Source organism: Dermacentor albipictus, chromosome 3, assembly GCF_038994185.2.
Source record: "Dermacentor albipictus isolate Rhodes 1998 colony chromosome 3, USDA_Dalb.pri_finalv2, whole genome shotgun sequence".
Classification (NCBI taxonomy): Eukaryota; Metazoa; Arthropoda; class Arachnida; order Ixodida; family Ixodidae; genus Dermacentor; species Dermacentor albipictus.
In genome coordinates, this window is record NC_091823.1 from 64,374,434 (window position 1) to 64,662,791 (window position 288,358).

At 45.2% G+C, this 288,358-nt stretch overlaps 5 protein-coding genes across 18 annotated transcripts; 3 read left to right on the plus strand and 2 right to left on the minus strand.

The window, feature by feature from the left end:
• Window positions 1-2,716: 2,716 nt before the first annotated feature.
• Window positions 2,717-11,485, minus strand: trus (programmed cell death 2 like trus). Of its 2 annotated transcripts, XM_065436480.2 has the most exons (7): window positions 11,182-11,485; window positions 10,314-10,486; window positions 8,732-9,075; window positions 8,554-8,653; window positions 7,469-7,585; window positions 5,998-6,155; window positions 2,717-2,924 (listed from the first exon to the last, which is right to left on the minus strand). In XM_065436480.2, the coding sequence occupies exons 1-7, from the start codon at window positions 11,281-11,283 to the stop codon at window positions 2,788-2,790; spliced, it is 1,131 nt and encodes a 376-aa protein (XP_065292552.2). In that variant the 5' UTR covers window positions 11,284-11,485; the 3' UTR covers window positions 2,717-2,787. The 2 variants fall into 2 exon arrangements, with proteins under 2 accessions (XP_065292552.2, XP_065292551.2); XM_065436479.2 differs by having other exon boundaries at window positions 8,554-9,075.
• A 190-nt stretch (window positions 11,486-11,675) lies between these two features.
• On the plus strand, window positions 11,676-53,756 carry LOC135905526 (uncharacterized). 7 transcript variants are annotated; one of them, XM_065436473.2, is made up of 13 exons: window positions 11,677-11,896; window positions 12,072-12,161; window positions 12,688-12,793; window positions 12,960-13,113; window positions 14,083-14,130; window positions 16,181-16,273; window positions 20,689-20,818; window positions 31,602-31,840; window positions 35,008-35,053; window positions 36,164-36,187; window positions 37,461-37,556; window positions 49,220-49,309; window positions 52,577-53,756. In XM_065436473.2, exons 2-13 carry the CDS (start codon window positions 12,074-12,076, stop codon window positions 52,654-52,656), a joined length of 1,194 nt encoding a protein of 397 aa, XP_065292545.2. In that variant the 5' UTR covers window positions 11,677-11,896; window positions 12,072-12,073; the 3' UTR covers window positions 52,657-53,756. The 7 variants fall into 7 exon arrangements, with proteins under 7 accessions (XP_065292548.2, XP_065292545.2, XP_065292550.2 ...); XM_065436472.2 differs by having other exon boundaries at window positions 11,678-11,891; XM_065436476.2 differs by lacking the exon at window positions 49,220-49,309 and having other exon boundaries at window positions 11,676-11,891.
• Window positions 53,757-69,146: 15,390 nt separating this feature from the next.
• On the plus strand, window positions 69,147-221,091 carry LOC135905524 (tudor domain-containing protein 7-like). Of its 7 annotated transcripts, none has more exons than XM_070535523.1 (23): window positions 69,147-69,304; window positions 69,657-69,704; window positions 70,274-70,387; window positions 79,637-79,742; window positions 88,763-88,868; window positions 89,597-89,702; window positions 102,661-102,696; window positions 108,013-108,161; window positions 127,754-128,126; window positions 133,562-134,092; window positions 144,323-144,702; window positions 153,280-153,410; window positions 160,332-160,389; window positions 169,735-169,881; window positions 174,755-174,916; window positions 176,048-176,143; window positions 178,020-178,132; window positions 185,040-185,268; window positions 186,919-187,038; window positions 199,253-199,357; window positions 208,741-208,857; window positions 215,555-215,718; window positions 220,172-221,091. In XM_070535523.1, exons 3-22 carry the CDS (start codon window positions 70,297-70,299, stop codon window positions 215,690-215,692), a joined length of 3,294 nt encoding a protein of 1,097 aa, XP_070391624.1. In that variant the 5' UTR covers window positions 69,147-69,304; window positions 69,657-69,704; window positions 70,274-70,296; the 3' UTR covers window positions 215,693-215,718; window positions 220,172-221,091. The 7 variants fall into 7 exon arrangements, with proteins under 7 accessions (XP_070391624.1, XP_070391628.1, XP_070391630.1 ...); XM_070535527.1 differs by having other exon boundaries at window positions 144,326-144,702; XM_070535525.1 differs by having other exon boundaries at window positions 69,291-69,381.
• Window positions 221,092-245,192: 24,101 nt separating this feature from the next.
• Window positions 245,193-247,332, plus strand: LOC135905523 (very long chain fatty acid elongase AAEL008004-like). Its single transcript, XM_065436463.2, has one exon. It carries the CDS (start codon window positions 245,663-245,665, stop codon window positions 246,455-246,457), a length of 795 nt encoding a protein of 264 aa, XP_065292535.2. The 5' UTR covers window positions 245,193-245,662; the 3' UTR covers window positions 246,458-247,332.
• A 32,610-nt stretch (window positions 247,333-279,942) lies between these two features.
• Window positions 279,943-282,071, minus strand: LOC135905522 (very long chain fatty acid elongase AAEL008004-like). Its single transcript, XM_065436462.2, has one exon. It carries the CDS (start codon window positions 281,839-281,841, stop codon window positions 280,999-281,001), a length of 843 nt encoding a protein of 280 aa, XP_065292534.2. The 5' UTR covers window positions 281,842-282,071; the 3' UTR covers window positions 279,943-280,998.
• Window positions 282,072-288,358: the final 6,287 nt, after the last annotated feature.

The following is a 288,358-nucleotide window of genomic DNA, read 5'->3' on the forward strand; positions in this document are numbered from 1 at the left end:
TGGCGTAGGCATGAGAGAAGCATGCATGCAGTTGTGGCTCGATGATTAGAACACTATGCTGTTGTACTGGAAGTCCAAGGTTCAATCTCGTCATTGGACACATAATTATATCTTCTGTGTGTGACCTGTTCGGCAACACAACAGCAGCAACCACGGTCAGCAAAACCTGGAAGAGTTCACTGAAAAAGCTTCGCATTAAAAAATATTTGATGTGATGTGTTAGGTGGACCTACACTGGTAAAAAATTATTGCCGAGGTGCTTGTGTCAAAACTGAGCTGTAATCAGCCTCCAAAGAACTAATTGGAGAGAACCATACTGCACATGGTAACAGTGGTAAGCCGTAATCCTAGTTAGCTTAAATACAACAACCGCTTGGGACATGAATCGAGATTAGCCCACTGATGGCAAGACTGCCTACCATATTGGCTAAGACGAACCGTTTTTCTTGTTAAACATACATATATGTTTTCAATTCATCACTAAAAGTCACGAAAAATGACCTTTGGCTCCTCATGCAGCAAAAACATGAAGATGCATAAGTGACTTATCACCTGACCTTCTACTAGAGTACACAGTACCTGGTCTTTTCTTTAGTATTGAAGCGCAGTACACTTTTTTTCTATTATAAGCTTTTTCTAACTTACAATGTTCAGATAAGGCTTCGTGTGTAGTGAGAAAGTGGTGCTGCCTTCGTTTTTGATGAGCTGGCTTAGCTTGTCTATCGACAGAATAACAATGCCGGGGGCCAGCGAGGCAAGCCATTGGCATCGCTCTCGCTTCTCAGCGTTGCTGGAGGAGGGACTCTTCCTTGTTTAGAGGCTGCTCCGATAAAAAAGTTCTGCTTACAACATATCCACATATTTTTGGAAGTAACCACTCCAGGTGTAAACACGACACAAAGTGAGCTCTTCGCTGCACCATCAAAAAAAAAAAAAAACTGGGTCCTTAAAAATTGTTTCCAGTCTCTTTAACCACAGTTAAGGCTGTCTGTGTGATGGGCAGACTTGTATGCAACAAATTACATGTAATTAATTACTTGTATGTGTAATCAGTTATTTCTTCTTGCAGTAGTTGTAGCTGGTCGATTACTTTTTTTTCACTAACCAATTACATGTAACCAGTTACATTATCAACAAGACATGCTGTAACATGTGACACAGCTTTGAGCACTTGAACTTGGCTGGAAGTTCAGTACAATTATTGTAGTTGTGCCATGCAGCAGCCTCGTGGATGTGCATGTTCAGAGAGGCAAACTTGGCACTCATTATTCGTTTCCTCATCTTAATGGCAGGTCATGCAGCCTGCACTGTTGGCGCTGCATTCGGCATCTCACGTTGGTTTCGCGTTTCTATGTGACACAAGCACCACCACCTCAGCACACTCATGTTAAATGAATTTAGACATCACATTTTTTATTTAATATTTCACAACCTCTGTTCCCCGTTGGGTACTTGCAACAATGCCACCATTCCCTCCAGTGCACACGTAGAGAATTTTCAGTGTTGTGGATGTCCTCCCAAGAAAACGAGGAAAGATTACTGGCAAAAATTTTGAAAAACAGTTGTTAGGAAGACAACTTCTGGAGGGCTACAGAAGACTCGCTGAATGAGCCAGGCTGGCTTGTTCTATTTACTTTATTTGTGCAGTGTTAATAAAAGTTGGGCGGAAAGTAATGTAAAAGTAATCAATTACATTTTAGCAACTGCTCAATTACTTACTTTTGCAGGACAGTAATTGGGTCACTGTAATCAATCACATTTTTGAATTAAGTAATTGCAAACAGTTACATTTTAATAGACAAGGTATTGACTATTTTTACATGGGATTAGCATATCTGGGACCTCCCTATCTTGTAACCACTTCCGAAAAAACAAACTGTCAGTTATGTTGCTTGTAGGTGTCACATGAACATGAAAAGGTTATTAAATGAAACCTCTCCGTGCCGAGAACATGTAGCAATATTCAGCAACTAAGGATATTGTCAAAAATGAGTATAATTAGCCGTAAGGATGCAAATGCCTGTGTAGCTGTCGCCCTCTGCTGAACTGCCACCAAGTGCCATGTGACTTACCTAACTGCTATGCTCTCCGAGTTCAAGACAGAGTAGAGCTGGGTCAGAGAAGCCAGGAAAGCGGAGAGCCGCCAGCCATGCAAGTCTCATAGTGTCTGAGGAGTTGGGTTCATAATGACAACATGCCACAGTGTCACAAGACAGTAGTCAATGCTAAAGACAGGAAAAGCTAGTGTGCTGAGGCTGCACGTGCTGGCGGGTCAGTGAGAGTGATGACACGCGTGAAGCTCATCTTGCCAAAGCATGCGCCAGCCATGCCAAGAAGGTGGCCGAAGCTCACGAGGCCCATCTCATTCAAAGCGGGAATTGCATCATGCCCACCAGGAGCAGCAGGACTTTGAGCAGCGTTTGGAGGCTCTGGAGCAGAAGAGAGTCGCCGAACACAGATGCATGGCTGCCGAGACTTCGAAAGAATATGAGCGTCTCCTACATTGCAGGAGACCTGATGGGCTTCGATGAGTGAAGAACAGGAAATGGAACTCTTAACCTTGTGTTCCTTAGTGTCAGCACTTGGTTGACCCCCTCTTTTTAATATCTTTGTAATGTGCATAAGTGTGGACAGGGGTGTACTGCAGATCAGTACATTTGTTCATAGTTGGGCAGCAGAAAAAATAATGTCGAATTCTTGAACAAAAGAGTTCGCCTAGAAATAAAAGTAGTATTCTGTTCTGCTAGAGGTGAACATACACAAGATTGAGAAATGCTATATATTTTGCTATAAGTCAGCCTCCCAAAATACGGCATCTGGATCTCGCTGAACAAGTGCCACTTCAGGTTGCCATTTGTCTCCCTCCTTCCAGCAGCTTGCACTGCACGAATAGACGACCACCGTCCCAAACTCTACAGGTGCACCTGGAACACACAAGAGCAATTGGTGCAATGCTGCAAACATGTGCAGCGTAGTAAAGTAGTCAACATTGATACTCCATGTCATTTTCACATAGTTAAAACGCTCTGCAACACCTTTATTAACCAGTTCCATATGGAACACAGGCTGAGCTCGTCATGCACGTACTTGTAAAAAGATTTACAACGAACCTAACTCACCCAGCGTCGCTTTATTTTTCCTACAGCCCTCATGACAATTTAAGGCGGGACACAGTGCAAGTAATTAAGATATTCAGCCAAGAAAATTCGTTTCCAGTTTATGGCAGTTTCTGGTTCTTTTACCATGTGAGAATGTGCCAAAAAAATTTTATCCTCGTGAGCGCAGCAGAAATGCTCAAGATAGCATTTTTTCAGGAGTCGGTGACTCCATGAAAACGAGAATGTCCCAATTTTCTGCAGCTTCACCACATTCGCAGACTCGTCACGGTTCACTCATCTGCAGATGCAGGGAGCAAGAAAGGATACTGCAGGGTGACTGATGCTCACAGTTATAATCACGCTCAATGTGAAAAAAAGGCAACCATTTTTTTTTTATATAGCTACCACAACTTTTTCACGCCGCTTCTCCCAGGACCCATTTCATGTCATTTCTCCTAGCACTAATTTCACCCGAACCAAAGCTCTGCATTTGGGTATCTTGTTTGGCTTTCCTATGCGCTGATTATGTGATCACTCTGCAATTTTTTCCAGACAGTGCTAATCATGGGCAAAAGCCAAGGCACTTCACAGCTAAAAAGTTTGGAAAGAAAGAAAAAAAGCTTGCAGCTATTGGCACAGAACAAAGCTGAATTGAAGGAGAAGGCCCAACATAAACTGCAGGAGAATTTTAGTTATGAAAGATGCAATTGGTTCCTGTATGAGAGAATGTAGACTTATTGGTAGGGTGCTTACTGGGGTAGCATTTTATACAGAATGCAATTTTGGACTAAAATTTTCAGATTCTACAATTCTTTTTTATTTGAAAATTGAAATTTTTGTTGCAAGGTTGAAGTTCGATTCCCGGTAAAGCCAATTCTGCAATTTTTTTCCCGAATAAGTACTGTGGAAATTGAACAAATCAGGTTTTTCAATTGAACCAGTTTTGGCCTTTCTAATAATATATTATGCACAAGAATGCCAAAATTGTTTGTCGTTTTAGAACAATAGTTTTTGCGCCCCACTATAGAAACTACAACAATTCAAGATTAGCAACACTTTCAAAAATTCTTCCACAATAATAAAATTTGGCACCTGGCCTTAAATACTGTCCTGAATAAACGCTCAAACTTTTATCAAAATCGAGTTAGCAGTACAAAAGTTCACTTTCGTGCCCGTCCATTGCTCTGGTACTTGTTGGGGACAACTGAAGAATGAAGTTGTGAACACACAAGAGAACAGACTGGTGGGCTAGTTGGTACTGCATAACTTGAGACCAAGCGCAAAGAAAAAAAAGAGGCACTAGTCTGAAAAGATCAGAGGTTGCAGAAGTTTTTAGGTTTTTCGATGATCATCTAATATTTTTACAATGCAACAATGGATGCTTGGCTTCTTCCAGGTCTGCTGTTTGTGCAGTTTTTTGCGAGTGCCTCCAACCTCTTATTTTGTCATGTGAACAGCCTGCTAATACGTTCATTAGGTTTTTAGATCTTGCGCTTGCTTTTTCAAACAATCATGTGTGTTGGTGCTATGAGCCCAGTGGGAGGAAAGCCATTCTACCATTTTCATCAGCCCATTCCAAACTAGTTAAGCGGGGCATCATTATTCTTTGTTTTAAAAACGCTCTTCCAAAATCCTTCCAAAAGCTTCGAAAACCAAATTTCGCACCTAGGCGCAGCTAGCTACCCCTTGCAATTGCTGACAGCAGTGGCTGGTAGCACGTTAAGAAAACGTAATCACTCGGATTCCACTGCTCAACAGAGAGGCAGAAGCAGAAAAGTGGTTGTCATGCCGTACTTGCAGCAAGCTAGCCATAATATGAAGAAAATTGGGAATCGTGTTGGCATTGATGTCTTTTCGGCCCCTTTTGAAATTGTCTGGTTTGTAGCATGCACGAAAGTGCGCGAAAGTTAACAATACTACAAAGAGGCACCGTGACTGCAATAAAAAACACCGATAAGCGTTTGTTTCGTGCATGGAAGGAGTGGTGTACCGCACTTCTTTAGACTGCGGGAAGGAATACATTGGTCAGATGGGAAGGTGCCTCAATGATCGCTTACGGGAACATTCGAACAATGTTTATAATCTGGTAAAGACTAGTCATCTAGCCACGCACTGCTCATGTTGTGGCTGTAAACTCTTGTTTGACAAATCAGAAGTGATATCTAGGAACCCAGATCAAGTCACTAGGGAGATCATCGAGGCATTTGAAATGATTAGAAATGATAACTCTGTAAGTTGCCCATCTGTGGTCGCTGTCAAAAAAAGAAATTATGTTCCTATCGCAGTAGCAGATTGCGGCGAACGATAGTGCCGGAAAGAAATCTATGTCGCGATATTGGCCTGTTGTACGATAGTATATATGTGGTAACCATGTGCAATAAAAAAATTCAGTTGTTAGCAGCGCTGTGCCTTCGTTTCCTTCTCTTGTTTTTGTGGGTGTTTTTTTTCGCTTTGCCTCAAGTTATGAACATAGTTTTCTCTTATTTATTATTGCGCAGGGAGCTGTCTATTTCAAAATAGCATCCTCCTTGGGAGGAGTGAACTAATCATGCCGAAAAAAAAAATGAAAGCATGGTGATTCAGAGCTCGCAGCATTAAATGAAAGCGAGATTGCAATACAGTGCATTGTGTTGAAATGTGTGAATAAGCAATGTCGAAATCCAGTTTGGCTGATAACCTTAAGCTTGAATGCCCTAAATCTATTTGCAATTACCTGGACAATGCCGAAGTTTGCAATGACTTGGAAAGAAGTTGCCAATGTCTGCACTTAATGTGGATCGAGTAAAAAGCAGTTACTTTGTTCATTAGCGATTTTCGAGGCAGTGTGGCACAGATAATTAATGCTCAATTCAGCATGTCCAAACTGATAATCATGCTAATGGATGAAGCGCCAACTCACCTCGCACCTTATCGCAACCTTCAATCTTCAAGCTCGGAATGAGGGCTGGCATGGCTTGGAGTTCAAAGCAGCGCCGAGCACCACATGTTTCGCATTTGTTGGGCTCCCACGATGGTGGTGGTGGACAAATAAAAAGTGGTTCTCCTTCCCAGCAGAACCTTCACAAATTTCACCATAAAAAAGTAAAGAAAAATGAAGTCTGAAGAGAATTCTGGGCCGCGATTTTGTAGCGATGCCTTTTCCCGATGCTAATGCCTTTCGGCGCTTTTCGTGCTTGTGAGTAGCTGCATTCGACGCTCCACCTGGGGCATAGTGTCTCTTGACCACTCATGAATGCGAAAAGCGCGAAAGGCATTAGCATCGGGAAAAGGCATCGCTACAAAAACGCGGCCCTGTTTTTTTTCATATGTGCATGCAGCGGAGTTCAAATTGTTAATCTAAAGTCCATTTTGGGCCTATGGTCTGGCCCTACAATTGCAAGCTTGACAATGAGAGCCATATTAGGCATTCTGCATGGCAGCAGGATAGATTTACAGCTTAGGAATCCCTGTATGGTGTAGTGCGTATGCATTACTTGTTTTCGTCATCGGCCTTTGTTAGTAATAACATTGTTTTGAAACTGTGCTCACTTGCTAACCTGTGGTGTACATTGTGGTGACGTTGCTACCTTTTTCAGCTAGCTTTAGTTTGGAAACAAATACCAGTTCACATACGGAAGCTGTAAAAGACAGAGCTGGAATAGTTCCTCCTTTTGCTCAGATAAAAATAAATATACATTGAATGAAGTTGTGCAGTTGTTATTGCCCTCTAATGCAAAAAAAAAAAATGTGCCCTGAGAATGCAAACACTCACTGATATCTCAGTCTGTGGGTGTTTCTGAATTCAACCTCCACTGTAACAGCACGGGCTCATTTGCGGAATGCCATAACCACTGGACAGCTACAACAGGTCATGTTTTACCCAATGCAATATCCTATCGTGTAAGAATTTAAGCACAGATTCCACATGAACAGAATTCCTTTTTGGTTCATCTTAGGCATTTGGATTGACATCATATGGCTGATCTGCCACCTTGTGTGATTACGGCTAATTTTCCAACTTAATTTAACTAGTCAAACAATTCGATTTCCTGCGCAATGATCTTATAATTCTTATCTGGCACAGAACAGAGGCATCTTTACAAGCAGTGGTGAAAAGTTGTCAAGTTTCTACACTAATCACTGTTCCTGTTGTGCACTCTTCCCCTTACTTTACTGCCACTGATTATGTTCGTGGTGTTCATCACCTACATTGCCAGGTGCCCAAACAACACCCACCCTATGCACCAACGTAGGTGTGCACGTACACCATCGGAGTGCAAATTGAAACGTTGAAACATGTCGATTCAAATTACTTTTTCTGTCCTTCCTAAATGAGAAATTCTTTTACTGTTACCTGCACCTTAGATGTTATTACCCAGTGGAAACCTTACCTCATTAATTGCTGGGGATAGCGTCGCAAGCGTTTGTGGAACCTGTGGAATATGACGTCGCTGTGGTATGCCTTCTCGTACAACTCCTGTGCGTAGGTCATGCATCCTTGCCCTTTGCTGAAACAATATGTAGCAGTTGTTACAACACTAATTGGTCTCTTGTTTGCACATAGCTCACGATGCAGACAAGGTACAAACGCGAGACATCCAAGTCTGCAAAGGATGTAAATGTTACACTTAGCATAGCATTTCGGACCAACTACAGGTAGGGTTGCCACCTGGTCGATTTTCTACCGGCACAGTTGGATTTTCCCTCACAGTGCCGGCTGGACCCCGTACAGGCACCCAAGTCGTCGTTTTTCCGGTTCTCCTTTAAATCAGCACACATGTGCATGCCTTTCAGTGGACAGCATCACAGCCTAGAACTGAGGTCAGTCTCTAAACTCTGCTTTGGAATGGTGCAGAAAAGTGGCCGTAGCTGGATTGTTTGTAGATATGCCTTACAAATAAATCACTTGCAACTATAGCACAAAAGTTTTAAGTGCACCATAGTTTATATAAATAAATGAATTTCATTCAATAAAGTCTCGCTATGCAAAAGTCATACTTGGCATATCGCCACTTCTTGTTTTCATCGTTTCTATTTTTTTAATGCAGTAGTATCTTCCCCCCTCCTCCTCACAAATAGGTACCGTTATTATTTTTCGGGGGGGGGGGGGGGGGGTAAAGGTGGCAACTCTAACTATAGGTAATGCTGCAGTTGGCTCTTTCTATACTTCCTTTCCTCATGCCACAGTGCAATGCAAAACGCCACTGCAGACCTTTCAAGACTACATTGTGCTAATACAATGCCACTCAGACCCACACATTGCAACTTCCTTTCCAAACTTTCTAATTTCACAACGATCATGAAACAAAGCCAAGCGCTCTCTCTTTCTTACACACACACACACACACATGCGCAAACATAAAAGGTGCAATGTAAACTTTCAATAACTGCATTGTTGCTGGCATGATTGTGATGCGATAAAGCAAGGCACTCGTGCCACAATTGCAGCATCTTAGTTTTGAAGTGAATGAAGTACCTGGGCATCCGGAAGGCATTTCCCTCTCCTGCTTCATACTCTTGCAACAACTTCCTGGCGTGCACATCAGCCGCAGTCTCACCCGGTGATGCGCTCTCTTCTACAACAGAAATGTAAAAACTCTTGAATGCACTCGGCCGCTGCAAACCCCTCAACATTTCTTTGTGATCTCGCTCACTGCTTCTCAGGACCTTCATGGTTTCCAGTGCTTGACTGTCTTGCAGGGGCTCGGGCTCAACCGAAGCTACTTCTTCCATCTCATAATCATTAGAGTCTTCTTTGTTTGAAGGTGGGGAACCTGGTGTACTCCTTGGTGATACAGACAGCGAGCCCAGGCTCGTTTCCAGATCTTGAGTGTTACCACGGCACATTTTTTGAGGTGACGGCCCAGCAACAGACAAGTCGTCACCCCAGTCATCCTGGCCCTCCAACCAATCGCACGACATGGAAGGCTTTGATCTGCTAGGGGAAGTGGTCTCCTCTGCTTGTGATGAACGCTCCTGGCTTCTAATAACCTTCCAGCTGAAAGACAACATTCAGAGAGAGATGTCTCAGGATAGTGTAACTAGACTGTGCATATTATAGCCCACTGACAGCTGTTTACCATACCAAACTGGAAATTTACTGCAAGAAACTGAAATCTGAAAACTGAAATCGTGTTAATGCAAACCAAACAGATTGAAATCTGGAACTTTTGCTCAAGTAAGGTGTGGCTTTGAGTGAATTAGTTCTGCATTATTATAACCAGCACATAATGTGAGATGAAACACACAAGGTCCTTGTCTCATTGTGCATTTTCGTCTCCCGTTACGTGGTCGTCGTAATAACTTTGCAGTTGGACTTTTCTCTTTGGAGCAAATATTAGTACTGTGGCCCTTTAAGAAGGGGTAAATTTTTCACTAAACATCAAAACACAATTGGCCTTTAGTTACTTTTTTGCAAACGCAATATTTGTTATTCATAATGTAGGGCTGTATATATGTACAAATTATATGATGGTAAAATAGCACTTCAGCTTGGCCTTGGTTTAAGGTACTTAAAACTGGGATTGAGCGTTATTTATTTTTCCCCAATTTGGCACACTTTTTTCGACTTTCATCACTACCCCCTCCCCCAAAGTTTTGTTGAAGAATATCATTTTCTCCATAAACATTCAGTTTTCATTCTAGCGGCATGTGAAACGGGTGTAAACAATAAAAATAGTAACAATTGCTTGGGGGGCAGGCAGATGTATCATTGATGTGACCATGGTCCTTGTATCAAAGCGCATGGAAGATTACAGCTGCGCGCCAATTACTGTCTTGTAAATTTGCTTTTTCTGAGCCTTTTTAGTTAAAACTGAATTCTATATAAACAACTTCCTGAACTGTTTTCTTGTTTCCTTTAGTTTAAATAAAAAACACCGAACCCTACTTATAAAAATTCTTCAACAATAACTCCAGCAAAAGGTAGCTTGAAGGTGTTGCTGCAACATAAGACAGCACATGAAATTGTACATCTAGCTTTCTACATTGATAAGAAGGGATTGGTTTGTGTAATTGAGATGATAGTATGCATATGCGACAATAGCTTCACTTTCATGAATGTTGTTTGCTTGTTGTAAATGCATGTGCAGAAGCAGATGCAAGAACTTCAGTATAAGTTAGCGGGAAGGGAGCATTTGTTCAATTATTTCGGCTCTTGTCTTTAAATTAGTTCCCATTAATCTTCATCATAACAGTGTGAACCAACCTGCCTGACAATGAGTAAACTCAAGGTACCTCTCCTGCTTGTTCCAGCAGCTTGGATTAATACAGCAGAATATGTATATGGTTCGGTGGTACCATTCACTCTTCTCCAAAGGGCTGTAAATCTGAATTGCTAGCAACATATTCCTGGAGCACCGAGGGCACTCCAGGCCTGGTAATGACTTCATGGCACTCGTAGTCCAGTCCTGCAACAGGAAAGGCAGCAAATTAAACGCTACTCGCGATGATAGAATTTCACTATTTCTTTTATGTGGAACAAATTTAATTTGGGTTGGCTTAGGTGTGGAACTAATAATGGAACTTCTGCGTTTCAGACGCAACTGAACAATGAGGGCACATGGTTGCTTCCACTTAGGGGAAAGTTCACTACAACGAGCTTTTCGTATAGCGAAAACTTCCTGCACCATCAGAAGCCCGTTGTACGTTAGCTCGAATATGTAGTAGCAATTGTAATAACGGCTAGGGTGTCACAGGCGACAAGCCCAACCCACTTGCTCTTCGCCACGGGCGTTGATCCACGCTTGTACATGCGCGATTATGCGATCATCCGTAGCTGTACGTATGTAACCTCGATCCCTGGGGCAATTATTAGCGCGCTGCATGAAATCTGATTGCGTAACGCAGGGCCGAGCGCCGCAAGACGAAGTCGTCACCGCACCAAGTCTGCATTTTCCTTTTCACCTTGTTCCAGCTTTCGTGCTTGCACATACATTTCCTGAACTAACAGGTACATATAAACATGTATTGATTACAAAAAAAAAAAGACAAACGCAAGAGTGACTGAGAATTGTTTTGCTGTTCTACACCAGTGATCAATAAACATTCGCAAAAGCCCACTTTCAGAAAAATGAAACAGTTAAAGCCAACACTGGACACTCACGGGTAGACCTCCAACTTTGTTAGTTTGCCACGACGTGCTATCGTTTCCGACTGGTTCATCTACCATGCCGAGGTAGTAGTAGTGCTGGCTTGTCGCAGCCATGTCGCCGACGAGCACGTGTCTAAAGATGAGCTAAGTCCACAGCTATAAGTGATTTGTAATAGTACGCAAAAGCAATAAAACATTACATCTTAGACAAAGTAATCGTTACGAGGTGTGCGCTGACTTGGAGGGAGCATCAGCTCGACAAGAAGCAAAAGCAATGCTGCGACGCGCAGCTATGGTACACCATAGCGCAGCAGACGACAGAAGTAATGGATTGACTTGACTTGATTAGCCTATTTATTTTTTAAAGATTTGTTTTTTATTGTAAAAGTTCCATTCGCATATAAAATTGTTTACTACAGTCACTAAATGATCCAATTATATATCACTCTATGATCATTTATTGGGTGTTAAACAGTAAAGCGTGTCACGTCAAGTCTGAAAACGCGTCCAAACGGAGCCAGCTAAAAGCACGTGCGCTGAGCCGTTGCCGGCCGTTGCGAATGAGCGGTTGTTTCAGTTGTGTTGAATGTCTTGACAGCCGCTAAAGTCTAAGTCTGCGTAAACCGCTGCTATTCTGTCCGTTTCTGCATGTTTATGCTGTCGTTATTAACTGATTTACATTACACGGAACGTCCCGCAAAACTTGTCTTCGTGCCGCTTTGGTGAGGTGAACCCTACCACAACTCCTTTGTTTTGATGTTTGTAATGACTTCTAAACGAAATAACACAGCCTGACCGTGGTTGGTGAAGTTAATTGCGATGCAGTTTTTTTTAGCGAAGTCTTTGGTCCTCGCTCAGAGGGTTGTCGCTGAGAAACATTTCCTCATTAATGTGATTTGCAGAGATGGCCACAGACCGGGATGAGGTGGAAACAATCTTGAGCTCCATCCTCGCAAGTGAGAAGGACGGTCTCACCTTGCGACGCCTTGACGGTGAGTACGAGGCCATATGACGAGGCCTCTAGCTAAGAGATGCAGTTCAAATTCTATTGGTTTCACTTTTTAACATTGTGCCTTGTCGGCGTAATGCAAGGTAGCTAGCCAGAACCTGAGCGCTTGTCTTGTTTCCTTCTCTGCGTGTGTTTCAATAGTGCGTGCTGTCGTTATCCAAGATGCGATTATTCTGACTGGCTTGGTTTTCCATCGTTTAGAGGAACCTTCGGCATTGGTTCGATCGCTATGATGTGCAGTCAATCTTGTAGAAGAGTTTGTACTGTTAGTTTTCCGGGAACGCGTCAGCTGAATCCGAATTTGCCGAAAGCCGTGATTGCGGGTGCCTGAGGAAAAGCTTTTATAATTGACAAAACAACTTCTTGCTTGAATTACGCATGTAACCGAACCTATTGGCACTTATCCGCGGAAATTTGATAACTGGTGAGGTGAGGCGTTAGCTGTCGCTAATGGTAAACTGGATTGGCTTTGTTGACGTACCCGCTACCTTTGTTCTTTGCCTCAACAGATGAGTACCGGGCAACTGTGGGAACGTGCGTACCATTTGAGGATTTTGGGCATGATACCTTGGCTGAGTTTTTGGAAAGTATGCCCGAAGTGGTGTCCCTACAGAGGTACGAATGGTCACAGAGCATTTGGTCACTTCGGTTTCCTTCTTATGTTGAGTGCCGTCTGATTTTAGTGTGCTAGCTAGTCAACAGTTTACATTCCTCGAAGGCTTTTAAAAGAGACAGAAGGTAATGGTTTTTACTATTTTTTTCTTCTGTGCATGTTAACTAGGGGCTTCAACAAAGACATTGTTGCACATGCGGCCTACAATGCTGCGACGGCCCATGTGACGAAAATGGTTGCCGAGCAGAAGTCAGGACCAGTGAGAGTACGCAAGCAGCATGTACAAAGACCCTGTCACTGGAAGGTTCACCCTTACCGCAAGGTGGGTCCACGGGGATTTTCTCAAATTATTGTAAAAAAAAAAAAAAACTGCAAGGGCTTTCACAAGCACTTAGGAGCAGAACTTTTCTGTTGGTGCCAGCATAGGGAGGTGACGAGGTAATGTAGCATCAACTAAAGCAATGAGGGAGAAGTAATAGGCACTACTTGGCTGTGTAAAATGTAAGCTTTGCTTACCATGGCAACCACTGTGTATGGAATCGCTATTGGGCTTTCTTCCCAGTCTCCAGGCTGAAAATTTTTCTCTTGTGTGGACTGACCATGTTTGAGGGTACCATATATTACAATGGTGTCAAACGTTGCAGTCATACTGAAGCCCAGACCACACGTATGCTTGCTGACATGGACAAGCTCGCATCTGCGTGCCCACGCATGTGCAGGCGGTAAGGCACAGCTCACGTGCGTCGAAGCGTGTTGTGAGCATGGGTATCTGTTCTAGAGAAATATTGGCACTCAGACTGCCTTGCGTTCCCATGCACCTGGCTACACACCTACGACAGGGTAAAATCAACTATCAGTGTCTTGTCATGTGAGCAAGTGCTTTTTCTTTTCTGATTTAATGGCTCTAAACGGAGAACAAATAAATTCATTAATATTGCAGCATTTTGAAGCAGTGTCAACATGACTGTCAATAACAAGCTATGAAACAGCATCTGCCATGGCATCTATGAGTGAGCAAGCCGAATGTACACTGGCCCCTGTCTCTTGTAGGTACAAATCACAATTCGTATAAGGAGCGGCACATACATGCAAGCGTGCATGTGCCGGCGAGCATACATGTGGTTGGGCCTTTAGTATTGCTTCCAAGAACCAGCATTAGTATCACTCACTGAAATAAAATATAGCTTTCTCTTTTTACGTAAGTGCATGTCTGTAGACAATGTTTAGTAGAAACATAGAGTGCACTATCATGAGTATGTTACTTATACATAATTTGTTTCAAAACCTGCAGCGACCGTGGTCTTCTAAAAACTCCACTGCCAGGGACAGCTACAAATTTGTGAGTCTAGTATATTATACATAATTGCTTTACCATGACTTGCAAAAGCTTTTTGCAAACATGGACATTGCACTTTACACATCTTTGTGTACTTTCAACGTTATAGTTGACTACATGCATGTATTTAGATGCACAATGTGGCTGATGCATGGCAGCATTTATTCCTCACACATTTTGCAGATGTGAGTTGATTAAGTACAAAGATAATTTTAATTCAGACAAATTGTTTCTTGCATTAAGATACTGTAGTATGTTTTGAGCACTACTGAAAATTGCTAATGGGGCTAAGTAATGGAGATTTGAATTCAGAAATGATGCAGGCATAAATAATCTCTTGTACATTGAAGCACACAAGTGACATATGTGCATGGCATCCAAAAGTCATAAATGACTGCATAAAAGTTGGAAGTTTAGCCTACTAGACCAAATAAACTGCACAAAATAATGTCGCAGGGCCCCTTTAGTCTATGCAGTAGAGCAGTGGCACTTGTCTCCAGAGAAGTGACTGAGAATACCAATGTGTGTGATGGTATGCTACGATGAACTTTATTCCCCATTCTTGTGGCGAGCATCTGCATTGTCTCTTGTCATTCTTGTAACCGAGAGAATGACAAAATAATGTCGCAGGACCCTTTAGTTTAGTCTCTGCAGTAGAGCAGTGGCACTTGTCTCCAGAGAAGTGGCTTAGAATACCAGTGTGTGTGATGATGTGGAAAAAAAAAAAGAAAGCTTGATAAAATACTGCAAGTAGTTATCATTAAATAGTTGTCAGGACATATGCTTTAATGTCTTCATTTCATGCAGTTTTAGCGAAATGAGAGGTGTGCATCTTTAGTTTATTTGTTGTAAAAAATGCCTGCAGACCCTTAGAGTCCTCAAGAGAGATGGGGTCTGTAGCAACCACTGTATAGACACGCACTGTTGGCAATGATTGCGTATTGAAAGTGAGGGATATGCATTGCAAGTCATTTTCAGTGACCAACAATGTGTGAAGTTGCATTTGTATGTTAGTAATTCAAATAAAACCAAAACAAAAATTTTTGAAGGGCTAATGTTGAGCGAAGTGTGAGACATTCTGAGTGTTTCTCATTGAACCCATCATGGGGACCCTTGTACTGAGAGTCTAGCATTACGTTTCCATATATTGTAGAGCATGGGTTACATGTAGGTACCCTATAAACAGTTGCACTTGCAACTGCAAACGTGACACCCTATTGAAGATTTCATCTTCCTCTTGTGCGATGAAAAAAAAAGACGCATGAGCTTCAGCTCAGTGAACAAATGAAAGGAACGACCATAGACATTTTCATACTTTACAGTTAGTTATACTATGTACACATATAAGGGAGAAAAAATTGGTTTACATGATTGCCTTGGGCACGTGATTGTGCCACAATGTCTGTAACCGGAGGAAACTTGAAGAACACTAGTTTTTAGAGTGCAGCTCTTAGGCGCCCATTCTTGTGGCGAGCATCTGCATTATCCCTTGTCGTTCTCGTAACCGAGAGTACGAGCACAGTAAAGGATGAAAGACGGCAATAGCGAAGAGAGCACAATGAGGAAAGTGGAGAAGGGTGTAGTGGAACCATGAGGTCGAAAGTGAGAAGAAGGGTATGGAGAAAGCATGAGAGGAAAAGGGTAGTGCCATACAAGGTGGGCTTTGCAGCGACAGTGGCTACAAGGTGATGCCAGAGTAGCATGCGCCATCTGTTCACCAATGATGCTACCGATACCACATATGGAAGCAAAAGCGCTACATCAGCAGAGGCCTGTCTGTGGCGGCTGCTGTGAATCGAGCCCACACGCTGCTTCTTGCGATCTCCCGATTAGCGAGGCAGTCGCGTCACACTTCGTTCACTCGCTCCGTTTGCAACATGCCGCACAGGAGAGATTGTCCGCACTAGCCAATATATAGTGAAATGAAAATGCATATACAGCTGTGCTCAAATTTTGCATTTGGGAGTATTGTAATCGTTGTATTTTTATGTACATTTTAAAGTGAATTTATGTTGATATATTCATACTTGTGTGCTGTCTCTTGAACATAAAGGCAAGCCGCAGCAGTGGCCTGACTTCAGGACCGGCGTATCCAGAGACTGCGGGCCATTTTCACACACCAGTAGAGTTCTCCACTCCCACAAGGGCGAGTTGACTATATTAATATTTCTTCTGGTTTTAATTTCATCAAAAGTCAGTGAACCTGGCTCCCATTGCTTTGCTCAGGCTTTGCTAGATGGCAAGTATTTAGTGCATCCACATGTCTGTATTTTACGGTCTCATTCCTTCTTCGCTGCGTCTGTTGCCATTGTTTTTCTTGTTTGCCATCTGCTCTAACTGTATGAAGCGTGGCATATACACCAGGCAGGCTCATCACCAATTTATGTCCACTTCAGAACTAAAGCCCTTCCCAGTAATGTTCAGTTAGTATCAGCTTGTGTGAATATAAATTTTTTAGTTCGAAAGCTGAAGTCGAAGCTAATAGGAACAATTTCGATATGAATAGTTAGAATAATTGTGTTATTTGCATAAAACATCGACAGAGTAAATAGCCAGAAATTGATAAATCTGTAAAATAGAAAGGGGGCCCTTTTTTTTTTCCATCAATATAGGAGCCATTTCATCCCTAAAATCAGTTTATTTTTTTACATGGGAAGTGAGACAACCTGAGGGGCACCAACTTCCTTTCACGGCCACCATTTATACAACATCATGTGCATGGATCATGTCTGAAATATTGACCAAGACACTCTACGGCATTCTGTTGCTACTATGTACTGGTTCAACAGAGAATGTGGAAGTGCCACAGGAATGTTTGAGTAATCGAGCAGGTCCAAAAGAACGGTCTGTGACTGCAAACACATTATTCATCTTTGGCACATCTTGGCCGTGAACCTTGTTCAAGGCAGCACGACTTTCTTGACAAAAGCAAAGCTGTCGATTGTACATGTTTTCAAATTTATGTTCGTTCATTTCAAATACTTCAAGATATCTGAATACTGAAATTCATAACATAGAAAATGTCGAATAGCAAAATATTCTTTTGAATGTTTGCACAAGCCTAGCAATTACACTTGTGTTGCATTAACTGACTCCAACCAACGCTTTCAAATTTTCCAATTTTATCTTGGCCCCTAATCCTCTTCCGTCCTTGACTGCACTTCCCTTGGTATCCATTCTATTACTTTCACAGCCTGTCGGTTACCTGCACTACACATTTCATGGTCTGCCCATATATATATACATCTTTAATATATCAGCCATTTCTCTTTGCTCTCTAATTTGCACCAATCTCTTGTCTGTTAATATTACGCCTGTATAATTTTATTGCGATAGCAATTGTAAGGACACTTCAGGTGAATTTTTGACTTTGGTGTTGCCATGAGGTTCCACATACCGTATTTACTCGAATCTAGGCCGACCCCAATTCTAAGCCAACCCCCTAAAGTCCGAAGCCAAAAAAATATATATATATATATATATTACCTCTAATGTAGGCCGAACGAAAAAAGCGAGGACAGTGTTCACAAAATGCGAACAGCATTTATTGAATCTGAACGTGCAGAGCTCTATCAACGTTGCCGTTGCTGTGTTCCTTGTCACTGTCACCTTCAAACAGTGCACTATCTTCGGTACCGTCAAGTGTATTAGAAATGCTGCACTTTTTAAAGGCGTGCACGATCAAAGTACCTGAGATGTCGTCCCACGCTGCAGCTACCCAGCCCGCCAGGTGTGAGAGCGAAGGTTCGACGATGCCTCTGTGGCTATCGCAACTTTTCGCTTGAAAGCAGCACTGTAGTGACATATCCTGCTTGGTGCCATCACGATAACACCGCGCCCTCACACCGATACGGCCGACATGACACAGGTCAAATTGGCGACCTCGCTTGTGTACGGTTGGCTACTGGCACGGCTAGTAGCGGCTGCGATACTGACTTTTCTAGATGGCGCTAGCTATGCACCATATTTGGCAGTTACAATGAAAAACTGGCATGTTTTTTAAAATCCTCGAATCTAAGCCGACCCTAGAGTTTGGAATATGATTATGTGAAAAAAAAAAAAACTGTTGGCCTAGATTCATATAAATACAATATCTTTAGGCACATGTATGCAATATATTTATGCATGCCGTATACGCCAGGTCAATGTCTACTATTCAACCGCCAAACTTGCTCAGACTAGGTATTACATTCTTGTCTGAAGTATTCCTCAGAATTTCTAAGAATTGCTGCTAACAAATGTCATGAAAGACAACATAGCTTTTATTTAAAATTTTTTCAGACTTAAGAGATGCTGCAATGTTGTAGACTTGTGTGTACACACCTCCTCCTTCTATCATCGTCATCATCCATCAGTCCTTTTCCTCCTTGTCCCTTTTCTCCTGAGTAGGTTAGCAGGCCAAGACGAGCTATAGCACAGGCAATAGCTGTGCCTTTCTGTAAATAAATTTTTCTCTGTCTCTCTTCTGAAGCTACTAAATACCAAAGCTCAAAACAATGTCAGTGCTTAAACCTGAAATTGATGTAATTTTACCGGCACGGCACTTTAGGGGCACCGTAGTGATTCCTGCGCAATGCCATTACAGGCCCTACAGGACGTGTTTAAAAGGGCAATGACACCAAATCATTTAGCTTAAATTATGCATTGAATGTTAAATCGTTCATGTCCCACAGCAAACAGGCAAAATTTGAGTGCATTCAATGCAGTAGAACATTTATATTTGAGTTTTTTAATGCTGCAGTTAAACAGTAAAGCAGTCTGGTGACACTGAATGGTAACGAAATGAATGGGGACCCCCAGAAACGGCTCCCTCGGGTAACAGAAGCTAATCTCGAAGTCCATGCTTTTGTGCACTGCAAACAGCGGAAGTGATTGCAGGAACTGAAAATGTGTCATGAATGCTATGCATCGTCTCGTTTTTGCATGTGTGTCTTGCCGCATATCTTTGGTTTGCTACTTCTTTGCATTGTTCAAGTGAAGCAATTACTGGCACAATTCAGTGGCAACATTGTTGCTACATCATTGGGTGCTAGGGCATGTGGAGAAAGACGTCCAATGTGGTCTCAAACTGTTTTAAAGCAGACAACGCTGAGTTAGTCCCTCAGTTTCTGATGCCACACAGCCTTGCCAAAATGGTGGTTGCTGTTGATGGGAGGAGTTGAGAGGCAGTGGTTTCACATTGAAGTTTCGGGTTAAAATGTGCAATGGAGAGCCCAGTTTCTTTGTGTGTGTAACCATAATTCACCCTGTACTCTCGGCTACAAATATAATCTGAGGGCTGTTGAACGACGAACGAAAAAAAAAAAAATGTTCTTACTCATTGAGCAGATATGTATTTGGTTGACCTGTATATCTACTTTTGTGTATTGGACCAGCTACTAGCCACATAGGCTATTGGTCCAACTATTTTTGTACACATTACCTGACTTGTTTAAATAAAGCTTGCTTTTTGATTGATTGAACGACCATGTCATAGCCCCTTTAAGCATGACATGGTCACGCTTAAAGGGGCTATGACATTTAAGCAGGTGCCAGAAATTTCGATGCACCTGCATATGTTGTGTCTGCACTAGTCAGACCAGCCTATAATTAGAACCCTGTACAAGGAGTGTAAGCGCAATGCTAAACCTTGCTTTCACTGTCAGTGCTTCTCCCTGCAGGTGAAACTATCATTTTTTTTGCTCACTTGTTGCATGGTAATTGGCCTCTTCGTAAGTTTTTTTTATACTCTCCAAGTATACCAGGCAGTGTGCAGATTTACAAAAAAAAATTGAAGCAGTCATGATGACTCAGTGGCTCAGATATTTTGAAGCAGCGCACAAGGTTCAATTCCTATCTATAGCATTTTGATGGCAGGAATGGCCAAAATGAATTTGTAGTTCTCTGCTGCAGGATTCTTTAGGACTTGAACACCTACATAAATTATAGTCGCTGTTTTTGAATGAATTGGGTGTTGCCTTTACTGTAGTGTTAAGAGGCATTTTTTACTTTCTTTTCTTATCTGTTGAGGCTTGTGGAGTGTGGATAAATATTTAAAGAAAAGCTTTAAAACAACTTGTGCTGTGTCATATTCTTTGCTTTTTAGCTCAGCAGTTTGCAGACTTTTGCTGAGTTTCCTGTTGATTCAGTGAACTTCTTGACAAAAACGTGGGGAAAGGAACAAGTTTTTGAGGCCCTCTATTTTGCGTACTTCAGTTTGTTTTGAAACCTCTGACTAGAAAATGTAAGGTGCTGCAATTTATAGCACATTCAATTGGTCACTTTCAAGCCCTCTGGTAGCACGCTTTATATTCGGCTGATCAAAATCAATTGCTCATTACATATTTGCATTTGCCTGGTCATTCGGAGTGCCAGGAGGCACTGTTACGTTTGAGCTGGGAATGTAAGCAAGATTCAACAGAATTCCGGTCACTTGGCTCTTGCCTTTTCTCTCTTGCTCCAATCCCAAGAGGGCTCTGCATTTCTGCAAACTGAGTTGGAGTGTGGTACGAACGATTAGAATATGCCATTAGTTTGCTGAGGTCATCATTAACTCTGTGCTTTGTTGTTATTGTGTTGCAGAAGCCACTGATGGAGCTTCCTGCCAATGTTGAGCAGCTTGGCAGCTCACAGTATTCAAACAGACGTGGAGCCAGTCAGAAACGCCGTGACATGAAGTTCCCCACGACTGAAAGCTTCATGTACGGCAATGGTAAGCTGAAGACAGTGCTTGTAGTTCGAAGTCACCCTGAAGAAACACTAAAATGATTCAGCTGCACTTGGCAGCTTCGTTATCTTGAATGATGTCAACATGCTGCAGAGCAAGATGTGGAAATGTGACCGCTTTGAAGTGTTTTTGTTGTGCATGTGAAAGGCACAGGTTTTGTTGCTTGTTACTGTGGGAAAGGAAGTGGCGTTCTTTGTGCGCACTTATGTTTTGTGACTTGTGAGCCAACTCGTATTACAGTAATTTCACTCGTGATGATTTTAATTTTTGATTTAGCAATTTATTCCACATCACAGTGCTCTTTGGAGTAACATAATTGGAATAAACATACTAACAAATGAAAAAAATTGCAAACTACAAAAATTTTTAGTAAAGGCATTATAAAAGTACCCATTGACCAGGGTTCCCTCTAGAAATTTTTGAGGGGTGAGATTTTGTGACCATGGGTTGAGGGTGCACTTGTGATTGAGCCTCTCCCTTATTTTTCTAACACGACCAATCTGCCATTTTGAATTGTAGATTCGCCAATTTTGCATTTTGGATGCATTCATGAAGCTAACCCGAGCCAGTGATACATCCTAGTACAACCATTGCCAGTCTTTGCCCGGACAAAGGAATGCACAGCTTGTACCTGTAAAAATGCGTGCGATACATGTAGTACTAGCAATTCAAGTTTGCATCAGCCAATAGTAGTGCTTTCTTTATCCATGTGGCAGCAGTAATGAATTCTGATGCTAGTGTTTCTTATTTTTCTTTTCCTTTTTTGATTCACTTCTTTTGCTTTATTTACAGTGCTATAGTTATTTGAAGGTCAGATCTCGCCTGTTTGTGATGGTGCTAGTGTGGCGGCATTGTGCCAATGGAAAATGACACTCCACGGTCCGAAGGCACCTTCCAACACCTGATTTTCTAGGCGATATTTGTCAACAGTGCATTAGAAAAGTGTGATTTTTGTTATATTTCTACGTCACTTTCCAATATTTTTCCACATGATAAAAAAACACCCGAGGATTGCGAAAAAAGATGGAAAATTTTGACTTGTCAACTGGAGTGGCGGGTGGCATTTCCACCAGCGCCCACATTGAGGAGAACCCGGTCTTTGACTTATTTGCTGCCATCCAAAAAAGATTGCTATGCATGTTTGTGTATTACTTTAACTTAGCATCGAGTACAGTAAAACCTTGTTAATTCGGACTTGGTTAACGTGAATGGTTAACGCAGCCAATGTCCCCGCAGGGGTGTCTGCGTAAGCAGGCGTTTGGTGTGTTGCGACACCACGTACCCGAGCACACGAGGGTTGGACCCTCCTGCGTGTAGCCGTGCGCGGCTTAGCCGTGTCCGGGGAAAGGGGGATCCTGGGGGTTGAGCCGATGCCGGTTGTATGGACCTTTAAGGCCCCCCGGCGGAGGCAACACACCTCTTTGGCCTCTGCTTCACGTAGATGGCACCTCCGGACTGACCCACCTGGGGGAAATCGGTAGTTGCCTTTTCCTATCCTCCTCTCTAATCTTCGTCTTTCTCTTGCTTTCGGTCTTTCCTGTCTCCTCCTAGCTTCCTTTTTATTTCCACTTTTCCCAGGCAGCAAGGGTTAACCTTGTGTGGTATAGCCAACCTTGGTTATAACATACTTGGTTATAGTAGTGTCGTACAGCTGGCGCGTGCAGGCCGTGTCTTTTCACGGTCCTGCAGCGTCCCCTTGTTGGGCTCCATGGTGGGTGGCTGGCAGTGCTGCCGAATTTCCGCATATATCTATGGCAAGTTCTTTTCCACCCCTTCCTGATCGCCCTCATAAACGAGGGCGCACCGAAGAAGTATTTAGGTTCTATGGTCGTCATAATGAAAACTTTCCCAAATTTCATGTCATCCACTTGGAGAAAACCGCAAAGTCAGCGAGAATGATCTCTCCTTTTCTAGTGTCTAAATCAATAACCGATATTCTTGGCCAAGGCTTTAAAGTAACCAAACTTGCAAGCGGAGATCTCCTTTTAGAACTCCGAGATAAAAATCAATTTGAAAAGCTGCCGAATCTTGTCTCTTTTGGGGACGTTCCAGTGAAGGTGACACCGCATCGCACCATGAACACCAGCCGTGGTGTTGTATCAGATAGTGACCTGATTGATCTGACAAAGGCTGAACTACTTGAAGGCTGGAGTGACCAGAATGTGATCAGTGTAAAACGAATCAAAATGAGGCGCGATGGTAAAGAAATTCAGACTAAGCATCTTGTTCTTACATTTGGTTCAAGTGTTCTGCCCAAAACAATCGAGGCAGGTTATGTGAAGATCAGGGTGAGGCCGTATATCCCAAATCCCCTCCGATGTTTTAAGTGTCAAAGGTTTGGCCACAGTTCTGAGAACTGCCGTGGCCGACTAACCTGTGCCAAATGTAGCGACCATGAACATCTGTCCGAGTCATGCAAGAACACTCCACACTGTGTAAATTGTGAAGGGAAGCACCCTGCATACTCGCGGTGCTGCCCACATTGGAAAAAAGAAAAGGAAATAGTGGCAATCAAAAGCAAAGAGAACATTTCGTTTAAGGAGGCACGCAGGCGCGTATCCTTCTTACCGAAGAATAGCTTTGCCGAAGTGACACGTCAGGGGGCAGCGCCACAACGCCCTCCGCCAGCTGTCCGGCCCACACCTAGTGAGCCGGCAGCGACGTCACCTGCCTCCTCGGCAGTTGCGGCTAGTGCTACTCCGTCATCCGAGAAAGGGCCGTCGACCTCTGGGCTAGTGGCCTCAAGGGCCTCATCCTTTGAGAAGAGGCTTTCTCAACAAACAAATCGCTCACAAGAGCGGGTGTCCAGTGCTTCGCAGGAGGCGATGGACACGACACCAAGTCAAAGGGCACCACTAGAGCCTAAGGAGTGGCGAGAATCGCTCGACCGCTCCAAAAAAGAGAAACATCGCATTACAGGGCCGGAAAAGGGTCCTGTAACCTAAATTCTCTTTCTATACACACAGCACTAACCTCGTTCCTGTTATGGATACCCAAATAATACAATGGAATGTGAGAGGACTTCTTCACAATCTTGATGATATTAAAGAACTCCTTTGCAAATTCACTCCAAAGGTGCTGTGTGTCCAAGAAACACACCTAAAAGTAACACAGACCAACTTTCTAAGGCAATATGCCACTTTCCGCAAAGACCGCGAAGATGCACTCGCCTCCTCAGGGGGTGTAGCCGTAATAGTCGATAAAGGCGTTGCATGTCAGCAAATCAAACTCCGAACTCTCCTTGAGGAAGTTGCAGTCCGAGCTGTGCTGTTTGGTAAGTTAATCACAGTTTGTTCGATATACGTCTCCCCCTCCTGTCAATTTTCTAAAGCAGAGTTTCAAAGCCTTATCGATGAACTTCCTCCACCATACATAGTCGTTGGTGATTTAAACGCACATAGCCCCCTGTGGGGTGACTCGTAGACTCGAGCATGGGGTGTACCTTTACTAGTACAAATGTGAATAATGCCCTCCATTCGCTATAAAGACGCGTAAACCAGCATAAGAGAAGTGAAAAATTTGGAGAACGCTTAAGCTTCGCCTTTAAGAGTGCTATCGAGAATGCTATAGCATTCAAAGGCCCTGGCCACTTTGCGTGCTTCCCGCAGCTTATGTAACCGTAATGTTTACCGGGAAACGCTGCCGGCGAACACTACGCACAAAGGCAAGCTTTCTGGTAGTGAGGCGGCCTCTTGCATGGGTCGATGTCCTGTTATTGTTTCGCACTTTTAACATTTTAGTCTAAGAAGAGCTAACATAAAAGGCATGCGCTGTCGGTGTTTTTCTTTCATTACATTTGTTTGTGGGCTGCCATTCCCAAAATTCCATGGAATAACCTTGTAAAGAATGAAAGACAAGGTATGAGCAACTTTGGTGGTAGATGAGTGGTTGGGTATGGCTGGTTCGAAACTTGATTTGACATTCAATTTATTTCCAGAATTACAAGTGTTCTGGTGGATACCAAAGGCTAAAAGCTGTTGGAAAACAGCTTGACTAGGCCGATGGTCCATTACAAGGCATACATGGTGGTTGCATCAAAATCATAACATTGTTAGACACTCAGAATAAATTAATTACATAAATGCACAATAACAAGACCGAAAATAATATAAAGACTAAGACAAAAAACATATTTGATACATCAGAAAAATGGAAGTATGTGTGTAAGGGTTACTAACAAAACTTTTCTAACAATTCCTTTTGCCAAAGTGACGTCCGACGCTGACGTCGGATTTTACGGAACACGCGGGCCCTAAACGCTATCGTGTTAAAAGGTGTATCTCACAGGTATGCCTGTGAGATGTGAGAACCACATCAAATAAGCTCGCGCAGAAACGAAGCGCAGGTAGAACACTGCCAAGAACAAGTAAAAAAGCGAATGTGTAAAATAAAGATTTCTAGTAGCGTTTTTTGAATTAGATCTTGAAGAAGAAATATATATTTGCGTACCAATCACAGTTCTTTTCGGTCCCTCATTTACTGCTTTACCAAGTTAAGTGCCAAAACCAACTCGTATTGTTACTAGGCAAGCTGCGTAACGATGCGTTGCTGCCAGTCCCGTACAACCACGTAGAGTGCAGGACGCTGTGGTTCTAGACATACTACGCCCACTGCGGAAGTTCACAAAAACACCTGCATAAGCACAGCAGAGAAGCGGCTTCGTCAGGCGGATTGGCTGATAACTGTAGAAGCGACATTCAAAGCACACGGAATTGTTCTCAACCTTTGGCAGCGTTTTCTCTACTTCCTTTTTAAATAAAAAGGTGTTGGTCCATAGATATTTTCACAAACTTAAATTTTCAAATTTTTCCTTTCTGTTTGGCTGTTGCCTCAGCTCTCTAGTAGATTGCTCAATTTCTCAACTTCTTGCGACTCTTGTTTCCAGTTGCCAATTTTGCTCGAAAAGTGCTGTACAATTAGGGAAAAGCCAGAAGAGGTAACAGGTGACAGTCATATTGCTTATGGGTTTAACGGTTATTGCAGTCTTTGACGATGGAGGTGTTTCACATTATTTTATTTTCCACTTTATCTAACCCATATCATGGTATATGGCTCCGAGGATCTGGCAGTGCCATGGCGAGCCGTCACTTGAGGAAATAATGAAGCAAAAGGAAAAGTTAAGCTCAACTGGCGTTTTCTCCAGCCACAGCTTGTTCCACGAGCATACAGACCAGCTATGAACCAAATCCCTTCCCTGGTCCCTGGATCAGTCTAAACAAAGTAGGTTGAACTAATGAAGCAAGAGCAATGTGCGTGACCGTTGAATAGATGGTAACAACTTAACGCATCTCGAGTTAATCGTGCGGGCACCGTATCGGTGAGAAAACGGGCCTTCACACACCAGGAGATGCCAATAAAGGGGTGAAAAGGGCAGCTAAATGTTGACCACCAAATAGCTGTCAAGTCTCAAGATTGATTTGGTGGCACTTTAGTAATGTGTGTGAGGAGTGGTGATGGGGAGGGGGGGTGGTGGTATGGCAATTAATTTCGGTGATGGAGTGCACATCTAGAACAAAGTGGACAAACCTAAACTGGGCTTCTTAAATAAAGGGTATTCTATCTCACTTGTAAAGCGAAGAATGGCTTTCGAGTTAAAAAAAAGAGAAGTGATAATAAAGTGTTAAAATTCAGGCTCTACCAAACCTCATCTACTGAATGCCATCTATAATAAAACCGCATTAACGCAAAGCTGTAAAATACGGAAAAAATTTTGAGATTGGCTAAATCACAAAAATCGAAGCACTCTGGCTGAGCATAGACCACTTAATGCCTTTCAAAATACTGCCAGCAATATTCTCACTCACCTTGGCCTTTATCAGCACTGGACACGTCAGCGTCTACGGGCATGGCATTATTGACACTGCCAAGACAACATACTTGGCACCGAGTCAAGACTATTGATCATAATGTAACATTTAAAACCAGTCATTTGAGCATAACCTGTTCCAGACATCCAAAAAGCTAGTGTTGCTACTTTCTGCATTGTAATGAATTCCGAACAGTTCCACTCCAAAAATCGACACTTGAACTGTGGAAGAGAGCAGTGGTCACACCTTTAGCAGATGTCCAAGAGTAACTAGGTTGTCTACCAACCAGAAAAATGCAAGTCGCCTTACTGCTGGCACGAGTAAAAGAGAGGAATCATAATGAATTTACCTTGACGCCATGTCGTCGGATGGAGGAAATGCCTGTGTGTAGTCAGCGACCGATATTACGGACGCCCGATTTTTGGGGAATGCCTGATAATTCAGACAGCTTCGCAGCAGCACCACGTGCCCCATAGAGTCAATGTATAAGGACGTTTGAAATTTCAGACGCAAGAATCCTTCGCCGTCCAATTTTCTGGACCTTTTGCTGTAACCGCAGGTCCAAAACGGCATTAATCAAAGACCACCGCCACCATTTTGATTACCTTGCCGCCTCAAACCAGTGCTCTCGCACGCAGATCCGTTGGCAGACACAGGCAGCACTGCTGCGACGCTAGGCCTAGTTGTCTGAACATTCGCTATTAAGCTTCTTGCCATCGGTGCCATGTTTTTCATTGAAGGAATTCACCGCTGTCAGCAATGGCACCGATTTTGCCTTTGTGGTCCTCGTGATTGGCTTTGAAGTTAGGAAAGCATGGCGCGTTCCCGAAAGTCAGTGTCGCCTCAATACAGAAATGTTGCGCGGCGAATCATAAGCGTGGGAAGGGGCAATTGTCACGAGACGCAGTATGTATTCCTTAATTATACACGCGTCCACCCGCCATCTCCTGTCAGAGTACGAGCACTGACATGCCTAATAAGTGTACTGGCAGGCCTTAAGAGCTTTTTCAGACGTGCCTGTGGCAATTTGAGCCGTTAAGGCCAGTAAAGAATATGCATTCGTTTTTTCGAACTGCCTGATTTTTCGGACATCTTTGCGGCCCCTAGGGAGTCTGAAAAATCAGACATTGACTGTAAAACTTACCAAGAGGATGCTTCAAATCTCAATTAGGTAGACACCCTGAGTAACATGGCGTTTACACCTCACCATTGCATGAGCATGATGCTAGCGTCCTTATCAAGCCGCTATCTCTTTGAAACGCTGTTGGCTCACATGCTGACTTCTTTTGGCCACAGCACATAGGCTGATTGCACCTGCCCAAGAGCGCCGATCTTCTTGCTCAAGGTCGCAATTAATACACTGTGACCATATTGATGCATCTGTGGCAGCGTCCTAAATGAGATAGAAAAGAAGAAGACGGACTTTCAGCCCACTGCTGCTATGTGAGGCCATAATGAAGGGGCAGCAAACAGCTGAGCAAGTACACGTGAGGGGCAATAAGCGGGAAGAAGAGTGCAGCTCGACAACTGGCTTGGCTAGTGGGCTCGGCGCCATTGCAGTCGGTCGCTGCCTTTGAGTGAAAAGCGAATGCAAGCGACGCTGCCGCATTGCTGCTTTCCTGGCTTTTCTTAAATAGAAATTTCGAGATGTCCAGAGTCCGGGCGCAAACACTTTTTTTTTATAATTTTTTTTTAAACACATGGACTGACACCATAGCAACAAACATTTTTTCACTTGACTGATATTTCGAGATATGAGAGGTTGAGTTAATGAGGGTTAAGTGTTTTAATGAAATTTGAATGCGAGTGATCAAGCAGTTTAGTCGATAAAGTCAGACTCTCTGAGTGACAGGGCCCACTGTGCAACTACTTGTGTTTTGATATTTGCTACGGCTAGATTGAAAGTTCTTGCATTTTTTTTGTTTCACTTTCGTGTGAGATTCTGTGCTCTTGATTATGTGATCAGGGTGTCTACCAACCGGGAAAACCGGGAAAACCGGGAATTCTCAGGGAATTTGAACAGTCTGGAAAAACTCAGGGAAAACTCAGGGAATTTGTGCTTCTATCAGGGAAAATTAGCTGTAACTTTATTGAAAGGGAACGAAAGTCGTGTTAATGCTGGCTCCAGTAACAGAGGAATCGCAACGAATCGTCATTGACGCCGTGTCATCGGCACGATGTATTGCCAGAGTAGTTAACGACCGATTTTCTAGACGCCCGATTTTTCGGACATGCCCGATAATTTGCACGGTTTTGCGGCACCACCACGTACTCCATATAGTCAATGTATATTGCCCTGACTGCAGGTCTGAAATGGCATTAATCAAAGCCGCCACTGCCGCTATTTTGATTATCTCGCCGCCTCGAACCGGCACTCTCGCAGGCAGATCCGCTGGCAGCCCCACGACCGCGGCAACGTTAGGCCTAGCTGCTTCTATGTTCGCTATTAAGCTTCTTGCCGTGCGGTGCCGTGTTTTTCATTGAAATAATTCGCCGCTATTACCAATGGCACCGACTCCGCCTTTTTAATCCTCGCGATTGGCTTTGAAGCTCGCAGAGCACAGCGTGTTGCGTAATGCCAGTCTCCGAAAGTTAGCTTCGCCTCAATACACTAGTGTTAGGCGGTGAAGCATAACAAGCGTGGGAAGGGGGCAATTGTCACGGGACACAGTATGTATTCCTTAATTACACATGCGTGCACCCCGTCTCACAGTACAACACCTGATATACCTAATAAGCGTACTGGCAGGCCTTCAGAGCTTTTTCAGACGTGCCTGTGGTAATTTTAGCCCTTAAAGGCAGTTAAAGACATGCATTAACTTTTTTCAGACTGCCCGTTTTTTTTTCGTTTTTTTTTTTGCGGCCCCTCGGAAGTCCGAAAAATAAAATGTTGACTGTACAACTGACCAAGGGGATGCTTCAGATGATCCATGTGGTGAAAGCATGGTAGTAGGAGGATGAGAACGGAAAGGACCGACGCACTGAGGAATTAAAGGGAAAGGAAGGGTGCCGCCGCCTTTTTGAAGGAGCTTGAGCTAAAAAAAAAACTAAGTGTTGGCTGACGCTGAGACACAGGTGTCCCTCATCCAAACCAAAATAAATTGTTTAAGCAGTGAAACCCAACACTGAGATGTTGTGTACAGGCTGAGAGTATGTCAGGACAGTTGAGGTTGACTTCCCAGCTGCTGAGAGAGAACCTTAGTTGTGACAAAGTTCAGGTCCTCATACAGATGAGCTTGCTATCAGTTGATAGAAATAGCTGATATTAAAAAATATTTACTTATGTATGCATCTCCTTTTCATTCGCATTTGAAAATGTTCGACTCAATTTGGCATGAGCTTTACCATTACTTTCGCTGTGCATTTTACTAACACCTTCCTTCTGTTTTCTTTTTAAATAAAATAGATATTACTCCTTACTATTCAAACTGGATTAAGTCATTTTTTTGTTTCAGCATGCTTACTAGAGAGTGACAGCATCGGGCAATGTGGTGTCAGCCTGTCTTGACATAAAACAAAGTTCTGGCTCATTCAGGGAATTTCGCAAAGGTGCTCAGGGAAAACCTGGAAAACTCAGGGAACTTGGAAATGTCAACTTGGTAGACACCCTGGTGATGTATTCAAAAGCTATGCAGAGTTTCCTATTTGAAATAGCGACTACTATTTGATTTACTTAAAAATATTGAATACTCATGTGCCAATACTACATTGTGCTTTTTATTTTCCTGAAATCAGTTTAGTTGCAAGTCAGTGATGTGTCTCTTCCTTGGTATTAGAATAACAAGATAAATTTAGTCTTAAAAAATATTTGGCTTATGCATGATGATGTGAAAACTGCAGCTTAAAATTCACTTTTCCCTGTTTTTCTTTCTCTCTTTTTTTTTTTAGCTTGTAGCGCAGCTCAGAACGAGCAAAAAAGGAAGGTGGAAGGTGTAATGAATAGGAACAGGGAACAGGGCTATTCATTACCCCTTCCACCTTCCTTTTTTGCTAGTTTAAGTGTCGTTTTGAGCTGCGCTACAAGCAAAAACAAAAAAAAAAGACGCAATGACATACCATCGCACCCAGACTGCCACGCTTTTTACCATGTAAACTCGTCTAATGGCTCCCTATATCTTTTTTGCAAAATGTTGTGTAGAAAGCAAGGCTGTAGCTACTAATCACATTAAAAAGCTTTTTTTTTTGTCCTTATATAAACATTTCTTTATATAAACATCTGTTCATTTTCTTATATAGAAACTGCTGTGCTGACCAGTTCTAAGGCCGAACTTAAACACATAGACGTACAAACATGTCTGTACAGGTTCCTTATTAAATATAATTTTTCCGAGAATGCAGGTGTCAGTATTACATGCATCCACAGCTTTATATGAGTGCTTGTCCATGTGATCATCAGCAGCAGCCCCTGCAACCTAAAGGACACAAATTCGTTATATCGAGGTTTAACTGTACTATTTCCTGCCATCTTTTATCAGATTAATTGCTATTCTATACCTTTTTCTCCTACTTTTCTCCTGTAAAACGACTTTACAAATTGTTTTAACTTCATTCATAGTTACAGATTTCTTTCTTGCAACGTCTAATTGTGGTTTTGTATCTTTTCTCGGTACTCTACAGTTCAGTATAAAATTCCTCTGGTGCCCATATTGTATGATTGAAATTGCCAAACATGTTGTCCTGGTTTATCCGACTCCCCACTCCTTGTTCATGCCAATGCCAAGTTTCCTTCCTGCCAATTTTAGGAGTATGGTTGGAACTATCAGAAAGATCTCCCTCATGTGCTTGTATATAACACATTTATTTTCTCTGAACATTTCTTCCTTGTTGCTTGAAAGCATGAAAGAATAGAAGCTTCACCTACAGCATTTGTCAATTCACAAACTGAAGAGGTTAAGTTGCCTCTTCCCCCCCTCCCCCTCTTTCCTGCTTGTCTTGTTTTGAAATGTTTTGTCTTTCTACAGGTTGGTACACGGCCAATGCAATGGCATGGACGTCTTTCCTAAAAGCGGCTGGAATAGTCCGCCAGAGGGCAACCATGTATGCCAGGCTGTTGATGTTGCATGGTGTGAATCCAAGCAGCATGTGGCTCCTCACAGGACAGGACATATTCCAGATGGGCATTGGTGATTTCCGTGACATTCACCTGATTCAAGAACACGCTCATCAGCTCCATGCCATGCACCGCTCTTCAGTGATAGCTGTAAGTTGTGATCGTGCTAGCACGGCCCCCTTACATTGATCTGGTGATAGCCAGCTGATATGTCGAGCTTACAGGGTTAATGCAAAGGCTGCAGCACGTGAGGGATGCTGCGGAAAGGTTTGCCAGCGTGCTGGCGCAGCACAAAGATGAGCTTTCGGGAGCCCAGAGTTTCATAGAAATGGGGTGGTTCATGCAAATATAGTCATTTGCAAATATTTGAGATCTTGAATATAGTCGAACCCACTTATAACAATTCCAGTTTTAACAATATGTCGGAAACTGTACAGTCTGCCACCACGGTGTAAGAAATATACTCTTTAGGTTAGGGCACTCGCAAAGCGCAATCGATCACATAAAGTTCCAACGGTGTGCACCCGTCAGTCTTCTGATGGCATCGACTATTTATCTGTGAGGCGAGGCAACTTCAAGACCGAAAAAGCTTTATCTCTCCTTGCTATAGCAACTGCCACATCACAGGAAAATCTAAGTGATTAAGCACAGCAGCGAAAGCAGGTCATTGACGGAAGAAAAAGCCACCCAGCATGAGCACTGACCTTTCGTTGAATACGGATTACCTGCGAAGCGCCGCTTGCTATAGCAAGGCGGGATAAGCGTTTTCCTTCTTGAAATTGTTGACAGACAGTCATTGTCGCCAGAGGACCAACAGGTGTGCACCACTGGTACATTATCTGATTGATCGCACCTCGCAAGCAAGCCATGCAGTGCCTCCACCTAAAGGGGTGCACGGTAGCGCAATTAAAAGACTGGACGAAAGACGACACACACTAGCGCTGTGTGTGTCCCTGTGTGTGTCTTCTTCTGTCCTGTCTTTTAATCGTGCAACCGTACACTCCTTAAAGATGCATTACCAACAAGCCCACATTGCAACCCTCGTTCACCTAAAGGGTATACAGTCGAACCCACTAATAACAATACCGGTTTTAACAATATATCAGTTATAACAATGAGAAGCTACTGCACTGTCAACTTTTGTATGTTTTCCATGATGAAGTAACCCGCTTACTACAATGCCCTGATGCTGCATTATCGGTTATAATGAAGTCTGGCTGCTGGGTGTCTGAGCCAAAAGATAGTGAAATGTGAAATACTTGAAAATAATAAAAAAAGAGAAATGAAATGCTAGCCGCTGCATGATGGGCCGCTGCTACAACAGCCGCCGCGCACTCATTTTTCTGCCATCTCCGCGTGGCTCTCTCCCGTCGCCCTTCCACCGATCCGAGCACGAATGGGCGGTGCCCATAGCTCTATGCCGCCCCACTCTCTGAAACACGAAGGGACCGCACCAACTGTGCAGCTCGCAGATTGCTTGTATGTTGCTCTGTTCCTTGCTGGTCAGCGTAGTTCTGCAAACAGCTTAATCGCTCGCGTTCGTCTTTGAGCGATTTTGTGCCCAACAGCGACGAGCGACGACTTCGAGCGATGAAACAGGTCGTCACTTGAACAGACCACTCGGTCTTGTCACTCGATCGCTCGGTCTTGTTGCTTGATCGCTCGGTCTTGTCGCTTGATCGCTCGATTCTGGAAATCGAATTCGTCATTCGTCGCCCAGAAGTGCTATGAGTTATTAGCTAATACAGTCAAACCTCTATATATCGAACACGGATATATCAAATTATTGCGTATATCTAACACTTTCTATACCACACGGAAAATCGCATGCATTTTTAATTCTTTATTTCGAATGGGGCCGTATGTAAAATGGATATATCGAACTCCGCTGCCCTAGACCAAGTGCGCTCTGTTGACAGGAGGTGAGCTTTCCCGCAACACTCTCGAAGATGGCGGCGGCGCGATGGGCGTTCCAGACTGCTGCGTACGACAGCTGCCCACATCGGTTGCGCCTAGGGCGCCATTTGAACGTAGCGGCATACACACGCGGTGGCTTGGAGCCAGCACGGCCGCCTTGATCACGCGCGCATGGCGAGGCTTGCCCCCGCCGTGCACGCGTGATCGAGCCCTCGCCATGCGTGCGTGATCGAGGCAGCTGTGGAGCCAGTTGGAGCGCTTTGTCGGTGCTGAGCCACACATCATGTGCATTAAGGACTTCGTTGGCGGTGACGGCAGCACCGGAACAGTGGCGGGGTTAACAGACGTGGAGATCGCGGCAGAAGTGACTGCTGAGCGGCCAAACGAAGACGCTGCCGAGGCTGATCCAGCAAGCGCTGATGTTGCCCCGCTCCCGACTGCAACTGAGGCTGTAGCTGCTTTGGCCGTTGTACGCCGCTACTTCGGCGCAATAGAAGGCACTGGACTGTCTCTTATGGACCGTTTGGACTATGTTGAGTACGCCGTGGTCAAGCACGCGGTTGCCAATATGAAGCAGGCTACGCTGCTTCAGTACTTTCAGCGAACTAAATAAATACTTTGTTTGAAGCTTCATGTGAGTATCGATTGCGCCACGATTGGTTCATTGATTGATTTGTGATAGTTTTTGACGCGTTTTCTAAGTGATTTTATATATCAAATTCTGGCTATATCGAACTATTTTGCGATCACCGCGCTGTTCGATATATCAAGGTTCGACTGTAATGTGAATTCGTAACTGGATGTACATCGCTCAAATACTACCGATTGTCGCACAGAATGAGCAAACGATTGAATTTTTATACGTGCAAGGACAAGAACCTACTGCAAGACGCTCAGAAATATGTTATGCAGCTTTTTGCAGTACAATACATTAACTTAAATTTATAAAGCTCACATCACGCAGTTACGATGTGTATTTGCTGCCCTCATACCGGCAACACGGGGAGACGGTCGCTCGAAGTCGTCACTCGCATGGGGTACAATTTGGAGGTGACAAGTGAATGCGACAGCCATCTCCATCGCATTGCTTCTTGTTGTTGCGCCCGACATCACTTGAATAGGGCTTATACTTGGTTGCGCTGAATTTTTTTTTTTCCATTTTTTTTTTGGTCTTGGAGGCCTGGCATCCTTTTACCTAGGCCTCTGTGGGATCTGCCGAATTGGTTTGAATTGTAATAAAGTCCGGCATTTATTTCACAAAGATTTCTAGTTTTGAGCTTGCATTGAATGATGTTTTTATCTACTGAAAATGTCCTGTTACAGTGGTCTCTGTCTGTTCTTGCAAGCGTGCACTGTACAAACAATCTTGCTAGACAGTATGTCTTAATTTTTCTTGCCAGGACAATTGGCTAGGAGGAGCAGGATACCCTGGCGCATTTAGCGAAGGTGAGTATGTCCCAAGCTTTTTATGCCTTAGTGCAAGTGAACGAGCAAGTGCCTGCATTATGGCATCATTTACCAAAGCTATGGCAGTGGCCAGGTTGTTACGTTATGTAATATGTGAATGCTGACGTTCTGTGGTATGAATTGAGTACGGCTGCCTGAAAAAAAAAGAAAAAGAAATGTCTATGCAAACATTTGTTTTGCTTTTAATATGCATTGCCATGGCCTAGTTGCTGCCAGTGAAAGGAGCCAATCATGTATGTAAAAACAATTACTGTATGAGCCTGGATGAGTCATTGCTTTTTTCCCAGTGATGCTATTTGCAAATAGTCTCGTCTGTGTCTTTCCGTGTAATATGTTACGCCAAGTACGAAGTCGGATCTTCTACAGAAAATACAACTCCGTGGCTGTAGCAGCAGTCTTATTTTATGTTTAGCTTGTCACCCATCTTGTAAATAACTTGTAGATATACTCTTTTTCATAATACGTATCTCACTGTTTCCATTCTGTCACTAAATGTAAGCACTAAACTAAATGACATTGCACCCTATAGCATGTAAGCACTTCAGTAACAAAGTAAAGACTTTATGGAACAGAAATTTATTGTAGTATATGTTATGTTGGTTGAGCAGCTCTGCTCTGCTACGTACTCTGTACAAGGCCATGAGTGATTCATAACTGTGTCGGCTACATTTAGGTAAAGGCAGAACACAAAGATATACATGTACCATCACAAAAGTAAGTTAGGAGCTTTCCACCATTGATATGTCATAGAAGCAATTTTCCTGTTGTGTGCTTGAGGGCCTGTAAAGAAACATAGGTTTTCTTGTTATGGGACTTAGGGGTTTGCTGTCTCATACTATTTGTGCTTGCTGTTATTTAGACAGAATAGACAAGCAATAAATGTGGCTAAGCTAACTCTTAATGAAGCTTTTCTTTTTGAGATAACCTATTGAATATGGAAACCTTATTAGTGCTTTTGTTGGCCTATGCGTTATATAACTTATATTGCTTTATTAGCATCTTGTTCATCTTTTCCTAGTTCTCTTGTAAAGTTATTGCGTGAAAGTTACTGCGTTCCTTGTACTTGTGCTTCTTATCCTTTTTTTTTAGAAGTTTTCATTGTCTTGTGCTTTGGTAAGTATCATATTACATCTTTAGTTTCTTTTCAAGTTTCCCAACCTAGAGTCTGTGCCTTTTTCTCATAAATATAAATTATTGACACACATTTTTTTTTCATTACACAACAAATTAAAAACACATTCGCTAACCAATCCCTTTACTAGTTCGACTTTACTGGTCATGTATGTAGGTATATACTGCATAACTCTACTGCTGGTACAAGTGTAGTAGTAGCCTTGTGAATTTACTGTTTCAGCATGTCACAAGTGAAACATTCGGGGGCTTTATGGAACAAGCTGCAAGTCACAAATCGACGCATGGGTGGTAGAACATATAACCTGTCCTATGCGGATATCGTTCTAGTCCTTTTATTCCTCAGAACGCCCATTCGGCCGGCACCTATAGCCCCTACTCCTAATGCCAGTAGATTACAATATGTGAGGTGACGTAATAGTTCTGCAGAAACCTGCAAGGTGGAGAGAAGTAATGAATAAAGGGAAAATCAGACATCCACCCGCGGCGGCTGCCCCGGAAACGCGGTGGTCCCGGGTTCGAGTCCTGGACCAGGACTAATTTTTCTTCAACTCTGAGGCTTTTCTTTCGAGGAACCTGTATGGGTTTCCTTTGTAGCAATTGCTACGATTAAGTGGATGTCCGATTTTCCCTTTATACAATATGTGAGGTGTTGATTCTACAGTTAAACCTGCTTTTAACGATTCCATATAGACAATTTGTTGTTTATAGCAAGCACATTTTGTTGCATTTACAATTTTTCGACCCTTGCTAGTGAAACTACATCCAGATACAGTGAAACCCTGTTGATACATTTCTCGCTGTTGCATTTTTTTGGCTGCTACGTTGCATATTTGACATCTTCACCTAGGTGGTTCGAAGTGAAGCCAGCTACGTGTTCGCATTCACTCTGCCCCTGCTGCCGATAGTGATGCGATCAGTGGGACGACGCAATCATGAAAAGCCCTTGCAGCAGGGAGTGAATGCTTTGTATGCCCTTCCCTTCAACGTGTCTGCAAAATGAGGTTACACAACCTCCAGCAATAATGCGCAGGAGGATATTGCATGATGCCACACCATATTTTGAAAGATTAGGTACCACATAGACATCAGTTTTTACGTCAACATCAGTCCCCCACTTCGGCACACCTCAAACTCAAATCCTGGTTTGGCACGTAAAACTGCACAATTTAATTTAGTTCCTTGGTCACTGCCCTGCAGTGCCTAGTGTAGTGAAAGGAAATTACAACAAAGGTACTTTCCACCTGTCGCACAGGCTCTGCAGAACAAGATGGCGTTCGGACACTGGTGCACGTCCCAGTTCGCCACAACAGGCGATGGGCCCGTGCCAAGGGCCACCATGATCGTTCAGGTACGTTGCCACTTGTTGTCTTGTTTTTGTCAAGCAAGTGCTTTTTGCCAGGTTGAGCAGTTGTGTGTATTATGAGCTGATTTGGGGCTTACCCTACTTGTTGGTTCACTTGTCAAATTTGGAGTACCTTGTTTCTGTTCTTTGGGGCCTGCTGGCACAGCTCAGGCCACTTATAATACAACAGGTGATAGTGCAGGACCGGATATATTGCAGTCTTTCTCGATTCACTTTTATCCTTCCATAGAGCACAATGTATGCACATACTTCGTATCAGCAAAATACCAGTTATAATGTGGTTGCTGGAAAATCCTGCAGACAAGCAAGGCAGCGGGAGCGCTTCTCCACAGGGCATGCCGACTGAGGGGAGAGCGACGAGGGAGATGTGAAGGGAGAGGGAGACAGTGCAGTGAGGGGACAAACAAGAATTGGAAGAAAAGAAAAAAGAAAAAAAATGTGGCGGCAGCGTGCTGGTTCAGTGGCCGCCTGGGGGTTGCCTATCTGATGAAAAAGCTGCTTGCTCTGGCTGCTTGTCAGCGGTACGTGGTCTGCACCGAGCACATGCGCATTGTCACTCTTTGGCTCTTCAGGTTGTGTGGGGACAGTAAATAGTCGCCAACTGATTTCTTCAAGTATGGATGGGGTCACAAAGATGTCTGCCATAGAGCAAGCTGGAAAAACGAATTTTGGCAGTAAAACCAATTTGTTTTTTACAAGTCCAGCACTGCTGAAAAATTGGTCGAGGCCACAAGTGTGTTTCTCATTCGCTAGCCGCAGTGTGCGTCATCAGGATGTGCGGGTATAGCGGGTGCAACTTTGACTCCTTGACGCCAGTTTAAACTGGGTTCTGCAAATTCACCAATTCGGAATGTTGTCCATGTACAAGATTTCACCGTACCTACCAGTACGTGTACATACAAGTTGTTGCTGTACATGTTTCCTGAAGTTGCCAGCTGATCGGCCGCGAACCCCGCTTTAAGTGTGCGGCCATACTAGATCTTCGTGTATTCGTCTACGGGTACAAACATACACCAAGGGCGAGCTTTCCACGATAGCATGTCGCCCGACACCCTCGCCGACTTGACCTAATCAGTGTCATCTCGTCAAGAGTCTGCGTCAAATTTGTGGTTTGGTACAAAGTAAATGAAACACTTTGCAGTAGTTGTATGGCACTTGGAAAGCGAAGAAACCACCTCGGCTAACAAAAGTGCGAGTGCATTTCGAGTCGCAGGCTTCAATTCCTGGACACACGTGGTTGCTTGGTCTATATGTTTTGCATGTGCACAGCCTCTTAAAAAGGTTTTGGTTATTTTGTGGTACCGCTTATTGTGGGGAAATTTGCTACTCTGGCGAATTACGCCATAAGTGTTCTATGCCATACTCATACTTTTAGTTGAAAAAGAAAAATATAAATAGGTAATTTGATGAACATTATTGCTGTTTTGAGTCTTCTTGCATTATTAAGTTTCCAGCTGTCTTCAACTACAGTAAAACTAAGCTTGTACAGCTGAGTTGAAGGGGGTGCTGAAATTACTTTGTCGCATTCATGACGTCATCATATCCATTATTTCCCTTTATTGCAACATATGCCCAATTGGGTGCACAATGTTAAACATGCATAGATGACATCCTTACAGCCCACGGCACTGCTACCTGGCCACATATGCTATGAAATCTTAATGAAAGGGCAAAAGAATCCCGCCATGCCCAGCACACAACTTGGCACCTGACACGACTACGCAGGTTACATGCAGCTAGACGTGGCCTCCAAGATAGCACCAGTGCAGTCTCGGAGGCCACACCTGGCAGCAGCAGCCTGCACAGTGTCACAGAGTGAGAGAGAAGTTCATTGGCAATAACAGACCACTGGTTATGTGCATTGGTGACAGATCAGTGGTGCTCAATGGCACACTTGAACCTTTGCACTGAATGAGTGCCATACCCCACAGCGAGCAATATATTTTATGTGGTGTGTTTTGGTTTGAGAAACAAATGTACTTCATTATATTTGTTGGCAGAACAATTTTACTTCATTAAAGCAATGTTTTAAATGCAGTAACACCTAATTGATGCAATCCTGTTTAATACGATTTTCTGGTGACAATGCTTGTGATTGGGAACATAAAAAATGACCCAATACAGTTATGTTTCTTCTTTACTGATTAATACTTTCCTGGAGAACACAATCTTCCAGCGCCAGGGTTTAGTACGTCACCCATCAGCAATTGTATGATACATTTTCCAACTGCAACCCGCAGGCAATTTTGGGCCCAATTTCCCTGGGAAGGGGGAGGGGGGGGGTAAGCTACATGTTAAAATAATCGGTTAAATACCAAAATCAGACATTATGAGCTAATGTTAGTGCTTGAAAATCTACCTAAGGCAGGCTAAAAATAGGCCTTTTCAATGTGGGATGACGTGTGTTCACTGTCTCCTAAGATCCACTGAGACATACTGCTGCTAAAGGGGTCCATATGTGGGTCACCATTGAAGTTGTATGGTCATAGTGGACACCAATATATTCTTAGCCCTTGGGTGCCAGGTGTTTTTCTGAATTGCAATAAATTCAATTTCGTCTAAGTAATACATTATCAGGCTTTAAATTCAAATGTTATTTATTAGTGCTATGTTGCTGAACATTTTACAAATTTTTACATCTGAAAATTGAAACTAGAATAGACTTACGCTTGTAATGATCACCAATAATAATTAGGATAATTGGTGTACCTCAGGCAACACGGTCTCTTCATCACTGTCATTGTCCCTTGAAGACACCTTGTAATAAACATCAGAGCTCATAAGAAGTTCCTGAATTTCTGCATCATTAAAAAAAATGTGCAGGCTTTTTGCGCCAGTCCGCCATGTTGAAAAATGAGACAGGACCAACATCAACAATCTATATATTCCAGGTTGAACTACTATGAAATTTCACTTTGGCTAAATTGGTTACATATGAGTTGTATATACTATTGAAACAGTTTTGGCAAAGCTGCACAGCTCACAGTGGTCTAATTTTCTTATCTGCATCCTTTACATAGCACCTCAGCAAATGGTATGTGCGTTGGTGGTTGGCGGTTATGACATTAAGTCAGAGCAGTTTTTCCTCAGAGATTTTTTCAGTGTGCCACAGGAAGCTGAGGGCAACAGCTAGTCTCAGAGTTCATGACGAGGAGCTGCATGTTCTTTGTCATGCGTCACTTCTAGCAAGCAGTAATGGCTACATTTAAACAAAAAATTTCTCTAGTTTTGATATCAGAGTTGTCTACTTTTAAGAGCCTTCCATGACACGTCCACTGATATTTCAAATGTAAAGTTTAGCATGGGTGCTGTTTTATAGCAATACACAACGATACTATATAAAACTTGGCTTCTCTGCGTGGCCCAAAATGTCATTTCAGTTGTGTAATGAAATTGTGGGCTGCGTAAAAACCTAGTTTAGAATAATGTAGATATAAAAGAGCCTTCGTGCATAAATTAAAATTTAAAATAGGAGCGGAAGCGTCACAAAAAGCTATAAAAAATTGCTGCTTTTGATACTGAAACTGAAAAGAAAAAGACACCACCATTACCACTTGCTGGAAGAGATGCACGCATTAGGACGCGGCTCTTTGGCATGACCTCTGCAATCTCGGAGGCCATATTGCTGTGCAGCATAAACAATGCAGCCACCGCAGGGTGTTCACATAGAGCGTTTCACATAAAAAGCCCTCTCTCCATGTGAGATGCTCAGACTACCATGTTCTTTGATTGGTCCTTGTGGTCGCTGTGACCTCTAAGCGAGCTAGCCTGAATGCGAGCTAAAATCAGTATTGCTGCAATACATTCATGTTATGCAGAAAAGCATAGGAACACTGCGAAGCCGGCTTTGGTATTGTGTCGGATTTCACCGAGCTGGCAAATTTCTGCCCAACTTTCGTGGAAAAGAAATAGTGCTTGTTAGAATAAGTTAAATATTGCAATCAGACATTGTGAGCTATGGCTATTGCTTGAAAATCTTCCTAGGGCAGGCCGGAAATGGGCGTTTTTCGTCAGGAGATTATGTACGTTCAAAGTTTTCACTGTGCCCTAAGCTCCATTGAGACAGACACTGCCACTAAAGGGGTCGCTATTGGGGTCACCAGAGGGGCCAAGCGCATGTGTACTGACTGGTCAAGTTCAAATTATTTGGCAAAGGCAAATTTTAGGCTAGAAATAACGAAAGTTTGGGCCCATGGAAATGCATGGGTGCTGGCCTGGACCTACGACCGAGATCAAATTAACTGATGTCGAATTAATGGAAGTCTGTATATGCCTCGCTAATTTTTTTTGTCATTTGATCCAATGGTCAGAACAAAGTGAATTTGTGCTCAAACTTTGCTGCGCACCCGCAGTCTCAACAATGTGTCACTAAGTGGGGGGAACATACTGGCCCTTTCATTGCTTAAGATGCTCCTTCAAGCGCACATTTAGGCACCAGCTAAAATCCCCCGTGCATGGGACTACACTCGAAGGGAATGGAGTAAACGACCTCCGAGACACATGGGACAGACTTGGCGGCATATTTTGTCAAGCATGCATCCTTTGCCCACCTCCCTTCTTTAGGGATAGAAGCGCTGCGCCAATTGCGCCATAATGTGCCAAACCATTGAGCTGTCCTAACCTGCCCCCAAGCCAAAACAGTAATTTCAACTAAAGTTGCTAAATATAGAAGGACGTGCTTGTTCAGTGGACACCACACAGTCATAGTTGTGCATTCGCTAGGGTTTAGCCTTGGAATTCAAGCCTTAGCAGTCCATTTCAGCACAGGAAAATGAAAATTGTTTTGTGCTGTGCAGTGCACTGTGAATGTTTTATGTAAGTCTTACGTGTTTGTGCACTACATGGACAAGCTAAATATCAATTCAACTGGCTCTTTTTTATGGGGCAATCTGGAAGGAAATAGCTTTCTCAGTTGAATGAATAACTCATACAATTTGCTCAGAATGTAGCTCGTCAGTTTCGGTATACATTATAACATGATAGCATTAAGGGTCCCGTGTCGCAGAAAATCTAGTGTTGGTGTTGGCGTCAGTGAAGTTGTCCGTGAGTGAAAATTTCTAAATATATTTAGGTATATGTATAAGCCACGCCTTGCTATATGACATGCAGTATATGTGGATTATATTGCTGCACCATTCTATCACTAAAGTTGCTCGTACCTTGTCTTACATTCTTGACAAAGTTATTCTTCGGAATTTTGAGAATGACAATAACAGCCCACAAACTTTTGAGCATGACAGCCCACAAACAAATGTCATGAAACAACGCCGACAGTGCATGCATTTTATGTTAAATCTTTTCAGACTTAAATATTAAAAGTGCAAAACAATAGCAGAAACCTGAAAATTATGTAATTTTTCTTTGCCAGGCTGTGGCACTGCCTCCAGGATCGGCCCATGCAAGTGGCCACATTTCTACTATAAATCTCGCCTTAATGCATAGCATTCGCCACCAGCGTTTCCCAGTAAACATTACGGTCACATAAGCTGCAGTTGCGAGGGGGGCGTGTGAAGCAGTCGGGGATCTTTGAATGCTATCGTGTTCCACTCTTAAAGGCGTAGCTTAAGCGTGCTCCAAATTTTTAGCACTTGTTTGTGCGCTTAATGGTAAATCTCCGCTGGTTAATGGGGTACGCCTTGTAAGTAACATTTCAAATCTATTTCACACATGCATTGCATCCAGTTACAGGGATAATACAGTGCAGTCCACTTATAGCAATATCAAGAAGAATGAAAAATCCGATCGTTATAACCTGTCATTGCTATATCGGCACTGCGGTAAAAAAAAGAAAGAGAGAGAGAGAGAGAAGAAGAAGAAGAAGATGCTAAACATACTTTTGTAGCTCTGAAACCAAATTTGCCACTTACGATAAAAAATTGCCGTTCTGGAAAATTGGGGATGAAAAATGAAATATTTATTTATAGCTTTAAACAGCGTGCCAAGCATTGGGCGCTCTGAAATAGTCAGATATCTACGCTCGCATTCGCAGAAGTTTCAGACTCACAACTGCAGTGTGCATCACGTCCAGCGGCTGCTCAGTGGCTATGGGGTTAGGCTGCTGAGCACGAGGTCGCGGGATCGAATTCCAGCCAGGGCGGCCGCATTTCGATGGGGGTGAAATGCGAAAACACCCGTGTACTTAGATTTAGGTGCACATTAAAGAACCGCAGGTGGTCGAAATTTCCGGAGTCCTTCACTACGGCGTGCCTCATAATCAGAAAGTGTTTTGGCACGTAAAATCCCATAATTTATTAAAATTTTTTTTTACATCCAGCGGCTATGTGAACAGTGGCGGGTATAATTTAGCGTGCGTGAAATCAGTGAGCGACTCATTTCATGCGACAACAGTTCACTTTGAGTGAATATAGGGGTCGGTGTCAAAGACGGGCCGTTGTCAATCTCATCGTCACTGCCGCTGCTGTTGTCGCCTCCGTCGCACAACGCCGCCATCTGTCGCGACACCGATCGCCCCGTTTGGAGATTCTTCACAGAATGAGGCAGCGCTATCTGCACTCAGAAAGTCGATCAAAGCACCACCTATTTTATTGCTAGCAGCGACGTGCTCCCAGAGTTCAGTAATGTCAGCGGCTGCTACCGTGTTGGTTTCACACGTGGGGGGTTTTGCCCGGGCACAAAAAGCCCACTGTTTCCGTTGATTGTCATGGTCACTGGTTCTAGCCTTCATGAATGTGGCGCTCGTGCTTTCAGTCTTGCAACACTTGCAGCTTCGTCTCAAGCGACACAGCTTTACGCCTTGTTGGCGTACCAATCATTGCTTCTGTGGCGCATTTCCACGCTCACCGAGGAAGAGAGGAAGATTGTAGAAAGGGAGCACACACGTGGTTTGCTTCTCGCTTTGCTTTTGTTTTGTTTTCCTGTCTCTGGACACTTTCTGGCGAAGTGGACACAAAGCAGTTGGCGCCATCATGTGGCACGCTGCACCAACTTGCAATGCGCTCCGCAGCTTTGGCCATTGCACGCGCGCTGGCGGGACACGCTACGCGGTAATGGCGGCAGATACGAACTCGCATATGCAAACTTTTCGCCTCTTCTTGGTTAAGGGAAACTTAGCAATGCAAATTTCACGATTATTCTGCATGGACAACACCGCCCAAAAAGCACAATTTCGATCATTATATCCAACATACGGGAAGTAACCTATCGTTATGTTTTTTTTTCTCATAGCCCTAATGCATAAATTGACTCGTCATTGTAACCGATATATTGTTACATGTGGTACTGTTAAAGTGGACTGTAGTGTAGTGCGGCATGCCAATAAACGGCCTGCTTCTTTTGTGAAACTTCTTGACCACAAATATTCATTGGGAAATGTAATTGTGACCCATATTTGGACTCTGGTTACTCTGTTTTCTGTATGACCACACCACACAAAATATGACTTATGCTGCTGCAGAATGCAAGCCATTGATGTAAAGTTTTCGTTCTAATCGACCGTAGTGGCCAAAGACCGGCCATAAAAGGTTGTTGAAAATGTAAACAGAAACTGCGTTCAAACGAACGGTGTTCACGATGCGACTTGCACATATAAAGTGTGAAAGTTTTGATAAAGCATAATTCGTCGCTGAAAATATTGATCGCTGTTTTACATTGGTTTTATAGGACTGTCACAGAGCGCTGCTAACAAGCCCAAATAATAGAGCTTGTGCAAAATATTGGTCAGTGATGCAGATCAGACAGCTGTGAACATTTGTTCATACTGGTTTTCTTCTCGGCAAGCAATGTGAAATACTGGCAAACATGCAATGACAAGGGAGTAACTTCACATTTATTTTGCAGTATTCTGCTATGCGAACTAAATGTGTGAGGAATTAAAAATTAAGAGAGTGTGTTATGCAAACGGCAGTCTTTGTATGTTAATGGGTCTTGTTCACAGTTGTCACTGTGAGTATTTCATGTTCGTTGTGCAGGAGTATTACATTTAATTAGTGAACTTTATAAAAAGTGGTGGAGGACACTAAAAAATGACCGATGGCAGCATTTAAGACAACCTAGGATTGATGTAAATTATTTTCTAAAAAAAAAAAAAGATGCCAGGGAAGTTTCGCAGGCTTTGTCTTTGTTTCTTGTCAGAAGAAAAAATGACCACACAACACCTACGTTGCTTTAAGCGCTGTTATCAGTAATTTCTCAAGGCCCTCCACAACCTTTTTCTTTGCACATTATCCAAAGTAGATAAATGTTAGCTAATTAAAATTAAATATCAGTTGCTTGGGCATAAGGAATAAAGAAGGGAACTCTTCACTAGCATTAGCAAAAGCCTATCAGCATACAGTAAGTGCTGTTCACGTAAAGGCCTTGGTAATTTTTTTTCCTAACCACATCTAGATGGCACATCCAATATGTAACTTAACCCTGAAACAGTTCGGACAAATTTTGTAGGTGCGTAGGGTAGAGCTAAAGTTAATCGTTCGCACCACAATTTGTGTGAAACGTCTCATATTAAGAGAGCTACAAACGATTACAAGTTATCCTCCTCCATAGTCATGCATTTTCTCCTCAACTCGTTCACTGAGTGATCGGGGCTAAGCTCCGCCTTCACTGGCTCTGCGTCATGATTGCACGTCGTGTCGTGGACTTCCAGTTCTCTAGGAGCGAGCGCACGAAGCCTCTCCAGACTGTCCGCCAGCTGCTTGGCAGTCGACTCCAAGCGAGAGCCATCGAAGCAGCGTGCGTTGTGAGCATTCTGTCGCAGCACCGTATGTGTCTGATATTCGGGTAACCACAAGCAAACTGGGCATTTCGAAGGATGGCTGGAGGCATAAACTCAAGCTGATGAAGGTATTTTAGCGTAGATGTACGTGAGCGTCTTGATTAGTCTTTACGGTCCAGCCACCCATTGGCGCAGAGCTTAACCAGCCAAACAAAGCACTTATAATGCTCTAACAATTTACAAAAACAATGTGTTAACGATTATACTCCTGCAAAAAATTTACACCAGCATCAAAGAAGAATACATTTCGTTACTGCTACTGTGTGTGGTTGAGCTCTGTGCCACCAGGTGGCTGCATTGTGCAGACCATTCACATTTGCGCTTCTCCTGATCCTGGGAAGCGACACGGTCGAAGGGCCAGGCCCTGTCCCCTTGTGCTTGCGTTTACCCTAATACTGGACTCGCGAAACGCTATTGCGTTAATAATCTTCCGGTGTAAAGTGACGGCCTCAAACGCGCAAATCCTGGCACCGATCGGATAGTGGCAGTCCGATGCGCTGCAGCCAGTCCGCTTGTCTGCTGCCTTGCAGAGGGACACGATGTCGCAGCTTGACATATTGCCATTCGCTACATTTGCAGTCTGCAACGCAACAAAGTCGAATCGTAGTGCTTGCGAAAAGACTGTAATCGACTCTGACCGCGGAGCTCTCGCCAAAATGGAGCACGTTGTAACACAAGCACATGACGCTTGCTGTGTGCCGGAAGTGCTTGAATGTATTGAGAAATTGTTCTTGTGCATTCTTTTTCTGTTACTTTCTTTCTATAGAAACAAATTAACTAAGATTCCAACTATTACGAACATCATTTGTTCACCATAAAGGTGGAAAAATTATCGATGACGCGCCCTGGGTAGCCAATCGGATAGCTCGCCCTACTGACATCAATTGATTGATTAACGTCATATGGGTAGGGGCAGCTGAAAAGTTTCACATTTTTAAAACATTATAATAAATTTCACGCTTTACTCGGAGCACTTAGATGTGTCAATTAATGATCAGAAGGACCTACTCTAACAACTGGGTACGTTTGTACAAAATCGTCAAAATCGTTTCAGGGTCCCTTTAATAGTTGTTTCTGAAAAACCTAAACGTGTTTTCTTTGTAGCTTATTGCTACGGTCGGGTAGATGACAATTTTACTCTTTCATTAACTTTCTTCCATCTGGTGGGCTTCTGCAGAAGTGATTGTGCCGTAACGTAATAGTGTTCTACAAAGTCAAACAAAGAACACCTTTTCTTTATCTGCATTTATTTTGCTCATGTTGAGCTTTACCAAGCTTCTCCAAAATGTGTGTCTTCTGCTTCAAAATGGATAATTCTTGCTCTAAACCTGCTCCATAGCGCCAAATTTGCTGCTCCCAGAGCTGGTTGAAAACTTCCCTGGCCACTTCCATCCCTCCTTCATCAATGCACTTCCGAACTGCTGCACACACCCTACCAATGTCCTTCTTGGCAGAAAATGAAACATTAACGTCGTTTCGCAAGGCACCAGTGTGATAAGTTGTGGTGCACGTATGGGTTGACTGTTAATTTCTTTCTAAATTTTTTCTCAGTGCCTGCATGTCTGCTCCTGCTCACTTTAATTATCAGATCAGTTTTTTCAACGCCAGAAATAACACAATATCTGGGCACCTGACATTAAAAGTCTGCTAATCTGTTGCAAGACACTTTCATTCATCATATGCACATAAGCCATGGCTGATTGCAAGTTTGATGAGCCTTATTACGCCATCTGTAGTATAAAAACAAAACCTGCCATTGAAGTTTAGTTTGACCAACTTCTGAGTAGATGTCATAACCACTTTACAGATGTTGCACATTTCGTGAATTATCTTAGGCCACGGCCAGGGTTGCGAATCAGTGACTAAATGAGCATACCCGCGCACAGGTTAGGGTCAGCTTCTTTGCAGTGCATATGACATTGTCCACATCCACTACAGTACTGCATGTTGTGGGTACTGAAATGTATTCACAGGCACCACCACTCCGACACGCCGTGGTTGCTTAGTGGCTATGGTGTTAGGCTGCTAAGCACAAGGTCCTGGGATTGAATCCCAGCTACAGCGGCCGCATTTTCGTGGGGGCAAAATGCAAAACACCCATGTACTTAGATTTAGGTACACGTCACAGAACCCCAGGTGGTCCAAGTTTCCGGAGTCCCCACCACGGCGTGCCTCATAATCAGATTGGGGTTTTGGCACTCCCATAGACTGCATGCGGCACAAAGCCCCAAAGAAATTGACCAAGTGCAAATCAGTGCAGTGAGTGATAAATTTGTTGTGCGTAAGGCCAGCATGTGTTTGCATTTCACGCTAGCCTGATGGAGCAATTACCTACATGTGAAAATTAAAGCAAAAGTAACCACGCACTCAGGGAAGTCCACCTTGCAGACTTTCCTGCTGTTAACAGCACAAAATATTGACAAGAGACGAGACAAGAAGACACCATAAGCGCTGTCGGCTCTCGACTTCCCAGCACTCATTGCCCTCATTGTCAACGCTGTCTGCCAAGCGAGAACCATGTCGTTCTGCGCCCGTATGAAGATTCTTCCGCCGGAAGTGATTGCCCTCTTTGGAGGGCATGCACCCTCTGATAGCCACGGGCGAAGATGTTTGAAGATTATAAAATCTGAATGGTACCGCCAGGCCCGTCTGTACAGGGATTGCTTACGCCTATGTCTCTCCAGCAGCACTCGGCAGTGGCGGGATACATTGCGCGTCATCGACAGGTCTACCGAGGCTCTGTGGAACGTCACCTTGGTGAAGCTGCGTGCCGACACTACCCTGATTTTGCGCTGTTAACAGCAGGATGGAAAACCAACAAGCCCAAGCTGCTATTCTAGTGCAGACTTTTGCAGTGCTGGCTTGTATAGATGTGCTGACGTCATTTTTTTGTTGCATGTCCCGGTTCTCACACCAGCGACCTTGGAGAACGAATGCTGGTTAGAAGACGACCGACTGCACTTGACTCCACCGCTTAGGCGCACCCGGATACTCAAACTGAAGCATGGTATGCAGGCATGACTGCAGTGCACGTTCAGAAGACTTCATGTGTTCAATTATTGTTAATCCTGTAATGTCCTGTATGGGCTACACTGAGTGTGATTCCTCAAAATGCTGATTTAAGTGCAGGAAACTTAATGGAAAGTTAATAATTGTGTTTTTGGTATGCTGGAGTTATGGGTCAGATGCAGATAGTTGAAAAAGCCAATAACTATATAATTACTTTACTAACTTGCGCACCTTGTACATTTCATAACCAGAAATAAAGGTGAACAAGGCTGGGACACTGTACCATATTTACTCCAATCTAATGTGCAATTGGTAGGCAACAACTTACCATCAGAGCCGTCGGATAAAATTTCGTCGCCATCAAAAGATGGTGGCAGAGCACATTTTCGTGAAAGTTGCTGTCGGTTCATTATGAGCTTGAGTTTGATCACTTTCAGAGACATTTTAGTGGGATTTCGTGCGTCTTGGCACCAGATGTGTCGGCATATATGGCTGCCAATGTTTCTCGCGTGGCGACAAACTTGCTATCTGTGCACAGTGCCAGGAACGCTGTGGACTGCATACTTTGACAAGTCTGATGCAGTGACGTAAAATCTCGCAAAAGTGATACTAGGTAGTAGTATGTCTAAAAGTGATTGCTCGAGCATACCGGCCCTGTGTGCTTGGTGCTTGCAACCAGTGAAGTGCAAGTGATGACGACCAAGCGCTGCTTTCATTATCAATCACGAACGTGCGGGGCATGCTATATTTTTTTTAATGTAAATCGGGGTACATGTTACATTAGTGTGCGTTTTTTTTTTTTACTTTAAACCTGTACCAATTAGGAGTGCGTTAGATTTGGGGGCACGTTATGATTGAGTAAATGCGCTAATGATTCTGCTTCAATGTTGTTCCTTGTTGTGTTTCATCAGTGGTCAGAATGGCGTGCTGCCTGCGTTTAATCAGCTGACTGTGAACAGCGGATGATAAGAGACATTGAATTGAACAGAATGAATTGTTACATTATACCAGCCCTGGTTGCTCCAATTTTCCTTAATGTAGAACTGTACTTGGGCATTAGACGATTAAATTCAACCCATATTTAGATGTTTCCATATTAATTCTAGTAAATAGTACATTATTTCTGTAGAAGTCACATACTAGAGATTGGTGTCCGTTTTGTATCAGTTCTGCACCACTCCTCTATCAACTTTTAAAGGTGTAGGGCTGTCGGAATGCAAGTAAAATTTTTTATAAGCACATCTCAAGCACTATGTTTTTCAAAGAGTAGTGGCCAAGATCGACATCTTACCTATTCATAAAGTATGTGGCTAATCTCTTATTGCTAATGATTCCTGCAAAAATAATAATTGTGTTGACACATAAGGGAATTACGCACAACTCAGGATACCTAAATGTACGAAATTTAAAAATCTTACATGCACGAAGGATGGTCACAAATTGTTCAAAAACTATCGGGTGTGTATCACGTCTTATACAGCGTCCTCATGGTGCACAGTAGAGAGCTCTGCTACATATAATATAATAGAAGAAAGGACTAATCTCAGTTTCCAGCTACGTTTGGACTGTCTGCAATTAAATTTCTATGGGTGGTTGCAAAATGTAACCATTGCTCTGCGTTGCTGCAGTACTTTGTACCTGTACCATGTGCCTGCAGTACGTTGAACGACTGTGACACCGTTTTCCCCTCCACTTTCTGTTTGCTAGCACAAACCCTGGGTGTGTCAATTGGTAATCGTATTGCACGCATGATGTGAAGATGTTTTCTTTTTCCAGTTTACGTGTCTGGAGCTGTGACAGGGCCTAAAATGTTGTTCGAGTTATTCATTAGTTTAAACTATGAGAGCTACAATTATAGGGACTTTGCTATAGCTGATAAACACTAAAAAGCATAACACGGCGGTCTTTTGCACACTCTGAAGTTGGATCTATCACGCCAGGTTTAGCGTAAAAGGGAAGGACAAGACTAAAAATTGGGATAACTTATTTCATTAAGCTTTTTCAGATTTTGAGTGTACTGCTTGGAAAAAGTTTCTTGGAATTTGCAATTTGGTGCTCCAAAAATGCACTTTTTTCCCTGTTAAAATACTCAAAATTTGAAATATTTTGCTCCAAAAATTGCTTCAAAAGCTTTTACAGCTGTCCCATTCCTGGTTTAGCCACTGTGGACTTCACAGGGTGACGAGAGCGTACATACTTATCGCGGCTTTGCCATGAGAACTTATTCGTTTGTTTTGGCTAGTGATAGCTATAGGTGAACAGTACTCTTTCCCTTCACTTTAAGCAGTGATGATGTTGTTGAATGACATGTTGACCACTAAAAAGGCTAATGCAAAGGGAGGTAATAAATATGACAACTAGGTAGTGCAGTAAATTCCAGTTGTTTTAATCAGGAGAGAAAGTTGCAAATAATATATGGACATAAGAAATATACAAAATTAGTGTGGGCGGAGGATCATTATGAATTGACTTTCAGAAATCGCAACCATTGATTCCTAATGAGGCATATCCACTGCGGTGACTGCGGGCATGGCATTGCTCTGCTGTACACGACGTAGTGGATCTTATTAGTGGCGGGGCGGCTATATTCCAATGGTGGCAGAATGCAAAAGAGCTTGTGTACCATGCATTAGGTGGATGTTTTAGTCCACAAGAACCCCTTGTGTTCTAAATTGATCCTGAGGCTCTCATAACCCATTGTACAGTTTTGCGACATCAAACCCTTTAGTTTAACGTTAACAATATAATAATAATGAGACAACTCATTGAAGAAAGTGCAGCTCCAAATGGTCAGTAATGGGAAGTTGGCAAAAGCAGTCTTTTGACTAGTCAAAAAAAGTTTAACAATTTTTTGTAGATATGTGTAACTTACGCATGCATGGATGCACACATAATCACTGTGGTGGCTCAGTGACTAGGCCATTGGACTGCTGAGCGCAAGGTTGCTGGTTCTATTCTTGGTTGCAGCAGCTGCATTTCGAGGAGGTGAAATGCAAAAATACTTGTGCACTTTGATTTAGGGGCACGTTAAAGAACCCCAGGTGGTCAAAATTAATCGAGAGCACCCCATAATAACATCTCTCACTTCCATTGTTGCTTTTGGACGTTAAACCCCATGGATAATTCAATCAGCCAATCAACAAATGCACAGATAACAGGAAAGCTGCAGATATCCACATGCATCTGTAGATAGTGCAACAGTGCTGTTGACTCTTGATGTTAGCTAAGGTGCGCTATCTTTTTAAAAAATTTCTTCTCTATGCAGGCTTTGTTCCCACTCCTCTGAACTTGAGGTCTGTTGTCGGCGGGTCTTCTATCAAGTGGAGGCTTGGCTGGCGTAATTGAGGATAGCTCTCTCATCACATGCCACCTGTGTAGTAGTGATGCTCCAACTTGTACTCCATGTTGTGCTGCTGAAACACACTGTACAGCATTTTAACTGCACTACTTGCATGAGCTGTACAGTGCCAGGCTTGGCTGCAAGCGCAAAGCCGGCACATGCTTTGCTTTGAAGTCTGTGGAGACCGTGACTTCCTGTACCTGATTAAAGTTGGACAACCACAGCTTGTGTTCGTGTTCTATCTTCACCAATTGCTTGTAACTGTGCTGTTCATTGTGAAGTCAAACGTTAAACCTCTGCAGATTACGTGTTGAATGTCTTACGTCTTTTCTGTGTTTGATTCTTCTCTGCTTCTTTATTATTGTTGCACTGTTTGCAGTACTAATGTTGATATAAGCACCAGCAACTTTAGTGCTGACCAAAGTACAATCACAAAAGTTCAAATGGAGTGAGGACATGCTGAACTGTGAAGAAACTGTTTGTATGCTATCCGCAATTATTGTAAAATACCTCCTCTCTGCTAATGTTGAAGTGTCTGGTTTTATCTTCCTTTTTGTTTTTCAAACCCAAGAACGATAGTTGTTTCATCATTATTTGAAGACTGACATTGCTGGGAGCTGTTTCATTAACGTCACTCTAGGAAAAAGTAGCGATCACCCTTTAACAGGTCTGGGAGAGTGATGTTTACTCTGTTCAGCATTGTAATGTTATGCATGTACATAACTCATCCAAATTTTTCCTGGCTACAGCAAGTTGCTGCTTATCATGCCTGGTGTGCACTTTGATGGCTCCCATTTTCCATGTTATGCAACTAGTCATCAAATTATTTCCTTTGTCTTACAGTGTTGATTATTGTGTTAATATTTCTTATTGCTTTATGGATTGGTGTGAGGTTACCAAATGAAAAGGTCTGCCCATACTTAATGGCAATTTCAATACTAGTAATATGGTAGTCCACAGGCGCATTTTGTCCATCCCATCTCTTGGCGCAATTTGTGGCTCACAAGCACACTGGCAATTGATAGTTTGGGAAATTGTTGCTCCTGCCAAATTTACGAACTTTTGCCTGTTTGTCTGTAGTAAATTTATTGCATTCTTGTGTTAATGTTTTGGCTGCATACTTACTGCTACTGTAATATTTTGCAGTGCTTTATTTTACTGTTTACCCGAGCTGCTGACTAGATTTTTTTATGCTTCTCAGGTTTTTCATTGATTGTTGCTTTGTTTTCAATATCCAGGGGTGGGACTCGTGCGCCAATTGTGCCATTCTCATGCAACTTCAAATTCCTGCACCGAATTGCGCCAAGCACAGAGAATTGGCCGAAATCGCGCCTGAATGGCTTCAGTATGTATTCTCCGCCACTGGCCTCAAACAGTGAGCGGATTCGTTCTCCGAAAAAGAGTGGAGCTGTTCACATCCTGCACACCGTGCAGCGGTGCCTCCCGCACAGTTTGACATAACATTCGCGCTTATAACACTGGACTAGCTGAAAGTGGCCGGCGCGGCGCGGTCACTGCCGGCTGTCATTGCTGCTGTTGGAACAGCTAGGGCAGCTGTATTTAGAGTGTACTAGAATACGGTTGAGCGGCTGGAATGGTGTGGTGCTCCCTAGCTCAAACGCAAAACAACTGAAAGTAGGCTGAAAAATGGCAGCAGAAATGCGCCTGGAGTGCACATGTAATTGCTATCACAATAATAAACCACCGTAGTTCGTAACTCTCGCTTCTCCATGTGGTCTGTTGGTGAAGCGCATTTCCAGGCACTTCACCCACACTGTCGAGACATAAAAGAAAGATGTATTTATCAATAATGTCTCGGGCTGCTTTTCGAAATTTCGGACACTCTATTGCAGAATGATTGTTTTTTGTGATTGTTACCGCAAGTTGGAAATCTACAGGCACTATTACTAAAGTTTTCATGTACTAGACGGTCTCAGTATCAGAGCAATCTGCTTCATAATTCATCTTAAGACGCTGCTTAAGCAGTACAGCGCTGGCGTTGGTTTATTCTGTTTCATACTGGTTTCAAAGTGCTCTGCCGTATTTCTTATTCCATTTCTCTACGAAAATTCAGATTGGCTTGCTCCAAGGTGCTCCAAAATGCAATTTTACTTGCTCCACAATTTGCTCCAAGATCACTTTGAGCAGTCCCACCACTGGTTTATGTAAGCACCGGCAAATTCAGTACTGACCAAAGTACAATCACTAAAGTGCAAATGGAGGGAGTACATGCTGAACTGTAAAGAAACTAACAGACGTACCCTTGTCTGCAAATTAATCTTTCATCCAGAAATGATGTGTAATTAAGTGGCACGTATTTTGAAGCATTGTCACACCTAAAAGGGGCTGTACAACACCTTTGCTTTAAAAAAAGATTGAGAAAATTCAGGAATGAGTGTGATACCTTTCAGTGAATGTATTCCTGCAGAAATTCGTTGAACAGGACCTATTAATGATGGAAATAATAGAGCACGTCGTTTACTTTCTTTGTGCGTTATCCACATGTTTCCTTTCAGCTGGGATGGTGCTGGTAGCAATGCCATGCCTATTGCTCCTTGCTCACTTTTACTTATTTCTGAGGTGCTGTTATGGCAATGCTTCAAGGTAAATGTCTGACTATAGTTCCAGAAAGCGACAAAGGAGCAATGACAGGACAAGTGGGACATGATGACAATTTATTTCTTCCCCTTTTTCTTGATGATTGGAGGTTTATGCATTTGTGTGCAAGCTTTCTATCGGTAGCAACACATGATCAGGAACAATCTTCCAGTGACTGCTGTATATTGGCTACCGTTGGGGTGTAGGAAAGAATAGGTGGGGAATAATTCAAAAGCCATCTGAGAGAGTGAGCGTTCTTCTATGCAAGATTGTCGGCTCCCTGCTTCGTGCAACGAAACAATATTTGGCCCATATGTTCATGGAATTATTGTCTATAGATCGAACCCTGTTCGAAAGGCGTTGCATTGCCGCTTCAAAAATACATCTGCCAATAAGCTGTTACGGCCAGAGTCTGAATTTAGGAGAGCACAGGTTGTAGGTAAAGGGATAAAAAAATGCATGCAGTCGATGGAAATTAAATGCATTACATTTGAAATGATTATTTGTGAATTGTATATTGCCTGACTCCTGTGCAGTGCTGTAGTGTATGCCTTGTATGTGGTGCCTACACTCATATCTACGTAATTACTAAAGGATGCAGCATTCAGAGCTCCACACCACAGCTAAATTCTAACTTATTTTATAGTCATGAATCAGTGTGAGTGATGAATATGAGCGTGAATGAGAGTCAGTGAGTATGGAGTTCTGTTCAATTTTGCTAGAGATGTGGGAGAGCTCCATTGCTGATTGTCAGCCATCAAGGGAACCATGTTAGGTTGCATTTTGAGTTTATCATAAACTAGGGAATTTTTTTTTCTCGTGGGTCTTCTTTTTGCAGTCTCATGTGGTGGATCAGGTGGAGGACAAACTTTCCTCCTCTGGATATATTAATTCAGCAGAATTTTAAACTGTGTGAGGAAGACAGGACATGAACAGAAACATTGACGCACACACAAAGCGTGTGTGCATCCTGTCTTCCTCACACAGTTTAAAATTTTGCTGAATCTGTGAGCCGACTAGCCTAATAAATTCCTTACTTCAGGATATACTACCATCTTGTAAATTTCAGCAGAATTCAATTGCCTAACTTTGAAGCTTCCTTGTTCACGTGTACTTTCTTTTTTAGTAGCTGACCTGTAGTCGTGTTGTGCAACAACTGCTTGTGCAAGTAGTATTACTTTAAGCATTTGTTACTTGGCTAAACCACCGCTTCCACTGATTTAACCAAGTATGGGATTAATGAAATTTGTGGGTTGGCGCACACCCAATTCCCTGCAGGGGCGTCTGCGTCAGCAGGCATTTGGTGTGTTGCGACACCACATACCTGAGCACACAAGGGTTGGAGCCTCCCGCGGCCGCGGTTCCAACCGTGCGCGGCTTAGCCGTGTCTGGGCAAAAGCAGATACTGGAGGTTGAGCCGATGCTGAGTGATAGGACCTTTAAAGCCCCTCGATGGAGGCAACACACTCCTTTGGCCTCAGCTTCACGTAGATGGCACGTGGCCAGACTGACTCACCCGGGGGAAATCGGTAGTTGCCTTTTCCTGTCTCTCTCTCTCCCTCCAGCCTTTGTCTTTCGCTCACTTTCCATAGTTCCTGTCTCCTACTCATTTCTTTATTACTTCCAATCTTTCAGGCAGCAAAGATTAACCTTTGTGTGAGTAGCCAACCTAGGTTATCTTATATTTGGTTATAGTAGTGATGCACAGCTGGCGTTTGCAGGCCCTGTTTCTACAGGCCCTGCAGCATCCCCTTGTAGGACTCCATGGTGGGTGGCTGGCATTGCTGCTGGAAACTGCATGTCTACCTATGGCTACTTCCTTCCCTTCACTCTCTGAAGAGAAGTACACCGATGAAATCATGAATTTTTTGGTCGCCAAAAAAAAACCTTCCGTCGATTTCATGTCATCCACTCTGAAAAACAAGCACGAACAATCTCGCCTTTTGTTGTTTCGAAATCCCTAACTCGGGCACTTGGACCAGGCTACAAAGCATCAAAGATGGCTAGCGGCGATCTCCTTTTGGAACTCTGCGACAAAAAGCAACACAAGAAACTGCATAACCTAGCGTAATTTGGAGATGTCCCAGTGACAGTGACCCCACACCGCACAATGAACACTTGTGGTGTTGCTTCCAATAATGACCTAATGGAGCTAACAGAAGCTGAACTATTAGAAGGCTGGAGCGATCAAAGCATAATCAATGTGAAGAGAATTCTGCTAAGACATCCGGAAAAGAGATTAAAACAGAGCATCTAATACTTGCCTTTCGTTCAAGTGTGCTCCCTGAGAATATCGAGACGGGGTATGTAAAGATCCGGATCAGACCATATGTCCCAAACCCTCTGAGATGTTTTAAATGCCAGCGTTTTGGCCACAGTTCACAGAACTGTTGAGGATGCCAAATGTGTGCTAAATTCAGTGCTCATGAGCACTCCTGAATCGTGGAAATTCCGCTGTGTAAACTGTGATGGGTGGCACGCTGCCTACTAGCGGTCGTGCCCACTATGTAAAAAATAAATTGTGGCAAAAGTAAAACAAAACATCTCATTCAAGGAAGCATGCAGGCGGATGTCCTGCTACCTGCCTAAAGTCAACTTTGCCTAAGTGACGCACCGGAGCACAGCACCACTACAGCCACCAGCAGCTGTCTGGCCAGTGAGCCGGCGGTGACTCCATCCGTCCCCTTGGCGGCTGCAGCTGGCGCTGCTAAGCTAATCTTCGTCTCAAGCACAAAACACATCATAATGAAGACACAAATACTACAATGAAATATTAGAGGACTTCATAACCTTGACGATAATGAAGAACTCCTACACAAACATAATCCAAAGTTGCTGTGTGTTCAAGAGACTCATCTGAAACCTACAAACACAAATTTTCTTTGAAATTACCCCATCTTTCGGAAAGACCGTGACGAGGCTAATGCTTCTGGTGGTGTAGCAATAGTAGCCGACAAGTCTGTAGCTTGCCGACACGTCGCCCTTCAGACGCCCCTTGAGGCAGTGTAAGTTCAGGGCACTCTTTTGAATAAGTTGGTCACTGTAGGTTCCATTTATATACCCCCGAACCATCATCTCGAAAAAACTGTCTTTTATAACCTCATTGATCAGCTTTCTGAGCCTTGCATACTCATGGGAGATTTTAACGCTCGAAACACAATGTGGGGAGACTCGCGATGTGATGAGAAAGGTAGACTCATTGCAAACTTCATTTTAAACTCCGGTTTGTGCATCTTCAATAAGAAGGAACCAACCTATTATAATCCTCACTGTAGTTCATACTCATCAGTAGACCTGTCAATCGGCTCTGCTTCTATATTCCCTGATTTAGAATGGGGTGTAATTAAAAATCCATTTGGAAGTGATCACTTTCCAGTAACGCTTCCCTCCATGACTTCCCTCCGCACATCCCCCACTGGAAACTGGCCTCAGCTGACTGGGAATGTTTTAAGGAATCCAGCTATTTATCACAAGATTTTATAGATAATTTTAGTATAGATCATGCTGTTTCATACCTTACCACTTTTATCATTGACGCCGCTGAAAAGTTCATTCCTCAATGTGGCACCCCACTAAAAAAACTGGTTCCCTGGTGGAATGACCATTGTAGAGAGGAACGGAGGAGACAAAATGATGTTTGGGGCAAACTGCGTGAATGTTCTATGACCGAAAATATAATAGAATTTAAACAGGTTAAATCCCAGGAAAGAAGGTATGCGACGACAGGAAGAGAGGGCAAGCTGGCAGGGGTTTCTCTCGGGCATAAATTCGTATACTCGAGAAGCTATAGTATGGGACGGGCTGAAAGGCTATAGGGACAAGAAAAATTGGAGGACGCTTAAGCTTCGCCTTCAAGAGTGGGACGCGACAGCGTTCCCGTCGACCCGCCAAGGGGTATAAGACAATGCGCTACGGCACAGCAATCACTTACGATGCGCCCCGCATCGGACTTAGCGCCCACCTATCACGCGGTGAGCGTCGAGCAACGCAGCGTTCGGCGCGTCAACGAAACGTGCGCCTGAGCGAACGAAACGAACCAAAGAACTCGGTGTCTCGGAGGGGAAACGATCTACGCCGTGATCGGCACGGGCAGAGAGATAGATAGTAATCTAAACCGGATGCACGGCGAAGCGTCGTCAGGGGAGAGGGAGTCCTGCGACGCGCCTGGCAGCGGTCCCAATGCGCGCGCGGCGCGCCTCCTGTCGGGGCAGCGCCGTACATTGAGAGGAGGGGGTCTTCTGTGTTTGCCGCAAGATGGCTCTGCGTGTGCGGAAAGCGCAGAAGAAATGCAGCGGAAACGCACTTCGCAACTCGTGTAATTGTGACTTCTGTACGTTACATGTTCATAATTACCGATATACACCGCAGTATAACTTTCCACGGCTCGTTTCGAAGGCAACACCGCATTCACTAGAGGCGCGTTTGCACCGCTTGGAAGCATCGAACTCGTGGCTGAGTGGTAGCGTCTCCGTCTCACACTCCGGAGACCTGGGTTCGATTCCCACCGGGCCAATCTTGGAAGTTGCTTTTTATTTATGAAGCGCCTGCCGTGATTTATCGCTCACGGTCAACGCCGCCGACGCCGACACCCGACGCCGACGACACCGGCTTTTCTGCGACACGAGCTCCTTAACGCTATCGCGTTAAAATCGTCCATTGCTCCTAGCAAACAATGAAGCGAACAGCTTGGAAGACCAAGCTGACGTTCTTGGCGAATACTTTCAGCGCATTTCCAGTTCTAACCATTATTCCGGGGCATTCCTAAAGCACAAACAAGTGGCAGAACGCAAGGCCATTGACCGCAAATGCAGACAGAACGAACCTTACGACCTGCCTTTTAACATTGTCGAGTTGAGAGAATCCTTGACTGCATGTTGGAGCTCTGCACCTGGACCTGACAGGATCATGTATGACATGATTAAACACCTCCCCAGTGATAGTCAAATAACGCTACTCGCACTTTTCAATGCTATATAGGCTGCGGGGTACCTCCCTGCTGCATGGAAAGAAGCCCTGGTCGTTCTAATTCTGAAACAAGGCAAAGTCCCTACATTAGTAACAAGTTACTGCCCAATCACCCTCACAAGTCTGCTCAGTGAACACTTTACGTCCCAGCTATGCATGTGCCTTGTCACCACCTCGTGAAAGTATGGTTAAAGACCCATCCTTAAAGGGACGGTCTACTAGAGCACTGCAATGGCCAGTTTTTTGGGCCCGGCCTAAGCCTAAACGCACCTTGTGTTGGCCCACCCAAGCCTGGCCTAGTGATTTTAAACCTGGTCCATATCCAGCCCGAAAGATTCCGGCCCAGCCCGGCCTGGTTCTTTTCGACCCATTAGCCCTTGAGCTTATACGAAGCTAGGTCGAGTTTTCAGATGTTGTGAATATATTATCACGCAATCAATGGGAACAGGGCGGTTTTCAAACTGCATCAAGGCAGCTTTTTTCCCTGCGCCCCCTCTTGCTGGTTACTTTAAGGGTGCGAGAAATAAACACCTCATTTCATTTCATTGGTAGCTGAACATGCACAGATTATTATTAGAATACTTGACATGAAAACAAACATATACAATGGACAGTTAGGAAAATGGGGAGGGATCAGGTTGGCAACAGCCACTGGTAGTGGCACAATGGCTGCTTACATTTATGGAGGCAGATATATAAAAATACATCCGTTGATCACCATGCTGACGCTTTACAGTGTGATATGAACGGCCGTACTACATTTTCTAAATAGTTTGCGGCAATATACTATAGCGAACGCATAGGTCAAAACTCTCGCGGTGCGCCTGCCATTTCACCTCACTTCTGAATCTTGTATTATCATTGGGATGTACAGGCGCCGACAAAAGTGGTATACTCCACGCAGCGGGAGCCGGAGTAGCGGCACACTGCATCACGACGCCATCTACAGGCGGCATCAGAGATCGAGACAGCCAATGGGTGCCCATCGGCAGACATGATCCCAGATGCTGCCTGTAGATGGCATTGCGATGCAGTTTGCCGTTTCTCCGGCTCCCGCTGCGTGGACTGCATGAAGTATACCACTTTTTTCGGTGCCTGTGGAGTGATGGTACTTACGCCAATAAATCTGTCGCGAATGTAAATTTAAATATGCTTGTCTTTTGGCTTTCAGGAATACCATAATACACAACCGCTAGAAGCTTCTTTTATTAAACATAAATTGGTGATCTGCAAGGCTAATGCTCATGTTCAATCATATTTTCACGCAAAACTTGCCATATTTATTGCTTTATTCGGCTTTGTTATAGTAGTGTCAGTTTCTCAGTCGACAATTTATAGGCATCCTTGTTTTACAGTATATGCAAATTTGGACTCTGCGTACATTTGTTTCAGTACAGTTCATGTACTACGTAATCAATATAGTTTTTTTTTCCATCAGATTGGAATGTGATCTGCTTGTTTATTCACATAAATTTGCAAGGAACCCACCTAATGCTGGAAAAACATATACAAGGCTGCAAGCATGAGGGTTGAGCCACTGAACATGTGACAATAGCATTCAAAAAGAAAAATTCACTGAGACAATAACATTTTCTGCTTTCTGTTTTCATTTTCACATCCATCTTACCCACATTGAGAAATTTTGCAGCATTCACATTGGCTTAAAATTTTTTGAGAACTATGGACACTTCAATGTCTCTCTTTGTCGGACTAATTGTGTGATAAACTGTGGCAGAACAATCAACTCGCTTGAACAAATAATAAAGAAAAATAATGGAAACAAATAGCGAGTTGCACTCATCATCATCATTATCAGCCTGTTTTATGTCCATTGCAGCATGAAGGTCCCTCCCTGCGATCTCCAATTGCCCCTATCCTGTGCCGACCAATTCCAACTTGTGCCTACAATATTCCTCATTTCATCACCTCACCTAGTTTTCTGCCGTTCTCGACTGTGCTTCCCTTCTCTTGGCACCCATTCTGTAATTCTAACGATCCACCGGTTATCTAATTTACGCATTACATGGGCTGCCCAGCTCCATTTTCTTTCTTCATGTCAATTAGAATATAGGCTATCCCCATTTGCTTTCTGATCCACACTGCTCTCTTCCTGTCTCTTAACGTCATGCCTAACATTCTTTGTTCCATCGCTCTTTGCACGGTCCTTAATTTTTTCTTGAGCTTCTTTGTCAACCTCCAAGTTTCTGCCCCATATGTTAGCACCAGTAGAATGCATTGATTGTGCACCTTGTTTTCAATGATAGTAGGAAGCTTCCAGTCAGGATCTGGCAATGTCTGCCATATGCACTCCAACCCATTTTTATTCTTCTGTAAGTTTCCTTTTTATGATCGAGTGAGTTGCACTATGCATAAACAAAGAAAAAGGAATTGTCAGTGAACTTTCCAGAATTTATTTGCTGCCATTTGATTTACTCTAAGAACGCATTTAAAATTTGTTACATTTTTGTCTATTAATTAAGATGATCACATACAAGGCAATGCAAAGCGGCGTATCAATGACTCCTGCCGAAAAAATATTTTTGTGCACCAGCAAAATTTTATTGCTAATGACTCGGCCTTTAAGCACACCTTCTGCTTTTGAAAGATGTGACCAGTTATACCAAAGTTTTTCATTGATTCCTCCTGTGGCTGGTATACAAAGGATACCTTGGGCAACTGAAATCAGTCTAGAGAATTTTTTTGCAGTGCGTCTCCCACCATGCAAACAGTTTCCAAGCTCTTCAATGTCATCGCAATGCATTGATATTTCTAACTCTCCGTCATTTTGATTCGGCTCTGTAATGTCTAGCAACTCTTGAAGTTTGCCTTTCGCCGCTGCTTCCAACCACCACAATGCGAAGCTTCCCCTTGTTGAGAGGCACAGACACTGTCAAACTTGCAGCGCCACCTCCATTGAACATTGGGTCGTCCTTCTTGTACCTGTGCACAATCACCTCTAGAAATTTGAGATCTTAATAACTTGGGAGCAATGTTGACCAAAGTTTTTTAGTGTCGCAAAGACATGAATTCCAGCAGAACCAATCTTAAGATAGCTATTGAAATTAATTAAATTAGTAGCGTTTTATGTGCCAAAACAACGCTCTGATTACGAGGCGCGCCATAGTGGGGGGACTCCGGAAATTTGGACCACCTGGGGTTCTTTAACATGAACCAGAATCTAACTACATGGGTGTTTTTGCGTTTTGCCCTCATCGAAATGCGGCCACCATGGCCGGGATTCAATCCCACGACCTTATGCTAAGCACCCCAACATCATGGCCACTAACCAACCACGGCAGGTCACTACTGAAATTAATGTAATTAGCGTTCACACAGTGCAGTGGCCACATGCGACATACGTATTGACTAAGACATTTTTATTTAGAATCTGTAGTTGTCCACCTGAAATTTTGAGCTTCGGCTGTATATCCAATGTGCACTGTCTCTGTGATTGGCCCACTTTGTTATCACCATCGCTAGCCAACGTTATCTCACGGTGGTAGGACGATGATCGTACACCGAAGGTGCATGCAGTGATGACGATGGAATTGTGTAGAAGGAATGACATTGATAGAATGACGAAGGCATTAAGAGAACAATGGCATGATGACGACGAAATGATTCAGAAGTGATGACGATAAATCACCATGCATGAGGCAATTACAATGCCATGACGATGGTGCCATAATTACGATTGTTTACCTACAGCGCAATTATAACGGAATGAAGGAAAAATTATGTTGATGGAACGACGAAGGCAGTATAACGACGCCAGCTAGACAACCATTGGATGACATTTCTGAAATGATGGCAACAGTGAGACAACAGTGTGATGATGGTGGCCTGGCGTCAATGGAAAGACAACAAATATACGAAGATGGGGATGTGACGATGACTGTATGATGAAAATGGCAGGACGACGGCAGTATGATGAGAATCAAGTGACGAAGATGGAAAAACAACGATGGAATGACCACGGCATGACAACAAATGCATGACAATGACTGCATGTTGACGACGATGGCATAACGAATGCGACATTATCTTGACTGAATCATGAAGCATGATTGCAATTGAATGACGTCGATGGAACTGCGAACACAGTATGACGACAAAGGTATGACAACAATTTGATAATGTTTCTGAAACAATGGTGATGGTACAACAGCATTGTGAGGATGACATGGACATAGAACAGGATGATCATGGCTGTATGATGATGATGGAACTACCGTGCATGACCTCGAGGACATACATAGTGGCTCAAGTTAGTAGACAACAATTGGGTCACATGGTGTAAGATAGAGATAAAATGTGCCTGAAGTAGGCAAAGAATGGTGATTGCATTAAAAAAGCGGGAGGTACAGTGGGCACGGTTCATCACTGGTACTGTTTTCTCTGTGGCCGACGAGCGCTGCTAATGTGCACTAAGCTTTGCAGCACACAGCTGCTGTGTCGTGGTCTGCCTGCCTCGACTTTCCCCATAAACCGGGACACCATGCACTGACCTTAACTTTGTATAGGGCGGCAGTTTTTATAGTTTTCAGTTTTGTGGAGTTGCGAATAGCATGTCCGGGCTTAATCTAGGCCCTGCTGAGGCCAGAGCCTGAGTCAACGGTTGCTTACCCGGCCCTAGCCTGGAGAACGGGCCTGGGCTTTTGGCCCAGCCTGGATCTATGCAGAGCTCGACTGTCTACCGCTCGAAACATACATCTATGGTTGAAACGAGCATACCTGTATCCCATAATGTGGGAATCTTACAATGAAGCTGTATATATGGCCGATTCGTCCATGCGTCTATCGCCTGTGCACCAAACACTCCTCCGGCCGAACCCCATGCCCATGCGTGAAAAAAAAAGAAAGAAAAAGGTGTGTGATTAGCTGCACTAGTAGTGACGTCACTGCTCATTTAGTTACGTAAGCAGCGAAGCATGGGCGAAGTGAAAACCGATTCAGTCCCTGATCCTATGCCCGCAGGACCGCGGTCGCAAATCCGGATTGGTCCCGATCGCGATCAGAAGTGTACGTGTGACACCGGTATAAAACTTTTGCCAGCAATACTGAACTGCAAAATTCAACTTTTGTCCAAATTTGACCATATTTTGCAAATATGAATTTGTAGCTAATTATGCAGTTCTGAGGTTTGACTTTTTTAGGCTTGTAGCGCAGCTCCAAAAGAGCAAAAAAAGGAAGGAGGTAGGGGTAATGAAAGGGAACGGAAAACAGTTCTGAGGGTTTCTGACGATTAGCAGACAATAATCCAACCACGGTTCCATGCTGAAGCATTTTTTATTGAAAATATAGATGGCGCCACTGTCGCTTTCTAAAAGCCACGGCTGCGCGCGCCGGAGGCGCCGGCCGGCCGGCAGCGTCGGAGCATAAAGAAATTTGTAGGAGCGTGCCGAGCAGAAGCGCGGCCGCGCTCTAACGCAGCGTTGCAGTTGCATTCCCTTGCAAACCTTATGTGCGTGTTTTAACTGTGTCCTGAGGGAATGAAATTCAGAGCTCATATTGCGAAGAAATGGGTTTCATATTGCACAGGAATTGTCCGGACGAGGTACAGGAGTAAATTAACTGTGACTTAATTAGGTGTTAAATAAAAATTGGTGGACCGTCGTTTTCTGCCTTCATCAAGAAGATATATTGAATGCTAAAAAAATTTTGCCCAATGCCTTAATTACGGCAGCTATTTGACAATTAGGAAGAATGTAGGCCACGCAGTGTACATTATTCGTTACCTGCAGCACATTTTTTTTTGTAAGTTAATTGTGTGTTTTGAAAAAATTTACGGGATAGCCGTTTTTTCCCCTTATTTTTATACGTCATATGACTGAGACGTAGTTGGTTTTCCAGGTCCCCTGGTGAATAAAGCAAAACACATTGTTTATATTTGCTTGAATTGGGAAGCATGTTTGCTGGTCTATGTCTTCGAGCTCGCGCAGGTTTCCATTGTCACATATATGCCTCCAATGTCAATGACGGTGAGAGAGGGGGCGTTCTCTTTGATGACCGGCCTTCATCTAGTTGCATGTGAACCCATTCTCTTTTGCGTGGGCTGCTCGCGTGTGGGCTACTCGTAGAGATACGGCAAAAGATTGTGAGTACCGCATACCACGCTACTTCCTGGCCTTCAATAATGCCTCAGTATGTATTTGCATCAAAGCGCAGCTCACAAATGGAGTCGGTGGCTTCTAAAGGGCCGATCGGTGTGGTGAAGATTGAGCTTCTAAACCTAACGCCTTTCTTCATCTTTAGGGACTCCGAAGAGCGAGAGCTTGCAATTTTGCAACGCACTACCAATGAAGCATTGACACTACACAACAATAGTTCTTGGCTTCCAGACGGCATCGTTTGACGGAAGCTAGGAACTTCAATTCATGGAAAATCAATAATTTTATTGTATTCTTTTTTTTTCTCACACATATTAGATACAAAAAGTGACGAAAAAAAAAATGTTGTGCGTATGACGGCGCGTCGAGCAGGCGACAACTCGGCGCCGCTGTAACCACTGCCGCTACGCGTGGTTCTGCCGGGCCGCCGAGGCACCGGATTGGCCGGAACTTCAAAAGAAGGCGACGGCAGCGATACCGCAAATTTGAACGTTTTTATGCGAAGCATATTACTAGAGCTCAACCCAGCTCCTCAACCCAGATGGGCCGTTGTTTGAACGTGCGAATCCGAGAACACGAAAGATCAATTATAAACCGGGAGCAACGTCATTTACCCATGCATTGCTTAGACCACAAATGCAGGCCTCTGCTCGACCAAGTTAAGGTCCTGCGCAAGTGCCATAATGAAAAAGCACGAGAACTTCTTGAATCATATTATACAAAAAAGAAGGGACAAGCATGCATCCGTGACACATCGGTCATGCTGTACAATAGGGAGGCACGTTTCTTAGATAGTATGTTTAGGTAAGCCACGCCATTGGTTTTTTTTCTGATTATGGGTTTTTTCTTCTGTTCTGCTGCTGATGCCCTGAAGTGCCTGCGCTGGCATGGTGTGGTATATAAGTGTTTTTTTCTCGAATAAACCTCAGTTGTTAGTTTGCGCCTGTCCTGTCTTTTTACTTGTGATTGTCTAGTAAGCGCAACCAATGTTCCCAATTACAATGAACCAACTTGCCCAACAACGCATCCTGCCCAGCTCCTCAGGCGCGGCGGTGTCGCCTTCAATACCACGTGACACCGTGACGTCACGACAGAGGAGAAACGTGGCTCCAACTCGCGCCGTCGCTCGAGAGCTCAACCCAGCTCCTCAGGCGCGGCCATAGAGTTACTATACCTACTAACTCTATGGGCGCGGCGATGTCGCCTTCAATACCACGTGACACCGTGACGTCACGACAGAGGAGAAACGGGGCTCCACCTCACGCCGTCGCTCGCCGCGTCGCCCCCCGCATCGGACGCGGTGAGCGTCGAGCAACGCAGCGCGTTCGGCGCGACAACGAAATGTGCGCCTGAGGAAGCGCCGCACGCCTGAGCCGACGCCGACGACACCGGCTTTTCTGCGACACGAGCTCCTTAACGCTGTCGCGTTAAAATAAAGGCTAGTATGCTTCGCATCCTGGGCTTAACCTTAGCTAAGCCACAGCCATTTTTGCTTCACTCTTGCCGCTTGCCGTGGCCTGCGCTGGACCCACTCCCCCATTCTAGTACACAGTATAGGTCTCCTCGATTTGGCTGCACTTCCTGCACTAGTTCAGGGGGTGCAGCACTCAAGCACTCGATTTGCCAGTGCAGCTAGCGCCACCTGCACTTCGGCACTCGATTTGACGTCGTGCTGCACGAGTTCATGTACACTTTGGCACTAGACTCTCCGCAAGTTCTTTTCTCGTGCACGTAGTGCAAGGCTCTTGGTAGCAGACGACACATGCGGTTCCGTGGCCATGCGGGTGTTGGTAGACGGCATTGACGGCGCCTGTTGTTGGTAACGCAGCACGGACGCCAGTTTTCTTCAGGATGTGTACGCAGCATCTTGTTAAGGGCGCTTTCCGGGTTCAGCTGCTGCTAAGTGCACTGAAGGCCGGGATTTTCCCACAGGTCACAGTCGTTCGTATTAATTTTCCTGAGCTTACCGCTACCTCGACGTTAAGTTTACGCGAAACCACATCGGTCCGTCGTTTGAAACGTTGTGCCATATATGATTCAGAAAGGTGTGGAAACTGCGCTTGGTCATGCTTTCTGAATAATTATGCCGAAGTTGAACTAATTTCCAGGTACTAATACATAAATTCTTCCCAGAGTGTCCAGAGGACAAAAAAGGCCATCGCGCACACGTTTACGCTTGCGGCACACACCAACAAAAGAAAGACCACAGCCGCCCAGTCGCAGCAGACGAAGGCCTGAACGTTCCTGCACTTTCGTCCTCGATTTGACCGCTGCACCGAAAGCGCTAGTGTGGCGCTACACTCGCACTTCAAGAACTGGCGCTACACTGGCACGACACTTTTCTGAACTAGTGCAAAAAGTGCAGCCAAATCGAGGAGACCTTGTTTATAGTTATATTCTAGTTCACTGTACTCTAGTTGGACCGTCCAGACATGGTCCAGCAGCGGCCATTCGCGATCGAGAAATTCGATCCGGATCAGCCCCGATCGCGATCACTAGGGTATGTTTGACAAGCCTGTGGCATTAGACTGTAGTGTGAAACCGGGATTAAACAATGGCGGCGCTCAAATCCCAGCCGAGTGTATATATCACCCAACATATGCACAAGACATAGTTATTAATTGGCAGTTTCTGTTGAACAAATTCCAGGAAGTACGATAACTTTGTACATTCTTACTTTGTAGCGATCAACAAAAAGAGTAAGCGAGGCGTGCGCTGTCATAGGGTGAGATCAAAGCATAGTAACTCTATGGATCAAAGAGCTCAGACTGAGTGTGGTTTCGTTTTCAGGTGCTCGGAGCGCACGTGCGCGCATGGGTCGAGGGTAGTTGCGTAGTCGTTTGGAGCCACCCAATGTGCAACTGTGTGTCGAATTGTGCCGTGTCTTGTTTAGATCTTTTAGTGGGCAAGTGGGAATCACCCTTGCTTTCTGCGCTGGATTATCATATTTCTACTATTTGGCTTAGCGCAATTGGTGCAAGTAAGTGCTCCTACATAACGGCTGTGTTAGAACGTGCCATTTCTCTGAGAAGCGCGCGTGAGCACTTACCTTTGATGGTCTGCCTTTCTTCCCGCCTTTTGTGTGTTTTACAGTCCGTTCTATAACTTTCGCTTTGTCGGCTTTTGTGGTGTGCCGTGAAATGATGCGAATTTCGTGCATAGAATGTACAGAGCAATGCAAATTACTAGTTTATTGATTGCATCGGCCAGTAGCTTCTGCGGGTGACGGTGCGAATTCAATGTTCGAAAGCTATGCTGCGTTGTTGTATAGTCCTTGCTGAGCGTTAGAAGTCTGGCTAAATTTGGTATTCGTTCTTGAATTTGCTTTTCAGGTTACCGACCAAACACCTTGGCTCCAACGAAAGAGCAAACACACAGTTGTAAGTAGCGCCGGGAAATGCGCTCGGCGGTTAGAGCATAGAGAAATAAATTCTTAGAATCTGACAGGCCGTCCGCAGTGTAGCATCTACTGCTCGCGCACGTGCGTTCGAACTGCCTTTCACTGTCGACTTTGGGGCGTGCCGTGATATGGTGCCAATTTCGTGCATGGAATATACAGAGCATTACGAACGGCTAATATTGATTGCAGCGGCCAGTAGCGTCTACGGGCGATACGCGAATTCACTGTTCGAAAGCGTTGCTGGGTTGTGTAGTCCGCGTTGAGCGTTAGAAGTCTCGCTAAAATTTCGTATTTGTACCTGAATTTGCCTTTCAATTTACCGACCAAACACCTTGGCTCCAACGAAAGAGCAAACACACAGTTGTAAGTAGCGCTGTGCAATGCGCTCGGCGGTTAGAACATAGAGAAATAAATGGTTAGAATCTGACAGGCCGTCCGCAATGTAGGATCGCGCAAGTGCCTTCGAAATGCCTGCGTTCATGCTTTTCGCGTGGTCATTCTCTCCTTACTTTTGCAATTAATTGCTCTCTTTCTCTGATGTTTTGACAGCGTGAAACATCGACAACGGTGACATGGGGACGGAATCTATGGAAGATGTCGGGACAATACTGCGGTCCATCCTCACGAGCGAAAAGTCCGGCATACTTCTTCGTTTCCTCGACAGTAAGCATATGCATGCGTTTTATTTTGAAGTGGCGTCGCGCTCAGAAATGTCAAGCACACTTGCTGCGCGCTAGTTCAAAGTGGGCCGGCACATCGTGCGCAGATCGACACTGGCCCGTCTTTCTTCCTCTTCCTCAGTAACTTAACAATTTAAAATATGTGCTTAGGCTGTGATGGAAGGCTGACTTGGCATTTAAAAAAAAAAGAAAAACGTTTGTCTTTTGTGGGGTTACAAGGAATGCGCATGTATCGCGTTCCCTAGGTTATCTGTCACCTAGGGAACAGCTCCAATACCATTATGGTATCCGCGCTCTGCGTTCATCACGTAGTTGATAACGATATAGGAAGTGCTGCTTTTTGCTTGAGCGTTGGTAGTGTGTCAAGTGCAGAGGGACACCACTCATTATGTACCCTAATTTGCATGTACATATGCAGGTTTCTTTTTGATTTTCACAGGAATTTGTGATACTGCATGGAAATATATATGTGCTACTTAGTTTTGAACTTTTATGTCTGATAACGTGCGCTGTGGCATACACTATACATTGAAAGTAATTGTCGTCTGAATTAACTGCCAGCGACAACATTTTGTTACAAGGCTCATGATTTTGATAGACAAGTGTTCTGTGCACTTCTAGCTGGTAGACCCCATGTTCATGGTAGCACCTTGTCACCTTAAACAAACGTGTAAACACAAAATGTATATCAAGAATGAGCCACACTACTTGATGACATTTTATTTGCAAATGCCAGCATTGTCCTTAAATGAATCACCGTCTATATGTCTTTGATCATTTCATTTTATTACTCTCAACTCCACTAAGGTGTTCCAGAGAGGAGTGGGTGGACATAAGAAGTGATGTAGTGTACGTGAGCAGTTGCTACCAGATGATCAATTAAAGCAGACTTGTATATTGAAGGATTGTTGATGGAAAAGAAGGCAGTATACAGGTTGTTCCAGTCACATTTAGTTCAAGGCTTAGAGGATGTAAAGCTCTGATGAGTCTTGGTGTGGTGCACCAGCTTTTAAATGGGCACCTTTACTTGAGGACATGTGAGCAGGGCTGTAAATGGGGTGCTTTCAACAGTCAGTGGTGTGATGGATGTAATGAAAAATGCACAAGTGAGTAAGAAGGTGTTGAGTGGAAAGATGGCGAAGTTATATTGTCTTTTCCATGAGGGAAACACTGGCTAGGCGGGAGTAGTCGCAAAGTATGAAGCATGTGGTGTGGTTATGAACCAATTTTAGTGTTTGTTAAAGAGAGACATTGCTAGTATTGCGAACGGAAGATGCATATTCGAGTTCAGGAGGAAAAAAAGTTTTGTGCAGCAGTGATTTTAACAATGTGGGTGCCAGGGAGATATTGCAGCAAAGAAAGCCAAGCATGTGGTTAGCATTACTAGCAACAAACTCCCACATGTGCATTCTAGGATAAATTACTTCATATACTAACACCGAGATACTTAAGTCGGCTAACATGTATAAGTGGAGAGCCATGAAGGACATAATTGTATACATTAGAGTGATTGGCCTTTTGTGTTACTCTGATGGTTTTGTATTTATTGACATTACTGACATCACATGATTAATGAGGAACATAATGAAGCATGATTTGTCTAATGGTGGTATTGCGCACACTTGAAAACTGCTGAAATACTATGTTTCTCTCAACAACAGCCTGCTTGTGTTCTTTAGAGATAGACATGTCCCTAGAGTGGTGCCTATGCAATCCTCTGATCCACTTGGAAGAGGGTCCAGGTTTTCTCTCTCAGTTACCAGGCGGGTTTTCTGGCATAGCTAAAGCTGTTGTTTGCCGGCTGTACTGCGCATTACTATTCCTGAAATGGCCTGGATTCATGGCTGGTACAAGTATGAGGCCCTCTGTCATAAACACCAGCCGTGCAGGTTGAGGTTTCTCACAAGGTCTATTTAATGCACTTACTGAAACAGTTGGCGAAAGTGTTGTGTATGGTACCACATTAGTTCATGTTGCGCAAGTGCAGCACAGTGTCTGCACACCTTGTGGCTCTTGCAAATTAAGCAGGAAAGTGCAGCAGCGAACAAGCTCTGCAGTCTGCTGCAAACGGTTAAACCTTAAAAAAAAATTTGCATATAGTGATATGGAGGATATTTTCGTTATCGCAACAATCACTATCGTGATAGTACTATGTTTTGGGAATGAAATGGTTGCTGTGAACACAGTATTCTAGTCTGAAAATTAATTGCAAGAGAAAACCATACGATCAAAAGCAATTTCATGCAGTACAATTCTTTACTGATTCTAGTAAATCGTAAATTGTAAAGTTGACGTGCGCAGCATCAATTTAACTTGTAGGCCGATCATGCCGGCGTTCTGTGCAGCCTACGCTTGCACGAACACCAGCGGCCGCGACGATGTTCCGATGTTCCATTAGTTCCTGCATGACAAGAAACTTTCAGCTAAGTGGGAGGCTGCTGTGAAGCGAAACAACTTCAAGCGCTCAAGAACAAGTGTTGTGTGCTAACCACTTCCGTGACGATTAATACCGGAGTTTATCAATAATGCGTGCTTTGGGTTCTCCTAAAATTGTTAGCACGCTGAACGGAAGGTGCATGTTTATCGCCCACCCTTGACGCAGGTTTCATCGCCTAGCGCCGCGAATTTTCTATTCGCACGTGTGTTGTGAAACAGCCTGCATTCAGCTACCATAACGCAGTGCAAGCGTAAAGTTTGCATGTGTTGGAAAGCCTGCTCACGCCAAGACGCTGCACCCCCCTTCTCTCGCACACTTAAGAAACCGACCATCTCACGTAGCCGACGGAATTCGCCGGTTACGAGTAGCGTGCGGATGGCGCGCTGATGAAGGTTCTGTACTACACGTGCTACAACAGCCGGTAAACTTTTCCCGCGTTTAAACCGTCTGTGTAGATTGCCGACAGCTTTGGGGCAGCGCGCAAATGCCGAAGATCTCATCATCGCTTACGTTCTACGAGGAGGCATGCAGGAACATAACACTACAGTTGTTTGCCCGGAAACGTACTCACTGGAACACTGAATGCAGCTCAGCAAAAAACATACTGGCCAAAGAACATTTCCAACACAAGGAGATGCTAACACTTCGCCTTCGTTCGCGTGGAAAGCAGTGCTTGCACCAGCATATTTTGCTTCTTGGAGAGGCCGGCTCTTCGCAATTGGCTCGTACATGTAGGGAGTGAAGTATAAACCCCTTACAAGTGATCTTGCACACGACAGTGACAGCGCGACAAGCGAGGCGATGGCTGTCAAGTTCACTCGTTGCCTGCAAGCCGAACTCCACGCGAGCGACGGCTTTGAGCGACGACTTCCCGGTATGAGGGCAGCACTATACGCGCCGAAACTAGCGTGACGCATGCTTTATCAATTTAAGTTCATGTATTTTACTGAAAATAGAGCATCAAATATTTCTGAAGGTCTTGCACTAGGTTGTTATTCTTGCATGTGTAAAATTCAGTAGTTTGCTCGTTCGTGCGACAAACAGTAGTATTTGACTTATGTACATCCAGTTCCGGCTTTGCACTATTGGCTTGTCGCTCATAGCACTTCCGGGCGACAAGCGACGAGTTCTACATTTCTAGAAACAAGCGATCTAGTGACAACACCGAGCGATCTGTTCAAGCGATGGTACATTTTGTCGCTCGAAGCCGTCGCCCGTCACCGTCCCGCGCAAAATAGCTCTCGTGGAGTTCGGACTTAACACTGGACTCCTCAGAGAAACGCAAGCTCTCGAAATTTTCCATGACCGTCTCAGCCAAAAGAGCACTAAACTACCTTGCACCGTGCTTCGTGTGTAGCGGCAGCAGTCGGTTCGGACGAACACCATTGTTGACGTCATGAGGCGCCCGACCAATCGCAGGCGGAAATGAGGCGCGCGAGCTGGGCGTGTCCGCTGCTGCACTTTTTGTCGAAATAAAATATGTTTGCACATTCTTTCACTCAATTTCGATGCGATATTTGAATTCAGAGGGTTGAAAACCACGACGTACTGCTCTTCACTCATTTTTTCTGGAAAAGCTTTCAGCTTCCCTTTAACAAAGTAGGTAGCGCAGGACAACTGTGAGCTTGTGCTGAACTTGTCTTGCACGAATTCAAATCGAAGACTGTGGTGCAGGTGGCGCATGCTGCACTGTTAAATTGAGGACAAAAGGGCTGCACTCCCTGAACTAGTGTGGAAAGTGTACTCTAATCGAAGAGACCTACAATGTGACACAAACCATTACAGCTTCTATTGCATCACATAAAGTGCTCATGCAAGTCAACAAAACCAAGGATAAAACAAGAGTCCTTGAACGTATGTGTAAAAATAGCTTATTAGGATAGTTTATTAGAAGTGTGGGGTGGTCAGCTCTTGCTGCACAAGTTAATGAGTAGTGCACAACTTGGTATCCCTGTATGCAATGTCTGTTAAATATGGCTCATATTTGTTTAGTTGTTTTACTGCTCTCTTTTCCCGCTCTTGGTAAAACCGCACAGTGTCTTTGGAGCTAAAACTTTCTCTATCGAAACAGGAGAGTTCGACCACCATACTGCAGTACTGTGGAAAACGCTGTCCATGTTTCGTGCTTGCAAGTCGATTATTGTCACAGTGCTTGTTAAACACAGGTGTAGATGGCTAATTGACTGTCGCTGATCTTTTCCTATCGTGTAGATTTTTTTTCTCTTGCTGTGGTAGTTTTTCTTCTTTGCCATCAAACAATGCTATTCTTCAGTCGAATTGTTCCAAATTGTTTACAGTAACACTGTAGTTCTGGTTTGATATTTGTGGTAAGATTCTTTTGGAGGTGAAGGAGGGGTTGGAGATGTTGCTTGTAGCTTAACAGCTTGGAGCCACTCGTGCATATGGTGTGGAAGATGGGGAAAAAAAAAAGACATCAATCAAAGGCATTATGAATGTGCAGCCAAGCTGCTCTATTTCAAGAGAGTTCGACAATGAAGTTGAAGAACCATTTCAAGGTGGTAGCGACATGTATTGACCACCTCAAGTATCCTTCTCTCTTCAAAAACTATCACCATTTTTGTTCCGCAGTGTCTTTCTAGCTCCTGTTAATATTTTTATTTTATCTTTTTTAATTTTATTTTAATTTTATTTTTTACTTTAAAGAAAACTGTGTGAAAGAGCTAAGGATTGAGGAAGGGCAGTGATGCCTTCTGCAGCTGTTACATCCTTAGCATTCGCCACAGCATCCACAAGTCTGTACTGCATTCAGGAGAATATGTGTGATTTGCTACCCTTTTGCTTTCTGCCTTAATGTTCGAGATCTTCGCAGCTCTGCTCACTGTAAAGTGACGCTGATGAGCTGAGACTCATCTAATTGAGCTATTGTTTTGCTTACTACGTCATAGATGTACCTGAATGTTGGCATGGTTCTAAGAAAGCTATAAGGAAGGCTAAGTGTGATTAATGAGACTGCAAATTCTCTGCTTGGCCATACAACAGCACGACTGGGCATGCTGATTTACAATGTTGAAAATTGTTGCGAGGCCCCTTCAAGCGTGAAATGCTTTTGTGTATGATGACACATGGCTGTTACATAGGTTGCACTTTTGCAAATCTGATGGGCAGCAGAATATAAAAATAATTGTACTTAGATTTAGGTACATGAGTGACCACTGCAAGCAGGAGCACGGGAGCCCGTGGCAGCACTCTGCAGAGCATCACCACCGACGCCTCGTGAAGTGTTGCTGTGCAGGCGCAGTCAGCAGTGATAGCTAGAGCGCCCGGCGTGTCGTCTGCTAGATTTACTCCGCTGCTTCCTCTCACACTGCTTCTATGCTCGCGTTGCGATGTTGTCAACGGCAACGAAGTTTTGTGACTAAAGCGGGATCCACATGATGGGATGGATTGCTGATCCAGCCGATGGATGAGCATGATGTAGCACAGCGCCTCTGAATCACGCCCCACTCTAAAACACCGGCGACGAGGTTCTACCGCCTTCAGTTGTTGCAGCTCCACCGTTTCACGGTCGTCCTCGGACTAAGTCGACACTCTGTCCCATCATGTAAATGAAGCCTAAAAGCCAAGTCGTGTATGTGGTAGCATTCTTCTTGATGAAAAGGCCAACCTGCAACTAAATCTGCTTTGCAGAGAATAAAGAACAGCTAGAGCACACCAACTCTTTGCAGCGTCAATGGGCTTATGACCAGTACTGAAAGACACGCTGGCGCAATTTTAATGGTCCTAACTTTTTATATGGTACTGCTCTCCGTGACCCTTTACAAACTTCTGCCGCATTTTCGTTCTGCTTCATTTCTTTGTAGCAAATTTCTGTGCAATGGCTAGAGTGACAGAGTACGAATGCTGTGCGACTATTCCCGAAGGTGATGCGACCAAGTATTAGACACTAGCTGCTGCCAGTGGCCTGGAATGCACAAGCTGTGTGTGTCGCTTCTGGAATGCCTCACTGATTCCTGCAATGCTGGATTATGGCACGATTGTCGTTGATATCAATGCAACCCAGCGTTAATCGCATCATGGGCTCAAGCAACAGAAGCTGGATCCGTCATCCTACAGGGGTGGTATTCTCGAGCGAACATTCTCAGGGACTTTGGAAATCCCTCGAGTCTCAGCACTGCACTCGTAGTGCATACGGCTGATGGCGCACTTGGTACTGTGTGAAGATAGCAAATGTGTCACAGCACCAGAAACAATGTCAGCTTAAATGCGGACACGTCTGGTGCCGAGTCACAAAAAAACGCACCAAAGTGATGATATCCTTGAAAGTGATCACCCAAGAATACCAACAAATCTGTTTCTACCACAGCCGTTCGCATAGTTAGGTGGCTCCACTGATTTTCACCCAAGTAGAGCTGCCTTGAAGCCATAGTCCTCGGAAAGTGGTAATTTCCATTTCAGTTAAATTCAAAGCGTGGAGTTTAGAAAGCAGCATCATTTTTTACAAAGCAAAAAAAAAAACAGTTCAAGATGATTTTTAGCAAACGAGAGCTCCATGTGAGTGTTGTTCACATTCAAAATTCTGTGCGCCTGCGTGCAACATGATAAATAAGCCTGCATACCTGTGGCTTTCGCAGCACTTGCTTGAATACTCAGAGCCGCTAGTGCTCACAACCTACCGATATAGATCTCGACGGGCACACGGCGAAAGTAGCAATGGGAAGGAACCATAGCAGACAATGCTTCAGGTGCTTTGCCTATCGCTTTGGTTGGGCCTCCACCGCAAGCAAGGCACTCGCGATGGCACTCCGCAGAGCGCTACCACGGTCTCCCGCGTTCCCATCAGCAGTGGCCGCATGGTAAAGGTGTACTGAATGACATTTTTGACTGCTAACTTTTTGCATTTAACCCTTTCAGGCGCCAATGAATTCTGTCGATTACAGACTTAGTACCACCATATTTCTTGCATATCCAAAATCGTAAAAAACATACAGCTGCAGTATAGATTAAGAATTTTCAATTCTTTAGTGAGTTTAGTGAAGTTTACAGAATATGGACTCCATGTGAAAACTCGTTACAGGAACATTACTTATAAGAGCATCAACTATTTCATGTCTAGCAGGCTTGAAAAGTACCTATCCTGCCTGGATTGGTGCCTAAAATTATGTCTGGTGCAACACAATGTGAAAAGCCACCAAAGGAGCGAACCCATTATATACAACATACTCGTACCGAGCAACTGCACACAACTGTCTACCTTATTACTCGTTTTACTAAACATTTTGAGCCGTTATCCAAACCTGCAACACTGTGCCAATAAGAACAGTTTCACGATGCATGCAATACATTTTAAATATCATTGCTTTCATGAATGATTTTGCTGTCTGCGCACTTTCTTGGCGTAAACAATTGTGTACACAGTGCCTTAAAGGGTTAATGAAATCCTCAAATTGTTAATCAATATAGCACTAAAAGCCAACTAGGTTGGAAACTGAGGTGCTTCGTTGGAAACTGAGCTCTTGGGCCGGTTGGTGCATGATGAACTTGAAAAAGGGGAAACTGGAAAAAGGGGAAAGTTGGAAAACTGTTCAGAAACAAAGGAGCAGAAGATTTTTGTGTTCAGTTTTCAGTAATTAAACTGGAATTAGTAAAGGTTCCTCCATAATGAGCTCACAGTATATCTATCGCAGAAATTATCATGCTAAAAAGGTTTGAGAAATAAGTTAGTGCGGACCTGTTTGTTCACTCATATTTTCATTTTATGATTCACGAGTGAAATCAATCATATATGAGTGTCATTAAAGTTACCACCAGTACGTTTCCCTCAGCTTGTTAGAGGCATGCTTCAATTAAATGTGCAAGTTACAGTAACTGCGTCTATTCTGGTGTTTTTATATTTATTGCTGTTTCGACCAAACCTACAGTAATGGCCAGCTAGACATTGTAGGTTCTTGAATAAATCAACAGATCAATAAATCCCAAGAAAGATACAGGCAAGCCTCGCAGCACCTTAAATTATCTGCCCTAATAATGCTTTTATAACTAGTTTTGGTTTCATTTTCCAGGAGGTGTACGTGTCTATGATGTGATATAGAATGTGGTCATGTAGGTGCAGAACATCGCAATGTTCTGGCATTGATACAGCTCGCTCAGCTGTCTGCTAGCTGGGGCGATCGCCAAAACATCACAATGTCCTCCTCCCTCGTGACCACCTTCTGCATCATGACGCATACACCTCACTGGAAGCAAAACTGAATCTAGTTAATGGAAATGCTGTTCTAGAGCAAATTATTTAGGACTGCTTTGAGGCTTGTCAGTATTTTTTCTAGGGCTTTGAGGTCAAGGTCGTCCATGTGACAAAAACGAAAAGTCAGAAGTGTAATGTTGGCACTACAATATAGAAACCCATGCAGTAGAAAATTGATCCAGCTCTCTCCTCTATGGTGCATCTCCTAAAACACTGTGTAGCTTCAGCTTGTGAAACCTTATCACTATTCACATAGTGCAAGAATAACAGTTGGGCACATTGAAATTTCTTATCGTGCATCTTGCAGAGCAGTTTATCACATCAGTTCAGCAGTGATGCAGTGATCGCCGGAATATTTGTACTGCTTACCAATGTATGTGCCCATTATTTCATTGCTTGTTTATTTGGTGTCAGAATTCTTGTGATTCTAGCAGCAGATTGCCAAGCTTGGCACAAAATTAAGCGATTGGTTAGGTGGCCCACCAGCCTTGTATGTTTTTTCTTCATCTCTCTTCTCTTGTCCATGTTACGTTACGCTAATCAGGAACAGCTATGAACTGTAACATCGCATTTGGTTGCTCCTTTCTTTATAGATGAGTACAGGACCCTGACAGGCACTCGCATCCCGTATCGACAGATGGGATTCAGCACATTAGAAGAGTATCTGCACAGCATCCCGGATGTTGCCAGGCTAAGCACGTGAGTGCCCTTTCCACTGCTTTAATGTTTATGAGGCAGTGCTGCGCAGCAGCTATTTTTCTGCAGTAATATGATCTCGTTCAATGGCATGGCGGCTATGGTGTTCTGCTGTGCACGAGTTCATGGGTTTGATTGCTGGTTGTGGCAGCTGCATCAAGGCAGAATGCAAGAACACTCATATACCTAGATTTATGTGCACATTAAAGGAAACTCACAGGGCCAGAACTAATCTTTAACCCTGAAGGACTGCTTCCCTCACATCTCATTCAGTGGGCAGCTTAGAGGGCCCCTCACCAGGCCTGGCCATTTTGAGCTGACAAGCACAGAGCATACAATGCGCGCTAACGATCATGTTTGCAAAAATATACGCTGCTATGCGCTGCGGAAAGGTTTGAAATTTCAATCCGAACGCAGTTTTCCCTTTCCCTCGCGGTGACCGCGCTCCAAACCGGACGGTGATGTCCTTGTGTCCCTGCGCCTACATGCTCGTGTCCGCAGCGCGACGTCGCTCGTAGTGACACATGATAATTATCCAAGGCAACATCTGTTATTTGTGTGATCTGTTGCTTGAATTGACGAATTGAAGTTTAGAGAAATAATGAAATACACAAACGGAATGTCTGCGTGTCTTTTGTTTTACTTCGCACCGAAGCAAGAGAGATGTACTTCCGTTTCGTCTCCTTGTTCCCACGGTCGTGCTGTCATGTGCGCAAGTACCGAAACTATGCCATTTTCTACCGTGTTCCAGCGCGTGATTATGCTCTGTGAGTCGCTTGTCAGGGTGTCTACCGATCGGGAAAACTGGGAAAACCGGAAATTATCAGGGATGTTGAGTAGTCTGGAAAAATTTGGGGAAATCTCAGGGAACGTGTGTGTGCCTCTATGAGGACAAATTAGCTGTAATTTTGTTGAAAGGGTCGAAAGTCGCGGTAATGCTGGCTCGAGTAACAGACAGGAATCGTAATGAATCGTCTTTGGTGCCCAGTCGTCTGCTGGAGGAGTTGCCAGTGTACAGTCAACGACCGACTTTCCGGACTTCAGATAATTGGGACGGCTTCGCGGCTCCGCCACTTACCCCAAAGAGTCTATGTATCAGAATGTCTGAAATTTTCGACGCAAGAACTGTCAGATTTTCCGGATGTTTTGCCGTGACCACAGGCACAAAACAGCATTAATCAAAGCCACCACCATGACCATTTTGATTACCTCGCCGCCTCGAACCGGTGCTCTCGCACGCACATATGCTGGCAGCCGTAACCACCACTGCGGCAACGCTAGGCCTAGCTGCTTCGACGTTCGCTATGAAGCTTCTTGCCGTTGGGTGCCGTGTTTTTTATTGAAAGAATTCGCGGCTGTCAGCAGTGGCTTGGACTCCGCCTTAGTGGTCTAGAAGCTTGGAAAGCACAGTGCGTTGCATAATTTCGGTTCCTGAATGTCAGCTTCGCCTCTGTACAGAAGTGTTACTTGGTGAAGTGTACGCTAAATTATTGCAGTGAAGCATAACAAGTGTGGGAAGGGGATATTGCCACGGAACACAGTATGTATGTATTCCTTAATTATACACGTGTTCGCCCGGTATTTCTTGTCACAGTACGAGTACCGATATGCCTAATACGTGTACCGACAAGCCTTCAGAGCGTTTTTGAATGTGCTTGTGGCTGTTTGAGTCCTTAAGGGCAGTAAATGACATGCATTAATTTTTTCAATTGGCCGATCTTTCGCACATTTTCACGGCCCCTAGGGAGTTCAAAAGTTGGATGTGGACTCTGCAACTGACCAAGAAGTTGCTTCAAATGGTCCGTGGGGCGAACGAGTGGCGGAAGGACAAGAACAGAAAGGACCTACGCATAGAGGAAAGAACGGGAAAGGAAGCGTGCTGCCGCTGTTTTGAAGGATCTTGAGCTCAAAAAACAGTGTTGGCTGATGCTGAGATGCAAGTGTCCCTCATCCAAACCAAAATAAACTCTTTAAAGCAGTGAAACATAACCCTGAGGCGTCATGCACCGGTTGATAGTATGTCAGGACACTTGAGGTTGATTTACGAGCTGTTGAGAGAGATCTCAATAGTGACAAAGTTCGGGCCTCATACCACAGAGCTTGCAATCAGTTGATAGAAATAGCTCATATTCGAAAATATTTGCTTCTATATGCATCTCCTTTTTATTCATATTTGAGGATGTCCGACTCAATTTGCAATTTTTTTCGAAGACATTTTATTTGCTATGCAATAAACTAACCCCTCCCTTCTATTCCCTTTTTGAATAACATAAACACTACTCCTTAGTATTCAAATTGAATTAAGTCGTTCTTATTTAATTTTTTCATATGCGTAGTAGAAAGTGACAGCATCGGGCGATATACTTTCAGCCCATTTTGACATAAAATGTAGTTCTGCATCACTCAGGGAATATTGCAAAGGCACTTAGGGAAAACATGGAAAACTCAGGGAATTTGGAAATGTCAACTTGGTAGACACCCTGGCTGGTTCTGCCTCAGTATTCATGTAGCACTGAATTATACCGCTAGTAGCTTCTTAGCTTCCCTGGACCAGCACCCTCATCCTTGATATATTTTGCTGTGTGCAAGTCAGTGTTCTTTTAAAGCGAGCTTTTTTTCTCTCGATAGTTTGCCAGTGTTAGGGGTGGTTCATAGGGTGTGTATACATGGAAGGAGCGTGGCAGAGAGGAAAGAAGACTCGAGAAATTCGTTTGGATCTTTGCGTCACATTGAATGTGTACAATGCCCTCTGGAGCTCTTTAGCATCGCTTGCCATTATCTATAACCCCCCCACAAAGCCACTGCAGAAATTGCAGCGCTTACCTTTCTACTATATCCATGTCCAGAGGGAATCTAGATAGAATAATAGAGAGGAGGGTGGCGAGGAGGCAGAGAATGAGTAGAACCGACGCAGTCGCGAAATGAATGATTAAGTCTTGCCACTCTTTGCTCGCAGTTCCCATATAAAGGGGGGATAGTGATAGAGAAAAATGACGTGAGAAGGCAAGGAAATGCTACGACTATAGACACGACAGCGATTGCGGGGAAACTGGATAAACTGAAGTTCTAGCTACGGTGACATGACAACACCTTCGTCCCCCTTTGGACTTCCTCTTGGCGCTCTTTTGGAGCCTACGTCCTGAAACTTTCTGTTCCATGGGAAAGGGGGCATTTTGATCCCCCTCCCACCCTCTGGCTCGGCCAATGGCTCCGAGCCAGAGGCTCGGAGCCATTGCTGCTCCAAAATTGAATGCTGCTCCAAAATCAGAATCTGTTTGCTCTAATCTGCTCCAGAATGAAATTTTTTCTGCTCCAAAAATTGCTATAAAATGATTTTGGGCATTCTCACACCTGTAAAGAGTAGCACCAAGAATGACTTGGTGAAGTTGGCTGCTGAAATGATGTGATCAGAACGTGTTTCTTAGCGTGCCCAAGCGTGTCGGGCTTCTTAAAGAGGACCTGAATTACTTTTTATCGAAGTGGAGAAAGGCATTTGAAGGGAAAATAGGCTATTTCAGAAATACTTTGCCGCAAAAAGTACTTCACTGTATTCAGCAGAAGCAGAGTTATTGGCGATCAAACATGACCTCTGCTGTGCTCCCGTTCCTTCAATGCCTTGCATTGCGAAGGCGACGGTGCAGTGGGGCGTTACTACAATGCTCCCCCTTCTAAATGTCACAATGGTGCACAGTTCAAATTTCATTTGAGATGTTAACGTAGATGACACAACTTCCTCCTTTGGTGCCTACGACGCGCTAAACGCAAGCCAAACTTGGTTGTTCTCAGTGAGCCGCAGTGCACTTAGCCAGTGGTCTCGTGGCGGCATCCCACCGTGGCCACCTATCCATGCCATATAGCCGACTGCAGCTTCATGTCGGCTATTGGCGAATAGCAGCTGTCTAAGGGAATGACGAAATAGTGCGTTCGATAACGAAATAGTGCGTCTAGAAGAGAGTGAGGACAGGGCTTTCTGTTGAAAAGAGAGTGTTTAAGAGAAAGGTGACTTAGCGATCTGCTTGCCAGTTCCATGCACTGCATAAGACAGCAAAACTTGGCTGAGATGTTCACAACAGCGTATGCTACCTGCAGGCTAAGTTATTTCGCCAAGCCCGAGGGGTGGTTCAGGGGCCCTTTAACCCTTTCGCTGTCACGGACGTACCGGTACGTCATGGCGCTCCCGCCCCCTCAGTGTCACTGACGTACCGGTACGTTCTCTATCGTGCGTTCAAAATTTCGCGCCTGAGCGCAAAGCTGGCGTTCCTGGATTGGCCCCGCCATCTGTAGAATATTTCTACAAGTTCGTATTTTCGCCCAGCACTGTGTTGATACATGTATTGAAGAGTACGGTGCGACTGCCCCTCCCCCCTCTCTCCTTGCTCAGTGGCGCGGTCGCTCCGCGTTCGCTGGATCATGCGTCGCGCGCGTGTGGTTATAGGTTCAAGGGTTGTTCTGCTATCTTCGCTGGCTTGAAGGTTTTTTTTTTTTTTTTGTTAGTGCGTCTGCTACGGCGCGTCAAGTTCAGAGGCGCGCGCCGTTGCCTCTCCGAAGAGAGATCGACACATGATTGCTTCTCTCGCCGCACCTTCGCTTCCGGCTTGCTGCAGTAAATGTAAAGCCCCTCAAACTTTGTTTTAATCTTTTTCCGTCTCACTCTATCTTCTTGATCAGACAACGTCATGTATCTCTCCGTTGTGCGGGCGATTGAAAGCGCATCCTCCCTGCGCGCGGTTAGTTCCCTGGTATGCTCGTTCCCTGAAACCAAGCCGTCACTGGGGGTGCGTCACGGCCAGATTTGTCCGACAGCGAAAGGGTTAAAGGGACTTTGAAATTATTTTGACAGTAGTGTACAAACATACCAAGTCTTTATGATAGGTCTTTCTGAACATTGAGTGACACATTTAAGCATTCCACGTAAGGCGTGTAATTTATTATAAGGTTTTAAAAGCATGCATCACTACCGATCGCAATGGTGCTGCCCTCCGAGTTTTCAGCCGCCCCATCCCCTACTATGTAGCAGGGGCAGGTGATGTCAGTCGGGCGAGCTATCTAATTGGCTGCTCACGTTGCAATTTTTGTACCCTTAAATATAAGTACACAAATGTAATATATCTAGATGTTTTTTCAAACTGATGGCCCCCTTCTGCCTGGGAATGCAGATCGTCTGCTACACTTCTGGCAATGGGGCAGCTGATGGGACGCAGAGCGGTTCTCACACAAAAATAGGAGCAGCGATGTCTTCTTTAGCGGAAGGAACATGAATGGTACTAGCATAGTGTTAAAGGGACACTAAAGGTTACCAGAAAGTCAAGTTAAAGTGGTAGAGCAATGTTCTAGAACGTCTAAGGTGTCAATATAATCGCAAACAGAGCTTTAGTAACCGAGAAATTGAGGTAAATGCATGACACGATTTGAGACTCCCCAGCGACATTCCGGTACTAAACCGATGACGAAAGGTCTCCCCGTAATTTATGTTACTAATACTCAACTACTCGTATTAAAAATATCATTTCATTCGATTATAAGACGGAAGAAAATGCTACTTGTCTACGTCTACTCGATTCTAACAAAAACTAAGATTTTGGCGTTACCCTTCAGTAGTATGGGTGGTCGAAAGGTTTCGTTTTGCTCGACTCTGCGCGCACGACTCTGCGCCGCGCACACTTTGGAGTTTCAGTACTTTCGTTATCGCGTCGTGCTGTGAGGGTTCTGCTGGCTCGCGAAACTTTCATTTGGAACAAGCAGCGAGAATGCCACGTCCATGTGATGTCGTGGGAAGCCCTCGTTGCTGTCCCGCTCCGGAGAGCCGGTGTCGAGGCCGCCGTCGTAGTACGCAACGACGCCGGCAGTGCGAGCCCTCAGCAGCAGGTCGCGCTCGTCGGTGCTCAAATCGCTGAAGTTGAGCCCACCATCGCGAGCCAATCTGTCGGTGTCAGGGTCCATTGCGACGAGCGTCGAAGTTTGCGTCATAGAATGAAGTACCAGCTTATGGGCGTCTTGCGCTGGAGCTTGAGGTATAGTAGCGGCGCCTGGTGGCGGTGCGGGAAACGACATCTGGGTCGGCTGTGGCGAAGCACGTTTCTAGGCCGAGTTTTGCGTCGATTCGCACTTTTTATGCCCTGTTGCGAGTGCGGAAAGGCTTGTCACTTCTCACAGACCACGCCGACCACGCTGCGAGCTCGCCGCAGCCTATAGTTTAACGAAAACGGACTTTCCGTGTGCTGTGGGACGTAATGTGGGACGTAATTAGTTTCTCCTTCCGCTAGCCACCATACTCCTGCTTTCGCTCTGCTGTCGGCTCTGTCTTGGCTCTGTTTCTGGCCGCGCGTTTGCGTTTTGCGCAGAAAAGCCGTAGCGCCGTCTGCGGACGCCGTTCTACTCACCGATGGCGCAACGTCACTATGAGACCATGATGTCAGTTCTCCTCGATCGGAGGGCGGGCGATTTGAACTGCGCTAGAGGTACGCGGACGCTTCAGAACGCATTTTCTCTTAAAATAAGTCTCTCCTTGCCACGAAACAAGCGTTTCGAGGTTTCTGTGATGGTATTTCAACAGTCCACGTTGACTTAATAGTAACCTTTAGTGTCCCTTTAAGCTCATCTTGCAGTGCAGGTGTGTGCAGGGAGTAAACTGCAGGGACTACTGTAGGAAAAGGAAGTGCTGCATGTCAGTCTCAACACCAACCTCCTATGTCAGAACAGCAGCCGTGCACAATTTTGAAAAGAAAGGTGCTTTCAGTGGTAATAGCATGTTCCACATTTGTTAGAGAGCCAAGTTTTGTATGCATTTTGCGCAGAATGATAGCAGAAAAATATCCTAACAAGCCGAGATCCAGAAAAAGAGCGTTGCAAAGGAGATTGAATGATCTTTACAACATGTCATAACATCCGTCAGAAGTTAGGCTTTGGTATAGTGGTACAGTCTCCACTTCCCTTGCAGAAAGTGCGAGTTCGATTCCCAATGGATGTTTCTCTTTTGTTATTTATTTCTCCATATCTTTTTTAGATTATAGAGTAGCAAAAACAAATTTCCCATTTCACCATGTTCACAAATTAGCGGCAGTGCTTCCTTTTTCCACTGACAGGTACAAAGAAAGCTTATGAGAGTAATATAGATACAATCATAAATGTTTCTATTAAGTAGATATTTTCATCTTATCAGGCAATTATAAAACCAAAATAATACCAGAAACAGCTACATTGTAGTTTGTGTGTGTGTGTTTATTTATTTTTACACGCACACATGCGCGCAGCAGCAGTGCGGTGAAGTCTTGTGGCAGTATTGGTCTCTTTTCGTTCCATGTCATGTTAAAAAAGAAAAGTGAGAGAGAGAGAGAGCATTGTGCATAGTGCCATGGCATGTGCATCTGCTGCACACAGTTAACCTTTAAATTTCGTTCCAAGTAGCCCATGCTTAACAATAAAACTGTGCAGGAAAGATACACAGGAGCATACTCAGTTCAAATCAACCGGATGTAGACAACACTCGCGTCGCCGCTTGAAGGAGTTGGGATATAGCAATGGTCTCACGGTGTAAGGGTTGAGGACAAACGACACTGGTTGAAAGGAGGGTAATGTTTAACTACTTGCATCTATGCTTTTATAACGTGCTGACACAAAATTCTTCAGCATTGCCATTTGTTGGGCGTTTTATTAAACTGACTTGGAAAGCATATTTAGCGCCAGCGAGCAAGGACAGAAGAGAGACGACACTGCAATGCGCTATCTTCAACAGCTTGAACTTGCGGCGGTGTATGGGTCCTGCCGGGTTCTTGCGGAGCATGAAGATAAAGATGTGCGAGAGATTATTGAGGCTCAGGCTATCTGTCAGAACAGTGATAATGTGTGTTAGTGACCCTTCGGTTGACTTGTTAGATACGGAAACGGCTTTTTTGGATGGTTAAAATTTGGATGAGATGGCGCCACTGGGCATGGGTTAAATAGGAGGGTGTTTCCTGAAAATCAGGTTGTTAAAGTTAACGCATTGTGGTGTCGTCTCCCTTCTGTCCTTGCTCGCTGGTGCTAAATATGCTTTACAAAATTCTTGTGAGAAAGAATTCCTTGAAAGATACCGCACCCTCTTTGTCTAGGTGTACGACATAAAACCATTTCAACTTTCAGCAGCCCTTAATAGTTGCCAAGAAATCTTAAGAGGGTATGTAGCAATCTCACTACACACCATTCTTTAAGCGCCTGACCTTTGTAGTTCCACAAGCTGGCTCCTATAGAATGGTCAGCTTCCTTGAGGTTCTCTTGTGAGTACTGGTCATAAGTTTACGAACATACAGTCAAGTAAAGACCACAGCGGTTTAAGAGTCACCCCCATAAAGTCACAGCCCAAAATTTTATTAAGGCAACCTTGAAAATGCAGGGCAATAAAGTGCAAGCCCTGATTTGAGCTAGTCTGTGCAGTGTCTTTGGGCATTGTTGTAAAAAGCTTTAATGCCACATACATTTGTAGTGCCTGAATGGCATGGAGGATGACTGTATTCATAAATGTGCTGCTGAATTGAGCCCGAGTAGTGGTGACAGTAACAGTGGTGGACTGGACGGGCACCAGGAAGACGACAATGCTCACTTTTTTCCTACAAAGGAATCATGCGAAATACGCATGGGTGGAAAAACTGGACTGATGTGGGCCACCCTCATGTCAGGGCTGCGCCTTGTCAAGGGGAAGAAAAAGTGCCACTTTTATAGGAATACTATGTATGTTATGCTGATGTCATGGCTCTGATGAGGACATTGCTAGTAATCGCTTAGGAGGCTGATGCTATCACCAAGAAGCAAACGTTAACCTTTGTTTGAATTTCTAGGCTCTTAGGTGTGTGTTGTGCCTGGACGATTGAGGCTATACGTTTGCACACTGCACTTATTACTTGAAGTTCTCCAGTCTTTATAGGTGCTGTTTGATGCTTTAGGCTGCTCTGTGGATTTGTTGTGATTGCAGAAGTTTACAAATTGTATAGCAGAAATACAATTTGATGTGAGCTGCTTGGCTTTATTTCAAACAAGCAATCCTCTTTCAGGAATGCGGAAGGGAACACTGTGGTGCACGTGGTGGTCAGCGAATCAACTGCTCATGTCGCTCAGATGGTCAGAGGCCAGAAGTCTGCTAAAACCAGACCCGTATTAGTAAGTACAATGCTATCTTTTGTTTGCAGTCACATGTTGTTTAGGTTCAAGTGCTTGCGTTAATAAAAATGAATGGGAAATTTATGATGTCATGCTGGAGTGGTATAATATACTATAGGAATGGCAGATACGCCTGTTTTAATGAGTGCAGAAGTTTGGGTATGTCAACAATTTCTGAATCAGCTCCCCGGGACATCACAAAAAGTGGTAGAGGCTGGTTAATATTTGTTTAGTTCAGCTGTATTTGAAAATAAATTAAAATTTTTATTTGGGAATTTCTGCAAAAGTACAGTAGCTAGCTGCAGAAAGCACCAAATTCAAGAAAAGGCATCTGTCACGTCTTGTGTATATTTTTAGTCTGAACGTTAGAGGGAAGCTTGAAGCAGAAAATTAGCCTTTCAGCTGGTAATGTCATATTTCTCTTTCTAAACAAATGCTACGAGTGCCCTGAGGGAGTGATCTTGCCAGGCTTTGCCAAATCTAGTTCTGTAACATATGCCGGCTTCAATACAACGTAGACAACAAAGACGATAACACAGTGTGATTGTATTGAACTGTTATCATTTTTGTCTTCATCTATGTTGTACTATAACTGACATGTAACCCTACAATGTCTGCTACTGGTTCTGTAGTGTCTGTGATAAGGCTTGGCTTTGGTGATTTTATGCCTAAAGAAATTGGGTTGATTCATTCACTCTTGTCATTTGTTGCACTTTGTCTGGTTTCAGCGAAAGTCATATCGGCGGCCTGCAGGTCAATATAATGCTGGGTACCGGCCAAACCACCTCCTTTCCAAGCTCACGCGGTCAAGACCTCCGCCTACATCCTCTGGAGGTTGGGCCTCTTTTAAAGCAATTCCTTTTTTGTGTTTGTGTACTTTTAAGAGGGTAGTTGTGGCAAGAATGGGCTAATTTTTCTTGCTCATGAAACTAAAAGCTACAGTATTTTACATCTGCAACAAGGCACACACGCAAAAGAATCCCCTTCATATGCCATTTAGTTCTATCTGTTGATAGCCTAGTTTTAACACATTCCTTGCATCTAAAGCATCATTAAAAATTTACAAGAAACAACTACGACAAAAAAGCAAGTGATTAAGGATTTAAGTTTTTCTCGCTTTTTACAACTCAAAATGTGGACTCCTGAACTTAACCCTTAAAGGGTCTTCGTGTAAGGAATGGCAACCGACTAAAGAGAAAAAATCGGACAAGTCGGTGCTAGTTAATAATTAAGACAAAGAGTGCGATGTACATGAAGGCAAGCAAGTGATATCAACGTGAAGTTTGTTTCAGAAAAGGATTTATTGTACACGTCTTATGCTGAACGCGCCACAAGGCAACGAAGTAAATGTGACATGGGATTGTAGTTAGATCAGTCATTATAGAACAGAAATGAGAACAGTGTTACACTTCTTTTGTAAGAACACTATGCAGCATTTTCTTCTTTTTAAACATCATTTATTATTTGTTATTTTATTATTTCTTCAGTAACTCAGTTAACTTTGTTGCCTTGCAGGCACATGCAGTGTAAGACGCTTATATTAAACCTTTTCTGCAATTAATTTCTAGTTAATAGTGCCTCTGTAGTCACTTTCATCTTCATCATGCTGTTATTTTTAATCATGAACATTTGATAAATGCATGTGCAGTGCGCTTTAATACACTTAGCCACTTGCTAATTATGCATGATGTAGATTATTCTTTAAAAAAAAGAAAGGAAGAGAACCCTATGTGTACACATACTACTGGCAATGCAAACCAATGTCCTGACATCTATGTTCCGATGCATTCTCTGGTGCACTCTGCACATACTATTGATCAGTTTTACTATTAATCAATAGGAAAAGCCTTAAGCTTTCAAGAAAGTTTTCTCTCTCTATTCAGTAATTTTTATAAAAATCAGTGAATACATCCCTGTACAACTACCACCTTTCTTATTTATACCCTTTGCCTTATGGAGAAATCGCAAGGTTAACAAACAGGCGCCTTGCTTCCATGCTATGAAAACTTTTGGTGTTCACTATACAGGTACAGTAGAATACTAATGATACGAATCTCTCAAGATTGCGCAAAAGATTCATGCAACCTGAAATTCGTAAGCTTGTCAATTTGGTCAAAATTTTCATTTTTTAATTAATTTTTTTTTCTGCAAACCTAAGACTTCCTTTATCTCATGGTGAAATATTACAAAGAAATACAAAGCAGAATATGTAACAAATTTCACTTTTTAATGTGTTGTTTTCGAAATTAGGTAGAAACTTCGGCTTTGGGAGGTGCTTTCGTACCGCTGATTGCGCCATGTCGCCATGTTGATATTGCCGTAAACATGAGAGATTGGAGCTGCAGATTGCAGCGCTGCATTTCTTGATACAAAAATAAAATAATACAAGAAAGAAAGCGAGCATGAAAAGGGACAAGTACAGCCGAATCTCAATAATTCAAACTCGAAGGGGCCTGAAAACTTGTTTGAATGAAAAGAAGCTTGAATTAGAAGGACTTGTTCTTGAAGTATTCTTGCACCATAGCGTGATGCATGAACGGTGCAAGTCATCAAATATCACAGAGCACAAGCACACAGTGAGTGAGGGCCCCGAAACTGCCCACGCTGGCCAATGCTGGCTTCCAGAAAAGGCAGAAAACGAAACTTCAGGGAGTGCTGCTGGCTATGCTATGCTGTGCTATGCTACGCTATGCTGGCTATGCTATGCTATGCTGGCTATGCTGGCGCCGGGCCGGCGGGAGACCACCAAAGGGGAGGGAGTTACGAAGCAGTTCAGAGGAAGGGCAAGGGGAGCGTAGTTGCGAGGAGGGTGGGAGGGAAGCAGAATTGCTTTCCTGCCAGCTTGATGGTTGGCGCTAATTACCTCTGCCACCTATTAGTGCCAGCAAAGCAGTGGAGTTGCCGAGGCCGGAATGGGCCTCTGCCGCTGCTTCTCTCTGCATGCTCGCATGCTTTTTCCTTTGTCTGCTGAGAGATTAGCGCTGTGTTTACGTTCTTCGTCCTGCATTCTTAATGTGAGTCATGTGTTGTCAAGATGACGGAAGTCATTGCCACTGATCATAATCTTGTTGGTGTGCTCCCTTCTGTTGCGGCATCGCCGCATTCAAAAGACAAGGAGAATGAGTACTGGGTGTTACCTTCACGTCCATGTTTTCCGGGTCTGGCTTGTACAGAATTGGATGTGTTGCACAGTCTCCAACAACCTTTCCATCGGGATGTCTTGTTTTAGACTTGCTATTGTAAATAAACAAGCCAACCAAAACAAGCGCTAGTGCGAGCTAAGCGAGCAGATGATAGTGCGAAACAAGTGGTCCAGCTGAACCAGATGCGAGTATCAATAGAGTGGTCGAGCGGGTCTGCTGAACACCAGCTTCCCGCGCATAGGTCATTGTCGGTGCCGCTCTCATTGGTCTCCTCTGCTCGCAGCTTGCTTCATGGTGGCAAACCGTGAAAAATCGGCCCAGGAGTTATCCCTCCTGTGGCGCGTGTTTTGCCAAAGTGTGGCTGGGGCATTACGGCATTAACATTGCCATTTGAGAGAGATGAAATTTCTGCCACAGTTCTTTTTTTTCTTCGCGCAGTGTTGAGGGGTTTCTCCTATGCTTTTCCTCTATCTTCTATGGCGGGGTCAAAACACTGCTGCTTGGAGGCTCTGCCGCCTTTTGGCACGCTGCTGATAGCATTTTGGGAGCGTGGCATGTTTGAATTAACCATTGCTAATGCTTGCGTGTTTGAATTATAGGGTGTTTTCGCCCATTGGAATACACATAACTTTGATGGGACCACAGTGTCGGTTAGAATAAATCGGAAGTTTAAATTAAGCATGTTTGAATTAACAAGATTAGGCTGTAGTGTCACAATTTGTGACAGCAGTCATGTGGCAGGCAGCAAGTGCCGCTATTGGCTGACACGTTTTGTGGGGATGCGTGACTCTCATGCGTCCCCTGATATGCTGTTTTCCTGCATAGCTTCTGTCTCCTGTAGTCCAGCTTCGCTGCAAGGCTTGGTGCTTGCGGCAGTTGGTGTGGTTGAAGCGCATTGCGAGAGATGGCGCGGGTGTGGGTCTGCTAACGCCACCTAGCAGTGGGGTTACTTGGGCACGGAAAAGAGAAGGCTCTTCCTCTTTGGCTCGGGGTCGGCAAACGGCGTGAACGTTCTGCGTGTGTGCTGATCCATGCTTCTGCGAAACCGTTTCGCGAGGCCTCGTTCGAACACGCCACCGTTCATGTGACCGTACGCGCGAACGACCAGGCATTGGTGTCCAGCATCGGGCGCACATACCGTATTTACTCGCATAATGATCGCACTCGCGTAATGATCGCACCCCTGAATTTTGTCGTCAAAATTCCATTTTTTTTATTTCCCGTATAATGATCGCACCCTGAACTTGCCGCAGCGATATGTCGTGTGCCAAGTCTAGCTAATAATGATCGCGCTTACCATCTGTCGAATGCTACGCGAACGACTCGTCTGCACGCACCAAACATGCTTAAGTAGATGCCTCATTTCATTACTTTCATCACTTTCCGCACAACCAAACTGGCCTATATTATGAGTAGGCTTTATAATGGTTGTAGCCAACAAAAACAAAAAAGGCGCCTTTCGATTCTTTTCATCTGCACTCGTGAGCACGCAACAAATCGCGCGCGGCAATGATAGTAGCCATGTTTACACTGATACGTTAAAGGTGTACCCTGTTCATACGCCAACGCTTGTAACACAGCTAAGATATTCGCCCACCCTTAGCGGAAACGTGCCGTGTTAGGATAGTAGTGACAACAGGTGCCGCAGTTTCCGCAGCACGCCGGCCATGGGTTTCTGTCACTGGCACCTAAGCGCGCCCATCTGTTTCTGTCCCCTCAAAGTGGACATGGCTACGTTATTGCCGCAAACTTGCCGATATTAATGATATTATTCATCACTGACACGGAATAAACTGTTTCAATGCACGTAATGTACTCACGAGAAGAAAAAAAAAGATCGCGTTCGGCGCGTTCGGCTTGCTCCGCCGGCCGCCATTTTTGTTTTGGTGTCCCGCACCCGCATCCCGCAGCAAACGCGGGACGAAAAAAAAAATTATTTACCGCGGGAAATTTAACCTGCGTAATGATCGCACCCCTGAATTTGGGTCAATTTTTTCTGACAAAAAAGTGCGATCATTATGCGAGTAAATACGGTATTCACTCTTTATCCCGTCGAGGTGAGTCAGACTTCCGCGATTTGTCGCGCACCCATCGGCATGTTTTGTGGATAGCGATTCGGCTAGCTGGCATTATTATGAAAGGTGCAATAAATGCCCTTGTGATTGTTTGCACTACTGTGTTGTCATTCCTTTGTCCCAAGAGCACGGATGAGAACTCCACAGTATTTAAATAAGTGGCTCACTTGTTATGCACACAATTTGGTAGTAACAAGCTGCCCACCTTGTGTGCTTTGAGGCTGACAGTTAGAGATCTGCCAAATATCTCAAGCTTTTTTTGTTGTTGCGTTCTAACTGATGCCTGATGGTAATGAGGACATGGTTTGTGCATAAGAAAGTCTGTACTTTGCGACGGCAAAGCTATGTCGTATTATGCTATCTGACGAGTGCAAAGGTACAAAAGTTTGAGTGAAGGCAGAGTCACGTAAGTTGCCCTTGCAACAGGAATGTGACTGGTGCATCGGCACGGCTCCTCCGTTGACCTGAAAACGGCCAGTGCCGGATGCTGCCACCGTGCTGATGCCTCCTCGCAAGCTCCACTGGGGATCATAAAGCAGCTCGTGTTGTTCGTATCATTCGCTGTGACTCGAAGAGCGGCTCGCAACATCTGAACTTTAGCATGTTGTAGGCCTAATGGACTTGGGCTAAGACTTTTGAACAATTTGTATCATCCCAAAATTGGTATCTGGCATGATCACATCACCGAGAGGCTACTGTACAGCCGAAACCCACGGTAACGAAATCCCGAGGGAACGAAATTCTCGCCGCAACGAAATATTTTCGGATCCCCGGCAAACAGCCATAGGAATCAATGCATTTCCTATCTCGCGACAACGAAACTTTTTTCTATAGCAATCCCTCATCAAGAAATTTTCTGAAACGACAGTGCGCAAATAATCTACTCATGTAACATTGTGTCCGGAAACTGCTCAAATGCATTCGTTGTGCGCTTAAATTGCATTAACTACCGCCACAGCACACTTGCCTGGCCACCGCCATCATTGTTTACAATAAAAAAAGTCTCGCACCACCTCTCGTGACAGACGACAGCGATGATGATGATGGTGGTCGTTCGCCCGTCGCAACGAGTGACTGCGCAGTGTCTGGGCCAAAAATGCAATTAGCATTTAAATGATACAAATAAAAAAAGACAAGAACCGTAGGCGATCTTGCAGTGAGCACACTATATTTAATCCTGTGTGCCATTACAGCTTGTGCTAAATGCGGAGCGAAACGCCTGCGTGTGTGGCAGCCAAATCGACATCTACTACACGAGAAGGCTCCGATAACCCGAATAACGCTTTAGTATCAGTGGGCTTTGTGTACTGCCGCACATGGTCGTGTGCTCAGTGTCGTTGGTGCTAGAGTGCGTCAATTCTGTGTTTCTGTGCCAATCGGACCATTTGCTTTGACAGCCTGCTAAGATGCTGCCTCCAGCCAAAAAGAGGAAACTTATGACACTGCAGGATAAGGCTGCAATTATTGCCCAAGCTTAAGAGGGCAGGAAAAAAATGGATATCGCCGAAGAATTTGGATTTGCGTGCAGTTCGATATCGACGATTCTGAAAAACAAGGCCTCCATTCTCGGCGCGCTCGGAAATGGTGTGAGTGCGAAAAACAAAACGGTGAATGCTGCGGCTTTTCCAGACGTTGACAAGGCGGCATGGTTTTGTGAACAGTGTGCCAACAAAGTGCTGCTGTCTGGCAGAGTTCTTCAGCAGAAAGCGTTGGACTTCGCATGCATTCTCGGGCACGGTGATATTAAGGCTAGCCCTGGCTGGTTGAGCCGTGTCAAAGCCCACCACGATATAGTGGCCAAAGTCATTTCCGGGGAGGCAGCAGCCGTCGACCCACGTTGGAAGAATAAACTAGGTGTCTGAACGGCGCTGCCTCTCCAGCGGGTGACGTTGGCGACCGCCGGTTCGTGTTTTCAAGGAGTGCCGTGAGATGGCGCTAGCGGTTTAGAGGGTCACCAGGCAGCGCGTAGGAGTGCGGGTGGCGCGGGCGACTGCAGTTGGCCATTGCTCTTGTTGTACGCCACGTGTCTTTTCTTTTGCCGATTGCATTTTTTGTCGTACATTCGTATTAACTGTAGTGATGGGCAAAAGGTGTTTTGTTCCCCGCTCCTTTACGGGATACCAGTCCCGCCGTGAGAAGTTCTCACTCTTCTCAGCACCAAAGGATGAAGACCGACTAAACGTGTGGCAACGCGCCATCCCAAGAAAGGACCATCTTCTCCAGGCTACGGACTTTGTGTGTGAGTGGCATTTCGAGCCTCATCTGATTTCGAAGACTTGGACAGCAGAGCATAAGGAACACGTCCTGGTAAGCACGCCTCGTCGTGCGTTATTGGCGAAAGACGCTGTGCCCACGAGGTTCCCTGATTGTCCTGCTTATTTGTCTAAAACGTTGAAAACTAGGAAGCGGCCAGCCGAGAGACAGCTTCTCGCCCCATTGAAAAAGAACAGCTCATCGTGTGTCAGCTCCAGTTGCGACAGTTTCGATGAGATCGAGGACTCTTGCATGCCGTCAGCACCAGTGCGTGGGGATGAATGCGCGGACGAAAGTGAAGTGCAAGAGGAAGCCGGGCCTTCAACTTTTGATGTGCTGTTCCACGACCCGTCACTCGTATGCCTGCCCTCCAAATCGTGGGAATATCATCGCATTGAAATGGGTGACACAAAGAGCGTTGTTTTCCTAGAGCTGACGCGAACTAGAATGCCCGAGAACCACTCTTCCAAGTCAGCCCTTGCGGTTGCAGCGTCAAGCACAGCGAAAACGTGTCCTCCCGGGAATATTGGTGCCGGCGGTTTGTTCACCGCTCCGCGGCTTGTTGAGATCGATGAGAGAATGGAGGCTGTCAATATGCTGTGAATTTGCTGTCAGTGTACAGTTTAATTAAGCCACCAAAGTTTTCAAATTGCGAGGTGGAGCGAGCTCGAGAAGCACATGTGCTCACTTTGGCCGATTTGAAGCTTGCCTTTCAGGCAGGTGAAAAACAAGAGACTCGTCTTCAGGATTTGAAAGCCAAAATGAATGGTCTGGTTGCCGCTGAGATAGTGCAATGAAGCGTTTGTTGAGATCTGCACAGAGCCAGAAGCAGTTGATTGCATTGTGTATTATCTTGCTGGGTTTATGTGCAGGAAATCGCTCAAGTACTCAACATGCTCATGTGCCGGCAGAGCCTCGTAGAAGAGACTGAGGTTCACGCTCAGCCTGTGAGCACACTTGTGGATTGTAAAACGAGAGGTGGGCTCCTGCACCCAAAGATAAACATTTTTTCTTTGCTGCAGGTGGCTGAAAAAGAGTTTCAGCAATATGCCACGCGCAGGAATGCGTATGAGCTGACGGTAGCGGCTATGCTAGAAAAGCATACCTTCTCCTTCCCATGCGGAAGGCAGGCAGATCGGTCTGCCTTTTTTTGGACAATTGCAGTGCCCATCATGTCGATGACGTGGAACTGGGAAACATGCGCTTGGTTTTTTTTTCACCGAACTGCACTTCCGTGCTGCGGCCGCTTGATCAAGGCGTCATTCGTAGCGTCAAGTGCGCCTGCAAGGAGAGGCTGATTCAGCATCTGCTGCTGAACCTCCAGTTGAAGCGTCCCACCGTAGTGGACATGTTCATGGCGCTTGAGATGATGGCCGCCGCATGGGTTGCGACGTCGCCAACTGTAATAGCCAATTGTTTTAATCATGCCGGCTTCATTGCCACTCGGCAAGCATCATGTGCTGATCCAGTGGCATCGCAAGAAGATTCGCCTGAAGGTGCACTAGTTGACAGTACTGACGGCTCAGTGCCGCCATCGCTGGCCCACATATGGGATGAACTTTTTGCCGTGGCAGATGGTGTTTCGGACGGCCTCAGCATCGATGAGTTCGTTTGTGTGGATGAAGGTGTTGTCGTCCATGAAGAGATGACTGATGAGGTCATCATAAGTAGCGTTTGCCAAGGTGCCGACGACGCCGACGACCACCAGACACCAAATCAAGAGAGGACTGCGAACCCACGGGATGTGTTGAATGCCTGCGATGTAATTCGATCATTTTTCGTTGAGCATGATGACGACGTGGCAATGGATCACTTCTTGCAGTGTGAGTCGAGAGCAGTAAAATTGCTGCAAGGCAAGGCTCGGCAAAGTAAGCTGACTGACTGACTTTTGGCCATAAATTGTTTTTTTTTTGCAAGCCAATTCCCTTCCCTGTCTTGTCTGCCTCATTCTCGCACTAACGAACTTCCTGCAAAAGCGAAATGTTTTGCTTTCTCCAGTGATTTCGTTATTGCGGGTTTCGACTGTATAATATCCCCTTGAGATATGTGAACACCAAGACAATACATCAAAATCTCAATTAATAATGAAAATATTGACTTTTACTATGTATTGCGTACATCTTAAAGGGCCCCTCACCATGTTTGGCCATCTTTAAGAAACAAGTGCAGCGTATACGTAAACAATCATGTCAAAAGTACTGTGGTGCTGGGTGCCGTAAAAACGGCTGAAATTTCAAACCAAAAGCCATACTCGTTCAATCTTGAGGCAACTTGCTGTCAGCCAGAGAGAAATGTTCACATACACAAATTTCTCTTTGCAGTGCATGTTTCGTCACTAACCATGACTAATCATCCAATGCAGAAAGTACAACACTGCAAGAAAGGAGGCTGGGCTTATGCCTCAGTACGTCACTCGGCTCTGATATGGGAAGAGACAAGGAAGGGATGCTACTTGTGAACATTGCTGCCACTTGTGAACATCCCGCATTTGCTGCAGGATGACAACAGGTCAATAAACAGGCGGCTGCTGCTGTAACAGTGCGGGACACCAAAACAAAAATTGTGGCCGGCGAAGCAAGCCAAACTCGCCTAATGCAATTTTTTTTTTCTTTTCATGAGTACATTATTCGCATCGAAGCAGTTTCTTCCGTATCACTAATGATTATTATAGTTAATATCGTCAAGTTTGTGGCAATAATGTAGCCATGTCCACTTTGAGGTGACAGAAACAGAGATGGGCACGCTTAGCCGCCAGTGACAAAAACGCATGACAGGCATGCTGCGAAAACTGCGGCATTTGTCTTCACTACTATCCTGATATGGCACGTTTCTGCTAAGGATGGGCGAATATCTTAGCTGTTTTACAAGCGTTGGCGTATGAATAGGGTACACTTTTAACATATCAATGTAAATGTGGCTGCTATTGTTGCCGTTCACGATTTGTTGTGTGCCTATGAGTGCAGACGAGAGGAATCGAAAGGCATCTTTGTTGTTGTTGACCACAATCATTATAAAGCCTACAAATAATGAAGCCAAGGCAAGTTTGGTAGTAGCTTTTTTCTTTTTTTTTTCCATGGAAGTGTGGAAAGAATGGAAGGAATGAAATAGGGTGTCTGCTTAAGAATCTGTTTTGTGCGTGCAGACTGCTTGGTATGTCTTGAAGAGTCGTTCGCGTAGCATTCGACAGATGGTAAGTGCGTTCATAATTAGTGAGGCTTGGCGCACGACATATCGCTGAGGCAAGTTCAGGGTGCGATCATTACCTTGGAAAGGAAAAAAAAATAATAATTTTGATGACAAAATTCAGGGGGCCAATCATTACGCGAGTGCGATCATTATGCACATAAGTACGGTATGCAGTCATCACTTTTACGCCTCTACACAGCTACGTTACATCTACTTAACGCTATTCATCCATCGGTCACTCTATACCATTTCTTGGTGCTCGTGGCCATACATGGCCCTTGTGCCACTAAACCCTGTACATCATCAAGAATAACCAACTTGAGGCATATAATTAGCAAGTGGCTGAGTGTATTCAAGTACACTGAACATGAATTCATGAAATGTTCATGGTTAAAACTAACAGCATTATGAAGATGAAAGAAAGTGACAAAAGAAGCACTATCAACTCGAAATTAATTGCAAAAAATTTTTTAATATATACATTGTACATTGCATGCACCTGCAAGGCAATAATGTTAGCTCAGTATTAGCACATAACTAATAAAAGCTACAGAAATTCCGAGAATTGTTTACAAATGCATAAGCATTGTTTGGCCCATGCGCGTCTACCCATGGCCTTTTTGGTGGCAAAGAATGCTTAGGCTTTCGTAGAGAATTTTCAGATTTTCTCGCTGCATCTGGCCCCTTCAGTGTAATTATACCAATTCAGCCCTAATGCCAGGCAGGAGTGCGCCTCGACGGAGCAGAATGGTTGAAAGGGAACACCAGCTGCCGCAGTAGCCCGTGAAGCATTGCAAGAGGGGAGAGTGCATCACCGCGATGCAATGTCACTCTCGCTGTTGCTCTTGCAAACCTTTGTTAAGCATGCGTTCCTTGTCCACATTAGCTCTCGCCTGTGTGTTGACTGCTCTTTTGTAAGGCCTAATGAAAATTTGGAGGACGCTTAAGCTTCACCTTTAAAAGTGAAATGCGATAGCATTCAAACATCCCTGACTGATTCTCACGCTTCCCAGCAACTGCAGCTTATGTAACCGTAATGTTTACCAGCAAATGCTGGCAGCGAACACCGTGTTTGAAGGTGAGCTCTATGGTTGAAATGCAGCCTCGTGCGTGGACTGCGATGTGGCGGAGGTGTGTACCATTTGAAGGGCTTGCAAGGAACCTGGCATGCCGCTCTATGGCCTTTGAGATTTGCATGCGCCGACACATGCGAATCTCGAAGGCCATGGTCGCTCTGTGAATGGTAGAAATGTTGGAAAAGGGGTTTGTCTTTGAGTTTCTTCATAACAGGATTATGTTTTCATATATATTCAAATTACAATCTGACGCTATCATGTCTGTAGGTTGTAAGTCGTGCTTTATGATTTTTCTGACGTATTTTACTTTGAGAAATTCAATTAGTTCAGTAACTTTGTGCTACATGGAGGGCCTGCATGCTTGGGTATGCGTGGTTTGGAATGAGTTTTGCCAAAACGATGGTCAAGGCTGGACGGGAGGCACCGACGCCGGAATTTCTACAACACGGGGCCCTTAACGTTATTATGTTAAACGCCGCCAAGTTTCTCAACACACTCGCTTACTTCCGGGTTGTTCATAACTTGAAGGATGCTCAGCAGCATTCAATTGGACATTGGGCCACCCCTAAATCTCAAGTTGGCCCACCCCCAAATTTGAATTGGTGCCACTTCCAGATTTCAACTTGGTCCATCCCCAAATTTAAGTTGGCCCACCCCCGAATCCAAATTGGTCCAGCCCAACATTTCAGTTGTGCCCACTCGAAATTTCAAGTAGGCCCACCCTGAAATTGAAGTAGGCCCACCTTGAAATTGAAGTTGGCCCTCCTAGAAATTGAAGCTGGCCCGCCCCCAAATTTCAGTTGGGCCACAAGTTGATCCACCCCTAAATTTAAGTTGGCTCGCCCCCAGATATTATAAGTTGGCCTATCTCCTAATTTAAGTTGGCCCACCCACAAATTTCAAGTTGGCCCACCCCAGATTTCAGTTGACCTAACCCTTGCTCTAAGCTCTCCCATACATTTTGTAAAGAGCTGTATCTATCTCTATGGGGATTCTCTTTTTATTTGATTCTTTTGCTTTTGTTTGTTCCTTATCACTCAAAAGCTATCAGTTGTCTACATTTACACTATCATAGTGATGAAATGTCTTAACTTTGCAAATTACGTATTTGTGTCAGCCAGAGAGATACAAGCCATTACACAAGCCATTACACAATGGCTTGTATTTTTTTTCAAGCTATTACACAAGCAGATACAAGCCATTACACTTTTCGCTTGAAAGGGCTGGGGAGTCTGCTAAAGAATGCTTATGCAATAAAATAAAATACAATAAAAGATCAAATTGTATATGCGGATTGGCTGCAATGATATCGTTGTTGTTTATTTTGGGCTTTGAAATCTTTGCACTTGGGAGTGTTGCTAAAATGCTTGTGGCACACAAGGGAAGACCGCAATGTTTCATTTGTCTGCGCCGTGAGATAAGTGCAAACAAAGTAAATTGCATAACAAGAAGGCAAAGAGGAATTGAACAAGTACTGTCTTTTATTTGAAGCTACTGCTTTCTATAATGGAAGTGAACCAGACTTGTGACAAATGTACTGTGTTTTTACACACATAGCCCACCCTAACAAATACTAACTTAACTCACCCACACAAGTATAACGTTTGGAAAAGACAAAGAAAATTGCATTTCTAACTGTATATGAAACTGCTCAAACCTTTGTGAAGGCAACCTGGCAAAGTTGTCATTGCCAAGCGAACCTTCTGAGGAAATGTTATTTTGTGTGTTCGATCATTAAAGCTTTCACTGCTGTTTCCTCGTTAAACCATTGGGCAAATTCATAGCAACGCAGAGCACATTTATAGATGAATAAAGTGGAATATGAAGGTTAACGTTTATTTGCAACTTGCTCGCCAACTGTAAACATACCTACTTAATTCGTATCAGCATGCATTGGAAAATATGGTAAGAGCGTTCATCCCATGATCTCTGCTAAGTGCTGTGTCCTGATTACGCAGTCTTGAATGTTGCATTCTAGTATTTTTTGAATGTGTATGAGAATACTGAAAAATGAAGGTCTTCTCTCTCTCTCTCTCTCTCTTTTTTCTGCCTACACAAGTATATGGTAGAAATACCTATACATTGTATACCATTTGTAAGTATTGCATTCTGCTTCTATTTGATTTTAATATTTGGGATATAGAAGCCAGATGTTTAACTTTGGCCAGGAATCTGCTTTCTTTTAGCATTTTTGATTATCCTTTTCTTCTTTTTTGAAGTGATAAGTAGTTACAGGCTGGCAACTGCTTTTATGCCTATTACAGTCGATCCTGGATGTATCAAACTCGGATATATTGAACAGTTGTAAAATTCCTTTGGAAATATACCAACGTAGTACTACGCTACATCAAACTCCCATTCACTGACACATTCGGCACATCAATTGCTGTGACATGCTGCACCCTTGCAAGTGCGCTTCTCCTAACGATTGTGTGATCACTTCTCCCGTCATCGTAAATATTTAATGCCGACAAATTTGAAATGTAATTGTCAAACAAGATGTGGAATGTCATACAAGATATTTAATCTGAAGGTCAGTACATGCCATGGAGGAAAAATGAGCACGGTGCTCTCAGTCTTGCTTGCAGCTCATGTGGATGGCTCATGCAAACTGTGGCCATTCGTTAACAGCAAGAGCAAGTCGCCACTGTTTCAAGAATGCGAAAGGCCTTTCGGTCTGATATGCATTCCACAAAAAAGCATGGATGGCACTCAATATTTTCACTGAGCGGTGCCGGCACGGGATGCTGAACTGTGGGGACGCTCTGTGCCTCCGGGTTTGTCTTCTTGTGGACAGAGGCATTCCACAAGTGGCGAAATCGAATCCGACCCCAACCTCCACTTGGACAGATCTTTACATTAGTTTGAATTTAACAATATCACCACATGACACATCCACACCTCACGGAAATGCCCATTGTGGCAGTGGCGGCCAAGACTTGTTACTGTGCGATTTGCAGGTCCACGCTGAACGCGTTTCATTCATGTTTGCGCACTTGGATGTTCTGAAAAGATGGATGCCACTATCGGAACTAACAGCGTGTATGTTGTGTTGGCAGTCACCAATGCAGGAGCCAGAGGGGAAGGGCAGAAAAAGAAGGGACGCATCGGCCACGAGGCGTTGGAGTGCTGAGTAGCATAAATGAAATAATGCGCATACTTTTTAGGATGGTCAAGAAGCGAGGATGACCGGTTCCAACAAAAAGCCGATTCTGAAACCTGAGACAACCATTCACCTGGCTTGTTGCCGATGTATGATGAGCGGCTGTCACGTGCTGTAATGGACATGTGGCCTGGCACGTTCATGCGCAGTTCAATTCTTTATTCAACATCGTCATGAGGATGTTGGGTGCATCGACAAAAAGCCAGAAGAAAGGCTTGACAGAAGTCGACGCACCCTACAATGACTTGGCAACAGTATCGCAGTGTATCATACAGCATGTGTAAAGCATTCGCAATAACAACATTGACACAAATGAAACGGTATTTGAACATTACAGGCAAAAACAAAAGCAAGCACAAAGCACTATGACATAAGTGTCAGCAGTACAAATGTCAGTACAAAGTGTCAGTACAAATGTGCTCATGGTGGTATGGCATGTATCCATACAGCCTAGTTTGCCTCCAATGTGCATGCATTTCTAGCGTTTCTTAATAAAAACGCACACAAGCCACAAGGCGGGCAAAGTGCGTCGCGGTCTTCCGTCAGAGTGACACGGGTTTAGCGTTGCGAAGACCATTCTGCCGCATGAGTGACTTGCAACATTCATGAGCAAAATATAAGTTGACTTTTGTGTGGTCGACATGACTTTCGAGAAGAGAATCCACACGTCTTCACGATCTCTAGAAACTCGGATATATGCGGAGATAAGCTTCAGATAGTCATATTTTATATTTTGAATTATCAATATATTGAACTGTTCTGCGATCCCCTTCGAGTTCCTTATATCCAGAACCGACTGTATTTCCTTTTTTTGCATGCAGTAGGGTGTTGCAAGTGCTTGAATCGCAAAATAAATTTTGTTTTTGCATTTAGAAAGTTGTAGGCTGTAAGAAACCAACAGGGAAAGTTTTACATGGCCCAGTAAACTGGTTGCCTCTTTTGTCTGGCATATATTTATTTTTTGGGCTCATTACTGCATATTCAGGTGCATTCTAAATGCATTGTAAGTACTAGTTCACACAGTGCTTGTGTTGTGTTAAATACCTTTCTCCTCACTTTTGGTGCTCAGTTAGAGACATTTTGAATCCATAGAAACCAACTCACCCAGTTTGTTTTTGTCAGAGTTTAAAGTTTAATGCACTTAAATGCAACAATATAATCAACCTATTGGGATAGATTATCATTTGCAAATAATGGACAAGCTGCTTCTGCACTCGGAGCTTTATGTGAAACTATAGACACCAACTTGCCAACCACTTTCCCATGTTATTAGCTATGGTGTAATACAGGATCGCAGATGCATTGCTGTAACAGTTTCGGCCTCTGTTGCTGCACACTAGTTTGTCTCTTTTCATTTGGTGTTCGGTGCAATATGTGGAAAGTTTTGCACTTGTTATGATTGCCAACAGCTGCTGCTTCACTGGTTTTCGGCAGTGCATTGTCTTTTTCCCCTTTATGATGCTTTGTTGGTGTAATTGCAAGCGTATTGTCGCAACTGTGACAATATGCGACAATATGTCACAACTGTGACAACTGTCACTGTGGGGTGCAAATTCAAAATGTGTTGTTTCATTGAAGTTTTTCTTTCAGTAATGAAGAAAACAAGATGAAAAACCCAACCATTCTTTTGTGCTTATAGTAATGAACACTTGTGGCTTTTTATTTATTGATTGTTTTAAAACTGGCCTAAATTCCTGCTGGCAGCTGCAGTGCTGGTGCAGCAGTATGCTATTTTGGGTTTATCTTTTGTCGTGAAGCATATTCCAAGTGTATTTTCTTGCTTTATTTGGACTTTCATATGCCTTCACAGACATAACAACATAGCTGGGCTAGTTGGTAATGATTCATCATAAGAATGGAAGCATGGCACGAACAAGGACGAAGAAAGAAAATTATGTGGGTGTTAACTCCCAACTGTGCTCGGCTATACAACCTATGCACCTCTTATTTGCATTGTATGTGTGCAGAGGGAAAAAGCTATAGAGACAGTGGAAAAAAGAAAAGCTGCATTATTTAAACGTGTATGGATGTACAATAAAATGACTGACATAGTGGCAACGGTGAGTGAATTAATTGTACTTGAGGCCTACCATATAAAGAAATGCTTGCAGTTATGCATCAATCAATCACGCATGACCCTGAAGTAATAAAAAACAATTTTTTTTAGTATGCACCAGTGCATATAGAATGACTGTAAACATGGCAGACAATCTTTCAAATTAATTGAAAAAGAAAATTAAGAAGTGAGTAAGGGATCCTTGTTTAGTAGTTTTTGTTTGTCTTCTGTAATATTTGTCAGTTTGTGATCGCACAACAGGTAATATTTATGTGCAGCCTATACATGTGAAGTCTCGTGTAAATGAGAGTTCATTTGCTGAAGCATAAGACATTAGGCTTGGACAGTAAAGTGTACATCTGTGATGACATGGCAAGTAAGAGTCTTGGCTTTTTCTTTTCTGTTTTTGGTTTTCTTGTGAAGATGGCGTGTGTTCGAGCCATTAATACAGTTAAACCTTGGTATAATGAACTAGGCAAAATCGGCAATTGGCTTTGTTTCAAAATTTCGTAATATTGACTTTTGACGTTTTATGCAAATAAAACAGGCACCGATCGACTTTTCTTACACAAATGGGGCTGCAGAATTTACCGGAGTATCGGGCAATCGAGAAAAGCAAATGTGAATGATAAAACAATTCATTTTGACGAATTTGGGAGTCTGTGACGAATGATGCAGTTTTATGCCATGGCGACAATATCTTCACGTTCGCGGTACGATGTAAAGATATCGTTGAAGCCAGCCACGCTTTCGTGTATGCACTCAGCCGTGCTTAGAGCCATGTGCAGCCACGGCCGGCTGAGACGTGCGTGCGCTAACTTACCCCTACTTGGCCCCTTGCACGTGCTTGATCGGGTGAGCTCTCTCCCCTTCCCCTCTTTTCCTTTGCTTGCACGGGAAGGCGGGTACTTGTGAAGGCACCTTCTTGTCTCACCCTCACACACTTTCTCTTGCACCTAACGCACGCACGAAGTGCGCAAGGGGCAATAGCATCTTATCGCACTTGGCCTTTATACGGAATATGATCCACTTCGACAGTTGGGCCGCGAGATTTGAGAACTGCATTTGCAAGCAGCAGCTTGTAATTCAATCATTTGACCATCTGCTTCAGCTGAAATTTCCATTTATTGTCTCGGCGTTCTTTTGTGGTGGAAGTGAAATTTCGTTGTATTGAAATTGCACACACACATTGTTATGTCTAGATTCTAAATACATGGTGTTCTGTGGACAAGAGGTTATGAAAAGTTAAATAAATTGTTATATTGTCACGTGGTGGTGACGTTGAAGAACACAGTAGCAATACTGTGAAGGACAATACTAACTTTTATTGGGCGAACCTGTGTCCACAAAAACAGGCTACACTTATAGCACAATGATAGCGGCGAACGCGGTTGGCGATCGTCGAAAATCTGATCAGCGCGTCAAGCGCGTCGGCTTTTATACAGCAGTCGTCGAATGTTCCAGACTAATCGTCGGGACCCGTGTGCCTTTCACAAAGTTCTACACCATTCGCGTTAGGTGATGAAATCGGATAACATAAGGTTCGGCGACAACAGACAGTGGGTTGAAGCATCAATAACTTTCTAGAAACTTCAGATACATGCAGGCGCGTCCCGCGTTGTGTGATAACATTTGTTAGGCGGCGGAACGTGGTTGCCCGATAAAGATAAGTGCATGTGCCAATATTGAGAATTTCTTGATATTGAGGATTGTGATATTGAGGTTTAACTGTAATTTTACTGGTAGGGATGAGCTATGTAGCATTCTAAAGGAGTCGGACTGAACTTAAAGCAAGTTGAGAGCAATTTTGCTGCGCCGCAACAGACCAATTAAAAGAAATTGCATTGAAAACTATGACTTGACACTGACGTACCAGCATTAGTGTCCTGGTGCGAAATGTAAAAAATTAAAGGTTTTGCCTTCATTTTGCCTTATGGCATCTGCCTCTAGCCTTGAAATTCACACAAAATTGAGTTTTGCAAGGATGCTTTATCTGCCTAAGATCTAGCATTTATCTTTAGTGTCCTTTTTGAAGAGCTAGTACCTTTCCTCTGTTTTTTGTTCCTGTTTGTATTGTGCCTGAATTATTATGCTTTGTATGCCTTTGTTTGCGATCAGTTTATTCAGTGATACCATCAGACTCTTCTTGCTGACGTTAAACCTTGGATATTTTTTCCTTCCTTTCCTATCAGACAAGCGACGACCAGGCTACGAGCTATACCATCCACCACAGCAAAGAAGTTTTGGCACAACGTCCACTAGACCAGCGCAGAATTCACACAACTGGTCTCGGAAAAGCTCAACCACCAGCCAGTCCTCAGACATAGCAGTCAATGACAAAGTGAGCACAACAGCATTTCATTTCAAGTTCTGGGACAGGGATGAGGTCTTTTTGTGCCAAGCATTATTCGATAAGGTGTTGAGAGGTCCGGAAGTTAATTCTAATTTGCAGAAGTTATATAGCTGCCGAGTATATCCGCTTTCAGATGAATGCACTCTCGGAATTCATAAGCACTTTGCAATAGTATTTCATTTCTTTAAACGGCAAGTACACTGTTGTGGGCCAAAGAAGAAAATTTTATTTCTTTATGCAACTGTTCAGAAACTACAGTTCGGGCTCGTTTTCATCTTTTTTTCCTTCTTTTTTTATTCATGGGTTCCTGAAGTTATGGAAGTGCGCTGAAACCTTAATTTAACAAAGTTGTAAACTACAAGCATGCCTAAGCTAAATTTTGTTATTGAGGTCGCCATGTTTTGGCAGTCCAAATAATTTTTGTTAACATGGTCAAGCATTTCACAGCTTTCGGCAAGAGCTTGTGCTGTAGTTACAGAATGCGAAAGCCCATGTCATTTTGTGACATGCCCGTTAGAAATGCATAGCCTGAAATGCTACAGGAATAGTATGAGCTTGGTATGTGAAGGGATAATGATCTCAGCGGCCGACTGTTGAGACCAAGTAAGCTGTGATAACACGCTGCATAGAGTATCATTTTCCATAAAAATGTGCCACCTGCACTGGCATACAGCGTGTGAAAACTCTGTGCTGTTCAACGAACCTCAAAAGCATACAATGGCTTCACAGCTTCTATGGTAGTCACCACTGCACGGACCATTTTTTTCAGGCCTGGGCCCAACTGAAGCGCAAAAGTGCCATGTATTGGCCTGCACGAGCCCGGCCTGGACCTGTCGATTCAGCCATTAGCCCGTGAGCCTAAGTGAAGCATGGTCGAGTTCTTGGTTATTGTGAAGCTGCAAGCTGAACACACACAGCTTATTGGTGTTCGATGTTGAAAGCACACACATGCAATGAGCAGAGAGGGAAAGTGGTGAAGCAAGCTGGTGACTGTCACCGAGCGGGGCACATCGCCTGCTAACTGTTCAGGAAGGAGGAATTGCAAAAAGAACTTGAAGATTATTTGCAAAAGGCAGATTTTCGCTACATCAGGTTTTTTGCAAGAGTTGCTGCTAAACAAAAAATCGTAAAGGGAAGGTACATCCTGTGTTGACCATGCCTGCATGTTAAAATGTAATATGAACGACTGTACTACACTTTCCAAACAGTTGCCTGCCAATGTATAGTGAACACATTGTTGAACACAACACTTCCATACTCACCACTAGCTAGCTGTTTCATCTCACTTTCGAACCTTGAGTAATTTATTTAAAGGTGCAATGATGAAACTCAAGCCAGTAAACTTGGTGTGAACGTAAATTTAAATACGCTGGTCTATTGGGTTTCAGGAATGCCATAATATACTTCCACTGGAAGTTACCATTAAATAGAAATTGGTAGAACTGTAATGGAAGATGCTATCTTTATTGCTTTGTTTGGTTTCATTTTAATGGCATCAATTTCTCAGTCAATAATTTAGGCACCTGTGTTTCATAGCACGAGCCAGTTTGGCTCTCTCCACATTTGTTTCAACACGTAGGCTGTTAAGCACATTGCATGTATAGCATAGGCAATATAGTTCTTTTTCCATCAAGTTGGGATATGATATGCTTTTTGTTCATGCAAATCGCAAGGGACCTGCATAGTGCTAGAAGAACAAATACAAGGCAGTGAACTCGACGATTCAGCCACTTAATGTGTGAAAATATCATTTAAAGATATGAGCTGAGAGATAAAATTTTCTTTGTTTTGTTTTATTTTCCATATCCATTTCATAAACATTGTGAAATTTTGCAGAATCCGTGTTGCCTTAAAGTATTTATCTAAGAACTGTGGATACTTGATAGTATAAATTTCATTACTTTGACTAGTTATGTTATAAACTATGGCACAATATTCAGCTTTCTTGAACAAATAATGAAGAAGTGAAATAGAAACCAGTAGCGAGTGCACAATATGCCGTTAACACACGAATTAATTTGTGAAATAATATTCCAAAATTTATTTGCTGCCACTTTATACAATTACTTTAACCCTTTGAGGGTCATCTTTTTCGCCATATGCGACCGCCCAAGGTAGATTTTTTTATTGCAGATTCCAATTCTTCTTAGGGACTTATTTAGAAAAAAAATTCACCTTAATTTTTCTAGGGTGACCATAAAGTGAGAAAAAACATATTTTGCGGTGGTATGTATGTTCTTTTCATTCATGAATAACAACAATAAAAAAAGAGATAAGCCTCTAAGAATAAAAAATTTAATGCATTGATATACACATAGTTCAAGGCTTTGAAAATGTGCACACGAGAATATTTCGCAACTCTCGCCCATTCCTGCTCTTGCACTAATATTTACGTCCATAGCATAATCGAACTGTGTAGGTGCACGCACTCAAGAAAACTGTGGTCGTGTGCCCATAAAAAAAGCAAAAGGTGTGACAAACTTCCGCTATCCATCTTGTCGCCAACCAGAGGCAATTAGTTTTCGCGAGTATAAAAAAAAAAAAGCAACGGAAACGCATGCATGGCGGCATCCTTCGTATGTGCGCCCTGTGAGCACTAAATGAGCGAGAAACGAGTGGTAGCCCTTTGAGTGATTCGTAACGAGATAGCCATCAATTTTGCAAGCGAAAGAAGCCGACACCGCCCCTGGAACAAACCGCCGCCTGCCCGCGCGTGCGCCAATGCGCGAGCGGCAGTGTATAGACGTGCAGGAGCAAACTAGCTCTAAAACAAACCATGCAACAAAAACCGAGTGGGGGGCGCATGAAAAAAATTCTCTGTATTTCCACATAGTGGCAGCACATGACAGAAAAGAAAGACTTAGGAAATTGGCACGCTTTTTAAACATACAGACGCGCCATAAATATATGGCATTGACTATTTTTGGACATGTTCGCGATGCCGTATATTTAAGTCATTGACCCTCAAATGGTTAAGAACACATTTAGAATTTGCTTCATTTCTGTCTTTTAATTAAAATGATCACATACAAGGCAATACGAAGCGGCACATCAATGACTCCTGCCAAAAATATACATATTTCAGCGAAATGAACCCCGATATAACGAAGTTGTACTTGCAGCGGAAAACTGTCTTAAATTGTGAATTTTGTTAATTCGAGGTTTTAAAGTTTCAGCATTAAAAACCCAGATCCCAAATTCCCAGATCATTCCGAGTGGATAATATCTTGTTAGTAAGCACTTATAAAAAAATCGCGAGAAGGTCAGGCTATACTAGCGTGGTTATGAGCGCCAGCACATGCGATGCAGATTGCACCGAGAGCAATGCATCGATGTTGTTCATGGCGTTCGAGATTTGCATGTTGTGATGCGCAACGCCGTAAATCTTGGATGCCATCGCTGACCGCGTTTAGTGCCTGCAGCAGGTGCCCACATATTAAAAACAGAAAAGTAAAAATGCGCATAGTGGTCCATAGCCAAAAAAAAAAAAGTCAGTTTCGCCAGAAAGGTGGAGCATTGATGGTGATAGCAAAGTGACTTACGAAGTAAGGTTCATAATGTTATCAGTGTCACGCGTGCTCGGGCAAACATTAAGAGATCTCATTCGATGACCACGAACTCGCAGTCACAACACAAGTGAGCGCTTTGTGTCTTGTCTCGGAAACTTGAGGTTACATGACTGCTAAGACTATATGTGCAGGAGCAACACAGTGTTCTTGGAAGCAACATCCATTTTGGCTTGCTGCGGAGAGATTACCGCCAAGATCGATTCGGCGCATGGCTTGTGCCTGGACACGCGCAAGGAAAAGGCAGATAGCTACGTGTGTCCTGCCCCCCCCACCCCTCCCCCTGCCCCCAGTGCATGCTTGATCATGTTAACGTGCATTTACTCCCTCCTCATCACTTTTGCGCAGAAGGAATTGTGAGCCCTCATGTTTTTCGGAGTTGTTTACTTACCAACGCGACAAATGGTGCAGCAGTGTTTCCTGCCTACCATGTCCCGGTGCACTCACTTTGACATCGGTTTTGCTGCTCAAACTTTTCATGCATAAGGACGCTTTAAATAACTTTTGTCTCAGCCAACACAGCTTTTTGTTAGGTTTTGCTAGCCCAACAGGCTCCAAGTTCATGATTAAAATGGCCAAAAGCTTTGTTTAATGGAAACTGTCACGAAATTAAAAGACATGTCTTTTGCCACAAGTTAAAACCACATACAGTCGAACCTCGATATATTGAACAGCGCGGTGATCGCAAAATAGTTCGATATAGCCAGAATTCGATATATAAAATCAAGTAGAAAACGCGTCAAAAACTAGCACAAATCAATCAATGAACCAATCGTGGCGCAAAAGATACTCGCATGAAGCTTCAAACAAAGTATTTATTTCGTTCGCTGAAAGTACTGAAGCAGCATAGCCTGCTTCATATTGGCAACTGCGTGCTTGACCACGGCGTCCTCAACATAGTCCAAACGGTCCACAAGAGACGGTCCAGAGCCTTCTATTGCGCCGCAGTAGCGGCGTACAACGGCCAAAGCAGCTACAGCCTCAGTTGCAGTTAGGAGCGGGGCAACATCAGCGCTTGCTGGATCAGCCTCGGCAGCGTCTTCGTTTGGCCGCTCAGCAGTCACTTCTGCCGCGATCTCCACGTCTGTTGACTCCGCCACTGTTCCGGTGCTGTTGTCACCGCCAACGAAATCCTCAATGCACATGCTGTGTGGCTCAGCACCGACAAAGCGCTACAACTGGCTCCACGGCCGCCTCGATCACGCACGCACGGCGGGGGCGCGGGCGCGTGTGATTGAGGTGGCCGGGCTGGCTTACGGCCGGGGAGCGCGCGCTCCCCTCGAGACCGGCCGTGGCTGGCTCCAAGCCGCCGCGTGTGTACGCCGCTACGTTCAAATGGCGCCCTCGGCGCAACCTATGTGGGAGCTGTCGTACGCAGCAGTCTGGAACGCCCATCGCGCCGCCGCTATCTTCGAGAGTGTTGCGGGAAAGCTCGCCTCCTGTCAACAGAGCGCACTTGGTCTGGGGCGGCGGAGTTCGATATATCCATTTTACATCCGGCCCCGTTCGAAATAAAAAATTAAAAATGCATGCGATTTTCCACGTGATATAGAAAGCGTTCGATATACGCAGTAATTCGATATATCCGTGTTCGATATATCGAGGTTTGACTGCAAAAGGAAGACACATAAAGACATGGACCAGCTGGTGTGACTTGGGCTGCGACCCATGAATATATGTAATGCACATACACACATGGGCAGGCTGTTCACAAATCTACGTTATCCAGCGGTCAAACGATCTTGTTTACGATTTGTAGGGCACGATAGATGTATTGCTAATGCAACTTCAACCTTTCTTTTTTATATAGTAAGCTTCCATTAGCTCACATGGTGTTCGATTTCTACTTCTGCCAAGAATCTTAATGTCAGAAAAATGTGGTTTGACATGCAGGCCTTGCAGTGCGCTGGCAAATGGGCCACGCATCTTTCATTAGATTTAGTTCGTGTTCCCTGGCTTGTTCATTTATGCAGCGTCCAGTCTGTCCTATGTAGGACTTGCCGCACTCAAAGGGAATTTCGTACACCACCCCCGTAGCGCATTTTATGTAGGACATGCCATGTTTCTTGCCACAGCCTTGCGAACCGGTCTCCTCGCGAGTGGTTCTTGAACAGAGTCGGCCCAGTTTGACAGAGGCAGCAAAGGCAATGGGTACGCCATACCGGCCTGCCACCTTCTTGAGGTTATGGGAGACCTTATGAACATATGGAATCACTGCAGGTGTTACGATTCTGGCACTTTCTTCCTCCCTTGTGGCACTGGTGCCATCACATCTTCACATATCTTTACATCGAGAGTATGAAGCGAAGCCAGCCACGCTTTCGCATCTACTCTGTCCCCATGCCTGATAGTGTTGTTGCGACTCGGGGGTCCAAAGATTTGGTATGTCCTTTCCTTTTGGAGGAGTGTGGGAATGTAGGGCTGGGCCCGATATCCAAGATGTTTTACACACAAGTTTATATTATATATTTACAAGAGTTTCAAAGAACCAGAGAAAAATAAGTTCATGAAGAAGTTGTAGCAGCCGATGACTCTCAGTATCCGCTTCTCTCTTTATCCCCTGTGTTCTCATTGTTCAGTCGCCTTCCCCCAATCCGGCGTCAGGAGACGGATGACATTAGTTTTTACCAATCCAGACGTTTGTTGCACTTTCTCTCCAAAGGGTGCTTTGTCCAAAAGTCATGCACATCACTGTAGTTGGGTACAACTTTAGAAAAAAGGGGAGGCCCCGCCCAGATGACCGAAGTGCGACAGCCAATAGCCTCCGCAACTAAATTAGTCCCGCTCAAAAAATCGTGCTTCTGAAACGCGTGAGTCTCGGTATAATACTTTTGTAATTTGATGACTGGTTTGGTAGAGCTCTCGTGATTGGAATGCTACAGCAAATGCCGGAGCGCGAGAGGAAAGTAACCCCGTGCCTTCTACAACGCTGCGTGTCGTCTGCGTTTTAGCTTTACTGAAAGGGAACAAACTAGTAAGAGCTGCTCTGCATGGCTTTTGCGCTGGTTTACATGTACACGACACATTTATACTCATTTTCCGAGCGTACAATGAATGAGGTGCTATTTAACAAGTACATTAAAAATGCATTTATCGAGACCATTACAAACCTGTGGCGAGAAGACGATCGAGGCAGGAAAGGTGCAAAAAAATGCTTCATTCATCGTTTTAAATAAATACTCTTCGTTTTAAATAGCGTAAAATTTATATTTTCTTTTGGTTTTGTGTTTTCATAAACTTATATTCAAGGACGTGGCAATCTTTTTTTTTATCCTTATCACGTTTCTAAAAAAAATAATTTTGTACCCGACACAGTACACGAACACGCCCACCGCTGACAGTAGGCACCAGCCTTTGGTAAACTTTCCTCGTCGTAAGTTCACTTTGGAGCAAAGCAAAACATGGAACAAACAAGCAGAATGTTTGTTTGTAGTGGTGTGTCGCCGCAGGATTGTGTTTTGAGACGAAGCGTAGTGCAGCGTCAGCGATGCTCGCTGCGATCTTTTGTTGCCAGATCACGGCTCAGAATAAGTGCATCTGGCACGAATGATGCATCATAAGCTCGCAATAATATTTCCGGCATGGTAGACTGCTACAATCAGTTTGGAAATTCACTTTGACGAGGGGCAGAAGCACACGACTGACGCGACTCGGCCCAGTTCGAAGCACGGGCGGCCATCTTCTCCATCGGTGGGGTCATCGGCCGTCAGGCTCGTGATGTCATTCTGGAGTGCGCGCCCATTGGTGGAGGCTCCTGTGCATCCGACTTGGAGGAATAAACACCCCTTTTTTCTAATTGTACCCGGCTATAGGCATGAACACGGGAGGGGGAGATGGCACACTGACCCCGCCTCCGGCGTAGACGCACCAGTTTGGGCGGATTACAGATGAAAAACGATTGCCTTGCTATAATTGTCCAATCCCCTCCTGACAGAGGTACTCCACTGGTGGCTATAAATCATCCCAGTTGAGAATAGTTTTGACGAGGCTGTCAGCCCATTCCTCATTATCGTGGTATCCTTGACCTGCAGTTTTCGCGGTGTAAACAGCCAATCACAGCAGTGTTGCCAGCAGTGGGATGCAACTACAAGCGAGGAGCGATTGGTTCATCTCCTCACTTCAACGTGTCTCCGAAACATGATATTGCAGTGCACATAAAGCGACGAAGTCTCGGCCCGCCTGCTTCGTGCACAGGCGGCAGATTACCTCTAAAACAGGGCGGGTGGGCTGCGTACGCGCTCTCTCTCTCTCGTGCTTCGTTGCGTTACGGTGAGCTCGCTCTGCATCCTTATGCCCCTTCCCCTAGCTTGCGCGGAAAGACGGCGCTCATCAAACCACCGTCCTTCTCGGCTTACCCTGGCACCCAAAGCATACAGCGCGTGGGGCGCAATAAGACTATATAAGGAACACGACGCCACTCCACTTCGGCGGTCGCTTTTGGTCTTGCAGCGCACTGTTTTAGAGGTGGATTTGCAAGCAGCTGCTTGTAATTCAACCATTTGACCGTCTGCATCTGCGGAATTTCCATTTATTGTCTCAGTATTCCTTTGGCGGTGTCAGTAATTTTTTTTTGAAGTACAGTAGTGTATAAACACGCTTCATGTTATTGAGGTTCTAAATACTTGTTCTGTGAACAGAAAGTTTAATAAAGGTAAAATATTTCATTATATCGAGAATTCTGTTATATCGAGGTTTAATCGTACATGCACTCCGAGGCTGGGGAAGTGAAGGTTTTGCCTGAGCCCTGGTGCTGTGATGAGGCTGGTTCTGTAGGGGGTATTCAGGGAAGTCGAGGAATCCTGGTTCAAGCACTTCGAATTCCGGCCACTGCAGTGTGTGAATGGTCTAGTTGACTGATACTAATGTGTGGCTGTATCTACTTACAGAATAAAGTATCATTATATTGGTAGTAAGATTAAATTCAGGGTTTTTTACGTGCCAGAACTGCGGTATGATTATGCGGCACGCATAATGATAGACAAAGAATAATTTTGACCACCTGGGGTGGGCTCTTTATTTTTAACATGAACCCAATGCACGGCACATGAGCATTTTTGCATTTCGCCTCGATCGAAATGCAGCCACCATGGCCGGGAATCGAATCCGGGACCTTGTCGTATCCACTAAGCCACCATGGTGGGTTATTCTGTTAGTGTTCAAATGTCAAATGCACTTGCTCCTTTAATTCTTGTGTTGCGTTTGTTGGAATGCTTCTCAAAAACTTTGTTATTCCATGTATTGATGCACCTGCACTGTTGAAGAGCAGGATCTGCAGACATATAGCATGTGTCAGCGTCTACAAAATTAAGATAATAGGATATTCAGGAAAAAGCAAAAAAATTGACCACAGAAGAAGCGGAAGAAAATTAGTCAAAAAATTCCCCCCAAATTTTTTTAATGGTGTAACAGTGTGCCGAACCCTAGGTATAAGCGACCTTGCTATCGACTGAGGATAATTAAGTCTTCACTGGAACTGTTTTAATTCAGCAAAGCGGCAACTTGCCGCCAGGTATTGTGCGAGAATGACTGCTTGCACCCGCGCCGAACCTTGATACTTGCCCTCGCGGGTAAAGTTACCCAAGTGCGGGAATCGCCGGCGTCCTTCCTGCGTCCCCACTATGCGGCGAGCTCGTACCTCGCGGACACACGGCGATCAGTTTTCACCGGTGGTGGGAGAGGGTTGCAACCAGACGCATCGGTGGTCTTGGCTGGAGGTTTGTGGGACGACGACAAAGAAATGCGGAGGAGGAGAGGCGAAAGGCGAAGGGAAGACGACGCCGAAAGGAAAGGACGAAAGCCGACACGGCGTGCGCCTTTGCGGAGGCATTTGAGAGCTCCTGCGTCGCCGACGGCGCTCAGTTTTGAAGTGGCGCGCATGTACGCCGTGTGTGCGCGTAAATAGTACCAGAAAACTATTGAAGGACAGTGGTACTACGCTCGAGCTGCTAGGCCGTACTGTTATCCCTTTGGCGACGTCCGACGCTGATAGCCCGCTTCGGCGCCCAGGTACGTTCATCCGCGCGCCTCGCGAATGCCCTCTGCAGATCGGGATTGGCGGCTGAATGTTCCGTTTGCGAACTACCTTGAGATATATGAGCAGCCGTGACAAGCTCGTTCTCTGGTGTTTGGCTTGCAGGGTGTCTACCAACCGGGAATTCGCATTTCGATGGGGGCGAAATGCGAAAACACCCGTGTACTTAGATTTAGGTGCACGTTAAAGGGACACTAAAGTGAAAAATGATTTCTTCTGCATCAGTAAATTACCGTTCTACAACACCAAAAACACCACTCTTACAACGATAAGACGTTTGGTAAGCCAGAAATAGCGCAAGAACGAAATACGGGTGGCGACGCCTACTTGAGTTCCCGCACCTGGGGGCTGTGACGTCATGGATTTTGATGGCATCTTCTAGGGCCTACTAATTATTTATAGCGGTACAGATTGACTACATTGTGTTCTAAAGGAATGAAATATTAAACATGGCCAGTTTCGGAAACCTTTATTCAGCCAACGCGGCCCAAATGCGAAAACATACTTTGGAATCCCTGACGTCACACTGACGTACCGGCGTTGGGATTTCGGCGCGGAATTCAAATACTGATACTTGGACCTTCATTTTCTCATCTAATAACGAAACTATTTTTTCGAAATGACTTCCTGCAGGGTTCTCAAACAACGCTCCATTAGTCTAAACTGATTTCTTGTTTCCCTTTAGTGTCCCTTTAAGGAACCCCAGGTGGTCGAAATTTCCGGAGTCCCCCACTACGGCGTGCCTCATAATCAGAAAGTGGTTTTGGCACGTAAAACCCCATAATTAAATTAATTAAATTTAGTCAACCGGGATTTCTAAGGGAATTTCAATAGTCTGCAAATACTCAGGGAAAACTCGGGGAATTTGTGCTTCTATCAGGGAAAATTAGCTGTAATTTTATTGAAAGCGTGTTAATGCTGGCTCCAGTAACAGAGGAATCGCAACGAATCGCCATTGACGCGTGTCATCGGCACGAGGTATTTCCAGAGTAGTTAACGACCGATTTTCCAGACGCCCGACTTTTCGGACATGCCCGATAATTCGCACGGCTTCGCGGCACCACCACGTACTCCATATAGTCAATGCATATTGCCCTGACTTCAGATCTGAAATGGCATTAATCAAAGCCACCACCATTTTGATTATCTCGCCGCCTCTAACCGGCACTCTCGCACGCCGATCCGCTGGTAGCCGTAGCCACCACCGCGGCAACGTTAGGCCTAGCTGCTTCTACGTTCGCTATTAGGCTTCTTGCAGTGCGGTGCCGTGTTTTTCATTGAAAGAATTCGTCGCTGTCAGCAATGGCACCGACTCCGCTTTTGTAATCCTCGCGATTGGCTTCAAAGCTCGCAAAGCACTACGCGTTGCGTAATGTCAGTCTCCGAAAGTTAGCTTCGCCTCAGTACAGCAGTGTTACGTGGTGAAGCTTAAGAAGCGTGGGAAGGGGCAATTGTCACGGCGCACAGTACGTATTCCATAATTATACACGCGTGCACCCGCCGTCTCCTGTCACAGTACGAGGACCAATATGCCTAATAAGTGTAATGGCAGGCCTTCAGAGCTTTTTCGGATGTGCCGGTGACGATTTGAGCCCTTAAGGGCAGTAAAAGACATGCATTAATTTTTGGACTGCCCAATTTGATTTTTCGGACATTTTCGTGGCCCCTAGGGAGTCCCAAAAATTGGATGTTGTCTGTACAACTGACCAAGAGGATGCTTCAAATGGTCCGTGGGGCAAACGCATGGTGGAACGAGGACAAAAATAGAAATGACCGTCACATTGATTAATAATTGGGAAAGGAACAGTGCTGCCCCTTCTTTGAAGGAGCTTCAGCTCAAAAAGCAAAGTGTTGGCTGACGCCTTGATTGAGATGATCCTCATCCAAACCAAAATAAACTCTTGAAAGCAGTGAAATGTAAAATGGAGGCATTGCGCACGGACTGAGAGTATGTGAAGACAGTTTAGGTTGACTTTCCAGCTGCTGAGAAAATCTCACTTGTGACAAAGTTCGGGCCTAATATCAATGATCTTGCTATCACTTGATTTTAAAAGCTTATTTTCGAAAATATTTGCTTCTGTATGCATATACCTTTTTTCGTATTTGAAAATGTTCTACTTGGAAGCCTGTGTTATCCGAGCGTTCCTTGTCCGCTCAAGCTCTAGCCTGTGTTGTAACTGTGCCTTGGTAAGGCCAAATCGAAACACGCCAAGTATCTCAACGCGCTCGCTTGCCCACAAGGAGTTCATAACTCAAAGCACTGGTCAGCGGCATTCGATTAGTGACACTTATATATGTTTTTAAAGAGTGAAAGCTCTACCACGCCATGTCTCTCATGGTCGTTCATCGCGTTGCGATGACCTTGAGCCACTGTAGTGCAAGTGTGGCAGATGTGACGTCACACCACATCATCCGCTGCGGAGAGGCGTTGCAGCTGCGCTCGCTCCGAGCCTCGCTGCTGCGGCACCATGTGACCAGGCGAGGGTTAAATGGCTAAACATAGTCTGACGTAGCGTGAGCACGTGCACATGTTATGTCATGTTGGTGAGAACAGCAGCATCTATAGTTCGACCGATGTTTCGACGCACTGGCACAGCCAACGTGACCGGATACTGCAAATGCGCTGCAATGTGCCTGGTGTCGAGCGAAACATGCCTTAAAGGGCTCCTCACCAGGTCTGGCCATTTTGAGCTGGCAAGTACAGAGCATATAGCGTGCGATAACGATCTTGTTTACAAAGTATTGTCAGTGCTTCAGGGAGAGCAGTCGCCTGTTCCAGGAGTGGGCTAAAGAGCAGGCAACACGCGGCAGCCCTCCTTGAAACGCTGCTGTCTGCAGCTGATGGCAGGTGGTGACGAAAGTTTATTATTGCGCCATCGCGGCAGCAGCTCGCATCCTCATAAGCGCAGGCAAATTTGCACTTTTTTTCTTAAAGACCAGGCAATTAACTGTGCCAAATGTTAAACGAAGTCGATGCCAAATGCAATCGTTCTGCAAAATCTGAGCAAGAACAGAGCAGCGGTGAGACCAAAATCTTTTGAATACGTGCATTGATATATTCAGGACCCTGTATGTGTGAGTGAAGGTGTGCGAAGGTGAGCCAGGAAACGTGCCCTCACCTGTCCCTCACCTGTCGCGCATGCATAAGGCATGGTGGTCAGGTGAGGGAGGGGAGGTGTTCTCAGGTGGCTTCCATATTTAGCAGTCAATGCCATGGAGGCTAGAGAGACTTCTTGCAGTGACTTTGCTTGCACTTGAATATAGTTTTTTTTTTATTGCACTTGTGTGCAACTGTTGCTCATATAGGCTCTATATTGAATGAAAGGAGTTTTTATCCTTAGAAACAAACACACTCTGGTATACGGCTGCTAATGCCTTGTTTTAGATCACTTTTATTCATGTCGTTCTTTTTGTTTTTTTTATTTGCAACCCGTTGCATGGAGCCTCGCAAATGCTGTTGGCACGCAGCGAAGCATGATAACTGTTCTTGACCGAACTTCTCGTGTAGCTTCGACAGCATTGACTGCTATATATGGAACGAAGTATACGGTGCCTTGATGTCCTCCTTGCCCGCCATTCCGTAAAGAGTGGATACATCCGCGGCGTCTACTACGGCATTGGGCATGCGAATGGTGGACACCTTAGTAGGTGCCTTTGGCGAATGCCGTAGGGAAGGGTTGGCAGTGCTTGTGTGTTTTGAAAGCTATGTGCAATGTGACCAACGTGCATGCCTGCTCGGGCCTCATCTTCATAGCGATCTGAGATTATTACAGAGTGTGCATAGTTTCGGTAGCTTCGTATGCGCTGTGCTTTCAACGTTTCGTTCACATTGAAGAGAGAGACGCATGAAGGTCAATTCGTCTGCTGTGCCACGATTCCTCACTCCAGCATTTTGATACCGAGTTTTCGCGCTCTTTGAGCAAGATGTATTCATGTTTACCTGTGCCCGTGTGACACCGTGCTTGTTAATTTAGTTAAAACACGGTGTAGGTCTTGGGAGGAGTAGAAGTTGCGCATGCTCCAGCTGTTTTCATGCAGTAATGTATCTTCGAGGTGTTATCTATGCACATGTCTTTGGAGGAGTTGAAGATACGCATGCATCGGAGGTTATGTGTGGCAATGTAAATTTCAATAAAGTACAGTTGAAAGTCCAGCGTCCGTCTGTGTCTAACGCCTTTTCTTTGTGTGCATGTCCTTTGTGTTTCGCTGGTACTCCCCTTTTTTCAGTTTCATTGTCAATGGTTTCTCCACATTTTTATTAGGTTTGCATTACAGCACTCATTTATTTAAAAACACGTCTGTTGGCTTGTGTACGGCAAAAGAAAGGAGAGAAATGGACAGGAGGCAGCTTACGTCACGAGAAATGAAGTGCGCCGTAGGGAGAGGAGCATAGATGCAGGGCGGCTAGAGGGGCGAGGGGGGAGCGCACGTCATAAGTCATTCGCTGCTGCTGCGAATGATTTATGAAAAAACGGGGCAGTGGCAAATAGGGACTTAGCCTGCTTGAGTTAATCAGGTATGCAATGTATGCTTTTCATTCTTCTAGCATTTCTGTATACATCTTAAGCTATTTTTCTCTTCCTCAAAACGTCTCTATCTATCTTGTACCACTACCTATGCCTGTAACGGATCCAATCATATCAATCTCTGTCCTACCTATGCCTGTAACGGATCCAATCATATCAATCTCTGTCCTGCTCCAGACCCAAGGGAGTGCCTTGCCACCTGGTGCTGAGCCAATGAGACCAAGGTGGCACAGTGCTCTGGAATGTGGCCCATACAAAAATTTTTTACGATATCCACACGATGCGTAGCAGACCCAGATGCTGTATGCTTGATGGCTGGTTATACGTATTGAACAAGTTACCTAATTCACTTGATTTCTAAAGTAAGTTGAATAAGCAACTGCAAAGTCTCTGAAGAAGTCATTATGTTGGTTGTCACTGTCAGCTGTCCCACATTTGCTGTTTCTTGTATGCTGCATCTAAATACAAATCCTTGCTGATAAAATGCATATATATCCCACAGAATGTGTGTGCTGAGGACACAATAAAAAAAAAAGATTCATCCTATTCGATCTCTCTCCCCCCTTCCCTGCCTTTGTTGCATCTGTGAGATTTTACAAATTTTGTAGTTGCCAAGTTGGCAGGTATGCATTGCCAATCTATTACAACTTGCCCAACTTTCTGTTACCACCTTATTACTCATGTTCAAGTGGTGACTGCATGTTATCACCATCAATTTTCTGAAGAGGGCACTTATGATTATTTTGCAACCACCCTTTCACATGAAGTCTGACGAGAAGGACTGACATACTCATCTTTTCCCAAATCTTCTGATGCATGCAGCTTCTCCAGTTCTCAAATCACGTAAAATATTTTTAGGAAATTCCTCCCTGAGCAGTAAATCAACTGGTGCACACCTCTCAACAGCCCACTTTTTTACATTGATTTCAGATTGTCAATACCCTTGTGATTACATTCAACTCGAAAATCTCTTAAGTTTCCTGAGAGGCAATGATGCACATTCCAGTCTGCTGACACAGTTCGCTTGCAAAGCTTCAGAGCTTCTGGAGCATAGTAATGACTGAAAATTAGCTTTTATTCTCCTTTCAGACAGGACAGAATACATGTACAGTGCGTGCAAGATGACCTGCAGCACCTTTGTTCGTGGTCGAAGGGGTTCCAGGGCTGTGCGGTGGCTCTGACATGCGAAATAGCTGCTTAATAAATACCACTAATTGAAGCTGTGTTTAGGTCTGTGTAGTGTTCATTTCGTCGTCCATTGCGTGAGCTTGCTATGTCTGGGTCACCAAGCTATAGGGGCGCGAAATGCGTCCGCTATAGACAGACGCGCGCAGAGAGAAGAGAACGAACTTCGAGAGCGACCGGCGATTGCTACGTCTGGGTCACCAAGCTATAGGGGCGCGAAATGCGTCCGCTATAGACAGACGCGCGCAGAGAGAAGAGAACGAACTTCGAGAGCGACCGGCGAGTACCTGCATGTCGTCTCAGCACTTTCCTCCGAGGTAGCTGATGAGTTCGACGACGTCATGAGAGCCCCACATCCGGCCACGCCCTACGACCATTTCAAGGCCATAGTGCTCACACGTAAAACCGTGTCCGAGAGAAGCCGCTTGCAGCAACTCCTCAACGCGGAAGAACTCGGCGATCGCCGACCATCGCAGCTATTACATCGGATCCACTACAGTCTGGAACTTACCCCGTGTCTGCGCAGCCGTACAGTCTTGGAGTCCCTTCGACCACGGGCACCGGTGTTGCATGTCATATTGCACGTGATTGTACTTGTTTCCTATGCAGATTACCAATTCGACAAGATACAGAGGTGAAATGGGAACCACTCAATAGATGTTCTTGCTTCCTTAGATAGCTGATATTAATGGTTGCCTAATTGTCAAGGCCATTCTCTGTTACAACCTATTCTTCATTTCTTATTATGCCCGTCATGCAGATTGGCTGACTTGGTGATAACGATAGGCATCCCAGCCAGTGTTCATGAAGGCCAGTTACAATTGACAGTTACAAAATAGGCTGCCATGTGTTGTGGGGTTCTCCCCCCATACTCTTGGGACAAAGGAACGACAACACAGTAATGCAAACAATCACAAGGGCATTTATTGCACCTTTCATAGATCAGTGCCTGCTAGCCGAGTTGCTATACACAAAACATGCCGATGGGCGCGCGACAAATCTAGAAGTCTGACCCACCGCGACCGATAGCGAGCGAATATGTTCGCCCCATGCTGGATCCCAACGCCTGGTCGTTCGCGTGTACGGTCACGCCAACGGTGGCGCGTTCGAAGGCGGCCACGCGAGGCAGTCTCGCAGAAGCATGGGTCGCTGCGCGCGCGGAATGTCCACACTGTTCGCCGACCCGCCGGGAAAGAGCGCCTGTCCTCCCCTGCGCCCCCAAGTAACCCTGCCGTGAGGCGGCGTTAGCAGCGCAACACTTGCGCCATCTCTCGCACTCTGCCCCAACCACATTGACTGCCGCGGGCATCACGCAGGCCACGCGACAAAGCCGGATTACAGGAGACGCGCTATGCGGGAAAAACATCAGGGGACGCGCGAGAGTTGCGCATCCCCACAGTGTATGAATCCGTCATTGGGAAGTACGCATGTCAACAGCTCTTGGCACATTTCAAAGGGACCCTAAAACACTTTTTGAACATAAGAAGACATTGTTGATCTGTAGAAAAGGCTCCTGTGAGCCAAATATTGTACTGCATGCAGCTGGGAATTGACAATCTCGTGTCAAAAATGCTGAAAAACGCTTGCTCTTGCCTTCGTAATGTCGTCTATCCAAGCAGTGAAACCCACCAACAGCTGTTGGCTGATTTTGTGATTGTGAAAACATTATCAATAATATTATTATTGTGCATAATTGCACATAATATTCTAGTTGCGTATAGCTGCGTGGCCTCCAAGATAGCAGTGGTGTGCTGCCTAGGGTAGATGCTGTGGCCGTCTCTGGGTGCCACGAGCCCTCAAGCCTTTGAGAGTTCCAACTTTTTGGCGGAGCCTTGCCCTTTTGCCCCCTCCGCTGTGTAGCTTCCAGCGCACTAGTGGAAATGAAAGGAGAGAGAAAGCCAATCATCAGTGTGATAACTACATCTAATGCTGCTTATACTTGAAGGATGTTAAAATTTTTTTGCATTGATAGATTCATGAGGCAATGTCCTTTAATAGTGAGGCCATTCTGTGGTTAGTTCGACAAGTGCTTGAGGGTCCCTTTAGAGCTCCCTAGGTATTACCATACGAAAGAAAAATCGCCAAGTTGGTTTAACTCTATCTCTATAGTTATGCATAAGTCCCTAGAGTTGGTATAACTGGGACTCCTGGCAGTGCACAGGAAGGCGCAGAAGTGCAGCACTGATTAGCACCGGTGGTGGCAGGTGCTTGATATTTTGAGGTGGCTGCCTTGCACTTCATGGCTTCTGAGTTGTGATGCATTTTATAGGAAGCAATGACGCTGGACATGAGCTAGGTCAAACATACATTGTAGTTGTGCATTACGCTGCTTTTAAAAGTAGTTTATTTTTTGAGCAGAACAAATGGTACAAGAGTTTTATGACAAACTTCTTTGTGGACTCTGCCTTAGAGGAAAATTTGGTGCAATGTGATGCATTTCGAGCTTAGTCACCTATTCATAGCTGGATAGGATGTGCTGTCTTGCTTGCACTTTTGAAGAGGAGAGTACAGGCAAATCGCTGGGCATAGCATGCGCATGTGTAGTCAGCTCATGCACATGCCTTATGCTGTCAGCATCCTTGAAATGAAGACAAAAGTAATTTTAACCCAACCATTTTTATGCTGCGATTGCTTTGCAGGTGCAGCCATTCGGATCCTACACAGAACTGCATTGATTTCACATTTTTGACAAGTACGTTAGAAATCTTCAGAGGTGCGAGCGACGCACAGTTTGGCTGCAAAACGATAAAGCCAAGTGAATTCTGTGTCGCATTCCGCTCAATTGGCTCAGCACTGTTCTGCCATCCACTGTTGGCGTTAGCGTTGCGTGCATGCTCACTAGCATTACTGCTGAGCAGCTGTGTGCAAACACTGGTCAGAATGGAGAGGGCAGTAAACATCAAGCTAAAGCAATCTCATAGTTTCAGTGTGCTGGCAAACTTTTTTCTGTCAGTCTTATCTCGTGCATTATTGAAATCACACCCGCAATGCTGCTGCATCGGTCAGTGACCATGAACTTTGGCGCTATCAGACATCCCAGCAGGCCTCGCCAATGTGCTGGGCTGGGTTAAGACAGTTTTGATGCGGGTCCCAATTTATGACTAGCCATTCTTGCTTTCAAGTGTTGTGTGAACAAGTTGAGTGCAGTGCTATATATACTGGAACTTTGTTTTCCTTTGTTATCGCTCGCTGGTAGTAGTTAATATGGCTTTTGCTGTATAGCTTCATTCTCTCCACATAGAATGTGTAGGCAAAGCTACTAGTATGTAATGAATATGCTTTAGTCCGGTGCAACTGGACAGCTTACATGTAACATGTGGCTTGTGTGATATGTAAATGACTGGAATGATGTAAGTGTAGAATGAAAGAACTTATGGAAAAAAGAGAGGTTGGCAGCACAGCAACACAAGTACAGAGGAGATAAGTTGCATTGCGTTTTTAAGACTGGAACCCTGATGTAAAAATATGAGGAATGAATATGCCATGCAGTGTGCTTTTGAACCAATACAAAATCTTTAGTGTGAGAGACCTGGTTTGGGGGGGATTCAGGATGGGAATTCGTTTTCTAGTTCTTATCTGACTAATAATTTGTAAGCAAAAAGATTTACATTGTGGTGTGTGACTCAGATTACTGTTAAAGGGGCCCTGAAACAATTTTGACGATTTGGTACAAAGGTACTGAGCCGTTAAGGTAAGTCGTTTTGATCATTAAAGGTGCCCTGAAACACTTTTCTGACTAATCGTAGAATGGCCTTACCATTAATGGACGGTGTTTCATGAACTTCATGCCGTGAAAATTTTTAGAATCCTTCAACTATAGCTGGAGTTATCACACCGATACCCAGCTTTCTCTCTCTTTTCGTCTCTACTAGCATGCTGGGAGCTATATAGTGGAGAAGCCAAGAGGACAAAGCCCTTGCTAAACGTTGAGTGTCGCGGTGGTGAAAGAGCTCGTTGCGGCACCCTGTGGTAGTCGCGGTAGACAGTGCCATGCAGCATGCCACTGCCATCTCGGAGGTCACATGCAGCACCTGCAGCTACGCTCAGTGCAAAGAATGGAATTATTTTTCGGTCCTTTTGAGATTTGAGGTGTAAATATTCATTTGTTTAACTCAAAATTATAAATTATGTGTTACTCATTAAAAAAAATGATTCATTCCTGAGCATTTTGGTCAGTTTAGATTGTTGTACCAGAACACTTTCCAAGTCTGGCTCACATTATTTGTCTGAAGTTTGTAACTGGAGTAATTTTTCTATGTCTCTGCACTGCAGACAACACACAGTTCCTTTGCAAGTCAGCAGCCCCGATCAACGTACCAGACCCCTCCAAGGTTCCAAAAGGCCACGCATTCTGCCAGCAGCAGCCGGAGTCCAAGTAAGGGTCGCGAGGGCTGGGGCAAAGAGACTGAGCCCAAGGCTGTAACTTCTGTTGTGGCACGGCAGCCGTCAACTGATGCCAGTTTCAAGCAGTCAGAAAACAAGCACAGCAGCTGGCAGGAGCTGGACAACAGCTGGTCCAAAAGCACATACAAGCCGTCGACTAGGAGTGCAGCTGAGTTCTGGGAGTTTGGTGCAGGAGACACTGGCAAGCAGCCCTTGGCGCCATCGCAGACCACAACAGCTGCCAGTGAGGCTAGCAGAGCAGGTGTGCAAAAATTTCATTTTGAAGAGAACCAAACCAGTGCTGACTATGTACTTACTGTGTCTCATTATGCAGCCTGTTCTGCAACAGTGGTATACCACTTCACTGTGTGTAGATGGGTTTTAGAGAGACACTAAAAAGAAACACAAGGTAAATCAGTTTAAAAAGTGCTTCCTAAAAAAATTATTTTCTGTAAATTTGTGGTAGTAGGTTGATTATTAGAAGAGAAAATGAAGGTCAGAGTTTAATTTTCTTAATTGCATGTCGAAAGCCCAGCACCGTTACGTAAGTGTGACATCACAAATTTCCAAATACCTTTATGTATTTGGACTGTTTTTGCTCAGTTAAAGTTCTCGAGACTTGTTAAGTTCAGTCTTTGCCTTCTATAGAATACAATGTAGTCCATTTTTACAGATAAAAAATTAATTGGGCTCAAGCAGCTGCCGTCCAAATCCATTACTTCACCTAAAGCTGGTGCGAGAAAATCAAGGCGGCATCACCGCCAGTCTTTCTTTATTGCATCTTTTCTCGCTGACTAAGCGTTTTGGTATATATTGCAGAAGGGTGATTTACTAGTACAGTTCAGACCATTTATAACATAACCGCTTATAGTGCAGAACTGCATGTAATGCGGTCTTTTCTTACTTCTGTTTATCCTCCCATAGAACTTGATGCAATGTATACTGCTTGTAGGGCAGCCGCACAAGTTGACATACCTGTTATAATGTAATTGGCCAGAAAATCCAGCAAACAAGCAAGACAGCGAGCGGGCTTCTCAGCGCGGTGCACTGGCCAAGAGGAGAGTGACGTGGACGATGTAGAGGGGGGATGCGAAATTGGCGAACATACAAGAAACAGAAGAAAAATGAAATGGCAGTAGGCAGTGGGTTGGCTCAATGGGCATGGTGGGTTTTTCTAGGCAGAAGAATTATTTACATAGGTTTATTTTACATAGAAGAATTAGAGGCAAGTTTATTTAGAAGTAAAGGCATACTTGTACTTGGAGAAGTACAGGGCCCACTTCATGTTAACTCGTAGCATGCAGCTACATTGTTCTAGAGATAACACTAATACATGGTGTCAGAGCAAAGTAAATAATTCTGGGAGCACACTACATTCTTTCTGAGCACACGTCTACATGTCAGAGCAAGAGCACACCTGTCTGCATACAAGATGGCTTTTAAAGAACCCCCCGTCTTCCCTAGATTACTTGTTAGGGAAACGGTTTGTGCCATCATCAGCCAGTTCGGTACTCCATATTGGCCCAAAACGCCGCCTTTGAGGAGGAGAAAGTCCCTATGGAGTATAGACGCTGTGCCTGAGCTAATCCTTGGTGGGAGAAGCAGTACATCAGACACATTGACCTCTCCCTACTCGTCGATGAAACAATGATCCAAGCTCGCCACAAGGTTAAACCACTCCTGGTGTTTGCATCTTTTGCTCGAGTCCTGGGAAACCTCCTATCGCCTTTTTCTCGTGACGAACTACACCAGTTGGCCTTCACTGAATGACACACGAGCCTTGAAAGATAAGCTTCACAATGATGACGCGCCTTTCCATAGGTATGCTGAAGTCATGGACAGCCTCATGACCCCCCATGACTTTAGCATTAGATCTTAGACTAATACGCCAAATATAACAGCGTACAGCAATGCATTGACAAACTTGGGCTGTATTCTTGGACGATTACTTTTGAAGGTAACTTAATTTTCACAGTGTTTCGCTTGGCTAACACTGGATGCATCGACAGGTGGCAGCATTTCTGCGCTGTGAGAAGTTAGCACGCTTGGCACTGTGTCAAGAATGCCGTCATTTGTAGAAGCCGATGCGTCTTGTGCTAGTCATGTGAAATTGAAGGTACACCCTAAAGAGAACGATCTGAGAATGCCGCACACTTTATTTCTGGTAACTAGGGGAATAAAGTCGCTTATTTTCAGCAAATCCACTATTCCGGATTCCTGATTATTCAGACATTTGACATTTGAACCCAATTTATCGGTTGGTGACTATTTTGAATGCCAAAAACATTTGTGCTCTGACGTTTTCACTGATTTGGCTCCTAGGGTGTGCAAATAAAATATTCAAATAAAAATCAAGTGTCAATAATTCAGCGTCAAATAATGATATGTGGATGCATTTATTAGCAAGTTTACTTGCTTCAGCATGTTGGAAACTCACACTTATGTTGCCAACAGTAAAGCAATTTTATCATTACTGAAACATTACAGTAAAAGCGTGTTCATTTGACCCCCAAATTAATGATTTCGCTAACTTGCACCTTATTATACAACATCAAATTCCTGCTAATTCTGGCTCTGTGCCACTTATCACTCAGCACATTTTTCATTAAGCATGACAAGTAGTGAGCACAGGTAAATGAGCGAGGCAAAAGCTGCACTAGCATCCAACTAAAAGAAAATGGTGGTGTACTCAGGGTGCCTACCAATGGGGAAAACCGGGAATTCTCAGGTATTTTGAAGTCTGAAAATACTTGGAGAAAACTCAGGGAATTTGTGCTTCAATCAAGGAAAATTAGTTGTCGTTTTATTGAGGGGGAACGAAAGTCTCTACTGCTGGCACCAGTAAAAGAGAGGAATCATAATTAATTGTCCTTGATGCCGTGTCGTCGGACAAAGGAGTTACCAGTGTGCAGTCAACGACTGATATTACAGATGCACGATTTTTGGGAAATGCCTGATAATGCGAATGGTTAATGCGAAAGGAATTGTGCCGCCTCTTCTTTGAAGGAGCTTGAGCTCAAAAAGGAAAATGTTGGCCGATGCCATGGTGCAGGTGATCCTCATCCAAACCAAAATAAACTCTTGAAAGCAGTGAAATGCAAAACAGAGGCATTGTGCACGAGCTGAGAGTATTGAAGACAGTTGAGGTTGACTTTCCAGCTGCTGAGAAAATCTTACTTGTGATAAAGTTCGGGCCTAATGCCAATGATCTTGCTATCACTTGATTGAAATATCTAATTCTCGAAAATATTTGTTTCTGTATGCTCTCCTTTTATTCATATTTGAATATGTTCGATTCAATTTGCAATGGCCTTTATCATTTTGTTTTTTGAAGATATTTTATTTGCTGTACATATTGCTATTCCCTCCCTTCAGCTTTTTTTTTTATTTTGAATGAAGTAAACACTACTCCTTACTATTTAAACTGGAAATAAAAAAAAATTTTTTTAAGATGCTTACTTGAGAGTGACAGCATTGGCCAATGTGGTGTCAGCTTGTCTTGACATAAAATTAAGCTTTTTGTCACTCAGGGAAAACCTGGAAAACTCGGTGAACTTGAAAATGTAAGCTTGGTAGACACCCTGACTTGAATCGAACAGCGAGCAGGGTCTGTATAAGTGCCGATGTTAACATATGGTCATGTATTGCATAAATACTCTGCGTGCATTATCGCCCCCTTAACAAGCTGTAGCCACTATTGTCAAAGCTGAGCTGTAAAAAAAGTTGTCATCCTGTTGTCATACATTCAGTGCAGGTCTAACAGTGGAAAATGCTTGAACTCGGCTGCTATGATACGGCTAACCTCTGCTGAACGGAATTGATGTCAGTTTGAATTTGATGTGGGCAGCTGGCGAGTGCTCATGTTTGTGCATTTGAACTTCCAAAGCATGTTTTGATTCATATGGAGTGGGACTAAATAGGAATACAGTGAAACCTTGTTAAACCGTAGTTGGCCGGAGCTCAGAAAAATTACGTACTAAATGGTAGTACTGCTTAACCGAAATAGCATGAGATTGGCCACTTACCTGCCAGAATGGAAGGAGAGAGAGTGCGATGAAAGGGCAAAAAGCATGCAGTACTTATTCACTTTGCGCGACAAAAGTGTTATTTTCATTTGATGCCGCGGTGGCCTAGCAGCGACGACAGCGGCCTCAAACTTACTGAAGTTGTGAGCCAGCTTTTCAGCCAGCCCCCTTTTCTTGGCAAACACTCGCATGGCAGATTCCTCGTTGGCATTGCATGATCTCCATGCAGGTGGGTGGTAGCGCTGCAGAAGTCGCGGGCCACCTTTTTCATTGCGGGGTGCTGTTCTCGTTGCGACGATTGCATTCATGAGGCTGACATAATGCGTAGTTTCCGCCACTGCCAGGCCTGAATCGCCCGTGCTGTTGCTTTCCGTGCTGTCCTCATCACTGTTGCTAGTTGACACTTCGGCAACAACAGAGCCAACGATGGCAAAAAGTTGAACCTCGTAGCTGACATTTTTTCGCAATTGCAGCAGTGCTGCCAAGCAGCTTCTTCACATTCCAAACGCCACACACCATAGTCAACAGTAGATCCCTGTCACATACCAGCGCCGACGTCTTCGTGTCACGTTCGATAGCATGGACAATGTCTAATTTTTCTTCTATGCTCAGCACCCAGCGTCGTTTTTATCCGAGCTTTGGCATGACGAGAGTCCTTGTTTGCACAACACCACTACGCTCTCTGGCACAGCACCGAAATGATGTTGGTGTTGATGTGGCTTCACGCACAAACGCACAGGGTGCTTGGAGGCTGTTGTTCTGATCTCTCAGGCTTGTTGTTCTGCCGGGCCACCCGATGGAGACGGTGCATCGCCGTGTTTGCGCGACAAAAAGTGGAAACACTATGTGTTAACCGATACGTACGCAATAAGCTAGTATGGTTTATGCGGATACAAAACACATTATATTCAATGGCTGCTGAGTCAGGGAATAGATTTACTACATTTCAATTGAGACTACTATTTAAGTGGGTGCGGTTTGATGAGGTTTTATTGTACAAGTGTAGGTGCTGTGGCAGTCATGTTAAGGGGCAATGTATTCGTTCAGAGGCACATCGCATGCTGACTGGTTTTGGCGGTGTAGCTGCACAAAAGCCCGTCATATTTAGTCCACTTGTCAGTCTAAGTAATGCCAGAGTTGTTGCCAGCCTGTGTGTGTGTCCTGGCCAGGAAGTGTCCATTCACACAAAATGAAAATAACAATGACTGCACAAAACCATTTCAGCTTGCTTCATGCAGTGTGCTTCTCTGCATGCTGCGGTGCCCAGATGCCGTACATTTTGTTTCTCGTGGAGCCCGCTAAGGTGGTGCCACAGTGTAATGCAAAAGGCTGATTAAAAACAAAAAAAGTAGGAAACCTTTTTGTAGTATTAGCAGGGATCTCATGCCTTATGTATGATTACAACAATATAATGTACACACAAAAAAATACCCAAGGGAGATTTTGACTGTGTGGAAATTGGTAACATGCGTCTTTAGTTTTCCCTTACGAATGCAAATTTATGCATAATGAAGTTTGGATAAACTTAGAATTTTAGTATTCTCCAGTGATTGTCTCATTGTTCTAAATGCATCTGAATTGCCGCAACCATGTTCCACATGTTCAGTAGTGCCAGCATAGTTGGTTGCATTGAGTTTGGTCCCAGTGACGCTGCTGTACTGTTTTCACCCAGGAAGTGACACGGCTCTGAGTGGCAAAGACATCAAGCAAAGAGTGGCATCAAGTGTCTGTTCAAAACTAGCCGAACCAGTGGCAACAGCAGCAACCAACAAGACCTTTGGCTGGGCTGACAAGCTAGGATCCAGTACGACTACATTGATGGCAGCTCCAGCACAGCCAAAGTCCACCTGCACAGTGGCAAAGCCAAGTACCCTCACAGAACGGAGGCTCACGAATGAAACAGGCCAGCCCCGATTTGACCCATTCAGACAACCAATTTCCCTGGACTTCATCCCGATGCCCTCGCCTGAACATGCAGCTGCAGTAGCGACAGCAGCCGCAGCGGCTATGCCAAGCCTGGTGCCAAGTCCCACATTGTCTTCACCTGCTCCAAAGGAACTTGGCATTTCACTGCCGTTTCATGAACCTATTGCCACCAAGGCACTAACACTTTCTTCCTTGCAACCTGTACACATGTCCAGTACACCATCGGTCCAGTCGCCACTAGTGCCCTCACCTTCTGGGCCGCTGAGCAAGCCACGATGTGAGTAGTCAAAAAAAGCTTCTATTCAGAAAAAGTGGTATGCTGCCTATTCTGGCAACTGGCAAGAGATTACATCTGCAGAGTTTACCTACACTTCTTAACAGCTACTCATTTCCATATGTGAACCACATGTCCTCCATGTGTTCATTGTGTTTTACGTATTCTGGTTTGATATTCTGCATTTTTCGAAACGATTCTGCTACAGTTGCAAATGGAGTGGTGGCTCGCGCCTAGACTAACAACTTCGCCACTTCACCCTACTATACAGTAGACTTCTGTTGATTCGACTCAGGTTAATTCAACTTTTTAGATCAATTTGACCTCGACCAAAGGTCCTGGCCAGCGCCCACACATTTCTGTGGGCCCAAACCCGTTATTTTGATCTCAAAATAAGCCTTCGCCGGGTAATTCAAACTTGATTACCTAACACAGCCACAATACAGCTGTGTTAGGCAGTGAAGTCAAGGCTGTAACGAGACCACTGTCACGGGTCGTAGTATGCGTTTCTTGATTATTGGGGGCGAGCTCCACCACTGGAAAAGCTAGCCCCACCGTCGATGTGACATGGCATGAGGGATCGCGTGGACACAGCGGCCGCGTCGGCTGCTTTGGAAGCACCGAAGCAAACTGCAAATGAAAGTTTAAAGTCCCACCTGCGCTGCGGTTCTGATTAAGTGGTGAGGCTTTACCGCCTTGGGTGTCTGCTTGACAACACTTGAAAGTACTGTAATAGGTAGTGGCTGCCTTTGGAGCCGTGCAGCATGGTAGGCTACTGCTCGGTGCTGCAGTGCCGGACTTAGGCAACGGAGCTCGGTGTCAGCCTTATTCGCATGTAGCCGCAGGACAAGAAGCTGCGTGAAGCTTGGCTCGCGAAACTTAGAACCGGCAGACACTCATCGGCTACAACTCGAGTGTGCAGCAAGCATACACGCGACGAAGATACACGCGAGGGGCTGCGATGTTCGGTGAGTAGCACAAAGCGCACACTGAGACACTCGCCTGCGCCCGCTGCTCGGCTAATGTCATGACGGTTTGGTCTATGAACTTGTTGATGCTAGATACTGGCAAGTTCACTGGAACGAAATGGGAGCGGTAAGATGCACATTTAAAAAAGGCACGGCATATGGTCATGTTTGTGTTATGAATTAATGCACTGGATTAGAAAAGACAAGCAGAGGGAAATCGCACACTAAGAAGACCAATAAACATACAGTGCAACGCAACTTAAGAAATAGTATTGAAATGTTCAAGAATTTAGAAGACAAAAAAAGATTGAATTGTCGCGGCGGCACATCACAGTCGCCGTAGCTAAGCATCGAAGTCTCTACAACAGAATTATATTTGAACAGTTCTGATAGCGTCCAAGCAACAATGGTTGCTAGTGCACTGTCAAATGCTCATATGCTGCGGCCTAAAACTCACGGCATGGTGCGAAAACACGCTCACAGCGAAAGCAAAACATTGTGCCCGGACATGCATGCAGACGCGCAGTTGGTCGCTGCGAACCTGTGCGATCGCTGGATTGAGGCTCCATTCTGTTATGCCCCATTTAATTACCCAGACAGCCCATTATAAGAACATATTTCACATAGTTTACTCTCAACGTTTGGCTATCTTTCACGCAAGAAGCCGGTTTGGGAGACTCCATGGCGGCGACTACGCGCAGTGGCATTCACTGTACGTATTCAGTAAAGAGATAGCGTCCGTGAACGATTCTGTGCTTTAAGTTTGCCCAAGATTATCATGTTGACAGTCAGAAACTTCCCTCGTTTTGAGAGTACTTACATAAATGTCCAGGAGGGCTGCCGCGTGGTGTTCTTATTGAGCGCCGTAAGCGAAACCTGTGAGCAGTGCGCCGCGTGATCCCTCAAACTATGTAAGGGAGGCGCTTCCAACAGATGGCGACTCCGTAACTCCTCGCCGCCAATACAGGAACGCGTCTCCAGTCCCAGTATGACCATCTAGAAGCCCAGTAAGCATACTGGTAGCCATTAAGAGCTGTTTTTGACGTCGCTGTGGCAATTTGAGCTCTTTCGCCTGCCATGCGTGTCTCGTATATGAGCCTGTTCGGGGCTCTAGTACACCTTCGTTAACCCCTTAAGAGTTTTTGACAATCTTGTTGTCACAACCGTTCAAAATTTTTTGACTTATTATGAGATGATCTCGTCTTGGGTATTTTGCCACTTTCTGAATGGCTTTTGATGAGCTAAGGTCATAAAGGATGTTTTACCGTTTAGTACATAGATGACATTTGTGGATTTGTTTTTAGCATGTTTATTTGAATTTTTTTTCACATTAGGTGGCAGTAGGCATACCATGTGAGCTGAGTTTGCCCTCTTGTGAGATTTCTCCATGCTTTCAAACATGCATGGCGTCATCCATGTGGCGCTTTAGTGCGCCAGATTGCAATCCACCTGATGATGACAGCGAAAGTGAAATTAGTAAATGTGTTCACCTATGATGTCACATGAAAGAGCCACGCCAGTAGTATACTCTAAAATAAGATTTGCCATTGTGCCTAGTTTCACACTTGATTAAAAAAAAAATTACCTCCAGCTAACCGAAGATGCCGCGAGGGCCCAAGGGCTTTTGGCTGCTGTTTAGGTGGGGACTTGACCTTTAGACTGAAGGCCAAAAAGTAAAAAGCTTTTTTCGAAAGACCATCTACCGCTCAACAATCACACTTTGGGTACCAAGCACTTCTCTCTCTCTCTCACTCTACACACACAAGCGTGCGTGCACGCACACACGCACCCCCCCCCCCCCACACACACAGTTAAACCTCGATATAATGAACAAATTTCTCAATATAACAAATATGAGGGTTGATCCAGAAATAAGGTTCCCATCAATTTTAGAAATAGACAACATTGTTTATTCTCACAGAAATTTACATAATTGGAAAGATGAAATTTGCTCTATTTTATTACATAAACGCCATCTTTTCCTATGCATTTTTGTAGACGGCGCTCCGATTTCTGTATCCCAATATCGTAGAACTTCACTGCCGGCCGTTGAGGGAGCGTTTCACCTCTTGTTCGACTTCATTCTCGCTCTGGAAGCGTTGGCCACTCAAATGTTCTTTTAAGTTGGGGAACAAGTGATAATCACTAGGGACAAGGTCTGGACTGTATGGTGGATGGGGGCATGACAGTTCACCCAAAGTTTGTCAAAAGTTTCTGGGTTTGACGGGAGACGTGAGGTCGGGCGTTGTCATGAAGCAGCGTTACACTGGCTTCCAGTCATCCTCGCCGGTAATTCTGGATGGCTTGCCTGAGTTTTCTTAGTGTTGCACAATAACTGTCCGAGTTATTTTCATTCCATGTACCATGAAATCGATCAGCAGTATCCCCTTACGATCCCAAAAAACACTGGCCATGGCTTTGCCAGCAGAAGGAGTTTGTTTGAACTTCTTTGAAACTGGTGACTCTGGGTGACGCCACTGTTGTGATTTTTGTTTCATTTCGGGAGTGAAATGAAACACTCACATTTCGTCGCCCGTAACAATGGAGTCCAACAATCCTTCCTTATATTCTTGGCACTTTTGAAGAAACTGGCGAGCACAGTCAAGGCAAGTTTCTCCTTGTGGTCTGATGTCAATAGCCATGGTACCCATCGAGCACAACACTTGTGATACCCCAATTTTTCAGTCAAAGCTCTTTCCGCTGTACCGTGTAAGAGTTGGAGGACAGTCCCACTGCTGCCAACCAGTTGTAGAATTTGTGGTCGGGCAGGAAACAAGTGGTAGCTGGCCCATGCCGTTGTCCAACTCACCCACGCTTGGGACGTGGTTGTAGGGAGGAACTTGCTCTCATCGAGAACTAGGAGTACTGGATTTATTTACAATATTTACATAACGACAGGAGATACATTTCAACAGTCTAGCTTAACTCCCAAATTGAAGATTGAAAGACAAAGCACAAAGCCCCAAGCGCAAAAGCACGAAGCACACAGCCGAAAACTTATGCTTAAAAACTCTCTGTCTTCCCTAGATCCCTAGGTGAGAGAAAACTGCCGTCTAACCTTCGTCCAGTCCACAGTCGTTGGAGGCGTAGTCGACCCGCCATTGAGGGGGAGGATTCACAAACTCACATCTGCACTTTGGATTCCTGGAACACACCGAGTGGAGTGGGTCCCCGTAGACAGGTTGTCATGCTTGACCCCAGCAGGCACCTCTTGATTGCAGAGCTGACTTCTCAGGTAGCCGCCGCGACTGTCAGCAGACTGTGCCGAATTCTGGGGCCTGCGAAAATGCACCTCAAAACACCCATTTCCAGGAGTTTTCTTGCTGCAAGTAGACCGTGAAGGCGACAGCGAACCAACTGACAATACACGGTCCGCCAAACGCGGCTTTCCTTGTTGGTGCCGTGGGTTCTCCGAAGGAGGTGCATGGTCGGCTAACGTTGCTGGAGTCGCTGTTCTCTGAGGAGGTGCATTGTTGGCTTTACAAAACAACTCGTCGCAGCAGGCCGGGAAGGGTTCAATTTTTCAAAGATCGCCACCCCCAGGTCATTCAAAACAGCTGCAGCGGGCTGGGAGAGGTTTGCAGGTCAGTACCCCTGCAGGCCGATCATAACTGTAAGAACTCCCAGGAATCTGAGCAACAAGTTGACGGATGGAGATCCTCCTGTTTTGAAGCACTTTGCGTTGGACCATCTCGATAACCGCCTATGAAACTGACGGTCTTCCACTTTGTTCTTCATCGTGGACTTCCTTCCGACTGGCACTAAACTCCCTGCGCCACTTTCGGACGTGTTGAACGGACATACACTTGTTGCCATACACGTCTGTCAGCTGATCATGAATATACACCGGTGGAGTCCCTTTGGCATGGAAAAAGTGAGTTACGGAATGAATCTCGCACTTGGTGGGATCAACAATGGGAACCTCCATATCGGACGGCTGCTGAGCCAAGAATGAGCGGTGCAGCAAAGCGCAGCCGGGGGAAATCGAAAGTGGGGGAACTGCTGCATGTAGCAGTGTTGCCGAATTTCGCCTTGGGCCTTTCCATGTGACTGGAGCTCTTTGGGAACCGTATTTCTGGATCAAGCCTTGTACTTAACTTTTCGTAACCTCTTGTCCATAGAACACCATATATTTAGAACCTCAATATAACGAAGTATGTTTGTACAGTAAAATCTCGGTATAACGAACTTCAGGGGACCACGGGAAAATGTTCTGAAAATTCTGAAACGTCGTTATAGTGAAAGCCCAAAAATTAGCCATAACAATAGCATTTCAGTAACGCAAACGTCCTGCCTTTGAAACGGTGCCTCCTTGAACTCGTTTCTCACACAATGCACATGTGATCGTCAGACAAGGCACATTTATTTGAAATAGTCCGTGATCGTCTTCTGCGGGTGCAGTACAGACTCTGCAGCACGAACGATTCCAGACCGTCCGAATTCTTATGCACGCCTTCGGTCGCTGTGCCGCTTTTGGCTATAAATATGCGGAGTTTTCGCAAGCAGTCCAACGCATCTGTGGCCAACACGGACTCGCTGCGGCCTTTGGGTGCTGCCGTAACGTCATCGTCCATGTCGTCGCTGTATTCTTCATCTTGAGTCGCCGTGCCCTGGACGCTCTGCAGTTTGTCATCAGTGGTAAGCTCCGCTAAGGTCCACATTGCCTCGTCGCACTGGACATAGTCGTCAAATGTGACTGAAGGATCGACGGCTAGCTGCTCGGCCACCTCGCTCGAAAGCTCGCTCGAACTGTCCTCCACTGCCGGTTCATCGGCTTGTCGGTTCATCGACTTTAAACCAAATCAGCACTGCTGCATCAATATTCTGGAAATCGCCGAGCCGCAGTTGCTTCCTTGATGGGGTAAGCTGAGATTCTTGCTGGTGCTTAAAGATTTTTTCTTTGAGAACCCTGGCGATCGTCGACCGCGTCACTCCACATTCTTTAGCCACGACAGATTGTTTCTCCCCGTCTTCTATCCTGTGAAGAATGTCTACTTTCTCGCTCAAAGAAAACTGCTTTCACTTCTTCGCCATGGTTAAAGTTGTTGAGCTCATGGCAACGCGAACGCCGACACGTACTTCTAACACAATAATATAACCAGAAGAAAAACAAGATGGACAGGCCTGATACGGGTAACAGCACGCAAAAAACTGAGAAAACAAGCAAGAAAAACTCGATGCGTCGTCGCCTCCGCAACAGGAAAAAAAGAAAAGGCCCACTTCAGCGTTAATTACAACTTTTTTCTTTCCCTTCTGCCGCACTGCTCAGGTTTTACGAGCCCATGCTCCCCGCCTCTACACTCACAAAACCTGGTGCGTCGTTGCCTCCGCAACGGAAAAGGAAGAAAAAAAAAAGTCCCCGCCCGCATTTTTCTCCTCCCGCGCCATCTCAGGTTTTTGCGGGAAGTAAGTTGCAAGGCACCCGCTCTTCGCACTGCGTCGTCTGCTAGCTTGGAGCTCCGACTGCCGTGATGGATACACTAAAATCTAAGAATCCTCGCATTTCGGGATATGAGTTCGTAGTGCTGAGGTGTTGTTAAGATGACACAGAAATCAAATAACGATCGTTATTCTGAAATGTTTGTTATTCTGAAGTTCGTAGTAGTGAAATATTTTTACATTGAAACTATAAGCAGTCAGCATGGGATTTCTTAAAAGTTCGTTAATCTGAAGTGTTCGTTAATGTGGTGTTCGTTGTAACGTGGTTCGACTGTAGGCCGCTTCAATATAATGAAATTTCAGTGCTGATGATAGGGAATGCTGAGACAATAAATGGAAACTTCTGAGGATGCGGATGGTCAAATGATTGAATTTCAAGTGGCTGTTTGCAAACGCATCTCTCGAATTTCCTTTCAAATTGCCCGCTGCGTGACGAGCGACCGCTGAATTGGAGTTGCACCATGTTCAGTATAAACTACAAGTGCGATAAGATCATATCGTGCCCTGCGCACTTCGTGCTTTAGGTGCGAGCGAAAGTGGGTGAATGGGAGACAAGGTGCCTTCATGAGTACCACCTTCCCGTGCGAGCAAAGAGAAAGAGGGGTAGGAGAGACAGCTTGCGGTAGCGTGATCAAAAGCGTGCGAGTTGCCGAGTGGGGGTAAGTAGGCGCAAGTCTCCGCCGTAGCTGCGCATGGCTGTAAACGTGGCTGAGTGCATACGCAGCTGTGCACTCTGCGTGCACAGCTGGAGTGTTACACAGCTTAGTAGTGGAGGATGCGTTATCTCTACTTTTGGCACACGCAGTTCGAATACACGCAAAGTACCATGAGCGGCCAATCGTGCAGCAATTTTGATAGTATTTGCAGGCTTCTTTCATGCTCGGACAAACGCTTTTATGTAACATGTATTGAGCAACAGAAAGCGGTTTCGAAAGTTTTTCATGTTACCCTACAATTTTCTCATTGACACATTTCGTCTAACTATAATATTTGAGAAGGCGATAAATACCTAAGACTAATTATCTAATTAGGTGGAATGAAAAAAAATAATCTGAGTACCTCCAAGTGACAGCAAACAACATTACCTTGTTTCTGTCCAGCTGCGTGGCATTTGCATATTCTTAATGCTTGGCTCAAGTTACGTGGGTCACACTGTATAGTGCTTTGGTGGTGTGGGGTGGCGGAATCTAAGGAAAATAACAGCACAGGCCAAGAGGTGACCACAATGTTTCGTGGTTCCCTGAAGTTCGTAATATCGAGATTTCATCGCACAAATATATGTATGCTATACTTATCTATGCCATATATGTTGGTTATATTGCTACATTAGTCAACCACTAACGTTGCTCATACCAGGTCATATGTTCTTGACTGAGTTATTCTTCAGAATTTTGAGAAAGCATGCAAATAAATGGCATGAAAGATAACATTCACAGTGCATACCTTTTATCTTAACTCTTCTCAGACTATTGAATATTAAAAGTGCAAAACAATATCAGTGTGCAAGCCTGAAAGTGATGTAATTTTACTGGTGTGGGTTCTTTACGGGCAGCGTACTGTGGCCTGTGGGATGTCATTACAGGCCCTACATGATGGACTATAAAGCTTTTAAGGGTGCCAGAAATTTTTGTGCACCTGTGTGTGTCACTTCTGCATTAGTCGGATTTGCATATCATTGGAACACTGTTTGAGAAGTTCAAATGCAATGCAAAATCTTGCTGTCGCAGTCAGTGCTTTGCCCTGTTTTGATGAGCTCTTGAGATTAAAGCTTGAAAGTGGGTTTGTCTGTCACTGTCCTGTGTAAAACTTCCGTCAGCTTGTCATGATGATAATGGCAGTGATGCTAGCTTGAACAGCGGGCTGCGCCAGCGCTGTAAATGCATTTTTGGTTCCCTACCTCATTCTAACACACTGGCAATTTTTGGATCAATTTTTTTTGTTTGGAAGAAAGTGTGCATTAGAATCCTGTCAACACAGTTATTATAGTGATGAACATTTTCGCTTGAAAAATCTGCTGATGGCAAACCAGACATTCATGGGAGATAATGTGCCTTCGCCTTATTCGCTGTCCCCTAGCGCTGCTAGGACATTTGCTGCAGCCAGATATCTTTGTGCATACAGACCAGTCAAGTTTAATTATCCAGTGAGGATAATTGTATGGGTGCTGGCCAGGTACCCATATCAGGATCGAATTAAGTGAAAATTTGAATTGACTGTAATTGGCTTAACAGCTCTGCTGTATTTGTTTGTTTGCACTGATTCATGAAGCCTGTTCTGTGTCATATTTGCTTCCACACACTTAAAATTTGATTTGCACTGGTTTGTGTTATCTTGTTTGAAGCCTCTCGTGCATCATATGTACAGTCATGGAAACATAGCATAGGAGGTACTAATAAACTTATGTTTATTGAGAAAAGCACCAACTTAGTGTGGAACTTGTAGAATGAGGAGTAGGCATGGTGCATTCAAATTGTATGAAGCAAATAAATAGAGCTATAAATTTTTAATGTCCCTTCAAGTATTGCGGCTGCACAGATTGGGTCTGAACACTTCCGGCTATAAAAAGTGCACAGCAGGGATCTGGTTTCGTTGCGCAGTATTTTAACTGTGTCTTTATTAGATATTTTTGTTTGTACATTATCTCTACTGCATGCATTTTTTTCCTTCTTTTGCGTAATACCAAATTGGATCCCTGGTGGTCTCCGGTGTGGGATGTGAATGTATTTAAAAGGTATTACAGTGAGTAGCTGTCCTTGCTGCACTTAGTGCTTATCTTTTCTGCTCATGTCTCAGAACTCTTTACCAGTGCTTCCCCTTGCCTTTTATACTAAAGGTATGTTGCCTGCTTTACTGAAAGCGCAGTATTCTTTGGTGCATCATACTGTATGAAAGGGAAATAAAATAAGAGATGAAAGGTAGAGAGGCTAATTAGAATAACCGTCTGGTTGACTTTGTTGCACTGAGGGAAAAAGGAAAGAGTAAAAAAAGAAAGATTAAATTCACCTATTTTCACGAACACCATGAGGTGCCTGACAATGATTACAGTCTTCTACACAGATGCTGCAGAAAAAAACATTAATGCAAAAAGAAGCTCAGGCTCACATTGCGGATGCTGCAGAAAAAAACATTAATGCAAAAAGAAGCTCAGGCTCACATTGCGGATGCTGCAGAAAAAAACATTAGTGCAAAAAGAAGCTCGGGCTCACATTGCTTGGGACCATGGCCCAAGAATTCCGCTCTCCATGAGGAGACATTTCTTGAGTTTGTTAGGCGTGGTGGAGGGTGCTATTATTTGCACACTGAAATGAGAACATTTGCATAGAAGTGTAATCGCCACTTTGCACCCACAAACTGCACATTCAGGAACTGCTGGCCAATGAGAAATGAGTGGGCATTCGTGAATACTACCTGCAGCCATAGACAACACATGAGAGAGGTGTCACATCATGGCAAGCTGCATGAAGGCAGAGATTTTAGGTAGATATTTAAAGAACAAAGGTACTTTTTTTTTAAGGTCAGCAAAATTTAATTGATCCAACGTAAGCTCGCATGCGAGCATGCAGAGTTTCCCTACTGCGTCCACTCTTGACAACAGAATAGTAATGCAGTCAGCACTCTCACGAACACATTGCACTGCATGAGACAGTTCCCAAGAAAAAAGAGTAAGAAGTGATAATAGCAGTCATATAGTACTCGATATAGTGAGTAGCTGCTGCAAATTGCACAAATACCCTAAACTTTCATCTCACTGGTATGGTGGAATAGACTAATGTTACAGTGAAGTGAGCCACTGCTCCCTCTCTTTTTTTTTTTCAATCCATTGCAGCAGCTGTAGAAGAGGAAGATGAAATACCAGTGAGGGGCAAGCACTTCACTGTGGATGACGTATCAATTCCTCAGACGCCCAACTGCCAGCTTGTCCTGGCATATGCACATCGGGAGGGCCTTGCGCACTCCTACAGCACCATGCAGGACAGGAGCCAGCGCAAGAAGGGGCCTGCAGCCTGGTTGGCCACGTTGCGACTTGGGGAACGCAGGTTCCCGTCGTATCCCGAGGAGAAGGCCACGCAGGACGAGGCGAAAGAAACTGCGGCTGCACGGGCTGTCGCAGAGCTTGGGCTCCGTGCAGCTGCAGTGGCTACTTATCCTGTAACTCCTGTCTCATCTGCCGAAGAAATAGCAGTCTTGGTAGACCGGATAACAAGTGTAAGTATTCAGAAAGTAAAGGAAGTACTATCTCCAAATTCATCATGTGCCTGCTTTGCCTGTCTCATGGCATTATTATGGAAAAGATAGGACCCAAGTATGTTCTCACTAGTCTGCACAGAAGAGCGAGAGAAAAAAAAAAGTCCGCAACACAGTGTGTAGTTGACGTGCAAGAAGCAAAAGCTGTGCATGTTTCGACTGTTCACTTTCATATATGTTAAGCAGATACCTTTCTGTACAAGAATGCATACTTATGTGTCCAATTTGTCATGATCTGTGATGCTTCATCTGAATTCAGTGCTCCAAGTTCCTCTTCCATGTCATAGCCATTTGCATTGTGACATGATACATTTTGCTGGCCTCATAAATGACATTAGTAGGCTTAGTGTAGCCACTGCTAATGCATTGTTCCCTGCTAAACACTGATCTCTTACTCTCGGCCATGTGGTGTTGCACATAGTGCAAGAGTTGCATAGTCTGATTTACCCTTTATGTTGTGAATGGAGAACAACACTAGAGGAAATAACAAGCTGCAGTAGAACCTTGTTGATACGTTCTGGGAAAAAAAAAAAAATAGGAGAGAAATATACTACAAAATTTGGTGGACTCGACTGTAGTTATGCAAAGTGTTGTGCAAATTGTTGTAACACAAGGCACCGATGCCTGCTGAGTGGGTGAGGCCCAAGCGGCCCGAGATGCTCAAGGTAATTTTTGCGTCTTTGGCAAGCCTAGGTTTGTGCTCCTCAAATTTGGTTCGAGTTGGTAGCCTCTTCGGGCGGGGCACTTTGGCGTGAAATTCTGACTTTCTCGCTCGGCACAAATCATTGCAGTACGAGAGGCCGACACGTGGCAAGCTTATGGGCCTTGAGAAGCCCGATACTTGCATTCTTGTTCCTCTATTGCGTAGTGTGTTAACTCTTTCAGGCGCCACTTGCAATTATGCATAGAAAAACTTTTTATACAGAAACATTCTTTTTGGGACCTAAGAAACACAAAACCATCGAATTCTTGAAAGTTATCATGAAACTTTATTATTTGCAACATCGTACACAATTGTGTACACAGCGCCTCGGTGGTCACAAAATTCACTTGTGGAATGCGAGGAAGCAATTTCTCTCTTTCGTCAGGCACAGTGGCACGGCACATTTCATGCAGAATATCCGGGCGCCTCGTGTGCACTTCTCGAGCTTGCACCTAATTCGCACCTTCTGGTCGCGGGATTCGGGCCAATGGTCAAAGGAGCCGTAGTGCGCGTCGGGGCAAGGAAGCGATATTCTTGCTCTTTTGCCCTATCTTTGGTTGTGGTGCTTGGATCTCTGCAAGAGAAGGCCTTCCACGCTTTTTCTTGGGTAGTACCGACTTAATTAATGCTTCGGCAGCTTGCAAGCGAAAATTCATCAAATATACGAGTTTAGCTCTAGGCAGCGTTTGATTGTAGCGGTGGTAGTCCAGCAAAGAATTGCAGATACCCAGGTTCACAAAAAATGGCTGTGGCTTAGGTAAGGTTAAGCCCAGGATGCGAAGCATACTAGCCTTTATTTTAGTTGTTGAACCACTGTTTAGCTTGGTGAACTGCTGTTGCTTGGCTATATTTGGTTCGGCTAGACGAAGAAACAACTCATGCGTTACTCTGCTTCGCCTTGGACGCCCCGCATTGGACGCGGTGAGCGTCGAGCAACGCAGCGTTCGGCGCGGCAACGAAATGTGCGCCTGAGCAAGCGACGCACGCCTGAGCCTTAGAAACAGCTCGTTTCTAAGGCAACACCGCATTCACTAGAGGCGTTTTTGTACCGCTTTGAAGCATCGTACTCGTGGCTCAGTGGTAGCGTCTCCGTCTCACACTCCGGAGACCCTGGTTCCATTCCCACCCAGCCCATCTTGCAAGAGTTGAGCCAAAGCCACTTCTCCTCTGTCGTGACGTCACGGTGTCACGTGGTATTCAAGGCGACACCGCCGCGCCTGAGGAGCTGGGTTGAGCTCTCGTAATATGCTTCGCATAAAAGAAAAAGCACTCTCAGTGTCCACTTGCGTTTCCCCTGCAGCAGCATCTTCCTGTTCTGTGAGGTTGGTGAACGCAGCTGCAACGCAGGCGTCGGTCGCTTGACACATGGCTTCTTCTTCGTCACTTTCCCCGACGTCTGAAACATTTATCAGCAATGAGCTCCAAAAGCCTTTCAGCTGCCTTTTGGGTTTTCTTATGCTTGTTTGCACTGTAGAAACAAGAACGACGAACGGCCAAAAAACCTGGAAAGAAAATCAAAGCAACTCTCAGCGTTCTTTATTTATTTAGCAACTCTCAACCTTCTTTGTTTAGACTGGTCCAGGGACCAGGAAAGGGATTCGGTTCGTAGTCAGCTGGTCTGTACGCTAGTGGAACGAGTTGCGGCCGGAGAAAACGCTAGTTGCGTTTAACTTCTCCTTTTGCTTCATTATTTTCTCGAGTGATGGCTCGTAGATCTGGTAGATCTGGACGCTGGTAGATCCTCAAAACCATATACCCATGATACTGGTTAGATAAGGTAGAAAATAATGTGAAACAGCGCCCATCATCAGGCCCTGCAATAACCGTTAAACCCAGAAGAAATATGACTGTCGCCTGCTACCTTGTCTTGCTTTCCCGAATTGCACAGCACTTTTCGTGCAAAACTGGCAACTGGAAACAAGAGTTGCAAGGAGTTGAGAAATTAAGTGATCTACCAAGGGAAAGAGCCAAAGCAACAGCCGCACAGGAAGGAAAAGCGAAAATTAACAAATTTGACTGTTGTTTATGAAAATATGTATCAATCAACATCCTTTTATTTAAAAAGGAAGCAGACAAAACGTGGCCGGAAGTGGAGAATAATTCCATGTGTTTTGAATGATGCTTCTACAGTTATCAGTTGAGTCGGCCAACGTAGCCACTTCTCTGTTGTGCTAATGTGAGTGTTTTTCTAACCTTCCGTCTAGAACCGTCTAGAACCGCAGCGTCTTGCGCTCTATGCGGTTGTACGGGACTGGTAACCACACATCGTTACGGAACTTCCTGAATAACAACACGAGTCGGATTTGACAGCTTGGTAGAGCAGTAAACGAGGGATCCAAAAGAACCGCGATTGTTCCGCAAATATATATATATATATATATATATATATATATATATATATATATATATATATATATATATATATATATATATATATATATATATATATATATAGTAGTAGTAGTAGTAGTAGTAGTAGTATGACTTTTATTCAGCCCAAAATTACAGGCCAAGCATATCGACTGCCTGGGTGACCAGTCGACGCTGTTCCTCTTCACTTTCAGCGAAGCCAGTCAAGCCAGGTGGTGATGGAAAGGGAAGGGGTAGGATAGGAATTTGATTGCTGAGCAGCCGCACTGTACAATAGGCAATGGGATAGGTCTGCAGAAGTAGAGGGGCAGTTGGGACAGGAGGGATTGGAACGATAGCGATAGGGAAAGAAGCGGGAAGGGGTAACCAATGCATTCATTTGGATGTGCCACAGAAGGCGAGCCTCCGGCACAGTGAGTGATGGATGAGGGGGAGGATGTAGGTGCTTGTCGAGGCGGAGCTGGAGGTAAACTTCCTTGATAGTGCAGCGCAGGGAGAGTCCCTCAGAATCCTCCGAGGGCCTGGACCAGGGGAACAATGGTGCCCGGTTAAAAACGTAACGGGTGAGCTGATGGGCCAGCTCATTGCCGTCAATCCCCGAATTCCCAGGGACCGAGCGGAGGAAAACAGTGGAAGGTCGAAGTGCGGCGACCGCTCGTTCGACCTCCTGTAGGAGTGAATGGGGTAGGGTGCGGTTTTATATGTGGTGAATGGCTGCTTGGGAGTCGGTGTATATTGTGTACTCTGGGAGCGAGGGAAGGGAGGGAAATGATTGTAGGGCATGTACAGTCAACAGCAAAAGTTTGCGGGATGCGGTTTACATTTCAAATGTGAGTTCATGCACTGTTAAAGCATGACGCTTCGTATTTAATGAATCACTGTGTGGGTGGCGAAGACTGCTACATGCTGGAACATTTAATTCGAGGCTGTGTGAACACGCTTCGCGAGAATTCAGCTTCTTGGCAGATCCTGCGTCCCGTAAACTTTTGCGGTTGACTGTACAATGGCAAGGACCTTGAGAGAGAGTGCATCCGGAGGGTGTAGGTACGGCCCACTCATGTGAGTTTCAGGTGTTGGGAGGTGGGGATGGTAAATTATGTAGCCGCAGGAACCTCGAGGAGCTGTGAAAGAGGCATCCGTGTAGGCTACTCCCTGGGTAGTAAAGAGGGGGAAATGATGCTGCACGGCCGCGTGACGATGGCTGGCATGCAGGACAGGGGACATATTGGACGGGAGGGTGAGGATGCAGAGATTGGGAGCCGGGTGGATTTTGGAGAGGTTAAGGTGGAAACGGGAATGGGTGAGATACCCGCCTAGGCCAGTAACCACTGACCCTGACGGGTAAGAGAAAGCCGGTCAAGCTGGGACTCACGGTGGAGAGAGAGAAGAGGAGGATGAAAGAGGTCTGTGGCAAAGAGCGTAGCAGTAGAGGTGGTGATAAGGAAGTTGAGAGCTGCCTTGTACAGGCTCACAAGGTCTGTCTCGAGGGTGTTAAGCTGAGTGTCGGTGAAGGAAACGTAAGGTAGAAAGTACAGGAACTTGTTGAGGGTGAGCGCATGGGCAACTCGGCACGCATTAGCCTCGTGGAGGCCCGAGCGCCGAGTGACCCCGCGCCACAGGAGGTGTGTTACCGATTGACAGGTCCTGACAGCATGGTGGAGTGCTTGCACATTTTGGCTGCATGCAACGGGAAGCTGAGAACCTTGCATTGGGGGACAATAGGAATGGGTGAGCCGGAAAGATGGAGGGAGATAAGGGCGTTGTGGGAGTGCTGGTATGAGGAGTAGTTAAGAAGGAGAAGTTCGGATTTCTCCGGAGCAGGAGACAGGCCAGCAGTGGAGAGAAAGGAGTTAATGAGATCGAGGCAACGTTGCAGGGTGTCCTGTACGTGACCGGGAGAACCAGACGAACACCGGAGGGTGATGTCGTCGGCATAAAAGATGGGGTGGAGATCAGGAATTTGTGCTAGTTGGGAGGCGAGAGGGGTCGTAGCAAGATTAAAGAGGGTTAGAGATAGAACAGCACCTTGAGGAGTGCCATGGGTGAGTGGGTGGGAGTCAGAGAGATGTGGGTGTCCACTAGAAAGCGAGCCACTCAGTTAGAAAGGAAGGAGCGGAGATAAGAGTACATGCGGTTGCTGCAGTCCAGGGAGGAGAGTTGAGACAGGATGTGGTCATGGCACACACCATCGAAGGCCTTGTGGACATCAACAGTCACAAGAGCGTGGATCTGGCTGGGGGTGGGCGAGAGAAAGGTGTGCTGGAGGATCAGGAACATGTCCTGTGCACAGACGCGACGTCGGAAGCCGATAAGAGAATGGGGGAAGAATTCTCTCACCTCAAGAAAATCAGAGAGGCGAGTCAAAGCCATTCGCTCAAGGTTCTTGCCAACACACGACGTCAAGGAAATAGGGCGAAGGTTAGAAAGGGAGGGAGGTTTGCCCGGCTTCGGAATCATAGAAATAAGGGAAGATGTCCAAGAGCTCGGCAAGCAGCCGCTGTCCCAGTCATTGTTGAAAGTCTGGAGGAGGAATCCTTTGGCTTGGTCGGGGAGGTTGCGGAGTGGGGAGTATGTGATGGCGTCCTCACCGGGAGCCGAGCGAGTAGCATTAGCAGCCAGGGCAGCTTCGAGCTCCCGGAGAGTGAAAGGGCGCTCGAGCTCTGGGTTAGGATTGCCCGAGTAGGCTGGGTAGGAAGGTGTGAGAGGGGGTGGGAGACACAAAGAAGTGAGCTTGTCGAAGACATCGGAGTGAGTCCCCTGAGTGAGGGCTTTTGCTAGAGTGGGAGCAAGGTTAGGCTTCGTACCTAAGAAAGATTTTAAAGGGCCCCTGAAACGGTTCGGACAAATTTTGTAGGCGCGTAGGGTACAGCTTAAGTAGAACATTCGCACCACAATTTAAGTGAAGCGTTACGTATTAATGGAGCTGCAAGCGATTAGAAGTTACCCTCCTCCCTAGCTATGCTTTTCCTCCTCAACTCGCTCACCGAGCGAGCGGCGCTAAGCTCCGCCTTCACTGGTTGTTTAGGAGCACGCCCCCTCCCGCACGAGACCTCTCCGCTAGCCGCTTGGCCGTCGACCGAGAGCTATCGAAGCAGCGTGCGTTGCGAGCATTCTGTCGTAGCGCCGAACGTGTCCGGTACTCCGCTAAAAACAGGCAAGCTGGTCATTTCGGCAAATGACTGGAGGCATAAACTCAAGCTGATGAACGAACTTTAGCCTAGACGTAGGTGAGCAGCCTGATCTGTCTGCACGGTCCAGACACTTCCTGGCGCAGCGCTTAACCAGTCAAACAAAGCGCTAATATTGCTCTAACCAAGTGTAAAGCATTTTAAACATTTATAAATCAACATGTTGATGATTACACTCCTGTGAAAAATACACACCAGCAGCAAAGAAGAATACACTTCGTTGCTGCTACTGTGTATGGTTGAGCTCTGTGCCACCAGGTGGCTGCACCATGCAGGCCATTCACATTTGCCCTTCTGCTCATCTCGTGGCACAGTCAAGCGGCCAGACCCTGTCCCCTTGCGCTTGCGTTTGCCCTAATACTGGACTTGCGAAACGGTATTGCGTTAATAATCTTCCGGTGTAAAGTGACGGCCACAAACGCGCAAATCCTGGCGCCCATCGGGTACCGGCAGTCCCATGCGCAGCAGCCAGTTCGCTTGTATACTGCCTTGCAGAGGGACACGATGTCGCAGCTTGACATATTGCCAGTCGCTAGGTTTGCAGTCCACAAGGCAACAAAGTCGAATCATAGTGCTCGCGAAAAGACTGAGACCGACTCTGACCGCGGAGCTCTCGTCAAAATGGAGTACGTTGTAACACAAGCAGACGACACTTGCTGTGTGCCGGAAGTGCTGAAGTGTACTGAAAAATTGTTCTTGTGCATTCTCTTTATGTTACTTTCTTTTTATAAAAACAAATGAACTAACATTTCAACTATTACGAAGATTATTTGTTTACCATACAGTTGGAAAAATTATCGACCACGCGCCCTGGTCAGCCAATCAGATAGTTCGCCCACGTGACGTCATATGGGTTATTTGCATCATATGGGTAGGGGCGGCTTAAAATTCCGCCGAGCAGTGTGCTACGATCGGCAGCGATGTGTATTTTTAAAACCTTATAATAAATTACACGCTTTACGCAGAGCACTTAGATGCATCAATTAATGATCAGAAGGACCTACTCTAACGACTCAGTACGTTTGTGGAAAATCGCCAAAATCGTTTCAGGGTCCCTTTAAAAAGGGACCATGTGGATCGAGAGTGCAATGCGAAGTTGAGGCCGTCACAAATCGCACTTTAATGAGAATGCTCGAGCGATGCGCTGTGGGCGACCGTCTCAGCCCGCAGAGCAGCAATCCGGGAGGAAAGTTGGGTATTTTGGGATTGGAAGCACAAGGAGCGTTCGAGACATTTCCTCCAACGCCATAAACGGAAAAAGTGAGGATCCGGGTCTGGGATAGGGTGACGTGAGCGAATGCGACGGCTACTGGTCGAAAGAGCTGCGGAGATGTGCGACGTCCAGTTGTCATAAGATTCAAGGGATGTGGAAAGGAAATTAGTGCGAAATGCGTGCCAGTCGGTGTGAGTAGTTGAGTGCGATGAGTGCGTTGAGTGCGAGGGACGCTGGCACTGAGGGCTTTTTCACTGTAGCGGCGTAGGAGCCCGGAGGTGATGGAGCCTGAGGTGATGGAACCTGAGGTGAAGGAGATGCATGATTAGCGAAAGAGGTGGAGAAAGGGTGGGCTGCGTGGCCCGGCGCAAAGCTGTGCGACGGAGAAACGCTGCTTTGGCACACTTGCATTGTTTAGCAAGGAGAAGGGGTAGGTGGGGTTGAGAGAGGGATGTGTGTTTACTTCGCAATGAACCATGGTTGGGCACACACTTGAGCGGTAGGATGTGCGGGTAGAGGAGCAGCACAGTAGTGGCATTTGGCCGGAACGTTGTGCTTAGGGCATTAGTGAGCACGGTGTCCTAGAGCAAGACAACGGGCTCATTGTGGGGGGCTTAGGCTTATGAGGGCGGCATCGGAAAGCAGCATGTTTCAGTGCTTGCTTTCAGACAGTGCTTTCAGACAGTGCTTCAGCGCTTGCTTACGCCCATATGTTCCAGTCTGGCCATACTACATGTTGTGCACTGACTTGTTCTGCGACAGCGTGACCGACGGATAATAGCCATGTCCAACTTTCACATTTTGAATAGCTATCAGTAGCTCAATATGAAACTAGTTGAAATTCTGTAAACTGGATGGCTACAGCACCAATAAGCAGGGTGGCCAAAGTTTAATTCCTATGCGGGCGGCCGTAGCTGAACATGACCAGATGATAGTTGATTTCTTCCCAAAGTATGCAATTGTTAGTGCTCAGTCATAGTAGCATTGAAAATAGTGCTTGTCACTGTGCTCTATGGTGGCTGTTGTATAATTATTGATATATATGTATATATTTCTTTTTTCAGTTGGTGTTGAGTAAGCCACATGGAATTCTCAAGGAAGGTGTAGAAGTGCTGTACAAAGAAAATTACTCGGAGCAGCTTCCAGGGAGCTGGTTTGAGCATCTTGTGAGGTCTGAGCTTGTCCACATTGAGAGGTATGCCCTTTACAGAACTGCACTCCTTTGTTTTGTGGGAAGGGTTACTTTGTGTCAGCTAAAAGGCCAGCTACAGATGTGTATTAAAATACTTTCTACATATAAGCTCAATCCGCCTTTCTCACTTTCCTGTGCTGTCCTCTGCCGCTTGCCGCTGGAAACAAGTTAGAAGGGTGCCGGGGCTTTCGCTGGTTGATTTGTGTACCTGCGCCCACATTGAGTGCGTGTCAGTTCTGCGTTTCATGGATCGCGAATCATTATTAATGGCCTTTCCGTGGCAGAATGTCGTTCCTGGAAGCCATGAAGCACTCGATGACTACTGGGTGAGCAGGCCTGAGTGCGCTGTTGTGTAAATAGTGTGGCTGAGTTCTGGCACTCTGAGTTCCCGTTGCCGACACGGCTGCCTTGGAGTTTGTTGTCGCTGATTTCTACATTTGCAGCTCGCGTTTTGTAAACGTTATTTTGACATTTCTCATATTCAAGAAGTCTTCAAGCGCAGCCTTCCACGCAGTATTTATCGCAGCAGTGCACTTGTTTACATTGACATCTACAGACGCAGATCGTTGTTAGTGTCAAATATTGTGGAAAAGGTGCGTCGCTATACGAAATAATATGAGCAGCCGAACCACTTAAACAACGCCAACCGTGATCCAGATTATATATTATGGGCTGTTAATTTATTTCTGATTCTTGCTTTTCTTTAACTCCATCATACTTAAAGTTTGCGCGTGCCATAAAACATTATTCGAGAAAACTGCGCTCGCATAAATTAAGTGCTCATTTATAGGCCATGTTGTTCCTGTTCTTGTTTCCTGTTTGATGCAGAGGTAAACAGTACATCTCTGTAATTGATAAATGTGTCAGCATAACAACACGTAAAGACCCACCCATTTACATAGCGAATGCGACCAGCAGCCTATGGGTGCAGTGACATGCAGATGTTCGCAAAGCGCCGTGTCGCCGCTTGCTGCTTATTGTGTTTGCACCGTTCGAAGTGAAATTTGATTGCTTTCAAATTGCTAAGGCCGAACTGAACTATAAAAGGAGTTTCATTCGTTCTCACTGCTTACATTTCAGTTCAAGTCCACCGGTAGTGGGCACACAACATGACGGCACCAGGCTTAACCTTCACTGTACAGGATCAACATTGCCTCAAACTTCACGTGCACGGCTTGAGAGGGTTTAAACATGCGCATTTCAGCTTCATAGGCATGTTTTGACTCACTTTGAGCGCGATTAATTATATATACAAGCGAAGGCACTGTCGCCATCGTATTGTTGGCTCGACGGCTTATTGTGCGGGGTTGGTCGAACAATGGTCGGCATGCTGATTTTGCCGGTGCCGTCGACAAGAAAGCCCGTCGCAGTACAACTCACACTCGTCAGTTGCGTCGTTGTCAAGCCTGGTATGATAAAATGGTTTTGGTGACGCACTGTGCTGAATAGTCAGGCAATCATTGGCATGAGCGTTTTGTCGGTCTCGTATCGATCCGGTGGTACCGCGCCTTACGAGTACGTGAAGTCAAGCATGCGCTGCCACCACCAGCAAGTGAAGGCCGACACTGCAAGAAGACTTCATCAGCGACATTCTGTGTTTTTAAGTGTCGCCCAAGTGTGATGCACGGGTTTTTCGTTAAGTTTACTAGCCATCAATGAAAGGCGGCAACTACCTGGCTCACGGCGCAGTCCGGACAACTCGTGCGTAGCCCTGGCCGCATTCTGTTCTAAAGTGAAGTTGCACTCTTGTGCTGCGACCATTTTAGGCACCGCACTTACGTCTATGTACCCCTGGAGTTTCAACCATTTCAATGCGGTACATGGCATAAGTGTTTGCAGTGACGTGCGTTCGAGCACTTATAAATATTTTTTTTTGGGCACCTTCCTGCACGTGGCGACGCGAAAACGTTTCGTGACTAATCGGCTAGGGCAGGGCGCATACACCGTCGTAACATAAGGCGGATTACAACATCTTAGAAATACCGTCAACGTCCGAATTATCGGACTCCCTAGGGGCTGTGAAAACATAAGAAAAATTAGGCAGTCCTAATAAATGATTGCATGCCTTTTAATGCCCCCAAAGGCTTAACTAGCCACTGGCACATCCGGAATAGCTCTGAAGGCCTGCCAGTACACTTATTAGGCATATCAGTGCTTGTACTGCGACAGTACATGGTGGGTGTGTAATTACGGAATATACACTCAACCTCATTATAACTAACCAGGATAAAACAAAGTAAATTCACAAAAGTGAAATGGTGCTGCCAGTGGATATAACAAACAAAATTTATCTCCGAAACCAAAGAAATACTTGACCGTTGTGCGCCGAGTACATCATTTTCTGCAGGGCTCGTCACTCCTTTACCGTGGCATTTCTAAACTCGAACATCTCTGCATTGAATACGTCGTCGAGCAACACTCGTCTTTGTCACCGCCGCACGTAGCTGCACACCTGTGCACAAGCTGCAGCTCATTATCGTACTTCTCCACTGACCTCTCTCTCATGCGTGTAGCTGTGCCTGACTACGCGAGCTGCGCCACGCTAAGTGGCGGTGCAAAAGATTAAGGTATGTTCGATTCACCTGCACCACCTGAACCATTTCACGAGCTGCTGTACCCTGCCATTCGGTTCAGTGGTACAGCATTGGTGCCCTCTGAAACATGCCATTCGTTTCAAGAAGCGCAGGGCTGTTTTACGATTTTGCTGCACCCTCTTCACTGTTGGTGCCTGCTTGGTCCAGAGTACAGGTGCAAAGCAGCAGTGCAGCAGATGACACAGCAAACATGCGCAAGCGCCATTAAAACCACGCTTACATCTGTTTGCTTTGTTTAAACAAGCACAGGTGCATTTATGCCTCATAAGCTGATTAGACAAACAGTTCAGGAATTCTCAAAGTTATGTAATCTGTGCACATTATTCAGACAAAACATAATGCCTGCAATGCATCTGAACCTTGACATTCGTTTTGAGTGTCATGCTGGGCCTGCGCAGCAGCGATCCAACTGCACAATTTCTGAACTTCTCGTGAGCCTCTCGGGGTGCAGGCGAATCGAACAGACATTTAGTGTATTAACTCCTGTGCACCATGCTGCACGGCGATGTGCAGCAGTGCGAAAGATTAGTGCAATAACTTCTTTCTCTACGGCGTGCTGAACAAGCAGCCGCACCTAGGCATGGCCTCGGAGACCTTGCGGCACAATCTTGTGCGTCATGCCCGCACGACAGCATTCAGCATTCGCTTCTGCATCTCCCTGCGGTGTTCCGTGTGTGCTGGCAGCTGGGCGTGGCCTCCGAGATCGCATTGGCATCAGCGCAATCTCTGAGGCCACGGGCCTGCTGAGCCAAGCTAGTGTGGCAAAGTTTGCTTGTCCCCTCGACCACACAGAATGCGCCACATGCTCTTGACTGTGACGAACCAAGTGGAAAGTGGATGCAAAAAAAGGCCATCACAATGGAACAGAAGGCAGCTCTCTAAAGCTTGTCTGGTCAGGTGCTAAGTCGTGTGTTGCACACGCCGAAGATTCTGTTGTTTTATACAAATTTCATGGCATGCGTGGCCGTGTAGGGGTTCTGCGAGCTGCAAAACCGTCTTGTTACTTCCATGCTTACAATTGTGCACCCCATTGGCCATATATTTGCAGTAATATAATGAAGTAACTTTGGCTCCCCCTTCAATTTTGTTACGAGGTACAAGTGTATACTGAGTCTCGTGACAATTGCCCTGTCCCACTCCTAGTATGCTTCACCATCACCGCGTAACGTTGCTGTATTGAAACGAAGCTGGCTTTTGGGAACTGGCATTATGCAATGCATCTTGCTTTCGGAGCTTCGAAGTCATCGGTGAAGATGACAAAAGGCAGAGTCAGCGGCATTGCTGACAGTAGCAAAGTCTTTCAATGAAAAACATGTCGAACAGCAAGAAGCTTGGTACCGAACATTGAAGCAGGTGGCCACAGCTGTCAGTGGATCTCTGTGCGAGAGTGCCTGTTCGAGGTGGAGAGATAATCAAAATGGTGTTGGCGATGGGTTCAATAACGCCGCTTGGAACCTGCGTTCATGGCAAAAAGTCCGGAAAAGTGGCCGGCAAAGGGCTTTTGCGTCTGAGATTTCAAACATTTCAACACTGACTCTATGGAGTACATGGTGGTGCCGCGAAGGTGTCCAAATTATCGGGCATGTCTGAAACATCGGTCCTTTACTGTACCCATTCTGTTAGAGAATGCTATAACGGCCTCTGGCAGGTTACTTTCTGGAAAACTTGAAAGCAAACTTAACACAAGCAATAAGAAAACAAATGAAAAATAAAAGGGGTTTAGAGGGGGAAGATGTGTGCACATCACTGGGGCACTCATATGTGTAGCTGGTTCAGCAAAACCCACCGTACTTGGTCGGTTTCTGTGCTGCCTAAGATGGCTTCTTGTGCATGTAGCCATCTGAAGGCTATTTCCATGCACATTTATCTGCTACAGGAAACACAATAGTTGCAAGGGTTCTGTATCTGCACAGGTATCTTTGGCACAAAGAGAAACGTAAATAATATTGACCTTTTAACATTTTCCCTGGAATGTGTGTAAAAGATTTTGTGGAATTTCTCACAAAAGGGTGCCTTTAATCAAAAAATAAGAATGGTTATTCTAGCTGTGTGCAGCTATGTGCAGCATACTCATGCGCATCTGTAACTTTACTGTACAGCCACAGTAAATTTATGCATAAGCAATATATCGTCAGTTCAGTCCTTCTTAGTTTGGAAAATGGATTAACTTCAATTCTGATGACCCCGGAGTGCCCAAAGTGCAGAACTTTGCATCTGTGCAGCACAAAAAAGCAAGTATGGTGCTAGCATTCATGCGAAACAAAGTGCCCAAGTCTGGGTTGCCATAGTCATCAGCAGTAACCATAAGAAATGACAGGAATGCTTTGTGCCTTTTTACCTTACTTGTATAATAAATGCTCCTTCCTAATAAAGATGACGCTAAATTGACAAGTACATTCAGTACACTGGGTGGGAGGGCATGCAGAAATCTATATAAGCGAAGCTTTGTTTGAGTGCATAAAGAGTGGAAACAAGAGTTTGTGTTTATCGAATGCCTGCACAAAGTGACACAGAAGGCTTTGTGCAGGCGTTGTAGTGAGGCTAATGTTATGCTGCTGCCGCAGATGCATGAAGGTGAGCTTTCTGGTTCTTTTTTCTTTTTTCCTCCCTGCATGACCAGTGCCGCGGATGCGCGGAGATGAGTGCCGTCTGGTGGTGGTGCAAGGAACACAGCTGCGCATGCGGCATGCGTTGTTCACTGTGGTTAGTTCGCTTATTTGGCTAGACAACAGCCATGCTGAAGCACCCACGGTTACGAAAACCTCGCGAGGTTTGCAAAGAAAAGCTTTGCTTTTAATAAAATAAAAGCCTTACTTTGTTGTGCAATGTGCTTGGTTGCAGAGCCTGAGGTGCCAATGTGCAAAATGCTTAGCTGTGGGTTTGAGGAGTTCGTGCAAGAAGTGCGAGATCAGCGAATCTGGAGGGCCAATGTGCGAAATTCTTAGCTGCAGGTCAGAGGAGTCTGCACACGACGTGCACGATTGCAGAGTCCAATGTGCCGATGTGTGAAATGCCTAGCCACGGGTCCTGAGGACTACATGCGTGATGTGCTTGGTTGTGGCACTGATGCTCGAAAGGCTTAGCCGCATTTTTGAGGATGAGTTTGGAAGAGAACTTGGAAGTGAAGTCTTGGAAGTGAAGCACTGATGCTTGCAATGCTCAGCCGTGGTTCCGAATGTCCAGTAATAGTGGGGTCGGCTGTCCTTCTGTGATGTCCACGTCGCGCCCATTTCGACATTTGTCAATATCACGGTGGTTGAGGTGCAAAGAGCGCATGACGTCCCTACAGAGCGCGCCCCGGATCAATGGTGAACCGCGCTGCAGTCGCATGGCGAGCCAATCAGAGACTCCAGAACGACCTTCAATCATTTGCTTTTTGCGTGCTTGTTTCTGTATGGAGCTGGTAGCTGAAGTGGCACATTTGAAGACTGAGAAATGTGCTTTCCAAAGAGACCAAGATGGCAGCACTTGGTTGCACCTTTCGTGATTCCTACAAAATTTTTCGCCTCCTCGGCTGATGGCTCAAATTTTTTAGAGGACGTCTGCGTGATTTTCAGTAACAATATTTTGGAATCGGACAGAAAAAAGGGTTATGGGAAGTGAAAAATGGAATTTTCAGAAAACCTACTTTTTTGCCCAATTTTCGCAATGCGAAAGTTGTGTCCCCCCTTAAAGCTGATTTATTGAGTGTGCAAAGACTGGGCAAGCTGAGAAAGCATGGCATTATGCTCTGTCTTCTCGTGCGCTTAGAACCATGCCTTAGCGCAGAGGTTGCATAATTTCGAGTTTTGGAGAAGTGTTGAAGCGAGAGGCAGACAAAATGTTAGCTCGCCACTTCCGGCGCATTCCATAATAGCGTCGTCCCACTGAAGGCAACACTATTAGCCATGAGAGTGAAGTGAACGCGAAAGCACGGTTGGCTTCGCTGTGTACCGCCAATGTGAACATTGTCAACACTGCATGAAACCAAATCTTTTGTCGCAGACTCTCAAATTAAAAAGAAATGATGTTTTTTCTTATTTAAGCTTGCTTTTTCCGATTGCCTGAGTTATTGAGTTATAGTTTAATGAAATTTTGGTATAATGAAGCAAATAGTTAATTTTACCAACTTCTTTATCTTGAGTTTTAACTCTCTGTGCAGTTGCTTTAAAATGCACAGCTACCAGTGATAGCATTATACAGCATTGAGCAGGGTGAAACATGTGGAGGTGAACAGGGCCATAAGAACTGTCTGTTTTTCATCCAATTTCTTTTACTGGTTTAAATTTTAAGCCACAAGGTCAGATGCCTAATAGAACTGATCATAGTCTTGGGTCTCTTCTTCTGGCAGAGGAAGCCGCTGCATTCTCTACCCACGTGGGGGCAGTGACCGGTCGTCTCCAGTTCAGGTAAGCATTCGTTTTGCCTGCTACTGCTCTGGTTTAAGTATTTTATAGTGCTAGCAATTTTAAGGATGCTCGAGGCTCGTTTGCAACACCACTGTTTGCATGTACATGTTGCTTCATGCTATCATTTTTGGTAATGGGTCTCATTTGCCAGCGTGCTATGTTTTAGCTCTCATGTTCTGGTACTCTTGTTTACTGTGTACAGTTTTGCAGACTGCGTTTATAATAAGTTGCCAGAGTCGCAAACTTCCGCACTATAAGTGGTACCGCGCTATAGCTAAAACAATATTTTTCAAAGGCTGTGCACGTGCAGAATATGTAGACCAAGCAGCTGCGTGTGTTTGGGATCGAAGAGTACCGGGATGTGCCCTCACTTTCATTGGCGAGGTGGTTTCTTTACTTTTCAAGTGCCTTACAGTCGCTGTGAAGCATTTCGTTGACTGCACCAAACCACAACACTGGCTGGCGACTCCCAACGAGAGGGCGCTGGTTAGACCAAGCCGGCGGGGGTGTTGGGTGGCTTGCTGTAGCGGGAAACTTGCCTTTAAGATATGTTCATGCCCACAGATGAACTTGCGAAGATATAGTGGGAGATCACACACACAGGTGAAACTGATGGCAGCATGTGAAGCTGGGTTTGCGGGCAATTGGCTCACACACCGCGAACGTGTATAGCTAATATATTTATGTGAGTGTACTGGTAGGAACGGTGAAAGCTCACTTGTGAGGTATGTTCTGAACTGATGAATTTGCAGAACACAGTTTAAACTGACAGCTTCCCGGAGTCGAGGTCACATGTGCAATATCTGCACTTCACGATGACGTGCATTGTGATGGGTGAACGTAAAACTCACTTGTGGCCTCAAGTGATTTTTCAGGAATGCTGGAGTTGTGTAAAGAACATAAAATTGGTTATATCGTCAAAACTGTTTTTCCGCCTGCGCAGTAATTCAGAAAATTTTTTAGAGCCTGTGTGTGTCCGAAGAAATCGGTTGATGACTGTATTTATTGTCTGCACACAAACTGTAGAGGCAAAGTGTGACAGTGTATGTGTACACTACGGACTGCCCGCCACTGGCAAGCGACTGGAGCAAAGTGCTTCTTCGTCACCTTGGCAATTCCGGCTTCCCCAACAAGTCAGCATGCTCCTGCTACATACCCCCCTTCCTTTCCTTGTTCATTCCCTTGTTGCTTTGCCTCTCCTTCTCCTTCACATTACCTTCACCACTCTCCCCTCGGTCGGTGCACCTCGTTGAGAAGCGAGCTTGGGGTCCCTTCTGTCTGTGGGATTTTCCAGCAACTGCATTATAATAGGTACTTCGCCTCGCATGGCTCCACTCTAAGTGGTATGCTTAAACATTGACTTCTATGGAAAGGTAAATGTGAGTCAGAAAGAATTGCATGATATCCGGTCCTGCACTATGTAAGCAGTTACATTATAAGTTGTCTGAGCTGTAGTGTGAAATGTTGATGTAAGAGAAGCTTGTCTTGAGTCTCTTGTGGCACCTTATCAAAAGAGCAAGTTGCTTTATCATTCTTATTTCTTAGGCTTCACTCCTGCATAGAATGCTCCATTTGAGTTCTGTGTGTGTGTTTGATGTAGGTGTGCAAGCTGCAGAGTTCAGTTGTTGTGGTCCTAGTGCTAAAGTTTCAATGTGTATGAAGAAGTGGTACTTTGATTGCTCCATAACTCTACATTTGGGCTTAAAGGGACATTAAACGAAAATATTAAGTCAAGCTGGATTGAAAGGCTAAGCTTCTGTTCAGGGATGGGTGAATAACAAATTTTAGGTTCAAATTTAATGCAAAATGAATAGTAATTTGTTACTACCTGCAATAAACCTTTGCTATACTGAAGTGCATGATACGGGGAAGAAATTCCATGTAATTGGTAATTTGTTAAAAGCAGCTATTCTATAAAAGCTGAGAGGGTAGAGTTGAAATAGCACAACTTTACGGAAAATAATGTGTGGCGCATCTTCAATCGCGACCAGGCCCGATCGTATACAAGCATGGAGGAAGTAGTGGGCCTTTTTGATTATCAGTCTCTGACAGTCCTGAACTGCTTGGGACTGCTGTCCCACATTAGATTTTCACAAACAGCTTTGGAAGCTCCACCCACCAGTCCAATAAGCTGCCAGAATCGCATTAGTTTTTCATGGACTGGAAGTTGCGGACTGTCCGCAGACTCTTGGAGCTGTTGGCAGATTTTTGCCTCGCACAAGCAACTAGCAGACAATGACTGTCTTTAAAAGATGCACACTGCTTTTGACACCATGCTGGGAAAGACGCCGTGTGCTTCGGGCGTGTGCTTTGCGTGTTCCAGGTGGCAAATAGTGTGCATTCAGCTATTTCTTCTGTTACATTAGTGTTTTGTGTGCCATCATGCTCGTTTTGCATGAGTGGTCCATTTGCCGCAGCTTTAGTCTTCGTGTTTTTTAAGAGAAAAGCACAGTAATCAGGGGCACATGCTTGGTTTTCTTGATGCGTTTTGCAAACGCTGTCATGCTCATTGCTATATGCGTAGTAAACCGGTATATTTCACTTTCAGGTGAACGAAACTGGTGTGAGAAAGCATGTCATATTGCATGTGGCCATTTCATGCCTGTGGTTGAGGTGGTATACAATCGGAGCTTCAACGATCGCTGTTATATATGTTGATCCCTTCTGTTGCAAAGCTCGAGCATTTGCATTTGAATGTGCATTGTTAGTAGACAGTGGTGTACATGTGCTCTGTCCTAGACATGCGTTGGGCCTTTAAAAGGCAACTCTGGTGGTTTTTCGATGTCAGCGGATGTCGATGAAATTAGCTGATTATGTTCCTCTCAACACTTTCATCATGTCCTAAAAAAAAAACAGGTTTGAGAGTTGCGCAGATTTTTTACAAATGAATTTAATTGCCTTGGACAGCCTACCTTGCCTCCTCCTCAGTTACAAGCCACATTGTATACGACATCAGGAGTGTTGCATGCAGGGCATGCCAGGATTATGCAGGCCACAGTGACGAGAGCGCTGACGAATCCACAGTTGTGAGCTGGTGCATGGCATGAAATGTTGCTGTCGCAAGAAGTGTTTGTCTGAACGTAGGCTGCACGAACTTCAGCCCTCGCCATCTGCACATGCAGTTTGAGCCGATGCAGATCGCGTTCAGTCAAGGTTGAGCCTATACTGTATTTACTCGATTGTAACCCGCTCCTGCTTTCACTCAGCAAAAAAAAAAACTATGATTGGAATGCGCAGCCGCTTTCCATAAAAAAGAAAGAAAGTACAATACCATGCACCCCGTGCTTTCATATAGAAATACTATTTTCTCTCATTTGGTGAAAACAAATTTATTCCCAATACACTAAAGTTGTGATGAATAAAAACACAAATGCAAGCGGCGTACCTTGTCGCCAAGATTTTCTCTGCACCGGTATGAGTCGCGTGGGGCAATAAATATCACTCGTCGCTATCAGACCACTCCTTATCGCTATCAACAGGCCAAACCATTTCATCCATGGTGCCGTCCATGGCTTTCGAAATCTCACACTTTTTAAAGGCCTTGTGGACCATGGCAGACGGGATCGTGCACCATGCATCTTTCACCCACTCAGCAAAGTCCTGCAGCGAGGCACGCTTCATTTTATTAGCGGGTGTGAATTCGTGGCAGCCACTGACAATCCATTCGGTGTAGAGCGCCCGAATTCTATCTTTCACTGGCTTGTTCAAACAAACATCGAGCGGCTGGAGCTGTGATGTCACGCTGCCGGATATCACGACAAGGTTGGTGTTGCATGCAGCCAGCTTGTCCTTGATGCGCTGGTCAAGCTGGCACCTGAATGCGTCGAGCACAAGCATCCCACGCAGACCCAAGCTGCCGCCGGGTCTTCCGCCAAATGTTATCAATCCAGTCAGCGACCAAGTCCGTGGTCATCCAACCTTTTTCATTTGCGTGCACAATCACGCCACTCTGAAACACGATTCCTTTCGGGAGCATCTTCTGTCTGAAGACACGATAAGGGGCAGCTTGTGCCCATCCGCAGTGCAACAAAGCATTACGGAGACTCTAGTTTTTTCGTGGCCGGAAGAAATGAGGCGCACTTGCTTCGCCCCCTTCTTTTCAACAGTCGTGATGGCAGGAATGTCAGAGTAGAGCGGCGTCTGATCGGCATTCCCAATCTGTTCGAAGTGGTAGCTGTTTCTATGGCGCAACTTCAAAACGTACCGCTGAAAACTGTGCAATTTCTCTCCACATCTTTTTGGCAATTTTTGGCATATCCCTGTCCGCCTTCGAAAAGAAAAGCCTTCTCTTTTCATAACATTTGATAGCCAGCACCTGCTTGCTTTGAAGTCACTCCGCATTAGCCCTTTCTGTAGGGCTAACTGCATCGCCGGTACTTTGAGCAGATTGGTGGTCACAAGCTGCTGTGCCGCTCGCTGCCCTTGCACGTATTCCGCGAGCAGTTCTATTTCGGCGAATTGGCCCTGCCTTGGTCCACTGAAACCTTTCCTTAATGCTTTGCTGGCGAAAATACTCTCTTTTTCTGTTTGCACCAGTCCTGCACTCAAGTTTTTCCACTCGCTGTTTTCGAAGATGTGTGGTAGCTCATATTGGTGCCATTCAGAGTGATGCAACAGTGGTTACAAGCACAAAAACTTGAAGGACGCTTAAGCTTCACCTTCAAGAGTGGAACGCGATAGCGTTATCGCACCCCGTTCGCCCCGCCCATTTATTCGCTTGGCATGCTCTTGAGTCACACAAAGACGAAACGTCCGCCTAAGCAAGCGGAACGAACCAAGGAACTCGGTGTCTTGGAGGGAGAAACGATCTACGCGAGCCAAACGTCGTGATCGGCACGGGCAACCGGGCCGCGACGCACCATGAAAACTGACGCGATCATGGGGCTGATGCCTCGATGAGATCGTCCTTTATCGCTTGGGAGCACCATGCAGACGAATGACTCCTTACCAGCAGCACGGCACACATCTTGCAGGGGACGCTTTCCCACCAGACGCGCTACGGCGCAGCGATCACGTCAGAGGCGTCTTGCATCAAACCCTGCACCTAGGAATCGCGCTGTGAATAGAAAGAGGAGCCGCTTCGCCTAAACACGAGGGTTCGAGTGACACACGCTGGAAGTCGGAAGGGGAGAGAGCGAGAAAACTTAATAAACGCAAGGGTATTGGGGTGCCCTTGCACCGGTCCCCGCACAGCCCCAATGCGCTCAAAAGAGACGAAGGGGAGACACGGGCGAGTGGCGCGCCACCTGTCGGGGCAGCGCCATACATGCGAGGAGGGGGTCTTCTGTGTTTGCCGCAAGATGGCTCTGTATATGCAGCAAGCGCAGAAGAAATGTAGCGGAAACGTACTTCGCTACGCGTTAAGCTGCGACTTCTGTAATTTACATGCTCATAATTACCGATATACACCGCGGTATAACTTTCGACGGCACCTTTCTGAGGCAACACAGCATTCACTAGAGGCGCTTTTGTCCCACTTTGAACCATCGAACTCGTGGCTGAGTGGTAGCGTCTCCGTGTCACACTCTGGAGACCCTGGTTTGATTCTCACCCAGCCCATCTTGCAAGTGGTTTTTATTTATGAATTGCCTTCCGCCATTTTTCGCTCACGGCCAACGCCGACAACACCAGCTTTTCTGCGACACGAGCTCCTTAACGCTATCGCGTTAAAATCTGCCTGTTTTGATATGTTCTGACATTAATTGATGTCACTGATGAGCAACTATAGCATTATATCCCAAGCGAACGAGGAGTGGTTGCTGTACCTGCCGATGTAAACAAATGCACTGTTCGGTGCTTTGGACTGTTAGTGGCTTTCTTGTGGGATACAAATGTAGAAAGTCGTGCTCCACATATTACAGCCAGCATGTTAAGAACTTCCCTGAGACCCTTAGGGGTAAAACACCTAAAAAAGCAAGCAGCATGTATAAAATCAGTGGTTATGGGTAACCTTGATCTTCATGTTGCAGCACGATATGTAGTGCATAGGCGCTGACTCTCGTGGTGGCGGGTCGAATCGAATGGCGATTCGTGACTATTAAATTAGTCCGAATCATAACTTTCATATTGATACTTTTTGTGCGCAAACAAACAGGGACGAAGAATAGGGGCAACACAAGGACGAGCGCTTTTTTTAGCGATTACACATGTAGCGCTATTTACACACGAGCGCTATTTAGCGAATACACATGTAGGGTTCTGTGGTGAAACTTATATACAGGCAAGGGGTGTGTGCATCGGGTCAAAGGTAGCTCCCATCCTAAGTAGCATTTTTTTGGGAAGCATAGACAGAGAGCTGGCAAAAGATTTAGAAGGTGTAGTAAGTAAGATATACAGGTATGTCGATGACTACTTGATTTTAGGTTGTCCTGTAGACAAGGGTGCTTTCAGAAATAGGGTTGTAGAAGCCTTCAATTCTCTGGGAAAGGGCTTAACATTTACTTCGGAAGTACCGGTAGATAAGAGGCTACAGTTTCTTGATGTCAAGTTAACATTCCTACCGGAACATGTGTGTTGGTCTTTCTCACCCTGAGCTGGAAAACCGCTAATGAACTATGCCTCAAACCATTCCAGGCTTGTGAAGAATGGAATAGTCATTTCGTGTTTCCGGTCAGCGTTGTTGAAGTCATGCCACCACACTGTAAGGATTGCATTCTTTGAGCTAGTTGACAGGTTGAGAAAGGCTGGGTACCCGCTCGCTGTGTTGCTGGCGACGTGTGCTAGACTAATGAAAGAACTTAACAAGGATAAAGGACAATGCACAAAGAATCAAAGGCAGAAGGATGGAGGTTCCAATGTTTCAGTGATTCCGTATGTGCACGGCCTTTCACACAGACTTAAAAAAGTGGCTGGTTGTTATGATGTAAAAGTAGTATTTTCGGCAAGAAACAAAATAGGTAGTGTGTGTTCCAAGGTTAAAAAGAAGTTTGAAAGTAAGGGTGATGTACAGAAAGAATGCACTGTTAAACATCCGCGCAAGACCCAATTTGTTGCTTGCGCGAAGAACGTTGTTTACCAGATTCCTATGACGTGTGGTCATGTGTACGTAGGGCAGACTGGGAGATGCGTTAACACTAGGTTAAGGGAGCACTTGTCTAGCCTTAAAGGTCGCCCTAGTACTCATTTGGCAATGCATTGCCAACAACATGGTTGCTCCCCTTGTCTTACTAGCACAGACATTTTATACAGGCATAGGAATCAAACCGCTAGGGAAATCGTGGAAGCATACTGGATAGAAAAACAAAAAGATAAATGCATCAGCCATCCTTCTGTTTCATTGTTAGATAAAGAAAATTCGCTTCTATCATCACATCTTTAACGCATTTTATTGTAAGTGGTTGTTTTTATGCACTTTGCTGTTTTTAGTATGACCAGGTGGCTTTTGTCCACGTCTTTTTTATCACAAGTGTTATATGTAATATTGACGTTGCTCTTTTGACTTGATGGCGCAGATCAGCGGGTATCATATGCGCTGTAGGGTGCTCTGTTGACTAGACCGCGCAGTTCTGTGGGTATTTAAGTAAGTAGTTCTTCGAAAATAAACCAGTTGTTAGAAAGCGCTCGTCCTTGTGTTGCCCCTATTCTTCGTCCCTGTTTGTTTGCGCACAAAAAGTATCAATATGAATATGTTCCAACTAGGCCGACTCGCAGTTATGAATCATAACTGTCAATATTTGACAGATCCGAAGAGCTGGTGTAGCTGACATATTGTCACCCGAAGGTCCGGCGCGGTCACGATTCAGCCGAGCGCCTGCTCTTCGCTGCCAGCTGCTGAGATCGGCATGCCTTGCGTGCCTTTCCTGGTGGAAAGGGGGTTAACCGAGGGGCCCGATTTTTATTAGTCATATCATAAGAAGGCAACAAACACTGACATCAAGAACAACATAGGGGAAATTGCTTGTGCTTAATAAATGAAAATAAAGATAGAATAAATTAATGGAAATAAAAACGGATGAAAAAACAACTTGCCGCAGGTGGGGAACGATCCCACAACCTTTGTATTTCGCCTGCGATGCTCTACCAATTCTACCATGGCGCCGTTTCCCCGTCCACTTTCTTGGGTATTAATGCTTCTTTGTAGAACCCTGGGAGTGTTAGCCAGCGCTACCACTCACAGACCTTTGCGGCAGACGTGGAACATCCTTTCTGCCGCAGGCGTCACGAGAACATGATCTTTTTGGGTGAAGGTAACCGGTCAATAAGTCCACACATGCTACCTGAAGGCATCAATGTCGCTGGATTCGAGACCCTCATTATGTAATAAACGAAAAAAAAAAGGAAGTTAACCGACGGGCCCAATTTTTATTAGTCATATCATAAGAAGCGAACGAACGCTGACACCAAGGACAACATAGGAGAAATTACATTTGCTTAATAAATTAAATAATGAAAGAATAAATTAATGGAAATGAAAGTGGATGAAAAAACAACTTGCCGCAGGTGGGGAACGATCCCACAACCTTCGCATTTTGCAAAGGTTGTGGGATAGTTGTGGTTTATTGACCGGTTGCCTTCACCAAAAAAGATCTAGCATGGACATGGAGGCACTATGGCACAATTTGGCACTGTTTTCAGATTTTCCAACACCATGTGCGCTAATGATATCAGAAAAATTTAGCAAAGCGCCGTGTGGAATTCAAAACCTTAAACCGGTTGAGAGCATAATGGCCCAGTGGGAACATTATTTTTGGCTCGTCTTGGCCTTGTGCCATGGTAGTGGCAATGTGATTTGTTCATCGGAACTGCCGATTGTACAGGGTCGTCCACTCAGGTGGAACATGCAAGGCCATGGTCGCACTCCTTTTCAACACAACAATTTTCAACACAACAGAGTTCTATATTGGTTCACAGAAAATAATGATAGACTTCTAGATAAACAATCTATTTATGTAGCTCGACTTAGTATTTTCTCTTAGTGTCCCTTTAAAGTGTCTTCGTGGCTCCTTAACTGCTTCGGAGGCAATTTAATATTACTCATTATATGCCAGCTATTAGATTGTTTAATCTTGGAGTGGTGCCCAGCACTTCTTGGTTGATATATCTCTATTGCCTAACTGCCATGCCATGCACAAGTCTTTCCTTTGCCCATCACAGCCAACCAGTGAAATCTGACATGCAACCTGGCCTCTGAGGTAGTGCGGGTGAGCAACCTGCCTTCATTGTCTGTCACGCAGCAGCACATGTAATGAAATGTGTCTGGTGGGCAGTAAAGGCTGTGGAAAGACCAAGTGATGTAGCAACACTGGTACTACTGTTATATTGTTTTGTTAGTGTTGCTGAGACAGAGTAAATTAGAATATTAATTTATCTGTGGTGAGCACATTTAAATGTCCTTCTGAATTGCAGCAAAACGGCTGTGCTTTGTCAATTGACTGGACCAGCTCGCCGAGCAGCTCTACTGGCGAGCCATCCACGAACATCGAATACCTTGATGTGTTCGTGTCCTGCGTCTCAAGCACTGCCAGTGTGTGCTTCCGGTTTGTCGAATATGAAGTGAGTAGTGCATGAAATGCATTGCAGTGCTGCATGAGGCTAAAAGACAGTAGGAAGCTGTGCACTGCATTGTGCAGTTCATCTTGCTTTGTTCAAATAGAGAGCAGTGTGCGCAGCATTCGGTTGCTGGAACAACATTTAGTTGGTGCATATTACTGCGGAACCTCATTAGCACATACCTCGTGGGAATGTGGCCTAACTGCACGCTAAATGGTAGTACGCACAAACATTCACAAATTCACATAGCTTAAATGTGCACCGCTGCCAATAAAGTAATGCAACGCTACCACTGTATATGCAGCATATAGGTGAAGCCTATCACAATAGGGGTGGCGGGGATAGGTCATACAAGCGTTGCTGCACTGCGCCCACACTGAAGCTGAAAATATTAGTAGACCGGTCTTCACGCTGTCCAAAAAGGCTGAAGATCTCTTCACATTGCCAGTTCTTGGGGTTGTGGGTTAACGTCACATGACAAAGGGTGAATAAAGATATACATCAGCAGGTCGGCAACAGGTAGGTAGCATAAGAGGGTCTCCGAACCACCCTTTGGGCTTGGTGAAAAAACACATTCTGTGGATAGCCTATGCTGCTTATGCTGCTGATGCTGCTAACGCTGTTATCAGTATCTCAGCCAAATTTTGCACTCGTGCACAGTACATGGGGCTCGCAACTTAACCACGAAGTCACCTTTTTCTCACACTCTCTTTTTAAGAAGCGTTCTCCTCACCCTTTTGGGGATGCCGGTGCCTGCCCCTTGGTGTCAGCAAGCACATTCCTATAGAGCGCTGCCATTGGCCAGTAGCTGACATCAATCAAAAAGGGTGTTTGGATAAATGCACATTTTTCTGCTGTTACTACAGTGAAACCTCGTTACTATGAACACCACATTAACGAACTTTTCAGAAATCCCTTCTGACTTCTTATAGTTTCATTGTAAAAATATGTCTGTTCTACGAACTTCAGAATATCGAACTTTTCAGACTAGCGGTTGTTATTCAGTTTCTCTGTGATGTTAACAATGCCTCAGTACTACAAACTAATATTCTGAAATCTGGGGATTCTTAGATTTCATGTATCCTTCTTGGCAGCCGAAACAGTAGGCTAGCGGACGACAATGCGCAGAGAGTGGATGTCGCTGCGCATAGGTTCGGAAAACCCGAGACAGCGCCTGAGAAAAAAAGAACGCGAGTGAGTGGAGGTGATGATGCATCAGGTTTTGCGAGCGCAAGCTCTGCCCAGAAAAGTGTCGTCTTGCAACGAAGGTGTGTCTCTTACTTTCACCTTCCTTTCACCCTTCTTTTTGCGCACGCCTCTTTCTTTCGCACTTCTTTCTGCGGCTGTACTAGCTACGGGCGCGGTGAAATGTAACCTCCATACTCGGGATGCCGCACGGTTGCAATTTGCACTTTCCAGACGGTGTTGTTTACATGCACTTGCACTTTGACATAGTTCAGGTGACCGCCTCGAGCAAGACAATTGCATTGTCCACGGCAAGAAATATGAAAAACAAAAGGCAAAAAAACATTGCGCTTTGCAGGTGACATGGAGCTACCTTTTTGTCAGTAGTTTTCCTGGTGTTAGCATCTACTTTGCATGTGTCAGTCTTACTACACAGTGCTTAGGTGGTGCCGGGTAGCAGAACCTATGGAAAATGGCAAGAACGCACACGGAGAGCCAACAGCAATGTTTTCGTGGATAGCTCGTATGGTGACAACTTATGAACTGATGGGTTGATGAGCAGAATAGTCAATTTTATGCTTTCACTAGAAACTATCTTTCAGAATAACGAACAATTTACAGTGGTCCCCTGAAGTTCGTTACGTAGAGATTTCACTGTATGTATATTTATTGGCACGGTTTTCTAAACAGGCAGAAGTAAGTGAAAATCCGTGTTTTCACTATAATCTGCTCGCGCTTGGCCATGCCTGCCTATGGAGGAATGAAACTTTAGCCACACTACTTATTGCTATAGTAGCCGTCGGATCAAGCTAATTTCGATCAGTTTTAAACACTCAGATAGCCTTGAACCACGCGAAACTTAAAGTCAGACCACACGTACGCTTGCCAGCACGTGTGTCGATTCAGCACCAAACCGTAACTTTAGTTGCTGGTGCCCAATGAAGCAGCAATGCTAGGCCTAATGGCCTAGACAGTGTGGCGGTGATGAGAATTCGTCACTGGCCAATGTGGTAACGGGCTGCAAGCTATTGCGGAATACCTGCCCCTAATATGTTCATACGAGTGGCTCATATTTATCGGCCCCGAGATAACACATGCAGGATAGATTCATGACTGTGTGCCTATCAGTGGCTAATTGGGCAGATCTCCGCATATGCTTATCGAATTTATGAAATATGTGCTGCCGTTGTTGCCGTTCCCTCTGTCTGCATCACATTACCATATCGAATGGTTTGGTTGAGCCTTATGAACCTTGTACCTACAGACTGTTTTTTTTTCAAGGTCACCGCCATATTGCTTACATAGTGGTGCCATCTATGAACAGTCCACGTGCTGGCTTGGGCGAGTGTTCCCTGTTGTACGCCAGATATATGCTCGGTAGCGGTTCCTAGTGATTGCTATCATGCTCACATGGTCTATTTAGTATGATGTGGTGTCTTGTAGATAAGAAAGGGTTCCGTGTTATGTACTGAATCAATTTAAACCAGCGTAGTCAGAGTTTCTGTGGCATTGAGGCAGATGAAACCCCAGCGTGATGTGTGTGTGCATGTTTGAGCCTACAATCAGCCTCGAGAGATCAGTTTTGTATATCTGAAATTTTTGCTGCAGCATTCTCACTGTATTTCTAAGCTGGGGTTTAGCAGCAATGAGAGTTCTAAAACATGACCATTCCGACAGTGTGGGTACTGTTCGGATACGGAATAAGTAGTGCTGTTTACTTTGACAGGCATTCAAATTGTTATCTGCAAGTACAGTAGAGCCCCGCTTTTACGTTCCTCACTGCTGCGTTTTCCCGGCTGCTACGTCGTTTTCATCCGGTCCCGGCATAGCTCCCATAGGATCCAATGTACAAGGAACCCCGCTGTTACGTAGTAGCTGTGAAAACGTTCCCGCATGATACGTCGCAACTTAGCACCCTGAACCCGCCTGAGCTAAAGTAGGCAATGCGCTCCAGCCGCCATTTTGACTTTTGACAAGTTTTGGCCGCGCTTGGCCGGGCTTGGCTATAGAACTGGCTGCAAGAAGTCGTACGCCAGTTTGAGAGGCCGCCACTAAGTGGCCATTCGTGAAAAGTGCTCTCACTATCATCACTGTGATTACGGTCACCGCATGGTTTTTGGACGGGTCGCCTCGCGGAAGAAGGAAACTCGGGAGAGGCTCTGACGTCACTCTTAGTGAAAGTGAAGCCGGAAGTTGGCGTTACTCATGGCGTTGCTCATGGCGTTGCTCCGCCTCTCTTGTTTACCCCGCGAAACCACGCGGCGCGGCGCGGAACCGGGCAGCTCGGACGCGCGCGCTTCGCAGCAATACTAAACAATCATTAGTACGTTAGCATGATTACGCCAAAGAAGGCAAAATTTCCCGCGGATATTCCTTCATCCGTTGCCATTGCCGTGGCGCGGTGATGAGGAGCACGAGCCGTATGATGCCGGGGAGTTGCCAAATCTTAGCTTTGGAGAAGCCGTCGCGGCTCTGGACTTCCTCCTTGGTATGTCGCACCTCACAGCGACGCTGACAGCAATGTGGCCTTCCAGGCTATTGAGAAACGTGTGGTGATTTCTGGTGAGCGAAAGAAACAGCAAGCCACCATTCTAGACTTTTTTTAAGTCCTAAGTGCACTCCATGGAAATAAATTGTCTATAGTTGAAGCTGCACTTTTTTCATTCATTTTCGGAACTTTCCTCACTGTTGCGTTTTCCCGGCCGTTACGTTTTTTTTCCCCGGTCCGGTGAAAAACGTATGAACGGGGTTCCACTGTACATTGTGTGACTATCTTGTTTGTTGGACAAGGTCCGCAAGTAAAATAGTTTTAGTTAGTATTAACAGTTTACAGTGCGAATTACTATTGTCAAGTGTTTGAGTGACTGGCTGCAGACTGCGTGAGGGTCTGAAGCAGGGGTAGATGCTGGGTCATTGATCTGTTTGTTCTGTATGGTGCATTGTCCAAGCATGCGGCATGACCATGCAAGGTCTTATTGCAGCAGCACGTTTTCTTTCTCTCTTTTTATTTCATGCAAAAGAAGAGGATGAAAACTGATTTTATTTTTTGTCTTCTTCGTCCCAACCCCTACAACGCACTTACCGTCTTGCAGAAATTGTGGCCTCACATGTAGCTGCGGGATTCTTTTTATGTGATTCCCTTCAGATATTATTGCTTCACAGGGCAAAAAGGCAATGCTGAAGCACAAAGCTTATGCTGGTTAACTAAACGCAGTGATCCCTGTGTTGAGTAATGCCATTGGCGTCATACATGAGGCTAGTGCAGACATAGAATAGTGATTTCAAGTCTACTAGACTTGAAATGCATGAGAATGATGCCGGTGGCTGATGCAAATATTCTGTAACGATTGGTGCCTTGATCTTTCGGGGTACATAAGGTTGGCCGTACACAAGCATGCACTCTTATGTTTCAGTTCCCACGCCAAGGGATTAGATAGCAATATTTTACAATTCATCCTGGCAATTTACAGATGCTGGTTATATTTGTCAAACAAATACCAAAATACCTTCACCAAAATAGTTTAAGGACGTACACACACTGCGGCTGATGATGTATGTTGTTTGTTTGTGCACCCAAATGAAATTTCTGCATGTTGAAGTTACTGCTGAACTGAAAAACTACATGCAGTGGTTCCTCGATGACGGGGACTTCAGTCTCTCATGTTCTGTATCCGATTTTGAAATTTTGCAGGCAGCATATGAGAAGCTACTCGAGGAAATGGCTACATTCTTCAACAGTGGGGCAGGTACTAAGGGAGTTGTCAGTTTGCCCAAACAGACTGAACTGTATGCCACCTTTCACGATGAGCGCTGGCTCAGGGTCCAGCCCCTCAAGGATGCTGAGAATGGAAAGGTGAGCATTTGTGCAGATGGACAGTACCACTCTGCGCTCACCTGACACTCCCTCTCACTTTTCGTTGTAGGTGTAAGTGTGGCAACAATGTCCTGAAATAACGCTAGCCAGGCTGATCATTTCAAATCAGTTACTAATGCTATGGGAAGTGTAGCATTGCACAAAAGTTTGGAGTCCAATGGTGCCACAAATTTATTTTCCTTGGAAGTTTTTTTTTTCCTTTTATTTTTCCTTTTTGTGATTTTTTGCCGTTTCAAAACTCGCGTCCCCCCTTAAATCAAATGCTACAGCCTACATGTGCATGTTCGACCAGTGCAGCGTGTTGAATGAATTCTAGTGCTAGAAGAAATTTTTTTGTTGATGGAGGGGTCTTCGAACTTTTGCTTGCAGCTGCACATGCTCAACTACACTCTGTTTCATACTTAGTAGGCAATGCTGCAAAAGGTGCTCGAGCAGTGCGATCATAGAAGTCTCACTTTGTGAAATTCACTGTGCATTTCTTTGCTCATTGCACTTTCTACGGAATACAGACAAGCCTCAGTATAAGAAACCTCAATTTAATGAAATCTATGATGTAGCATACTATTTTCATTTCCCAAGTTTAGTTCCATTGAAAACAATGTACAGTAGACTTCCGTTAATTTGACTCCAGTAAATTCAATTTTTTTATTATTTCGATCCCGGCCAAAGGTCCTGGCCTGCGCCCATGCATTTGTATGGGTTGGAATTTTTTTGTTATTTCGATCTTAAAATTGGCCTTCGCCGAATAACTTGAACTTGACCAGTCAGCCTCTGACCCCTCTGGTGACTCCAGTAGTGACCCCTTTAGTGTCAGCGTCTGTGTCGACAGAGCTTAGCTGACAGTGAATGCGTTGAACACAAACGTCATACCCTGTCGAAAACGCCTATTTTCAGCCTGCCCTATGAAAATTTTCAAGCAGTAGGGGTGGCTCATGATATTCGATAACAATATTTACGAGATTCAACATGGGCGCCAAGCGAAAGCCCCAGCATCCTTCCAAAACGTTTCCAGCATATATTTCCAGCAAACGTTTCCAGTACATATATCCGAGCACAGCCTCACTCTGAAGTACCAGTTCACCTTACTTGTGGGTCTTGTTGCCCTTGCAGGTTGAATGTTGGTTTGTTGACGAGGGAAACAACAGCCTGATCCCGGTAGGAGATCTGTGGGAGCTGCCAGAGCGCTTTACCGAGCTTGCCCATCAGGTACAGTAGGAATATTGCCTTGAAAAAAAGAAAAAGAGAGTACAATACCGTGCACCTCGTGCTTTAATATAGAAATACTATTCTCTCTGATTTAGAAAAGACAAATTTACCATATCTACTCGATTGTAATGCGCCCTCGATCGTAACAGCGCACCCATTTTCTGTGACCAAAAAATAAAAATGAAAAGCTCCTAATGTGCACCTGTGCTCCATGACAAAAAAAAAAAAAAAAAGAGACGGCGTACAAACTCGCGCACCTCATGTTTAATATAGAAATACTATTTCTATAGTATAGATTGGTGGTCACAAGCCGCTGTGCCGCTCGCTGCCCTTGCACGTATTCCGCGAGCAGCTCTTCTATTTCGGCGAAGGTCCTTGGTCCACTGAAACCTTTCCTTGTTGCTTTGCTGGCGAAAATATCCTTCTCTGTTTGCACCAGTCCTGCATGCAAGTTTCGGGAACGCCAAACGCCCGTGATGCGGCCTGATTTCCATCCGTCTCTGCACACATTATAACTATTAAATGCGGCATCATGGTGGACTTGGTGTGTCTTCGCAGTCGGCGCTTCCGTGCTGATTGAATAAACGCAGAAAACGGGAAGACAGGCGGTAGATTACACCAGCGCCTGGTTACACATACGACATGGAGGTATGCACATGGAGGAAGCCACGGCAGCTAGGCTTGAAGAGCGTACGAAACGGCCATTTTTCGAATGCCGATGGCGATATGGTAACATGGATTCTAATGTGCATGCAATTTTTGGACCCATTTTATCGGAAAAAAGGTGCGCCTTAGATTTAAGTAAATACAGTATATAGATTGGACACACATTTTGAAATCTGGGAAGCAAAGTTTTCGTGAAGCAGTTATTTCAATGCTAACACACCATTAATCTTCTGTAACGCGTTTTTCAGCATAGTCATTGCCTGCTTGCCTGCCAAATAAACAAGACGCAACCCGCCGTGGTTGCTCAGTGGCTATGGTGTTGGGCTGCTGAGCACATGGTCGCGGGATCGAATCTTGGCCATGGCGGCCGCACTTCGATGTGGGCGAAATGCGAAAACACCTGTGTGCTTAGATTTAGGTGCACGTTACAGAACCCCAGGCGGTCGAAATTTACGGAGTCGTCCACTACGGTGTGCCTCATAATCAGAAAGTGGTTTTGGCACGTAAAACCCTATAATGTTCTTTTTTAAATAAGACGCAGAAACCCCTATCGCGCGACCTGTATGATTCACGTGATTGCAGATTATGCCGACTCCGGGATCAGCCTACTTTTCTTGAAACCATCTCCTGGATCAGTCCAGTTTGCTCTGAAATTACTGTGGAAATCACTGTTGTCTTTCTGAAAAAAAGTGTGCATATTGAAGGGCACAAAAAGGAAAACTGTTGTCGTGCACTTAAAACACCATTTCTTGTGCCTTATGCAGTGCACTCTCAGTTTGAGGACGAACCTGTGGACTTTGGGCAAGAGCTTCTTGTTCACCAGCTATTGAGGAGAGTGTCACCGTGAAAATAAATACGTTTTGACGCTTTTTCTTGTTCTCGTTTTTCATTTCTTTTCCACTTCAAGGAAAGGGGTCAATCTATATACCCACTCAACCTATGTGCCCAGTTTATACGGTATATGCATGAATGTGGGAAGCTTTGTGTGTTCGATTCTTCATTGTGGAGGAAGGAAAAATAAATGCAGCACAATTGTGTGTGGCGGTAGCTTCTCTTCTGCATTGTTTGCTTGGCGCTGACTGTATGTCTAAAGCTGTAGCAGTATTCTTCACGTTTACTTTGTTCATGAGCAAAACCATTTGATGTGATATCTGCTGTCAGTGCATCTCACGCATGTTCTTATTTTTTTTTCCTCTTCCATTTCTTGCAGGCAATCGAGTGCCAACTTGACGGACTGCTCGAGTATGCTGACTGTGACGGTATCGTCGACATCCTCAGCAATTTACTTTTGGGGAAGAACTTGGTCGCTGAAATTTTACAGAGGTGAGGTAGCAGCATCCTGTGTGGGATAGCTTGTCGTGCAAGTTGCAACGAATAATTGTTAGCCTTTCCTGGGCAAATCTTCTGTAATACGAAAAAAATTTAATCTCTTAATTTTTTGTTTTCAAAAATGAATAACTCTCAAAATATCGTATTTTTTTAGACAACATGTTACCGAGATATTATGGTGGGAATTATGCTTTCTGTGGCCCAGTGGACATTCACGAAGCTTAATAAATCATTTTATTTCTCTAACTTTTCTTTTGACTTCAGCATCATTAGCAGACCTTTCCTTGACTCCATCTGAAAGCAACAGGAACAGTTCTCGGAAGATATATATACAGTAAAACCTCATTAGTATAAAGAAGTTGAAGGAGGAACCAGAAAGCAGATATAACTTGGTTATATCAATAGCTTCGTTATATCCATTACTACGTGTACTGCAATAGGTATAGGGATTCATTATGTTGTTATGATGCATTTGAACACAACCGTGTGTAAGAGGGAGACGAAGAGAAAGTGGTAGACTGTCTCCTGGTGCTGTGACCTTTGTACCAGCCTGTGTGATTACCACTAACTTTTCCCTGTGTAAATAGTTGTAAATACATTTGTGTTATCAGGCTTCCTCTTCATAACAACATTCGTTATCTTGCTATACATTGTTCCGTTATAGTTGGGTTTGATTGCATTAATGACATGCAATGGTGGGAAATATGCCTCCTGCAGCCTAATAGATACAAAAAAAAGCAATAACTCTTTTTCTACCTTTTCTTTCTTGATTTGGCATGGATGGCAGGCCTTTTCTTATGCCATCTAAAAGCAAAAGGAACAGACCTAGAAAAACACATATACAGTAGAACCTCATTCCTACGTTTCTGAAAAAAAAAAAAAAGACTCGAGAAAAATTTACTAACTGGGAAAATGTATGATCCAAAGTAAATAAAAATTTTGACAGACTCAACTATTGTTCACATATACGTAATGCAAAGCGTTGCACGGATCATTGCAGCACCGAGGCGGTGACATGCATTGAGCTGGTGGTGCTCCGATGGCTCAAGACGTGCTTTGTTGTTTTTCTATTGCGTGGTGTTTTAAGATAATGATGGGAAACCGAAGTGAAATTGAGCTGATGGGTGATGCCATATGCCCCCGAAGTGAAAAGTGATGCCCACATCGCGGCGGCCTGCAGCAAAGGACGGCGGCGCGTTTGGATTACTGCCTACTAAAAGCGTACAGTATGCTACCAATGCGCGCTGTGCACAAAGACGCATGACTAGTGGTATAATTCAGTGCTACATGAATACTGAGGCAGAACAAGCGGATCACAGAGCATGATCACGTGCTGGAACACAGTGGAAAGTGGCATAGTCTCGGTACCTGCGCACGTGACTGCATGACTGTGGGAACAAGCAGACGAGGCGGACGTACATCTCTCTTGCTTCGGTGTGAAGTAAAACAAAAAACACGCCGTCATCCCGTTTGTGTGTTTTATTATTGCCCTAAACTTCAATTCGTCAATTCAAGCAACACATCACGCAAATAACAGATGTTGCCTTGAATAATTCTCGAACTCACGTGTCGCCACAAGCGATTTTACACTGCGGACATGAGTGCGTAGGCGTAGGGACTCGAGTACTGTATTTACTCGCATAATGATCGCACTTTTTTGTAAAAAAAAAAATTGACGCAAATTCAGGGGTGCAGTCATTACGCGGGTTAAATTTCCTGCGAAAATAATTTTTTTTTCATCCCACATTTGCTACGGGATGACAGCAGGTCATCCCGTAGCATAAGAGAAAGCGTTTGATTCAGTCAAAACCTCAGCAGTCATGGAGGCATTACGGAATCAGGGTGTAGACGAGCCGTATGTAAAAATACTGAAAGATATCTATAGCAGCTCCATAGCCACCGTAGTACTCCATAAAGAAAGCAACAAAATCCCAATAAAGAAAGGCGTCAGGCAGGGAGATACAATCTCTCCAATGCTATTCACAGCGTGTTTACAGGAGGTATTCAAAGACCTGGATTGGGAAGAATTGGGGATAAGAGTTAATGGAGAATACCTTAGTAACTTGCAATTCGCTGATGATATTGCTTTGCTTAGTAACTCAGGTGACCAACTGCAATGCATGCTCACTGACCTGGAGAGGCAAAGCCGAAGAGTGGGTCTAAAAATTAATCTGCAGAAAACTAAAGTAATGTTTAACAGTCTCGGAAGAGAACAGCAGTTTACGATAGGTAGCGAGGCACTGGAAGCGGTAAGGGAATACATCTACTTACGACAGGCAGTGACCGCGGATCCGGATCATGAGACTGAAATAATCGGAAGAATAAGAAATGGGCTGGGGTGCGTTTGGCAGGCATTTTGAAACTTATTGTGCGCAACAAACAGGGACGAAGAATAGAAGAAACACAAGGACGAGCGCTTCTATTTCTTCTATTCTTCGTCCCTGTTTGTTGCGCACAATAAGTTTCAAGATGAATTTGTTCCAACTAGGCCGACTCGCAGTCGTGGCAGGCATTCTCAGATCATGAACAGCAGGTTGCCATTATCCCACAAGAGAAAAGTGTATAACAGCTGTGTCTTACCAGTACTCAGGTACGGGGCAGAAGCCTGGAGGCTTACGAAAAGAGTTCTACTTAAATTGAAGACGATGCAACGAGCTATGGAAAGAATGATGATAGGTGTAACGTTAAGGGATAAGAAAAGAGCAGATTGGGTGAGGGAACAAACGCGAGTTAATGACATCTTAGTTGAAATCAGGAAAAAGAAATGGGCATGGGCAGGACATGTAATGAGGAAGGAAGATAACCGATGGTCATTAAGGGTTACGGACTGGATTCCAAGGGGAGGGAAGCATAGCGGGGGGCAGCAGAAAGTTAGGTGGGTGGATGAGAATAAGAAGTTTGCAGGGACAACATGGCCAGAATTAGTAAATGACTGGGGTAGTTGGAGAAGTATGGGAGAGGCCTTTGCCCTGCAGTGGGCGTAACCAGGATGATGATGGTGATGACAGCAGGTCAACAAGCAGGCGGCTGCTATTGCAACAGTGCGGGACACCAAAACAAATATGGCGGCCGGCGGCGCAAGCCGAACGTGCCGAGCGTGATTTTTGTTCCTCTCGTGAGTACATTACGTGCATTGAAACAGTTTCTTCTGTATCAGTAATAAATAATATTGTTAATATCGGCAAGTTTGCGACATAACTGAGGGGACAGAAACAGATGGGCGCTTAGCTGCCAGTGACATAGAAACACATGGCGGGCATGCTGCGGAAACTGCGGCATTTGTCTTCACTGCTATCCTAATACGGCATGTTTCTGCTAAGGGTGGGCGAATATCTTAGCTGCGTTACAAGCATCGGCGTATGAATAGGGTACACTGCTAACGTATCAGTGTAAACGCGGCCACTATCGTCGCTCGCGATTTGTTGCATGCCCACGAGTGCATACGACAAAAATAGAAAGGCGCCTTTTTTGTTGTTGTTGTGGTTGACCAAAATAATTATGAAGCCTACAAATAATAATGCCAAGGCAAGTTTGGTTGTAGCTTTTTTTCTTGGAAGTGTGGAAAGTGATGAAAGAAATGAAATGGAGCATCTGCTTAAGGATGTTTGGTGTATGCAAACTGCTTGGTATGTCTTCAAGAGTCATTTGCGTGGTATTCGACAGATGGTAAATGCAATCATCATTAGCTAGACTTGGCACACGACACATCACTGTGACAAGTTCAGGGTGTGATCATTACGCGAGTGCGATCATTATGCGAGTAAATACGGGTAACCTTAGGGATCTTCTAGTCCTTAGGTAGTTCACCAGATGATAAAGATTGGTAAAAGTGAGACACAGAATGCAACTGGAAATATCTGTGGTATTCTTTAGCACTTTTGAGTTTATGTTGGCGATACAAGATGAAGTAAAAACTTTAAGGCTGGTAATTAGATTAGGGATACCTTTGGCAGTGACGGTGATTTGGAGCTACGAAGGTGGAAGTTTTGTTCTGAAACAAATGCACATTGGAACATTTTTCCTGTGTTAAAACAGATGAGAAATACACATTGAAAGCAACTGGGCAAACTTTATCAGAAAGCAGAGTGTTTTGCATAGTGTATAGCAATGTGTTTAGTTGAATTGTTTGGGCAAATTACTTTCTAGAATTATTTAGGATTATTGCTGATAAATGAGGGCAAGGGAGAATATTTCTTTTTGCTATGCCTAATGCAAATCTCATGGCTAAAATCTTGAAAGAGCTAATTTTTGGTGTACTGCAATTGTTATCAAGAAAGACCTTTCAGAGCAGGTATGCACCTGTTTTAGGCTGCAGATTGGCGACCACCACGCTTGTTATATCTCTTGTAAAGTGCTTACATCGCATGGAAAAGTTGAAATCTAAGCAGATCCTCTAACTTCTACTAGATGGCAGGGCCAGATTTTTTTTTCAGCATTTATCCCTTTTTTTTTTTTTAATGTCGGCTCACTGCAATGGTGGAAAATGCAGTTCTTGTAGTTTCCATAGCAACAAAAAGAGTTAGCCAGAAGGATACATCCCCAGGCCTGTGAAAAGGTTAAAGGACCTCTAAACCTTGTTACAAAACTTTGTTACAGTAAAACACGGCTACATCGAACTTGCAAAAAAAAAAAAAAAAACACACGAGTTTGACATAGAACATAATTCGATATAAGCCTGTTAAAGTGGTATAGTGGCATATGATTTCGAGAATTATTCAAGGCAATATCTGTTATTTGTGTAATCTATTGCTTCAGTAGATGAAGTTTAGATAAATATTAAAAGACACAAACCGAATGTCTGCGTGTTTTTTATTTACTTCACACCTCAGCGAGAGAGATGTACTTCCATTTCATTTGCTTTTTCATATGTCGTGCAGCTGTGTGTGCAGAGAACGAAACTACTGAATTTTCGACCATGTTAAGCGCGTGATCATGCTCTGTGGTCGCCCAGTATTCGTGTAGCGCACACTTATACCACTAGTCGGGTGTTGCCGTGTAGAGCGTGCAAGATCGTGCGCTGCGTAAAACAAGACAAATGCAGCAGCTTGTGTTCGACACCTTCAGCGTTCGTGTGCCCTACAGCAAAAAAAAGTGAGAAAAAAGAAAAGAAAGAAGGTAATGCCCGTGATTTATGCATCACGTGATCCTCGTGCTCTGGTATGGGAGAACGCAGGGAAGGAATTCAGCTAGCGGAGGCTCGATGGGGCATGTGGAGCGAGTGTCTCTCTAAGAGGCAGTGGCGCTCACCCATGAAATCATGTGTTCGTGGCACTGAAATATTGCTATCTCGGCTATTAATGAATCAATTTGAAAAATTCTTGTGGCAGAACGTTTCTTGGAGGGCATGTAACAACTTCCAGCGTATAACCGAAATTTGCTATGTGGCCTGTTGAAGGGCCCTTTAATAATGACCAAACATGCACTCCGTTATAAGCAGACACGGTCACTGAGCAAAGGCAACAAAACCAATTCTGTGTCATTCCATGACACAGCACTGGTGCTTACTGTTACTAGTAAAGTCAATTTTCAACAATTTGGCCCTGACGGAACAGATGAAAGTGATGGAGTTACCTGCTGGGTCGAATTAAACATGATGCAGAAAAAAAAAAAATGTCAAAAACACACCACTGATTCATTTGGCAGTATTCGCCCAAAGCTAACACGCCCCCAAATGTGCCTACTTTCAATGTGTCCAAAGTATAACACTAATTCGGAAATGACATTTCCGAATTAGTGAATTTTCCATGAAATCCCATGAATTTTCCCATGAAATCATGTGTTCGTGGCACTGAAATATTGCTATCTCGGCTATTAATGAATCAATTTGAAAAATTCTTGTGGCAGAACGTTTCTTAGAGGGCATGTAACAACTTCCAGCGTATAACCGAAATTTGTTATGTGGCCTGTTGAAGGGCCCTTTAACAATGACCAAACATGCACTCCGTTATAAGCAGACACGGTCACTGAGCAAAGGCAACAAAACCAATTCTGTGTCATTCCATGACACAGCACTGGTGCTTACTGTTACTAGTAAAGTCAATTTTCAACAATTTGGCCCTGACGGAACAGATGAAAGTGATGGAGTTACCTGCTGGGTCGAATTAAACATGATGCAGAAAAAAAAAATGTCAAAAACACACCACTGATTCATTTGGCAGTATTCGCCCAAAGCTAACACGCCCCCAAATGTGCCTACTTTCAATGTGTCCAAAGTATAACACTAATTCGGAAATGACATTTAAACTCCTAAGCAAAGTAGAAATCGTAATGTGCACCCAATTTTTTTAGCAAGAACAGTAGTCAAGGGTCTAATATGTGTTGCCCCATGGTGCCGAGTTCTTAAAGTCAGCTTTGCCACATGGTTTTTGATATCAGCTATTCTGTGATACACCCATGTTATCCGGTAAAGCATATGAATGCCATGGAGGCAGTATTGGTTTCACATGTAATTGCACTGCTTAGGCGATTTCTGGGCCAATTGTCTTGAAAAAAGAAAAAGAAATTGTTAGTGTTGTGCAAATACCATAAGATTCACAGTGCGCTACCATTTTTGCTAGAAAATTTTCCTTAGGCTGGCAGAAAATAAGCATTTTCAGCGGAAGATAATGTGCATTCAAATGCTTTCACTGTATATTAAACTTGGTTGAGACAGCCGCTGCCTCTAAAGGAGTTGCCGTTGGGGTCACTGTAGGGGTCAGGTGCGTGCTGCTGATTGGTAAAGTTCAATTCATCTTGTGAAGATCAATTTTATGATTAAAACAATGAGAGTTTGGGCCCATAGAAATGCATGGGTGCCAGCTAGGACTTTTGGTTGGGATTGAATTTACCGGAGTCAAAGTAACAGGTGGCTACTGTAATTGAATTAGTTTGACCACCTTTTTTTCTCTTTTATGCCCTCCAGGGAGGATCCAGTGTCAGTAATCTTGTACGACACATGGGGGCTTGAGGATATCAATATGAATCATATGGTGTATTTAAGTTTAATGAAACCACGACTTCCGGAGAAAGGCTGTGTGGGACGCTGCTATCTGAGCCACGTTACCGACAGTGGCCTGCTCTGGATACAAGTAAAGGGACCAGGATTCGAAACCCTCAACAACTTCATGACCGCTGTCAACGACTACTGCAAGGTGAGGCTGTGCGTTTTGGACTGAGTGACAAGCCACAGTGTATATTCTGAGGATTTTGGGAGTAACACTTGTACTTGACACATGGCAGGTATGATATTGTTACGTTGTAGTGGCAGCGAAGGACCAAACAATGCCAAAACTATGAGTTAAGAATCTAACTCTTCACGAGGTGAATTTGTGCCCAGCAGCACTCGCGCCACAATGATGGTGGCAGGCACAGTCGTTAGCCACAAACCTGAAATCAAGGAACAAGTTCGTCTACTAATACCATACATGTACAGTCGAACCTCCATATATAGAACAGCGCGGTGATTGCAAAAAAGTTCGATATAGCCAGAGTTCGATATATAAAATCACGTAAAAAATGCTTCATAAGCTTCTGCAAATCAATTGATGAACCAAGGGTGGCAATTGGGGATCGTTGTTCGGAGCGCATGCTCGGTTGTGCCGTGCGCAGTTGGCCTAAGCTGCGCCAACTCCATCGGCCAGGTGCACGCGGTCAATTGTGCTGCACACAATTAGCCTAAGCCAGTCGCTTGCGGTGCAACCAGACGCGTGCTCTGAACAACGATGCCCGATTGCGCCCCAATTGTGGCGAAGTAAACGCTTACTTCAAGCTTCACACAAAGTGTTTATTTATTTGGCTGAAAGTAACGCAGCAGTGTAGGCTGCTTCTTATTGGCAGCCATGTGCTTAAACACCGAGTCCTCAACGTAGTCTAAATGATCCAGAAATGATCGGCCGGTGTCCTCTATTGCTCCACAGTAATGGCGTGGAAGAGCCAAAGCAGCTGCAGCCCCACTTGAACTCTAGAGCGGGGCATCATCAGGTTATACGGAATCAACCTCGGCAGCGTCTGCATTTGGCCGCTACTTTTGCTGTGATCTCCATGTCCGTCAATCGAAGCATTTTGAAACACAGCCGTCAGTAATGAAGTATTAGGTGGCGTCTTCAAAGGCATCTATGAGTGAGCCCAGTGAGCACACGCTCTCGCGCGTCTTTGTGGATGCAAACTGCCAGTTCTCGCGAGGAGCATCAGGCGAGGAGTGTGGCACCAAGGAGAAGTCAGTGTGCCAAATGCAATGCATCGTTGGTGTTGTTGGACTAGCAAAGCTGCCGCTTGCGTACGCCGCTACGTTCAAATGCCGCTCTCAGTGCGATCAATGTGTGCAGCTATAGCGTGCAGCAGTCGAGAACACCCATCGCGCCACCACTATCTGTGAGGACGTACGGGAAAGCTCACTGCCTGTCAACAGAGCACACAAGGTCTGGTGCGGCAGAGTTCGATATAGCCATTTTACGTCCGACCCTGTTCAAAATAACAAATAAAACATGCAGGTGATTTTTTAGGTGATATAGAAAGAGTTCAGTGTATGCAATAATTTGATATATCTGTGTTCGATATATTGAGGTTTGACTGTATTACCATATGTACATTCAAGAATGTACAACAGTATTTGTATTGCATCTGCAATCTCATTAGACAAGACTCTTGCTATAGAATCTGCAGTAGGTATGTCTTGCGCTGAGTGTTATCTTAGAAAAGTGATAACCTAGAAAAAATGCTTACTGGCAAGAAGTAAAACCATGTATGCATGATAAATAGTAGTTTGTTTATATTTTCTTCCTTGTTCCATTTTGTACATGCAGCGAGCCACTTCGATGGTTGACGATCCAGTGGCAAACAAGGTGTACGGCTGCTTGAGTCGGTCAGACCATGCCTTCTACCGCTCTGTTCTGCTTTCTCCTGAGCCACTGCCTTCTGGAGAGGTATGCTCTGCTTTGCTACTGTTCATAGCATGATGGCACATTTTGTTGTGGTATCTAGATACCCACTGACATTATTTGTGGCCCTTCAGGCATGCACTTGATCCAATATTTTATTAGGAATAAGTTGATGTACAACGAGATGTAAGGAAGGAGTTGGGTCTTAAGGGGGGACATGGGTTGTTGAGATAACTTCAATTTCTTTATTAGATCTGATAAAACTGCATATGCTCATTCAGTGTTTCGTGTTTATTTTGAATATTTAATTATATCTTGCATATACATGGCAGTTGCTGAGATAATAAATACCTTCTATTGTTTGTTGAAACAATTAAAATTTTATCTGCTAAAGGGAAAGTTGCAAACAACATATAGTTGGGCACTAGAGTGCATAAGGATAGCAATGCTGGAAACAGATCCGAAATCGAATAATTATTTGTAGTTTTACAGCCCATTGAAGTTCTGTGTTCTCAGTATCAATAATAAGAGCAAATGTAAATGTAAATAAAAAAATTTGGAGATGAAAATTTAGAAATCTGCTCTCAGCATTGCATTCTCAATACATTAGCTTTGTGCTGCAAGAAAAATAGTAGCTGTAGCTGTCTTAGATGCAAAGATATTGATACAGCAAACAAGCCAAGTGACCAAAAACCATGTTTTGGGAAAAATGAAAAAAAAAAGAAAAACTTTGCTCATTGCAATGCCGAGGCATTGCTTTTTACTTATTTGCATTCAGAATCGACTCATAAGCCTTGTAGTAATTTTCTTGCAGCACTTCAACGGTAATGCTCGTTATGTTCTTGTTAAGTCTCGTTAATGGTTGCTGAGTTATGAGCTTCATATACCGTATTTACTCGCATAATGATCGCACTTTTTTTGCCAGAAAAATTGAGGCAAATTCAGGGGTGCGATCATTACGCGGGTTAAATTTCCCACGAAAAAAAAATTTTTTTTTTTTTCGTCCCGCGTTTGCTGCGAGATGCGGGTGCGGGACACCAAAACAAACATGGCGGCTGGCGGAGCAAGCCGAACGCGCCAAACGCGATTTTTTTTTCTTCTCGTGAGTACATTACGTGCATTGAAACAGTTTCTTCCGTATCAGTGATAAATAATATCGTTAATATCGGCAAGTTTGCGGCAATAACGTAGCCATGTCCACTTTGAGGGGACAGAAACAGATGGACGCACTTAGCTGCCAGTGACAGAAATGCATGGCCGGTGTGCTGCGGAAACTGCGGCACCGGTTTCACTACTCTCCTAACACGGCACGTTTCCGCTAAGGGTGGGCGAATATCTTAGCCGTGTTACAAGCGTCGGCGTATGAATAGGGTACACTTTTAACGTATCCGTGTAAACGTGGCTACTATCATTGCCGCGCGCGATTTGTTGCGTGCTCACGAGTGCAGATGAAAAGAATCGAAAGGCGCATCTTTTGTTTTTGTTGACCACAGCGATTATAAAGCCTACCCATAATAAAGGCAAGTTTGGTTGTACCTCTTTTTGTCATGGAAGTGCGTAAAGTGATGAAAGTAATGAAATGAGGCATCCACTTAAGAATGTTTGGTGCGTGCAGGCGAGTCGTTCGCGTAGCATTCGACAGATGGTAAGCGCGATCATTGTTAGCTAGACTTGGAACACCACATATCGCTGCGGCAAGTTCGGGGTGCGATCATTACACGGGAAATAAAAAAAATCGAATTTTGACGACAAAATTCAGGGGTGCGATCATTACGCGAGTGCGATCGTTATGCGAGTAAATACGGTATATATATATATATATATAATAAAATTGCAGGTGTCATAATGTTGCCACAAACAGGCAAGCAAAAAGGTTGTGCTGAGAAAAACAGAAGACAGCTTGATTTATTCAGGAATATAATGAAGTATGTACAGGTTACCAGTTAACAGGCTAGTATGCCCCAGCATATATGCCCTAGTGTGAAACGTTTGTTATCGAAACAAAAAAAATAAGTTTCGTTCGCTGATTACCGGTGCTCCGCTTTCTGCGCACAGCGAGATTGTTCACGAGGAATGGGTTGCACATTTGGTCAGCACGGCAACACCGCAGATCGCGCACGAGATGAATGTCTTTAATTTGAAAAAAAAGGGAAGAAATAAAAATTCATTTAATGCTGTTTGCCAATTAACGGTGCTCTGCATTTCGCACACAGCGAGAGAGTTCACGAGAAATGGGGTGGACGTTTGGCCGCCGCTCACGCGCGGCGAATTTCACACCGACGCGGCATTGCCGCAGATTGCACAAGCCATGATTATCTCTTCGGAGAGACCACAGTCATGTTCACCTTTGCTCGCAGCCGCACTGCAACTTGTGCTTTCAACAAGACGACAGAGCAATTATCGAATTGCGGCTTACAATAACGAAGTGCATATACCACGCATCCAAGCCAGCCCCGGCTGCATCAACGCGAGCGAGAAAATCCGGTTTTTGCTTGGTAGCCAGCGTTGAAGCAAAGTCTTGCCGTTTTTCTTCCGCCTTCTTCACTTTCTCCAAATTATCAGGTTGCGTTAGTGCTGGAACGCCGCATGAACTCCGGCCGCTGCCAAAAGCACTTTCATCTGCTAAGCCTATTCCGCAGCCATGGGGGGAGACTCTGGAGGCTCTCGACATGGGTAGCAAACTATTGCTGGCATATTTTAAAGTTACTGCGCACTTTCTAAAGGTTAAAACTCCTATTTTCTTCTGTTCGTCAAATTTGTAGCTTGTAGCAAACTGAATTTGATATCGTTTCGTGCCGAGTTTCATACGCCCGAGCAGACGACAGCAAGAATCTGCCAATGGCACGGCGTTATTACGGTCACATGCCACAGTCAATGAATGGAATTGCGCATGGGAACTACTTTTTCTTGGGATTTTTCTTCATAGCCATTCAGTGCACAGAGTAGCGGTGGCATGAGAACTAAACAAGAAAAGTTGCTCTTTCAAACAAGACCAAGATGGCTGCAATCGGAAACTTAGAACGGCAACTGTGCATCACGGAATAAGGCGATTTTTTTTCCGCGTTCGTCAGTAAAAGTACAGCTCCCCGACGGGATATAAAACACCATTACGACGAAAATATTCGTCCAAGATGCATGAAAATTTCTGAGATAATGCATCAGACACTGTAGAATCCAGAAATAGGGCTTTCAAAAAGTGATTTTTTCTCAATTTTTCGGTCTCTAAAACCTGTGTCCCCCCTTAAAGGGGGAAAATTTTTTTTTTATTTGAGATATGGTGCCGAAAATTTGCAAGTATGTGAAATTGTGTGCTTACTTGGAATATATATTATATGTTTATTTCTCATTTGATTCTAATTGTGTGCATGTACCTTTTTATTAATTTCCTAGAAAAAAATTCAAAAATACTGTTCCTCAAATTTTGCTGAACGGAGTGTCAGTGGCTTCTGCATGATTCAAGAAGTGGGGCACAACCATTATTATTGCTCTATCTACCTTAGAACAAGTGTTTCGATAACTTGAAGTTGACTTCAAGAACAACTCCCTTCTGAGTGTTGACTTTGAAGTCCTGTAACTGTTGTTGTATGATGGGTGCGCTTATAAATACTGAGCGTTACCCAGAAAAATATTGAGCTAAGTTGCTGTAAATTGCAGGGTGTATTGGGTAATCTGTCTATATCTTATGTTGCAAAAATCAGCTGAAGTCGAACCGGGATATATTGAATTTGAAGGGGATCACAAAAAAGTTTGATATGCAAGTAATTTGGTATAAAAAATCACAATTTCATACAAAAATTCTCAAAGGATTTTACTGCTGTTTATTATAGAGTATAATTCGTCATATTCAGGTTTGATATATCCGGGTCCGAATGTTCATATGTTTTCACCTCAGTTTTCTTTTTTAAGTCTAAATTGAACATGGCTCAGGGTGTCTACCAACCGGGAAAACCGGGAAAACCGGGAATTCTCAGGGAATTTGAACAGTCTGGAAAAACTCAGGGAAAACTCAGGGAATTTGTGCTTCTATAAGGGAAAATTAGCTGTAACTTTATTGAAAGGGAACGAAAGTCGTGTTAATGCTGGCTCCAGTAACAGAGGAATCGCAACGAATCGTCATTGACGCCGTGTCATCGGCACGATGTATTACCAGAGTAGTTAACGACCGATTTTCTAGACGCCCGATTTTTCGGACATGCCCGATAATTTGCACGGTTTTGCGGCACCACCACGTACTCCATATAGTCAATGTATATTGCCCTGACTGCAGGTCTGAAATGGCATTAATCAAAGCCGCCGCCACAGCCGCTATTTTGATTATCTCGCCGCCTCGAACCGGCACTCTCGCAGGCAGATCCGCTGGCAGCCGTAGCCACCACCGCGGCAACGTTAGGCCTAGCTGCTTCTATGTTCGCTATTAAGCTTCTAGCTGTGCGGTACCGTGTTTTTCATTGAAAGAATTCGCCGCTATCACCAATGGCACCAACTCCGCCTTTGTAATCCTCACGATTGGCTTTGAAGCTCGCAGAGCACAGCGCGTTGCGTAATGCCAGTCTTTGAAAGTTAGCTTCGCCTCAGTACAATAATGTTAGGCGGTGAATCATACCAAGCGTGGGAAGGGGGCAATTGTCACGGGACACAGTATGTATTCCTTAATTACACATGCGTGCACCCCGTCTCCTGTCACAGTACAAGCCCTGATATGCCTAATAAGCGTACTGGCTGGCGTGCCTGTGGTAATTTTAGCCCTTAAAGGCAGTTAAAGACATGCATTAATTTTTTTCAGGCTGCCCGTTTTTTTTTTCCAATTTTTTTTGCGGCCCCTCGGAAGTCCGAAAAATCAAATGTTGACTGTACAGCTGACCAAGAGAATGCGTCGGATGATCCATGTGGTGAAAGCATGGTAGAGGGAGGATGAGAACAGAAAGGACCGACGCACTGAGGAATTAACGGGAAAGGAAGGGTGCCGCCGCCTTTTCGAAGGAGCTTGAGCTAAAAAAACTAAGTGTTGGCTGACGCTGAGACACAGGTGTCCCTCATCCAAACCAAAATAAATTGTTTAAGCAGTGAAACCCAACACTGAGATGTTGTGTACGGGCTGAGAGTATGTCAGGACAGTTGAGGTTGACTTCCCAGCTGCTGAGAGAGAACCTTAGTTGTGACAAAGTTCAGGACCTCATACAGATGAGCTTGCTATCAGTTGATAGAAATAGCTGATTTTAAAAAAATATTTACTTATCTATGCATCTCCATTTCATTCGTATTTGAAAATGTTCGACTCAATTTGGAATTGGCTTTACCATTTCTTTCGCTGTGCATTTTACTAACACCTTCCTTCTGTTTTCTTTTTAAATAAAATAGATATTACTCCTTACTATTCAAACTGGATTAAGTCATTTTTTTGTTTCAGCATGCTTACTAGAGAGTGACAGCATCGGGCAACGTAGTGTCAGCCTGTCTTGACATAAAACAAAGTTCTGGCTCATTCAGGGAATTTCGCAAAGGTGCTCAGGGAAAACCTGGAAAACTCAGGGAATTTGGAAATGTCAGCTTGGTAGACACCCTGTGGCTGCACCCCCAGAAAAGTTTACCAGGCAAGTTTAGTGTGGAAGAACATAGAAGGACATTCAAGTTTGTTTCTTTCTCTATAAGAAGCATGCGAAGCAGATCTGCGTTGAAATGTCACATACTTTGCACGACAGGGACCGTTACACGCTACCATTAAAACATTAGCTCTCAGTCTTAAAACTGACCATTTCAATGTTGAAGTGAGAAACCCAGTGGCAAGCCTGTTTCTGCCTCAGTGCTTGCAAATGTGAAAGTCATATATGACATGATTGGACAACTCCCTATTATGAGCCATATATAATGCTGCAAATATGGAAATATCTTGCGAGAGAGAGTCGGCGACACTATGTACATTGACTTGGAAATTAGAAAGCATGCAGATACATTGGCGACTGTTTTTAAAACATTTTGAAACATGAGTCAGACTTCCCGTACAAACTGAACACATGTTATGAGACATAGATCTCCTTTTATGATGCCGAGACAAAGTAGCGATCTACGAAGGAATGGAGGCATAGGGGTACCCTCGGTCCAAAGAAGTTCCATTTGAAAATGGCAACCGTTCTTTGGAGATGAGAAGGGATTTCTGCTGGTGGGCCACCTCTAACATAATTAACCATTATCATATTTATCGTAATGTAACATGCGTCTTTTTTCAGAGATTATGGGCTTGAAAATTGCCTGCCCAGATCCATCAGATGCAGTGTCATCACTATCACAAAATGGCAACGGTGCACGTTTTTGCCAAGGTTGCCGTTAGTTAATTTTGTGCTGGATTACAATCTAGAGCGGCATGCTTGGCCAATAACTTTCGGAGATACTATCAATTTTGTGAGATTTTGTGCGAATCTGCTCTGAGTACTTCAGCGTAATCGGCTGCCTGTGTTTCTTGTGTTGTGCGAAGCCTGCTATCTGTGCACAGTTATAGGAACACTGTGTCACAAACTTTGACTTGTTTGATGCAGAGTGACATGAAAGTGATAGCAGTATGTAAAGTGATTGCTCGAGAACACTGCCCCTGTGTGCTTGATATCTGTGACCATTGGCTCGCATATGGCGATGACGACGTGCTGTGTCTTCATTGTGAAAGCTCAATAAAGGGCCCTGGAACCACCCGTCGGGCTTGCTGAAATAACATAGTCCGCAGTTAGCATACACTGCTGTAAACAACTTGGTGAAGTTTTGCTGTTGTACATAGTGTATGGAGCTCGCACGCGGATTGCAAAGTCACTTTAATTTCAAATGCTTTCTTTTCAACAGAAGGGCCTGTCTTCACTCTCTACTTGATGCACTATTTCGTCATTGGACGCACTATTTCGTCATACCTTCAGACGGCTGCTATTGGCCGATAGCTGACATCAAGCTGCGGTCGGCAACATGGTGTTGATACCGTAGCTGCTTTGAGGTGCCTTCACGAGTCCATTGGCTAAGTGCACTACGGCTCGCTGTGAACAACCGCCTTTGACTTATGTTTAGCGCATCGTAGACACCAAAGGCAGAAGTCGTTACGTCTATGTTAACATCTGAAATGAAATTTCAACTGCGTGCCACGGTGACATTTGGAAGGCGGGGTGGGTGTTGTGGGCACGCCCCCCTGCATAGCTTCGTTTTGCAAGGCATTGAAGAAGGAACGGGGGTACAGCGGAGGCCGTGTTTGATTGCCAATAAGTCTGCTTCTTGTTGCTACTTTTTGCAGCAAAGTATTTCTTAAATAGTCTATTTTCACTTTAAATGCCTTTCTCCACTTCGATAAAAAGTGGTTCAGGACCACATTAAAGAAATTCCTTTCTATGAAGGTAAATTGTGCTTGTCTCATTTTTTTTCTGATTACGAACGTGTGGGGCATGCCCTAGATTGTTTTTAAAATGGATCGGTGGCATATTATATGGGTGTCACATGACGCACTTTTGATTGTGATTGGGCCCAATTCAGATAGCATTTTAGAGTGAAAGCTCTACTCCTTGAGGTACAACTCCCAAGGTCACTCTCAGTGTGCATTTGATCTTCAGCCGCTGGTGCACAAGTGTGAAGGTGTGACGTTACATCACATGATGCGCGGGGGAGAGGCATCGCAGCTGCGCCCGCTTGAGCCTCGCCACTGTGTACCACGTGACTAGGTGAGGGTTTAACAGCTGCTTGCTGGCGCTTGGTCGCTCAGTCTCGCCATGGATCAAGCACGCGCTGGTGCGAGCACGTCAACTCTTTGCCGCAGGCGTCAGGCTGAGTCTGAGCGCCCTGCCAGTATAGCTCGCAAGGAAGGAGCACTGAATAACCATGTCTAACCATGCTTAACCCTTTTGCTGCCGGACCTTTCTGGCCGTGACGCCCCCCTCAGTGTCGGCTTGGTTTCAGGGAACGAGCATAACAGGGAATGAACATAGCAGTTTATTTTTGATTATGATTGGTATACAAACAACATAGTCAATGCAATATGCACATTTCAATGTTCAGCAGCTGTTAGTAAACATCATCATCATCATCAGCCTGACTATAACATCCATTCAATATCCGAATCTGACGATGCACAACTCACCTCTTCCTCACACGAGGCTGTCTGAGTCCGAATCCGAGCTCGGCTCGTATTCTGAATCGGAATTGAGCCACCGCTTTAATGAGCAGACGAAGGTCCGCGCGCTCTGCCATTCGAAACTAACCGCGTGCACGGAGGATGCGCTTTCAATCGCCCGCACAACGGAGAGAAATGGGATGTTGCATGATCAAAAAGACAGAGGGAGATGGAAAAAGGCTAAAACAAAGTTCGAAGGGCTTTACGTTTACTGCTGCAAGTCGGAAGCGAGGGTGCGACGAGAGAGCGAAAGCAGCAATCGAGTGACTCTTTTCGGAGAGGCAACGGCGCTTGCCTCTGAACTTGACGCGCTGTAGCAGACACACCAACAGAAGAAAAACAAAAACCTTCAAACCAGCGGAGATGGCAGAACAACCCTTGAACCCATAACCACGTGCGCGACGCATGATACAGTGAACGCGGAGCCACCGCGCCACTCAGCGAAGAGAAAGTGGGGAGTGGCAGTCGCACCGTACTTTTCAATACATGTATTAACACAGGTTGAGGCGAAAATACTAACTTGTAGAAAGAGCGAACAGATGGCGTGGCCAGTCCAGGAGCGCCAGCTTTGCGCTTAGGCGTGAAATTTTGAATGCACGATAGAGAACGTACTGGTACGTCAGTGACACTGTGGGGGGGGGAGCGCGAAGACGTACCGGTACGTCCGTGACAGCGAAAGGGTTAACAGAGCTTTCACTCCTATAACTATGTTCAGTCCCTGCTGAACCCCAGCCACTTTTTTCACTTGATTGGCTTCTTTGCTCAAGCTATAAGGGAAGGGGGTGGGGCTGGGGAGGGGGTGGAACTAATCAGGATTGAGAATTACGATTGAAGTGGCCATGTGATACTGACTGGTAATGCATTCAGGCGCCCTTTTATTTTCTTACTTTAAGCCTGCGAAAATTTGGTGTGCATTAGATTTGGGTAAATTCGGTAATACAGAATATTATGGTGATTTATTGATGAAACTGAGGCAGAACATCAAGAAAAAATGTCGAGATAAGCTCTCAAAGGTGTCATCCTGTTGCATGACAATACCCTGTCACACACTGCAAGTGAAACAGCAGAACTGACCTCCTTAGGTTTTCGAGTGGTACCCCATCTACTCTGTTTGCCTAACCTCTCTCATTTTATCATTTTTTTCATAATTGAAAAGCACCTAATAAATAAAATAAATACATTTTTATCCACACAAGGTGGCAGCACTTTCTAGGCAACAAAGAGTTGAAAAATTCATGTGTTTAACACAGAGGTGCTACCGTAAATATACTGTATCGACCATTTGGGATTTGTCTGTGGTGCTGTACATTTACGGCTTTGACCCTCGGAGAGTTAAGAAACTGCAGAAAAAATGTTTGTAGTGCATTAACTGGGATAAATATCCAGAATAGTGCAGCAGTTACAGCTTCTAGCTAAATATTTTGGGTAAGGCTCAATGCTTCATGGCCCGGTACTTATTAATACTTATCAGCACGCCCTCAAAAATTGGCGGATGTCACAAATAGTTGAAATCGGTTATAAGCGAAGATTCTTTTGATGTACTAAAATATCTCCACTTCTCCTCCTTCCTTTCGTGTAGCTGAATGCTCCTCACTCAATAAATGCTCTTCCATTTTTTGAACACTCGGCTGCTTCTGTTGACAACTTCTTAACTTCTCTGTCATTGACAATTTTTTGTAGCAGACTTCTTCACTGCTTTGCAGTTTAATGCTCCTCACTCAAAGCATGCTCTGGTCCAATTTTGTTTCCTTTTTTTCTTTCTCCACAGTCTGCTTTTTTTGCCATCTTCACTTCTTGCCTGTTCTACTTCGTCTATTTGGGCACCTATACAGTGGCACAGTCCCTTTGTGAACGAATAACATTGCCAACTGAGGAGGACGAGCCGAGTAGGCAACACACACATGTGCCGACTTACAACTACTTTTACAATTCTGTTTGCTTATTTTCATGTGTCATGTGTATGCTATATGTTCTGTACACTTCTGAAAATAAATGTAATAAGTCAGTACATGTATGTGTTGCCTACGCATCTCGTCATCATCAGTTTGCGTGGTTATTTGTTCAATACGATTCGGAACTAACTAGCCCAAGAACAATCCTTAACAAGTTGCAATCAGAGTTGCATGTACTCATGGGCCCAAGTTGTATAATTGGCAAGATGGCAGTAGTCAGCAGCGAGCACTCACAAAGCAAGGAGATGAGGCAAAGCTTTGCTTTGCCTCATCTCCGTGCTTTGGCAACTTAAAGCTTTGCTTTAAAATTGCTTTCGTTTGGTTTTTGTGCCGTCTGTGATAACACAGAGGTGTAGACTATAATAAATTGCCAAATTTCTCGAAAGTGGACGGCAAGAATATGAGTAAACCACTTCCGTGCAGTTCCACATGCACCAGACTTCATAACCAGGACAAATGTTTTGAATAATCGCTTCTGGGTTAATTATGAAGAAGATTGAAGGCAATGTGATATACAGTGGAACCCACTTATAACAATATTCAAGTGCCACGAAAATTGCGTTGTTATAACCGATAAACGTTATAACCAGGTTGCATGAAAAAAAAAAAATCAAAATGGGGGATGGCGCAGCTGTTTCAAAAAAACTATTATGGCAGGGAGGCCTGTTCTCCTCCCCACCAACTTCCTCCATCCGGCTTCTGATTCTGTTGACTCATTTAACTGTAACTCTGCTTCTTGCGTGCTCCGATTGTGTGTTGTTAACAAGCCGCGGCTGTCGGCGTTTAAGAATGGCACTGCTATAACAACTGCAAAGAGGGATCACATGCGGCAAGTGACATACGAGCTCCACCGAGGCATCGCTTCGGTGGTTCCTAAAGGCGCCTTTTAAAAAATGCAGGAAGGCTGCTGCGGCAGCATCTTGGCTTGAGAAATCCAGAATAAACGTTGGTGCGAGATCGCCACAAGCATCTTGTCATGTACTTCCCACTGGCTTGCACGAGAAAACCACATGTCCGTCAGCCTTGCTTGCTTTATGCGTAGCTTGCCGGCATCCTTCTCCAAGGCATCCAGGTGCTCCACATAGTGAAATGAAAGGTTCCTCATGGAAAGAAGCCCACGAGGGACTGAATCATCTACAGGACCTCCCACGGGGACAATGTTGAGGCAGCCTGCTCTACCATGTCAGCGCTGCCGTTGTGGCCGTCACTGTCGCTATTCAATGCAAGCACGTTTGCGACGATCGCGTCATCAGTTACAAGCACTTTGTTTCCAAATCTGTAGCAGTGTGCTTTCTTTTCACCGGCAACGTCGTGCATTGCCGATGATCAGCGGGCAGATCCACCATCTTCCGTCTCAGCGGCAAGGCAAACGAGGCTGAGAAACAGCGTGGCCAGGAATGAATTCGTTGCAAGGAACAAAGACAAGCACGAACGACTTAATCCATTAGCAGAATTGCGCAGAATGAGGGCCATAGAATAAAGAACCAACTGTGAGGGCCTAGTGAGCAATCTGGGAGCAGTGTCAGCAGCGTTGTAACTGGTTGTCAGTGCAGTTGGCGCAGCACAGAGCTGTGGGCGCAGCCCATTCATGTTCGGAAGGGTGGAAGGACAACAGCAAAGATGTGTGCGAGGCTGGCGTGCATCTCTCATGGAGAGAAACGCGTGGTGGCACTTGGAGTGGTGGGCGATCGCGAAGCAGCTTGTACTTCATTTTCCTTTTTTTCTTTTCAAGGGTCTCACATTCCATTAACTTTCAGCATGGACACGCAGCAGTGAGACTTCGTTATAACCGATAATGTGGCATGGGTACATTGTAGTAAGCTGGTTATTTTCCCATAAAAAACATTAAAAAGTTGATGGTGCATTCTTATATCCGATATATTGTTAAATCCAGTATCATTATAAGTGGGTTCGACCTTATAATGTAAAAGGGTTAGGGGATATGTAAAAGCAGTCCCGTCAATGCAGTAAATTTTTGTTTTGCAGAAGGGAGCCAGTACGAAACACAGAATTAATGTTTTGCTCATGACTTGCATAGACCTTTCGTGTGTTGCAGCTGAAAAAAAACTTTGCTCGCAGGATATTTTGTGAAGTGTACTGGTAAGTGAAAGCTTCTGAAGTGTCACAAAAGATTTACTTCTTGTCCTTTCTTTTGTTTCTTCTTTCTGTGAAACAGTTTCGAGTGCTACACGTGGACTACGGCTATGAAGAGCGATGCTACCTCTCGGAGTTCCGAAATGTTGACAGTCTCGGCGACTTTGTTCTTCGCCTACCTTTCCAGGTGTGTGTATGCATGTGTGTATGTGTGAGGCCTTTGGATTTTGCTAGGTTATATTGATTGAAGTGGTTCTGTAAAGTTATTATGAAGAGTGTGGAATTTGTGTTTTAACATAGTGTGTGAATACCAGGGTGTCTACCAACCGGGAAAACCTGGAATTCTCAGGGAATTTGAATAGTCTGGAAATACTCAGGGAAAACTCAGGGAATTAGTGCTTCTATCAGAGAAAATTACTGTAACTTTATTGAAAGGGAACGAAAGTCATGTTAATGCTGGCTCCAGTAACAGGGGAATCGCAACGAATCGTCATTGACGCTGTGTTATCGGCATTATGTATTGCCAGAGTAGTTAACGATCGATTTTCCAGAGACCCGATTTTTCGGATATGCTCGATAATTCGCATGGTTTTGCGGCACCACCACTTACTTCATACAGTCAATGTATAATGTCCTGACTGCAGGTCTGAAATGGCATTAATCAAAGCCACCACCGCCGCCTCGAACCGGCACTCTCGCACGTATATCCGCTGGCAGCCGTAGCCACCACCGCAGCAACGTTAGGCCTAGCTGCTTCTACATTCGCTATTAAGCTTCTTGCCGTGTGGTGCTGTGTTTTTAATTGAAAGAATTCGCCGCTGCCAGCAATGGCACCGACTCTGCCTTGGTAATCCTCGCGATTGGCTTCGAAGCTTGCAGAGCACAGCGCGTTGCGTAATGCCAGTCGCCGAAAGTTAGCTTCGCCTCTGTACAGCAGTGTTACGCGGTGAAGCATAAGTGTGGGAAGGGCCAGTTGTCATGGGACACAGTTTGTATTCCATAATTATACACTCATGCACCCCCGTCTCCTGTCTCAGTATGAGCACCGATATGCCTAATAAGTGTACAGGCAGGCCTTAAGGGCTTTTCCTGACGTAGCTGTGGCAATTTTAGCCCTAAAGGGCAGTTAAAGACATGCATTCATTTTTTTCGGACTGTCCAATTTTTCGGATGATTTTGCGGCCCCTAGGGAGTACTGAAAAATCGGATGTTGACTGTACAACTGACCAAGAGGATGCTTCAAATGATCCGTGGGGTGAAAGCATGGCAGAAAGAGGATGAGAACAGTAACGGACTGACACATTTTGGAATGAACGGGAAAGGAAGCATGCCTCCGCCTCTATAGTTGAAGGAGGTTGGGCTCAAAAAAATGTGTTGGCTCACGCCGAGATGCTGGTGTCCCTCATCCAAACAGAAATAAGCTCGTTAAAGCAGTGAAACCCAACGCTGATATGTTGTGTATGGACTGAGAGTATGTCAGGACAGTTGAGATTGACTATCAAGCTGCTGAGAGAGAATCTTAGTTGTGACAAAGTTCAGGCCTCATACCGATGAGCTTGCTATCATTTGGTAGAAATAGCTCATATTCAGAAATACTTACTTTTGTATGCATCTCCTTTTTATTCGTATTTGAAAATGTTCGACTCAATTTGGAATGGGTTTTGCCATTTTTTTCGCTGTGCATTTTACTAACACCTCCCTTCTGTTTTTTTTTTTTCAAATAAAATAGACTTTACTCCATGTTATTCAAACTGGATTAAGTCAATTTTTTTTTTTCAACATGCTTACAAGATAGTGACGGCATCGGGCAACATGGTGTCAACCCGCCTCTTGACATAAAACAAAGTTCTATGTCGTTCAGGGAATTTTGCAAAGGCACTCAGGGAAAACCTGGAAAGCTCAGGGAATTTGGAAACGTCAACTTGGTAGACACCCTGGGGAACCTTTGTTTGGTTTTCCATAGGCTCAGCGAAAAAAAAAAAAAAGCATCTGCTTAAGATGAACCGCTTCAGATGTATTCTTCGGTTAAGATGAACATTCGGAGTGACCGCCACCGCTACTGATCTTAGAGGCTAGGGTGTCTCGATGCGCTGCACCCGAGGGCGCCCGCATCCAGGCACCCTACTGGAGTTCATCAAAACTGAAAGCTGGATGAGTTGGTGTGGTTTCATCTTAATGAAAAAGTGCCCAAGAAAGACGTAGACGAGAGAGAGAAGAGCAAAAACTAAAGGAAGAAACAAAGAGACTGTGATGTTTCACTTTGTGTACATGGGTGACACGCAAGTATATGGGTGCTATAGCACATACAAAGCTATCGGCCCTTGGTGTGCCTAGACTGTCCACATTGCAGATTGTATTCAAGACAGGGCTCGCGCGGCCCTGCCTTATGCAGTTGCCGCCAGGGTATAACGCCCCCTTGTAAACATTCGCTTACTAACTACACAAGCATGGTGTTGGCACGCACAAGCAAACACGAACACATCACACTCGATGACCGCAGACACTCGCTGTCAAAATGCTGGCTTGAGGAATCGCAGCAGCAGCAGCAGTGAGCGGAGAGACGTTTGCGCTGTCTACCACTTCAACGTAAACTGAGCGACGAGAACACAGTGCACACAAAGCTACGAGCCATTGGCCCACGTAGACTGTGCCCTCAAAGCAGGGTGCATTCAAGCTAAAGCCGACGCGAGCACGCGTGGCCGTACCACGACACCCCCCTCCCTCCCTGCACCGGTGCCATGTGCCCGACGGAAGATGGCGCTCCCCTTTTCCCTTTGCACACACGAGGTTGAGCTGTCATCGTTCGCTCACCATCGCATGCTTTCACTCTGACACACAGTGTACAGCACACGAGGACAATGTAATCATGAGACAAATGCGGTACGTCCGTATTGCAAAAAAACCTGTAGCAACTGCCAGTCTACCGTATTTACACGATTGTAAGCCAATTCGAATGTAAGTCGACCCCCCATATTGCGTGACAGGAAAAAAAGAAGAGCACGCCCGCGGGCCCATTCCATAACGAAAATTTTTTGTTGCTGGCATGGTCACTGGACTACTACTACTCATTAATGCTGCCTTCGTCATTGCTGCTACGGTCCCACAGCATGTCGCCATCCAGCGAAATTCTGCATTTGCATACATATATAAGTCCACGCCGAAAGCACCCAACCGCACAGAGCCGTCAGGGAGGCTCTTTTGACATGTCCGGTCAGCGTAAGTTCGCGGTCTTCTGCCCCCAGCCACTTGTACTCACGGCAGAGCAGGTCCTGAAAAGGCAAAAGGCTTGTCTCCTGACCATGTCGCACGTCACTGGCAGGGACTGATCACACATTTCGGCGACGGACGCCGCAAGCTTGGCCTTCAGCTTTGGAAAGCGTCCCGACTTTGGCCCGCAGAAACCTCTTCGCTTGCCGTCACAGGTGGAAATTTTGCTTTGCTGCCATTGCCACTCTCGCACCACCCATTAAGAAACATCAAACTTGCGGTCCGCTGCGCAGTTATTTGTTTCTTCATCGTAAAGGATGGCAGCCCTCTTAAACGCCGCTGTGAACGAGCGCCGAATGTTTACTGGACTCGGAGCACTCATGACGACTGAGGAAGCATGGAAGTAGCACGTGGCTGGCAGTCAAATTGAACGCATGAAACTAAAGAGCTACAGGGAAAGAGAAACGCGAGCCGTGAGTGGTGTGGAACTGTCAATACTCCCAGCAAGCGCCGATGTTCTGAGGGTGCCACCGCAAATGGAACAGCGGCACTTGCATGAACTATGGTCACCCCTACACAAGTGCTGTGTGCACTGTAAAACTAAAAAATGTTGAAAAACCCTTCCGAAAAGCAAACAAATGCACAGGATAGTGGAAAGCTACGGGTGGGGCCATAGAGCAAACATAATATTGGAACTACGTTATAGCTCCCCTGATATCCCGTTGGCCTCGCTTTTTTTTTGCTGTGCCATGTTTTGGTTTCGATTGTAAGTTCAGGGTGTCTACCAACCGGGAAAACCGGGAATTCTCAGGGAATTTGAACAGTCTGGAAAAACTCAGGGAAAACTCAGGGAATTTGTGCTTCTATCGGGGAAAATTAGCTGTAACTTTATTGAAAGGGAACGAAAGTCTTGTTAATGCTGGCTCCAGTAACAGAGGAATCGCAATGAATCGTCATTGGCGCCGTGTCATCGACACTACGTATTGCCAGAGTAGTTAACGACCGATTTTCTAGACGCCCGATTTTTCGAACATGCCCGATAATTTGCACGGTTTTACGGCACCACCGCGTACTCCATATGCTCAATGTATATTGCCCTGACTGCAGGTCTGAAATGGCATTAATCAAAGCCGCCACCACCGCTATTTTGATTATCTCGCTGCCTCGAACAGGCACTCTCGCAGGCAGATCCGCTGGCAGCCGTAACCACCACCGCGGCAACGTTAGGCCTAGCTGCTTCTACGTTCGCTATTAAGCCTCTTGCCTGGCGGTGCCGTGTTTTTCATTGAAAGAATTCGCCGCTATCACCAATGGCACCGACTCCGCCTTTGTAATCCTCGCGATTGGCTTTGAAGCTCGCAGCACACAGCGCGTTGCGTAATGCCAGTCTCCGAAAGTTAGCTTCGCCTCAGTACAATTGTGTTAGGCTGTGAAGCATAACAAGCGTGGGAAGGGGGCAATTGTCACGGGACATAGTATGTATTCCTTAATTACCCATGCGTGCACCTTGTCTCCTGTCACAGTACAAGCCCTGATGTGCCTAATAAGGGTACTGGCAGGCCTTCAGAGCTTTTTCAGACGTGCCTGTGGTAATTTTAGCCCTTAAAGGCAGTTAAAGGCATGCATTAATTTTTTCAGACTGCCCGTTTTTTTTTTTTCAATTTTTTTTGCGGCCCCTCGGAAGTCCGAAAAATCAAATGTTGACTGTACAACTGACCAAGAGGATGCTTCAGATGATCCATGTGGTGAAAGCGTGGTAGAAGGAGGATGAGAACAGAAAGGACCGATGCACCGAGGAATTAACGGGAAAGGAAGGGTGCCGCCGCCTTTTTGAAGGAGCTTGAGCTAAAAAAACTAAGTGTTGGCTGATGCTGAGACACAGGTGTCCCTCATCCAAACCAAAATAAATTGTTTAGGCAGTGAAATCCAACACTGAGATGTTGTGTACGGGCTGAGAGTATGTCAGGACAGTTGAGGTTGACTTCCCAGCTGCTGAGAGAGAACCTTAGTTGTGACAAAGTTCAGGACCTCATACAGATGAGCTTGCTATCAGTTGATAGAAATAGCTGATCTTAAAAAATATTTACTTATGTATGCATCTCCTTTTCATTCGGATTTGAAAATGTTCGACTCAATTTGGAATGGGCTTTACCATTTCTTTCGCTGTGCATTTTCTAACCCCTTCCTTCTGTTTTCTTTTTAAATAAAATAGATATTACTCCTTACTATTCAAACTGCATTAATTTTTTTGTTTCAGCATGCTTACTAGACAGGGACAGCATCGGGCAACGCGGTGTCAGCCTGTCTTGACATAAAAAAAAAGTTCTGGCTCATTCAGGGAATTTCGCAAATGTGCTGAGGGAAAACCTGGAAAACTCAGGGAATTTGGAAATGTCAACTTGGTAGACACCCTGAATTTAACACCCCCCCACACACTTCAGATTTTCAAATTTTGAAAAAGGTCGACTTACAATTGTATAAGTACAGTACTACATTTACCATTTTGAAGTAAGATATTTGGATGCACCTGTTCATCTTGCCAATTATTCTTCTAATAAGATGAACAAATATTTATGGTCCTTTCGAGTTCGTTTTAAAGGAAGTCTACTGTAAGTAGTCTTTTTTTTTAATATTTCAAATCAAGTGTAACAGATGAAAATTTCGATAAATTTCATTAAAGTGCCTATAGCAGACAAAAAACATGAGAACACACATAGTGGAGGCTGCTACCTTACTCAGGGAGCCAGATATTTTTCTTTGTTCATAAACCATGATTGTTCGCTCTTCGAAGAGTCCTGGCTATCCGAACAAACTGTTCACTTGTCCCTAATGCACGATTTGTGTTTTAACCCTTTCAGGGTCAATGGCGTAAATATACGGCGCACCAAACAAGTCCAAAATGGTCGATGCCATATATTTACGATGCCGTCTGTACGTTTAAAAAGCATGCCAATTTTCTAACTTTTTTCTTTCCTGGCATATGCGGCCACTATGCGGGAATACAGGGAGTTTTTTTCTCGCGCCTCCCTAACCTGGTTTTCGTTGCATGGTTTGTTTTAGAGCTACAGATGAACCTCGCAATAACGAAATCGGCGGGGAACGCGAAAAAATTTGCTTTTGTGAAAATTTTGTTGTTGTGAATAGAGACAGCACAGATAGGTAATGCATCGCAGAACAAAACTTTACTGCCAAAATTCTGTTAGCCAACTTTGAAAGCTTTGCTCGAGGACATAGAACTGCATTGGAGACAGTACGAAGTGCACCACATGTGTTGGGACCAGCAGTGGCAGCACTGCCGTAACGCAGTATTCTCGGTCAATTGCTTTCGGAGATGCGATCACTTTTGCGAGATTTTGTGTAACTCGGCACCAGACGCAGAGCAGCAGTGCATGGAGCAGCATTTCTGCAGTGCACGCTGTTGCGCGTAGGCGCCGATGCGTCTGGTGCCGAGCACAAAAGTGGTCATATCTTGTGTACCCAAAGACAAACAATCGAGATAATGGCCTTTTCGTGCAAATCTACGGCTCGCGCCAAATCTTTATGCGATGCCTGTCAGGTGGCACCAAAACCAGCGTTCTTGAAGCAAGGGATGTGTATTTCTGGACGATCGCTTAATCATGGCCCGATGCGTGACACTCCATATTCTGCGACTGCCATCTCAAGTGCATTAAACAATTACATGTCATTGGAATGTGGATTTCCTTGTTTTTGCTGCATTTTTCTCACCAAGGCGCACATTACGCAGTGCACTGCCGCGATCGGCGATTGTTCTTCGAAACGCGTGTTCAGTTTACGTTCAGTTTCGACTCACGCGATTGACCTACGCCTCACCGAATCGTCAGCCACGGGGAACGCAAACTGAATGCGCATTTCGAACAATGATCTATGATCTCGCATATGGTAGGCGTGCAAAAACCGTTGCCAGATCTTTGTAGCAACATGCATGCTGCTTCAAACGCGCGATCAACAAACAAGATGGCGGCCAGGACGTATTTCCAGTGCACTGAACACTTCTAGCACTTGGTTGTTTTTGTGAACAACAATCGCCGCGCCCACACATGTATAATGGGGTGGTATTTTATGCAATTTTAGTGCAAAACAATAGCATTTGAGCACATTTTTTTGAGCTAGCCTTACGCGAGTAGGTAATATGCGGAATTATGTTCCGGCAAATTTCGTTGATGCGCGATTGTAGTGCAGCGACATTTCCTTGTCGAGAGGTACGAAATGCATTGAATCCTGTGGGCATTCGTCGGGGAACGAAAAAGTTGCGCTGTTGCGAGAATTTCGTTGTTGCGGGATTTCATTATCGCGGGTTTCGACTGTAGTTTGTTTGCTCCGGTGCATCTATATACTACCGCACGCGCATTGGCACGCGTGCAGGTGGTTGGCGGTTAGTTTGGGTTTAGTTTCAACTGTAGTTCGTTTGCTCCGGCGCATCTATATACTACCGCGCGCCCATTGGCACGCATGCGGGTTGGTGGCGGTTAGTTTGGGTTTTGTTCCATGGGCAGTTTCAGCTTCTTGCGTTAGCAAAACTGATGGCCATCTTTTCACTAATCGCTCAAAGACCGACCGCCTGTTATTTGCCCGTTTATTGCTCACAGCGGTGTGCGTATGAAAAATGCCGCCATGCATGCGTCTTTCTTTTTTTTTTTTTCTTTTGGGAGACTCGCGAAAACTAATTGCCTCTGGTTCGCAATAAGATGAAGATTAGCGAAAGTTTGTCACACATATTGCTTTTTTTTGACGAGCACACAACCACACAGTTTTCTTAAGTGCACTCGCCTACGCAGTTCGATTACGCTATGGACATAAATATTAGTGTAAGAGCAGGAACGTTTTAGACTTGTGAAATATTCTCGTGTACGCATTTTCTAAGCCTTGAACTGTGTGTATATCAATGCATCAAATTTTTAATTCTAATAAGTTTATTTCCTTTTTTATTGTTATTTATGAATAAATAGTACATATATACCAATGCAAAATATTTTTTTCTCACTTTATGGCCACCCTAAAAAAGTTACGGTAAATGCTTTTCGAAATAGGTTCCTGTGAAGAATTTAAATCTGTAATAAAAAAAAATCGACCCTGGGCAGTCGCATATGGCGAAATAAATCAACCCTGGAAGGGTTAAAAACAACACTTGATGTGCTATGTAATGACAATAACTTGCTAACGTTGTGACTACTTAGACATGAACATATTATATTAATGGTGAAAGCGGCTGTTTATTCAAAGGATGTTGGAAATCTATTCATATTGCTACGGAACAGTGTTTACAATGACGAAGAGACGAGCAGTGTGAAGACAATGACGACGATTAGAGGCTAGCACGGGCTGTTGCCTCTTGGCCAAGTGCAGCGTATACCCTTGTAAATATACTTGTATATAGCTTTTTGTCTGCGTCTTCCTACGTAACATATCTGGTGGAGGTGGACGTTCCCTGTACCTCGTCACGGAGCTTCGCAGTGGACGGTATGTCGAGGTTTCCTTCATGGCTCCCGGCGACGACAACTCAACTCCGCTGGCTCCGACACCTGCTCCCACTTCGACGACCTACATCACTACATCATCATTCTCGGGCAAAGATGGGGAAGACGTCGATGACTGGATCAGCCTGTACGAACACGTTAGCCGCAATAACCGGTGGGACCCTACTATCATGCTCGCCAACGTAGTCTTTTACCTTGGTGGCACACCTCGAGTTTGGTTTCGGACGCACGAAGGTGCCACGCACTTGCCACGCAGAAGGCGTTATCCGGCCGCGTGCTGACGTCAACGGAGCCCTACGTCACGTACATTCAGGACGTCTTGGCTCTGTGCTGCAAAGTTGACGCACACATGGCTGAGTTTGATGAGGTCTCTCACATCCTCAAAGGCATTGCCGATGACGCCTTCAACTGGCTCGTTTTTAACAATGTGGCGACGGTTGATGCAGTTATAAAAGAGCGCCGCCACCTGGAACTCTCTAAAAGCCGACGTATTGACCAGCAGTTTGCCTGTCTTCCCAACACCCCAGCGACATCTTGCTGTGCCGATGCTCCTCGTGCCACCAAGACTGGCGATGTTACCCGGATCGTAGCAAGGCCTGCAAGCAAGGCCTACCTACAAGGCCCATTTGTTGCCAAAGTCCGTTGCGTGTTTTTTTTCGAGATACACCAGTTTGTCTTGGTGGCTCACCACAGCTTTGCTTGGACAGACTCCCACTAGTGTGGGATCTGCACTATATATTTTTGTTTGACTGTTATACTTGTCATCTACTCTATTGGCACGAATTCTGGTGAAATTTTATACTATTCAGTGGTAGAGAGAGGGTTTAACTGCTCCGCTCTCTTTTTTTCCTACTCTTGGGTTCTGCAGGCAGTGCCTTGCCGGTTGCGAGGGCTTACCGAAGAAGACGGCTTCTGCTGGTCTCAGGACATTTCGACTCAAGTGCTTAATCTCAGTGGAGGGCATCACGTTGAACTTCTTATTCGGGTAAGTGTTTGCCGACCATTGCTTAGGCAATATGGCAACAGTGTGTCCGTGGCTTGTATTGGTTTGCCTACTCCTGAGAAGCTGTCTGCTGACCGTGGCATTTGCTCTGCTAGTTAAATATTGGGAATGAAACCACAGCAGTGACACAGTGTCTGTGACATCCTGCTGCAGCATTCGTTTCTAAACATGCATCAGGCCACCAGGTAGTGCTGGTCACTTTCAGGGCAAATTGAGGGCTAGGATAATTTAACTATGTTCATATTGTTTTCCTTCTTTTGCTTCGTCAATTTATTTTGTGCTGAGCAACACTGGGCCTGTGTTAACACTGGCATCAGCAAGCCACGACTGGCTGATGATAAGAAATGGAATAAAATTGAGCAAAAGGAATCCTTAACTTAAATTGTACTGGCCTAGTTTGAGCTTCACTGTCTACAGCAACACCACAGTCAAGGAGTTACTTTATCAGCTTCTTAGCATTTCCCTTTCCTATTGCTGCAAACAAGATGTAAAGTATTGAGTGGCATAAAACAAATTAGTTCATAACTTTCTTTTGGTTTGACTTTTTCAAGGAAAAAAGAAAAACAAATTGTGTATTTTAGTGTCCTGCTTCTTTAAATGTGTTGATTACAGTGGCGAGGCACTCCTATTATGGATGGTCAAAGTCGCAGTGCAGTCTTAATGAGAGAAGCTTTTATTCCTCAGTCATCGTAGTCAAGGCAAGATTAGATGAAGGGAAAGCTTTTTGCGCTACTTATCGGTCCCAAGCTTATTGTTCAAAGAACAAATTTTTTGTGGGTTGAGTAGAACGGGTGCCACCATGTTCCCTGCACTATTTACGTGTGCACACATTCTTCATACAATCACTAGTTTATACAGTTGAACCTTAATATAATGAACACTGATATACCAAATTATCGACTACCATGTAATGAAGCAGATAATAAGGTTGTCTCCTTGCTATTGCAGTAAACATATGTACAGTAAACCTTTGTTACAACGAAGTGGACAGGACAGAGAAAAAATTCAATATGAGTGGTAGTTTGATGAGTCTATCCCTTAAAAGCTAAGAAACTAGAAATGAAATAGCCCAACTCTGCGGAAGTCTAATACAGGTGTCACGTGGTGCATTGTCAATCGTGGTCAAGATAGATCAGGATTGAATTTCTTGCTTGCAATTGGCTTGTTTGCGCAAGCTGTGGGAGGGAACCAGTCATGGCCAAGTATTTCGATACAGATTAAGTTCAATCATGATCGAAAGTGGCAACGTGACACTAGCATAACTGCAAGATATTCAATGAAGCAAACCTTTATTGAGGTGCAAATACTCGGTCAGCTGGGTCTGCTGGGTGTTTCTGCCGGGCCTAAGTAATGCCTGCTCCAGTTTGCACTGGAACTGCATGAGGTCATAGTTCATGCCTGTGCATTCAGCTTTGTTTCACGGCAGGCAGAGGCTCTCCTGTGTCTGCGCCTCAGTTGGTATATTACGAAGACGTTCGTCTATTGGCTCTCCGTCCTCATTGGGGCCACCAAGACCCAAGTCTACTATGTTAGCATTCTTAGCTGGGATGATGAAGGGATCAGCACTATCAGCCAACGCAAATGAGTCGAAGTTGCCTTCCACCTCTTCGCCAACAATTTTGTACACAGCTTTGTAGAGACCGTTGCAAACCTAGTGATCTATGCCAGGCATGCACAAGTGTAGCTGGGAAGAGCCAGCATCCTCAAAACAGTTTGTAAACTTTGCAGGTGCCAGCTCTTTCCATAAATGGTTTAACAAAGAGAGAGAGAGAGAGAGAGTCAGAAGGGGAAGGGCAGGGAGGTAATGGTTTAAACAATGTATGGTTGATGTTGTAGCACCTGTTGGCATCATATGCGATGAGCATGTGTTGTAAGATTCTCTTGCGGTATAACTTTCACGTGGTCTCAATTCCCTGATATCATAGGCTACAATTTTGTGATTGTATTCACTGGCAGAAACTCGAAAGTGATCGCTTCGAGATTGTCAATCTTTCCATGGCTGGGACAGTTGTCAACAACAAAAGCACACGGCGATGCTTTACCTTAAACTTTCGATATAGAAGGTGCACAAACTCCTCAAAAACAGCTGCAGTTGTCCAAGCACATTTATATTTATATATGCAGTCTTTAGGCATCGTTGCGTTGCAGAAGTATTGCAGCTTCCTCACATTCCCCAGTATCAACAAAGGAAGCTTGTCCTCACCGGTCCCATTTTCACCTAAAAGCACACTAACACTCTCATGCTTTCTTTGCCTCCCAATGAGGATGTACTTGAGTACTGCATACATGCTTTGTCAGCAATTTCTTGGAAGAATGCAGCCTCATCTAAGTTGTAAATGCCTTTCTCTTCATGTTGCTGAAGTAGGGACATCAGCTGATACTTGCTCCATCCCTCCATGGTGTCGCGGTCTATGGCTGCACTTTTGCTAAGTAGATTTTGAGGACACACTGTGCAGTCCCTTGAAGCATTCAAGCCGACCATTGCTGCATTTAATCTTGTCTGCCCATTTGGAGGGCTAGAGCTTCAGCTTTTGCAGGGGTTTGAAATCCATTCACAAGGAGCTTCTCACTTGTGTTTTTCAGTCACTCACGAAGTGCATGCACACACTTCAGTATACTTGGTATCACAGTTGCGCTTTCATTTTTTGGCTGAGAGGCTCTTCTCAAAGCCGTCTAGCACTTCTTCCTTGCTCGTCAATACAGTTGGAAATGTTGAACGTGGTATGCCAAATTGCTTTGCATTTTGATATTTCTGCCCTTCACCCTTTTCCACTTTACCTATCGAAAAAACTTCTTGCTCTAAGTTCAAACACTTTCATGCAGCAACTGGCAGAGTGCCATTTCAAACTGAAGACCACAAAAGGACATGCAAGGCACACTTACTAAAGCAATCCACAAACCAAGCATTCACAAAGCCTGCACTGGCTGATTGCCACGTGCATGCAAGCACAGAGGAAGTAGTGCATCCTGGTTTTGGAGACTTAGGCAGGCAGAAGGCGGTATGCAGTAACAGTTATGCAGTAACAGTATGCAGTGTTTTCCGTTGTGCACTAGTTCCACAGTGCCGCGGCTGTGGTGCCACTCTCCTTTGATAATGCACAAGTGCAGCATGGAGGAAAAGAGTGCTTGACAAAGGGGCTGAGGGTCGCTCGCTTGCACGGTGCGAAAGGCATTGAGCTCTGCCTGGAGTACGCACCTGCTTGCTGCTGATAACGCGTGTGTGCAGCACAGAGGAAAAGGGTGCGCAGGCAACGCGATGCCGTAACTGGCGACAAATGGTCGCTCGCTCGCCCGATGTGTAAAGCTTTGCCCAGTGCGAAACATGCGGCCCGCCACCAAGAGTATGCACACGCCCCATGCCAGTTCGCTCTAAGCAGAGCAGCTTATCAGTATGCTTCGAGTTATCTCGTTTGGAATGCACACGCTTAGGTCAGAACTGTGAGAAATTTTGAATAATCTGGTAATTCGGGTAAATCGGCTTCATTAGGATAATGGTTTACTGTATGTTTATAACAAATATGGGATACAGCAAAGCTTTGTGTCAAATGTGACTTTGCTATAACGATGTTCAGCTGTACTGTATACTACTATGTTCTTGTAATGTCATAGACATTTTATGGAAATGTCATAGAAATAATTATATATCTTTAATATAATCCATGTCGTTGCAGCGGATCTGCTACAACATACTTTTGGATATAATAGACCATTCTTATCACTTAGTCTGGTCTGCCTATATTATTCACGCTGCACGTTGCACTTTTAATGGGCCCGCCTATAACGGATTATTGGCTACAACAAACACATTTCTGGGTAAATTTCATCTAGATTTTGCACATACGATGTACTTTGCTGTGGCGATGCATGCATGTGGCAGTGCACTTGCTGCATGCAACTATTTCTGGCTGCCGTTAAAAACAGCTTATAATATAAGGCAAGACGTGGAGCTTTAGGCTTATAGCGCGTGAAAAAGACAAGGACCAAAGGAAGATGTGACACACACAGGCGCTTACTTGCAACAATCTTTATTTTGAGCAAGGGATCCATATGTATACATGTATACAACTTTTTCGCGTACATCATCATACATGCGCTGTTCGCAAAAATTCCTTACACACCATTGCGTAGGTAAGATAACTCTTTTCGGGAAAGGAAAATTGATGGTTTTGACACACAGTTATCCCCAAGCCTATCAATCGTTTCTGCTCCTATAGTTTCGCGAGTTATCCTACCTCGGGCTCTTCCCACAATGGAGCAGTCTCTATGCTGCAGCACACATCGAGTGGTCATCATCCACCATGGCAACAGTGCACTTGCAATGCCTGCAGTGAGCGTCAAGGAACTCACCCCGCTTTTCTGCTACATTATACCGGTGTTCCTTTAAATGCTCGTTGAGGCACCTTCTGCTTTGCTCCACGTAGTTCTTCCCACACTTTAAAGGAAGGTTGTAAACAACTGCTCCCACACATTCAACAAACGGTTCCTGGTGTTTCTTTTTGCATGTGCCCTTGTCATACAAGCCTGGTCTGGTTAGTCTGCACAGACATTGCAATCTTGTAGAAGCTGAAAACACAACCCTAACATTCGCACGTAGACCTAATTTCCTTTAACGTGCAATAGACCATGGATATACGGGATGACAGCAGTGCTCCTCTTATCTACACAAGGCAGGCTGGTGGAATTCTTTGATAGCTTTGACTTGAGCAGACCCTCAGCAACGCTAATAAGTACATGTGTAGGGTAACTTGCCAATCGAAGACGGAGGATCTGATCGTTGAAGCTTTCGGTCATCAGCTCTGGGCATTACTTACATAATGCGTTTGACTAGCATGTTCTTATGATTCCCCTCTAAACCAACTTGGAGTGTGCCGACTGAGTGCTGACGCTGTTGACGAGATGGATGATGGTGACCACTCGACGTGTGCTCCAGCATACAGAGACTGCTCCATTGTGGGAAGAGCCTGAGGTAGGATAACTCGCAATATTATAGAAGCAGAAATGATTGATAGGCTTGGGGATAACTGCGTGTCAAAACCATCAATTGCCCTTTACCGCAAAGAGTTATCTTACCTGCGCAATGGTGTGTAAGGAATTTTTGCCAACAGCGAATGTATGATGATGTACGCGAAAAAGTTGTGTATATGTATGGCTCTCTTGCTTGAAATAAAGATTGTTGCAAGTTAGCGCCTGTGTGTGTCACGTCTTCCTTTCGTCCTTGCCTTTTCACGCGCTATAAGCCTCACGATGTCTTACCAACAAGCCAGCGACAACTGGGCACAGGCTCGAAGTTGAACCTGCCTCGTACTGCAGCTCTCATTCATGCCTCAGTTTTGACAGTGGTCGTCAGTTGTTAAGGTAGATGAAATTAGGAGATCATTTTTTTCTACCAACCACTGTTTTATGTGATAACAAACTGTAGCCGATGTTGTGTCATTGGCGGCATCGATGGGGTCATCCCAGGTGGCCGGAACGGTGTAGAGCTGGTGTCTGAGGGAGGGCAAGAAAACTGCCACACCAAGTGCAATGTCCCTGCGAATCTTTCTCCTACCAGAGGTCAAACGCTATGTGTTCCCCACTTTTTTAGACTGCACTTTCCCTGTATAAACATTTTTGAAAAATTTTTATTGCATTAGCATCTATTTGGGAACTTGGTTCACAATTGTGGCATCGGCATCACGTCCTCTCTTCGGGTGGTTAAAAGATCATGCAAAACTTACGTTCCGCATACATCACGCACGATGTGATATGGTGGAGCACCGGCAGGTAAATGCAAGATAGAAAAAAAAAAAGCTTTTTACTGCATGGGCAAACACTGGCCACAGCATATCTGATGGTATAAGCATAGGTGTCAGGAAAATGAATACACATTAGCATGTCTCATCTCATCACTGCACCTTAGCCTGTCCTACACTTAGACATGTCCCTACATCACAGCACTCATGCCTTGTAGCAATAAAGAGACATTAAACGACAAGCACTAAAGCAAGTTTTAGTGAGAAAGTATTCTTTCAAAACTCTTAACTATGTGGTTAAACGTTAATCGTTGAAGAGAAAGTGAATGTCAAACTTCAATTCTTTAAGTTTGTATCAAAATTAACTAGGCCCAAGCAGGCACTGTCAAAATTTATGATGTCATGGCGAGCTGATGCAGGGAACTTAAGGCAGTATCGCCACCGGTTTACGTTTGTGCATCTTTTCTGGCTTACCCTGCCTCCTCTTGCTGTAAAAGTGACTTTTTTTTTTTGCATTGTAGAAGCGTCATTTACCTATGCAGCTTGTCATAATTTTCTCTTTATTGTCCCGTTAGCCAGTAGAATTTACTAATAAGTTGTCCAACAGCATATCTCAGCAGATATAGCAGAAAGTTATCGGTTGACTGTGACAATCAGCTCCAGATGGTTTCTGCTCCTTTTTTTTCTTCTTTTTTTAAAGAGACTACATTAAGTTCGTGTACATCGAAGAGCCCCACAAGTTTACTGAGGCAGTGGACAAACTTCTTGCAACTAAAACATGCCACATTGCAGTAGACAGGTGCAGTGTGTCCTGGGGTGTGCAACGCCTGTGATGCACTTGTCTGGGTGGCTTGTCCAAGCTTTGAAGTTCAATGGACAGCTGTGCAGTAGTGGTGTTCTTCACCTGTGTCCTTCAGCTGACACTTTCCATGCCTTCTTGTGTACAGGTTACCAAACCAAATACAGACGCGAAGGAGCCTGTAGTGGAGCTTTTCAGGAGAAACGAGGAGAGCCGGGAGCTGATCTCAATCAACAATACTGTCATTGAAGCACTGAAGCAGACTCGGTGTCCTGGTTTACACTAGTCAGAACTCTATCCTTCTGTTTCAAGGTAAGCTTTCTATTCATCTTCTGAACAAGCTTTTAGTAGGCGTGCATAGCAGCACTTATTGGTTTTTATTAGTGTGTTGCATTTGTCCAAAGCATTCAACCTGCCATGGTGGCTCAGTAGCCATGGCCTTCACACTGTTGAGCTGACATTGCTGCCCTTCAAGGCAACAGTGCCAACTTGGGAAAAGACAAAATCAAGACAAGAGAAAGTGTCAAGTGTGGTAACCTTGAATTGATTGACATGGGGCAGCATGTGGAGGTGTGCGAGTTCCCCCCAGTGCTTGTAGATGCTGAGCAGCACAGTGCTTTGCTGGTTGAGCATCACTTTGCTAGTCAAGAGGTTGTGAACTCAGTGCTCTAGTACACTGGCGTAAATTTCTTTTCCTCGACCGCTTGTGGCCTGCAGGCTGTAAAAATGATGTAGCCATGTGAACTGTTCATATTAGCTATGCAGTTTCAGTGCTGCTAGATTTCTAGAAAAAATTTAAAGACATGCTAAAGGGAAATAAAGTCCAACCAAAGGGATAAATTAGTATTCCAGTGTGTCCAGAGTGTAACATTTACTGAGAAAAGAGCTGTTGCAGACAAGAAAATGACAAATGGAGGGCAGGGTTACAGTGTCACGCTACATATAAATCGAAAGCTAAATTGCACTTCCTAAAGCTTTTAATTTCAAAAACAAATGTTGTCAGTCTCGATCAGCTTTTTCTGTCTGCAGACTGTGACATGCTTCTGTCCTCCTCGTTCATTGCATTTGATATTCTCTACATTCCACAAACCACTCCATTACAATTGTAAACAGGATGGTGGTCCACGCCTGGAGTAAATACTTTGCCAGTATGTCCTGCAACATGTGCACGTCTCCGAAATGCCGGAAACACAAGACAAAGTTCTGTTGCTGCTAGCTTAAAATCTAAAGTTGATCTCTCAAATGAACTTTTGTAATTAAAGCTTAAAAGCGCATTGTTGTCAGGGTCTTGCATGAAAACTATACCCATCTTGTGATGTATGTTGTGATGACAATGGCTGTGATGCTAGGCTGTTGCCAGTGCAGTTTTGGTTTTGTACCTATTTATAATGCACAGGTACTTTTTGGATCAATTGGATGGGGAAAAAAAAGGAGACACGTCATAATTGAGTAAATGTAGTAATCATTCATTGTATGCTGCTATTTTCATCTCGAAATATTCTGAGAGCAGGCCTTCATAGAAGGCTACCTTCACAGAATGGTGGTGTATTTGCACTTAAATTTCCATCATTGTCGCTCGTACATCTCTTCATCCCTGTCAGTGAATCACAGCATGTCATCCTCAGTGTGGCCCATTGTGTTTGATGCTCATCATTTTTAGAATGACTCCTCAACCATAGCAAACAAGGTTGTGGTGGCCCACATCTAGACTAACCACTTCACTATTTCGTTGACTATATATGCCTCTGAAGTACTTAATATATGTTATACGACTTAATTGCCTCTAGCTTAGCATGTAAAGACACCTATCATTTAAATGAGCTTTCATAATTAAAGGCTTAAAGTGTTATCAGTGTTATCCTATGCAAAAGGTGTTGTCATCATGTGATGACACTGGCATTGATGGTAGGCTATTGCTGATGCTGCAAATGCGGTTTCGGTTTCTTATTTCACTGTAATGGGCAGACAGGAAAAATTTTCTTGGGAAGAAAGTGCACTTTATTGCACCTCTTCAACAAGATCGCCCTGGGCCTCGCCATAATGCTCTCTGCGCTGTGCTCTTCGCACGTGAACCCTTGTGCAAAATCATTGCAGATGCTGCTGCATGTTCCTTTGTACCCCCACAGCACAGTCCAGAGAGGAAGTTCTTGCTCTCCCCGATAAAAATGTCTATAGGCTTACAACGAAATAATGGATATAATGAAAGAATTGTAGTTCCCCTTGAAAGTTCCCATAATAACCGATGCGTTTAAAATTTCGTTTTAAGGAAAAAATATTAATTGATCAACAGATATAAAAAAAAATCTTCATTCCAAAATCGCACCTAACAAGCCACTTTGTACACAACATATAGATTTCTTAAATTGCACGATGCATTGCGGCCCTTCGATGCGGCAGTTCAGGCGGCCCCTCATCATCCAGCAATGCTCCAAGCCAAGCCAAGCTGGCCAAGCAGCCAAGCCACTCCATCCGTTGTGTGCAGTGCACACTGCCAGCCGAGTGCCTTGTGCCTCTGTTTGCACTGTTCTGTACACTGTCCGTCAGTGCTTTTTCCACCGTGTCGCCAGCTTCACGACAGAGAAATGATTAGCAGCAGCATCAGCAGCCATAATTATGGCTGTTGCGTCAGGCACGAAGAAAACTCAAGTGGCCAAGGAGTTCGGCAACGCGCCGAGTACCCTTTCTACAATCAGCAGCAAAGAAGTTATTGCTGGCGCTGGTGCATGTGGCGTGAAAAGTAGCCGGAAGAAGCTGCAGTCTCCTGCCTTTGAAGCCGTGGAAGAGGCGTTGTTCAAGTGGTTTTTGAATGCAAGGGCTGCTAATTTGCCCGTTAGTGGGGCACTGCTCCAGAGAGAAGCGAGGGACTTTGGTTGCATCATGGGCTGCGACAGCTTCGTTGCAAGCGATGGCTGGCTGCAGCGTCTTAAGGAGCGTGGCGATATCATTGGCAGGGTTGTCACTGGCGAGTCCCAGGCCGTCGACAATGAAACCGCAATGATGTGGGTGAAAGCTAACGTTGGTCCTCTCCTTGAAAAGTATGAAAAGAAAGATGTGTTCAACGCTGACTAAACAGCTTTCTTCTACCAAATGTTACCACAGAAGACCCTATCATTAAAAGGGGAGCTCTGTTGTGGTGGGAAACATAGTAAGGTCCGCGTAACTGTGCTCCTTTCTACGAATATGGATGGATCGGAGAAGATGCCACCTTTGGTGATAGAAAAAAAGCGCGCCGCCACAATGCTTTTAAGGAAACGGGCGACTTCAGCCACAGTACTTATCAAACCGGAAAGCCGGGATGACAAGAGAAGTTTTTGCGGGATGGCTGCGTAACGAGAAGTTGAAGAGGCAGAATCGCAAGATATGCCTTTTCTTAGACAACTGTGCTGCCCTCCACACCACTGCTGCGCTGACGAACATCGGTTCTTGCCCCCGAACTGCACGGCAATGATACAGCTCTTTGATCAAGGCATGATAATGTCATTTAAGGCTGGATACCGGAAGCGGGTGATAGACTGACTTGTGTTAAACATGCAGTTGAACCGTGACACGAAGGTTGATTTGTATATGGCAATAGAGATGCTTAATGCTGCGGCATGGATGGATGTGACAACCAGCACCATCGCAAGCTGCTTTTGACGTGCATCATTTGCTGCCAACAAAAGCAACCCTGACACAGACGACTCAATGGACCGAATAGCCTTACCCAGTGTTGCCGCTGTATCAGACAAAACTTTAGCGTCATGAAGGGCGCTCCACTATGCTGGTGTTGTGTGTGAAGGTGAAACCTTCTGCAGCTACGGGAGTGTGGATAGCGTCGTTCTGCCAACGGAGGAGCTGACAGACGACGACTTTGTGCTTGCTGCCCGGGAGCATGAAGGAAGCGTCGATGAAGGTGCCGCAGGGGACCACGGCACTCCGCCCTGTGCTTACGACCTACCAACATCTTCCCAGGCGCTGGACGCAGTGGACCTGCTGCGCTGCTGCCACTACTTCGGCGGCCACGAAGACGGTGCAGATCGGCTTGAGGCAGCTGCTGCTGCTAAGAAGGCCATCCTTCAGTTAAGGAAGACACAGCAGCGAAGCATAACCAAATATTTTTCTCCGTCAACATGAAAGCATGAAAAGTTTGTGCCATTGACAGGGAAGGCAATTAAATCAATTCCTATGTGTTTGATTCCAGTTTCTCCCTGTGTGTGATATCGGTAAGGACGATTAGCACTTGCCATGGACGCAGCCACTCGGCCGCGACGGGAGCCGATACCTCGGTGATGGCTTACTTGTAGTAAGTGCACGCTCGTGTGCAATAAATTAGTCTCAAATTATTAGTCAGTGGCTATAACGAACTAACGCTTATAACAAAAAAAATTCGCTCCCTTTCGGCTTTGTTATAACGAGATTTAAGTGTAGTTACTAATTGTAGGTTACCGTTTTCACTTGAATAGCTTCCTAGAGCTAGATGAAATCATCATTTCTGGCAGGAGATATGCCTTCAATACATTCACTGTCCCCTGGCACTGCCAAGACCGACGCTGCAAATACTGGTCAGGCTTATGTGAATTATACAGGCAAGTTTGAATAATCTCGTGAGAGACAATATCAGGATTGAAATAATGGTCGCAGGCTGGACAGGACCTTTGGTTAGGATTGAATGGTTAGGTAAGGGAAGTCAACTGTTACTTCTCATCCTTGACTAATTTGAATACGCAAGAAACATGAGTGTATTTAAAGGTTTCTGCAAATGCTTCTCTGTTCTCTTCATTGCCAGATTATGCAAAGAAGGGCAAGCCATTGAATCAACGTGAAGCTTGGCAGGCCTGGACTAGAAAGACTCAAGAACCTGACTTTTATTTTTTCCTTTGTCATTCTGCCAGTTTATTTCTTTCTCTTTCTTCTGTGTGTGCACGCATGTATGTGTTTAAATAGGCATTGTTTCGTCTTTCTCTCTCTCTCTCTCTCTTTCTTTTTTGCACTGTGCGTGAGAGCTGGCGAGTGAGATAATGAGACTCTTTACTCGGAATCGAAGGGTGGTGTCTCACTGAATACATGAAGTTGAAGACTGATCTTCGCCATAGTCATCAGTTATAGCCACATTGTCGTTTTAGCCCTTGTGGCGGGCTTGTTGCTTTGCTCCTGTTCTGTTTTGAGACTTCAGTATTGTTGTATTCATCCATTTTTCATATAGGGTCACAACTTCAGCACCCTTAGAGTTGCTTCACAGTGTATGAGCGCTCACAGGGTCTCCATGTCCCCGTGAATGCATTTCCAGGGCTTGTCTTGCATAATTTTTGTTTTTCAGCAAGATTCCTTCCCCCCGCAGCATTTTCATAGTAATATAATGACACATTCCCATTTTGTAAAACTTTTTTCACCGCCCCCTTAGTCTGACAAGAGGAGGCAGTGCCAGCATTACTGTATTTGTTGAGTTTTGTCTGTATTGAGCAGTAATAGATCGATGGGAACTTCCTGCCCTGTCTTTGTTGCCCTGACGACAGGATGCGGGAATTTGTGATATGCTGACAAAACTGCTAGTGGAAGGTTTGTTTGAAGTGATGTGGTAGGGGCAACACATTCAAGAAATGTTACTTAAACTAATGCTCATGTGGGGTGTTTGAAGTGTGAAGCTTTCCACATAATACAAATAAAGGTCAGACATTCTTTTTTTTTCTTTTTTTGGCCACATTTGTAGCCATGAGTAAGTCTGTTTAAAAGTACAAAGGCAAGTAAGAAGCACCTGCATAAAGATCAGGTTGCTTCTATCGTTTTCCCTCTCTTCCTTTTCTTCATTAAGCACACGTTATTAGCATGTCTCCTCCCACTATTATTTTCCCCAGAAGTCTGATGATTTGTTGTTCACATTGATGCAAAGTTTATTTAGTTGACATAATTAAAGACTTCTGTTGATCACAGCATGTGTGATGTGTTATGGTTCTTGTAAAACAGTCCACTTGTATGGCACATCTAGTGGAATTGCAATTGCAAAACCAATGCAAAAGAAAAGTATGGCCTGTTAGATAAATAGTGAAGCAAACTTTGTCTGTAGGGTGCCAAACAATTGTATGTCGTTACTTTAATTGTCAAAGCAAATCTCTCTCTACACGGTTTAAAAATATACTTGGTGCATGAGGTACTTGATAACACTATTCCTTATTGCCATAGACACCAACAAGCTCATCATATCTATCTAGGCTTGCAGCTTCTTGTTGGTTGACCCCTTATCATTCATATTGTGCAGTTTGTTCAAAGATGGAAGCGTACAGGTTGACACAGGAAGTGAAACGCCATGCAGTCCTCATCGTCCTGGCTGCACACCCAGCGACTTGGAAATTGCCACTTTTCTGGACATAGTCTTGAGTCTTGACATTAAGTCATTACATTGGGACATTACATTGGGACATTACATTGGGACATTGAGTCTTGATTACAAGGTGCTGACAGAACTGATATGTTCTGATGGTGACGTGGCATCTGTGGCAATTTTCTTTGCCTGTATAGGTGTCAGTCGTCATCGGCAACGAGGGTGACATCATGCCGCCACACTTTTTTGCAGAAGGACTCTGCGTTAATGCTGCTGCATACGTAAAGGTATTTGCCATCTTTGTAAAGCCCTGGATAGAAACTGTTTCAAAAGGAAGACCTTATGTCTTTCAGCAAGATTCGGCTCCTGCCCCGCACCGCCTGCATCACCCAGGTACAACTAGGCTGGCTGACAACTTCTACGACCACGTCACTTTCAACTTGTGGCCTCCAAGTTCTCCAGATTTAAATCCGCTCGACTACAATGCCTGGGCGTTGTTGAGGGAGAGGCCAACAAACAGCCACATAATACAAAAGACTCGCTGAAGGCCGCCATTGCTGACTCACTGGCCAACATTTCTAAGGACCACTTCATCAGTGCATGCAGCCGTTTCCGAAGCGTAATTGAATAGGTTGCTGCGGATGGCGCATTCATTAATTGTGGAAATACCGTATTTACTCGCATAATGATCGCACTTTTTTGTCCAAAAAAAAAAATGACGCTAATTCAGGAGTGCGGTCATTACGCGGGTTAAATTTCCCGATAGAAAAAAGTAATATATGGTTTTCATTTTGCGTTTGCTGCGGGATGACTAGTCCAACGAATAGGCGGTTGCCCCGTGCCATAGCAATGCCCGTGCGGTTGCCGCTGTATATAGTGCGGGACACCAAAACAAAAATGGCGGCTGGCGGAGCAAGCCGAACGCGCCGAACGCGATTTTTTTCTTCTCGTGAGTACATAACGTGCGTTGAAACAGTTTCTTCCGTATCTGTAATAAATAATATCGTTAATAGAGGGAAGTTTGCGGCAATAACGTAGCCATGTCCACTTTGAGGCGACAGAAACAGATGGGCGCGCTTAGCTGCCAGTGACATAGAAACATGGCGGGCGTATTGCGGAAACTGCGGAATTTGTCTTCACTACTATTCTAATGGGGTATGTTGCCGCTAACGGTGGGCAGGGGCGTAGCCAGGGGGGGGGGGGCTTATGGGGCTTCAGCCCCCCCCCCCCCCCCCCCGAAATTTTTTCGTGCTGTCCATGCACCGCCGACCAAAGCGACTCCCGGCGCCGGAAATCACTCTGGATTTTGTCTAGAATTTCTTTTTGACGCTCGAAAAGACATTTAACTGCGAAGATTGCGAACTCGGGCTGGATTTCGTGGCAAGCTCGTACACCGGCAGTCATATAACGCCAAGCAGTCCCATCCGAGCACAAAGTTTCAAGGGCGCTTTGATGGTGAGCGGGCTCGCCACGGCATCTCACTGAGGCCACGGAATCTATGGAGCGCATGGATATCAATTGCGAAACTTTATGGGTATAAATCTCATAAGCTCTTGATGTGAAACCTGCATTGACATTTCCAAAGTTGTGCTGTAAATTTTCAATTGCGGAACTTTGTGGGTTTAATGCTGTTATAAACATTTGACGTCAAAAGTCCATTGACTTTTCTAAAGTCTTACATCGGAACATACAACGAGACAAGCCAAATCAACACATTAGCCGACCAGTTGACAAAGCACGCAGCGAGGTCCAATGAGACGGTGCGTCGGGGAGGTTCATTTGTGCCGTCATGTCACATAAAAAATATCATTTTTTTTTTAACCTACGTCAGAACATCCATGTCAAGACACTAAAGCCAGCCAAAGTAACTACGTTCTTATTTATTTTTTCTACTTTGACTTTTGTTCGCCGAGGACACATTGAGCCTCTTCAATTTTTTTGTTCTCGCTACCCTACGCGCGGGCTGCCAGAGCGAGCCATAGCGCATATTTTTTTCTCGTATGGCCCCGACCACCGCGCGGTGCACTTCGGTGGGCGTTCGGTTTGCTCTGGCCGAGTGGATTTTCACCTGACAGAGTTTTGGAAGCTTTCTGGCTAGCAGACGAGAAAACAAAAAAAAAAAACAATGGTCGCTCGCCGCCATCACTGCGGGTACTCGAAGGATTGCACCGCGTTCCTTGAGCGGAACCTTTCCGGAAATTCTTGTTTCGCCGGTGTAGGATACTGAGCAGTATGCGTATGGTTCTCAGTGGTCAATCATCCCATGTTTTCTTCGGTAATAATTCCGTAGCCCCATTAGGTGCCCGTTGTAGGCATTCGATTCTGCCCAACATACTTTCCTATGCGTTCTTTTTTCCATTTCGGTGCCTCCGCCCCACAGAAAAAAAATACATTGTTGTGGCGCAGCGAATTGTCGCATGGTGAAAGTTCGATTTTGATGCTTCTTTTGCGGAAAGTAATGGGCGACGGGACGCTTCAGTTTCCGGATACGCTTATTATATTATTGCAAAAGCAATTATATGGACACTCCAGGCGCATTCCTGCCGTAGCCGTCGCCCTCATGTTTCGTATAAAGTCCAAGGGTGATAACATCGTGACCACGCGCTGCATGCTGTATGTGCGAGTGAAAGCGTAGGAGGGGAGGTGGAATGGGTGAGCCGACGATGGTGGCTCAGTCTTGTGTGCGCAAAGCAGAAAACCGGGGAGCAAGCGCACCGCTTTCCGTCGCACGCAATACATCGGGGGGAGTGGATGGAATGGGGGCGGAAGCTAGGATTCTGTGAATCTATGATTGTGCAACATGTTTATTTGCCTTGTTTGACGCGTTACATACAGTTACTTTTTCTTACATACATAGACTCATTGGAGACTTATACGTATACTTAAATATCTTGTTGCGAGGTTTTGTGTATACATGAAGTGAACTTTGTTTCCAGTGACACTTTTTTGTCCTTTATGAAGCCGTATTTTCGCATTTGTATATCCCATTGTATCTTTGCATTTCTAATGTACGAGGGCGAGTCAAATGAAAATGCGCCTACCCTAACCGCGCAATAATGGTTCGGTTCATTAGCTGCGAGGCATGCGCGTAGGAGAACGGCATGTCTCATTTACAAAACTGACACGCAGGTGTGAAGCTAACTGTTCTTTAATGCTCTCATACACTGGGTTGAATATGGTTGCGTCGCATAATGGACACTTCAGAAGTTGAACAGCTCGGTGTCGCGAAGTTTTTGACAGCTAAAGGTGTTTCCAAAACAGAAATTAATCGCCGTATGGCTGCCGTTTACGTTGAACACGGCATTTCATCGACCACTGTGAAGCGTTGGAGCAAACGGTTTAAAGGACGTTTCAAAGACATTCCAAGACAGGGCCAAAACCATCGTGCAATCACCCCCCACACAATTTCAAAGGTTCATGAGCTGATGAAACAAGAAGGGAGCATAAGCATCGATGAACTGGCAGACCGTCTGAACATCAGTCACGGTTCGGTTCACGCCATAATTCATGAGCTTCTCGGTTATCGGCTCTTTGGTGCGCAATGGATCCCCAAGATTTTGATCCATCGCGAGAAGACAGAGAAGTTTCGCGCTACCTTGACTCATCTGATCGGGTATCACAATAAGGATGACGACTTCTTGTTTGCATTTGTGATCGGGAACGAACCTTGATGCCACTACTACGAGCCTGAAACACGACGGCAAAGCTTACAGTGGAAACATTCGAATTTACCACGCCCAAAGAACGCAAAGGCCATCATCTCCGCTGGAAAGGTATTGTTGACTTTTTTTTCGGTCGTCAGGGTCCATTACTGATAGAATTTGCTAAATCTTGAGAGGCTATCAATTGTTTCCAATATTGTGAAACGCCAGAACGGCAGTGTGTCGCAATCAAGAACGAACTACGTGGAAAATTGACGAATGGGGTCATCTTGTTCCACGACAATGCCTGTCCCCACGTCGCTTATGTGGTTAATACAAAACTGGCAAAATTCAAGTGGGAAACGCTTCAGCATCCGCCATACAGCTCAGACCTGTCACCTTGAGACTTCTACATTTTGGCGCAGCCGAAAAAATAGCTCAAGGGAACCAGATAAAGACTTTTTGAAGCCGCAACCCAAGGAGTTTTATAAGACGGGAATCACGCGACTCGTTAATCAATGGGACAAATGTCTAAATTCTCATGAAGGCTACTTTTAAATAAAGTACCCCGTTGTTGGCTCAAATTCATTTGACTTGCCCTCGTATATCTTGCAGAATTCCTGCTTTTTATACGTGCCCTCTGTTGCGACTATGATTTCGGTGCAATTACTCACGATACACGACCGCTGACAGCTGCTCCTGCTAAATACATTAAAACAAATTACAGCGTCATTGAGATTTTTCACTGGCCATTGGATATATACTAGAATGTAAGCACGGTTCTTGAATGACAAAGTTTCGTTAACATATTTGTCCTTAACTTGCTCAGTTCATTGCCTTTTAATTTTTCATATCAGTGGCATGCACTATTTTTCTGGTTTCGAATTGATATAGTTCTAAAGTTCGTGTGATACTTTCTTTACTTAGATAGACAAAATATGGAAGCATTGATACCAGTTATTTTGGGCGAAATTTTTGGCACATACGAGTATATTCTTTTATGAAAAAATACATATCTTATTGTTTTGACTGTGCGTAGCGTTCAAGAATTCGTTTGCAGCATCTTTGGAAATGACAATGCAGTTATTATTCATGGATTTGATCCTTTGACAAATTGTTTAAGAGGAAGCTTTAGCTCGGGCCCAATCCAACGCGGCCTATTCAAATAATTGTAAAACGCAGAAACGCTTTTCTCAGATAATCCTGCTAATCGCTTTTGTTGAAATTCGTTGCATTTGAGAAAGTTAAATCCTAGTTCTGTTGGAAACACAACTTCGACTTAGGGCCTGAATTTTGTTTAAAATATTTTTAAAAATTCGAAAGGTTGAAAAAATAGAAGCACGACGTTTACAAACTAATAGCTATGCATGAAGAACAGATATTGTGGTTCTGTAAACGGCATCTATTATAACAGTCAAAGCGGACAAGTTTGCTATGTCAATTTGTATCTTACGTGAATTGGTTACGTTGTGTACAAGGGTTCGGCACAAGCCGTATTTCCACAATACTAATTTTTTTTTTTAGATTCATGTGTAACATATCCATTTTGTCCGCTGTAGTGGTACTATTAGATGCAATTCACAGAATTGTGATATCATTTTTCATTGTTGAGTCACGGAGTTTTAAACTTGATAGTTTCGTTTTCTGAAAATTTTCGATTTGGCCAATTTTTAATAAATAATTGACCACCTAAATGAAAAATTCGAAACCAGTAGTCACTAGAATTAAACTTTTTCTTTGAAATGCAACAAACCTCCTCAAATTTGGTGAAGTGGTTGCAGAGAAAAAAGAATTCCCCTTATACATGTATTTAAATAGGAGCACCCGAGCTAAAGCTTCCTCGAACAAAATTTCTGGCTACGCCACTGGCCCCGTATATATATATATATATATATATATATATATATATATATGGGGCCAGTGGCGCAGCCCCCCCCGAACAAAATTCCTGGCTACGCCACTGACGGTGGGCGAATATCTTAGCTGTGTTACAAGCGTCGGCGTATGAATGGGTACACTTCTAACGTCAGTTTAAACGTGGCTGCTATCGTTGCCGCTCGCAGTCGTGTGCCCACGGGTGCAGACGAAAAGAATTGAAAGGTGCGTTTTCTGTTGACCAAAACCATTATAAAGCCTACGCTTAAAGGCAAGTGTGGTTATAGTTTCTTTTTTTTTGTCATGGAAGTGCGGAAAGTGAAAGGAATGAAATAGGGCATCTGCTTAAGAATGGTGCGTGCAGACCACTTGGTTTGTCTTGAAGAGTCGTTCTTGTAGCATTTGACAGATGGTAGGCGCGATCATTACGCGAGTGTGATCATTATGCGAGTAAGTACAGCAAATCGTAAGGGAAGTAGTTACCAAAGTTTGGTGATATGTCTATTTTTGCTGGAGATATCCTCTGTCTAAAGCCAGCATTGTCTTCTCAAATGCCTCGCGCACCCTGTAGTCCCCTATACAGATGGAACCGACTTTGTGTTAATATGCCAGTTGTTTGCTTTTCCGTTGGGCCTAAAATATGAGCTATTTAGCAGGTGCCTAAAGCAATTAGCCATCCAGGTGTCAATAAAGATGTTGGGCACATTTAGAAATGCCAAAACTACACGGGTAGTTTTCCCTCGGTTGTAGAAGAGCATGCGTGAATGTGACACACACAAGAGCTGTTGAGTGTATTAATTTTTCAGTCTTATTTTTTGTGGCTTCATAAAACATCTATGCAACTGCGAGTGGCTTCCATAAAATGCCGCAGCTGCAGCACCAGATCGTTCTGTGCCCGAAGGAGTTCAGTTGTCGGTGCAGCTACATTTCCTTTCTCTCAAAATGGAGACTTCTGAAGTTGCATCCACTCGAAGCAGGAAACACGGCAGAAGCAAAGGGTGTGCGAGATTCAAGCAGGTGTTGACAGAGCGCACATCATGAGCTGGCCAGAAGAGATGTTGCAAAGAGAGAAAACGGGCGAAAAGCAGAGAGGTTAACGAGAGTATCTCTACGAGATGGTGCAAGATTATGCAAGATGTGGCACTGTATTTTCATCTCGTGCAGTGCATCTTGTCAACAAATGTCCTGTGGCCATCTTTGTCACTTTCTCCGTCTAAGTGTAGCTTTTTGCAGATACCACTTTTGCCACCTGGCATCTGCACCTCTGCAGAGCACCTGACATTATTTCAGTAATAAATTGTAACCATCTTAACGACCCTAGCTTGTTTCTTAAAATGTCATCACTTTCTAAACACATTACACTATCTGTGCATATTTGGTCTTTCTACCCAGCTTCCTATTCTGTAAATTTTGAAGCATGTTCAGGTGCTGTCAATGTGGACGACTATGGGCACAACCATCCTTTAATCGTGTTGATTGCTACGCGAGTGTATAGTGAAGCGGAAACAGCAGGACAAGAGCCAGAGACGAGTGCATAGCAAAACTGTGCAGAATGGGTGGTCAACACATTTGCATGGTTCTGTATATGCTTTCCATGACTTGAATCATGGATTTCCATGAATTCCTGAATCGTTGCTTACGATTAACTGCAGGGAGCAGAACACAGTTTGTTTCATTTGCAGAGTGCTTCCACGTTTCTCGTGCTGGGATTTAGTTTGGCAGCTTCTACAGACTAGCCATGACTCTCTAGTGATTCAGCTATACCTGAACGTTTTTCTTAAGCCTAAGAACTTGCTTTAAGATAACGTAAAATTTTTTTTCCACAGCGCCAGATTCTAAAGCTTCTCTAAATCATTCAACTTGTAGTAGCGGCGGGTGGTGTGTACAAAAGACGGACGTAAACGATGCGTATCATGACTCGTGCTTACTGGGTATTCTCCGTTCAAGGGGAACAATTGCAAGTCCATATAATCCCAGTCATGAAGTTCCATGGGTTTCTCAGTCTTTTCAGACGGGGATGAAGATTCGCTGCTATCTTCAGTGCATAACGCGCGTGTGGCCACGGACAGCTAAGGGCATCACTGATCTGCAATTGCTCTATATTTCTTGCGGCTAGGAGCAGCTTGACCCTCTAAGAAAGTTGTAAGGTGCTGGGAACCCTGCACCTATGTAATAGGCAAGAGTCTCATTCGTTATCGTAATTAACCCAGCAAATAGCTCCACAAACCGTTGTACTGTTGCACTGGCTCGAGGTAAAGTGCCCTTGCTCTAAGTGCGTATGTGCAAGGGTTAAAAAAAGAAAAAAAAGTGCAAATCCCACGCAGATTTTGGAAGTATGTGAAGGGATGCTTTCATGAAGTGGTTAATCGAGTGTAAATTTGTCAATTTAATTTCTGCTTTGTCTAAAGTAAACTGGCGCACATGCGCTCTCGTGCACCCGAGCAAGAAAGAGAGAAAGAAAAAGGGGGATCTACTGGTTAGAGCAATTGGACCGCTGTGCTGAAGGACCGAGGTTCGATCCCACTATAGGGCACGTAATTCATTAATTTTCTTCAGTGAGCTATTCAGCCAGACAGCAGCAACAGTCGGGAAAGTCTGGGAGTGTTTGAAAAGAAAGCTTCGCTTAAAGAAAAAAAAATGTCTTTTCAAGAAATGTGTTTGGCAGAAAGTTTTCACCCGTTGCCACCATCCTGTTCCCGACTTGCGGTGACTGATGTGACTCAAGAGAAAGTGGCTATAGGGAGGTGGCTGAAGATGGTTTTCAGGCTTTAACTGCTAGTTGTAGACAACTGGAAAAGAGAAATAAATCATTCATTGAGGAGCTTTGTACCTTTCACCTGTCTCCTCGGTGAACAAGGTACCTTGTTTATACCTGGCTGAGATAGCGGGTACTTGAGGGACAAGATTTGTGGAAAATTACTATTAGAAACGTTTCACAGCTTTTTTTCTCTTACGAGCCATTGCATAAGGAATTTCAATTAACTTTGATTAAACCACCAACTTCAAAAACACTGCCAACAACTTGCTCGTGACAAGGATTCCATTTCATTTTTTGTTCCCATCAGTAGATACACGCTCGTAAAACGCATAACGCTCACCGGCGTTTGGGTGATTTACTCCAAAGCCCTGATAAACCTTGCTTACACATCCGTATAAACTGACCCATATTTCCATCGAGTATAAACGATGTGCCTCGTTCAATTCACCGCGAGATCACCAAGGAAATCGCACCTCTAGAATGCATGAAAAATAAGAAGAAAATGAGTATTCAGTAATTGCAAAATCTTAATTCAGAAATTTTAAGCTCTGGCGCCAAATTGCATCTAACATGAGCCCCATTTCCACAAAATGTGAACTGATACTTTTGACGCTATCTGCACATCGACGTCGATGCCAAGATCAATGTGAGCTCCATGAGAGAGCATTGACAACGTGCAGTGCAACGCTTATGTTTTCTGCTTGTGAAATGCAATTACTTCAAGACGAATGCTCCCGAGTGTTAACGAGCTCTACAAAACTATGACATTTAGATAACTGCAACGCTGTTGTGTTTTCACATAGTATGGTTTTTCAGGACATTTGCCAAATCTCTTACCGACGCGGTTCGTAATTTACGTTCCTGACTGTGTGGAACGTTTCTAAAAATAATTTTCCACGAATCTTGTCCGTCAAACACCCTCTATTCTGCCAGATATAAACAAGGTACCTTATTTACTTACTGAGGTGACAGGTGAAAGGTACAAAGCTCCGCAGTGAGAAAATGAGCATTCCGTAAGCTTTTTTCAAAGGTCATGATTAAACTGCAATAACGTGCTAACTTGCGGCTGGTATGTACTTGTCTGAAGAAAACGAGTAACAGCGCTGAACAACGGGACTTCGTCTCAGTCACATCCCATTGTTCAGCACTAGCTGTTAGTGGTTTTCTTCATTCATAATTAACCTGCAGATTTAGAACTTCGGGAACACGTATTTTTCTGATTCAAACAGACCTGGAGTGCCCTCCTCTTCCGCCAGCCAAAGAGAAACTACAATTGAACCGGCTGCTTTACGCACCGGCCATTGCCTCTAGTGCCACGTCGCACACATTTCAGTAGCACTAAGATATATGGCTAATGTAATGCGGCCCACTATCGCCACTGCGCTGGCGAGAGCTTCCCAGCCGTTTGACCTAGCTTCATCTACGCTCCTTGACTTCGCAGTGGTTACAAAGCCACTGCAAAGCAGCCGTGGAAATGCGCCATGACTGGTACCGCCCAGTTGTAATTTCTGTCACGCCCTTACGAATTGGAACGCCAGGAGCCCGTATATGGTGCCCTGCTTGTTCTTAGCAGGTACATTGGTGCAGTGTTTGTACGGCATGACGCAGTGCAGCTATCTCTCCAACCACCGCACGACGGGCCGTTAAAAGTGCTCCATCGCACAAACACGTTGTCGACGCAAGGTGGTCTCTACTGACCGCGTGAAACCGGCCCATGCGGAGAACTGTGGTCGGGCATGTCCCGCGGCTGTGGCGATTCCCGTCGGAGCAACGAAAAAAACTGTGACCTCCTCCCGAAGAACTGTGCGGCGCACACAAAGTGAGAGGCCCCGCAGGGGCGTCTGCGTCAGCAGGCGTTTGGTGTGTTGCGACACCACGTACCCGAGCACACGAGGGTTGGACCCTCCCGCGGGTAGCCGTGCGCGGCTTAGCCGTGCCTGGGGAAAGGGGGATCCTGGGGGTTGAACCGATACCGAGTGTTCGGACCTTTACGGCCCCTTGGCGGAGGCAATTATAGCCTCTGCTTCACATAGATGGCAGCCACAGACCGACCCACCCGGGGGAATTCGGTAGTTTTCCTGACCTCCTCTCAAAACTTCGCCTTTCTCTGTTATTTTGAACCTTTCCTGTCTTCTCTTTTCGTTGACTTCCGATATGACAGGCAGCAAGGGTTAACCCATCAAACATTGGGTAATTTATATTAGGTTAATTATAGTAGCTACGTGCAGCTGGCGTCTGGGTTTCCTTCCGGACTCGTATCGTCCACTTTCTGTGCTCGGTGGTGGGCGGCAGGCGTAGCTGCCGAAATCAAATAAATTCTATATGGCTAAAACGTCGTTTTCCCCACTTTCAGATCGTACTCTCTTCAAAAAGACGGCGCAGCGAAGAAACTTCTCCGCTGTTCAGCCAGTGCAAAGGAGCATTCTCACGCTTCCATGTTCTGCATAATCAAGATCTCGAAAAGAGAACTATTTCACCTTTCATTGTAGCTGAACGTCTCACCAACACACTAGGTGCTGGCTACAAACTGACGAAAATGAGCGGTGGCGACCTTCTTGAGGTTCGCGACACCCAACAGCACGGCAGACTCTCGTATCACGTAGCACTCCGTAATACGCCAATCACTGTTATACCCGCTATCGATCATTGAACACAAGTAAAGGAGTTATCTCTGATGAAGATCTCTTCAGCCTGAGCGAGGAAGAGCTCCCGGAAAGCTGGAAAGAACACGATGTTATCCAAGAGCAAAGTATAAAGATCAAGCGGGACAACCAGGTCCCGCTTCCATATTCCAACTAAACATCTGATCCTCACCTTTGCGTTGAATGTGCTACCGGAAACGATAGAAACAGGATATACCAAAATTCGAGTCGGACCTTGCATCCCTAATCCCTGAAGATGTTTCAAGTGTCAGATATGCCATGGTTCGCAAAGCTGCCGAGGCCAACCGACCTGTGCGAAATGTGGCAAACACGAATAAAAAGTTAATATTTGGAAGCCATCGCTCACGGTCTCATTGCTCTTCACCCGCGATAGCAAACAAAAGCTGTTGTAATGTCCACAGAATTTCATTGGTGGAGGCCGTGGTGTTAGTCGGTATGTAACGCTGATAACACTGACACCGGTGTTCGCCTACGCACTTTTCAAAAAGGCCAGTGTTTCAATACCACATACATAGAGAAATCCTAAACAGTTCAAGCACATTTTAAAGCATGACAAAAAATGGTTTATGAATATGAACAGCACCATAAAAGATCTCCAAGCATTGTAATTAAGCAACGAAAATTGCTGCGGTTCGGCCTGGTATTGCACTGACTCCTGCGTTGGTGGTCTATGCACACTGCAGCAGTGCTCTGAGTGGCCGTTTCGAGTCGTTGGGTTGCTTGCTTTTGCGAGTCCAGCTGGCCTATGGGAGGGGCAGCGGAAGTAGTGTCCCTCTGTTTATTGACCATACCTCAAAGACTCTGTACGCAGGGTTTTATATGACAAGTTTGGGGAAAAACAAGTTACTGATGCTGACGATGGCAGCTTTGAAGTGTGCGGGGTTGACATGGAGGACGGTGTTTCTGAAAAGATTATTCCAGTCGATGACTGTCTTGAAAAATGATTAGAGGTGTCGGGCGGTGCCGGCACGGGAAGGGTGTACAGCTTTAATATGGCTGCTGCGTTGAGAGATGCGATGAGCTGTGTCGATGGGAAAACTGTTGGGTAAGGAAGGAAAAAAGTTTGATATAGTGAAAGCCTTGCGATTTTGCGGCATATTTGAAGACCTGGCAGACGTGCTTCCTCCATTAGGTTAGTTACGTGAGTAGTGTAGAGTGGCCAGTATGTATTAATCTAACGGCGCGGTTTCGTGTATTAATTCAATAAGATTGGTTAAAACGTGTTCAGCGGGATCCCAAAGAAAGCAAGTATATTCTAATTTGGGTCGGATTATTGTTTTATAAGCTAGCAGTTTTGCAGAAGAGGAAGCCTGTGCTAGACGCAGTCTGAGGTAGCCTGAAGTTCGGTTAACGTCGTTAGTAATCTTGGTTACATGCGTTGCCTAAGTTAGGTCGTGCGAGATATTAATGGCCCAAGTACTTTGCTCAAGAGTGTTATGTACTTGCCAATAAGAGAGTATCTACATGTTAAGGTGTCGGCGCCATGTATCGATATAGGTCAACGATGTTTTGTTAGTGTTAACAAGCATTAAGCATCACGGCACCATTTATTTAATTCCAGTAAATCGCTTTGCAGAGCCAGGTTATAGATTACGTGAACGATCGGACGATAAATGACGCAATCATCTGCGAACGAGCGTATATTTCAAGAAATAGCGGGTAGGTGGTTAATGTAAATTAGAAAGAGTAGTGCATTGTGGCACTCCAGTAGGACAGAAGATGGCTTTGAAGAAGCATTTGCATGCACGAATTGCCGTCGAATAGTAAGAAAATCTTTAAAACAGTTAAATACAAGGGGGTAAGGGTTAAGCCGACCGTGAGAGTTTTAATAGATATCGCTCATGTGGGAATTTGTCGAATGCCTTTTCAAGATCAATAAAGAGGTGGCCAACGGGTATGTTTTGATCAATGTTAGTATGAAGGTTGTGAAAAAATAGTGCGTTGAGTTTCTTATAAAAGTCATTTTAGAAAATTATTTTGAATTGGAGTGAAAAATTAGCGGAATTTAGGAGGTCGATGATATGGGTGTAAATGACATACTCCACACGATTTGCGAGCAAACACTATATGTAGTTAGTGAAGTTAAAGGGAAGCTGAAGAGTCTGTCGAATTCAATAAGACGCTCATATACGGGTGCGGGAACCTTATAAACCATGAAGGTAACTTTTTGGGGGGGAGGGGGGGTGTTCACTTAGGAGCAACGCAATCGTCAGTTAAAATTGCGCTGTAGCTCCGACCCCCGTCGAGCGCCGCGCGCTGGTCCGCGCGCTGCTGCTGACGCTGACGATGCGAGCGGAGACCGGAAACCGCGGCTCCGTGACGTCAACACTGGTGTTCCGCTCCTTCGCAGTCTCCGCGACCATGCCTGACCGGGCTTATTTCTGCGTGCGTGCCGTCCTAATCAGCTTCGCTCGACCCTACATTCCTTTATTTGTGTGTACATAGGAGTGGTAGTTGACGTGCGCAGCATCAATTTAACTTGTAGGCCGATCATGCTGGCGTTCTGTGCACCCTACGCTTGCATGAACACCAGCGTCCGCGACGATGTTCCATTAGTTCCTGCAAGACAAGAAGCTTTCAGCTAAGTGGGAGGCTGCTGTGAAGCGAAACAACTTCAAGCGCTCAAGAACAAGTGTTGTGCGCTAACCACTTCCGTGACGATTACTATCGGAGTTTATCAATAATGCTTGCTTTGGGTTCTCCTAAAAAAAAAAAAATGTTAGCACGCTGAACGGAAGGTGCATGTTTATCGCCCACCCTTGACGCAGGTTTCATCGCCAAGCGCCGCGAATTTTCTATTCGCACGTGTGTTGTGAAACAGCCTGCATTCAGCTACCATAACGCAGTGCAAGCGTAAAGTTTGCATGTGTTGGAAAGCCTGCTCACGCCAAGACGCTGCACTCCCCCGTCTCTCGCACACATAAGAAACTGACCATCTCACGTAGCCGACGGAATTCGCCGGTTACGAGTAGCGTGCGGATGGCGCGCTGATGAAGGTTCTATACTACACGTGCTACAACTGCCGGTAAACTTTTCCCGCGTTTAAACCGTCTGTGTAGATTGCACAGACGGTTTGTGCAATTGACTGCAATTGCAAATGCTGCCCCAAAGCAGCATTTGTGCGCTGCTTTGGGGCAGCGCACAAATGCTGAAGATCGCATCACCGCTTACGCTCTACGAGGAAGCATGCAGGAACATAACACTACAGTTGTTTGCCCGGAAACGTACTCACTGGAACGCTGAATGCAGCTTAGCAAAAAACATACTCGCCAAAGAACATTTCCAACACAAGGAGATACTAACACTTCGCCTTCGTTCGCGTGGAAAGCAGTGCTTCCACCAGAATTTTTTGCTTCTTGGAGAGGCCGGCTCTTCGCAATCGGCTCGTACATGTAGTATGTACGTACGTGCAGTTTGTACAAGTATAAACCCCTTACAAGTGATCTTGCACGCGACAGCGACAGCGCTGCAAGCGAGGCGATGGCTGTCGCGTTCACTCGTCGTCTGCAAGCCGAACCATTGTTGACGTCAGGAGGCGCCCGACCAATCACAGGCGGAAACGAGGCGCGTGAGCTGGGCGTGTCTGCTGCTGCACTTTTCGTCGAAATAAACTATGTTTGCGCTTTCTTTCACTCAATTTCGATGCGATATTCGAATTCAGAGGGTTGAAAACCACGGCGTACTGCTCTTCATTCATTTTTTCTGGAAAATCTTTCAGCTTCCCTTTAAGCGGTGATTAGAGGAGCATTTCTTAGGAACTAACAACCTTATCCAACTTCCAATCGCGAGGTAAGGTGCTGCATGCCGTAACTGTTTAAAAATTGCTCGCCTAGATAACGCTTGTTATGCATTAAGTATTTTTAGGCATTTTAGTGTTCTTACCATCAGGCCAGCGCATTAAGACACTTATAGTGAGTCAATTCTCTTGGCAATACTATTCGGGGAGATTGTGATGTCTGACATAAGAGGGTGATCAAAGCCTGAGAAATGTGGGAGGTCATCATCGAGTTCTTTACTCAAGTCCAAATAGAATATAGAAATTAGTGTTCCCGCTACTGCGATATTAGGAACAGGTTTACTAGGGTCGTCTTCAAGATATATACACGTTTTAGCTTGTTTTGGATTGATAACTTTGCGAAATTGTTTAGGGTAGAACTGGAAGCTGGGCGAGTTGGTAGCCGGGGTATAGTCTTTTCCTGAAGTAAATTGAGTTGCGAATTAGCGCCTGTTTGTAAGCTACCTGTGTCCTGCGTTCTTTGTTTAGGGTTACTAAGCTAGAAATCAGGCAATGTGAATTTGAAGAAATAGTGTTTGGTTTGAGCTAAAACAGAGTCAAAAACCTTAGCGGCAGTGCGAAACCTCTTCTACGTGCATGAATCACCGGAAAATTTAGCTTGTCTGAAATCACCATTTTTTAGAGCCTCCTTAAAATTAAACCACGGTACGTGATGTAGCTTGTTCCTTTATGGAAGCCTTAATAATCTGTTTTTGATAAGCCTACACCTCTCCCGTTTCAAAAGTGACCAATTTAATTCAACGGTGCGTAAAGAGAAGTCAACGGATGAGGAATTTTTATACATTACTTTTTTTCCTTTAATGTCATTTTTCTAGCTTTGGGGGAACGTTTAAGATTACATGAAAACGATCCCAGGATGGTTACGTGTTCGCGTATTTCATTGAAATAACTGAGAGGAGGTATGTTAACGGGTTGGGGCGTAAGTATCTGGTCAATGATACTGGGTGAACGAGTACATCAGTAATAGAAGTTAAATGTGAGGCACGTGCTAACAAACTTCATGGTTTGTAGATTCAAGGGCCCTTAATGAGAACTCATTGAAAATAAATGTGCTCGTTGAATTCCTTGAAACTTACGGTTGGGGTCGACTTTTGAACATTCAGAGCAACAAAAAAATGTAGGAGGGTTAGCCAAGGACGTTCTCGATTGGCTACCCTACGTTTGGAGAGGGGAAAGAGGGAATAGAGAAGAAGGTCACTGAGCGATTACAATGCGACGTGTCTTCAGCCACCAACTACAGGCTTGTTTAACTCACCGTTGCCATCGTGGAGCTAGATCAAGCGACCAAGCCGTCCCACCATTTTGTTGGTTTGCTATTTGGTTCACACCGCAGTCATCACGCCTCCATTTTCGAGCCCTAGTTTCCAGAAATGCCTGGCGAAAAGTAAGTTTCAGCCAATTGGCGTCAACACGGCGTATATCTTTGGCTGAAGTCGGACACTGCTGACCATCACGCCTGAAGGCGATTGACACCACTGCAATGGGAAAGTCAGCTTGGAAAAGTTACCCGAAGAACTTAGAGTGTCCAACTCGGGCGAGTTTGGTTCGGCACAGTCGCACTGCTGTCTCGCTCCCTAGTGTTTTTGAAAATTTTCGACGTTTTGTCAAATAGATTTGTCGAAGACGTCGGACGACTCGCCAAGGTACCTTCCCTACCGGAGGCCGGGGGGGCCTTCGCCTCCCGTCGCTTCGATAGGAGCCTGCAGAAGAGCCCGATCTGGTAGCGGCGAGAGCCCCGTCATGACTACGCCTGACATGACACCGGGGCAGAGGCCACCGACTGACCCTGAGAGCAACCGTGACTGTAAGCGATACAAGGCTACAGAAACAGACGACGATTCTACGCTTATTGACGATTGTGACATAGCTGACATCACAGATCTGGACGATGAAGGCTTCAGGCTTGTGCGTCACCGCAAGAAGAGGACCGTCGGAATCCCAGTGATTGTTACGCCTGCCACAGAAGGAGCCGACCTGAAAAAAGTAAATCCCATTGTTCTGTCTACGGATTTTGAAAAAAATCTTGGCGCATCGCCAGTTAGGAGCCGATTTACTGCTCAAGGAGCCCTGCTTCTAGATGTACAGACAGAAGAGCATGTGAATTCCCTTTTCAGCTGCAAGTCGATCTCAGGGACTGCAATCTCAGCACGAGTGCCCAATTCGTACCTGCAAAACACGTGCATTATTAGAGGAGTACCGAAGTGGTACACTGACGAGGAACTGTTGCTATACCTTAAACCACAAGGCGTTTACCATGCAAGGAGAGTCATGCGACGCGTCCAAATTTCCGAAACCGATTGGGAGTCCAGGCGAACCAGCTCCGTGGTTCTTACGTTCGCTCCAAATACAGACCGTCCAGAGAAGATCAACTTGGGCTTCACAAGACACGAGACCATTGACTACGTTGAGACACCACCTCGGTGCTTCAAGTGTCAGCGCTATGGACATGTGGCCAAGTACTGCCGTGGTGAGCAGCGGTGTAAGAGGTGTGGAGGACCGCACGATTTCAAAACATGCGCGTGCAGAGAGAACGTTCTATGTGCAAACTGTAGTGGTGGTCATCCAGCTAGTTATAGCAAGTGTCCTACGCGGGCAGCAGCAATGAAGCGTAAGAAAACGTTTATCTTGGGGCCAACAGGGAACGATGAGAAAAATACGACGAAGAAAACGACAGAAATACAGAGAGTCAGACGCAATGAAATGGAGCTCAAAGAGTGAAACTGATTTTCCAAGCCTGAAGCCTTCTCCAGGAATCCAGGACACAGTGGTGCCATCGCGCAGCGGACCGGCTAAAACAGTCAAATCAATGAACAGAGGCCCCGTAGAAGAGAAGACTGCTGAACAACCGGAACAGCGAAGTTATGTGTCTGTACTGCAACGACCCCAATCGCGTTGCGATGAAAACACACCACAGGAGAACTGTCAGCAGGTGCTACGTGCTCTCTTCAAGGCCTTGCGATCACACATAGAGAAGATGCCGGCTAGCTCGATGAAGGAAATGCTCGAAGTAGTCCTCGCTCTCGAGTCAGTGATTCTCAGCTCTACCTCTTCTTAAAGCACCTAGCAATATGGATGCGGTCAGGACACAATGTTCACCATCTCGTCCACAGGTGCCACTTATTATGCAATGGAACTGTGCGGGTCTTGCGTGCCATTTACCTGAACTGTCGCTTCTCTTACGCAACATGCCTGTGCCAATATTGGCCCTGTCCGAGGCTGGTCTTCCAAGTTCCAGAACAATTGCTGGTTATGTCGCACATGGAAACCAAAGTATTCCAACATTTCCGAACGGAAGCGCCATGCTATATGTGAGACGTTAAATACCACATTACGTTCTACCAGTTCAAGACCTTTGCAGCAGTGCTTTGGAAGTCACTGCTGTACAAGTGCGGCTGGGAAACCGAAGCCTCAGCGTGGCGTCCGTATATGTGAGCTCTCGTCAGAAGGTCTCGATGGGAGAAATTATCAGAGACCTCTGCAGCCGCTGCCCAGCTCCTAGGATTATATGTGGCGACTTCAACGCGCACCATACTCTCTCGGGCGACAAGGCGACTGATGCACGTGGAAAGCAAATTGTTAGCGCTTTAAACACCGAGGGACTCTGCGTGGCAAATGACAAACAGCCAACGTTTTTTCGACCACTGGCCTCTTACAGTGTCATTGACTTGATGTTACACTCAACGGACATCCTCGCATCGTCAACGACTAGTAAAGATAGAATGGGCAGTGATCATTTTCCTGTCTTCGTTAACATTGCTGGATATCGAACCAACGGCCGAAGATCCTGTCCTGTGACGCATTGGGATACATACAGGGACGGCCTAAGCGAATCATCTGGAAACCTGTTCGCGGACATGCTACGTAGCAAGAGATTGGCTACCGCTGAGCTGAAGCTACCCGACCACTTCCCCGCTCCCCATCTAAAGCTCAAAAATCTATGCGCTGCCCGTGGAAGAGCGGAACGGAGGCTGATGAGGACGAAAGGCAACCCATCAATGAAGACTATATATAACAGGATTAACGCAGTAATTCGACGTTATACAAGGAAACTAAGAAGAGATCAATGGGCATCATTTTGTGCAAGCCTATCGGTCTTCACGCCAGTTCCACGGATATGGTGGGTCGTTAATAGCCTTGCTGGAAACTTTCGACCAAACAAGCCATTTGAAGCCCTAGCATTGAAGTTAGGCAAGACACTCGCTTGCCTTGCGAATGACTTCGCTGAAATATACTCTTCCGGAAGGTCAGCTGGCACAACCAACCCGCCACCGCCGCTATCGTCGTCTATAATGGATGCTCCTTTTACACTCAGAGAGCTGGAACTAGCTATGAGCAGCCTCCGACGTCGCTGTGCGGTGGGACCTGACCTCATCAGTAATCAGATGCTGACTAACCTACCGGTTGAGAGACGGCGTGATTTGCTGGCATTTTTTAACCAAGTCTGGGCCAGTGGGGCTATCCCACATTTATGGAAGGTAGCATGGGTGGTACCGGTTCTGAAGCCTGGAAAGAATCCTGTAGCTCTGGACTCATACAGACCGGTATCACTGACCTCGTGTGCAGCGAAGCTAATGGAGAAGATGGCGTGCACAAGACTCACTTGGTATGTCGAGCAGGGTCGAAAACTACCATCGTGCATGACTGGGTTTCGGCAGCGTCTAAGCGCTCAAGACAATGTGCTGGACCTTCTAAGCCACATAGAACATTACAGTGCGGATGGCCTGTCGACACTTGCTGTTTTCATGGATGTTTCTAAGGCTTACGACTACGTGTCTCAAAGAGCCATCATCAGCCAGTTGCAAGTTATAGGCGTCACGGGTCATCTCTTGCACTTCATACATACGTTCCTCAATGACCGTCGCATCAGAGTTCGTCTTGGCGACACTTTGAGCGATGAAATACGTATATTTCGCGGTGTGCCACAGGGGAGTGTTTTATCTCACTTATTATTTAACACTGCCATGAGTAGCCTCCCAAGTGTACTAAACCATCGAACACCAGTGAAGATATCTATATATGCCGATGATATCTGCATTTGGGTCTCCGGCTACCAGCATCGCCGCCTTGCACGAATAGCCCAGGGAGCAGTAAAAGCCATTCAGGGCCACCTGGCAACGATTGGATTATCACTATCAGCAGAAAAATCATCATTCGTACTATTTCCTGCAGCGAAAAGAAAATCTACCCGTTTGACGCTGAATTTGGACGGATACCAGATTCGACAAGTCACCAACGTCCGATTTCTGGGCGTTACCTTAGACCACAGGCTACTCTGGCGCCGCGGTGTTGACCACGTTGTGGCGTCATCGTCACCCAGGCTACATGTGATCAAGCGAGTCGCTGGCATACGCTGGGGCAACCACCCGACGTCCATGCTACGGCTACATACAGCGTTGGTTACAAGTCGAATCCTGTATCAGCTACCTCTGATGTCACCCTCTGACAGCCAATACGAGCGCTTAGAAGCCATCCACAGAAAAGGTATCCGACTTTGCCTTGGAGTCCCTCAGCCAGCGTCAAACAAGAAAGTGCTCTACGAAGCTGAGTCACGCCCTCTACGACTTCAGGCTTCCCAGGCTCTGATGATCCAGCTCCTACGATTGAGTGAGTCTACGCCCGGTAGAGCGCTCTTACGACGTATAGGTAACAGGCCGCGCTCACATTTTTATGCAGCATCGAACACGCTTCGCTTATTAAGATTGCGCTGCTCGAGACAGAGGGAAAGGATAGCACCACCCTGGACATTCGAGGACATCATATGCAACTTAAGTGTACCACGATTGCAATCAAAGGGCTGCATTCCATCGGCAGAAGCCAAGTCGTTAGTCCTGGAACACCTGAACACGATTTACCCGAGTCACCTACAAGTATACACAGATGGCTCTGTCAAGGCAGACGAAGACCGCTGTGCAGCTGCATTCTATATTCCCTCTCTAAGATATACGTGGTCTGGCCGTCTGGACTGTATAGCCTCGTCGACAGTTGTGGAAGGCGCAGCAATAGCTTCTGCTCTGCGCAAATTAAAGACTTTGCCTCCGCAGAATGTGGTTGTCCTTACGGACTCAAAGGCCGCATTACAACAAATATACCGTGGTTTGCCATCCCTCAAGTTCCCACGCAAATCACTAGCCATCGTGAAAGAGCTCAACAACAAAGGCTTCACAGTAAAGTTTCAATGGATTCCTTCCCACATTGGTATCTCAGGAAACGAAAAAGCTGATGCGCTTGCATACGCAGCGCTCTATCATCCTCCCAAAATCAAGGCCCCAAAGAGTAATCAAGTGCAGAAATCTGACATTCGAAATCACTTTGCGTCGCTTTGGGTTCCACCGCATATGCCCTGCGTAACCAACCGATTGCACCGAGAGGAAGCCACACTTCTATATCGAATAAGGACAGGATCTGCAAATACACCGGCCTGGTTATTTAAAACGGGGCGAATCAATTCTCCGAACTGTTCGGCATGCAACGAGACAGGAGACATTGAGCACTTTTTGTGGTCCTGCCAGCAATTCCAAGATGAAAGAGACACTCTCCTGAAGAATCTGCAAAGCAAGAACCTTCCGCATCAGTTATAGCGGGATCAGTTATAGCCCGAAAAGAAACTTCACGTCTCCTCATCGAGTTCTTAAGAGAGACTGGTTTGATGGACACATGGTGAAACCCTTCAGCGGTATTGTGCGAGACGCTCGGGCGGAGCAATTGCCGGCCTTGTTCGCCAGGCTAAACCCGCCTGTTGCTACAATTCACCACCACCACCACCACCACCACCAACTCGGGCAGCAGCTGAGCTGCAAGACATAGAAACTAAGGGGCAGATTCCACTATTTTCCAGCAGTGTATGTGCGCGTGTGTACGAATAAGGTTCATTCCACTTCCATGAATTTTAGCCTTCGGCATTATTGAGTTTCTTGAATTGTCTTTGAAATTTGAGTCTAATGTTCTGTGCGAACCCTGATTAAATTACTCGCAAGGTTGTGTTTTAATGTTGTCTATGAAGGATTGCACCAAGTAGTTGCAGGGAAGTTAAGGTAGCCAAACAACGAAGTGCTAGCGTGATTATGAGTTGGCGTTATGTGCGGCAGGGCGTCATGGAAATACTCGATAAAAGACATCCGAATCAGGCGGTCTGTGGCAGGCACCAGCGAAGATGAGGCGATAGCCTTGCAAAAGCTATCTGAAGGATCGAAGAAATAAAGCAATAAGGGTGCACCACAATTCGCTGTGAGCCGCTTTAAGAACGCCCCCTCCTCCTCTGGTCTCACGATCGCTCTTAAATATGTAGGGAAATGAGAAACAGAAAGCAAAAGCTCAGAACCGTCGATGAATGTCTCAGTACCACAAGCTGGGAGCCAGATGACTCGATGACACTGCACAATTTTTCGCGCTTCAGTAACACGCCACTGATGTCAGTGAACAGAAATATATAAACGGTACGGAATAAAAGTAACGCGCTTAATCCTTGCAACCTTTCACATCCTGAATTCTGCCGCTGCCTATCGTTCTTCGCACTCGTCATGCGAAGGTTGTGGGCTCGGTCCTGACCGACGACAAGTTATCTTTTCATCCACCCACATATTACTTTTATTCATTATTTCTACATCTCAATTTCGACCACAGGTAATTACTCCTAGGCTTTCCTCGGTTTTATTGCCAGTTGACTTTATATGGTCGTGACTAACAAAAATCGAGTCACTCTGTTTCCCTTCTTAGCGTTGCATTAGTAATTTATCGTTGTACTTAGTTGCACAGCATTGTAACTAGTTGCGTAGAACGTGCACCTACTTCGCTAAATAAAGGTAGCTTACGAGTAGCAGGAAGACTGGTTTTTCCCTCCTTTTCTTATTTCTTATCTTTTGTTTTGCATCACAAATTGCTCCGTGGAAAGCTTCGCTTTAAAAGTCGTGACAACCAGCTGCGTCGTACGCCTTCCAACAATCGGTGGCTTTAGAAAATCCCATCCTGCCAGTACGAGGAGCTTTCCGCTTGTCTGTGGCTTCGCCCTTCGTGCGTGCAGTGTGGCCGCCGGTTTTCCTCGCCTTCCAACACGCGATCATTCACTCAGCGGACGAGCTTGGCTGAGTCCGGCCGCCCCGCCGCCGTGGTGAACTACTCGCAATTCACCTTTGCGTGCCGAGCTCACTAGGGAAGTTAGGAATATGACTTGTCGGTAGCGCCATGTTTAATATGGTCAGCGCGTTTTGTTGCCTCGTTGTGGGTTTCTCAGGGCGCGGGAAGAAACAAAAATAATCGAATGACTTCGATCACCATACCGACATGTGTGTCAAGCCTCGCTCGCTTTGTTACTTTTGATCCATATCGTGATCTGTTCTTGAGAAGCAGAACCACACGTTATCGTTGTGTCATCTAATTAGCAAGCCTTTGTCGCTTTGCGACGTATGCCTCGGACCCGAGCAGATATCTCACCCAGGTGTGAAATGATAAATGGCAGTTGGGAAGCTGTGCATATACCAAGGGGGCTATTGCATGCACCCTTCGGTATATAAAAAATGTTAGTACTGTGTGCGCTAGAGTGCTGGGATTCTCCGGGGGGGGGGGGGGTCTGCGGTATGCAGAAAAAGAAGAATTGCCCAATTCCAGGAGCAGAGGTTGCCGCTATCTTATGAGGAGGAATGAAACCAAAAGGGCACGGTAGGAGCTAACCTCTTCTTTTTTTTCCTCTTTTTTGTGAGGAGCACACTTAATTTTTGTAAACTTGCGTTGTTCCATAATCGACATTGCTGCTGACATTAGAAAAGAAGGAGGACGGCGATTGCGTACGAGCCACGTGCCGGACGTGTCCGTTCATGGAGCAATGGCCGCGCCTTGAGTGCCCGTGGTGCTGCGAATAGACCGGCCGCTGGCAAGGCGATCCCCGCAACACCAGACAGGGCCGCTGTTCTCCATGGACGCCCGCTGAAATCCGCCTGAAGATTGTCAGACGACTCGTGCTGTGCTGATGCTCGCTTACCGCTTGAGGACACCGTTTCTGCCTAGTGAAAGATGACGGTAAGCTGACTGAGCTGCCGAAATCCTTGGTCGCTCGATGGGAGGAGCGTGGACTGGAAATAAGTTTCGCGTGGACACGTTTAGCACAGCTTAGAAATGGGAATTCAAGCCGCTGCTTTTCGACAAACTGCATAGGTCCGCCTGTCGAAGGGAGCGTCCTCTTGTAGCCCGTCAACCAGATGATTAGAGCTCGCCACGCCGTCAACGAAAGGAGCCAGCATGTCCCTCCCGATATCGCAGCTACACAAGGGTCCACTGTTGCCGCCGCGAGACCTGCGGAGTCTGGACTGGAAGCTTGCCGGCAACGTGCCATTCATCACGACAGTAATTCTGTGTTACATATACGTCGTCAAGTTCGTCGGGCCCAGGTTCATGAAGGGCAGAGAGCCTTTCAAATGCCTGCGGCCTCTCATCATGATCCACAACGCAGCCATGATCTTAGTCAACGTGTACTTCTTGGTCGCTATCGGATCCCGTACTCACTTCGGCGGCGGCACCAGCTTCTTTTGTCAGGGGCTCGATCGCAGTGGTTCCGTCAACAGCTTCGAAGTTGCAGATCTTCTCTGGTGGTACTTAATGGTTCGTATAATCGACTTCCTGGACACTGTGTTCTTCGTGCTCCGCAAGAAGGACTCGCACGTTTCTGTGCTACACGTCGGCCACCACGTCCTGGTCGTCTTCACTGGCTGGTTCGGCATAACCTACGGGCCTGACGGTCAGGCCTTGCTCATGGTTCATGTGAACACATTTGTGCACGTCGTGATGTACACCTACTACTTCTTGACGCTGCTGGGACCACGTTTCCAGCGCTACCTTTGGTGGAAGCGTTACTTGACTCAGCTTCAGATCGCCCAGTTCATCTTCATGCTGATGCACGCGCCAATACCCTTGTTCGTCGACTGCGGCTATCCTTTGGCGCACGTGCTTGTCATCATGAGTCAAGTGGCTTTCTACTTTTTCATGTTTCTGCGCTTTTACGTGCAATCCTACCGGAAACGCTTGAAGAGTGCCTGAGTTATCCTCCCCGGTTCTATCGCGCGTGCTGCGACCAGTACCACCACTATAGCTGTCCTTGTTCTATCTCCTTTTTTTTTAAAATCACGTTATGGCCCCACATTGTTGTGTGCGTTTCGGTCTCTGTGAGCTCGGACATGGACATTTACGATATTAAAGTACACTTGACAGAAAGTGCCGTGAAATAGCTTTGCATGAGAACATGCTGAGTGGCAGCATATGCTCGGCGTACGACCCTTGAAAAATTGAGCTGTTCCAAAGCTAGGTGACAGCGGTTGACACGAATGCCTCGCCCATTCTTGAACGTCCAAGGTCTCAAGCTGGAGCATTCCGTTGCTCATAAAATGCATTCCTTGCTGCCATCTCCGTAGCAACCAACGATGCATCCACTTTTCAAAAATATGTCATGAGCTCACGGATGGTCGGTTTGCCAACGCATCAACACAAGAGTGTGCAGGCTACCAGGCTTTGAATTTCCGGATGCTGGGATAAGGATGCGGTAGAGCTCTAGTTCAGTAAGCGGTCTGCGCAAGTGGGTTTCTCAGTGTAGCAGTGCCAACAGCTATGTAAAAAACGAAACTGACGGGACATTATAACTGGACAGGCTTCCTACACAAACCACAAAACAACATGAATCGCACAAGCTGCAGCTACGAAACCTCATTAGTTGTCATTGTTGTTTACCGCCTCTGTGTGATTTGTTCTGTCTTTTTGCCTTGCCCTTCTGCTTTTCACAATGGTAGACCACGCTGTGCTCATGAATCGTGAGTCTTTAACAGTGAAGTGACCTCGATGATCGTTTCTGCGGGGCTGTGGTGGAACTTAAGTGTCAGTCCTTGCATGTAAAACTTCAGGACAATAAAGCGGGCGGCTCTGCTTTCTTCGGGAGACGCATTTTGCTCGCGAATGGTTCCGTCCATCTCAGTTTCTGCTTTGAACAGGAAACAACCAGTTTAACGGACCATGTTCGGCCGCCTGTGATCAAGTGCTCAATTTTATTGATGAAGATCGCCATCTTCGTTGGACCGGAGAGCCTCGCGAGCACTTTTGTGGTTCGTGAAATTGAGTGGTTTCAATAATGATTATGGGGCGCTATGCAGCCCAGGGCGCGCGCGTCGTGCTGTTTTTGCCTCGTGTGTAACCGGCATATTTTTTTTTTTGTACAAAACTCGACGGTGCTCCCGAGCTTCTCAGAAATGCTCAAGAAAAGGCACGCGTGCAGTTCTTCAGGCTGCAAGTAAAAAAAAAAGGCAGTTTGTCACTGGGATTGCATGCCGTCGCACCTTGATGGTACAGAGACCGACGGGAAACCGTCGGCGTTAGTACTAACCCAGTGAACTAGATAACCTACCTTAGCTTAACGTTTACTATTCGTTTTACTCAGAAGAGTGCATACAGGGTCCTGCATAGTTCGCTTAACGAGTTCGAATAAAGATTTTGCGCTTACCGCTGCAGTGTTCTTGCTTAAATTTTGCAGAGGGATCGCACTTTGGAGTCCACGTCGTTCAGTGTGACACTTGCCACAGTTTTTTGCCTGGTTTTTAAGAAACAGGTGCAAATTCTCCTTCGCTTATGCGGTAAGTGCAAAATATTTTGTTCGATCACGCGCGCACGGCGGGGCAGCCCCGCCGTGCGCGCGTGATCGAGGCGGCCGTGCTCTAACCCATAGAGTTTCTCATTATATTACCTAGAGGGAAATCTGGCGCTGCTGCGCTGTGGTAGGCATGGGAACGCCCATAGAGTTCCCTACAAACATTTTTGCAGGAAACTCTATGGGAATGCCGGTATATTGTGACTTCGGATTGTCATCGTTCTCGGAGAGCCAGGACACCTTGAAGACGCGCCTGGCAAGCACCGTTCCGTCTGTCACAATGACTCATTTTCTACTAAAACAGCACGTAAAATGCTGTTTTAGCTTTATTATTACACTAAAACATGTTCTGTTTATCTATGAGAACTTGTTATTGCATGTACAATTATATGATATGTAAAAAGTATCAGCGGGCCGCTAAAGTTGGAGGACAGACGACAGAATTCGCGCTCGCATTGAAACAGTTTGTTGTCTGTTCTTGCTTTTCTTCGCTTGGTCATGCATTGTAGGTGAGTAAAGATGCAATATGCGTGAATGGAAACATTTTATGAAGATTTTACTTTGAGAACGCGTTATTTGTGTAGCCATATCCACGTTTTAGATGATGCCTCTTACAACACTAGCCAACACGAGCTTCGCAGACACATGTACCGTCATTCCCATGACGGCACGGCGCCCCTTAAGAAACTCCCATAGACGGTACGTGGCGCCAGGTTTCCCTCTAGGTCTTATAGTGAGAAACTCTATGCTCTAACCATCCGCGCTTTTGCTGCGCATGAGCCGTCGATAGCGGGACAGCATGACAACCATGGTGATGGTGCTGATGGCTAAGTGCGCTGCGAGCGTGCGTATAATTGCTATTGCAACAAAAGAAAATCAATTTCTAGTATCAATACTCGTACGTCAGAAGGAATGCGTCATTTGTATCGCACCTACTTCAGTTTACACTCAAACACGACCGCCCGGCCAGCTAAGAAGCGCTTCTTCATCTCGCCTATTATAGGTCTCCCACTGCAAGAGAACTGTTTAACGTTCACCAAGTTATAACGATTACGGGTGTAATAGCTAGGGCTGCCGCCCGACGTGAAACGTTGAGAACTGCAGTAATGGCGCTGTGAGTTCTAAGGTGACAGCAGGTTCGTGTGCATTTGCAAATTAAGTAGCATGATTGAGCCACAACTGCAGGCAATACATGACTGAAAAGCTCCAGAGAAAGTACCCGACTTAAATCGCAAACTGATTAACGTGTATTTAAGGGCGAATCTTTTCTTTTCGAACCTCGCAGGGCTTTCGTCACCGTGAATGCTGCGTGCGTGGCTGTTCTCTAGTCGAATATAGCCAACCAGACACAGCGGGGGACGCGAGCCGCGCGCAACGCTGGCTTTCTTGCACCACCACCAGATGGCGATCGCCTCCGCGCGTCCGCTTGGTGGCGGATGCGCTCAACCCACTGCCCCGTTCCAAAGAGGACGCTCATAACATCCGTCCGTCCGTCCATCCATCCATCCATCCATCCATCCATCCATCCATCCATCCATCCATCCATCCATCCATCCATCCATCCATCCATCCATCCATCCATCCGTCCGTCCGTCCGTCCGTCCGTCCGTCCGTCATCCGTCCATCCATCCATCCATCCATCCATCCGCCCGCCCGCCCGCACGCCCGCCCTGCTCAAGTCTTGCCCTTATTCTATTGGAAAATATCTTGGTGAATATTTTATACAATACTGGAAGTAAGCTAATGGGCCTATAATTTTTCAATTCTTTAACGTCTCCCTTTTTGTGGATTAGTATAATGTTCGGCATTCTTCCAGTTTTCTGGGACCCTTGAAGTTATTAAACAGTTCGTATAAAGGGCTGCCAGTTTTTCAAGCATTATGTCTTCTCCAACTTTGATTAAATCGACTGTTATTCCATCTTCTCCTGCCGCTTTTCCCGGTTCATGCCTTGCAGGGCCCTTATAACTTAATCGCTAGTTATAGAAGGGACCTCTGTACCCTGTTCATTACTACTTCAAACTTGTCAGGCACTTTAGCGAGAGTAACGACGCGCGAGAGTGCCAGGGCGCACTCTCGCGCGTCGCAGTGAACATAAGGAGTCTGAAGGTAATCCCGGCCATCTACTATATACGTATAGTGTTCTTCTTAGACCGACTGCACGTATGCAATGTAAGACTCGATCACGTGGATCGCCCGCGCGCGCTCTCGCATATCGTTACTCCCGCCAAAAGTGCCCAACAAGTTCGATGAGCCCGGATTTGTGAACCTCTACAAGGAAATATTTACGTATGCTTACTTCACACATCTTCGAATAGAGATGGTTGCAGGATACGCTCGATTGGAAGATACCAACAGCGCAGAACCACCGCTGCAAATGCACGCCACCAAGGTGAAAGGAACAAAATAAGTATTACCCACATGCGTCTAGCGTTTCACCTAAGAATTGGCTAGCGGCACAAATGAAAGAAGGAAATATTCTTGCAGAACCCATCTCACGATGGGTGTTGTCCTTATTGCGATCAGCATTCAAGCAATGTGTAGCGGCACACGGTATTTACTGATGATACATTTCCCTGTAGTGGCCATTCTGAGATTTTTGTTGCTTCGGTTTCGTTACCACTTGCGCGGATCCCACGCTTATGTGGGAATCGGTGTTAAGCGAAGCCTTCTTTGATGTTTGCGTGAATGTTAAATGTATATGTTGTATATAACCAAACGCAAATGAACGACGGAAATGTTCCTACAAAATGACGCAAGTGGAATGTGCTTTTACGCACTTTTCTGCAGCTGCCATTTTGAATTTTCTGTTGCTGATATCTTCACTTCGTTGTAGCTTCAACGCTTTTCGCTCGGTGCACGCTCCAGTGCCAGTTCGGTTACATGCCCGTTCTGTGGCATTGACCAAGAATGGGCTCAGACCAAATGGCACATACTCAGTTGCCCAACTTGTCTATCGGGGCACCTATTCAGTGGCACAGGCTCAATGGTCTTGTCCTGCGTGTCCATTCGGGTACATTTCCATTCTGTGTCATTGGCCCAATGAATGAATAGAGTTTATTGATAGGAAAGACAGAGAGGTCGACCTGAGCTAGTGCGCTCTAGTCTGTTACTCTGCACTGGGGAAGAGGGAAGGGGAGTGGAAGTACTGGGATGGGGGATGATGATAAGAGAAGTGGTGAGTGCTTATGTACATGAGACAGTTGTCTCGCTAGAGCCGCTCGTCGAGCTTGGTGTCCTGCAGAAACTTCAAATATACTTTTGTTGCACGTATTCAAATTGCAGTGCCAGACCATGAGCCGAGGATAGCTTCCTCCGACAGTGGTTGCCTGCCAACGCTGGCTAGGAAACTATCTAACGTCCTTCGCTCCAGCATAAATGCGGGCCAGTCGCACAGTACGTGTTGTAGTGTTTCGGGCATCTCGCAGTGTTCACAATCAGGGCTGTTCGATTGGCCGATGAGGTGTGCGTAGCGACGGGTGAAAGCAACGCCGAGCCGAATCCTGTGTAGTAATGATGTTTAGCTCCATGTAAGCTTCGGGGGCAAACAGAATTTACCGTCTGGGTCAATCATATGTAGACGTCTGTGAATGTTGTCATAGTGGGCTTTGTAAGCCTTTGTAAGGTCCTGCATGTGTGCCTTGACCATGGAGTTGGCGTCAGGTCGCGAGTAGGCAATCCGTACTTCATCAGAGGAAGTAGAGGCCGATCTTGCCTCACTGTCAGCGAGTTCATTGCCAAAAACACCACAATGGCTAGGCACCCATTGACGATTTCCAGTTCGACGATTTCCAGCACGAGCAGATAGTATGATCCTTTCTTTAAAAAGTATTTTAGTGCCTGTAGCGCTGATTTGGCATCGCAAAATATCGTCCATTTATGGGGTGTCTGCGTTCTCATAAAACGGACAGCCTCCCGTATTCCCGCAAGTTCCGCATTGGCCCGAGAATGGCACATAACCATTCCGCACTTGCACACGACCTGACATTAGCTCAGTGAAATTCATCCGATTTCACAAGTGCACGCCTACATACCCTGGACCCAAATTTACAGCTCCGTATTCCGCCCGACCTTCCACGACGTAACTGCACCCTTCTAGTCCGTCTATGGCTAGGAGTAGCATCTTCAAATGCGTACTCCTTTGTTATCGGAATGGCCAACAGCCCACTTTATGACTTTTGCGGTTGCAATGAAACAATCGCGCACCTTCTTTGTGAGTGCCCTCGTTTCAGCCCGCAAAGAGCAGTCCTCTCAGCTGCCCTAGACAAACTGGACAAGCGCCCAATGACAGAAAATATCCTTGGAAACTGGCCTACGGAAACATTAGCGCGATCAGCTATGAAGGCGCTGCTGCGGTACTTAAAAGACACGGGACTTTCTGACAAATCGTGACTGTACACTGTGACGTAGGATTGTGACACTGTGTAACACTAGGAACGCCTTTGCAGAGTGCGTAACAGTGCCCACAGAAACAGTTCGGGTATCGTGTGTATGTGCGTGTTCTCATTAATTTTAAAACTTTTTTTTACCCTATTCTCTCTCTCACCTATCACATACCTTTGCCCCTCTCCCAGTACAGGGTAGTCAACCGGAAATAATCTCTGGTTAACCTTCCTGTCTTTCCTTTGCCTTTCTTTCTCTCTCTCTCTCACATACCCATGGAGTGACCCAGGTTGTCATGCGATAGCGGTTACATAACAGCACACCATAGTGCGATTAGGCTCCTAAGAAAGTGGGATTGGTGTCCCAAGACGTGGCGCAGGTGTTCGGGTGCTGCGACCCAACTCGCTCAGGTGTAAGGCATGGAGGAGGGAATGTTCGCGTGCGCAATAATATGGCGCGTGCATGTGAAGTCATTTGCGTGTGTCGTCCTCTCTTCTCTTTTCATGAGAAAAGACAATGATAAATAAAAGGAGCACGTTCTATCGATATAGCACGGTGACCTGTCGGGCGACGGCCGACCTCAAACTGCATGGACCTCGCAGGAGGAGATATCGGTGGCAGCCAGCGCAAGAACAAAAGGAAGATATATAGGTTAAGCATCCTTCGGGTGAAGTGCCGGAAAGCACACGTTTCTTTTTCCCCGGTGATCTGTACGGCGGAAAACGGCGAGCCGCACCCTTGAAATCGGTGGCGCCGAAGGCCGTCCACGCGGACCGTGCCGGCGACGCGTACGCGCCGCAGTTGCGCCGTTGCGCCGCCTCCAAAGATCGCCAGCGGTGAGCGGTTGTTTGGCCCAAGTTGCACCGCCGCCGAGCGGCCCTGATATGATCTGATCAGATGTGATCTGCCCCGCCGCTTCGCTTATTCACGGCCACTGGTGTAAGAGCGCGCTAGAACGCGAGCCGCATTACGTGGCTCGCGCAGCAGAACTTCTTGGAAGTCGACTGCCGATTTTGCCGCGCTACAGTGAGTTGCGATCAGCTCGCGTTATCGTCGCAATGTTGCGCCTCGCAACTGTGGTAACGCGCGCGAGCAGGCGACCTCGCATTGACCAGTGCACGCAACGAACCCTCTTTGGAAGTTACCATGTAAAATTTTGAGAAACACTTCTAGGAGAAACCATCTCGCGGTGAATGTCGATGTTCATTCGACCAGCATCGGAACAATGTGGGGATTCACCGGACTGCCGAATTATTCACTTATGTGTAGCCGACTAGTTGTCGTTGCCTCACAATAGGGCGACCACTTCGATTTTCTGCATAACCGACACTTTCTTCACTTCACTGTAGCACAGCGCTCCTCGCTCAATGCACGCTGTGGTCCCATTCTGTTCACTTCTTTCTTCATGTTCGGCTGATTTTGATGCCGGCGTCTTTTTCTCGCTTTCTTGCAGCTGACTTCTTAATGTTCTTTAGTTGCGTCTCGTTCACTTCCTGCCTCCTGTTCTGCTTGTCTATTCGGGCTATTCAGTGGTGCATAGCCATTCTGGAGGATTGCTCATGGATGTTCGCGTATCTATAGTATCACATGCCAAATTGCACATACCCGATCACCAAAGTTCTGTATTCGGGCAAATACCTAGTGGCACATACCCAGTTTCCTAACTTTGCGTGAAATAGGTTAGGCATGTACGGACGGACATACGAGAACTGCCTAATCGTGCTAGTCGCATTAAAACGTGGTATGTTTCGACGACCGTGACCGAAATCATATGCGACTATCCTACAAATTTACAATGTGTATTTCTTTTCGTCCTTCGTCAATAGTTTGGCTCTCGCATTGCCATGAGAAGGATAAAAGCACAACTCAATAGAAAGATAAGTGGGAGCAGTTTCAATGAAGGTACAAGACAAATAATATCAATGAAAATTATTACTATTTTTTATTTAACCCCGGCACCGTCCGATGCATGACCGATTTCCCACAGTGGGTTGCGCCCGAGGTCAACAACAACAACAACAACGACGACGACGACGTCTCGTGCATATCTGGATAGCCGTCCTCTTTTATTTTCCTTGGTTTCACATTTTACTTTCCACAAATGTTTATTTTGCTGTCAAGTAGGACTCAATATATTTTTCTAATTACATCAGATTCTTGGACAACCGCGCAGCATAGTAAGCGTGCGGTATTTTCAGAAGAAAGCTAAGCGAAACAAAACTACTTCGTAGCACTTCTAAAGACTATGCTAAAACGAAGCCAATCGTCAGTGTTCATATTATTTTGCACTCTTACACGGTACCCTATTCTTTCTGTTTAGGTTCTCACTCACTCACTCACTCACTCACTCACTCACTCACTCACTCACTCACTCACTCACTCACTCACTCACTCACTCACTCACTCACTCACTCACTCACTCACTCACTCACTCACTCACTCACTCACTCACTCACTCACTCACTCACTCACTCACTCACTCACTCACTCACTCACTCACTCACTCACTCACTCACTCACTCACTCACTCACTCACTCACTCACTCACTCACTCACTCACTCACTCACTCACTCACTCACTCACTCACTCACTCACTCACTCACTCACTCACTCACTCACTCACTCACTCACTCACTCACTCACTCACTCACTCACTCACTCACTCACTCACTCACTCACTCACTCACTCACTCACTCACTCACTCACTCACTCACTCACTCACTCACTCACTCACTCACTCACTCACTCACTCACTCACTCACTCACTCACTCACTCACTCACTCACTCACTCACTCACTCACTCCTGAACAAGTGCTGAGATACGGCGAGACACGTATAAAGTGCAAATAAGCGCTTCAACTTCCTATACCTGCTTTACCGGAGTAACTCGTCACTATTCTACATTGCTTACGGCTTAGAATGTCGAATAACTGCACTTACCAGCTAGAATGGAAACCTTAGTAGGAACCTCTAATACATTGTAGACTAGAGATACGTTCTAAAGCCTGTCTTACAGGTCATTATTTTGCGTTCTACGCCGGATTATGCGCGGCTTGAAATGTAGATAATGGCACTGAACAAAATGCGATCGCTTGCAAACTAGGGGTCTGCTTATGCCTCGCAAGGACATAAAACAGCAATCGCTTGCCTGTTCTACGCCTGACGCCTCGAATAAAAAATCTTCCGCTCCGGCAAGGTATGTGCACGATGATGTCTGTTGACAAGAAAAGAGAAAGGATAATTCCTATGGGCCTTAATTATGCTATTGCACATACTCGTAAAGTATACGCGTGGCATGGGTGACTGCGAAAACCAACAAGAGAACAGAAATGACGACGATTAGAGACAAAGGGAACAGTCTACGCCTCACCGCCTGCACCGTGTCTATATGGAAAGCAGTCAGTCCATTAGGCGATTAGCAGCACCGCGCATGTCGTATGATGCGCGCGCACATTTACCAACCTTCTTACTGTGCCGAGCGTGTTAGTGTACCGCAGATGTGTTGCCTACGAGGAAGCAAAAGTGATTGCGTGCGCTCACTGCTGCGCCAAACATTTCGTCTGGCTGAAGTCGAACAGGGTACAGAACAGGCGTCGCATGTTTTCATTTCTTTTCCCCGCTTTGGTCTCTTCGATAGCTTCATAGGAACTTTGACCGGCAGGGCACTTACAGCGTCCCCGAGGAGTAGGCAAGCACGTCGAGGGCATCATTGATCAGTTGAGACTTCGTGCAGCCTATGCCAGTAGCTTTTTTTTGTTTGTTTGTTTACGGTCAGGCAGCTCTGTCCACCGCTGCGCACCGAATGCAAACTGCCTGGTTATGTTGAATACATAATGTGTCACTGACACCACTATAGCACTGCGTGGTTAGCAGCAATATCATCATCATCATCATCATCATGTTTTATGTACACTGCAGGACGAAGGCCTCTCCCTGCGATCTCCAATTACCCGTCCTGCGCCAACCGATTCCAACTACCGCCCGCGAGTTTTCTAACTACATCGCCCCACCTAGTCTTCTGCCGTCCTCGACTGCGCTTCCCTTCTCTTGGCACACATTCTGTAACCCTAATGGTCCGCGGGTTATCTAATCTACGCATAACATGACCTGCCCAGATCCATTTTTCTCTCTCAATGTCAATTAAAATATCGGCTATACCCGTTTTCTCTCTGATCCAAACCGCTCTCTTTCTGTATCTTAACATTATGCCTAGCATTATTTGTTCCATCACTCCTAAGGTGGTCCTTAACTTGTTCTCAAGCTTCTTTGTCAGCCTCCAAGTCTCTGCCTCATATGTCAGCACTGGTAAAATTCACTATTTGTACGCCTTCCTTTTCAATTATAATGGTAAGCTTCCAGTCAGCAGCTGACTATGTCTGCAGTATGCGATCCTACCCATTTTTATTCTTCTATGAATTTTCTTCTCATGATCAGGGTTCCCTGTGATTAATTGACCTAGGCAAACTTACTTCTTCACAGACTCTAGAGGCTGACTGGTGACCTGAACTCTTGTTCCTTTGCCCGGCTATTCATCATTATCTTTGTCTTCTGCATATTAATCTTCAACCCCACTTTTACACTCTTTCTGTTAAGGTCCTCAATCATTTGTTGTAGCTTGTCTGCATTGTTGCTGAATAGAGCAACGTCATCGGCAAACCGACGGCTGCTGAGATATTCGCCGTCGATCATTTAATAGCTTGAATAGCCGTCGATGAATAATAGCCGTCGATCCCAGTTTAGTAGCTTGAATACATCTTCCAAGCATGCAGTGAATAGCATTGGCGAGATTGTCCCTCCCTGTCTGACCCCTTTGTTTATAGGTGTCTTCCCGTTTTTCTTGTGTAGAATTGAGTTAGCTGTAGAACCTCTGTAGATATTTTCCAAGGCATTTACGTAAGTGTTCCGTTATCCTTGATTACGTAATGCCTCTATGACTGCTGGTATCTCTGCTGAATCAAATGCCTTTTCGTAATCTATGAAAGCCATATAGAGAGGCTTATCGTACTCAGCGGATTTCTAGATGACCTGATTAATGACATGGATTGACATGGATGGAATGACATTGTAGAGTATTCCTTCCTGAAGCAAGCCTGTTCCCTTGGTTGGCTAAAATCCAGTGTTGCCCTTATTCTATTGGGCATTATTTTTGTAAATGTTTTATATAATACTGGGAGTAAGCTAACGGGCCTATAATTTTTCAATTATTTAACGTCTCCCTTTTTGTGGATTAGTTTAACGTTCGCATTCTTCCAGTTTTCTGGAACTCTTGCAGTCGATAGACGCTTCGTATAAACAGCCGCCAGTTTTCCCAGTATTATGTCTCGTCCATCTTTGATTAAATCGACTGTTATTCCATCTTCTCCTGCCGCTCTTCCTTGTTTCATGTCCTATAAGTATATATCGATGAGGCTCTTCTGACCTGACCGCTAGTTATAGGAGGAGTTTCTGCATCATGTTCATTATTGTTTCTAATGGAGGTATCCTGACTCCTCTGGGTATTGTACAGGTCAGTATATAATTCTTCCGCTTCTTTTACTATATCTTCGAGATTGCTGATGATATTACCCTGCTTATCTTCCAGTGCATACATCTTGGTTTGTCCTATGCCAGTTTTCTTTCTCACTGATTTCAGGCTGCGTTCATTCTTACGGCTTTTTCAGTCTTTCTAACGTTATAGTTTCGAATATCATTGATTTTCGCCTTGTTGTTCAGTTTTGACAGTTCCGCGAATTCTATCTTACCTATTGAGCTGGACACTTTCATTTTTTGTCGTTTCTTTATTAGGTCCTTTGTTACTTAGGAGAGCTTGCCTACTGGTTGCCTTGGTGTCTTGCCTCTCACTTCAATTGCTGCCTCGGAAGCCAGCCTAGTTACGCTTTCATTCATTAGCTCTATGTCATCGTCATCTCTCTGTTCTAAGGTTGCATATTCGTTTGCAAGTACCAGCCTGAATTTGTCTGCCTTTACCCTTACCGCCTCTAGGTTGACCTGTTTCTTCTTGACCAATTTTGCTCTTTCTATCTTGAAATTGAGGTGAATCCTAGCCCTCACTAACCTATGTTCACTGTACTATTACCCTACTTATCATTTCTACATCCTGCAATATGCTGGGATCAGCAGAAAGTATGAAATCAATTTCATTTCTTGTTTCACCATTAGAGCTCTTCCAGGTCCACTTTCTGTTGCCACGCTTCCTGAAAAAGGTGTTCATTGTGCGAAGCTTATTCCTTTCTGCGAATTCTACCAGCAACTCTCCTCTAGCGTTCCTAGAATCGACGCCGTAGTTACCAATTGCTTGTTCACTAGCCTGCTCTTTCCCCACTTTTGCATTGAAGTCACCCATTAGTACAGTATACTGAGTTTGCACTTTTCTCATCGTTAATTCCTTCATAATCGCTTCATTCCTTCATCGCTTTATAAAACTGATCTACTTCTTCACCATCGTGACTGGATGTTGGAGCGTAGGCTTGTACTACGTTTAATCTATACCTCTTATTAAGTTTGATTACGGCTACAGCTACCCTCTCATTAATGCTGTAGAATTCGTAAATGTTGCCCGCTATGTCTTTATGGATTAGGAATTCTACCCCGTATTACTTCTTATCTAGGAGACCTCTATAGCAGAGGACTTGTCTGTTATTCAGTAATTTATAAGCCTCACCAGTTCTTATCTCACTAAGGCCGGTGATATCCCAAACAATGTCTCATAGTTCCTCAAAGAGTCCTAAGCTAGCCTCACTCGACAGGGTTCGGATGTTAAACGTTGCAAGGATCAGTTTTCATTGGCGGCTTGTCTGGACCCAGAGTTCTTAGCAGCCTCTGCTGCGTTACAGGTCTGACCGCCGCCTTGGTCAGGTGCTCCGCAGCTGGTGTGGACTGAGGGCCATTAGGTCATTGAGGGAGTCATCTGGGAGTGTGTGGGCGAATATTGCACTAGAGAGGCCAATTCCTGTTCTGGTGAAGGAGTGTTTTGTTGAAGCTTAGTGGGCCTTCCTAATTTTTTTGTGCCTGGATTAATATAGCCCCACTCGCTCTCTGCACCTTTTGCTGGTGACAGTCGTCACTCCAAGCCTGCAGATGTTGTACACTGATATGCAAGGAAAAAATTCAGACTACTGCAAGGTTTCTTAGAAAAAAAAATCATCATAGGTTTTTACGTGCCGAAACTACGATATGATTGTCAGGCACGCCGTAGTGGGGGGCGGTCTCCGGACTAATTTTGACCGCCCGTGGTTCTTTAACGTGCACACAATGCACAGTACACGGCCGTCTTTTGCAATTTGCCGCCATTGAAATGCGGCCGCCGTGGGCGAGATTTGATCGCGCGACCTCGTGCTTACCAGCGCAGCTTCACAGCCGCTAAGCCGCCACAGCGGGCCTAGTGGTTTTCTAGGTTTGAGGGACATAAGTGGGGACGCAATCCGATCCACGAAATCCTTGCTGTTGTGTACTTACGCCCGTAAGGACTTATAAACATTCTTTGACATTTTGTCAGTCTTCTGGGCTTGACTTCTTTGTTTAATTTTACTTTTAATTTTTTTCTTTGTTTGTATCGTTGCCCTCTCCATGTCGATTCAAACACCGCATCGGAAGTAGCAAGCCCCGCAGATAGCATGGCCGACATCTTCAATTTCCATTAAACTACCTCTCTGTCTCCTTCTTTCTCTTTATGCGAAAACCAACGCGGGATACGCGTCCAAGGCACACGACTGGATTTGTTCTTAAAGCTAGACCCACACGGCGGACTGAGTTCCGTGTCTCAGCTAGTACCGCCGAATCGGGCCGCTCAAAAGGGGCGCCGCGGCTCGTTGCGGCGCATTTGCAACTCAGCTGGTTCATTCGCGTCACGCAGGTCTGCGGAGAGAAGCAACGATCCGGTTCCTCATGTTAATGTAGCTTAACCGTCTTTTGTGCCGTGATAACTGCTGATGAGTCTTTGTTCCTGCCTTTGTGGCGAGCGTCTGCGGCTGAGAATTGACGCCATCGTGTTGTCACGGCAAATGAAGTAATTGTGAAGGCCGGCAGCTTTAGTATAGAACTTTTTCTGGAATGCTGCGGTATAACTTCGCCGTGGAATCGCCCTGATATACGTCGCTATCCGAAGAGTGTTGCACTGTCGTCAACGTTGTCATTGTCTTAGAAATTCGAGTTGTAACTCGTACCATTTCCATAGATAACGTATCCATGACAAAATCAACGGTAGTTCTTGGCACTGAATAGTACCTTGATAACGATGTCACGGACGACCGCGTTTTTCAAATGGCTGCACACGTGCTTTAGGAAGGAAAGGAATAGTCACGGAGGAGAGTCTTTTGTACTGGTTAATAGCACTATTGTTTTCAACTTGATATTGGGGGTGGGTTTTGTGAGGATGTATGGTACCAAATAAGGCTGCAAAATGGTTCGACAAGAACTGTCTGCTCATTTTACGGACCTCCCAGTAGCCCGATTGATATTATGCTTGAATTGGCGGAAATAATAGAGACAGTTCAAGCAGGCTATTCAATGTTACGAGGGGATTTTAATGTTCCGGAATTTAAGTGGAGTCAGCAAGCTTGACAAACTTTTCATGTCTAGGGGACATCAAAAGAAATGACAAGCATTGCAAAAATGTTTGATCTAACGCAAATGGCGACGCAGTCAATGAGAAAAGGTAACGTTCTAGATTTGTCTTTAACAAATCATCCCGATGGGGCAACGCCCGATGGGGAATACGATTTCGTTATTGCCCGGTCTAAGTTAACATATAGTTGTACAGTCTGAAATGAAAATAACTTGCGTAAAAGCAAAATTTAACAACGACAGGAAAATGTACAATTAAGCGCAAGCCAGCGTTACAGATATAGATTCTGCGTTGAAGGAACATCTAGCAGAATTTGAACTGCTTTCTGAAACTTCCGGTGTAAATTATATATGCGCGCTCTTTAAAACAGAACTACTGGCACTACGGGACCAATATATTACACCATGCGTTAAGAGGGCCTGATAAAGCAAGCTTTAGTTCAATGCGGCACTACGTTCTCTTGAAAATAAAAGGCAAAGAATATATCCTCAACTAAAGAAAAAGACAAACTTCCTAATTTAAAGAAAGGCTGCGAGTTATTACCAAGGATTTAGAATCGAAAACGATGGAAGCAAGTATCCTTTTTGACTCTTTTGACACGTGGTTCAATATGAACCCGAAAGAATTCTGGAAGTATGTTAAACATTACGGCTAAGATAAGGCCTCTATATCTTGCTGCTTGAGCATGACGGCGAAAAACAATATAAAATAGCCTTGGTAAGGCGCATTGCTTTAATAACTTCTCCTCCTCAGTATTTTTTTCTTCAAATCAGTGAAATGAACTACCGTCTTATCCTGCTAATATCAAGGTTGAAGACATGGAAGATATAGTGATTGATGAAGATAGTATTGGAGGACTTCTGGAACGTTTGAATTCCTCCAAAGCAGCTGGCCCCGATGGATTGTCGTGCGGCCGTTTGAAGCCGAGCGCACGGTTTGTTTCACCTTGTTTAAGATTACTGTTTATGAAATCATAATTCATAGGCTGCCTTTCAAGTGAATGGAAACTGGCTTGTGTTGTAGCAACATATACATTCGGACCCCGGCAACATGTATGTAATTAGACCCGTATCACTAACAAACATACTATGCAAACTCCTGGATCACATTTTGTACACTAGCATTATGAAACACATCAACAGTAAGTTGATACTTAACCCAGAACAGCATGGCTTTAGACACGGCTTATCATGGGTCAGGCAATTAGCCGAACTTGTTCACGATGTGTATGAAACGCTGGTTCGAGGGAGTTGTGTAGATTGTGCTTATGGACTTTTGTGTTGTGTGTCATGATTTCTTGGTCCACAAATTCCATTGCTTTGACATTTGTCTCCAAGTAATTGGGTGGATAGAGAGTTACTTTACATTAAGATTGCAAACTTAGTTATGAGTGGCGCAGCATCTGATGTTATTACTGTAACTTTCGGTGTCGCTCAGGTCTTGATGTTGGGCCCCTTGTTTTAATTTTTTTTTGTAAATGATGTGGCCGCACATCTTTTGTCACCATTGAGATTATTTTCTAACAATTGTATTGTGTACCGCGAACTAACTTGTACAGAGGATACTAAAGTTATAAGTTTGCAGAATGCCCTGTACGCAATATTACATGTTGCAGAAAACGGAACATGCAACTAAACACGCAAAAAACTGTTCACATGCGCTTCACATACACACAGAAAACGAAAGAAAACATCACAAAGCTCGACGTACTATGTCACCAAATCTTGTTTGCGTAGTGTTTTGAAGTTCAAGTACCTAGAAGTCCATCTTACTCATCCATATTTTGGCGCTATCACGTGGACTTTATCACGGCAAAAGCGGGCAAAATACTGAGTTCCTTGCGACCTAACATCAAATTCTCCCCAGAACAAGCTTGTGACCGGCTGTACAATAAGTACGTAAGGTCCGTCCTGTAATATATGGTTGCGCAGCTCGGGATACTTCAAGATTTAGCGACAGGAACAAGAGTGAGAAAATGCAAAATATAGTTACCCGATACGTTTTAACTACAGCAGACAGCTTAGCATGGCTATCGCAAAGGAAACGCTGGAATGAGAACTGCTTAAAAAGAGGAGGAGGAGGAAATAATTTTATTGTGTGCCCTGCGAGTTGGTGGGGAGGACCAAAGGCATCGCCTAGGTGACGGCCAGGAGTTCGTGGGTCCTGGCGGCATCCTCGGCCCGCTGGACGACCCATAGTTGATCCTCGAGGGCGGGGCTGAGCAGCGCGGTCAACCAGCGCGTATGCTAGAGGCCGCATTCTCGTTATTTTTACATATCCCTCGGCATTTCCATAATAAGTGCTCCAGAGTGGTTCTGGATTCACATGTGTTGCATTTGTCCGTTTGATATATATCCGGATGTATAATGTGCAAGAGCGCAGGATTCGGATACGTCCTAGTTTGTAACTGCCGCCATGGCGACAGACTGCTTTTTTTGCCAATTTTGGGTGAGGTCGCGGGAATATGCCCCTCTGTAACCTATAGCGTTTTGTGATGCCATTATATCTGGTCATTCTGTCCTCCCACTCCCACTCATCTATCGCACCGTCACGTCCGGAGGGTGCCGGGCGTTGCGACTGCGGCTCGGTCCGTAAGTCCTCTAGCCGCGTCGTGTGTCGCCTCGTTGTTGCCGTCCTCCGCGAGGGAGTGAGCGGGTGTCCATGTAATGTATATCTTTCTTTTGCAATCTTGACCTACTGCAAGAAGAATGCGTAGTGCCTCCGGGGAGATTCGGCCGTTGGTGAAGTTTCTTACTGCCGTCTGAGAGGCGCTGACTGTCACGGTTACGTTAGTCTGAGCTACTGCGAGCGCCATGGCTACTTCTTCCGCTGTCTCGTTACTAGTGGTGCGTATCGTCGCGCATGTCTTATATTGTTTCTCGCTGTCGATTACGGCTGCCGTAAACGCCAGCCTGTGACTGTATCGAGCCACGACTACGAAGACTGCGTCCTTGTCGCTGCTGCATTTCTTCTGTGTCTGCTTCGCTCTGTTCTCTCGTCGGTCTTTATTGTGTTCTTTAGTATGGGGGGTATTACCATTGTTTCCTTCGTCTCTCTCGCTATGTCCACCTGTCCACCTTGACACCGTGCTGTGTGTGGTAAGCTATGTCTAGTTTCTCTAGGATGTGTCTGCCTGCTCTAGTCTTAGAGAAGTGTTCATATTGTGCCGTACATTGCGTTTCAATGAGCTCGTCTATCGTGTTGTGTAGGCCTAATTGTAGTAACTTGTCCGTGCTGGTGCTGATCGATAGCCCTATGACTAGTTTGTATATATTCCGAATGAGGTATTCTAGTTTTATCTTTTCCGCGGCCTGTCATTACAAGTACGGTGCTACGTATATTATTCTACTTATGATGAAAGCCTGTATAACCCTAATCGTGTTTTGCTCTCTCATCCCGCCGTGTCTGTTTGCTATCCTTTTGCGTAGCCTCATGATTTGCGCTACAGTTCCCTCCAGTCTTCTGAGGGTTTCTCCTTTGTTCCCCTTGACTTCGATGAGGAACCCCAATACCCTGGTCCTGTCGATCTTGGGTATATGTTTCCCATCGGCCGTCTTTAACTGTATCTCCTCTCTATGGGTGATATCTTCCCTGTAGATGCCTGGTTTGCGACCTCTGCGAGTCGGTCTGTACAACAACAGCTCCAATTTCTCTGTCGAGCAGGTTAGCCCTGTCCTCTCTAGATATCGTTCGATTGTTTCGATCGCTGTTTGAAGCGTTTGTTCTATTTGACCGTCACTTCCGTTTCTCACCCACAGGGTGATATCGTCTGCGTATAAGGTATAATTGAGTCCCTCGATTTCTTGTAGCATGGCTAGCAGCCCGATTAGCGCCAGATTGGATAGCATCGGGGATAATATCGAGCCATGTGGCGTACCTGCGCTGCCTATCTCGATCTCCTCCGAAACTAGGTCCGCTATCGTGATCTTTGCCTTTCTGCCCGTTAGGAAATTGCGTACGTAATCGTATGTCTGTTTTCCCAGTCCTAGTTCTCCTATATACTCTATCTAGTATTGTTGCATGTGTTACGTTATCGAAGGTCTTCTTCAGGTCCAACTCGAGAATTGCCTTTGTCGACCTGCCCGAATCGTCTATGATCTGATGTTTTGGTTGTAACAAAGCGTCCTGCGAACAGAGGTTTCTCCTGAATCCTGTCATCGTGGGTGGGAGCGCATCCCAGTCCTTGAGGTAAGTGGTTATCCTCGCTAGGACCACGTGCTCCATGAGTTTCCCCACGCAAGAAGTGAGCGATATGGGTCTCAAGTTCTCAATCATCAGTCCCTTGCCCGGTTTAGGTATTAACGCGATTAGTGCCGTCTTCCATTGCTGCGGAATCTGCCCTGCCTCACAGCATTCGTTAATATATTCCGTTAACTTAGTTATAGACTCATCGTCCAAGTTCCTTAGCATTTTATTCGTTACGCCGTCCATTTTATTCGTTACGCCGTTAGACTGTCCTTCGTTTTCCGCGTGGGTATGAGTTCTAGGAGAATGCGATCGATTGACCTAACCTCCGTGTCGTGTTGCACGACCGAGTGATTTCGCTTTATACCAACGTCGTTAGCGCCTTAGTCAGTCTCCCCTTTGGCACTACCAAAGGGCTTGTATCTCGACAACTTTGCCAGCCCGTGCGTTTCCTGCATCATTATAATATCCGGGTTTTCTTTGTCTTTAATGTGCCGTTGCATAATGAATCGTTTTAGATGGTATCCTCTACAATTCCATTACGAAATCGTGTATCTATTTCTTCAGTCCATGGCGCTTTACAGGTTTTCCAATCCCTCGGCGGGTACCGGCGCCTCGTAGACGGCTTGATGGCCGTCTTAACCGGTTACCCCCCCCCCCCCCCCGTGCTCTTTTGCGGTACCCATATTGCTAGTTTCGCTTCGAAGTCAGCCATCATTTGTTGCACTTGCTGCAGTACAGCCTTTCCTAGCGCCTCTGTCTTTGCTTCAATCTCGCGTTCAGTTGTTCGAGTTTAGTTTAAAATTTGGTTTCGTTCTTTTTGATGCTGGTTTCGATTTTCTGTTCAAGTTCCTCCTGTCTTCCTTGGAGCGTCGTGGCTGGCTTGGGTTTCTTTACTCCGGTTTCAATCGGAGCGTTCTCGGTTTTACATTTAATGGGGGTGAGTGCTACGCCTTCTTCCATTGCTGTATCTTTTTCCTCCCTTATAACTCGCGAGGTTTCCTCGTTGTATGGCACTTTCCCGCTCCTCAAACGGTCGTTCTCTTCCCTGAGTTTTCTAATTTCATCCATAAACGCAACATTTCTCTGTCTGATCTGCGCCAATTCTTTCTCTAGCGTCTTAACTCTTTTTTGAAAAGCAGCCTCTGCCTCCGCACGCACCCCGGAAGCCACGTCCGCCTAGCTTACCTTTAAGGGTCTCGCGGCGCTGTTGACGCTGCTCTTTCCTTTTGGGCTCTGGGATCTTCCTCCGTCCTATGTTCTGGGAGATCCGGTATTACTGGTCTTGGGTCTGGATATCGATCCGGACCACGATGTCGATCTGATTCTGTTGCTGGACGTCGAGCGGTCCCTTTCCCTTGCCTGGAGCTTGGGCGAGTCTTCCAGTCCGGATCCGTCCCTCGGGCGATGTTCCGACCGTTGTGTCCAGTCTTCCCGTCCTGGCCTGTACAGTCTTTCAGCTTCCCTTTCGTAGTACATCGCTTTTTCTTCCTTTCGTCTGGCTCGCTCCCAGCGGCGCCTCTTTACCAAGTAGGGTAACTTGTATCTGGCATTACATCGGCGATTCGCCGTAGGGTGGTCTTTGCCACAGAGCTGGCACTTCGTTTCGCACTCGTGGTCCCGCGGCGGGTTCTCCATCCCGCAGCCTCTGCATATCCTGCTGTTCGGGTCCGGGCAGGCATCGGCTCTGTGACCGAGGCGTCCACAGTGGTAGCACACGTCTATTTGCTTCCGGTATAGTGAGCACTTGACCAGTGCCCTTCCCTATCTCACCTAGTTTGGATCGTGATGCCCGTCGAAAAGGATGATGACGTTCGTCGTGTTTCCCATCCTCTTGGCCATGAGGACCACCGGATTCCTTGGTGTTACTAGCATATCCACTATTTCTCTTGGAGACACCTCGTGCGTTACTTCTCTTATCACTCCCTTAGATGGATCCTCCGGAGCCGACTCGTACGCGTTAGCTCCGAACTTCTTGTCTCCCATCCTCACTCAAGTGATGGTTCTGCATTTTTCAGCGTGCTCCTCCGATGGCGTGCTGATCACTAGAATGTTCTGTTTGGAGTTGGCACACACCGTGTCATCTTCCGATTCCTTCCTGGGGATTCCCGCGGCGTTGGCGATACATTATGCTAGGCGATTGATTGATCCTATAGTCGGTGACCTTGAAGACGTCACGTGGGCGCGCTATTATCTTGTACTCTGCCTTCGGCAAACTGGACATCCTGCTTGCAGCCATGATTTGGCTTGCTCTCCGTCCCTTGCTCCACCTATTATTGACTGCGTTCTCGCTTGATAAGCGTGCTGCCTGATCCTTGGTTCCGTGATATTTAGTCTGCTCGTTGACACATCCTCCTCTCTTCACAACACGCCAACCTGCTTCGACCTCATACTCTTCTCTCGTTATATCCTCTCCTTCCATGCTCACCGCTGCCATATTGCAGCGCTAACCGGAAATGAGGCGACCTTGCGGGGTTCGAGCCACCAGCTTCGTTGGGTCAGGCTTAGCGGCCGTGCCGGCGTGGCGTTATATAAATGTGGTCGATGTGCCGAAAATAAATGGGCCACCTATTGACAATTATATGAGGGTGGTCCGTGGAACTTCCACTTTCTTCTCGATAATAAGGCGTCAGTGAATTCTTCGAATGTACACCGAGAATCATTCAAAATCTGCGGAGCCGACGCGACACGCATCCGCACTTGACGTCTTCGTCTTCTTCCCTCCTGCTTAAAAAAAAGTAAAGAATTAAAAAGTAAAGAATTATAACTGCTGCGGAAAAAAAAGCATAAGCCGTAATTCTTGCTTAAAAAAGAGTAAAGAAAAATTACGGCTCAAGTTTTTTTTCCGCAGCAGTTGTATTTCTAGAAATGACATAAAATGAGATAACTATGTCTTACGGCCTCAATTTGTATTCAGGCGATGGGTCATGCGCACAAGGTAAGCGAATACAAGCGCAAGACAGAGCTGTGTATAAGTTCGTTTTCCTCCCGAACGATTCGTGGATGGGATCGAATTTCATCTGCGGTTGTTGATGTTGGTTATAATGATAGTTCCTCGGCGGCGCTTTGAATGTATAGACTTGTTTGTTTGCTTTGAATCTGGTACTTCTTACTTGTGTGTCATTCTCAAATTTTTGTTTGCTGCTCTCGTCTTTCTGATTTTTTGCATGTACATTCCTTCCCCCCCTCCTCCACACACACACACAGTGCCCCCGAAACGCTGTAAGATGAATGAATGAATGAATGAATGAATGAATGAATGAATGAATGAATGAATGAATGAATGAATGAATGAACTTCACAGACACAAAGTTGATTCTGTTTCCATGACTAGTTAAACCAAGCTCGATTATCATTGTTACATAAGTTCAGTTAATTATAAGTAACTGGGAAACACTGCTTCAACAATCTATTTAAGAACACCTGCAATTTCATAAAAAAACGAACAGGGGACCAGTAGATGGATAACGGAATTGATTGACAGTCGGCGAACTATGGAATCCGCAGCCAACGTTTCGATGGAGAGAACGTCCCAGATAATCACAATGGTCTACGAGAAACGCAGTATAGTGGGCGGCTGCCGGATAATTTCGACCACTCGGCGTTATTTAAGATGCGTCCAAATTTTTTCTGCCGTACGCCTTAATTGGAACGCCGCCGCTGCGACCGTGAAGTCGAACCTTCGACCTCGTCACCGAGCCAGCGCGGCTGGTCGACAAGAGATTTCTGAATGTCCTGTCCCTAACGAAGACAAGTCCGTTTGTTGAAACGTTGACTCCAGGATGAGGCTTCCCTTGATCGTGAATTGTTGAGGAACTACGGATTTCATGTAGCGTTTTATGGTTTCCATTCATATCCCATCATCCGCAACAATATCTCTACGCGCTGGCGACCATCGCTTGACTTTGAAGGCTGTCGACTGACACCTCATGGTGCTTTACATTGCAAAACAGCAATTCGGGGCTAGAAGGAACATGTGTTATTGCCTGATTCTGACGACCTAGTGTTCAAATCTTGGCACTCAGGCGTTCTCGCATTCCGCCATCATCAATCCGCGGTCGCCGAGCCACCGCGATTAATCTCGGCGGCTGGTGACGTCACTTCACTGGGGGCCCTGATGCTTCGCTGCGTGGCTACAGCCTCCTGCGCGTCGGCGCCTGTGCTCTCAGTCGAATGTTCGCCGAAAACCCGTCAGGCGAGTTTCGTATAAGATCAAAATGAAACGGGCACTCGCCTCAGGTTGAAAGAAATATTCCAGTATAATAATCGACGTTTCAGGGCCGCGATGGGTGCCTTGATAATAATGAAGAGCAACCCGGGAGCATACACTTGTTGGACTCTATCGCATATAGTGGCTCCGAAACGTCATTATATCTTTATGCCTTTCAGCTTTTGGCGAGTACTCGTTTTATTTTGATCATCGCCATTACTGCGTTCCTTTCACATGGTTCAGCACTATTCCATTCTTTACCGTTACAGCGACAACGAAGGAATGAGTGTTCCAGCGTTAAGCCATCTAACTCGTCCTACCAAACAGATGTTACAGTACGATACGAAACACTTGTTTCTCTTAAAGCAACTTCATACCACTGTGGGCATCGTTCAGCGTGCACCCAAGGGGAAGGGCATATCTGTGACGTTTCTCATGGTCTTTGTTCTTGGGGAAATTCGAGGTCTTTAGACTATGCCAGTGTACGAGTCGTGCAGGCTGCGCTCCGAACATGAAGCACAACTGCGCATACAGTTAGATACCGTAAACTGTTCAGTCACCATCTCACTGCTCAGTGCGTCTTTATAGTGCTTGAGACTGTGCATGCTGCAACGCAGGTCATTCAAATCCCACTTCCGGGCATATTCCGGATGAATGTGCTTTTAGCGTCTGCGTGAAGAGCCGTGACGAGCAGGAGCGTCCATACATACAGATAAAAAAACTGTTCATAAACTATTTATAGACAACGACCATTAACGCCGAGTCGCAATGGTACCGAAGGCATCGCCACCGTCTCGGTACAGCAAACACACGCAGCGGCGTCACAGACAGAAACAGTTATTAAGCATGGAGCGCGGCTCCAATGTTCCTAGTCAATATTCACGATGGAATAGAGTCCCATGAATGCTGTCGCGTGCAAGAAAGTACCAGTAAGCTTCGGCTCTCTTCTGTTTTGTACCATGCACTACCCTTCGTTATTATTTTTTTTTTCTGTTTGCTGTGCATCAACGTCCGCTCCCGTTCACTCCCTCCCGAGCCCCTGACGCTTGCTAATGAAACGCGTCTCCCCGCCAGTCTGCATTCTCGATCGAAACAATGCCTTCTCGTGCGTCCTTGTTCGCAGTGGAACGTATTGTGTCCTCCATCCGTGTGATCGTTACCGGCGCCGAAGGATTTTGCCTCAATGGGCTGCGCGCACCCCTTCACGTCGTTGAACAGGATAGTGAGGGCTATCAAATCAACAAACACCCCTTTCTCTTCCCTGTGGAGTGGGACGGAAGCGTGGCAGCATCATTGTCCGTAGAGTTTTCCATGACAGACGCACACTCCAAAACAGAGGTCACCGCGAAACAGTGTGCACTCTGTCAAGAATGGCGAGCTGCGAAACAAGATTGCCACACAGTTACGACAGGGCGACACGACGCGCACTTCCCCCTCTCCGTCGCTGCAGCGGGGAGGCGTTCGAAGAAGCGGCCTTTGCGCTGGAATCCGCCGCCTTCCACCCGCCCCATCGACATTGTGACGGAACTAGTTCGGCGTGTGTGAACAATGATTCCGGAGTTCCCCAACGCGGAGCTGATTTGACACGCATGGACAAGCTGCCGTGGGGACAACGTATTTTGGTGCGTCTCACGCTTCGGCACCCCGCCAACGCCGTCGTCGGGCGTCAGAGCGCGGTTGCCTTTGTGTCTGTAAACTGATCTGCAGAGCCGCGGCGAGTTGGTGATGAGTAAACGAACAGTCGCCGCGTCGTAGGACCGGCGGATCGAGTGTATAAAAACTGTGGTTGTGCGAATGCTGAGGACACTTCTCTTGAGCAGTCATGTTAGACTGAGTCACTTGTCTCATGCAGTCATGTTGGACTGTTACTCTTTTTCTCAAGCAGTCATGTTAGACTGATTTAATTTCTGTAAATAAACCCTTTTCCTCGTTCTCGATGAGAAGCAGTTCTTCACTTCATCAACGATCTCAGCGTAAATAAGTTGGACGACGGCATGGGCCAGCTACCTTGAAATTCATGCCGTACTCCAATCTTGGCAAAGGACCACGGACGATGGGATTGAGCCCCCAATCCTGACAACTGGCTGACAGCGGTGAGGTGGACTTTGCGACATGGTGCTGTATCTGCGGTGAGTGCTTGGTTTTTGCTTTGACTCTCTAGGCTTCATTTTGTGGTTGTTCTGTTTAGAACAGTAGGGAAGCTAGATTATTGTGTGTTAGCTAGGTTGTGTTTTCCTAGCTAGATTTAGAGAGCAGAATCAAGGCAGTAAAGCAGCAGTCATGGATTTAAGGACACTGCTGAGAGACGAGTTGTTGATTGTTGGTGAGGAACTGGGCCTAGATGTACGCAAGGAAATGCTCAAATCGGAATTATTGGAGCTAATTTCCAATCAGGCCAGTGAGGAAGATATTGAAATGGGAATGGAACTTCTCAAAAAGAGAGAGAAACGGGAAAGAGAAAGAGAAGAACGGGACCGAGAAAGAGAAGAAAGGGACAGAGAAAAGCAAGAGAGAGAGGAACGCGATAAAGATCGCGAGTTTCAGTTAAGGAAAATGCAACTTGAACTTGAAAGCAAACGTTTGGAGTTGTCTCAAGGAAGTGAAGGCGCTCTGGGACGATCAAGTGAGGCAGAATCGTACCGCATGGACAGGCTATTGAAGCCATTTGAGGTCGGGACCGACATAGGCTTGTTCCTAAGCAATTTTGAAAGGACTTGCGAGAAGATGAACTTCGGCCCGAGTACATGGCCACAGCGGTTGCTGTCTATGTTGCCGTGTGAGGCGGCGGAAGTAATCGCCAGATTGAGTGCGCAGGATGCATATGATTGTGCAAAAGTTAAGGCTAGTCTCCTGAAGAAATACCGCCTTTCAGCCGAAGCTTTTCGGCAAAGGTTTAGGAGCACAGGCAAGAAAGATAGCGAGGGCTATCCGGAGTTTGCATATAGCTTAAAGGCCAACCTAGTCGAGTGGCTTAAAAGCGCGGAAGCGTACGACAGCAGAGACATGATCATTGAATGCATGTGTCTAGAGCAGTTTTACAAAACCATCCCCCAAGCTGTGAAACTGTGGGTGCAAGACAGAGGTAATGTAAACACTGTGGAAAGGGCGGCTGAATTAGCCGAAGAGTACGCAACCCGTAGAAAGTTTAACGCCGAGGAGGGAAACTGGGACGGTCGAAATGGACCGCCGAAACCATTTCCGTTCAAAAAGAGTGCGCAAACTAGACGATCAGAGCCTGTAGACATGGCGGAAAAGCCCGCAGAAAAGAGCGAGGAGAAACTTAACGGAGAAACCGCACAAAAAGAACAGAAAAGAAAATTCGAATCTGTTAGACCAATTCGCTGTTACAAATGCCACAAACTGGGACATATAGCTGTAAACTGCGAGAAGTATAGCGTAGTTTTTTTCTACGTGGAGGAAAAAGATGAGAATATGGAACTTTTAAGTCCGTATCTCCACAACCTGCAAGTTAATGGAAAACCATGCCGAGTGCTAAGAGACAGTGCCGCCACGCTGGACATTGTCCATTCGTCTTACGTGATGGTAGATGACTTCACCGGAGAAGTAGCATGGATAAAACAGGTTGTAGAAGAACACAGCGTGTGTCTGCCCATGGCCAAAGTCAAAATCAGTGGACCATTCGGGGAGCTAGAGACTGAGGCTGCAGTTTCCAAATTTTTGTCACTGCAGTATCCCTACATCTTTTCGAATCGTTCGAATCAGTTACTGCGTGACAGAGGGCTCAAACTGGGAGAGGGCATAGTACAGGCATTGACCCGAGGCCAAGCTCGTAAGATCGCGGCGCTTTCGGCTGAAAATGCTCAAGCTCCTCCAGCGGAAGCAGAAAAGGGGATAACTTCGATACCCGAATCCGAGCTAGGCCCGAGGGACAAAAGAACAGTTGAGGAGAGCCTGCCATCTGACCAGCTCAATGAGAGCGTAGCACTAGAGTGTCAGAGTTCTAGCCTGCAGGAAGAGCAAGCAGACGCGCTCCCAAGCGAGACAGGGTCGTTATTATCACCGGCCTCAAAGAACTTTGATCAACTCTTACGCGTGGATAGAGAGTCACTGGCAGCTGAGCAAAAGAATGATGAGAGCTTAGCTAGATTACGTGACACAGCTAAAGAAGGCATTGCTAGGCGCAACGTAACGATACATGAGAGAGGAGGATTGTTGTATCGGCATTACAGAGATCGAAAGGGTAGGATTTTAGATCAGTTAGTCATACCTACTAAGTATAGGGAGGACCTTTTGAGTCTTTGTCATGGAAATGGGTGGTCCGGCCACCTAGGGATAAACAAATCAAAGGAAAGATTGCTTATGGAATACTACTGGCCTGGCTGTTTCAAAGATGTAGAAAACTTTGTAAGATCATGCGACGCCTGCCAGCGTTCTGGTAAACCAGGAGAGACTTGGAAAGCTCCACTGAAGGTAGTGCCCTTAATAACAGAGCCTTTCAGACGACTTGTAATAGACACGGTAGGGCCTCTTCCAAAAACAAAATCAGGCTACAGGTACTTGTTTACCATGCTGTGTCCGGCTACCAAGTTTCCAGAAGCAATCCCTTTGAAAGAGCTCAGCTCCACCGAAGTAGTAGACGCGCTTTTGACAGTGTTTGCACGAGTTGGGTTTCCAGCCGAAATTCAGGCAGACCAAGGGTCAGTATTCACGAGCGCACTGACTTCCACATTCTTGCAAAAGTGCGGGGTAAAGTTAATACACAGTTCTGTCTATCACCCTCAGTCAAACAGTGTAGAGAGGTGGCATTCGGTGCTTAAGCGAGTTTTGCGTGCGCTATGTTACGAGCACAAGGAGGACTGGGAGAACTGTCTGCCGGCAACTTTGTTTGCTTTGCGAACAGTTCCACATGAGGCGACAGGGTTCTCACCAGCAGAACTAGTGTATGGGAGGACACTACGGTCTCCACTGAGAATGTTAAGAGTGATGTGGGAGGAAAGAGGGGAGAGTCCAACCGTGGTTGAATACGTGCTAAATTTACTGGAACGGCTAAGCGCAACCCAAGAACTAGTCGGAAAGAACATGGCAATAGCTCAAAAGAACGCCAAAGTCTATTACGACAAGAATGCGAGGCTTCGTACGTTTGAAGCCGGCTTAACGATGAAAGCGGAAAAGGGTAGGTTTGGTTGTTCGCAGGTTACTTATCTGGGCCATGTTGTCTGTCAGGACATGAGACGGCCGGCTGAGCTGAAGATAGCTACGATTGGAGAATTTTCTCAGCCGAGCCCGAAAACGGACCTTCGTGCATTTTTGGGACTTGTGGGGTACTATCAACGGTACATTCCGAATTACTCGCAATTGGCAAGTCCATTAACGGACGCCCTCCGAAAGGGAGCACCGAGTAACGTACACTGGGATAAGGACAAGGAGAACGCTTTCCAAAGTTTGAAAACGCTATTGGTTTCTCGCCCTGTGCTTCGCGCGCCAGACTACACAAAGGAATTCATAGTTCAATGCGACGCAAGCGACAGAGGTATGGGCGTGGTACTTAGTCAGGTCGGCGACGATAACGAGGAGCATCCTATCCTCTATGCCAGCCGTAAACTAAATGTAAGGGAGGAAGCCTACAGCGCTTCAGAGAAGGAATGCGCTTGTTTGGTTTGGGCCGCCCAGAAGTTGTCGTGTTACTTGTACGGAGCGAAGTTCAACTTCGAGACCGACCACTGTCCTCTGACGTGGCTCAATCAAATGTCACACAAAAACGGCCGCTTGCTCCGATGGAGCCTCACTCTCCAAGAGTACAACTTCTCCGTTAGATATAAGAAGGGAAAGTTGCATAGCAATGCGGATGGTTTGAGCAGGCTAATTTGAATTCTGCGTTTGAGGGTCCCGCCTAAATTTTAGGGTTACCAGTGTTAGCTTTTCTTTAGGCGAAGAAAATCCCCTCTCTTTCAGCAGAATTCCCTCCATTAATTGCTGAATTTGTCAGCAGGAATTTGCTTCAGAAATTGGCATAGTGAAATGTAGCATTTTTTTTGTTTCTGCACTTATGTTGTTGTTGTTTTTTTTTGAAGCCTAGCGAGTCTAAAGTGAGAGCCAATGCACGTCATCTCGGCGCAGAGCCGTGTTGTGGGGTTCATTTTGCAGTTGCCTGTCCTTGTTGGATGTTTTGGGGCGGTGACATCAATGCACAAGTGGTCGCTGCGAGCCAAGACATCAATCCCCCCCCTGACCAGCAGCCGTTCTCTTCCTGCCTAGCGGTTGTCAGCGCTAGACAGTCGAGACTTTCCGGGCCATGGAGGCGCTGTCAAGAATGGCGAGCTGCGAAACAAGATTGCCACACAGTTACGACAGGGCGACACGACGCGCACCTCCCCCTCTCCGTCGCTGCAGCGGGGAGGCGTTCGAAGAAGCGGCCTTTGCGCTGGAATCCGCCGCCTTCCACCCGCCCCATCGACATTGTGACGGAACTAGTTCGGCGTGTGTGAACAATGATTCCGGAGTTCCCCAACGCGGAGCTGATTTGACACGCATGGACAAGCTGCCGTGGGGACAACGTATTTTGGTGCGTCTCACGCTTCGGCACCCCGCCAACGCCGTCGTCGGGCGTCAGAGCGCGGTTGCCTTTGTGTCTGTAAACTGATCTGCAGAGCCGCGGTGAGTTGGTGATGAGTAAACGAACAGTCGCCGCGTCGTAGGACCGGCGGATCGAGTGTATAAAAACTGTGGTTGTGCGAATGCTGAGGACACTTCTCTTGAGCAGTCATGTTAGACTGAGTCACTTGTCTCATGCAGTCATGTTGGACTGTTACTCTTTTTCTCAAGCAGTCATGTTAGACTGATTTAATTTCTGTAAATAAACCCTTTTCCTCGTTCTCGATGAGAAGCAGTTCTTCACTTCATCAACGATCTCAGCGTAAATAAGTTGGACGACGGCATGGGCCAGCTACCTTCAAATTCATGCCGTACTCCAATCTTGGCAAAGGACCACGGACGATGGGATTGAGCCCCCAATCCTGACAACTCGGACTGTCGAATCAGTTCAGAAGTTGTTGGCGTCGTGGTCGCTGTATTTGTTCGTGGTTGTTGTGGTCATCGTCGTCGGTTTCTTTTTTACAGGGAACCTGTTAAGGGCTACTATCCCTAGGATCGTGTCCATGTGTCAACGCAAAACTATCATCATCAAAATTCCAGCATCTTCGTCTTCTTCCACAGCTGGCTCGTTGGCGCCCCTTGGCACTAACCGCGCGAACACGCTCGTGCCAGCGCTCCTGCATTCGTCGGTGAAATAAATAAATAAATAAATAAACACAAAGACGCAACGAATTTTACGGCGAAGCTGTTAAGGGCTAGTTCCCCCAGGATTCCGCCCCTGTGTAGGCACAAAACTCCCCATACGTGAGACGATCCCGAAGATACTGCAATGCCAGGCCGACCCGCTGCGGAGGGGCAGTTCACAATTAAGGGGCCCACATACACAGCTTCGCTGGTCATCCTTCTTCACAGAGTGGAAGGACACCGATATTTTTCGGTGATTGTTGTTGTTGTCCTTGCTGTCGGCGTCATCGTTGTATCCGCCGCCGCCGCTCTGTGCGCGAGATAGTTCGACGCTTATTAACAGTGAAAGGCAGATAGGTCACATTCACCTGGCGTTCAGGTAGTCAACATTTAGCAGGAAATGCTTTTCGGTGACGAATTAATCGAGCAGACGGTTAATTGTCACGCTGATTTGAATGACGTGGAAGAAGTGCGTCAGTCCAAGGAAAATAATATAGTGCTGGTAATTATTTAATAATTTGTTCTAGCAGACAGGAAAGATCGATAACAATGTGCAGCGTATAACAGGAAGCTTAAACTGGCCGATGTTGTTTTTGCGGTTTTAAAAATTTGAAGTTAAGCTCAAGAGCTGGCTGACTAGTAGCTGGTATGTACCTACTTGAAGGTACATATCGCCTGCCTATTCTGGTGGGAGAGAGTAAGATCAGATACGATAGAGATAACGAGAACTAAGAACGTGAAAACGAAGTGACAAATGCAAACACGAAACAAAACATACCTATCAAAGATATTTGCAAAGTTTGCAAAGTCTCATGGAGCCTTCACTGACTGTGCACACGATGGTGCGTCGCGACGTAGCACTCAGCTCTTGGTGAAACATAACGAGAGCAATCAAATATAAACTAAAGGGTCACAGGAAGGCGCATAGTTGAATGTATGAAAAGTGTGGGCGAACAAGGCAAGCTCTTCCCGGAGCCGATGTTTCAAGGCGAAGGCAATTGTCCCTTGGTTGAGAAGTTGGCTTTGGTCTGGTGCTTCCTTGGTTCGCTCACTTCGAATAAAATTACAGAAAGTTCGACTCATCTCGTTATTCATGCGCATAGCATATTGGGTATAATCAGACGACCTTTCTTTCCGGGCTAGTTATCTAGCCGTTTCAGGGGGGCCAATCCCAAAGAGAGCATGGCCAAAAATGTGGGACGATGCTGAAGGTAGTGCAGTTAAAAATGTGTGCTGATCACGAATGTAGTGCAGTCTAAATATGCGTGCCTAACCTTGCTCATGGCACTCCTCAATCAAAGAAAAATTATAAAATGTTTCCAAATTTATTTTCGTCTGAAAAGAATGGTATTCGCATACTTCGCATAGAATGCTATTCGCATAGTCATCGTAGATGAGTTCTGCCCGAATTTTGTTCTAAGACTTCGCCGAACATACCGCTTGTAGAGGAGTTATATCCTCATTTAGTAATTCATCTAGGTACTTCAAATATGATTGATTTTTCTATTCTCATAATTCGTTCGTGTTGGTGTGTAATAAATAATTGTAGTGTTGACCAGAAGAGAGGGAGGACTGACGCATTTAAAACTTGTTAAAACTTTTTCAGAAGGGTAAAGAAAAAGCGACGAGTAGGGTAGGTAAAATAAGACTCACCTAGAAAAAGCTAATGGACTCCGAAGCGAAAAAAACTACAAAAAAAGTTAACATATTTCTGATTCTCAAGGGATGTTGACTTGTTGTGCGCAAGGGTCACAAGAGAAAAAAAAAGGGGGAAACAGAAACCACGCAAAAAAATAAAAAAATAATAATAAAGAGGTGAGGCGTGCAGACAGGGCACAAGAGTAGAGAAGTGAACAACACGAGCGCCTTCTACACTTCTCTACTCTTGTGTTCTGTCTGCACGCCTCACCTCTTTTTGGCATAATGAATCCTTGCCAACTAGCTCAGCTTTCTGTCGTTCCAGAAACCACGGCTGAATAGCGGAAGACCTTTGATTGGCGCATATCACAGTGCGGTGCTCTGCATATTGACGTTACCTGGTATGCACCTGCCTAATCCTTTAAAAAACCAGAAAAACTGCAGTTTTAGTAAAATTTGCAACACACACACACACACACATATATATATATATATATATATATATATATATATATATATATATATATATATATATATATATATATATATATATATATATATATATATATATATAGAGAGAGAGAGAGAGAGAGAGAGAGAGAGAGAGAGATGTCCTTTATTTGACAGGAAACGATTTTAAAGAGGGGTGGTCGGAGCCCTCCAGTCCAGGGCCCCACTGGCCTCTGCCGGCTGTCTGACCTGTCTAATTAAGGACTTTTGTCCTGTCAAGCAGGAACTGGCAAGCTGTGCCCCTCATTGCTTCATCGTGTTGTTGCTATTGGGCCTATTACGGCGCCCAATGCACTCCCATGTTACGTGCATTTGGGCAGGTATGTCACCGCGCCAAGGGCGGTTGGCCCTATAGCGGGTGGGATGCACGTGTAAAAGTGGCAGTGTTGCCTGTATTTTACAAGTCCAGAAAAGATCGAAAACGTGCAAGTTTCGTAACGGTACTGAAATTAAGAATGTATAGAGGCAAGCCTGCAGGCGGCCGCGCACACGGGTGCTTAACACGCGGAGGCGTTGTTGTGAGGGTTCGGATTCCCCTTTGATGGCGTGTTGTCTCTCCACTAGCTTTCCTTAGTTTTTGTGTTTGTCACAGTTACGAACAAGACCATCTATTCCTCCCTCTAAAGGCCACATAGCTTCCCCTCCCCCACTTTATTAGATTAAGCATTCTGCTATTCTTATGTCAATTTCTTCGCTTATAGGAATATTGGCTTCTTTTGTAGTAAGCGGAATTTTCGAAAGACAGAACTCTATCTTACAGAATTGAATTCTGTCGTTTTCAACAGTGCCTTTGATAACGTCGTTCCCGGTTCGCGTGTTTCACTAACGTTAGCTTACGCCACATAATTTCTCTCTCTCCCTCTATCTCTTCTTCTCTTATTTTTTTTACTTTCGCTGATCGAGTTTAGGTTTTATAACAATCCGCATACATGCATTAAAGTATTGGAGCTTCTTTATTCTTTCTTTTCTTTCAGTATTGGGCTCTATTTGGTACGTTTACGGAGCAGCGCACGAGGTTGCTTTTCAATATAGCTAATTCGGTGGGATTTGCAAACCCATTGTTCACGTTGTGTCCCAGTTAATCCGCTCGACCAGCCATGGATGCCCGGCTGACGAGCACTTTCTCAACGCTTAGGAGGTTTCCCGCGAAACAGAAGGCAACTCACAGTGTGGAGAACAACGGCAAAAAATACTTTATTTACAACATGAAGTGACCAGTGCAAGTGAGGAAATGTACAACACGCAATAACAATACGGTGACAACAACAAAAATGTAACAAACATGAACAGCTCTTAAAGAGACGTCGCGGGATCGACGCCTATACATCTGGCGCACACGAAACGCGAAAAATCAACATTAAATATTGTGGCATTCGTCCTGGCACAACGTTTCTGTATAACTCAGCTCCCTACCACCTGTCGTTCTATCCTACCAACGTCGTAGAATCATGGTTCAGCGAGGACGAGGACGACGCTCTTGTGAAAATGTAACGCTTCGAGAGGAAAGCTGCGTTTGACAAAAGTTTGCGTTTTCACTCGAAGACCACGCAGAAATTAAGGCAGCTCGAAGCGTACTCGTACGGCTCTGCCCGGAACTGCTTGTGGCTTGGAGCACCATTTTGAAGGCACAAATAATATGAAGTACGCGTGCTCACACAAAAAAAAAGAAATAGAGAAATGGACGCTCACTCTATTAGGGACGCCTAAATTTCAGTCTTAAATTCAAGATATTTTGATGCGATGATCATTTGACCATATACTGTGATGTGATGACCATTTTGAAATGTCACCATATACGATATGCCACCACCATTATGACAAGTTGCGGGTGCAAATAGATCGCTTCTCTGAAGCGGTTAGCAGCCAGCGAATGCTCTTGATATTTCTTGCCCTGCAACGTAACACGAAATTTCTGCCATTGAGACCGCTCTATGAGTGCCAGTAACCTGAATCTACGAATGAAAGTCGACCCGCGATTCGTTCGTGCGATTCCCTATTTTTTCGCTGAAAAACAAAACTAAGGAAAATGGTCCATGAGATGACAACAAAACAGTGCTTCAGTCTTTCGCCTATATCACAGGATGGAGTGGTGGGTTCGTAAACAGAATAGAACAACAACAGATGCAGCGTTACCACTTGTCGTTTCTCTCCGTAGGTCGACCTCTTTTCGCGCTACTCTGTCTTCGAACCAAATCTTGATGTACTAATGTGCTGGTCGGAATTCTCAGTGAGCCTTGTTCTTGACGCCTTCACCCTTTATGCTGGGGCCCCTCTTGTCGCTGTAGGCCTTAATGTAGAAGCGCACGAACATGGCGAAGAAGAAGACCGCCTCGCACAGCATGATGTAGGTGTGCGGCCTCGGGTAGCCGCAGCTGATGAAAAACGGCATCAGTGTGTGCAAGAAAATCATGACGAACTGGACGAGCTGGAACTGGGTGAGGTAGCGCTTCCACCACAGGTGCTTCTGCACGGAGGGGCCGAGCAGCGAGAGGAAGTAGTAGCTGTACATTACCACGTGCACGAAGCTGTTGAGGATGACGCCGAGCGCGACCTGGCCGTCGGGACCGTAGGCCAGCCCGAACCAGCCGTTGAAGACCACCAAGATGTGGTGCACGACGTGCAGGAAGGAGATGTGCGAGTCCTTCTTGCGGAGCACGAAGAAGAAGGTGTCCAGAAAGTCGGCGATCCTCACCATCAGGTACCACCAGCAGAGCGTGAGCATGCTCATGGTGACCTCGTCGCGGGCCTCGTAGTTGATGCCTTGGCAGAGGAGGTTGTAGCCGCCGCCCAGGTACGACTTGGAGAGGAAGGCCACCACGAAGTAGCAGTTGAGCAGGACCATGGCCGCGTTGTAGACGATGATGAGCGGCTTGATGCCGTCGTACGGCTTGCGGCCTTTCATGAACCGCGGCCCTCCCACCTTGACGATGTAGACGTACGCGACGAACAGAGTGATGAGGAACTGTTTATTGCCGGCCAGTGCCCATTCAATGGTGCGGGGATCCCGTCGCAGGAACGGCTCTGCCACCATGCTGTCGCTCGCTGTCAGGGTTGCCGAAGAAGCCATGCCTGCTTCGCGTTTCACCCACTCCGAGATATTGATGAGGATGTCACTCACTTTCTCTGCCGTCTCGATCTCCGCTCCGAAACGTGCTTCTCTCTTCTGCCTGGTCGTGTAGGCTATTGGCAGTCAGGCAGGCAGGCAGGCAGGCAGGCAGGCAGGCACCAGAGCAGCAGTTTTTTTTTTTCGATACCGCCTCCTGTCTCCGCGCGGTTTCCGAAGACGACAGGCTGCACTCGGACGAAAAGTCAGCCTTTATTTGCTGACACGACGCGAGCTGAGAGAGAGGGACGAGTCGCGGTGATGACGACGACTACGTACGCGCGAGAGGAAGGAACCAATTCACTCCGGTGAGGAGGAGCAGAAGGTCGACCGACGGGGTGCGGCGCGGCGGCGGCGGCGTTCGAGGGCGACACCGGCGTTTGCGGTGCGCAATGGTTTTGTTCCTTCTTGCTTCTTTCACGGTCAATCCACGTGCCCTCTCTTACGAATCTTCTCGCTTACGATACTCCGTGCGCGCGAGGGAGACGCTCGAGAGCGCCGGCGAGGGGGGTTAGCCTCCACGGAGGTGTCGTACCATTCCGTTGCTGCCAAGAGCAGCGGTACTGGAACGGAAAGATAATGGGGGGGACTGCCCGAATGACGCGCCTGCGGCGCTCTTCTTTCCCGGTGCGTTCGCGCGGCAGAGGAAATTCCGCTTTGGTCAGCGGCTCTTCTCGCTCTTTGGACAGACGTCGTCGCCCTGGGGATTTTCGTCGTTGTGATTCGTGACAGGTGGTAGCGGCGACACGTGCGCGGCAACGCTTTCTCGGTGGCTGTGCACAACATGTCGTCCTTGCACTGGAAGGCCAGCGTGGAGAAGTGTACGCCCAGTGATCGAACTAATGCACCGAATACAGTGGAACAGCGTATAGTGAATCGTCGTTATCACAATGCAAGCACACGTGCCTCACGATTATCTCCTTTATCTACCCTTTTGACTAAATACATGTAACCTTTCGAAAATAAGGATTTAGTGATAACGCGAATGGCGGTCGATGTCACGGAGCAGCACGAGGGACTGTGAGGGACGCCGTTGAAGGGGACTGCGGAATCAGCTTGGCCGCCTGTGGTTTATTGAGGCGAACAGCGAAATGTATAGAGCGCCTTTGCATTCCACCTCCATCGGAACGCGACTGCCGTGGCTGCTGGAGAAAATTGTTACGTTAATTGCTGAGGATTCGAGAGAGAAGGACGGTGTCCTGCGTTAGCCCTGTGTGTGCCTGTGTGTGGATGCTTGATATCAGGAGTAGCGCAAGAACTCTCTGTCTCCCTTTCTTTTTTTTTTTGTCAATGTCAGCAACATTTCTGTACATTTACAGCTAGCAATATTTAAAGCACATCTGGACTCCAATGCACAACTCTACTACATCTTACTGCATCGGAATCAATACCTTTCGGAGACAGGATATCAAGCAAACAAGAGCAGGTCGCGCCATTTTCATAATTTCAACACAGACATGTTCAACCCCAATTCCGTGGCTGGGGTAAACAATGTGGACGCCATTTCTTTGTGACGAGGTTTCCGCCCGAGAGCCGCAACATTAGTTTGTTCATCTCCTTTTCGCGCAGTTATGGATGTTTTCCCAGAACCACCGCTTTCGAGGAAGACCAGCGTGGACACATCAGTAAGTGGCACTGAGATGCCCTCGACTAAGTCACAACTCCATTATAAGTTGACGCCCTTTGCGTGACACATAATGAAACAATGACGTTACTTGATTTTGGCGCTCCGGAAAATCCTCACTGGAAGAAACCTGGCTTCGTGCAAGTACTTTCGTAAGCATTAAAAGCAAGCACAACAACATCAAGTGTGAGAAACGCGTGAGGGGGGAAGCTTGTCAGCATTCCAAGTGGACGCGTGGCGTATTTTGGCTTGATGGTTGGCCGCGCAATAACGATAAAGAAAGGAACTAAAGAAGGAAAGAAAAACGCATAAACGGAACCATTTATTTATTTATTTGTTAAAATACTATAGACGCTTCGAAAGAAGACTATAACAAGGGCTTAATGAGGAATCAAGAAGTGCAAGAGAGAATTTCGCTCCATGAAGGTGTAGCCGGGCATGAAAGAGCTTCTTTGCGAACTAAATTGAGCGGCACACGCTGCTGGTCGCCATATATAGAAAAACAGGTGTATTTCAAGCCTTACGCACGTGCCAGCAAGCGTCGATTATATCTTATGAGTAGGAAAAGGGTGAGAAAACTGCGTGAGTGAAAAAAAGAAAAGGAAGAAAACGAGAAAAGAACAATAAAGACAAAGGATTGCTATTCCATTGGCATTGGCAGAAAGCCATTGAAGGGACTGTAAATGGGAGGACATGGAGAGGCGTAGACAGAAGAGGAGGCAAAAAAGAAAAAGAAGAAAGGAAGGAAGAAAGATGTCCCAGTGACGCACGAGTATGCAGGACATAAAAGGACCTAATTGTACTTCTATGTCTTGCGCTGATCGATACCCGTGTGTACTGATTGCGTGCTGACGCCTGCATATACGTACCCGTGCGTATCCTTATCATCCTGTGCTCTAGCCTTCCCTAGTAGAATACATGTGAAGTCACCGTTGAACTGATTTGAAGGAAAGCTGAGGCGTTTAAAGAGCGTGCTTAGTTATGGGGATATTTAGTTATTTATTTATTTAGTCATACTGTTGTCCCGGAGGCCGTTACAGGGGTGGGGTACAGCACAGAAAATGAAAATAACATAATGTACATAATACACAATGCACGCAAACCATACAACAAATACTGTTTGTTTGAGCATACCTTCATGAAACACCGGGAAACTAGTAACAATACAAATACAACAGCAATATGCAGACACAATAAACACAGTCTGTATTATACCTAACATAATGTACTAAATTTTGTTTAGGACATGATTTGCTTCAGCTTGTTTTCAAATTGTGTTATGTATCACATTGAATAATGGCTGTTGGTAGCCTGTTCCATTCTTTTATTGTTCTGGGGAAAAAGAATTGGCGTGTGCAATAATGTGCAGCTAATATATCAGGAAATTATGCTCATGTGTACCTCTTGAGGTTCTGCCTTGTTGTGGCGCTAAGTAGTGAGTAGTATTTGAGTTGAAATGCTGTTTCCAAAGCAAGAAAAGAAACCTGAGTCTGGCTACATGGCGTCATTGGGCTAAGGAGGATAATTTAAGTAATTGCAAGATTTCAGTAACAGAATCAGTTTATTTATTATTTATTATTTATTTTTCAAATAATGTTGGCCGTCTTGGCCATAACAGGGTGAGTACAGCAAGTTTGCACATAGCGCAAAAAGTGTAAACACCTTACAAACGTAAATACGACATGAAGCAATGAACGTTGGAAATACAATGCAAAACAAATAACCAAATACAAATACAATATTTTGGCTAATACATGTTTGTAACATTGCGACAGTTATATCGGAAGCAGCATAAAAGAAACTATTGTATGTATTTCTAGAATAGTGTGACAACGTTTGCACGACACTGCTAAGATTCAATTTCATAAAAGGTTTTTAACGCGTTCCTCAAAGATTTTAATGCTACTCGACTGCAAAACAGACGCCGGCAAACTGTTTCATTCCTTAATCGTTCGCGGACAAAATGAATAAGCGTACATGTCCAGATATGCTTTTGGAATTGAGAACATGCAATGATTGCTTGGCCTGACGTTTCTAGCCTGCCTGGGAGCAAGATAGGGTGTGGTTTCAATATTTAAATGGCTTTTGATAACCAAAAAAGAAATTTAAGTCTAGCCAACTTCCGCCGTTGAGCCAGTGGAGGCAAATCAAGCAACCGAAGCATTTCGGAAAAAGACTCAGTACGATAATACCGGGAAAGAATGAACCTTGCAGATTTTCTCTGTATCTTCTCAATGCGGTTTAATAATCCTGATTGAAACGGATCCCAAATGACACTGGCATACTATAACTCGAGTAACGAGTAACGAGACAGAATAAATCGAGCAGCTCTTCGTTAGACTCTTTCAATCATGTTGATCAATCCTGTTTCATAAGGGTCCCATACAATACTGGCGCATTCCAGTGTCGGTCTTACCAGATATAGGTAGACAGTTAACTTTGTGTCTTTCGAACCAAGCTTGAGCTTCCTACGCAAAAAACAGAGTTTCGCTTCTGCTGTCGAACAAATGTTTTTAACGTGCCCCTTCCAACTCAGATTTTTCGAAATAGTTGCGCCTAAATATTTAAGGCTATCAACTGCGACAAGTGTAAAAGAACCCAGGGTGTAGTTAGAGTCAACAACGTGTTTTGTCTTGCTTGTGACACGAAATACAACAGTTTTATCTGTGTTAATTCTCATTCTTGAATTTTCGCACCACTGTTCAACCACTTGCAGAGCGTCATTAAGAATTGTCGAATCGTCCTGGTTGCTTATTTCTTTATAAAAGAGCAATCATCTGCGAAAAGTCGCACCCTTATGCCTTTGTTAATATATTGCGCAATATCATTAACATAAACAAGAGATAAGTCTGGATCCAACACAGACCCGTGCGGAACACGCGATGTGACGTCTAATAATTCTGATTTGGAGCCATTAATTTCTACGTACTGAGTTCTGCCTGTTAGGTATGCACAAATCCATTGTGTTATATTGTAGTTTACGCCAAGATGAACCAACTTATCAATTAGCTCTGAATGAGGGACTCTGTCGAAGGCTTTGGACATGTCAAGACAAATACAGTCAATTTGCCCCTTGTTATCCAAAGCCCTCGCAAAATCATCCATTGTTTCTACCAGTTGCGTCACTGTCGAAAGATTTCGCCTAAAACCATGTTGATTGGAATGTAGAAGTTTTTTTTGTCTTCCAGGTAGGTGTATATTGATTTCTATATGACATGCTCAAGAAGATTATACAGCATACACAAGATAAGGAAATGGGGCGGTAATTTTCAATTTTTTGCCGGTCTGAAGATTTGATAATTGAAACAACCTTGGCCACTAACCATTCATTTGGCACGCGTTTTTGTTCAAGTGATGCTTTAAAAATCATCGTAAGATAGTGTCTAATCCATTCCGCATATCTACGTAAAAAAGCATATGGTATATCGTCGGGACCATTCGATTTTTTTACGTTAATGTTTAGCAGGAGGGAAACGAGGCCTTCGTACGTTATGAAGCAATAAAATGACGTACACAGACCAAAAGAAGTACTAAAAAAAGGAATAAATATAAAAGACGTTTCGGAAGCCTTGCTCACAATGGCATGGAGGAAAGTTCACGGAAGCTTATGTATATTTCAGAACGTGACTTGGATCGCTCGAGAGTTATCGGCCAAGAAAGAGACCTGAAATCGCGGCTGTGTGTGGAATCGTTGGAGATACAAAAAACACGTCACACGCTCAATCGAAATCAGGGAACCCACCCCCCGTCATACACGCGCTGCTTACGTCACGTTCTGCAATATACATAAGCTTCCGTGAACCTTCCTTCATCCCATTGTGCACAAGGCTTCCGTAGGGCAGCCGAAACTTCCTTTAGATTTAATCCTTTTGTAGTACTTCTTTTGGTCGGTGTACGTCGTTTTATTGCTTCATGCTTCATCCCGGCCAGACGGGCTTCCGTCGGACCCTCGACTTTTTCGTACTTTATGTTTACGTCCGGCATTTCCGAGGAGAGGGTGTTTCGTTTTATGACCTGGGTTTCATAGCAAAGATTGCTGAAAATCAGAGAATGTTTCATAGAGCTCAAGCGTTGGGTTGCCATGCTCTTGAACTCCTAAATAAATAAGAAGAGAAAAGAAAACATAGGCATGTAACGAGTTTTAAATTTCTATCTAGTATATAGCATTTCTGAATCCGCGGATTTCGTTGCACTTGCTTTCCGGAGTTACCGGGAAATCTCCAGTACCTGCGTTATTAACGGCGATGACGAGTAAGAAAGAAAACGAAAAAAAGAAGAAAAAAATTAAAGACGAACTTTAGTGATTCCTTGGCATCAGCAGGCGTTCTCAGATGACCATGATAATCATCATCATCATCAGCCTGTTTTATGTCCACTGCAGGACGAAGACCTCTCCCTGCGGTCTCCAATTACCCCTGTCCTGCGCCAACCTCAGATGATAGCGTCATCTTAACAACTTGTTTGCTATGCGCACAACACCGTCTTCGTAAATACTACTGGCTGAGGCCTCTGAAGTAAATGCATAGGCGCCGCCACTAGTGCGCGACGTATAGGTAGTGTCCAGATCGCAGACCCCAGCTGCGGCTGTCACGTATTAACGAGAGCCAATCTTGAAGGCCATGCTTCTGTGCACTGCGAGCGCCGGAAGCGATCATGGCAGCCGGAATCAAGTCATGGCTGCCATCATGTGGACACCACCTATTAGAGTTTCCTACAAAAATTACTGGGGCAACTCTGGCGCTGCGCTCATTCAGCTACAATTCTGAAACATGGTTACTGCATGGATTTGTCTAATCTTTTTGTGACTTCAGAAGTTCTTGCGAAGTTATTTATTACGCTTGATCTTACGAAATTTGC

What these genes read in the sequence shown, in the direction of transcription:
- trus (XM_065436479.2), bottom strand. Translation starts at nt 11,283, where the DNA reads ATGGCTGCGACAAGCCAGCACTACTACTACCTCGGCATGGTAGATGAA. An exon ending in ACAAAGTTGGAGGTCTACCC is followed by an intron (nt 10,487 to 11,181) that starts GTGAGTGTCCAG and finishes TTCCTGTTGCAG; the next exon opens with GACTGGACTACGAGTGCCAT. An exon ending in TATCCCCAGCAATTAATGAG is followed by an intron (nt 6,156 to 7,468) that starts GTAAGGTTTCCA and finishes AAATTTGTGAAG; the next exon opens with GTTCTGCTGGGAAGGAGAAC.
- LOC135905526 (XM_065436473.2), top strand. Translation starts at nt 12,074, where the DNA reads ATGGCCACAGACCGGGATGAGGTGGAAACAATCTTGAGCTCCATCCTC. An exon ending in CACCTTGCGACGCCTTGACG is followed by an intron (nt 12,162 to 12,687) that starts GTGAGTACGAGG and finishes TTGCCTCAACAG; the next exon opens with ATGAGTACCGGGCAACTGTG. An exon ending in CCCTGGCGCATTTAGCGAAG is followed by an intron (nt 35,054 to 36,163) that starts GTGAGTATGTCC and finishes CTTTTTTTTTAG; the next exon opens with AAGTTTTCATTGTCTTGTGC.
- LOC135905524 (XM_070535523.1), top strand. Translation starts at nt 70,297, where the DNA reads ATGGGGACGGAATCTATGGAAGATGTCGGGACAATACTGCGGTCCATC. An exon ending in CTATACATTGTATACCATTT is followed by an intron (nt 102,697 to 108,012) that starts GTAAGTATTGCA and finishes CTTTCCTATCAG; the next exon opens with ACAAGCGACGACCAGGCTAC. An exon ending in GAGCTTGTCCACATTGAGAG is followed by an intron (nt 153,411 to 160,331) that starts GTATGCCCTTTA and finishes TTCTTCTGGCAG; the next exon opens with AGGAAGCCGCTGCATTCTCT.
- LOC135905523 (XM_065436463.2), top strand. Translation starts at nt 245,663, where the DNA reads ATGTCCCTCCCGATATCGCAGCTACACAAGGGTCCACTGTTGCCGCCG.
- LOC135905522 (XM_065436462.2), bottom strand. Translation starts at nt 281,841, where the DNA reads ATGGCTTCTTCGGCAACCCTGACAGCGAGCGACAGCATGGTGGCAGAG.